This window comes from Pseudorca crassidens, chromosome 5 (genome assembly GCF_039906515.1).
Source record: "Pseudorca crassidens isolate mPseCra1 chromosome 5, mPseCra1.hap1, whole genome shotgun sequence".
Lineage (NCBI taxonomy): Eukaryota > Metazoa > Chordata > Mammalia > Artiodactyla > Delphinidae > Pseudorca > Pseudorca crassidens.
In genome coordinates this window covers 115,589,186-115,877,543 of record NC_090300.1, presented here as the reverse complement: position 1 = coordinate 115,877,543, position 288,358 = coordinate 115,589,186, and the positions used below count along the sequence as shown (strand labels likewise).

At 34.0% G+C, this 288,358-nt stretch overlaps 1 long non-coding RNA gene, 1 other non-coding gene and 1 pseudogene across 2 annotated transcripts; 1 reads left to right on the top strand and 2 right to left on the bottom strand.

The window, feature by feature from the left end:
- Positions 1-9,442: 9,442 nt before the first annotated feature.
- LOC137224546 (transcription elongation factor A protein 1 pseudogene) lies at positions 9,443-10,628 on the bottom strand (annotated as a pseudogene).
- Positions 10,629-57,778: 47,150 nt separating this feature from the next.
- TRNAG-ACC (transfer RNA glycine (anticodon ACC)) lies at positions 57,779-57,851 on the top strand. The gene has a single exon. It is a non-coding gene; the product is annotated as a tRNA-Gly (tRNA).
- An 84,552-nt stretch (positions 57,852-142,403) lies between these two features.
- On the bottom strand, positions 142,404-266,427 carry LOC137224545 (uncharacterized). Its single transcript, XR_010943377.1, has 3 exons — positions 266,285-266,427; positions 149,773-149,815; positions 142,404-142,504 (listed from the first exon to the last, which is right to left on the bottom strand). It is a non-coding gene; the product is annotated as an uncharacterized lncRNA (long non-coding RNA).
- Between the last annotated feature and the right edge of the window lie 21,931 nt (positions 266,428-288,358).

Below are 288,358 nucleotides of genomic sequence, written 5' to 3'. Positions count from 1 at the left end.
TGTAGTTATAAATGTAATTTTATATAGCAACATGCAAGTACAAATGTAAATATATGCTTTTGATGTAGTTTCATTTTCTCTCATAGGAAGTTACGCTAAAACAGGTCATGAGAAATCCAAATCATTTCTTATTGGGGTTTAAGCATGAAATAAAAATTGTATCACATACACAGAATTATTATATAGTAGATCCCACCAAGCTATCTGCAAACTTGCAACTAAAGTCACTGACATTGCCTAGGGATGAGTAGTCCCCATGAATGATCTTAAGTTATCTCCAACACAACGTGTTTAGCAGGTCTCAAAAGCTTGATACACTCATCACCTGATCTGTTTTGTTTAGTATAGAAATAACGAATTCTTCCTTTGAGTCAAAAAGGAATTCCCTCAATTTGATTTCAAGGGATTTTATGATTTTTATGAGCTTGAATGCACAATAGGATTCAGGAAAGGAACAACACAGAATTCTGTGCATATGTCCTTGTATGCATGAAAAGAAAATTTATACTAGATACAGTTATATCAAGCCAATTCTTTCCTAAGACAATGATTTCATTTGTAAAGGGACAGGAGAAAAGGGAGAGTAATTACAATATTCTGTGATACAATCTAATAACAAAAAGGATACTACATCAGCAGTGATGAAAATAGCCATCATTTCATTTACAGTCAAGTGATATATAGAAATGTATTAGTAAACTTTTCTTCCCAAATATTTGTTGGTAATTTTCTTTATTGTTTTCCTAGTTGATTTAAGTCCCCTGATGGTAATTCAGTTTGATATATATGAATCTTTTTTTATATATACTACCAAATAGGAAAGTACCATAGGGTGTAGTTTCCTTCATGTCCATGAAAATGTTAGAAGACTGATATATTAATTTCTATTATTTCCCAGAAAACCCCAAACAAACAGACAAAAAGCAACCTCTCATGTAGTTCTGGAATAAAACAAAACAAAATTAAAGTAAGGTTTTAATACTGAGTGGCCAGGTTGAATTCATGAAAGTCTAAAGTCACATTTTTAATTAAAAATATAAATACATACACCAGTCTTTCTTTTTCAGTTTGGGAAAAGTGCCAGGCCAACAATATACAATCACTACATTGAAAAGATTTAGATCTCTTCCCTCTGGGTCTGATTCTCTTTCAGTGTGAAAGGAATATTAGTTCCTCTATAACTTGTACTTGTGTGATAATGGCAGAAAGCTTTACTTTTAAAATATATTTACCTACTACAGAGGATATAATGTGAACACCATAAAAAGTGAAGCTGAAATCCAGGGTATTATAACATCATCTATAAATGAAAAGATTTAGCTTGTGACATTGTATAGTCTGAATGTACTTTGTTTACAAGTGGTCAAGGAAGCCTATACTTTTTAAAGAACTATTTAAGAGTTAAAACACATCCAGTTGTGAAATTTTTGAAAGTCAGACCAGGTAAGGGGAATAACAACTGCCACAATGTTAAAAATATTCTTATATTTTATATATAGAGTTCTATTTTGTCAAGTAGAGTAGGATGCCCCAGTTGGCAATCCCAGGGAAGGACTCTAAATATGTCTGCCCACTGCACCTGGGTATTGGAGTCACCAAGCAAAACAATACAGTCAAGCACTGCATGGAACAACGCTTTGCTTAAATCAGGGAGACAGAGCAAGATAAGCTTCAGTAATGTTTGTGGGTTCCCCTATGGCCGGCTAGTCTCTCCCAGCAAGTGCCGCAGGGCGATTTGCTTATGGGCAGCCCTATTATTGGGCAATGGAACCCAGTCCATTCCCTGTGGAGGACAGATATAACATTAGGGTTGGCCAGGTGCCATATGACACACATGCTCCAAGCAGAGACAAAAGAGCTTTCACTGACCTTGAATCAGGGAAAGATATTCCCACACAATGTGATAAACCCAGCACAGGCTGTGTGGGCTCTTTATCTCTTGCTAAGGAAGTGTTCCAGGCCCAAGGTCCATTCATAGCTGACTAAGTGTGGGCCGAGAGATTGTATGCAAGAGACTGTCTTTTCCAACGCATTTTGTGTTAAAATTTTCACAGATCTCTACACCATTTTGATTGTCATTATATTAATTAATTTCGTAGTTCCTATTTCTTTGGCAGAATGTGCATAAAATTATCTGGATTTGGTATTATCTGTACAAGCAGGAGTAGATATTAAAATTTGCTGACACAAGTATTTTAAAAATTAAGGATATATTTATGTTTCTTGGTTATGTTTTCCTACAAAATTCCATTTTATGTGATTTTTCAAATTATTGGCAAAAAGGTTCTCATTATTTTCCTTTTTATTAAAGTCTCTGTTATACCTCCAGTTATATTCACTTTTTATTTTCAGTATATTAGTATTTTCCCTTCTGTACTTTATTATTGATGAATCCATTCAGAATTTGCTTTCTTTTAGTATTCATCAAAGATTTAACTTTGAACATTGCTGACTTACTTGAAATACTCTTTCTGTTTCATTAATCTTTGTCCTTGTTTTTATTAATTTCTTTTCTCTAGATAGTTGAAACTTGTTATGCAGGTTTTTTTTTAGAAAAAGATTCTTGTATTAGAAATGTCTTTTCCTAATTGGTAGTTGAGGTTTTACATTTCTCTGTAAGTACCTATTGACCTGTAACTCACAAATGAACTATATAGCATTTTCATTATTGTTCAGTTCTAAATGTGTTCTGATTTGCTTCATGATTTCATTTTTACCTACAAGTATTTTAATTATGACTCTTCTGCCTTTAATTTTTTACAAAAAATGGATTTGTTAAAACATCTTGTGATTTATAAATTATTACATTAAAGGTGGAGCTTCTGGTCTGTATATATAATTCATTTATGCTTGCTAAGAATAACTTTATAGCTTTGTATATGGTCATTTTTGGTATTTCATGTATGCTTGAGGACGAGATGCATCTTATATTTGTTAGATACAAGTTTATATATACCCACGAAGTTTTTAGGTAAAATTTTCTACATTATTACTAATTTTTCTAATTTTGTAGATTGTCTTTTATATCCCTAACAGTTTTTTTTAAATTTAGTTGATCAGTCAACTAACAAAGATGTGTTAAAAATCTCTTACTGTAATCATGCATTTGAACATAACATATTTTAATTCCATCAGTGTTTTCATGTGTTTTGAATATATGTTATATGATTCATATGAGGTTATAATACTATATAATTTTCTGGTGAAATTACATAGTTTGAATTATGAAGCCCCAGAGCTTATTTTCCCCCAAAGTCTATTTTGTCTAACATTCTATCTCTTGTTGTGTATAAAATCACCCCCAAACTTAGTAGCTTAAAATAACATTGACTTTGAGCACAAATCTTCAAATTGAGCAGTTTTCAATGGGAACAGCTCATTCCTGCTCCACTTGGTGTCAACTGGGTGGCTTGAAGCTTGGGAGCTGGAATCACCTGAAGTTTTCTTTATTCACATTTCTGGTGGCTGATGCTGGCTGTCAGTGTTTGGTAGAATCACCAACTCACAGCCTCTCATGGCTTGGGCTTCCTTGCATGATGGTGGGTGCAAGTACAAACATCCTGATAGAGAGATGGTGTTATTTCCAATTTATTTCAATTTTCAGGTTCCCAGGCCAGAAGGTGGGCTTTTCCCCAAGTATTCCCACTGCAGCTGCATAAATTACCCAGCAGAGAAAAGAATGCACTTGAATTGCCGCTTATCTAGCCTCCTTCATACAAGCTCATGCTCCCTGCCAGGGTTGGACTGCTTCTCTTCACTTTTAAGATTTTTCAGGTAGTTGCTTTTTGTATCCAGGTTTTATATTTTATTTTTCAGGGAGTACCATCTGGTAAGTGGTTATTCCATCACACTGAGAAGCAGAAGCTACAAAACCTGTAATAAGTGTATGTGACAAACAAAGGTGGCCTATGGGAATTTTTTTTTAACTTCTGGATTCTCAATTCTATTGTCTATATGTCAATTCATATTGCAGTACCACACAATATTGATTGTTATAGTTTTATAGTAAGTTTTGAAGCTGGAAGTATAGTTAACATTTGAAATTAGGAAATGAGTCCTCCAATTTTGTTCTTCTTTATTATGATTGTTTTGGCTCTTCCAGGTTCCTTACATTTCCATGTGAATTTTAGAATGAGCTTGTCAATTTCCCTATAGTCAGGAGATTGGCCTGGGCTCAAGGCTTGAACTTGTGCTCCCTCAGGCAACATGTAGTTCAGTTATCTTGACTGGTGAATCTTGGTAAGATCTCCATGTTAAAGGGGCATCTGTGAGAATCCTTTGAGTACTTTGAGAAGTGAGTTGTAAAATATCTGTTAGATATTGTAGGGCACTCCTAATCAAGGAAAACTTTTGCTATATTCTCATTTTGTAACACACTAGAGTCTGAAAATAATGTAAATTTAAATCCCAAAACAGTACAGGGATAAGCCTCAATTATAAATTTTCAGGGGAGATTTTGTTTTCTGCTTACAGCCCATACAAAGACAGACAAGTTTCTTGGTCATGTTCTTTTGATGATTTCTATTTTTAATTCCATTCCTTCACTGAGGATTTGACCTTCAAAGACCTCCATATTAGATAGTGTATCATTTTCAACTTCCTCCATGGCAGTATCACCTGCTGTTTTTGGCTCTTAAAATCCAACCTCTTGTTTCCTGATATTAGCAAAAGTCTCCAGGACAGAAATACCTTTAGTGTTAGCTCACCACTCTTATTTTTTAGACCATTTTAATTTTTTGATCCCAAGAACTTTTCTTATTCTCTCATGATCTAAAGTGTTCTGTAATAGAATGTTATATTATATGTTTAAGTATTTTTAGATATATTCTCAGGATACATCATTTTACCTACTGCTTAAAACAGAATTAGAGCACTGGTTTAAATATTTTTTCCAAAACATTTTATTGTGCAAAACAAGGAGCTGCCTTACAATATCTCTGGGTGGTGGGTGAAACTAGACTCCAGCAGGAACCATGTTCCTGCCTATCTCTTTTCCTTGCCCAATCCTGTTTTCCCAATCATTTTCTCTTGAAAGCTCTCCATTAATAAATTACATGCACCAGAATTCCTGTCTTAGGCTTTTCTTTTAGAAACTCCTAAGTAAGACAGTACATGACTCCAAATCATGACTCTGATTTAAACCTTTTTAGTCCTTTCCTCTTCATGAAAGGAAGTAAACCTTAGGTATCAGAGAGAATTATTGATTAATGCTACTAAGTCCTTCTAAAAAACCATGAGTTTTCCACACAATGGGGTATGGAAGTATACTTCACCCATGGTGGGGTGGAGGAAATAGTGGAAGTTTGCTGAAAAATAAGTATCAAGCTTCATCTGGAAGTTAGTCTTATGTGGAGATGGTGCAAAACATTCCAAATTAAGATGGAAATGTTAATGGAAGGAAACTGGCAATATTAAAAAACACAGACTGTTGCACATCTAAACGTTCAAGGGCTTGGAAGAATTCATAATGACTGGAATTCCTTTTTTTTCTTTTCTTTTCTTTTTTCTTTTCTTTTTTTTTTTGGTGTCTCTAGTCAGCTTGCTAATGGTAGACTGACAAGAAGGGGCTTGTGATACTGTGATTTATAATAAGAAATATATATTTGGTCTTCATCCCCATTCCTGGCACAGATCTCCTAAAACCCTACAAATTTCCTTAGCAATGAGAGCACTAAAGATGAGAGTCTTTCATTATTCATAGCAAGCCCCTTCAAGCACACCTGAGTTTAAGTTAATTAGGTGACTTTTGAAAAGCTCCTAGACAACCGCAGAGTGTAGGCTGATTGCCAGGAGAACCAACCATGTGATTAGAGCATTGGAAATTTCAGCCCTACTCCCCACCTCTGGGGAGAAAAGAGGAGTTATAGGTTGAGTCAATCATCGATGGCCAGTGACTTAATCATGCCTACATAATGAAGCCTCCATAAAATCACTAAAGCATAGAACTTAGAGCTTCCAGGTTTCTGAACAAGTGGAGGTACTGGGAATGTGACACACCTGGAGAGGGCATGAATCTCCACCCCCACTTCCCACATACTTTGCCCTACACACCTTTTCCATTTGGCTGTTCCAGAGTTACAGCCTTTTACAATAAACCAGTAATCTAGTAAATAAAATGTTTTCCTGAATTCTATGAGACATTCTAGCAAATTATTGAGCCAGAGGAGTTCATACAAACCTCAGATTTATAGCCAGTTAGTCAGAAGCACAGGTGACAACCTGGCTTTTCAACTGGCATCTGAAAGTGGGAGGACGAAGTCTTGTGCACCTGAGTCCTTAACCTGTGACCTCTGTACTAACTCCAGGTATAGAGTGTCAGCACTGAATTGAATTGTAGTCCACCCATTTGGTGTCCAGAGAGTTGCTGAATTGGTTGGTGTAGAGAAAAACAACCCACATGTCAGGTGTCCAAATTGTTCTATGTGTAATAGTACAGAAAAACAGTGTTTTCCACTTCAGAGTTTTCGCTAGCCAACAGCTAATCAACTCACTGTGATACAGAAACCAAAACTTATACTTTCCCAATGGTCTACAGGTTATTTTTTCTCCTGTCCCTATTAAAATTGAGTTTTTATATTCAATCTGTGATAATAACTGTTTCCCTTTTATCCTTTCCTTACTTTTTATTCTCCTCAAATTGCAAATGGTTCAGTCATCTTTTAAACAAGTTTCTTACGTGACAAGAGCCCTAAATGGAGTGTCAGGACAAATTCATTTATATTATTGAAGTAAACAAATATCAACACAGCACAGTCTCACAACTTGTAATCATTTGCAGACTTTAAAAACCAAAAATCAGGGACTTCCCTGGTGGTCCAGTGGTTAAGACTTCACCTTCCAATGCAGGGGTGCGGGTTCAATCCCTGGCTGGGGAGCTAAGATCCCACATGCCTCATGGCCAAAAAACCAAAACATAAAACAGAAACGATATTGTAACAAATTCAATAAAGACTTTAAAAAAAAATGTCCACATCAAACAAAACAAAACAAAACAAAAAAACAAAAAATCATGTAAAAATAATCCTAGCAAAACATAATTATTATTAAACAGAGTATAGACATATCACAAGTGGCTATCAATTTTATAGAATTAAAGATGTTTTGAAAGGAAAAGTTCTCAAAAATCTGACTTTGAAAACTATAAAATCAAATGCAAGACAGAAGTTTTAAACAAGGGGAGAGAGAGAGAGAGAAAGAGAAGGAGAGAGAGGAACAAGACACACAAGGAGAGAGAAAGGAAAAGGATCATGGCTACTCCTTAGTTATACTCAAAGATTTGTTGGTTAACTAACTAATATGAAAAGAAAAAAATATAACACTTATAGAGAAAATTTTAATATGTTGAATAAGCATGTCTTTAAATCTTGATAACCAAGTTTATGAGGTAATAATTTTTTTAAACCACTAAGAGGAAAATTAATAAGATTTTATCCACTTTATTTTCCTTTATTCAGAAAGAAAAATATCATGAGACTAATCATAATCAAAAATGTCATAAAGTGGAAGAACTGTATCATATTTTAAGAACAAACTTTTGTGTGAAATTTGCTAAAGTTATTCTATTCTCAAATATATTGAAGTAGTCAGAAGATATGCATTTAATTGAAGTTACTGAGACAATGGCACTGTAACTTTAGCTTAGTGTTCCAATATCAAGAAAAACTTAACCTACTGAAAATATACATGCCCCATAACACACTCCTTTCCTAGAAAAATAAAACAACAATAGTAAAAGAAATGTTGATTTTGACTTCTAATTAGGAAAGTTACTGTATAATTTTGTATTTTACAAAAAGTAATTGAATTTTAAAATAAAATATATTCATATATTCTCTGAAATCACAAATCTTTAGCATTCACATAAGAGCTAACATTACAAAAGCAATTAATAAAAATGATTTTTAGAGGAGCAAATAAATAAATAAATATTAAACAAGCTTGCTTTCATATCAAATTTCTTTTATTTCCACACTCTATCAATGGTATCACATTGCCAGTGAAATAGGTTTTGTAGTTCATATAATTTCTGCACAGAGAAACATAATACTCTGCAGAAAAGTAGGTACTAATTTTTAATACATTTTCTAAGGTGAAATTACTTCAGGGAAATTTCATGTCAGTTGACAGAATATTCCAGGATGAAGCTCAGGGAATGCCTGAATCTACATATGCTAAATGAACCATAAAATGCAATCTTTGAATTATGTTTTGCTTAGGAAGTCACCAAGAGCATTTTATTTTATTTTATTTTATTTACATGATTCATAACAAGAAACTTTATTGAATTAACAAATTTAAAAATGGATCACTTAATTTAAAACTGGGACTATTTTAATTTTATTCTTATTAAATTCATTCTTTCAAAAATGCATGTTATTTTTCAAATGATAAAAAGTTACTCTGTGACCTGACAAAGTAGAGGTGGGATGGGCCAATTCCTCTATGTGGGGTCTGAACATGGACTTTTAGATGTTGTTTTTCTATTACATCAAACTGACCTGCAGTAAGCAGTGGAGAAGAGGGAGCGAAGGGGAGTGCAAAGCAGGTACTCAGATCTCTCTATAGAGGTTTGAGAGTGCAGACGGAGCACAATGAAATGTGGACTTTGTAACAGTGGCCTTAAGATGTGCTAGACCAAGTGTGAAAACCATTTTTTCTTATTCCTAACAAAACAGATGGCACACACTTAACTGTAAGGTCCTTCCTGCAAATGAGCTATGTTACAGCCCACGTATTAGTCTGTTCCACAACCTCCTTCTTGTGTGACAGAAAGAGAGTCTGGACAGAAATGTGCTCCATTAGTCTCCATACGGAAAGGCCACAGCGTTAATGATTTATAAACCTTAAAGTCCTTGGTCAGCACAGATTTCCAAATCAAAGTTAAGTCATGAACTGTTTATAAGAACAACACTATCCTAAAATGCTAACATTTTCTTCCCAGTATGTCTTCCTACAAAACAAAAAAACGGTCAAAAGTTTTCATTCTTTTCCTGAGCTAGGATTTAGGAAAAACCTACTAAACTACAACAGTGTTCTGCAAAAGTAAAATACACTACAAATTCAAACAGGTAAATAAACAACAAACCAAACTGATTTCAACAAAGTCAAGTCATGTTTCCAAAAGTAAAATCTATTACGAACAAGTAATAAATATGTACAAGAAATTACAAGAAATGAGGATCACAGTTAGTTACAAATGCAAAATAATAACTAATTATCCCAGACTTTGAACATAATAATTAAAATCAATTCCATATGCTAGTTAAAATATTATGCACAATTTAGATAAGCTGGTCAAGTGTTATCTGAATATACACCATGTTTGATAAACTTATAATTACATTACCTTTTCTTCTCTTTTAATATTTGCAGGTACATGCCAATATAGAAAAAAATGTAATTTCCATTTGTGTATTAACTGAGAAGAATAACATTTTTACTGTGTATGTTTCAGATTGTAAAAAAGTTAAGGTACATTTTCCTTTAAGAAGGAAAAAAAAAAGGTAAAAATAAACTGCCAAAAGTTTAATATCAACTTACTTATAAAAATGGAAAAAAAAAAAGTTTTGAAACGGATACCAAACAATTATCATGTGGTCTCCTTACTGCTCTGAAACTACAGAAGACATTTAAGGAAGGGATCCTATGTCAAAAACAGAGACTAACCCAAGGGATATATGTTACTTTAAAAATCTGATTTGCAGTAAATCTAGTTGGTTGGCCTAGTCTTAAAGCTAATTACAAAATCCATTTTCTTAATAGTCCAGGTGTTTTGCCAATTCTTCCAACTCATCAGAACTTCCACCAGTTTCCACACTCGTTGCAGACAACAAACGTTGTCATCGGTTCATCAGCACTCCACGTTTGGACCTGTGTGTAAGTGCAGTACTTCTTGCATTTGCCACATGTGAACAAGTCCATCTGGGTTCCACCTGTCTTGGCCACCTGATGCTCTCTGATGGATTCTTTGGTCAAGGTTTTCCGCACCTCTTTGAGCTCATCGCTGGCCATCTCCTCTGCTGTCATTCTAGCAAATAAGTCAGGAGGAATATTCCCACACAGCACATTTTTCCTTCAATTTGGATTCTTAGCATCCTTAAGATTTGATATCCTACTTCATACTCTATTTTTGTATTTCATGTCCGTATTCCTTATTTCTTGATAGATAGCTGCTTACGTTGCTACTGGAGCTACATTCTTCTCTTGCTTCAGGGCTATTCTGTGATGTAACTGCAGTATCTTTTTTCTTTTCTTCAGAGTCTTTATCTTTTGATGGTCCATCTAATAACTTTTTCCAGGATTTGATGAGGGACTTTGTTAAAGACGTAACTTCTTCATCTGTGCTCTGCTTGCAAATAGCATTCACTGACATTCTGATTCTTGTGGACTGTAATAATTCCAAGGTCATGGGAATATTCTTAAGCTCCCTCAGTAAATCCAGTGCTCCAGCCGCGTTCTTATTCTGCACCATCTTGTCCATCTTCTTGCCAATGCGGACCACCTCGTCCTCCATGGCTCCAGCAGCCCTGCCCCGCGCCGGGCCACGGGGGACGGGAAGCGAGCGGAGCTGGCGGGGCAGCGGGCGAGTCCAGGCGTCGGCGAGGGCCCTCAGTAGGCCTGACGGAGGCGCTTCCTCACTCCACCAAGAGCATTTTAGTTTCACTTTATCTTATTTTAAATTATAGATTCTGTTTATATGATACCTATTACCATTATTTCCTGCCTTCTGAGGCAAGAATAAGATTTTCCATTGTAATCATCTTCTATTTTACTTCCCGTAGTGGGTAGTAACAGTGAATATATGAAGTATAATTAAAAAAAAAAGAAGTGTTCATATGATAATAGAGTAAAAACAAAGGAAATAATGACTGTGCAGATCAAAACACTCACTATGCTAGCTGAAATTAGAATATAAAAGTGAGCACTGACTGGATTGACGTCGTTAAAATGGTGGAGTCTGCAACTCTAGGGCTCTGTCCCTCCACAGACACAACTAAAACGCTAGTCAAAATTCTCAGAATCAACTTTTGCGGACTGTAATCTAGTCAGAAAGTACAGGAACCAGGGGAAAGCTTAAGGAAAAAAGAAGCTGCTGCATTGTGAGGTAAGTGCTCTATGGCATTTCAAAAATATCTACAATATTTCTTTCTAAAATGTATATGGAAAATCAAAGGAACTAAAATAGCTAAAACAACTTTCAGAAAGAAGAATTAAGTGAGAGAAATAAGTTTTCCTGATTCCAAGACTTTTTACATAGGTACAGGAATCAAGAAAGACACGTTCACACAGAAACTTGTGCACTAATGTTTATAAAAGCTTTATTCATAATAGTCAAAAATTGGAAACAAACCAATATCCTTCAACTGATAAAAGTTTAAAAAACTATGGGGCATCCATACCATGGCATTCTACTCAACAGTATAAAAGGAAATGATTATTGACACAACCACCAACCTAAAGGAATCTCCAGAGTCTTATACAGAATAAAAAAGCTAATTCCCACAAGATATTAATACAAGTTACATCCCATAAGGGATCATTTATATAACACCCTTGAAATGACAAAATTAAGAAGGTGAATGAGGAGAGAAGTGGGTGAGGCTATAAGAGGACAATATGAAGGAGCTTTGTAGTTACAATTTGGGTAAAATGTAGACACAAAAATACTGTGTATTATTTATTACAGCTACATGTGAACCTATGTTTATCTCAAAATAAAAAAGTTTAGTTAGAGAAAAGCAGGGATACTTGGTGCATCTCACTGATACTCAGATGGCAGATTGCTCATATGTAGTTTGTCATATTTAGGCAAAAAAGTTCTAGGTTAGCCGAGCAGAAACCTCTTTATAGCCTATTGCTCAGTTTCCAGACATATGACAATTTATAGACAGTCCACAGTTACTTCGAGGAAGGATTCTACATCTCAGCCACAGTAGCATACCATGAATATTACTCCAGGATTATTCCAGAGGAACTTTAGTTACTGGAGTAACTTTGCACAGAAACAAGAAATAGCTGAAATTTCTGAGAGGTTTTTTGTTTTGTTTGTTTGTTTCTTTGTTTGTTTTTGAGATACTGTTTTTGACTGATTCTAATTCATGGTACCCTGAAAAATTACTATGGCCCATTTAAAGAGAACTTACTGAATTCAGCTTTCAAAGGGAGTGTTGACTTAAATTTGCCTCATCGTCTATTCCTGGACCACAGATTTATCTGATGGTTATTCTCCTTTCACAGAGTATATAATCAACATACTCGGTAACTGGTGGAATTCCTGCATCTATTCCCTGACCGCAAAAATGGCAGGAAGGGACAAATAAAAACCCAGAGAAATGCCTCCCTCAACCAAGATAATAAACAAAAGCATTCTACATTCGTGGAGCTGATTGAAGAGTTTAGTACTATGAGGAAATTTTTGAAAATTGCAGGAGTGATCAATACCTATTCAACATGATTTTGCTAGCATGAAAAACAGGTAAGTTGTGGAGAAAGGCTTTTAATGATAATCTATTTGATAATCTAGCATCAAGACATCTTCATTAGGTGATGCTAATTTCACCTTCAATTATGAAGGTTGTATATTTACCATAGCCAATAAGAGCAGAATTAATGAATCTGGAATTCAGTTGTCTATTTTTTTCCTTATCGCTATTAGCAAAGGAAGTCAGAAGTCGTTTGTTTCTATGTAGAAAGGACAACAGTATGCCTTGATATATTTGCCTCAATGGTATGTCAAGTCTACTTCCTGTGATAATACAGTCCAAAGGGATCTTGATTATCATGATATTCCACAGAAAATTATGCAAGTCTATTTCATTGATAAGATTATGCTAATTCCTAGAGAGTAGGAAATAGGAAACACTTTTAACTGCCCTACTAAAATACATATCTGACAGAGGATCAGAGATAATCCTCAGGAAACTATGGCAGCTTGACACATTAAGTTACCAAGGCTCCAGTGGTTTGAAGTATGTTGCAATATTACTTCTAGAGTGAGAGACAAGTTGATGAATCTTGCACTGCCATCGTGAAAAAGAGGCTCTTTTTGGATTTTGATGGCAATATATATCACATTTGGAATAACATGTAAGGCTGTCAGCTTTAAAGGTGTATTAAGAAAGAAAAGGTACTTTTTCATTTGTTTCAGCTTGAGTGCTAGTTATTCTACCACATGTGTTATGCAATATAAAGACCCAATATTTTCCAGACATGTTTGTTCCTGATAGGGATGTTCTGTTATCCTCTGTCAAGCTCCCAAAATGAGAATCCAGCTCAAACACCTAGAATTCTACATTTCTGCAATGCTCACTATTATAAAAAACTATTTTTTATTGGAAAACCAGTTCTCAGTTTGTTCCTAGGCTCTTGGAAGGACTAAACATGTGACTGAGGGACACCAAATGGGTACCCCAAGTGGGAATTATTGATCCATCAAACCATGAAATTAGACACAAACACCATCCTTCCACTCTAAATTTTAAGTGATATGTATGAGACCAAACCAAAGCTTGTTCCCAGAACAAGCTTTTGTAAATTGTACAAAAAGGTATAAAATACTCATGGTACCTGTTGCTACTACCTCAGTGCCTCTTCCCTGTCTCAACCTCATCACATCATGTGGCTAGAGCTCCTATTAGATAACCCTCCTTGTAGAGCTACCATCTCTGCTTTTAGATACAGTTTTTCTCATTGTCTCATCAGGCCTAAATGTAATTGTTCTTCATAGCCCCCAGCCCTGATGTATGGCACCATCATGTTTGGTTCCTTATATTCTACATTCTACACATTTTTGTAAAGTATTAAATACCCTTAAAAATATTAACTTTGAATGTTCAAACTGTTTCTTGCCATTATCAGTTGGATAAAAGGGGAAGTATTGAATATTTTCCCTTTACTTAAAAGAGTTATAAAAGAATTTCACTGCAAGTGCTAGCCACTACAACCATAGAAGAAAATAAACACACACACACACACACACACACACACACACACAAAAGAATGGCAAGAATGAAATAATGCCATTTGCAATAAGGCAGAAGGAGAAAGACAAATACTATATGATATCACTTATATGTGGAATCTAAAATATGACACAAATGAACATATATATGAAACAGAAACAGACTCACAGACATAGAGAACAGACTCGTGGTTGCCAAGGGTGGTGGTGGGAGGGAATAACTTAGAGTTTGGGCTTAGCAGATGCTAACTAGTATATATAGGATGGATAAACAACAAGGTACTACTGTATAGCACAAAGAACTATATTCAATATCCTATGATAAATCATAATGGAAAAGAATATATATATATATACAACTGAGTCACTTTGCTGTACAGCAGAAATTAACACACTGTAAATCAACTATACTTCAATAAAACTTAAAATAATAAAAATAAAATGAAAACAAAACAAAATAAAACCTATGGGGATATTAGTGGCATAAAAGCATGTTTAGACAATGAATTCAGGGATAATGCATTGTGCCTTAGAAACTACTTTTCAGTTACAAATAATACTTAATGAAGAGTTTAAAATAAAATAAAACAACCCAAAAGAGCATTCATCAACTGTAAAGTAAGTCTCCTTCCTACCCCAGACCACAGTTATCTGTCTCTGTTCCCAAAATAAACTGCTGTTGAGAGTTAAAAAAAAAAAAGATTGGCAAGGAATAAAAATAAAGTGTCATTATTACAGATATATGACTGTGTATTTATTTACACAGTGCAAAAGAACATACAACTCATTACTGGAATTATTCAAATCAATTAGCAAATACAAAGACAATATATGTAAATCAGTTGCTGTCAACTGATGTATATGCTTTCAACAAACAGAAAATTAAAAATTACTATAGCATTAAAATTATCAGGTAAATATGAATGAATCTAATAAGTCATCCAAGATCTTCAGGTATTACAATAATATATTATTGATCTTCATTGAAGAAAGCCTATATAAATGAAGGACAAACTATTATTAATTGCAAGGCCAACTATTGTAAAAATGTCAATTTCTCCCAAATGGATATTTATATTTAGTGCATTCCATTCAGAAATACCAAGGTTTCTTGTAGACCTGAAAAAACTTTCCTACACTCTATGTGAAAACACAAAGACCAAGAAATGCCAAGATGCATTTGATGAGGCACAAGTTATAGGATTTGGCTGTACTTGGTATTAAGATTTAATGTATGTTTTGTATAACTTTAAGTGGAGTATAAACTATAAAAATATTAAATCACTATGTTGTATATCTGAAACTAATATAACACTGTAAATCAACTATATTTCAATAATAAGTAAATAAAATATTTAATGTCATGCTAAATTAGCAAAACCAGTTTGCTATTGGTTTAAATATAGTAGAATATATTAATATATACTATATATCTATGTTTACATCTATATCCATATGATATATTTGCAGATAAATATACAAGTTATACATACACACATGCATATATACACTTGCTTTATGAAAAATGACACTGCTGATGAGTGTAACAGGACTATTTAATATACAGCATTGAAATATCCAATTAACTATATAGAAAATAAGCCCTACCTTACAAAAATCTATTTCAAGTGGATTGTAATTATAATTGTGAATAGCACAATGATAAAAGTTGTAGAATGTAATTTAGCAAAATATCTTCATTGCCAAATGGGAAATAAGTGATTTATTAAATATGACATAAAATGAGTAATCATAAAAGGCTATATTAAATTATGAAATCTGTTTATTTTAATTTCTATTCAGAGAATGAGAGAGAAGTCATGAACTAAGGGAAGAAATTTGAACCACACATAATTTTACCTAGAATAAAAATGTTAAAAATTCTGGATAAAGGGATAGGGTATACTCAAGGGAACAATAATTAGAGTGATTGAAAACTTCTCAACAACAATAAAAGCAATGGAAGTGAGACAACAATGGCAGAATATCTTTCATGAATAGAAAATTAATAAACAGCAACAAAACTTCCATAACCAGTGAAAATACTCATCAAGAATGAATGTGAAATAATGATATTTTCAAACAATAGCAAAAACAGAATTTGTCACCACTGGTTCTCTTTCAAAAAAATACTAACAGTTATTCTTCAGGTAGAATAAAGCTAACCCTAGGAGGAAGTTCAGTGATGCAGTAAGAAATGAAGGACAACAAAAATCCTAAACATATGCATAAATATAAATTACATTGTCATAGAAAATAATGTCTTCTTCAGTAGTTCATGGTTTATCAAAATACATGATGACAATGGTCACGAATCAAGAGAAGAATAAATGGGCTTGAAATGTTCTAAAAGTTTTGAATTATCATGAAAAAAGGAAATATAACTATCAAGTTAAAATATTCTAGACTAAGCACTGAAATTGTAAAATAATGCATAAAAATGCTGAGAAAAAAGAAATATTCCACTATAAAAATTACATAGTTAAATCTAAATAGATTTTTAAAAAGTAGGGAATAAAAAGTAACATAGAACAGGCAGGACAGGTATTGAAAGCAAATAGGGAGATAATAGATTTAAACCAAATATGTCTGCAATTGGAATAAATGCTCCAAATAAAAGACAAATATCCTGAGGCTGGAAATTTAATATTCCCATATATGTTCCTTACATGAGATATATCTACAATATAAAGATATTCTAAGAGTAAAATAAATAGAAGGAAATATTTACTATGCAAGCACTAATCCAAAAAGGAGGTGTAACCATATTAATGTCAGACGGGGTTGACTTTAAGGAGAAAGTGCTATCAGAGTTGCAAATCAACCTTTCAGAATGATAAAAGGTATAGCTCATCAAAAAACAATAACAATTAAAAGTTGGTATGCAACTAATAACAGCCTTCCATTAAAATAGTAAAAAGGCAAACACAATGTGAAAAGAGATGTTTGCAACAGATGCATTCAACTAAGGCTCATCCTAAATATATAAATAAATCCTACAAATCTATAATAAAAAGACAAGGATTAAAAAAGAATAAAAGTTGGCAAGACACTTGATGAGAAGATATTCACAAAATGAGATATGTGTATTAATTTCATATCCTGCTACTTTACCAAATTCATTGATTAGCTGTAGTAGTTTTCTAGTAGCATCTTTAGGGTTCTCTAGTTATAATATCATATCATCTTCAAAAAGTGACAGTTTTACTTCTTTTCTGGTTTGGATTCCTTCTATTTCTTTTTCATCTCTGATTGCTATGGCTAAAACTTCCAAAACTATGTTGAATAATAGTGGGAGGAGTGGGTAAACTTGTCTTGTTCCTGATCTTAGTGGAAATGTTTTCAGTTTTTCACCATTGAGAATGATGTTGGCTGTGGGTTTGTCATATATTGCCTTTATTATGTTGAAGTAAGTTCCCTCTATGCCCAATTTCTGAAGAATTTTTATCATAAATAGGTGTTGAATTTTGTCAAAAGCTTTTTCTGCATCTGAGATGACCATATAGTTTTTCTTCTTCAATTTGTTAATATGGTGTATCACATTGATTGATTTGTGTATATTGAAGAATCCTTGCATTCCTGGGATAAATCCCACTTGGTCATGGTGTATGATCCTTTTGATGTGCTGCTGGATTCTGTTTGCTAGTATTTTGTTGAGGATTTTTGCATCTATGTTCATCAGTGATATTGTCCTGTAGTTTTCTTTTTTTCTGACATCATTGTCTGGTTATGGTATCAGGGTGATGGTAGCCTTGTAAAATGAATTTGGGAGTGTTCTTTCCTCTGCTATATTTTGGAAGAGTTTGAGAAGGATAGGTGTTAGCTCTTCTCTAAATGTTTAATAGAATTTATCTGTGAATCCATCAGGTCCTGGGCTTTTGTTTGTTGGAAGATTTTTAATCACAGTTTCAATTTCAGCACTTGTGATTGGTCTGTTTATATTTTCTATTTATTCCTGGTTCAGTCTCAGAAGGTTGTGCTTTTCTAAGAATGTGTCAATTTCTTCTAGGTTGTCCATTTTATTGGCATATAGTTGCTTGTAGTAATCTTTCATGATCCTTTGTATTTCTGCAGTGTCAGTTGTTACTTCTCCTTTCTCTTACATTCCTATACACTAATGATGAAAAATCTGAAAGAGAAATTAAGGTAACACACGCATTTACCACTGCAACAAAAAGAATAAAATATCTAGGATAAACCTACCTAAGGAGACCAAAGGCCTGTATGCGGAAAACTATAAGACACTGATGAAAGAAATTAAAGACAATACAAACAGATGGAGAGATATACCATGTTCTTGGGTTGGAAGAATCAACATTGTGAAAATGACTATACGATCCAAAGCAATCTACAGATTCAGTGCAATCCCTATCAAACTATCGATGGCATTTTTCACAGAACTAGAACAAAAAAATCTCACAATTTGTATGGAAACGCAAAAGACCCCGAATAGCCAAAGCAATCTTGAGAAAGAAAAATGAAGCTGGAGGAATCAGACTCCCTGACTTCAGACTATACTACAAAGCTACAGTACTCACGACAGTATGGTACTGACACAAAAACAGAAATATAGATCAAGGGACAGAATAGAAAGCCAAGATATAAACCCACGCACATATGGTCACCTTATTTTTGATAAAGGAGGCAACAGTGTACAATAGAGAATAGACAGCCTCTTCAATAAGTGGTGCTGGGAAAACTGGACAGCTACATATAAAAGAATGAAATTAGAACACTCCCTATTACCATATACAAAAATAAACTCAAAATGGATTAAAGACCTAAATGTAAGAATGGACACTATAAAACTCTTAGAGGAAAACATAGGAAGAACACTCTTTGACATAAATCACAACAAGATCTTTTTGATCTACCTCCTAGAGTAATGGAAATAAAAACAAAAATAAACAAATGGGACCTAATGAAACATAAAATCTTTTTCACAGTAAAGGAAACTATAAACAAGATGAAACGACAACCCTCAGAATGGGAGAAAATATTTGCAAATGAAGCAACTGACAAAGGATTAATCTCCAAAATAATCAAGCAGCTCATGCAGCTCAATATCAAAAAAAGAAACAATCCAATCCAAAAATGGGCAGAAGACCTAAATAGACATTTCTCCGAAGAAGATATACAGACTGTCAACAAACACATGAAAGAGTGCTCAACATCACTAATCATTAGAGAAATGCAAATCAAAAGTACAACGAGGTATCACCTCACACCAGTCAGAATGGCCATTATCACAAAATCTATCAAGAATAAATGTTGGAGAGGGTGTGGAGAAAAGGGAACAATAAATGCTGGAGAGGGTGTGGAGAAAAGGGAACCCTCATATTCTGTAGATGGGAATGTAAATTGATACAGCCACTGTGGAGAACAGTACGGAGGTTCCTTAAAAAACTAAAACTAGGACTACCATATGACCCAGCAATCCCAGTACTGGGCATATACCCTGAGAAAACCATAATTCAAAAAGAGTCATGTGCCACAATGTTCATTGCAGTACTATTTACAATAGCCAGAACATGTAAGCAACCTACGTGTCCACTGACAGATGAGTGAATAAAGAAGATGTGGTACATATCTACAATGGAATATTACTCAGCCATAAAAAGAAATGAAATTGAGTTATTTGTAGTGAGGTGGATGGGCCTAGAGTCTGTCATACAGAGTGAAATAAGTCTGAAAGAGGAAAACAAATACCATATGCTAACACATATATATGGAATCCAGAGGGGAAAAAAAAAAAGGTTCTGAAAAACCTGGCAGCAGGACAGGAATAAAGACACAGACGTAGAGAATGGACTTTAGGACACTGGGAGGGGGAAGGGTAAGCTGGGACGAAATGAGAGAGTAGCACTGATATATATACACTACCAAATGTAAAACAGATAGCTAGTGGGAAGCAGCTGCACAGCACAGGGAGAACAGCTTGGTGCTTTGTGAGCACCTAGAGGGGTGGGATATGGAGGGTGGGAGGGAAACGCAAGTGGGAGGGGGTATGAGAATACATGTATACGTATAGCTGATTCACTTTGTATACAGCAGAAACTAACAACAATGTAAAGCAATTATACTCCAATAAAGATGTTAAAAAAAATTTAAAAAAAAAGAAATGAGATATGTATGAAAAGGTACTCAACCTCATTGCCAATCAGGAAAATTGAAGTTAAAACTACAGTAGAATACCTCTTTGCTTCTACTAGAATAGCAATGAAGAAATCGAAGTCTCAAAATACCCAGTGTTGGTGAGGATGTAGTGGAAGAGGAACATTGACACTCTGCAAATGTAAGTGTAAAACCCTAAAAACATATTTCTTAAGCCAGCAACAACTTTTAAAATATAATTAAGTAAATGTATCTGTTTTAATATCTTTTTAGTTATTACCCTAATATGGAAATTAGTATATATAAGGCAATTAGTATATATCCTCTTTTTCCCATTCATTTTAACCCTCAAGTTTTAAGCTACTAAAGGTGTGCATACACATTTAAGACCCAGAAACCCCCCTAATAGATACCCAAGAAAAATGTACAGATTTGTACCAAGAGACATGTACAAGAATGCCCAGAACAGCTCCATTCTTAATAGCCTTTCTGCCTGTGCTGCCAAAAACGAGTTCACAAGACTGCATGTGCTCTACTGCCTATCTGATTGTAAGCTTTCCCCCAGTAAATCCTATCGGATATCTGCACTGCTCATGACATGATCCATCTGCTTGACATAGCAACTTGGATACATCTCACATACATAATGTTGAACAAAAAGTCATTCACAGAAATACACAAACTGGGTGATTCTGTTTAGATAAGTTTCAAAATAAGCAAAGCTCAAATATAGCATCTGACCTTAGGATATTGGTGCCTTTAGGCAGAAAGGAGGGAATGGTGATTGACAGTGAACACCAAGGGAGTTCTGGAGAGCTAAGAATGTCTATGTCTTGATCTGTGGGGGTAACGTGTGTGGTTGATCGGTGATGATTTTCCGGCAGTGTATTTATGTTCTGTGCATTTAATTTTGCCATCAAATGATGCTGTTTAAAGTTGATACATTAAACAATACAATGTTTAGTACATTTAACATATTAACCATGCTGCAGAGACAGTTTGTGTTCACTAACATTGTCTGCTCTCCTCTACTTTTCTCTGCCTGTTTTGCAGTTAATTTTGAGACTTGTGAGCAGAGGTAGCATGTGTCACACTTCTGGGCTCTTAAGAGCTAGTGTCTTCTTCTGTCTTTCTCTTCGGCTGCTGTGGTGTCCTTGGAGGCCACAAATTCCAGATGGTTTCACTACCAGATGGAAGGAGCCTTTCCAAATCCCATCAATCTTTATGTATGTGAGAAATGAACCTGTGTTGCATCATGCGGCTGAAATTTTTTTTGAAGAAACTAAAATTACCCAAATACCAAATGTCAACATTATGAACAATAAACAAATCAATAAAATTTGGTGGTAAAAAGGGAGAAAGAAGATATTACTAGTTTTTCTTACTGCTCAGGGTAATGAATAAAACATATTAAAGATAGAAACTTTTGTACGGTTATGTTTCAAAAATTGCCATTGGATCAACTTTTATTAGCCTTTAAATTATTACAAGAAACATCCAAAAACGAAGCAAAGATAGCTTTTTGTGTGTGCATAGATTGTATATGGAAGATATACAAGAACATGTTAACATTGGTTGCCTCCAGAGACAAAAAATATGTGAATATATTATACATATAAGCCATAAATAATAATTAAATTTACAAAATGGTATAGCTGATCTCAATAAAAATAAAGCATTCTGTTCAGCTGTGTACTTTCCATTTAAGAAATCATTCACAGTCGCTATTAGAGTACCTCATTAAATGTGCCTATTTAATTCCTATCTATATATCCTCCTTGAACATATGAGTGGTGTATAGATATAGAGATAAACAGAATCTAATTTATTTTAAAAAGATATATAGCTGGTCTCAGCAAGCAATAAATTAGATTTATCAAACACTCAAGATTCAGTAGGTAAAAGTACTCTATAAAAACTAAACTTAGCTCTTTTCTTTCCTTCTTCGTAGTTCATTGTGCATCAACCAGTTAAATCCCTAAAGGTCTGTGGGGTTTTAAAATGCAAGAGATAATTCCTTCTTTTTTGGACGACTCTGATTTTCTCAGGTAAAATTTAGTGATAGTCTTAATTCTGGAAGTAGTTAGGGTAAATACAATTTGAACAGAGAATTTTATAAATAACTTAATGATTTTGACCCTGCATCGATGACAAGATAAAATGGACATTTAATATATATGGTTTTTTCTCAGTCTGAGCATAGGGTATCAATTCAAAACAGGACTCAAATTCTTTCCTTGCCCGGGATACAAAACTATATTTTGTATGCAGGTGTTTTGCCTACCATGAAAACAACCTTAACAGGTCAATTATATGCTCTTCAGTGTGCCAGATTCTTATATTATCCACTTAGGAATATTTATCAGCCATAATTTTATGTGATCTTATCAATATTTTCTATAGACAGCTCCTCATGGGATAATGACTGCACAGCTCATAGGTTGAAGGGGCACTTTTAGTAATGTACCTTCAAAATGCATCTTTTAGTGGTTGAAGCAAGCATCACAGTTCTAACATTGGGAAAGTTGGAGAACATATTGTCCTCTTTGTGAATTTATGTAGACTTTTGACTCTAGAAAAAGTTAAATCCAAGTCATATTATGATCAGATCATTACATCTGTCTAATGATATGATGTTATTGCATAATTTGATTGAGGGGTTTATTGATTCCTGCTACTGCTGTCTACTATATATGAATGGATCTGAAAGTGAGAAGGTTTAAATTTGATAATGAAAGAGAAGCCCCTTTCATGACATCCACAAGATTCCTTTCACAGTTATCAGATGAATTGTCAAAAGAGAGTCAAACCCAGGAAAACTCAACCCTTGAGCAAGGAAACGGCACAGACTCCATGGGTATAGCTCCAGAAATTATATAATCCTTATGGGGAACTTAGCCTTTTTGACAGAGATGGTGTTTTCATTTCTTTCATATAAAAGCAAATACTTGAGACAGAAAAAGCTCATAAGAAGTGAGCACTTGAACATGAACTTTTTCATGTACATATATTCTTTTTCACTAAAAGCTGAGCCCAGGAAAAAGGGTTTTGTACACATAGTTTACTTGGAAAGGGGTCCAAAGGAACAAGAGTGGCAAACGTGGGAAAGTAAAAACAGAAAAGAGGAAGGCAAGATAGGTAGATGTGTTATCCAGTTTGCGGCTGCTACATGGGACTGGTGACTAGACAATGTGAGAAGTTTTGTGAAACATGCAGTTATCTCTTGACTTCAATCCCCCCATTGAATAAAGATGGCCCCTCGAACTTAATCCCTGAGCCATTTGAGTTGTATATACAAGAATGCTGAGTTGGTTCCCTTGGTGACCCACACCACAGAGTCATAGGAAACTTGGAGCTGGAAGGAAGATTTAATCTGCTTTAGACAAGACCTGCCTCTTTGCTAAACTGGTCAAAGCTTGCTTGGCACTGCTTTTCTGCAACAGTGGCTCAAACAAGAGTTGGACCAAGAGAATTTTATAAACAATATTACATGCATCTGATACAGTTTTCTACTGTAAAATTAAATACAGATTTTAGTGTTTATCAACACTGGATCCTGATTATATGAAGAGTCCTCTTTATACTTGATAATTTGTGGTTGATCCAAAAAGAAATTTAAAAGATGTTTATGCTCACACCATTATAAGAATTAACCGAATTAATAATACTTTATATTCAGGAAAGTATTAGTGAGTAGATATTTTCTTGAATATCTGAGGTACCTAAATGGTAATCTTGGCCATGGACCCAGTTTTAAACATGTAAACCCTGGCGAGATATTTCTAAAAATGTCGATGATATAATATATGGCATTCTAGCAGCTGTTAATAGTAACTGATAACCATCAAACGGCATAGACTGGAAATTTTCATTATCATCCTAAGTAAATATTTGAAGACTCATTTAAAATTATGCTATTTGAAAGGGATAACATATTAAACTAAAACTCATTCTAATGATTCAGCTCAATAGAATGGAGCATATAAATTATAAAATTATATAACCTGCCTCAATAAAATGGGATAATGAAGTGTTAAACTGTGATTAGAGGTAGAATGTCAGTGCATTTCTTATTGTTAAACAATCTCCCACACCCACCCCCTGATTTGTTTCTCTCAAACTCTGGCCTGTATCCCCTGGGAACACCTGATGGATGTAATACTAATTTCAAGTGATGTGTTGAGTGAATTAAGTAAGTAATTAATGTATAGATATAAAAGTGAATATGTTAGGAGTGTTAACCTAATGGACTTCACAGACTACTAAATCAAAGGAAACATTGCTTAATCCTGTGCTTTCCAAACTTGAACTTTCATACCAATCACCTGTAAATCTTGTTAAAATGCATTTTGTATTAAACATTTTGAAGATTATTGCACACTATCTGCTTTTGTCCCTTAAATTAATTGATATTTGAAATTTTCAGCCCAATATTCCTATTAGCCACTTATGCTATAGTAAAGCATCCATTTTCTTAAAGTAGTTACTATACAGCAACATCAAAATATTTTTACATAGTCACTGGAATCTCAGGGTTTAAATGAGACCTAGCCCTATGTTTAAAGCTATAGTGTTTTGCCCTGACATTTAAAGTCCTCCATACTTTTGACATACCATTCCGTTACTACTTTTCCAAGATTGTGTGGTCCCTCTCAACGCCACCACAAACCTCACATTCTTCTGTGTTTGAAAAGCCACAGGAAGACATCATAATCCTAATTCTTCTGCAGTGATAATTAGCTCTTACTCCACTTTCCTTTATTGACACGTATTTACTGTTTAATATTCTTATTCACTACTTCTTATAAGAGTGAAACTCTTAAAGGTGCATCTTGAAAAGATATTACATCTAAAAGGAAGGACCAAAAATTATCTATATCCCTGCTCATGCTGATATGCACTATGCCTTTCTTTTACTTTCATTTATATACTCCAGCAGTTTAGTAAAGTCTTTACTAAAATGAGTGAATACAATAATGTAGTTATTTATGATTGCAAAATTACCCTATAATCAGTCTTAATTAAATTATGAATCAAATCAATACTCTGATAGCAATTAATTTATGGCAATTTTATGAGTTTTAGTAAATAAAATTACAAAAAATTCAGTGCCCTAAAATTGTAAAAATATAATGTTCCTTCGGATTTAAAAAATTACAATAATTAATTTTCTAATTAAAAATTGTCATAGTGGCAAGCTTTAGTTTGAATTTCACTTTTTACACTATCAAAACAAACAAACACAGTAACAGGTAAAAAAGCACAGGAAAGAGGGCAAACCCACAAAGGGAAAAGTACTAAATCTTCCATATATTATGAGAAATCTCAGTATTAAAAAACAGCATTTTCGAGCAAAATTTGCCATTTTCAGTGTAGACGGTTTTGGAGGAAAATTAGCTATCATATTAAAATAGTAATGAGCTCACAGTATTTTTTGTAATTAAATATCTAACTTAATAATAAGTGGGCCTTCCAAAAATGTTCTAGATACAGAGTAATGGTGAGATATAAATTTTCATGTTAGAACTGCTGTACCATTAAAAGGAAAATTGCCCCTTCCTTGCCTTTCAGTTACTTGAGATCAAATTGTTGGCTGTGTCTGAGCATCCCAGTGGCTCCACGCCAGATTAGCAATACTGCAAACCTGAGTCTATCAGCTTGAGGTAGTTCTGCTGGCAGGAGCCTCTACAGCACTTAATTTAATTAGATGAAGCTTCCATTGTTAAAACTGCTGAACACAGTATTTTTGACTGACTCAAGGAAGAATCTAATTTATTAGACCTTTGAAACTGTGCTGTAGATGTGTTATTGTGGTGTCTCACAGCAACTGCAATGTTTTGAATATAAATTCTGAATCCCAAGGAAGGCAGTATTTCAGGGATCTATCCTGTCTTTATTGCTGATGCGCCAGGTGCTTTTTCCTTTGGCGCGGGTCATCCTGTTACGATCTTGGTTATTGTTGGCTTGCAAGTTAGAATACAGTTTCCCATTTTTATTCCACAACGAAATTTAGTGCCATGATATGAATAGTGAGTGAGGATTAAGGGGACCTACATTTTATTTCATCTTTGTTTTACTGTGTGATATTGAACCTGCCATTTCATTCCAACAGGCTTATATAGAAGAAAAAGGACAGACTTTTCTTTAGAAACAAGAGCTGTTATAAAGCTTATAAAATAAATCCTAAAAGGAGCTTTGAGATATAGGGAAAATGAAATTAATTTTTTTGAGCAACTGCTGAATGCTTGTTATACAATGGCAAACAATCAAACAAAACAAAAAATAACGGTCAAAAAACCTCAGGCTTTGTTTCAAAAAGGATTATACAAAAAGAGAAGGACTAAAAATGATCAATATGCCTGCTAAGAATATACCTGTTTTGTAAGTGAAGTTTAAAATAATTTGTGGCTTATATTCAACTTTGGCAAAAGGAGGAACATTCATGTTTTAGGCTAAGTACAAAGAACAATAGAATTGCAATTCTATTTTATAATCTTTTTAGGAAGATACATATTTTAGGCTCTTCCTTTAAATGGAATGGAAAGTATTTGACTCTGGAAATCAATGTTCTTTATAAAAGACAGTGGATATTCATGTTAAAGTCATAGGGATTAGGGAAGAATATTCACTGACAACACACAGCCATTGCATGTACATTTACCAAGAAAATATTTATCAATTGCATTGTCTGTGATTTAAGCTGTGTTCTAGGTCCTAAGGATGCTGCAGAAAATGGCAGACATAGTCTCTATCCTACATTCCCAATGGGATTTACAATCTAGCGGGGACACTGATGTATACAAAAATAATATCAAGTCTTACATTACAAAGGATACTACGGTGCAATGAAGGACATAATGAAAAGATCTAACCTTGGCTGATGAGTCCAAAGTAGGTTTCCCTGAGGAAATTATGTTTAAGCTGCTAACTGATAGGAGGATAGAAGTTAGCCAAGGGAACTTTAAGGTGACTAAGTTATTATGCCTTTCTGTTCTTACTGAAACACATATGGCTTTCTATTTTTCCAGCTGGAATAGCTCTGTTCTTCATCAAAGAAATATGGAGTAAGTATAATGACAAATACATGTTAATCTAAGACTAAATGCCTATATAGATTCAAATATTTTAAATTACTTTGAAAGAAAAGGGGAACAAAAGTGAAATTTTTCATTAAATACTTACACTTTGCATAGATTTTTATTACAGAATAAAAATAGTTAAAACATTCAAGTGCTTTAAAAAAATAAAACTCAAAATACTTTGCCACTAAGAAAATTTATATGACTTTAAGAACAGAACTTTTATCTAACTACTATTTTATTATCTTCATCAATATTAAAACAAAAATCCTTTATAACTTTTATTCATCTGGGAAAAAATAAAGGCCTTTATTTTTAGCACATTGGAATTCTTTGTTATTAAGGGGCTACTGGATGGAAAGGTGATCGACAGTCAGACTAGAAAAAAGGTAAAGAGCAAAAATCATTGAGGGCCATTAACACCAGTGCTTTCAGATTTCAATGAGCATCTGAGTCACCTTGGGATCTTGTCATATGTCAATAATAATTCAGTATTACCAGGGTGTCACCTGATAATCTATATTTACAATAAACTCTTAGGTGAAGATGTATTTTCTTCCCTACAAAACATTCTTTGAGTAATGGAGTCTTAGACTTCATTAAGAATTTTAGACTTCATTTTAGAACAATAGGAAAGCATCAAGACATTCTAAGCAGGATAGTGACATGATGTGATTTTTATTTTTAAATGATCATGTTATGAAGAGATGCGGAGGAAACTTTAGTGTATATTGTTAAGTGAAAGAAGCCAATTTGAAAAGGCTCTGTATTGTGTGATCCCAGCTATATGACATTTTGAAAAGGTAAAACTATGAGGAGAGTAAAGAGACCAGTGGCTGCCAGGGGTCTAGGGGGAAGAACGGAGGGATGAATAGGTGGCATGGGGGATTTTTAGGGCAACAAAACTATTCTGCATGATATTGTAATGGTGGAATCATGCTATTACACATTTGTCAAAACCAATAGACTGTACAGCACAAAGAGTGAACTCTATTGTAAACAATAGACTTTAATAATAAAACATCAATATTGCTTCAGCAGTTGTAATAAATAGATAACATTAATACAAAATGTTAATAATAGGGGGAACTGTGCATGCCAACTGGAGAAGGGTCATATGTGGACTCTGTATTTTCCACTCAATTTTTCTGTGAACCTAAAACTGCTCTTAAAATTAAAATCTATTAATTAAGAAGAAAAAGATCACTCTTGCTACAGTGTGACAAAAAGCTTAGAATTTAAAAAAGTGATGCAGTGAAGCAACTAATTTTACCTTGCAATTATTTCCCAATATATAATCAGTATAATACTATCATAAGGCCATTACCATGTATGGATCATCAATGACATAAAATATGCATTCCCTCAATTCCTACATTAGTATGAAAATAAAGATACAAAGTAAACATGAGAATCAAATGGAAGTTAAAAAGAGCCCTACTATAACCCAAAGTATTGAACTGTGTTTTATTCATTTTGTACATTGTACCTTCACTGTGTGGTTCATGTTGTTGTGGTGGGAGTTGATGATGGCTCAGAACATTGGGATGGGAATGCAAATAGGGAAAAATATGCCAATTCATGGTAATTTACAAAACAGAATCATAGGACTTGATAATTCACAGGACATGAGTGGCCAAGGGAATGAAATGTTCAGGATCACTTACAATCATTTGGACAAATGATTGAGTAGGTGGTGGTGTCTTTTACTGATAAGGAGATTAGGAAAAAATAATAGGTTGTTGCAAAGATAATAATAAAAACAACAGGTCACAGATACCTGCTGTTCTAAAAGTGAAAACAAAACAGTGGTAACGGGTGGTGAGACATAAATAAATAATAAAGAAAGAAAGAAATCAAGCTGTAATTCTTGATGAAGTTAGAGTAAAGTTGTGTTGAGGGTAGCTGGGAGGAGAGGATTATCTTGTTTTAGAAACTATCATTTAAATTATTAATTTCAGAGGGGAATGAACCTTGGCTGTTAGTAAGTTCCAATGTATAAACACAGGGCTTTTTACCAGAAAAATGGCATAGAAAATAATCAAAGGAAGAGACTACCAGAGAACTGAAAGACCAGAAGGTTGGGTGAGTCAAGTATGAGGATGATGGAATCATATTGATGGATGGAAGGAGTAACCGTAAAAATTAAGAATGAGTCAGGTGCCAATATCTTAAATAAATGAGGAGGAGTGTTGATAGCTCAGTATACCAAAAGAATGGAACAATGCTACTTATACAATAAGAAGGAAGCAAGTCTTATATTCAAGTTTTGTGAGTCTTAAATAAGTAGAATTTTTTAAAAATATGGTAGAGCTTCAATGGCAAGGAACTGGTGATCAGGAACAAAGACTCTGATATGTATGGGGTGAGAGACTACAGAAGTTCACCTCCACAGAAGACTTTATGCATATAGAGGAGGTTGCCGACCATGGAATAAGAGTTCCAGAGTAGGAGTCCCAGGGGTTTGGAACAGAAAGAGGAGAAAGGATTTTAATTAAAGGACAGGAAGAACAAAGAGGTTAAAGGTATGCTAGGAAATGAAATTCACTTCTACTTTGGACAGATACAAAAAAGAAGCTTCTACTTTTGTCAGATACAGGGAAAAACAGGGTGGAAAGGCACGGAAAATGTTACCTCTCTAACTCCAGGAGAATATAGGTTGGGAATCACATAAAGGAGAAGATCTGGGGGTAGATAGGTGCAGGAAGACAGAATCCCAATAGCCTCTTGTCAATGATCTACAATAGGTCAGTCTATTTGGATGTTAGTGGACACAGAGTCTTGGCTCCAAATGTTCACGAGTTAATGGGATGGCACAGACCAGTGTTACATTTTTAATAGATTACCTCTATTCTAAACTCATAATAAGAATATAACAGAAATTGGGGGTAATTGGAGTTTTCAGTTATTCTCATTTTAATTAGCAATTAATAGAGTTTTAAACTGCATAAGTAATCAACTGTAAAGATTAAATTTTGTTACTTACATTATCATAACATTTATTTGGAAGTTGAGCTTTAGAAGGTTCATATGTAAAATATGTTTCTAATTATTTTAGGTGACTCTTGAGAATTACAATGAAAGTTTCTTCCATTATGTGGAGTAGTGGTTCAGAATATTTTTAGATCATTGAGAGCGCTTTTTTAGCAATTCTCCTCATGGTGAGCCCTGGGTCATTTAAAATTTATGCTATGCACTCAACAGGAAAGTTATCAGGATCCTGGGCTGTGTGAAAATTGAGAACATTCATTGATCAATGATGTATGAACTGAATCTACAACTTGTTTATTTGGCTTCACCTGGACTTCACTGACATTTTGATTCATATTCTTGGTCATATGTATGTAAAAAGTCACATACATGCTGGAAAATAATCAAACCATTTTGATACTCTAATGATATCTAACTTGTGCAGTAGCCTGACTCAATCTTATCTAGGGATCAAAATCATCTGAGTAGTTTTACATGGAACATGTTCATTAAAATGCTGTGAGGATTATCTTGGGGTTTACCCTTTTAGTAAAACAGCTATTGCAAATTCTGTGCATGTTTGAAATAGATATACAGATTGATACCTGCTTTCTCAATTTAGAGAAGTTTGCCATAAATGTAAAATTGTGTAAAATGTGTGAATTTAAAAAGAAAGCAGGCCCCAAATGTATAAGAAGGTGTTAAGATTATTTTATTAGAAAAAGCTGGAGAATTTACTAGGCTTCATTCATTATGGTCTGTATCGGTGATTATCTTTTTGTCATGTTCTGCTTGGATTCCATGCTTCTTACCATAGCAGTAAGCTTGAGTGCTTTCTGGACAAATTTTGTCTCTTTTATTATATACATTTATTATGTCTCTTTGTCAACAAATTAATAACTCATCTCTGACCAGAGTGGCTGTTTCTCTTATCTTAGTATATCAGGTTCTCATAAGATTCATACTTTTTTACCCTATGACCCTTACTTTTGTTGCTAGGAAGTTAAGCTTTGTTTTACTAGTACATCTTACACTCAAATTTTCTTTTGGTACCTGATTCCTCTGAAGACTGAATGTCCTACCCCTTCATGTTGAGCTGTTGAAACACTTGGACTTAAATAGGATATCTCTATTCTGCAAGGTATCCTATAATCTCCAGGGGAGCTTAACTATAAATTCTGCTGCTAATAGTTTGGGGCTTGGAAGTTTGCACTCTGTAAAAAGACTGACAGTATTTGAACCACTTACTACCTATCTGATTTTGGATTATTTGCTTAATTATCTTGTGTATCTATATTTCCTCTTCTGAAACATTATGATGTTAATAAAAGTGCCTGCCTCTTTGGGTTGTTATAATGATTAAATGAGTTAATAGTTGTGTTTGCAAAATGAAGTGCTTACCTACATATGTATTCATTATTTGTTTGTTTGTTTGAGCTTAGCTTTTTTTGCTAATGATGTTTATATTCAGCCTAACACTCTTACTCACTATCACCCCTCTGTGGACTTATTTCCTCATGTAGAACTCATCTTAGGTTCCATAACTATAAATCCTTTAAATTTTTTCCTGCATTAGCTTTGTCTGTCTCTCTTTTCAAATTGCTAGTGGCTTGCATGAGTTACTCACTAAAGATTTTTCATGCATAAAATATCTCCCAAATAGTTGTTTCAAGGACAAAACAGATAATATATGGTAAACACATACCAGAGTGCTGAACACTCAGTAATGCTCAATAATTTCTTAGCTTGACACCCCATCTGTTATGCCTATTTGAATGATAAGTCTCTGTTAGTCCTACTGCAAATCAAGACTTGTTTATGACATCTATGTAATAGTGATTTAGAGCCAATAAACTTTGGGGCAGTAAGATCTCTTTGCACCTGTAACACTTCTGACACCAAACATGTAGGTTTCCCTCACCAAGCAGTTCTCCAACTCTCTGCAGACACCAACTGGGTGTCCTACAAGTCAATTCAATCCTGATGCTAACTACCCAGAGTCAGAACAGATCCCACAGGTTAAGGGCTCAGTTGTACAAGACCATCCCCACTTCAGGTGCCAATCACAAGTCTCAAGCTTCTCATTCTTCCCATCTGTTGGCTATAAATCAGGCATTGCCAAAACTCCCTCCTCAGGGTTTGCTAGAAACGCTCCCTGAACTCAGGGAAAATTTACTTCCTAATACCAGTTTATTATAAACAATATTATAAAGTATACAAATGGACTGCCAGAGGAAGAGGTATGTAGGGAGAGCCTGGAAGGGTCTTGAGATAGGAGCTTCTGTCTCAGTAGAGTGTGCCACTCTTCTGGAAGCTGCTTGAACCCAATCTTTTAGGGTATTTATGGAGGTTCCATTGTGTAGGCATGATTGAATATGAGTCTCCTGCCCCATTCTCTTCATTGGAGGCCAGGGGGTGGGGCTGAAAGTTCTAATCACTTGATTCATTCCTCTGGCAACCATCCCCCATCCTGAAGCTATCTTGGGGTCTATCGAGTCACTTCATTAGCACATACTCAGGTAAGTTTGAAAGGGGCTTATTATGAATAACAAAAGATGCTCCCTTCATCTCTATCACTCAAAACTACAAGGGTTTTAGGAGCTCTTTGCCAGGAACTAGGGACATGATGAAGACCAAATATATATTTCTTATTATATAACAATATTGTAATGTCAACCAAAAAACACAGAAGGATGCGAATAAGAAAAGAGTTTATTTGGAATCTTCGGCATTGAAATTTGGGAGACACAGATTCAGATAAAACTGAAAGAGTGTTCCAAGGAATAGAAAGAGTCAAGGGTTTATAAAGGCAAAAGCCTCATGGTTGTTAAAGTTGTCTAGCAAGAATTATGACTGACTGATGCAATAAAGAACATGTTTGTCCTTAAGGGCTATGCTGTGAGTTATTTTAGGGTAAAGGTCTGATAAGCATGTTTAACTTCTAGAACATTGGGCAGGTGTTCTGGAAGGCTGAGTTAAAACAATAAGTGGTCAAAGTTCAGATTACATCCAGGCTGAGACCTGCATAAGTCACACTTCCTCAGTGTCCTGGCAGTTCCATTTTAGAGAGCTCTCTTACCAATACTGACTCCATTTTTATTTTCTTTTCATAATAGACTGTACCTTGAATAGCTATCTCATCTCTTAAACATTATAAACATATTATTTTTGGTTGTGACTATATTAGGGATCAGTTATCCACTAGTTTTCAGTAAATTTGACCATTAGCCATACAGACTGAAAAAGTAAAATGAATTGGGGGTGGAAAACACAAGATGATTAAAAAAAACTTGCATAATTGAAAACATTAACAGAACAAATTTTTAAAATAACTGCAGTGATAATAGGTAACAACATTTCACTTAACCAATGAAGGAAGCGTTGCTGTCTTATAGAAAAAAAGAAAACAAAAGAAAAGAAATCTTTACAATTTTGCTAGTAAAAAAAATGCATTTGGCAGAGACTGTATTGATCTAAACAGAAAACTCTATGGACAAAACACTCAATAAAGTGTATTCCTCACCTCCCATTGGAATATGCCTTTTGTTTTTTTCTTAAGTCTCTGAGTACTAAGTTAAATTTATGTGCAATATACATGCAAGACAATACATGAGTAATAAAATACATGTGTAATAAAACACGTGTAATAAAATATAAGATTTTAAATTCCTATCTAAATTCTAATCAGGCATTAAAACTTGGTTTTAGGGTATTTTAGAAAATGAGAAAGAAGTACGCTAGTGTTTTTTCCATATTCTGATTGTACATTGTGTATTACCAGCCACATACTCAGAATGGGGTCTAGGAGAGAATTCACTGATATGTTGTTAATTAATGGCTATAAGTCATAAAGTATCTTACTGGTAGTTGAGAAAATTGCAACATAATATATAAGGGACAAATTTTCAATTAGAAAAAAAAGTCCTAGGCTGATAATTTTGTCCAAAATTTAGTATAAAATTACTTAAATATTAACTGTGTGAATTAGTAAATGTAATAGATTTTGTAGTCATAGCTGAGATACTGATTAACATCTATATCAAATAAGTGGCAGTAAAAAATTATCATTTATGAAATATGTCATCATATGAATTTATTCACTTAAAATCTTGTGGACCCATACACAGAAGTAGATTATTATGTTTTCTTCCTTTATACATTATCTTCATGGATTATACATTTACTAATTTAAACTGAATGCATTCACTCATTCAATAAATACTTGTTGGGCAACTAATCATGTGCCTGGAATTGCTTCTGTTCCGTATATAATATGCTACTTGCCTTGCAAGGGTTAGATAATATTGTTTTATGTAAAGAAATAGTTATTATGCTTCCAAAATAACTAAAACAGGAGATGCAAAATTTCAAGGTGAGATTTATGCTGTGTATTATCTAATATAACCTAATCCTTAAGGCAATCAAAATTAAAACAGGATATAGTTTTTTTAATTGTATTAACTATGTAAGTTAATCTTAGAAAATTGTAGTAGACTATTGTTACAAGCATTAATAAGAAACACAATTTTCAGAAGTTTATTATGAATGAAAAATGTATCATATCTTATAAATGTTATCTACATCATAGATCCTGAAGTAATATGCTTTCATCTTTTATCTTAGTATATGAAAGTGTCAGCAAAGCTTATCTCTATCTAGTAGAGTTTATGAGATTAAAAATTTCCAATTACTAGTTGTCTCAATCAATGCAATATGTCTTATTAAATAATTTAAATTGATTTGTAATAATTGATCAAAATTATGGTGGGTTCATGCAGCAATAAATCTGAAATGATACTAAGTATAAAACCTTGTTGTTCCCTCACATAGCAGGTATTTACTAAGCACTTCCTATAATGCAGGAATTTTACTAGACAGCTAGATGCTGAATATAAAAAATGATCCAAGTTTCCAAGATTGAACAAAGGCATCTAACTGAGGAAATAATCTGTGGCCATCAAAAAGGATCAATTATCACCTTAACTCTAAACCAAATTTCCATTGTTATTTGTTATCACCCATAATTTTATTCTCTTATGGCTTAATGCATTTGTTATTGGTAAACAATCTCTTATACTCCCTTTTCTCTCTCATACTCTGCCCCATATCCCTTTAAAACAAATGTTAAATGTGATACTAATTTCAGATGACTTGTTGAGTGAATTAGCTAATTAATACATAAGATAAAAGCGAATATGTTAGGCATGTCACCCTAATGGACTTCACCATCTACGGAATCAAAGGTAATATTGCATAACTCTGTGCTTTCCAAACTTTAACATTTATACCAGTCACCTGTAGGACTTGTCAAAAATGAGTAATCTGTTTCAGTAAATCTGGGATGTGGTCTGAGCTTCTGCATTTCGAACTCAACATTCAGTTGTCAATGCCAATCATTATTCTCCATTACTGAGGTAAGATCCTTCTGTGTACTCTCCCAAAAGCCTTAAACTTGAGGTACTTTTGGACTCCTGGACCCAGTTCCAATATGTATGCTGGCAGGAGGGAGTTTAGGGGACTTCTCCACACCAAGGAGTAATTCTTGAGACTCTAGCTGGATGTCCTACAATTCATCTCATTTATGACACTATTTACCTGGAGACAGCATCAGACACCACAGGTTCAGGTTAAGGGTTCAGTCCTACAGCACTGTCCTCCACTCTCACCTCAGATACCAGTTAAAAGCCCTGTGCTACTGACCAACTGGCTATAAATCAGAGGTTCCCAGGACACCCCACTTTGGTTTGATTAATCTGCTGGAGAAGTTTACAGAACTCAGAGAAAGATTTTACTCACTAAGTTTCCAGTTTATTATAAAAAGATATAAATCAGGAACCGCCAGATGGAAGAGATGTATAGGGCAAGGTATGGAGAAAACGTGCTGAGCTTTCATGCTCTCTCTGGGCATGCCACCCTCCCAGCACCCCTACATGTTCACCAACCCAGAAACTGTCTGGACACCATCTTTTTAGGGTTTTATGGAAGCTTCATTAAATAGGCAGGGTTAATTAATTCATTGACCATTAGTGATTGAGTCAACCTATGAGCCTCTCTCCCCTCCTCAGAGGTTGCGGGTGGGACTGGAAGTTCCAACCCTCTAATCACATGGTTGGCTCCAGAGACAACCAGCCCAGTCCTTAGGTGCTCTTCAAAAGTCACCTCATTAATATAAAAAAAGACAACTCTATCACTCTCATCACTTAGGAAATTCCAAGGGTTTTTTAAGCACTCAGTGCCAGAAATGAGCATGAAGACCATATATAAATATTTATTGTAAATCACAATGTCACATGAGGTATCTAGTTTGGCTGGAGGCAACAGGTATTCTTCCCAGCTGTACATGAGTCCTCTACTCCTTCCTGGTGCTTATATCCCCAGCCTTGGTTAGGTACTCACATTTATCTGTGGATCAGTACTCAACACCAGAGTACTGTGTTGAAAAGGACCCTCTGCAAACTCTAGAGTTCTTTTTCTATCCAGCTCTCTCCTTGCCAGTATTCTGATTTGCAAACTCTAGCTCACTCTGTCTCCCCAGACTTGCAGTACTGTCTTCTCAGCTCAGGCACTCTGCCTTGGTTTAGTCTCACTACGTCACAGCCTAGAAACTCTCTCAAGACTTGAATCTGGGGAAAAAGGATGACTCACTTCATTTGTTTTTCATCACCCAGGAATCATTGTCTTTCAATGTCTATCGTCTAATATTTTATAAAGTGGTCTGTTTTGAGGATATTTCTAGCAGAAGGGTAAAATTGGTCCCTGTAAGCTCATCTTGGTCAGAAGCTGACATCCCAGTAATCCTTAAAATACTTTTTAAAAATTTAAAATATTTTATAAAAAGTTTTATTATAAGGTAATATTAAAAATATACACTTTGTCTCATCAATTGCCTTATGAACCTGTATATCTACAATAATTAAATTAAGAAAAAAAAAACCTTGAACTAATGCTAATATTCCTAGACTATATGCTACAACATATGAGAGTGCAAACAAAAATATTTACTTGAAAAAGTTTTTTCTTACCTTTGTATACGAATAACAAACACTAGCAGATACCAATGCTTGGTATCAATTGCCAAAAAACATATTAAGATATATAAGCTAAATTATATATATATGTCTATATGAATTTATATGTATCCTAAACATGTATATATTACCTAAATAAAATATATTAGGCACATATACTATATTTAGATCTGATTTATACCTGTCAGATAATGTCTAATAATCTTTAAATTGAGATATACTATATATATTAAATGCCATAGTTTAATAACCCTTACCTTTTAAAATGTATCCTAAAAATTAAACTTAATGGGATAAAAAATCATCTAATACTTTACTGTGCAAAATCGGGCAGAGTCTACAAATAAATACAACTTTTTTATCAACTGAATTTTTGATACTATCACAATCTTAGATTTATTTGTGCTTTTTAAAATCTTATCTTGCATTATGTCAGGACATTCTGTATGAGCATACACTCATCATTGGTTAAACTTATTATAGATAATCATATTTACTTCACTTTATCTTTGCAGAATAATCAAATTATGATCCTTTCAAGGACTTATCACATTGAGTACACTCTGTAACTATGTTTTGGATATTCATCATGAGATTGAATAGCAATGTTCTTCCCTAAAATTAAGGATGGACCATATAATATAATTTTTAAAAACAATAAAATTATATACATTGTACCATAAATGTGGTATATTCTTACATTTATTTATTATTTATTAATGGTTTTAGATTATTCAAGCATAGAATAAGGTAGTAAAACCTTAATTTCCTTGTTTTTAAATTAACATTACAAAATTTCAGAAAGATGTTTGAAGTTAGATGTACATGGTTTTAATTCATTCATTTAGAGCTGAGTCTCATTTACCTTACCTGTACTTATAACTCCTTTGTAAAATGCAAACTATAAAACCTACCTTCAAGTGGGGGATGTTTTGTAAATTAGTTATTCAATGCTAGCAAAACACTTAGTGCATTGCATGGTGATAATTTACATATGTGATAGTTTATTTCCTTCATCTTTAAGACTCCTGATTGTAATGAGAGGGGGCAAGTAGAGCACTAATGAACACTTCATTGAAAATTTTCCAGGATAGAAACCTCTTTATATTTATTTTGAGGCCAGCTTTTTCAATAAAATTTTTAAATTGACATCTTATTTTACACACTTGAAAGACTGTAATGTATAAATGTTGATTAATCTGACAAGCTGATTCAGGTTAACATGCTAATGAATGAAAATGTCTACTGTAGTTTGTATATATCTCAGGTTGCACATTTGCATTTTAACTAGGACTTTGCAAGTATTAACTCATAGGTATTACAGAAAAACCCGAACAGGTTTATAAAGAATAAAGTTGAGACAGTAATCTTTCAAACTTAGCCCCTATATAGATGCTTGCACTTCATAAATTACTATTATCTGTCACCTTCATTTTAATAACACCATCCCACAACAGATATTTAAACTGCTCTCTTCACTCAGAAAAGCACTAGATATTTTCAGTATTAACACAAAATATGAGTTCAAAAAGATAATAAGATTGAGCCTCCCTGGGGAAGGAGTGTGGTGTGAGCCTGATACCTCTCTGGTTTTCAACCATGAAGTGTAGAGCATTTCTCTTCATGGGTTGATTCATTACTGAAAGGCTTAACTATCCCTTCTACAACATTTCCATTTTACAGCTACTCACAATGCATTAATTATAATAAGGTAGACACTGAAATTTTACCTCTATTGCCAAATTCAATGAAATAAAACTCCCTCATTCTAGATATATTAACACCTTTGGGAACTCTTGCCTTCCAGCATTATATATCTTCAGATTTGCTGATGTGTATGTATTTATTTAGACCAAATGTATAATAACCACAGTTGAGATTTCAGAGGATAACTATTCCCTAGCTAACCAAACATGTTGTCAACTTTAAGAAATAAAGATTATCTACAAGAAACACTTATAAATTATGGTTAATAAAGAGTAGTTTTTATGGTCTATATCTTATTTTAAAATGTATTTATCTTTTAATATTGTTGAAATGTTAGAAAATTTAAGAAGCACAAGGATAACTCAATGCTTACATTTAGCTTATATTTGTTATAGAAGATATTAAATGGATGGATAGACAGATAGATGACAGCTAGATACATTTTGAAATAACTTTTAGTCTCCAACAACATATTGTTTAATTGTTTGAAGTTTCCCTTTATGACTATAAACAAAATGTATTTATCCAATCCCCTGTTGCTGAACTTGAATTTGTTTCAAATTTTTTCCTTTTATAAAAATGCTGTGAGTGCATCCTTCTGAATATTTGATCCATCATTAATAATTTCTTTGAGATGAATTTAAAAAGTGGAATTGCTGTAGTATGCACAGCATTTAAAACTACTGGTTGATATTATTTGATATACATATGTTAAATAATTGTTTGTTATTTTGGTCAGATATTATGCTAAGTGATAAAAATATAAAAGTAACTAAATTACATGCACACTAATAAACGATGCTTTAATTTATTAAACTTATAGTTTAGTGTGTGACGCAGACATATATTAAATAACTAATAATTACAGACTGGTATTTGTTCAGAGCACCATGACACCATATGTCAAAGCAACTTGAATTTCTTAGAAAGCCTATTCTGGAGAAATAGCATTTTCATTTTCAGATCTCAAGTTGAATAGGAGTTAGCTTGGTGATGAAATGAAAAGGTGAAGGGATGGATAGTGCCCTGTCATCAGAGGGAATAGCATGGGCAAATGCAGGAGCTTAGAAGAAAAATGACCTCTCAGATAAATAAGAAAAAACAAAAAAGCTGGTAATTGGAGCCCAGCAAATGAAAAGAGTTGAGAGGAGGCTGAACAAGTAGACCAACTCTGTGCCATATATTACATCATAACACATTTTAAGGGCTTTGGTTTTTTTTTTTGTTCGTTTGTTTTTCCCTAAGAGTATTGGGAAGGCATTAGAGATTTTTAATCAAGAAGATGGCATAATCATTTTAGCATTTTGTAAAGGTCAAGTTGACTACACATGAGCCCCCAAAACCCTATTTGAAAAGATTATCAATACCAATTGACTTCTACTATTATGACAAAGAAGAGAAAGGAAAAAATACCTGTGAGGCAGAATCCTATTGAAGTCCTCATTTAGGGACAGTGGATCAATTATATAGGTCCATTTAATTAATTAAGTTAATACAAAGGGAAAAATACTAACCTAAGAACTTTGCTTTTTTCCTGGGCACAAGGTAGATACACCTACTCATTTTCTATCCTTAATATTAGCCCCATGAGAAAGTTATATGGGGATATATAGTGACTTCCCATTCCTTTTTCTCCAATGCATTTGGCAGAAACATTTGAAAAAGAGGATATTCTTGACTTGGTTGATCACTTAGCATTTAACAAAATTAGCCTTCAAGTCTATTAAGAAGGTCTAAAAAAAACCCCATATATACTTTTATTTTAAGCTCTTTCAGAGTTCCAAATGCTACCAGTTAGAAAATTTATCCAGCTAACAACTTTACAGGCAATCAAAAGAGATGTCCACAGATCTTAAGTTTGCTTCTATCTGAACTTCCCTCACCCAAGTCACAACTGGTCTTGCTTCACAAGTTTAGAGAAATGGATCTCAAGAAAGAGGCTCACTTCCCCTAAGAAATTGTAAGAAATAATTCCACCATGCTTCCCATACTTCTTTAACTAAGTATCTGACACCTAAACCTTGTCATTCATCCATCATCACCCAGACTTTTATCTCTTTTGCTTCTTTTATATTTCTTATTATACTCAAAATTCCATCCATTTTTGACTCCCATAACATCTTGCACTGAGTCCTCTAAACTTCTTATGTCCTCAAGTAAAATCATATTCTAATCTAGTACTTGCCTGTGAGAATACTGCTTTCTCTGAAGTCTTCTAAAGTGTAGGCTACTTCAAACTGTATTCTCCAATGTCTCATTACAACTCATTCTTCTGATTACCATTGCAAGACTTTATTCCTATCATCTATCTAAGAAACCAGGTTCCTTTGAATTTTTTCCATCAATCCAACTACTCTCTAGCCTTCAGGTTAAAGAAAACTCTCAAACTCTCAATTTCAATTGATACACTAACAAATTTGCAATATAGCTCCTCTTCACCACTGCTATCATCATTATTGACAGAATCACCTGGCTTAAGAAATAAAAAATCTTTAAAAACCCGTGTTAGTTATTTTAGTAAATTAACAAAGTCAAGAAACATCCAGACTGTTAATGTATTTCCATTCTGATATCCACAGGCTGTTATCTTGTACCAAGTCCACTGATTGAGACTAGAAAAGGGTGTTACAGGTGATGAGAATTGAATTAGAAAATGAATCAAAATAAGAAGTGGAAAATTATGTTCAATGGAATTTTGATTGAAGATTAGGGGGAACCATATAAAAATGGAAACATGAACTCAGCAAATTGGTAGAAAATAAAGTTATTATGAATATTTTCTTCAAATAATGGAGATAAGTCTAACTAAATTCTGTGGTAAAGAGTTTAGTGGGGAAACAAAAAACATTTTCTAGTACTTCTAAAAGAAATACAGGAGGAAATAAGGATAGTAGTGTGAGGTTTTCAAGAATATGATCTACTTAATGACTAAATTTATACTCCAAATGAAGTCAGAGAAGTAACTGTAATGTTTTATACAACCACTTTTCCATTTCTAAATACTTAACATTGATTTGTTTTCTATTGCTGGAATTCCATCTTAATTTTTTTCCCATATGGCTTATAAAGACACTGAAGAATAGACTTGAAGTGTTAGAATGATATGGAGAGGATAAAGAGGGAGATGCACCATACACAAAAGTTTAGATACAGGTTTTTTTTTAAATACAGAAATGAGATATTTTATCTCTATTATTATCTATTTTTATTATTTAAGCAGATAATTATTTATTATTATTTTATTAAAACAAATGATTCTTATTAAAGGAATTACCAAAGAACTACAAAGATTGACTCAGGTCAGATTTTGAAATGCCTATAATGGTTTTGAATGTACAAACAAAGGAATATTAAAAATAAACAAGATATGAAATAATGTAGCTAAACTAAGGAAAGGAAAAGAGTTTGTAGAATATTTTGTCTATGGATGGAGTAACAAGGACCCAATGAAGGCTATTGTAAGTGCTAAGGGAGAAGAAGAAACATGATAGAAAAAACCTTAGCTCTATTGTTGATAAAACATGGAAAGCAAGACCGAAGTAGAATATAATTTGAATGAAATATTTTGACCTATGACAAAGAAAATGATGACACTTGAAATATAAATAAGACTAGAGATAATTTATAAAATTTGGAAGGTACAATATTCTGCAAAAGAGTGAATTTCATTTATCCATACAATAAAATGCTCTATTTTCTTCAAATTTAGTCAAGCAGGAATATCATGAGGTCTTGAAATATTTGGGAAAGCATAAATTAAGAATGGGTTGAATGACATAGATTTGCTTTTTCTTTGCATTATTGTTATTTGGTGCATCTCTGGTGTTACAGGAAAACTGTATAAAACATGGACAATAAACAACACTCTGTTATTCTTTAAGCTTTACTTGAGTAGTAGCAGAATCAATAAAATTGGAATGAGTGGAGAAACAGCATAACTATTTAACATTCTATGAATTGCTCATATGTGTTAAATTATTTAGTATTTAATGAAATGTGCATGTTAACAAGATAGGGTTGTGTGGCTCTTTATTGAACGTGCTGCACCTAGGATGTTATTTTTACAGAGTAAATTTTATAATTTTGCTGCAACCTATTGTTTTCAAGGGCACTGATTTATACTACCAAGAATCCAATAAGTCCAGATTTGTATTCATAGTTTTATCTTGTTAAACACATGTGTCAGAAGCATTGCTTATATAGAGATACATTTCCTTTATATATATATGTGAATTAAGTATTAAGAATTATTTACTTTTTGAAGATAATTCTTTTAAATCAGGAGTAACATACTCAGAAAATTAAAAGGTTGTAAAAATTCACATTGCAACTTTATGTTAGCTTTGTTTGGTAAACATACAAAAATCACACTGAAAATGAATTCTATAAAATTAGTATTTTTGAAATAGAGCAGTAAATAGCAATTCACATGATGGTAATGAGACTTGTGAGAATCCATTGTGTGATGACCTAAATTTGATTTAGTGAAATTGCTCTAAAGTGAAATTTTATAGAAGGAATTTTGATATCTTGTCTTCATTTTCATATGAAATCAGAATTGTAATCCTAAAAAAGGTATATTTTCTGTAGTTTGACAATAAAGTTAATTCAAAGTATCAATGGGGAGAGTATGCCACCAACATGATGTGCTCACTGGAAATTGCAATCATAGAATATTAAAGACCCAACTTTAAATGTTTTAATTCCCTCACTGTAGAGAGAAGGAAAGGGAAAGGGAATGACCAGCTTCATTAATGTTAAAAACTAAAAAAATAATATCTTCTAGTTGGGAGAATAAAAGTAAGCAAAAATACACAAGGCAATAGATAGTATATGAGGTGGTAAGAAGTCTATGGAAAAATAATAAACTGAGGAAAGGGTAATAGATCTTGCCTTGAGAGATAAGTTTTTGCTTTAAATGAGGGTGGGCCTTTCTGAAGAGGTGCTATAAAGTAATGATTTATAGGAGGTTAGGAAGCAAGCCATGGGTGTATCAGAAGGAAAATACTTTTAAGCAGAGGGAATTAAATGTATAATGATCATAATATGATGCAAATCCATGATTGTTATCTAAGCAGAGGAAATGATTCACCTTAACTTTCAAAAGGCTAATTTTGGCTGCTCTTTTGAGACGTAACTATAGGAAGACAATAGCAGAAGTAGAGTCAGAAAACTTTTATAAGTTATCATCAAAACTTGGATATCCAAGTCTAGAATTCAGAAGAGAAGTCTTCAAGGGAAATAACACAAAGACAATAACTATTGTAGAATATTTATAACCATGAAATTGCATGAGGTCCTCAGAAAAATAGAAAGTGTAGATAGTGTAGCAAAGAGGACTGAGAACTGAGCCTAGGGCACTGGGAGATACAGAACAATCAGTAAAGTTGACTATGAAGGAACATTCAAAGAGGAGAAGAGAGAAAGTATTGTACTGAAAATTAAGTGAAAAAGACATGAGTGACTACCTGTGTCAAATACTATTGGTAATTCAAATATTATGAGGCCTAAAACTTACTAGATTTAACAACCTAGAGATTTTTGTTGGCCTTTTCTAGAGCTGTTCCAGTAGAGTAGTAGGAAGACAGTGTGTATGTAGTGAGTTCAAGAAATGATTAGAGGAGTGGAATTAAAAATATAGACAACTCTTCAGAAGAGTTTTGAAATAAAGAAGATAGAAAAAATAACTGGCAGTAGCTAGAGAAATATTTAAAGTCAAAAGTGTTTCTCTCTCTGTATATAATGTGTGACAAATTGGACCATATTTGTTTGCTTTTGCATAATACACAGCAAAAGGGGAAAATATATAAGAGAAAAATGGGAGAAATGCTGGAGCAATGGCTTTGAGTGGGAGCTAGAAGAAAAGATCAAGGTTATTGATCCTCACAGCAATTTGTAAAAAGGGTAGTATTATTATCTCATTATAACAGTGAATCTGGGTGCTCAACATGATGCTTAGACCTTGACTTATTGTCTAGCCCTTCCCACAATACTTTTATCTTTATCTGTTGAAATCTATTGCCAAAATAGTAACATTAAATAGATGATGATGATGATGATGATGAAGACGATGACGATGATCTTTCACTTTAGTCAGAGACTGAATAGGATCGAGAAGGCACAAATAATGGAGGTGATGATAGAGTATTTATAGTCCACCTGGATTGTGCCCACAGTAATTTGAAGGAAGGGTCAGAAGATAAGAAGCTAGAGGAATGGAGGAATCTGAATGAGAGTTGGGTCCAATGAGGAAGTGAGGTACAGAGATTAGGAGATATTCCTTATGCTTATTTTTCCCCAGAATCCAAGCCTACCCTTGAACACAGAGAACCAATAACATTGAAGACAATTCGTAAGCCAAAAAAACCCTTACCATAATTGTAGAAGCCACTCTTTTTTTTTTTTTTTTTTGGTAAACGGGCCTCTCACTGTTGTGGCCTCTCCCGTTGCCGAGCACAGGCTCCAGACACACAGGCTCAGCGGCCATGGCTCACGGGCCCAGCCGCTCCGTGGCATGTGGGATCTTCCCGGACCGGGTCACAAACCCGTGTCCCCTGCATTGGCAGGCGGACTCTCAACCACTGCACCACCAGGGAAGCCCTAGAAGCCACTCTTAGAAGTGGCTATTTGTAGAAGATTTTTGGAGAGGCAATATTTTAAAAAATAAAAGCACAACGGAGGAAAAAAAAAAACCTGACAATTAGTCTTTGGTGGCACATTTGTAATTACAGTGTAAGTGCTTTTTGAATTGTGTCACATACAGCCCTGTAAAGTCCAAAATAAATAAATAAATAAAAGTAATATGAAGTTAATCAGTAGAAATCTCCTACCATTGTCCTAGTTTCCCAATCCTTGGTAAAGTATTTCTTCTAGTACAATGAACTATCATTTCGCCTAGGACATTTTATTTTGTTGTGTTGCCTATTTTATAATATTTGGCAGGCTTCAGTTTCCCCCTGTTATATCTAGCACCATTTCATCCAAGTTTGATAATACATGAAACCATGCTCATGATCTGAGAATATATTTATTATTTGTTTTATACATTTTTCTTCCAATCAATAAATATTTACTGATCATTCATGGTGACTCATATCCTTACTTAGGCATGAGGAATAAAATGATCTGAGTTTGAGTATAAAAGAAGCTACAATTGCTGAAGGCAGAGGGATCAGACGGATCAGACTGTGCAAAGACTGGGTTCAGAGGGAAGCATAACACATGGGGTGGTAGCTGGAAGGAACTGTACAGGTCTAGTTTCAAGTTACCTTTTAATAGGAAGTAATAGAACATGTTTAAAAAATCAAGGTGAAAATCCAGTTGAGAGGGAATAGTTAAATAAGCAAGGAAGAGAGGAGAGAAGTCAATTGTTAATTTTCCAGAGAAGGCTGAATGGGTCAGAATCCAAAGTGCACATGATGGCATGAGCTTTCGACAGTAGAGAAAAAGACCTTCTCCTAGCCAAATACAAACAATTTGGTACAATTTGGTACAAGAGGTTCCAATGTTTTTAGACTTGGATTGGAGAAAGCAGAAATTTGAGTTCTTTCTGATTTTCTACAGGAAATAGATGAGTGTATCTTTTGCACAGATGGAGAAAATGAAACATCCAAGATTTGAGAGGACATGAGACTCTGTTTGCATAGGTGGGAAAAGTGAATGAGTCAGACAAATATGATAATATCACTGTTAGGTATCAAGAACTAATTTGAAATTGATGGTGTTGAATTTGTAGTGGGGCCAATCTTTCCTGTTGTTTTACCTATTCCAGTAATGCTTGACAGTTCACACATTTGGTAGAAATGAAAATGGTTTCAACATTTTCTAGAAGGTAATTTGCAAAAAAAATGTTTAAATGTCTCAAAAAACCACATACTAAATAACTAGGCAATATCAATCCCCAAAATATGTGGTGATAATGTAATTATTAATAGAAACAAAGTCATATATATAATGGTTAAATATGGTTTAATATTTTATTTTGGAAATAACACAAATATCTAAATTAATACATATTAAAAATAATTTTTATTATTTCCATGTATGAAATATTCTGTAAGCAATAAGATGAAGTCTTCTATTTCCCAATATTGAAAGCTTTCCCTCATATTAGGTATAGAAAAATAAATCATAGGATGTATATTACATGATATAATTTATTAGAAATGTATATAAAAATGCAAACAAAAATATTTAAGGTTATATCTCAGGGTATATTATTTATTCTTGAATGATAGAATTCAAGTCAAATATTGGACCTTTTATTTATCTGAAGTATGTTTTATTTCATCAGAAATTCTGTATATTTGTTTCATCCTATTGTTTTGTTAATCCATGTAATTTCATTAAGAATTTTCTCAATCAATTCCTCATTTATTAAAAAGTACTAGTAATATAGTTCAAAACCATAGTCAGCATATATGTGAAACTTAGTTCAAGGCTGTAAATGAACATTAATTAATTTCTTAGTTTAGCATAATCTCCACTTCTGAAGTAGCCTCTCATTATTTGGAGAATGGATTTTTCTGTGATTTAGCCAAAAGGGAGTGACAGCCTCCTTATATGAGCCCTGTGTCCACATCCTCAGTCTTCTGGTCAAAGTGATTGATTCATTGATGATATACGCATTATCCTAATCAGTCCTGCTAAAGTGACTCCCTAGAGTTTTCCAAACCAAAGACAAGGTAAGAAAGAATGTTTTACACAATTTACATTGTCACAAAGCTGTAAAAATATCACCCTCAAACTGCTAAGGAGTCTTTTTCATTTCTGAGAAAATTCTCTGGGAAAAATAAGCCAACACACTTGAGGGAGTCTAGTCCTTACACTTCAGAGTTTATTTTTTTATACAATTCTAACATTCTTGGGCTAGCCCAGGATTTTTCTAGTGAATTTCCTTTTAGTTTGATGGAGGTTTGTAATATTAGAAATAGGATGATATTTTATTAATGAAGACCTAATACTATCTACCCAGAATTTAATATTTCATAGAAAAATTTTACTAAGCTATTTGTTATAGGTTCTATTTAAATCAAAATTATTTTTAGAAAGGTTATGGGATATGTGAGTTCTATGTCCACTATCCATTTTATTATGATGCATTTTTTTAAGTTGAAACAATAAAAAATTTGCCTATTTCCCATGTTTAATTGCAAAATCAAATTAATTATCAAATGCATTTTTAAAATGTATCGATACTTTTACACAATTCATTGTTAAGATAAAAATATATGAATGAATGAATAAATGCATGAATGAATTCTTGGTTCTACTTCCTAGAAATAATAATTATGAGGAAGAGAAGGATGAGGGGGAAGAGGAGGAGGAGGATAAATGTGAAAATTTTTCACAGCGTGATATATAAATGATAAAAATTTTTTTAATTGGGAAATATTTTATATAAAGTTGTATGCACTGTTTTTACTTAACATTATGTTGTGAGCCTCAAGAGGTCAAGAATAAGAATTGTTGTAAGTAAATTATATTTTCTCTATATGAAATTTAAATTCAAAAGAAACCCTAGAATCTTTAACCTTGATAACCTCTTTGAAACAGAATTATAACCTTTGATAACCTCTTTGAAAGTTGTACTTAGATTCTTGGTATAATTTCTCAATTGCTTTCTTCTCAATTTCTTTATTAGGTTAAATTAAACATAGGATTCACATTAATGACTATCACTTATCAGGCATAATACATGCACAGACACACACAGATACAATATAAAATTAGCTACCTAGCTTGAAAATTTAACAAAACTAGTATTTTAATTCCCATGGAGACAGGCATGTAATACTTTATTTTTGTACTTTGTATAAGTTGAAATATATACTGTTTTAGTGTACAACTTGCTTGATAATTTTTAACTTGAATTATTCTAAATTATCCAATTATTCTATGGAAACAGCAGGTTTTTAAATTTATTCACAATATGATAGTATTTTATGTGCATTCAAATAATATTGATTAAGTTGATACAATCTGATTAGATTAAATATAATGAAGGAATATCTAAAGGAAAATATAAAGCTCTATTTTAATTTAAGGACATATTTTATTCTTTCACTACACTTCTGATTTAAATTCACTTTTGGTTTACTTCTCTCTTTCTCTAACCCACTAAATTACTTCTCTATGAAAAGTAAAGAATCAAGTATGTTGTTTTCTCACCACTTCTGATTCAGTAGTAATATAGTAATCTGTATATTTTTCCCCCAACTAATCTTTTTATTAATAGTCTAGTTTCTTATTTGACTTAGAATCCAGATAATTGCAGCAGTGATCAACTTAACTGTCTTTGGAAAAGAAACACAATCAAGACTGCTTCCTTACTTTCTTCTCTTCCTCAGTTATGGTGCATCACTGATCTCTTTCTGTTGACAACATTGCCCTGCTGTAGCACTACTTATTTCCCAGGGGACTCAAACTATCATAAAGAAAATTCTTAGTCTAGAGCACAAAACCATACTGAGTTAAGACTTAAAGATAATACATGATATTTAATCACAGCTGAGGAATTATAAACAGTTGAAATGAATCTTTAAAAAGAAGAAAAGTCAAACATTTTTATTATTTTTAAAGGAAGAACTAAATAAATCTGTTTGGATGTCTGAATCGCAATTCTCTGCTAAACTACTTATGCTATAAGTTATGCTATAACTTATTGTAGGCTTGTATATCATTTTATTTAAATCATTTTAGTAGCCTCATATTATCTGTCTTGTCTTCAGTGTTTGTCCATCTTCCCATTTACAGCCAATTCATTCTGCAGTGTTAACAAATTAATCTAAAATTAACAAATAATATAAACAAAACTGTGTTCTCTCTCTTTACTGCTTAAACAAAAACACCACCATCACCAGCAACCAACAAATAAATAAAGAATAAACACAAAAATAGTCTCAGCTCCTTGGTTTGTTTTTCAAATACCTATAAATTCTCTCCCAAACCTACTTTTCAGCTAGCTTCAGAGCCACTCGCCAACACAAACACTACTGTCCAACCAATTTCATCATTGTACTCAAAGCAGTGACTTGCTTTCCTGTCTTTTAAGTCCTCATTGTGTGCATTGAAAATTTTATGTTCATTCGGGGCAAGCTCCAACATCAACAACTTTTTCGTACCTCCTTTTATTAATTAATGTGCTCTTGATTACTATATATTTTCTCCTTCCTCCTAAAGCACCTAGATATCACACCATCTCTTCTGACTGATCAGTTGATACTGAACATGCACGTCTTCTTTCTGAACTCAGAGATACTTGCATTCTGAGGTTACGTGATAAAATTTTGTACTGGAAGATGATGTTTGTCACGCACATGTATTGTTATAAAGCCTTATTGAATGCCAGTTACCACTTATTCTAGGAATCGGGCTAGGCTTTGGGTTAAAAATAAGAGAATTCTCCCTTGCAATAAGTGTTAGAGGCAAGTAAAAACAAGGCAACTTATAATAATTTGAAAAGAATGCACTCATATACTGATGATGAGTATAGATATTGGTATGACCAATCTGAAGAGAAATTTGTTAAATTGTATCAAAAGCCTTGAAAATATACATAAAACATGATTCAGCAATTATACTTTTTACATTTTAGAGATAAGCAAGTTGATTACAAATAAAGTATTCTTAGCATAGTTTATATTGGAGAATTTTTCTAGGTAGTAAGCTGGGACAATTGTAAGCCTTAACCCCGTTTGCTTCCTATCTTCCAAGGATTATCATTCTTTGTTACCTAAAGTTTAAAATCTTGAATATATTTGCTTCATACAGCTTATCTCTCTTTGATAGTTGTTTCAAATAGTAGGGTAACTCTGGTCACTGTTTCTATATCTTGGCCAGGAATAGACTCTTGTCTATTACTTTCATTTTTCTTCTGTACATAATGATTCTTTTTATTCTTGTTGACTAAAATAAAGTTCTCTTTATATTTGGCTTTCAATAGTCTTACTGTGATGTGTCTTGGTATGTGTTTCTTTATAATTGTCTTGCTTTGGATTCTCTGAGCTTCTTGGATCTGACTTTATTGTTTTTTGTTAATTTGGGAGAAATCTTAGCTATTATCTTTCTTATATTTTTCTACCTTACTCTCTATTTTCCTACTGAAACAAATATTACATATATATTAGAAATTTGATATTGTCCTCTTAGGTTCTATGATTTGTTTGTTTGTTTTCTCTTTGATGTTCTCATTTTAGTTCCATTTGTATAGTTTCAATTGTACAGTTTCAGAGCATTCTTTGCTCTGGTGTGTCCAGGTAATTGTAACTGCACTAAAGAAATTCTTCATTTCTGATACTGTGTTTTCAATTTTTAACATTTTAATTAGATTTTTTACAGTTTATTTTACTCTGATGAAATTTTATTTTTTTTCCATTTATATGTCCATTTTTATAAACTATTTTCTTTAATATATAAATATAGTTACTCCAAAGGGTTGATAGTTCCAACATCTGGGCTTATCTATTCCTACTTATACTGACTATTTTATCTTTTTATAATGGGTAGTTTATTACTGCTTATTTTATGTTTCATAGTTTTTTGATGACTTGTGTGCAAAAGAACTATAGACACTGAGTTAAATATCATGTATGTTTTCACATGGGTGTGCTTCTTTTTTCAGGTCTCTGGGGCGTTTGAATCAATCTAGACAGTAATTGATCTTGGTTTGAGGTTTACTGTTGCTATAACTATCTTAATTGAACTACAGACTTCAAATCCCTTCAGTGATTGACAGTCACTACCTCGTGTTTAATGTGCCACCTAAACTGCCAGATGGTTTTTCTCAGTGTTCTTGCTCCATGTGCATATTTCAGCAGGTCCTGCACTTCTGTTGCTTCACAGACCAAGTTGCTCAACAAGCACCTGTTCCTCTTCAGGACAAAGCAGGGTCAGGTCAGTGGAACTCACCCCCCAGAAGCAGTCAGATTTTGCTTCCTATTAAAGGTTCCCAGGGGCTGGAAGATTTCATCTCTATTCCCAGTTGATTTTTTTTTAAACATCTTTATTGGAATATAGTTGCTTTATAATGGTGTGTTAGTTTCTGCTTTATAACAAAGTGAATCAGTTATACATAGACATATGTCCCCATATCTCGTTCCTCTTGCATCTCCCTCCCTCCCACCTTCCCTATCCCACCCCTCTAGGTGGTCACAAGGCACCGAGCTGATCTCCCTGTGCTATGCAGCTGCTTCCCACTAGCTATCTAGTTTACATTTGGTAGTGTATATATGTCCATGCCACTCTCTCACTTTGTCCCAGTTTACCCTTCCCCCTCCCCAAATCCTCAAGTCCATTCTCTAGTAGGTCTGCGTCTTTATTCCCGTCTCACCCCTAGGTTCCCTGTTGATTACTACTCTGTATTTATGCAGGGCCTGGAGCACAAATGGGCCTTGCTTAGCACTTCTGTTCCAGTCTCAGAACTTAGCAGGCCCTGAATGTCTGTATCAACAAGGCGGCTGTCCCAGCCACCTCTCCTGCTCCCAGTCTTTCTCATGAGCACTTGGTGGATGCCCACTATGAAGGACTAATTATTAGTAATTGAGGATCCCTCTTGTATCTAGGGTTTCTACCAGTTCAAGACTCTCATGTTAGCGTACACACTTGGCCTCTAACAATTCACTTAATTTTCAGGTGTCTTCTTCTTATGTACTTTTATGACTGCTACCTCCTTCTTCTATGATCTGCCAAAGTTAAAATAGTTGATATGTTTCCACTGTCCTCAGAGTAGCTGATCATCACCCTTTGGAATTCAATTTACCTGCTGCCTTGCGATCTCAGTGTTTCTCATGAGTTCAAAAATGTGTAATTTTGTATATTGCCTGGATTTCTCTCATTGTTAGTTAAGGTGAGAGTGACCTTGTTGTGTAGTTTTCCACATTCTAAGCTAAAGCAAAAGTCATACATATCTAGGAACTATTGACTAGAGCCTGAACAATGTAACTTTTACATTATTGAGTGCTGGATATTGCCTCCCTTTAAAGAAAATAAGAGGTTTTTATAGTTAGGTAGTTACCAGACTTCTCAATTATCTGGATCCTTTTGAAACTCATCTTAAGCTCTGTTACTATGAGTTAAAAACAGGCTGCAAAGGCTTTCCTGGTGGCGCAGTGGTTGAGAGTCCGCCTGCGGATGCAGGGGACACGGGTTCGTGCCCCGGTCCGGGAGGATTCCACATGCCACAGAGCTGCTGGGCCCGTGAGCCGTGGCCACTGGGCCTGTGAGTCTGGAGCCTGTGCTCCGCAACGGGAGAGGCAACAACAGTGAGAGGCCCGCGTACCGCAAAAAAAAAAAACAAAACAAACAAACAAAAAAAAACAGGCTGGAAGCCAGGAATAATTCAAGTTTACTAAGGCAAAGTCTTTATTGTGTGTCCACTAAATGCACCAGGGGTTCAGGGAGGATTCTCCACCTTGACTAGTCATAACTAGAATGTCTCTCAGCCTAGTATGAGCTGTGAGAATTGTTCAGCTTGTATCTCTGAAGTCATTCTTTGCCTATGCTAATGGGGTTTCATCCTACTTACGTGCAGCTCAGTATTGGACGACAGATGCAAGGAGAAATTCAACTAGTTTTTAGAGATATTCTTTCTGTATACCTTCCTTCTCTCTGTCACTCTACCTGTGAAACTACAGGTGTATCTGCTTTCTCAGTCTCTGTCTCAATTCCGTGAGGCTGCTATCCTGTACTGTTATCTAGAGACTACCTCCTGGCAGAAAGCCAATGGAATTGTAGGGCTCACCAGGGATCATAAGTGGATCTATTTCTCTAAGGGATTATAGTCATGTGTTTCCTATTGTTTGAAGACTGGGATAAGTTGGGTTTTTTAAAGTGTATTTTTCCAGTTTTATAGTTGTTTATAGAGGGGCATATGAATGGTACCAATAACTCCATCATGTCAACAAGTAGGAGACTTTTAAAAGTTGTTATGCATAAAAATTTGCCCCCTTTGTTGAAATTTTCTTGAGAGAATACGTAAATGTTTTGAGAGCCTGTTTGACGTTGTGAGTCAGCCTAGACTTCAAAACCAGTCTCACATATTCTGATGAAGTGACTATTACACATGCTTTGGTTTAATGGGAATCTCCTCAAATTCAGATAAAGTATGAATTGGCAAATGAATGTCATGTTATGTAGATTTTTATTTCAGAAATATTAAATGTGTTTTGCTTAATTTTTAGATGTGCAAATGCTGCCACTTTATTTTCTAAAGGTTATACAACTCTTTATTATTTATAACTTTTAATTTTTTTTTCCATATAGCAACGCAAAATTCTTTTGGTATTTGTCTTTTGGGATTGGCCTACAAAGATGAATATATTTTCTCTACTTCATAATGCTATATAACTATTAGTTTTGCATGAAAATGTAATGGCATAAAGCCACTCATCATTTAAAAAGTAAAGTCTGGCTCATGCAGGAAATGCACTTACCATATTAAAATGTCCTTTAAGGCATTACTTAATCAAAATAATTGAACATATGGAGAAACAAATCTTAGCACTTTAATTTAATTGTTACAGAAAATACTATATTAACTGCTGATCCTTTGAGAAATTCAGAACAAGAGAAAATATTGCCTCTTCATAAAAGCACTGGCAACTTCCTATTGAGTTGGGAAAGGCAGTATACACACCTATCAAACAAGCATCAATTTATTGGATCATTACATAAAAGGCAATAGTTATTGGAAGAGAGTGGTACTTTATCCATTTCAATTTGAAGCAAGCCATAGTATAACAAATTAAAAAGAAAAAATTAGGTAATTGATATCTAGTAAAAGTTTTTAAAAGTTCCATATTTTAGAATATAGCTATTCAATAAACTAAAGTATGAAGTCAATATATCTCTTATAAATTAGATTAGTATAGCATGACCATATGGATACCATAAAGACTGAAATGTATTCTTTCACTCTGAAGACAAGTTTGTTTAAAAGTTTCATTAGTGCCAGTATGGATGTGGGTATGTTTTTTATTTAATGCAAATGGATACTTTTCACAAATTTTATTATTTTCTTCATATCATAAACTAAACACAAGTGACCACAAGTAATGTGTTGTAAATTCCCACAGGTCATTTAGCATTTCTTCATTCATTATCCTGAGTAAAATTTTGAATGGAATAGAACTCTACACTATGCAAGATGTGAATTTTTTCCAAATAGGTTTTGCTACATAACACAAAATTTATATTAAAACTCTATTCTTAACATAATAATACATGATTCTCTGTGTTCCAGAATAAATTATAATGTGGGAGATTCAATTTTTAAAAAATTCTGTTATTGATTTTGTGATTTAGAAAGGAACAAAGGAGAAAAGGATTGGAAAATGGTAGTGCAGTTTCTCAGTTAGGAATTTTGACAACTATCTACTGCCAGCTGCCAGTAATAGTCTTATTATTCTCAGGTTATCCAATTATAAATGTCTGCCTCACCTTTCACTGGCATTAGGTAAGTATGTAAGTATGTAAGTATTATGTAAGTATGCATGACTAATGCACAGGGACATAGGGTCACAATTTGTTTTTTACAAAACAATTTGTTTTTTACATAGCCCATTCTGTGAGACTGTCCCTAGCAACCTAGTATTTCCACCAAAAATATTTGGATTATAATTTTTCTATTTAAAAGTTCACCCAAGGATAGCAATCAAATTGGTCAAAGAAACCTCAATGGAAAGATTTTTTTAAAGGTCATAAATTTTATGATTTGAATCTAGTCTCAGAGCTTTGTACCCAAGAAACAATTTTGAGAAAAAGATCTTCAATAAATATTAGACACAGCCAGTATATTCAATCTGGACTAAAACAAATCATTAGATATGTTTTTCTTTTTACATATTTCTGTAAACATTATTTACTGATGAATTGATGGAGTTAATAACTGAGAGTATATTTCCTTAATGCCCATAAACAAAGTTTTGTTAAATTAACAACCCACAGATAACGAACAATTCTAATCTGATAAAATTTACATGCAATGCCCCATTTATTGGTCTCAACCAGCCTATTGGTTATGTATTATTATCGTCATCATTATTATTAATATTATTGTTAATTTTTTTTTTTCAGTACGCGGGCCTCTCACTGTTGTGGCCTCTCCCATTGCGGAGCACAGGCTCCGGACACGCAGGCTCAGTGGCCATGGCTCACGGGCCCAGCTGCTCCACGGCACGCGGGATCTTCCCAGAACAGGGTACGAACCCGTGTCTCCTGCATCGGCAGGCGGACTCTCAACCACTGCGCCACCAGGGAAGCCCTATTGTTAATATTTTAAAGATTAAGAGATAGAAGTTTAGAAAAGTTCAACTTGAGGAAAATTACAGTTAGTTAGTGACTAAATCCAAGTCTGTCCGATGGCCAAGACTTGCTCTTAATCCTTATACTATATTTCATTCGGTTTTTCCACAATGCCAATATTTTGCTGAATTAAACTAGTATGAATTGCTAAGTGACACAGAGTAGATGTTCAATTCTGAATATAATATTAGTTGCTTTGCACTCTGTTAGTTCACTTACTGGATTCATATACATTAAAAAAAGTTCATGTCTGCTCTTAGATAGGTATATTATGAATAACTTACATGGACAAAAAGTACCAACTAAGGGTGTATCATGACACTTGTTTAGCTCAAGAGTTACTGAAAATCAATATTTGTTTTAAAACAAAACACTGATTATCCACCAATATAATTTCGAAATAAAGTGTAAAAATAAGAAATAACTATTTTTGCTCATGTAGTAGTTCTCTTATGACATAGTATTTAAGGTACATTGTAGATTCCTTTTTAGATGCATATGTTAGATACCCTTGACATGTTATTTCTATTTTTGAGTAATGTTTTAATTAGAGAATGGTCATGCATCCTTTCTATGCATCATGTACTGATAATAATAAATTAGAAATAATAGTCTGCTTGAAACCCCATTTGATAAAACCTTTAGAATTTATTAATTATTAATTCTGAAAATTTTATTCTGATTGGTGAATCATATTATATTTTATTATGACATTGTTGTGAAATTCTAGTTTATGAATTGGAGTTCATTACTGTGGCAATTTCAGTGTCCTTTCTAAATGTCCTTTATCTCTTCACAAAATGTGTACACAATACTGGACTTTCATTTGATCTCACTGTTCATATTTTATTCTCTTTTAAACTGCCTTACTTACATAAATCATTCTCCTTAGATTGGATATTAGTAATTTTGTATAAGACAGGAACCATTTGATGAGCAATTCAATGTTGTTGTTGCAAGGTTAAAAAAGGCAGGTGTCTTAGAAGTCTGCCTGAACTAACTAAAATGATCTCATTTCAAGTGTGACCCAATCAAGGCTCTTCTATGCTACTAGGTATCAAAATTCCAATGCTTAATATTTGTTCAGAAAATATAAATATTACTGTTTTCTTTGGTTCTTGCAGTCAAATGTGCATCTATTATCCTTGGTATCTCTACCTATTGGTGTAAATTGGCATGCTTTAATGAAAAAGATAAAAATTCTAAACACAGAGTGGCTACAACATTATAAAAAGGTAAAAGTATAGAATATATTTACAACAAATATAGAAATAAGATGAAAACTTGGTAACAATAATTATACAGTTTGAAGTCAAAAAGTAATTGACTTGGGCTTCCCTGGTGGCGCAGTGGTTGAGAGTCGGCCTGCCGATGCAGGGGACTTGGGTTCATGCCCCGGTCCAGGAAAATCCCGCATGCCGCGGAGCGGCTGGGCCCATGAGCCATGGCCGCTGAGCCTGCGCGTCCGGAGCCTGTGCTCCGCAACAGGAGAGACCACAACAGTGAGAGGCCCGCATACCTCAAAAAAAAAAAAAGTAATTGACTTAAACTAAAATGCTTTTTAATAGTTTGATGATATTGTACAATTATTAATACTTTTTAAAGCAATTCTTGGGAATTCCCTGGCAGTCCAGTGGTTAGGACTCCACACTACCACTGCTGAAGGCCCAGGTTCAATCCCTGGTCAGGGAACTAAATTCCCACAAGCTGTGTAGAGTGGCCAAATAAATAAAACTATCTTAAAAAAAATAATAAAATAAAGCAATTCTTTCTTCATCTGTAAAATAGGTCTAATAGTAGCTACCATATAGGCTTTGTTTAGCAAGAAACACCTGCTTACCCCTCCAGGGAAGAAACTCTACTGCATAGAGGAATACAAAGGGCATGACAATGCCTGCTACCAGGAGCAGCAGCCCAAGGATATCAACACACTACAAGTGTCAGAGTTGTCAAGAAAGACATAAATGCAGACACTAGAAAGCATAACACTTTACTCACATAAAGAAGGGACAGAGCAAGATCAGCTTCAATAGTGAGTGTCAGTAGCCCATGGTCAGTGGGTTTCACCCAGCAACTGACAGAGAGATGGTATGCATGTACCTCTCATGTGCTGGAGGCAAAGGATGTTTTCCCTCCTCTCTGGGAACAGATATAGCAGTGGAGTTGGCCAGGTATCATGTGATGCACTTACCTTAAGCAGAACAAAAAAGTATACATCAAAGCCAGAACTGGAAAAGATATTCTCAAACAAGGGTATGTGATTTGTACAAGCTGTGAGGGCTCCTTACCTCCATGTAAAAAATGTTTCAGGCTTAAGACAGCTCTTACACAACCATACAAGGATGGGCAGGCTGTGCAAGTCTGCTTTTTCCAATAGGCTTCATTTGAATATTAATTAAAATAATGTATGGGATAGTTAAAATATGATAATAAATGGATAGACATATCATACTCCTGCATATGAAAAAAATATATGTTGTATACATGCTTGAATTAATTTATAGTTTATGGAATTTAAAATAAAATACTAGTAGGATTTCTTTTTTAACTTGGAAAAATGCTCTTAAAATTATATTACTAAAAAAAATACCAAAGATATTATAACATATTTCTAAAAGAAAAAAAAAAAGACTGGTCATGACAAAACATCAGTAATAGCTTAAGAATAATGAAAACAATTAAATGAATCAATTTCTGCCGGAATGAATTATGTATGAATAAAAAAGACAGCATCAAATACTACTAAGAGAATAGAAGTATCATTCAATGAATAAATATTTACTCAATTTAAAACCTGATTTCATACATTATATCAAAGTAAATTTGAGATTTATCAGTCTAGTGAAAGTTTTTAAAAGATTTAAAACTTTAAAAATTGAATTAGACATATCAAATTTAGTAGGTGGGCATAATATTATAATCTAAAAGCTTTTGAATATCAATAATATAAATAAAATGTTTTAAATAGGAAGAAGTAAATATTGTATACAACCAAAATTTATTCAAATTAGCTCTATCCTGACAAGTATATATGAGAAACAAAGAGAAATATCAAATGAATAGAAAATGAAATAAAAACAATCTGTAGCACAAAGACAGAAAAGAATAACTCACAATAAAGAGCAGAATACAGTTGACTTTTGAACAACATGGGTGTGAAGTGCAAGGGTCTACTCACCAGTGGATTTTTTTCAGTAAACATAGTACTATGTTTATGACCCACAATAGGTGGTATCCATGCATACTGAATGGGCTGATAAGAGAGCTGATTATGGGGTTTGAACAACTAGCGATTTTGGCAAACCAGGTGGGTCCTGAAACAAATCCCCAGCAGATACTGAGGGACAACTTTATTAAAATTTGAAAATTATTTAACTTGAAAATTAATAAGTGTAACTAATATTGAGTGCTTTATTAATGCTTAGTTTAATGCAAATGACTTAGCAGGATTGATCTTGTTTAATTATCAGAAAAACATAGTATGTTATTTTCTACTGCTTAAGAAAACAACATCTCAAAAAAGAATATAGTGAAGCTATGGTCATTGTAAATTAACCTTGCAAGAAATAATGCTAAACACAGAATCAACTACTGAAAGTGTTGTTTTTCATGGAGCTAAGTTTTCACAGTATATCTTTGTGGTAAAGAGCATGAGCTCTGATGTCTGATTGCCTGATATTGTATCTGAGTTTGCCGTACATTTGTTCTATGATCACAAGAGATAAAACCTCTCTGTGTCTCTGTCCTCATATCAATTAAGTGGGAACAGTAAGACTATCTACCTTGTAGGGTTCATGTGATAATAAATAAATCAAAACACATGAAGTTCTAACACCATGCCAGGCATGACATAAGTCCCAACTAGTTCTTTCCTGTGTATAAAACAGAGAAAGAACTAAAATACGAATGGCACACATATATGTAACAGAAACATTATTAATTTTATAATTAAAGCCCATACATATATAAATGTATACAATTAAAATTTATACATTTAACTATATACTAAATAATTTACTTTAGTTCAAGAAATTAAAACTATTTCACCAAGTTAATTTCTTATTTATATATTTGAAAGAAAAAAGAAAAACAATTAGGAACTTACATCACAGTCCTCAAAAAAAGAGTCATTGATAAAAATTTTGTTTTTAAAATACTCTGGTTACTTTTTGTTAATTCTGTTGTATAATTCAGAAGCTCTGATTATCCAACTGGGCATCCAATAATACAATTCAATTGAATTCTGACACCAATTCCTGAAGTTAGTGTCAGACTCCATGGTAAAGAGTTCATGGACTGTAAGAATTAACATTGTTAAAATATCCATACTACCCAAAATAATCTACAGATTCAACATAATCACTATCAAAATTCCAATGGCATTCTTCACAGAAGCAGAAAAAATGATCCTAAAATTTCTATGAAACCACAAAAGACCCTCAATAACCAAAGCAATCTTGAGAAAGAGCAAAGGAAGAGGTATTTCACCTTCTGAATTCAAACTATATTACAAAGCTCTAGTAATCAAAACAGTATGGTACTGGAAAAAAAACAGGCACACAGACCAATGACACAAGATCAAGAGCCCAGAAATAAAACCACATATATAGTCAACTGATATTTGACAAGGGAGTCAAGAATATACAATGCAGAAAGGATAATCTCTTCAGTAAATGATATTGGGAAAACTGAATAACCACATGCAAAAGAATGAAATGACACCTATCTTACACCACTCACAAAAATTAACTTGAAGTGGATTAAAACTTAAAGATAAGACCTGAACCCATAAAACTCATGGAAAAAGACACAGGGAAAAAGTTCCTTGACATTGGTCTTCACAGTGGCTTTTTGATTTGACACCAAAAGAACAAGCAACAAATGCAAAAATAAGTGGAACTACATCAAGCTAAAAGGCTTCTGTACAACAAGAGAAACAATCAATAAAATGAAAAGGAAACCTACAGAATGGGAGCTGACATTGGCAAGCTATATATCTGATGTGGGACTAATGTCCAAAATATACTAGAAACTCAATAGTAAATAAAATAAAATAAAATAAAAATAACCCAATTTTTTAAAATGGGCAAATAAACTGAATAAACACTTTTCCAAAAAAGATATACAAATGGTCAACAGGTATATAAAAAAAGTGCTGAATATCACTAATCATTAGGGAAATGAAAAGCAAAACCGCAATGAAATATCACCTCACACATGTTGGAATGACTGTTATCAAAAAGATAAGCAATAACAAGGGATGAAGAGTATTTGGAGAAAATGGAATGCTTGTACACACAATTGATGAGAATATAAATTTGTACAGTCACTAAGAAAAGCTATGAAGATTCCTCAAAAAAAAACCCCAAGAAACAATAGAACACCATGTGATCCAGCAATCCCACCTCTGAGTATACATCCTAAGGAAATGAGCTCCATGTCTCAAAAAGATATCTGCACTCCCATGTTCATAGCAACATTATTCACAATAGCCAAGATATGGAAACAACTTAGTTGCCCACTGATGGATGAATGGATAAGAAAATGTGGTGTGTATATAGAGGAATGGTATTGAGCCATTAAAAAAAAAAAAAAAGGAATCCTGTCATTTACAAAAACATGGATGAACGTGGAGGATATTGTGCTAAGGGAAATAAGCCAGACATAGATAAATAGTGCATTGATTAACTTATATGTGAAATCTGAAAAAGTTAAACTCCTAGAAAGAGATCAGACTGGTGGTTGTCAGGGACTGGGAGAAAAGGAGAAGATAGGGAGCTCTTGGTCATAGGGTACAATCTTTCAGTTATAAGATGAATAATTTCTGGGAATCTGATGTATAGCATGGACACTATAATTAATAATACTGTATTTTATACTTTTATTTGCTAAGAGAGTAGATCTTATGTGTTCTCAACACATGCAAACACACACACAGATATCCTGGAAATGAAAATTAGCTTGATTGTGGCAATCATTTTATAATCTATACATATATCAAACTATCACATTGTATACCTTTAATAAACTCAATTTTTATTTGAAAATTATACCTTGGTAAAACTGAAAAAAAATCAAGGAGGGAAAATAAGATATTTATCCTCACTCTGTATAGTCAACATTTGACTGGAGTTACTAGTCAGTAAAATCATACAAAAAGAAAGAAACTAAAGGGAAAAAAAAAAGAAACGGGAAGGGAAGAAGAGGGGATGGAATGAAAACAACATAAAACCAAACAAGTATATATATGGGAAGGAAAAAATGTAAAAATTAGTTTATTTGTAAAAGACACCTTCAACTACCTTAAAAGTCTTTTAAAAATGTTCAAAATTTCTTTAGAAATAAGTGAATTATCAAGATCCCAAGATGCAAGATCAATATACAAAATTCAAGTATAGTTTAATACAGCTCAAAAAAGAAATTAAAAATTTAAGTTTACATTTCCACTAAGACCAGGAACAAGACAAGGTTGCCCACTCTCACCACTATTATTCAACATAGTTTTGGAAGTTTTAGCCACAGCAATCAGAGAAGAAAAAGAAATAAAAGGAATCCAAATCGGAAAAGAAGAAGTAAAGCTGTCACTGTTTGCAGATGAAATGATACTATACATAGAGAATCCTAAAGATGCTACCAGAAAACTACTAGAGCTAATCAATGAATTTGGTAAAGTAGCAGGATACAAAATTAATGCACAGAAATCTCTGGTATTCCTATACAATAATGATGAAAAATCTGAAAGTGAAATTAAGAAAACACTCCCATATACCATTGCAACAAAAAGAATAAAATATCTAGGAATAAACCCACCTAAGGAGACAAAAGCCCTGTATGCAGAAAATTATAAGACTCTGATGAAAGAAATTAAAGATGATACAAATAGATGGAGAGATATACCATGTTCTTGGATTGGAAGAATCAACATTGTGAAAATGACTCTACTACCCAAAGCAATCTACAGATTCAATGCAATCCCTATCAACTACCACTGGCATTTTTTACAGAACTAGAGCAAAAAATTTCACAATTTGTATGGAAACACAAAAGACCCCGAATAGCCAAAGCAATCTTGAGAACGAAAAATGGAGCTGGAGGAATCAGGCTCCCTGACTTCAGACTATACTACAAAGCTACAGTAATCAAGACAGTATGGTACTGGCACCAAAACAGAAAGATAGATCAATGGAACAGGATAGAAAGCCCAGAGATAAACTCACGCACATATGGTCACCTTATCTTTGATAAAGGAGGCAAGAATATACAGTGGAGAAAAGAAAGCCTCTTCAATAAGTGGTGCTGGGAAAACTGGACAGGTACATGTAAAAGTATGAAATTAGAACACTCCCTAACACCATACACAAAAATAAACTCGAAATGGATTAAAGACCTAAATGTAAGGCCAGACACTATCAAACTCTTAGTGGAAAACATAGGCAGAACACTCCATGACATAAATCACAGCAAGATCCTTTTTGACCCACCTCATAGAGAAATGGAAATAAAAACAAAAATAAACAAATGGGACCAAATGAAACTTAAAAGGTTTTGCACAGCAAAGGAAATCTTAAACAAGACCAAAAGAGAGCCCTCAGAATGGGAGAACATATTTGCAAATGAAGCAACTGACAAAGGATTAATCTCCAAAATTTACAAGCAGCTCATGCAGCTCAATAACACAGAAACAAACAATCCAGTCCAAAAATGGGCAGAAGACCTAAATAGACATTTCTCCAAAGATATACAGACTGCCAACAAACACATGAAAGAGTGTTCAACATCATTAATCATTAGAGAAATTCAAATCAAAACTACAATGAGATATCATCTCACACCAGTCAGAATGGCCATCATCAAAAAATCTAGAAACAATAAATGCTGGAGAGGGTGTGGAGAAAAGGGAACCCTCTTGCACTGCTGGTGGGAATGTAAATTGATACAGCCACTGTGGAGAACAGTATGGAGGTTCCTTAAAAAACTAAAAATAGAACTACCATACAACCCAGCAATCCCATTACTGGGCATATACCCTGAGAAAACCATAATTCAAAAAGAGTCATGTACCAAAATGTTCATTGTAGCTCTATTTACAATAGCCAGGACATGGAAGCAACCTAAGTGTCAATCATCGGATGAATGGATAAAGAAGATGTGGCACATATATACAATGGAATATTACTCTGCTATAAAAAGAAACGAAATTGAGATATTTGTAGTGAGGTGGATGGACCTAGAGTCTGTCATAGAGAGTGAGGTAAGTCAGAAAGAGACAAACAAATACCATATGCTAACACATATATATGGAATCTAAGAAAAAAAAAAGGTCATGAAGAACCTAGGGGTAAGACGGGAATAAAGACACAGACCTAGTAGAGAATGGACTTGAGGATATGGGGAGGGGGAAGGGTAAGCTGTGACAAAGTGAGAGAGTGACATGGACATATATACACTACCAAACCTAAAATAGATAGCTAGTGGGAAGCAGCCGCATAGCACAGGGAGATCAACTCAGTGATTTGTGAACACCTAGAGGGGTGGGATATGGAGGGTGGTAGGGAGGGAGACGCAAGAGGGAAGAGATATGGGAACATATGTATATGTATAACTCATTCACTTTGCTATAAAGCAGAAACTAACACACCATTGTAAAGCAATTATAGTCCAATAAAGATGTTAAAAAAAAATTAAGTTCAAAAGTATAATTTAAAATTAGCATTAAAATATGTGGCCTTAAATTTAACAAACTATATACAAGTACTGCACATTGAAAGTTACAAAGCATTGTCTAGAGTAATGAAGAAAGGCCTTAGTAAATGTGTAAATGTCTTTTCATAGATCAGAAAACAAAAAGATAAAAATTTCACCTGTTAAATTCATCTATACATTCAGTGTAATCCCAATCAAAATACTTTGTCAAAATTAACAAACTTTTTCTGAAATTCATAATGTGTATTTATTCTGATGCCCATATATATTATATAGATAGATAGATAGATATAGATATAGATATATAGACATCAGAATATATAGTTACCTACCTCTGGGAATACTGTAGATTTGCTGGAAAGGGGCAAAAGGGACATTCTGGGGTGATATAAATATTTTATATGTTAAATGTGGTATGTTTACATGATAGCTGGATACTAACAATATTCATAGGATTAATTAAATTGTATTTTGTGGGAAAAATGAAGAATAACATTTAAAATCTAATTAAAATAAAAATGCATTTTTTCCATTTGATGTATAGCTCTAATATCAAAAAACATTATTTCAGCTAGGTATTAATAAGATAAAAATGTATAACAAATGATATTTTAAAAAAACGATTCAAAGCTAATGATTTTGTTTGCATTTGAGAGTGGTAGAATGATCAATGTTACATTACAATTTCTGCTCGTACATTTGTCTTCGTTGGTAAAATGAGGACTGTCAGAGATTGAGAATCAAGCTCATAGCAAATTTAATGTGACTTGCTTTATCTCTATTCTTAGCAGTGTTTTACGAGATGAAATATTAAATGTACAAAGCACATGTAGATTTTCCTTGTTAATAATAAAACGTTTGTAATTCCTTGTTTGCTTTTTTTAATGTTGACAAGATCATGAAGTAGACACAACCTGAGAAAAGGGAACTATAGTCTCAACAATAAAGTCATAAATGACTTCTTTTAATCACAGTAGCTTTGAATATCTTGAAACTTAAATTAGAGTTGTGAGTTATCAATTATCATTAAGACAGAGAGATAGCTATTATGAGTCCAAAAATATAATATTATGAAATATTACAAAATACATTCAAATTGTGCAAATTTTATTGTATTTCCTTTAATCACTGAGAAAGCATACAATTACACATAATGATAAATTCAGTGTAATTTATAAAAGTAAAAAAAAAATTTGCAATATTTTCTGCAATAATTATACTTATCCATATATTACCAATTCATTACATTGTTTGGTCTAATATATGCATGATCATGATTTATCTCTGAACCTCAGTATTGTTTAAATTTTTAAAAAATATTGCCCATTGCTACTGCCTTTGTTAGTATTTTTCATAAAATAAAGACATCTGTATATGTATATACTATGGAATAAAAAATAATTATTAATTATGAATGCCTTTATTTTGTGACTCACTAAAATATAATTGTCTGTTAAATGGACAGTAATCCAAAATAATGATTAAATTTAGTTATCGCTATTATTTTACCAACTTTCAGTTATATGAAAATGAGTATGTGATTGAGTATATTTGAAAAAGAGTAGATACATGTATATGTAATAACTTAATCAGTTTGCTGTATACCTGAAATTAACATATCATTGTTAATCAACTATACACCAAAATAAAAAAATTTAAAAATAAAAATGTCTTACAATGGAATAAGAGTCTGATAAATAAAGAACTAAAAATCAATCATCTTGTCAATAACTGTAAATAAAATTTGTTCAAAATTATAAAAACCAAAATAAAATAAAATAAAATACATGCTGAAAGCTTATCATATTTGGCAAATAAACCAAGCCAAATAAACTTAGATTCAAGAAATTCAGAAAATTCCAAACCGGATACCTCAAAGAAATATATACCCAGAGCATCATAATCAAAAAGACAAAAAGACAAAGAAAAATTATTGAAAGCAGTTATAAAACCACAATATACTACTTATGGGGGAATGATTATTTGAATAACTGCATTTTTTATCAGAACCCATGAATGCCAAAAGTAACATTCTTATATATTCAAATGAAAAAAAACTTATCCAGAATGTTATATTTAGTAAAAATACCTTTCAGGAATGAGGCTGAATAAAAGAATAAGACAAAAAGTAAGAAAATTCTATGGCAGCAGATGTGCGCTAAAGGAATTGCTGAAATAAATTCTTCAAAAAGGAAAACAAAACCAGAAGGAAACTTGGTACACTAAATATGAAGAAAAGGCAAATGAAATGGTATATATCTGGCTAAATCTGATAAGGTGTTCCTTTCTCTTGATGGCTTTGAAGTATGTTTGTTGATTAAAAATAAATTTTAAAATATTTGATGGGTTTGTCAATATACAAGGATGTAATACATAAAGCAACTGCAACATTAAGCAGTGTAAAGAGATCTATATGATGGTAATGTTTCCACACTCCATTTCAAGCATTAAAATGTTGATTCTAAGTAGACAGAGGTTAATTAAGTATGTAGGCTGTGATCTATTGATAAACTACAAAACCAAGCAACAATATATAAAAATATGAAAAGATAATAAAAACATAATATATTAATTAAAGTGAAATGCTAAAAATGTTCATATACTGAAAAGATGACAGGAAAGGGAAAAGAAAACTGAAAGAGAAGAAACTGGAAGTGAAAAATATAATGGTAAACATAAATCAAAAGATATTAATAATATAATAATCATAAATGGTTTAAACATATTAAAGTGAGAAAATGACAGACTGGATTTAAAAAAAGATCCAAATACATGCTATTTAAGGAAACTCACTTCAAATATAATGCTATAGGTAAGTAAAAAGTAAAAGGATGGGAAGTCCTATACCATGCAAACACCAATTAAAAAAAAAAAAGGCTGAAATAGCTACATAAATGTCAGACAAAAAGACTTGAGAGCAAAGTAAATCACAAATGAAAAAGAAGGTAATTGAATAATGATAATGATATATTGATATCTTTGATATAATTATGTTTTTTAAGATCAATATATTAACACACTGCTAGTAAGATGGACAAAGGAAAAATGAGAGAAGACAGTAACTAGCAATATCAGGAATGAAGGAGAAAATATTGCTACCAATATTTCAGACATTTAAAACCTAACTTTAGGGCTTCCCTGGTGGCGCAGTGGTTGAGAGTCCGCCTGCCGATGCAGGGGACACGGGTTCATGCCCTGGTCCGGGAAGATCCCACATGCCGCGGAGCGGCTGGGCCCGTAAGCCATGGCCACTGAGCCTGCGCATCCGGAGCCTGTGCTCCACAACGGGAGAGGCCACAACAGTGAGAGGCCCGCGTACCGCAAAACAAACCAACAAACAAAAAACCTAACTTTATATAAGTTTTAGTAGATTTGCTTTTTGAGAAGTTTCACTATTTCTACTAATTTTAAAAATTTCTTTCATGTTTTCATTTACTATTTAATGTCTGAAATGTTGATATTTTCAAATCATTACATTGTACACCTTAATTTTACACAAGATTATAATGTATCTCAATTAAGCTGAGAAAAAAAGCGATAACTGAAAGAGTTCTATAACCTTTAAATAAATTTATTTTGTAGTTAAAAATATTTTTTCAAATATTAAGTCTACAACTCCAAAAGCACAATCCATGAAAGAAATAATGGAAAGCAAGATTAAATTAAAATTAAAAACTTCTCCTCTGTGAAAGACAATATCAAGAGAATAAGAAAACCAGCCACAGGCTTAAAAAAATATTTGCAAAAGACATGTTTGATATAGAACAGTTATCTTAAATATCCAAATAAGTCTTAAAACTCAACCATAAGAAAATAAACAACTTGATTAAAAAATGGGCCAAAAACCTTAATAATATCTCACCAAAGAAGATATACAGATGGCAAATAAGCATATGAAAAGATGCTCCACATCATATGTCATCAGGGAAATGCAAATTAAAACAACAATGAGATACTATTACACACTTATTAGCATGGCCAGAATCTGGAATACTGACAACACCAAATGCTGACAAGATAGTGGACAACAGAAATTCTCATGCATTGCCAGTGGGAATGCAAAATTGTACAGCCATTTGGTAGGTTGTTTGGTAGATAGTTTGACAGTTTCCTAGAAAACAATACATACTTTTACCATACAATCCAGCAATTGCTTTCCTTGATATTGCATTCCTTGGAGTTGAGAACTTATATTCATAAGAAAACCTGCATATGGATGTTTAGAGCAGCTTTATTCAGAATTTTCAAAACTTGGAAGCAACCAAAAGGTCCTTGTAAACTGGTTCATCCAGACAATAGAATAATATTCAGAACTAAAGAGAAATAAGTTATCAAGCCACAAAAAGACATGGAGGAAACTTAAATACATATTACTAAGTAAAATAAACCAATCTGAAAAGGCTATACACTGTATGATTCCAATTATATGACATTCTGGAAAAGGTAAAAATATGGAGTTTGTAAAAAATCAGCAGTTGCCAGGGGTTGGGAGTAGGAGGTAAGTAGACAGATCCCAGAGGACTTTAAGGGCACTGAAAACACTGTATGATACCATAATGATGGACATATATCATTATACATTTGTCCAACTCCATAGCATGCACAAAACCAAGAGTTAATCCTAACATAAACTATGGACTCTGAGTGATTGTGACCTGTCAACATAGAATTATTAATTGTAACAAATGTACCCCTCTGGTGGGGGATGTTGATAATGGGAGAGTTGCTATGTATGTGTGGGAACAGGGGGTAAATGGGAAATCTTTGTATTTTCCCTTCAAATTGAACCTAAACTGCTCTAAAAAAAAAAAAATTTAAAAATTAAAAAAAATTAAGGCCTGGAAATATTCCGTGATGAATTATATGAAACAGTTAATGTCAACACTGATTTTACACCATTTCTTTTGGAAAACAAAAAGGAGCAAACACTTTCCAACTCACTTTCTGAAGCTGGCCTTACACTGACATCAAAACCAAAACAAAAAAAGAAAAGAAAAAGAAAACTGAAGACAAGTATGCCTCATAAATATAGATGTAAAAACCATCAGTAAAATTTTAGCAAATCAAAGGTTAAATACATCATGGCCAAGTAGGGTCTATACTGGGAATGGAAGGTTGGTTTCTTATATGAAAGTAAATCAATACAATCCTCCACTTCTTAAAGAAGAAAAATCACAGTATCATATTAACTGATGAAGAAATAAAAAATATATATATTTAGTAAAATTCACCTTATGTCAATAACAATAATTCTCTGCATACTGAGGGTAGAGGGGACATTCTCTACCTAATAAAGGATATCTACAAAACAAAGCAAAATAACAAAACAACTACAGTTAACATTATATTGAACAGTGGAAGACTGAATGCAACCACCACCCCCCACCATTAGGAACAAAGTACATACATCTTCTCTCAACATTCTGATTCAGCATCACATTGGAAGACCTACACAGTTCAATAAGACAAAAAATCTAAAATAAAATGAAGGATAAAAACTGCCACTATTTGCATATGATATGATTGTCTACATAGAAAATCCCAAAGAACCTACAAAAACTCACTACAATAATATATGAGTTTAGAAAAGTTGTAAGATACAAAGTCAATAAAACAAACAAATCAATTATATTTCTATAAACTAGGAAGAAACAATTGAATATCAAAATTGAAAAAATTCATTTATAATAGCTCCAAAGAAATAAAGTAATTAAGTCTAACAAAATCTGTGTAAGATCTGTATGATGAAAACTACAAAATGCAGAGGTAAAAAAAGCACTGGAGAAGATGGCAGTGTAGGAAGATACCAAACTCACCTTCTCCCATGGACACAACACAACAAATCTACAACTACATGTGGAATAATTCCCTTGGAAAGGGACCTGAAAACTGGATGAACAGAGCCTCCACAACAAAGGGTAAAAGGACGGCATTTTGAGATAGGAGAGAAAGAGATATAATCTCACCAGAAAAGAAAAAACAAAAATCAAAAAGCCCAGCAGCAGTGATCCACAATCAGGAGGGATCACAAAAATACAATTTTTTTCCTTGGGGAGGAAGGGATTTGTGATCCACATCAGGCATTCCAGCCCCTATTTCCTGCGCAGGAGAAATGAGCTCCCATAGACCTCCCTTAGAAAACCAATGGGAAATATGTCCAGGAAAACTATAGAACTGTAGGAAGTGAAAAACCTGCTTTTAAAAGGCTCATGTACAAACTCACTGGGCCTAAAAACTAGCACAAAAATGGCAGATTGAAAAGTGCCTAGACCATAGGCTAAGGGGACCCACTTACTAAACTTGAAGCATATGCCAGAGAGGAAGAAACAAGTTAGGATGCTCCCCATCTACTGAGACACTGGTGGGAGCCATTTTTGTGATGTTAAGCCACCTTGTGAATGCAGGCACTTCAGGAACCATTCTGAAATTCTCCCTCTAACCTGTTAGCACTGGTGGGTACACGCAGATGAAAATCCTGCCCATCTGAGACCTCACAGACCACCAAGTGATAGCCCTGCCCACCAGCATGCACAGTAGTCAAGTGCAGGCCTCAAAGACAGGCCAGGGTCCAGCTCTGCCCACCAGCATCTGGCAGCAGCTGTGGCTCAGCCTCACATGTCCAGGGGACAGGCTGCCCACCAGCTCTGCATAGCAGCTATGACTGGACTCCATAGCCAGTCTGCAGGCCAGCTCCACCCACCAGCACACCACAGCAGCAGCCAGAGACCCACCACAACAGAAGCCTATGTAAGGGACACCCCTTGAATACTTGGCACTGGTGGCCAGGCAGGATTGTGCCTCTGAGCCCCACAGCACTTCTCCTAAATAAGGCCACTCCTTTAAGACTGGGAGAGGTAGCCGATTTACCTAATACACAAAAACAAGCATAGGGAATTAGGCAAAATGGGGAGACAGAAAAATATGTTCCAATCAAATGAACAATACAAAAACCACAGAAAAGGAAAAAAATGAAATGGAGATAAGCAATCCACCCAACAAAGAATTTAAAGTAACGGTAATAAAAATGCTGACTGTACTCAGAAGATTGGATAAACACAATGAGCACTTCAACAAAAAGACAGAAAATATTGGGAAATACCAAGCAAAGTCATAAGTAAACTGAAAAATATGTCAGAGGGATTCAATAGCAGACTGGGTGAGGAAGAAGAACAAATCAGCAAGCTGGATGACAAAACAATGGAACTCACCCAGACTGACCAGGAAAATGAAAAAAAGAATTTTAAAAAGTGAAAATAACCTAAGGGACTTTTGGGACAACATCAAATGGAATAACATTCACATTACATGGGTTCCAGAAAGAGAAGAGAGAGTGAAAGTGCTAAAAAAAAATTATTTTAGGAAACAGTGGCTGAAAGATTCCCTAATCTGGGGAAGGAAAGAGATGTCCAGGTCCAGGAAGCCCAGAAATTTCCAAATAAGAGGAATCCAAAGAGATACGCATCAGGACACATTACAATTAAAATGGTAAAAGTTAAGCATAAAGAGAGAATCCTAAAAGCAGCAAGAGAAAAACAACTAGTTATCTACAAGGGAAACCCCATACAGTTATCAGCAGATTTTTTTCAGCAGAAACTTTACAGAGCAGAAGGGAGTGGTATGACATATTCAAAGCACTGAAAGAAACAAACAAACAAAAAAACCTTTCAATCAAGAATTCTCTAACCCTCGAGATTATCATTCAGAATTGAAGGAGAGAGCAACAGTTTCCCAGATAAGCAAAAGCTAAAAGAGTCCATTAACACTAAACAAGAAATGTTAAGGGACATCTTTAAGCTGAAAAGGAGTGTCACTAAAATTAGTAATGAAAAAATATATGAAAGTAAAAATCTCACTGGAAAAGGTCAATATACAATAAAGGTAGTGGATCAATCACTTATAAAGCAAACACAAAGGTTAATATACAAAAGGAATAAAATTACAATAGTCAGTCAAGGGGTACATAAAATAAAACAATGTAAAATGTGTCATTAAAAGTATAAAACATGGAGGGTAAAAAGATAGAGCTTTGGAATATGTTCAAATCTAAGTTGCTATCAATTAAAGCAAGCTACTATTTACATAGGATGCTATAAGTGAACCTCATGGTAACCACACGGAATCATTTGCTTTACATACACAAAAGAAAATGAGAAGTGAATCTAAACATAACTGTAAAGAGAACTATCAAAAAACAAGGAAAGACAGAAAGAAGATAGGAAAAAAGAACTACAAAAACAGCCAGAAAACAATTAACAAAATAAATATTAAAATATCAATTGACAAGATTAATAGTAAAAAAAGAAAAATAATTTTGAGGAGAATTTCTAGACTTATTTCTTCATGTGAATACAAAATCTTGAATCTCATTAAAACAAAAACTTTCCTTGCTGATTAACATTTTTCCAAATATAATAGTGTCATTTGGTCTGTGAAAGAAAAAAGGGTTTAAAGTTTCACACTACCTAAATAAGATGACAGTTCTAATATTTTATGTTTTTTTCCATCTGTGTACAAACATTGGTGATCAGGGTTCTGATTATATGCTGTGAAATAACAACTGTAAGACAAATCTAATTTTTTTTTCATTCCTTATATCTGATGTGTTAACTTGGATAGCAAAGAAGAGAGAAAAAACACAGTTTGCAAATATCAACTGGATATCTTTTCCACTCATCTTTATATTTACAGCTCTGCATTGTGGTTTAGATCAAGTTACTTAAACTTTCTGAATCTTCTATTGAAGTGGTGATAAGCCACCCTCTGCTGAGTCATGGGAATTAAATGAGAAAACATACACAAACATACCTGCTCAAAATACAACATTTAGTGGAACCAGATACATAGAACTCAACAACAAATAGAATAAGTAAATAAATATGAAGACATGATCTAGCATAGAGACAAAATTACAAAGGATTTCAAGGAATTTCCAAGTAGGTTATTTGGTTTGAAAATGGAAAAAATAAAAGAGAATGGAATAACAGTTTCAACATAAATTTTTTAAAATGTGGTATTGTATGTTTACAAGTAATGCAAAAACTTCACAAATAGTCTCCCTGCTTCTATTTCCACATTCTCCTGCCCACCATACACTGAAACAAACCTACAATGCAGTTTTTCACAAAGCAACCAGAGTGAACGTTTAAAAATAAAATCAAGCTTGCCCACACCCCTTCCCATATACTGTTATGGCTACCATTGTGTTCAGGAAAAAACAACAACAAATCAAAACTGTTCTTCATGGCCTATAATTATCTTGAAGATTTGACTATTTTTTGTTCCTTTTCACCATTTGTGTCCTTGCTGCTTCTTTTCCAGCCACTACGTCTTCCTTCCTGTTTCCCAGACATGCCAAACCCATTCTTTCTACTGGGCCTCTGAACATGTCCACGCCGGAAAGTTCCCTCCAAGGTTCTTAGTATAGCTGACCCACTATCATCTCTCAGATTTGGGTTTAGGTGGTACCTTCTGAAGGGCTTTCTGACACCCCTGCTTAAACTGACTTCTTCTAGTTACTGTGAATTCACACTTTGTATTTCATTCATATGGTTTAACACCATCTGTAATTGCCTGTTTTTATTTACATTTATGTTTATTATATATCATCCCCATATAAGAATATAAGCTCCATGATGTCTGTCATTAATTCCAGCACTTAGAGGAATGCACATGGAAGAGAGATTTGTAGCATTAATTTTGTGTTGAATCCCATTCACCTCTAATTTTGTAGCTGGTAGTTCAGCATTGAATGACACTGTATATACAAAAAAAAAAAAAAAATCCCTATTTTTAGTAGTGTTTATAATCCAGGAAAAAATAATTAAAATATGCTCAATCAAAAGTTGCTTTCTCTGTAAATATCAAGACTATATTTCTATCTAGTAAAATCTGACTTCAGTGTGAATCTTACCCTATTTAATATATGGTAGCTGACCTAAGGTTATTGATTTTCTTTTCTTATAACCTAAATATGCCCTAAACTCTAAACTTCAGTATTCAAACACACCTATATAACATATTTTGCTTTGCTAAAGAGAGAAGAAAATTCTACAAATTGGTGACACTGAGCTTCTCAGAAATATGATTTCTTTTCAAAATATTCTGCTGATTATACTACCAGTGGTTAAATCAGAAACCGATTCAGGGAATTTGATTCATAGAAAAAATATATCAAATTATTTGCTCAGAATTAACTACCTTTAATTTTTCTTTCTTAAGGGGTTAAAAATGTAATAAAATTTACCAAAGGGAACTAAATCTTTTGGCTTCCTGTGCTCATATTCCTTAGCATAAGTTTCCTAGAGAGACAAGGTCTTTATCCTTCCTTTATGCTCAACACCCTAGATGAATCTCATTTGTCATCTCTTTCAATTTAAACAGGCAACATTGAGGATTCTAAACAATACCTCTGACCCTTGAGAAACAGGATATATAACAGACCATTAATTAATTGTTTGAAGTGAAGGGATGTGGCACATGGAATACCACGCCTCTTTGCTCTATTGCACAGTATACCCACACCACGATGCCCATTTATATTTCTGATGAGTTCCAAAGAGCCAATACCCTTGAGAAACATCATAAGTTAGCAAGTTTGATTGATGTATATTAGGCAGTCAATGACTTGTTCTATCTGGAGTATTTCCCTTTTTGCATGAAGGAAAGATGGTCAAAATATGTATCAGACCTTGAATCAAATTAAAGCCCAGAAGATTTCATTGCAATGCTGCTTTTTGTTTCATACATAAATTTACATAAAATTGAATTACTTAAGATTTCATATCTGTTTCAATTTTCTTCCATTCTAGACATTCTCAAATGAAAAGCCATTTCATAGAATACTGCATTAATTGTTTCAGGACAGTAACACAATCAACTTAAATTATTTTCTAATTTAAGTTCAGGAGAGACACGATTGTTCTTTGTGAATTTTCCCTGGTTATAAATTAATAAATTATTCACACTCATAGTCACTAAAAGAAACATGAAGAGAAAGAGTATTATCAAGAAGCAGCAAAATGATGACTGGGAGGCCTGCCCTCTCCTTTAATATTTCTAGTGATTATTTGACCTTCAATGAAGGGAACTTCCCATCCATAGAATCATTCCATAAGAATTAATAACTGACACTGAGCAACTGAAAGAGGTATTTTTAAGTCACCTTTTTGGATTGTATTTTGTTATGACACAATTAAGCATTAAGACTATTCATAAGGTCAGTACTTTGCTATATTAAGAAAAATTCAATTTATTAGAAATATTTAAAAGTTTGGGGCTGTTAGTTCTTTTTCTTTGTAAATTTATTTATTTATTTGTTTTTATATTTGTCTGTGTTTGGTCTTCATTGCTGTGGCCGGTTTTCTCTAGTTGCGGCGAGCAGGGGCTACTCTTTGTTGTGGTGTGCAGGCTTCTCACTGTCGTGGCTTCTCTTGTTGCAGAGCATGGGCTCTAGACGTGTGGGCTTCAGTAGTTGTGGCACGCAGGTGCAGTAGTTGTGGCACCCGGGCTTAGTTGCTCCGGGGCATGTGGGATATTCCCGGACCAGGGCTTGAACCCATATCCCCTGCATTGGCAGGTGGATTCCCAACCACTACATCACCAGGGAAGCCCTAAGTTAGTTCTTAAACACATTATAGCCACATTAACCCAACTTAATGACCTACATCATGAAAGTCTAGAGATGTGACAGGTCTAGGAAAATTGGCTGCCACTCTTAAAGTATAATATTTTTTACTTCCGAATTAATGCTTAAATGCTTTATGCCAATCTACTACACTAATCATGTATGGATGTAGTTGAAATTTAAACATATCCCTGTTGGGCGTGTTGTATAAGGAATTCACTATTTTGTCTGTGGCCCATTTGCTGTTCTTTTCCATCTCAATAATTTGATCAATTTCTATTGAGTATTAGGAATTAACTGTTAAAAGTTCTCAGATATTTCATCAATTAATTGTTGCATTTCTTCCTTAGTATTCATTAATACTACTGCAGTACACAGATTTCTCATTTGTTTTGTGTTACATTCTCTCTTACATATACATTAGCCAGACTTTTTCTTTCCCCTATAATAATTATGCATTTCTGAATCTTTCATTTTGATGTTTAGAGACACCTTAAATTCCTTTTGACGAGATGGATACATGTCTTTTCTGTTAAAACATAACCTAAGGGAGCAAATGTACTTTATTATTATTATTATTCAAAAAGGTTAGTCTTAGGTGCTGCTAGCTCATTATCTGTTTCGTTCCGTTCTGTCCTTCAGTTGAACTGAATAAAAGATGTGTGGAAAGATGAATCTTAAAAAGCAGAATAAGTTATCTTTTCAAGCAAATAGAATTCAGCTCACACTTTACGACAACTCTACAAGATAGTCTAGCATCCAATCTGCTAAAAAATATTTCTCAAATATATTAAGAGCTGAAAGCAATGTTTAAGGTAATATAACTTCCTCACCAGCTATTGCTCACATAGGTAGTACAGGTATCCCAATTAATGGGGGTGAGGGAAGCAAGAATAAAACAAAACACAATAAATAAGCAAACAAACAACAAAAGCCTGGGTAACCTGTATTTGAGGTTTACAGGGCACAATGCTGAAAATTATAACTCTTGAACCCTCACACCTCCTTCCTCACCGACTAGACACATTACCTTAAGATGATTCAACAGAGCACTCTGTGTTCAATATTCTCAAACAGTGTGTCTTTCTTTCCTTCCAGATTTTGATGAACTCCAAAGCAGTTTTAATGTCGCATTTATCTTTGTAGCCCAGGGGCTTAACAGAGTGCCTTGCTCTTCACATGCTAATAGAAAAAATGGAAGCAAGAAGGAAAGAAGGATGCACGAAAGGAGGTGGGGAGGGAGAAAGGGCTGGAAGAAAGAGATGGGCACAATGGCCTACCTATTTCCCAAAGTGATTGTGAAGGTAAAATGATAAATTGAATGTGAAATGCCTGCAAAAAGAAAATGTTCTAGTAGAGGTCAATATTTATTAATATTTGCTCTAAGCCAGACACTGTTTAAAATATGTATAACCTATTTAATTCTCACAATACCCTATGAAGTTGCATTATAACCTCCATTTTACAAGTGAGGAAACTGAGTCCCAGGTAGGAAAATAAACTTCCTAAGGTTACAGAGCTATGAAGTGGCAGATCTAAGATTTTAAACCAGTCTGTTTAACAAGAGAACACATTATTTTAATAGCTCCTCTAAAGATTATGGCTGTTGTTTGATTTAATTCTGAGAAAATTATATATCCAAATTAGTTCAACTGAAACTAAGTCATTACAACGGGAATTCATCAAATTTATTTCTGTTTTCCCTTCAAACTTTCTATGATTCAACAAGAAAGAAAAAAAGGGTGACAAATAGAGAGGAGAAAGAGATAGAGAGATTTCCTGCCTTTGGAGTCCAATTTCATGAACTGTTTATGGCTTCAAATACTTTTTTTGATCATCACAATGTACTCGATACCAAGCCAGCATCATGAAATTAATAGCTACATCATTGTTTTCTAGAGTATTACTCAAATTAATTCATTTGGTAGTAGGTAGTTTTTTGGAAGAGATCATTTTCAATGAACAAAAGAATGGTTTCAGCATGCCCTAAAGAAACTGGAAATACATCACCAACACTAGATAGTTCTGTTCTCTTATTTAGCTATTATAGGTCATATTATTAAACATGATTGTGTAGACTTGTTAAGGTATAAGATGGAAATCTGTACTTAGGTCTCTAGTTCCCTCCTGCCCCCTGTGGATGAGTATGAATGTGGTCTCTATAGAGGAGAGAGAAAAAAGCTATAGCTAGATTTTCTCCATCACATTTTAATTCACGACTCAAAAATCTCACTTTATGGATTGTCTACATCTTATTTTACAAGCAAACATTTGCTCTGTCATGGATCATTACCAGTTCAATCAAAGTATGAATAAGAGCATATACTGTACAGACTCTGTACAGACACGAAGTTTGAAAACAAGTGATTCCAAATAGAATTAAAGCCAGTTTTGCGTCCCTGACCAACCTAATTCCCTACTCTCTATCCCCAAAATGGATAATTTAAGACTTATGTTTCCATTTTTAAAAATAAATTTGAATATACTCATAATATATAGGACATATTTTTTGCTTTTTAAAAACATTTATATGATTTTATTGAATTAAATGTAGCCTTTTCCAATTATTTTTTTTCCATTCATCATTGTGGATAAATTCCACATTTTTTAAAGTATGATCAAAATTCTCCCATTAAATAATTACTTAAATCTATAAATAAAACTTGGTCTACCATCTAAATTCAAAACTTAATAGTGTTCTCTAATGATAGGCTTCTAGGGAGATCTCTTTGAGTGGAAGACAGTTTGTATAGACTAGTATTTATTGCTGGCACCTTAAAACAAATGAAGCTCTTCGGTCTAAATCTCACATATTGGGTGAAATAAACCTGTTACCCAACCTCAAAATATTAGATCAAAAATCACTGTAAGAGTTTAACAAAGACTACAGGGACTGGATTTGGGGGCAGTCACTCCTCTGAGATGATTTGATGAAGAATGCTAAGAGTACAAGTGCGAGGTAACTAAGTGGCTGTGATAGCCAAGTTACCAACCCAGATTCTCTGTTTTGAAAACTAAAAACACTTGGTTAAAAGAGCAAAGTCACCAGTGCTCAGGTAAAGATATGGTTTTATTCAAAATGAGAAATAACTGTACTTTCATGAAAATGCAAAACTAGTTAGTGGTAGATTAACAACTGTGTGATTTTGGGAAAATTACACATCCTCTCACAGCCTCAATTTCCTAACTGGTAAAATGAAAATTAGAGTTGTACTTATTTGAGATATTGAGAGGGATTATTAAATTCAAGCATGTAAATGTTTAGCTCAATGCTTAAATCATAATATACAATGAATAAATGTTCACTCTTATCAATATCTCAGTTTGGGAAGAACTGTGACCCATCTTCCCTGGGTAGAGAATTAAAATATCTTGCTTTCCTACATTGTTGCTTATCCTTAAAATAATCCAAGCAAATTATGGTATAGCTATGTCTTTTCTATGCAGTCTTAAAAAAGATCTTAATAAAAGGTAAAATATTAAAAACAAACAGGATTTTCTCTTTTATGCAAATGAAAACACGCAGATAAACACATCTTTCAAAATAAACACACGCACACACACCTCAAAAGTGTGATCCTATTCTTCCTTATGTGAGAGATTCCTTTTACCCTTAAATTTATTTCACGAAAAACAAATTATGTCCTATTCCGTTTTGGTTGCTATAGCACTAAGTAAAAACAAATGAATATATAGACACCAAACATTGTAGATTCTACAATAGCTGGGGCTCAGGTTTTCTTTAAAAAACAAAACAAGGGCTTCCCTGGTGGCGCAGTGGTTGAGAGTCCGCCTGCCGATGCAGGGAACGTGGGTTCATGCCCCGGTCCGGGAAGATCCCACATGCCGCGGAGCGGCTGGGCCCGTGGGCCGTGGCCGCTGAGCCTGCGTGTCCGGAGCCTGTGCTCCACAATAGGAGAGGCCGCAGCGGTGAGAGGCCCGCGTACCACACAAATAAATAAATAAATAAATAACAAAACAAAATAAACAATAAAACCAATCAACCAAGCAAACATAAAAAAAAAAGAATCAATTTTTAATAGAGTACAAGTACCAAAGAATTTGCTGGAAATACCACAACACTTCCCAGATTTAGTTATATATATTGATAATGGTTATCTTTGCATGTGCGACTTAGAACAAATAATATTCCAAGGAATTCAATTTGTTGCAGAAGATTACTTTCTTAGGTCTTTCACGTTTTATTTATTAAATAAGCTCCCTATCACTAGGAACTGTCTCTAAAAGATCATCCCATTGATGAGCAATATCTTTCAATATTCAGATAGAAATTCACTGAGATCATTTTATGTCTTCAATTTCTGAGCTCAGTTGCCTTGAATAATGGACACTCATAGCAAAACAACCTGCAATTATGCCAATAAAACAAACACTTCATATAATTATATTAACAGGTATGTCTATTTTAAGAGTGGCTTTTTAAATATTCACAATTTGATAATATGTATGTGTGTGAATGTGTAAAGGTACATATATATCCTTCTGAATAAATATTATAAGTTTAGAAAAAATAAAAAGAATTTTATTAAATACCTTAAAAATATGCTTCTCTTTTAAAATAAGGACCATCTCAATAAGTCCACAACTAGTTAAGCAAAGAAGTCATCTCTCTTACATTTTTCACTGTATATATACTGTTATAGTAACTCTGTATTATGTGTTTTCTTTTCTCCTAAACATCAGTACATTGAAGCAAGGGATTGTGTTCTATTCAATATTTGTGCCTGGTAAAGCATAGCTGACAGCCTTGTGACTAAGTTATGTACCTATTTATTTTCACTTAAGTGCAATTAAAATCAATTGGGGGAGTTTAAAAGTAAAGCCATAAAAACAGATTTAGTTCAGAGGTTTTATTTTTAGGAAAGGGGGGAAATCATACCAGAAAATATGATAAAAAGCATTCAGAACTGTGCTCCTCTAAGACAGATAATGAGTTAATGTATAGAAAAGAAATATTTTCTAGAATTTGAAGATGCATTTGTTATGTTGATTATTCTCTAATAATTTAAGAAACATATTGGTAAATGTATTTCATGTTAACTTTTCAAAACTATTCTACTTGCTTATAGCTGCTTATAACTTTAATAAGTTATAAAAGTAAAATATTAATAAGTTATTTCCTGACAGTAATTAAAGGGATGGTGGAAGGTGATTAGTATTCTCCAGCTTTCTGCTGAGCATATTTGATACGGAGCAAGTGTTGTATAATTTTGACAAATTACTTGTTAACATATTCTTTTAGAATTAGGCTCTTCTCAATTATCCACTTTTTCATGCCGACATTATGGCACGGCTATTTTCAGCATGTCAGTGATCGTTTTGAAATGAACACATAGTAAATTATATCTCTGTTCTGGTAAAAAAAACCCTCCCACAAGTCTCCAGTTCACTCAGGGCCACTTCTGTGACCTCATGTCCTACTTCTCCTCCCATCACTTCCTGGGCCTCAATCACTGGATTCCTTTCACACCCTTGAATATGTCAATCATGCTTCCAACTCATAGCTTTTACATTATTTTTCCTGTGATTTCAATTTTTCTCCCTAATATATTTGAATCTTTAATTACCTCATCCAGGTCTCCAAATTCTTTCTTATCTAAAATAGTACGCGAGTCCACCCTCACTATTTTTCATGCCATTAAGCAGCTTTATTCTTCTCCATAGCACTTACTACTATTAATATACTATACATTGACTTCTTTTATGTTCTGTTTGTACCCAGTTAAATGCCAACTCCATGAGGGAATGGATTTATTTCTCAGCTGTATTTGCAGCACCTAGGAAAGTTCCTGGCACAAAATAGGTGCAAAATAAATATTTGCTAAATGAATTGAGTGAATAAATAAATGAGAATATAGTCATTATGAATTTTCCAGAGTTAATACTTGAAAGAGAGTACAAATCTCTGGATAACAGGCAGATAGAATATGAAAATACTGATGAGTTTTACCCATTTAATATTTTAATCAAGATAGACAATAAGAAAATTGTACTGGGTAACAAATACTTCTGGGAATTTGATAATAGAGGTATAACATCTTTCACCATGAAGATGATAATTATGCATTAATTCTTTATCAGGTACTACATTAAATTATTTAAATACATTGTATAATTTCATAGTCTTGGTTCATTTTCTTGCTAAATTAAAATAAACGTTTTTCTTAAGAAACTGGATTATAATTTATATTATGTGAATATCACTCTAATATCAAATTAAACTTTTTTCCTTCCTATGTAAATGAGTCTCTTGGTGTAAAAGAGGAATTTTCAAATCATCACTAAAGAATAGAGAAGTGATCCCATGCCAAATATGCCAAAGTTGGAGGAGTTTTATTAGAAAATATTTTGGTTGAAAAAACCAGAGAGACTATGCTGACCAAAAACCATAGTCTCATACTTGAAAAACAAAATGGGGAAAGGGGAAAAGTAAAGGGGACTATTTTTATAACTTTCTCCCTCTCTCTTTCTCTCTGTCTCTCTCTCCTGATCTTTGTCTATGTCTTTGTCTCTGTCTCTCTCTTTCATGCACACACACACTGATTCATCACTGTATCTTGGATTTGGGTGATGGCCCCTGAAATCAATAGATAGACTCTGTTGAAATGAATAGATAGACTCTGTTGGAACTGTAGAGAGCAGAAAACTGAAACACTATCTACTGGGGGGTAGATAGGGCTACAGGAATAAAGGATGACCTGATGAGAAGATGCTAACAGCAGTAAGAATGTTAGCGCATCTCCTAAAACTGGTTTCAGAAAAGGGTCTCTGTTTACTGGATTCACCTGGTAAGGCAGCCAAAATTAGGTTAAGTAAAAATAAATAAAGTAAAATCCCATGACCCATTATCTGCTTACAACCTTATCTCTGCTCTACATAAATAACCGTGTCTCTAGGATGCTGAAAATCACAATGAATGTAATCTCCTTCCTGTTGTTTTTTCTGTCATACTGAATAAAATGTGGAAGAATTCCACAATCATTGAAGGAGTCTTGCTTGACTTCTGTTATGGAATAAAGAGAGCCTCCTATAAATTTTAGCACACAGAGACAATACAAATACAGACAGATATAAAAACTCTGCAGGTTTAAATATTAGAAATAATTAATAATAATTTATTCTACAGTTAATATTGACCAGATATTACTTTAAGCATTTTACAGTTATTGATTAATGTATTCATTTCCAAAATACAGATTCATTAAATTAATATTTTGTGTCAAAGTTAATTCAAATTTGTCTCTGTGTTTTAGCCACACACATAGATATGGACACATATGAAAAGATGTAGACAGAGTTACAAGTATATGGATAGAATTTTTTTTTTTTACTGGCAAGCAACAGTTAAAAAAGAAAATTATGCTAAACCTGATAAATTATGCCTAAATCATATTTAAAATGCTAATTTAAAAAGAAAAGCATAACTGTGGCAAATACAGGTAATCTTTTCCTCCAAAAATTAATCCAGGTTACAGAGACAAACAGAAAAGACTTGAGGCAGATTTTCCACTTTACAGATGAGAAAATTAATGCAGAGGAAGTTTAATAAGTTGCCCACTGTCAAAAGGTAGAAAGAGAATTCATACTCAACCAGTTTGGCTCCACATTAAACACTCTAAATAAAAAGAAAAGAATCACAAAGCTATATTTAAAACAAATACCCCCCAAGCTCTCAAAACAAAATAGCTGCTAAAGGAAACTACAAAGTGATGCAAAGAGTATTAAAAATCCTATTTGCATTATCAGTGAAAATTTAAAGGATATTTAATTATTGGAAAATTAGCAATCTGGACACCAGAAAGAATCCTCAGAGATTAAAACTGTAATTTTTGAAGTATACTATAACAATTGCAACAACAGCAAAACTAGAGTCAAATTCTAAAAGTAAGATGTTGGATAAAACCTGAGAAAATATGAGAAAGTAGGAGGATAGAGGTAATATATTAAAAATGAGGAAAATAAAATGGGACCCAGAGAAGTTGAAATATTCAACTTTTATTCAATATTTATTTTTTAATAAAAAATAAAATTCCTACCAACTGAAGAATGCTTTAATACTTCAAGATAAAAGGGTTCACAGAGTCCCAATCAGCTCTAATAAAAACAAAGAGCTGATTTCTATGTTTAGAAAGGCTGTGATATATGAAACTACTTTGGAAGTTAAAGAAAAGTCAGACTATTCAAAAGTGTAAATCCAGGTTTTCATAATTCTATCTTGTAGCATAAAACCTAAAAGAAACTAAAGTGGCATGCCCATATTTGTGAAGGAAAAGGTTGTGATGACGTAATGTTATGCTTAGCCTTTTAAAGTAAAACTCTTATGTTAAGCCCAAAAAAAACCATTTTCTGAATCTACATTTCGAATGTGTTGCCTTTAAAACCCTCACTAAATAAACCTTATTAAAGGAACTGCACAGGAAAACAAAGAATCAAGATATATATCTCAAGAATAGATGTACAATATATGCAAATTTGAGACTAATAATACAACAAAAGGGTAGTGTAGAGGAAGAAGGAAATAAAGCCTAATAAGTTTCTTGCTGTACTTGTTGGGAGATAATATGGAGTCTCTTCTTTATTCTTTTATTTTTTACAGACATGTGTATGGCTATATATACATATATATATAGACAAATATAGGTGTATTTAGACATATATGCACAGATATTTAGTTTATAAGTAACCAAAAATAATGTAGAAAAATGTGCTTATATTCTAAATCATAGGTAAGATTTAAAACAAAGAAATATGTTAACAGTAAAGAAAAATTTATAATTGTGACAAACATGGAAAATTACAAAATAACGGTGACTTCAAGTAATAGAAAAAGTTATAGAAAATTAAAAAAAATCATGTTTGAGATTATTGCCTTGTTAGAAAATATCAACAATGGTATTCCAAAGAAAATTATAGACTAAACTCATTTATGAATATAAATAGAAAATCATTATATAAATAGAAAATAATTATAAAAATAATTATAAATTATCCTACATTATAAAATAAAAATATATGAGTTCCAAGTAAAGTTTATTCTAAGAATATATATTATGGTGTATATTAATATGCATAATTATATGATTTACTGGAGTAATAGTTTAAGGAAAGAAAATGGATGTAGATCATAACAATAGATGCTGAAATTGTATTTGATATAATCAAAAATGTGTTCCTGAGAAAAACAAAAGTAAGCTAGTGAATTAAGGGGTCTTAGAATTTACACCAAATCTGTCTGAAAACAGCAGCAGAGATAAACTACTAAACCTGACTTTTCAAACTCAGCTACCTACAAGTCAAGCAGGGAAATATAATATGTTAAACCAGTCATTTTACAGATAAGGTTTATAGAGAAATAGAGCATATATTACACATAAACAATATGTGTATAAACTAAAGAGTGTATTATTTTTATTTTATTTCACTTCATTTAAAAATCTGGTGGCCAAAAGATGCCTGTGTTGAGGTGGGGAGGGAATTACTATTCATTTATTTCAACCATCCATTTCTCTGTTCTCTAGAATGTCTATTTGTAGTGTTGGATTTCAAGGCTGAATTTCTCATAACTTCTGATTTTTTATTTCAAAGCGTGTGTCTCCCTTTATATTTTGGGAAATTTCCTCAGTTTTGTCTTCCAGTTCTTCTCTTCATTTTTTTTTTTTTAGTTTTTTATTTTTAGCAATCAAATTTTTAATTTCCAATAACCCATTTTTACACACAAATATCCTTCTGTCTCTTTCTTCAATAGCATTCTGTCATTATTTGACCCAAAGTTTTAAACACTCCTCTCTAAATTCAAATTCACATATGTGATAACCAAGTGAAAGCCCACAATCAAATGTAATCTAAGAGGCTTCTATCTCTTCCATCCATAAGCTGCTGTTCATTCTCCTGCACTAAATCCCAGACATCACGAGAGGAACTGATTCCTCTTTATTTCTTCTTTACAGTCCAGGCCTCTCATGGAACTCATAGCTCTTAAGTGATCTCTGCTTCCAACTGTATCCTATCCACTCCTCTCCATGGTCCTTCCATTCCTACCTGGGTACTCTAAACTATGGAGCCCCATTAGGCATCATCACTCTGTCATTTCATCTGTAAGATAGATAAACATTGGCATTTCTTTCCAGAGAATTTAGTTCAAGACTAAACAGTTTGCTTCCTTTTTGAGGTGGTTGTTTTTGTTTTGGTGGCATATTACTGAATACTCGTTTCTACCTGATTAATATAGGACTGGATTCTTGACACAAATTCCAGTGCTCTCTAAACAAAAGAAATTTCCAAATAATGGATGTCATTTACCCTTTCCAAAATAAGAACTGAAGCAAAAAAGAAAGAGGTAGGGAAAAGTATCAGAAAAAGGAGGGGATTCTTGCACAGTATAGAAGGGCATTTGGGAGCTTAAATGGATTTATGGCTTTGTCTAGTGGAGACCAGCACAGAGACAGGCAGCAGGCATTCAGAGCCAGAGGTGGCCAGGAGAAATATGGCACGCCCCGCCCCAGCCCCTGTGCATCAAGATTCCAGAGAGAACAGAAGGGAAAATAGTTTTCTTATAGTATATAAAATGGGGTTCCATCAATTTTATGTGACTCTCAACAGACAGGGTTACTCAAGATGATGACTGTGTTAATAAACATAGCCTCCATTCTCCCAACACTCAAACATAATGAAAAATATAACTTCCTTTTATCTGCAATTCTGTGCTTCTTCCCTCATAGTATATTACAGGATTTTTTTGTAATGTCAAATCTCACAAACAGGCAAAAATGAAAGAAAAGGAAAAAGAAAACCCTTCATTAATTTAAATGGTTGAGCTGCATAATACCCACACAGAAAAGCTATAAAAACAATGGGCCAATATTGCTTTGTTCTTTACATCCTCTATTGACATTGAGCTCAAGCAAAGCTCTGGAAAGATAGGTCTTACTGGCCAGCCAGATGCATCCCATCGATAATCAGAATTATATTACATCTCAATCTCTAAAATATCATTTCAGATCCAATCAGTTGAAAGGGAAGAGAAAATACCCCACTGGCAAGGCCCACATACTTCAGTGGTCTCCCTCTGCACCCAGTCTCTGCACTCTTTGTCAATAACTGCACCCATGACTTTTAGCTTTTTTCCTCTGATATTGCCACTAGATTGCAGTTTTGCAGTCACAAATCCTTGAGACCTGAGGACAAATTTCTTAAATACCTGGGACTCAGTTACTTACATATATGTTGTGGATTTTGTGTTACATACTCTTAGAATGTTCTTTAAAATGTAAACCCTAGTACCACCACACCAGTGATAAGAGACTACCTATGATTCTCCTCATTAATAACTAATAATAATAATATTCATTTATTAAGTTCTTGCTATATTGTTGACATTCTCTTAAGAACTTTATATAAATTATTACATTTAACATTCTTCCTACTATGTGTGTTAGGCATCATTTTACAGATAAGAATTTAAAGTTCAGAGGGTTGAAATCATTTAAGTCTCAAGCGAATGAGTTGGAAATCCTTCCTTTAAGCCTTCTTCTATTTGTCTCTAAAAAATTGGCTATTAACCATTAAGGAAAACTACTCACTTGTCTCTACTCAAGAAGGGCATGTGTGGTATTGTTCCCGATGGAAGGTGGAGAAGACAGTATTACCTGCTTCTTGGAGTATCCTTCTCTCTGGCACCATATAAATCTGATCATCAGTGGGCTCTAGTTAAAATATTAAATGGTTCTACGTTATCTTCAGGATAAAAAAAAATGTATTTCTTAACACTGCTGTCAGGATCCAGGAAGATCTTGTCCTGGGCATTACTCTGGGTTCATCACTGCACATTCCACCATTACCCTTTACTTCTCTTTCTCTGTGGTGTGTTACTTTCATGCCCTAAACATGATTATGATGTATACCCTTACTTTAACGCTATTGCTGTATTGTATAATTTTTCCTGAAATGAGCATTGTCCTTTTGGATCCTGTGATTCTTTAGCAATTGAACCCTGTGTAACTGCCACCAATAGTGCAAATGTATAAACAGTTCTCAGCATTTATAGAAGGGAAACTGCTGCATCACAGGACATGGAATCTTTACCTCTGGTAAATATTTCTTAACTGATCTCCATTTTACTGTAACTTCCACAAGCTGTGTATGAGAGCTCTCATTTCTCTAGATATTGTTACACATTAAAACATTTGCCAAGCTAATGTTTAAAATCACACCTAATTGTTGCTTAATTTTCACTCTCTTGATTGCTATTGTGTTTGGACAATATTTCATATATTTATAGTCTATTTGTTTTTTATACTCAGACTTTGTGGAAATGTTCTTCCAAGTTTCTGCATTTCTTACTCATTCTCATCTATCAGTTATTAGCACAAATGGCATTGCTTTAGAGAAGCCACCTCCTATATGTGACTTATTCTGGTGGCTTTCCTTCTTTTCTCCCTAAAACCAAATAGAACATGGATCACAACCCAAACTGTCCTGTGTAATTGTTATTCATTTACTGACTTCTGTTTTCCAAACCTCAAATTAATGTACTCCATGTTGACCTGCATTCTCTCTTTTCATGCTGTACCCCAGTGTCAAAAAGGACCTCGTATGTTACTACGTGTTAAATGAGTACTTGTTGAATGAATGAATGATTAATTAATTAACCAATCACTCATAAAACAATTACATTCAATTGTAGAAAATTCCACCAGAATGTAATTTCCAAAAGGAAAGACTTTGTTCTATTCACTGCTGGCCTAAAACTGTGCCTGGAATACAGTAGGTATTCAATACATACCTGTGGAATTGAATTGTATTTTGGTTACACAGAATTCGTTTTTGCTTAGCTGCTGATTTTTATCTATATAATATATAGTCAGAATGGCTAAAGAAAATATAAATAGAAACAGTATTACTATTTTCAAGTCAAGTAAGTCAGTTATAGCACACATTTCCACACAGACAAACACACATTTCATTTTAGCAAAATATAATTTGAGGGCTAATCTAAATCATGGTGAAAAATGTTATCTAAACAAGAAAAAAGGCAAAATAAATATTAATATACTAGGTCTGTTTTAGTGGACGATTGAGCATGATTATGAAGAATGTCTACAGCCTTCCTAGGTAATATAAAATAGCTCTGAAGTTCTGGCAAGCACATAAAACAGTTCATTAATGAGTTGACGCTTTGCAGGTAGCAATTATTGCCTTAGATAGAAAGTTTAAATGTTTGCTTTACCTTTATGCGTCATGAAGGGGGAAAGGTCTTCCAGTAAGTCAAAGAGATAATGATGCTTACACAATGATTATAAAAAGCCATATTTCTTTGAAAAACTGCCTGAAATCCTAGCTAAAGTTCAAAACAGTCTTCTACAAAGCACATCTGAATAATGTGCGATCTGACGATGGAGTTGTACTACCAAATCTTTGCCTGTAATTTAGCTTTTCCAAATATTACTCATTCTTCTTATTTATTTTTTGAGCAGTTAACTTTATCACAAAGAAAACTGATTATATCCCTTCCTTAGGCATGAAAGAGGAAGAGATCAAACTGTTCAACATTATTTGTTTATGTTGGCTTGAGTGTATAAATACCAGTTTCTTATTGTTTGGCTAGGTCCAGATCTGTCACAGTTGTGCACTTCTGCATAAACCAACAACTTGGCTACAGCTACCATAGGCACAAGCATTACTACAGAGGACCTTTTTAGGAATTGGAAAATAAATTTCATGGGAAAAATAAAGTTATTCTGCTTGGATGACCTAGACTGGGAAGCTGGCTAAACCCCACTCTTCCCTATGGATCTTGCATTCTCCTCCCAGGACAGCAGAATAGCCTACACACGTCCTCAAGGTGATACTAGAACACAAAATTGCAAATGGGAACCTAAACACACAGACAAATCTCCTTAGAACCTGTATTTCTGCTTCAGTCTCTCCAGCAAAGCACACATATTTCAAAACCCAAATCCAAGAGGCAAAGAAGGCACTCTGTTTATGGAGGAAGGGTACTGCCACTTACTAGTCAAAAAGTGTGGATACAGACCAAAGATGAAAGAAACTGGGTGCATCAGTGTTTTGATTATTCCTTTCTATAACTTTCTCCAGCCATGCTATTTTATAATGTTAACATGAGAGCATAGTTCAGAGAGTTTAGGTCTCTTAACTGTTGGATGCATGGGTCTCAATATGTACATTAGAGTTATACCTACCACTGTGGCCTGAGTCTTTGGGTTTCCCCAAAATTCTTATGTTGAAATCCTAATGTTAATATAATGGTATTAGGAAGTGGGTATTGGGATTGACATGTATACACTGATATGTATAAAATTGATGACTAGGTCTTCCCTGGTGGTGCAGTGGTTGAGAGTCCTCCTGCCGATGCAGGGGACAGGGGTTCATGCCCTGGTCCGGGAAGATCTCACATGCCGCAGAGCGGCTGGGCCCGTGAGCCATGGACGCTGAGCCTGCGCGTCCGGAGCCTGTGCTCCACAACGGGAGAGGCCGCGACAGTGAGAGGCCTGCGTACCACAAAAAAAAAAAAAAGAAAAAAAAAATTTGATGACTAATAAGAACCTGCAGTATAAAAAAACAAACAAACAAACAAAAACAACTAATACTAAACTTTCTTTGGGTTATTTGTATGGAAATATGTTAATATAAATGTTTCAGACATTACATGAAATTTCTAAAAATATTATATGTTCTGGTGTAATATGTCATAATTCTAGTTATTTCTTTAAAATGTGTATCTCAGAAATAAATAAATTTCCTTGTCAATTGCATTATTATGAACTTTCATCAAATCTTTAACCGTGGTCATTTTTAATTCTTTTGTCATTTACAGACCGTTCTGAGTATACTCTGATGCTTTTGCAAAAATGTTCCTGTAAAAGGGTTTCATCTTCAAGGAATTCATGGAAAAGACTCTGACAAGTACAGGTTTCCGGTAACTAACTATACTGCTGAACTGAATGCATAAGCATTTTCAGAACTCTAATGGAAAACTGATGACTTCATAAAAGTGCTAACAAAAGATCAAGATAAAAAAATTAATTACATGGGACTGAGTGAACTGATGAGGATGATTATAATTTTTGTGACTTTCTGTTTGAATAAAAATAAATAAATAAATAATGTCATATAAATTACTTCAGAGCTACATCTAGACCAATATTTGACCACATATCTGGGTACTATGGCCTACCCAAGTTTACACATAAAATTAAGTATCACAACACTATAAAAGTGAGGTTTTGTGAGATTTGAATTAAGTTTGCTTTCTTCGTTAGCCCTTTGACCAATTCTTTATATTCATTCAATTCAGAACACAAGCAATAAAGAGATCTAGTTGGGAAAATGAGATGCCTAGAATGAATCTCATTATTATTATTATTATTCTGAATAATTATTTGCTACGTTTTGTCAGTACAAGCACAGACTTTCAGGTGATATACACAACAGCTTCCCGTGTCTTAATATTCCAAATGTTTTTATCTAATAAGTATCATTAGTAAAGCAATTCTAATCAAATCTTGGTGAACTCTTATGAGCTCCAAGACGGTCTTCAAAAATCTGTGGAAAAGCAAACAAAAGTTAATCATTGTAATTATTAAAAGCTTGCTGTGAATATAAAATGAAGGGTGCTTATAAAACACTTGGACCAGTGCATGGCAGAAAATAAGCTCACAGTAAATGATACTGTAATTTTGATTACTACTTTATCTTTCTGTTTGTAGAGAGGGCGATCAATAGAATGAGGATAAGAAACTGATCAATCAATCTTTTTATCCAAACCTATGCCCTTACCCATTGTTTAAAATGCCTTTATACATTTCAAGGTCTTGAATGGAGGACGCACTTAAATATATCAATAATTTCAAACTATTAAAAACAAATGAACAACAACATCACCAAACAAGCTTAGTATTCCTTTTAGGGAAAGGAATTAACTTCTGAACGATGTGTACCAACTTTAATGTGTGCTTTGTAATTATATGTCTTGTCATAACAGAGACTAATTCATAATAATATAGCCATGTATAAGGCTAGCTTGTCAGTGTGATATGCCATCAAAGGGGAAAAATAACTACTTAGGGAGAAGTTGGGTAAAGAGCTCTTTAGGCTGACCTTTTGCTGATAAGTTGATGATGTTCTCATTAGCAGCAACCCTGCTGTTTGCCCTCAATAAAAGATAACATCCTGCTGTTAACGCAATTTCCATTTTTGTGATTTAATGACACAATTATATTAAAGTTACTTTTTCAAATGGATTAGGGCTTAAGTGAAGATAAAAATGTTTTTTATAAATTTTTATTCCTTTTCCCTGCAAATCGAATATCTTTCACATTGTGTGATTATATAGGATAAATATGACAAAAAAGGTTGCCTATATTCTAGTGACATTTTATAACATGTTTTGTTGCTAAACTCTCTATTATATAATACACACTTTACTATTTTTTTTTGTTTCAAGTAAAGCTAATGTTATTTCCCAGAGAAACACCAATTTAATTTCTTTCTACTATGAAAAATATTGCATCTCTTTTTTTTTTTTTTGAAACACAGGTAATTATTTTGTGATTAAGTTAAATTGCAGTTGTTGCAGGAGGTTGGCCATGAGATATCGTTTCTGAAGGGAAGCATCGTATCATTGTGGGAAGAGTAAAGACTTTGAAATCTAGCAGACCTATGTTTAAATTTTGGCTTCACCACTTATTAGATATGTGTGACCTTGAACAAGTTATATTCTCTCCAGGAACAATAATAGCTGTTTCATTCAATTAAGTAGCGAATGGAAAATTATATAATAAATATAAAGCACATGGTTCATGATAACTGTTGCCAAAGCATAGACTCTTTAACTTGGCACCTCTTTTAATGAAAGAGAACTCTAAGGAAGGAGTTTCTTTCCTTCTTGAGTCTCAGACTCCCACCTGTGGAATACTTAAAGAATGTATAAATTATGAAACATAATTTGTTTTCTGTGGCAAACACTTGTTTATTTTTCTTATGACTCAAATCTATGTCTATAAAATACTATCAAGATATTTCTTAATTGTATTGGTCAATTTTGTTTGTGAGAAAAGACTTTTTAAAGAAAATTCATAAAGAAAAATATGTAAATATTGATCACTTGTAAGAGCACTGGGCCCCTTCTAAATGATTCTAAAATAAAGAGGAAGCCATTATTGGCCTGCCTTCCCACCATACACACACACACACACACACACACACACACACACACACACACTCACTCACTTTCCCAAAGACGGGAACCTGGAGAAGTGACAGAAGTGTGCAGCTTAGTTGGGCAACTGCTGTGCTCAGACGAAGGACAGGAATCCCCTCCATGTCAGACACTCCACACTAGGAAGTTGTGTGCCCTGCAGATAGCGGGAGTTCTGGTAGAAACGGACACTTTTATGACCCAATGCGAAAAGGTCTCAGATTTTCCCAGAAATATCGGGAGACAGACTTGCAGAGATTCAAAAGTCCTTCACAACCAATTAGAGACAAGAAAGAGGGTAATCCTAGAAACATTTTTTTAAAGTGTGTAATTATCTAGATAAAAAGGCATATTATATAGGGGGCAATTTAATACTTTTTATAAAAATATTTATGTATGTCAAAAGATAAATCAACATCCCTCAAATTATGAATAAATCTGTAAAGCTATTTTTTATTGTTTTAAAGCTTTGCAATAGTATTTTACAAGAAAGTAACAACATAAATAATTCCGTTGTATGGGAGAGTAAAACAACAGATATGTAGAAAGTCATTTATTTCCTAGAGTTTCCTATCTGGTCAGAATCTTTATTATATCATCTATAATTATAAAATATTCAAATCCTGTAGGACTATAAATTATTTTATACTCCACCTACCCTATGAGTGAAATTCCCAGTTTTAGAGGAGAGGAGGGAAGTACCAAGACTATTACATGCATAGGTTCACCCACTTCTCCCCACTTTGTGTCTTATTTTTCTGTATTCTCTTGGAGAACTTTATATTTGTTTTGGCTACTCAGTTTCTAATTCATGAGCTCCATATCATCTATTTTTCAGGACCTGTCATTTGTGTATCATGAGTTCCTTTTAATACATGAACATGGTATAATTGTAACTTCTAGAGAATTAGACTCCATATTTATGCTATAAACAAACAATTGGTTCTTATCCTACATCTTTTCAACTTTATTAGTCTCCTATGAAATATGCACATGTGTGCGTGCACACACACACATACTCATATCCCAATTACATTGTCCCGACTCTCTGAGTTTTACTGTGTTCTATTTTTGTTTTGAGAGAACTGACTCCAGCACACTGGTGTGGACATGAAAGTTGGAAACACCATACTGACATGTGACAGAATATATAGGAAATCTAGGCAAGAGCAGATCAGCAATAGCACCTAAGAGCCAATCTTGATATCGAGTGGAAATAAAACTTGACTGTAAACTTTCTCTTGCAAATCCAATGTAAGTAAAGATAAGAGTCTCAACATGTGGATTATAATAGTATCTAACATTTTTAATGAAAATTAAAACACTTGGAAGTACAGTCTTGTCTTAACTGTAGGGAATCAAACTCATACTTAAGGCTACAGTTAGCTGTTATATTCTTTAAATGTTTTTCCAATACAATAACACCCAGCAGGGTAAAGGAAACCTATTATAATTTTAAAAAAAGGTGTATTTTGTTGAGAGATCAATAGGTAATTTTGTCCATTGACGCTTCCTCTTCTCTTTGCCCACAGGTGCATAAAGAGAAATGGTTATATGCTAAGGCAGTGGTTTCAAAATTTTATATATCATTGCAAATCCCTCAATTCAGGCCTATGTATAGGCATTTGTCATATTATAACTAATGTATCTAGATATATAATTTTCTAAATTCTCTAAGTCACAAGAAGAAAATAAAGGCATATTTAGAGCCTCTTTTACTTTGTCAATTTTGATTTAACAAAATCTCACTCTTAAGATTATGAAGACTGAGTTTATCAGCAAAGAAGGGAATACTGATATATTTTGATTTAAAAGATATTTGGAGATTCCGACAAATTTCAAACATTTAGGCCACAGGTAATTTTTATTCTTATAAGTTAGTGCATGTAGTATGTAATGTCTAAATCACCTGTATGGCATCTGCAACAACAATTTTCTTATTAGGCACAACTTTATTTAAATATCTACTTGATACCTTGAAGACATGGTGATCCAGTCTTGGGATAAAAACCAGAGACACATAATAGTAAGGCAACATATGATCAAGGAGAGCAGGATGGTGTTCTGAGGAAGGCACATTCCAGAATAGCGTAAGAGGAAGAGATGAACACAACAGATAATCTGAGCCCACTTCTCAGTTTGGCCAAAGATAGACTGAGGGAGGCAGCACAAAGTTGTTTTTGGTGGTGGTGTTTGTTCTTTTTAATTACTAAATCAAACATCATTGGGGGAAAATTCTTCAAGGGACTATAAAAATTAATTTAAAAATAAATAAATTTTTTGTGGGATTGTTATTTGATGCTGTTTGAGAAACTTAAATTCTACCAGGAAAAGCTGAAATTCATTCTTTTTTTTTTCTTTAGATTCAAAATAAATGGAAATGACATACTGGAGAAGAAACACACAATGAATGCCTTGGAAATCTTTTTATGAACTCAGGCTACTAGAGCCATGTAATAATCCTAATGTGTGGTAAATGAATTATGTCAAAACACAGTACTTCTCAAAAGGTAGTTTTTAATTGTTGAATGCTCATTATTTCAATAGAATTGACTTTTTTTTTTTTTTTTGACGCGCAGGCTCAGCGGCCATGGCTCATGGGCCCAACCGCTCCGCGGCATGTGGGATCTTCCCGGACTGGGGCACGAACCCGTGTCCCCTGCATCAGCAGGTGGACTCTCAATCACTGCGCCGCTAGGGAAGCCCTGATTTTTTATTATTAATATAAAAATATCAAGAACCTCTTTTAGTATAGAAATTATACCATGTTTGGATAAACAATAGAAATGGACAATTAAATTAACATGTAATTTAGAATTATTTTCTCAACAATTTAATAAATTAAATTAATTAAATATCCCAGAAAATTAGTTAAATATATTCCTCCAGGTCCTAGTCTAAGGCTATTATATCTCTCCATAATGGGAAGACTGCCAACATTTCTCATCTTACCTTCATTCTTTCAGTCTCCAAATTATAGCAGCTCTATTCCAGGCAAGAGCAGCTGAGAGGTTGGGATCCCCTTCTCCACCCAGCACCTACTCATAGGGTGGAATATCTATCCCAGCAAGACAAGAACCCTGGTCTCCAATCACCCCTGCCATAGCTTGCTCATAACGCATGAGCTGCATGACAGAAAGTGGAGAAGACCAGAGACTACTGCCCCCACCCAGTGACCCATGCATAAAAAAGGGCTGCCACTCTGAGATAAGTGGGTTACTGTCTCTGCTCTCAGCTTCAGAGTAGGAGGACAAAAGATTATCCCAGGAAGAAAGGCAAACTCATTGCTTTCTATAAAGGGAGTGACTTTTTGTATAAGAAACCATTAGAAAACTGAGCTTTAAGGTGCAGTTGAAAATAATGGAGATTTTTGTGGTAAGTGATTTTTTAGGAGTTGGTAGTTCCATGATAGCAACAAGCTAAATCATTCACCAGTTAGAAAATAAGAGAACTAGGGAAAGAAATGGCTAAGAAGAGCCCTGATTGGGTGAAAATAAGCCTTTAGACTGGACTCAAAGACTACTCCACAAGGGACCTGAATTCAACTGGACCAGACTATGGAGCTATTTATACCCAGGGAGTTGACAAAAGCACTAAAGTATTCAATGGGCAAATAGTGGAGGCTAACAGCTGGGTATGGTACCAACAGAGGTAGAGGAGTTAGAATGTAAGAGAAAGATCAGAGAAAGAGGCAGTCAAAGAGAGTCCTGCTAAACCACTTTTATCCCAGGATGACTGTGTGTCTGCCCATGTCTGCACTCTGTAAGGAAAGACATCAGAGGCTGCACATTGTGGGGAAAATAAATTTCACTTAAATAGTTCAGCCATATCACTATAAAAATCCATAAGACAACAACAAGCCCCAGATATAGGTTCAGAATCTAAAGTTGCTATATTATCTACCATGTGTACTTTTCAACAACATATTACGAGACATGCAAAGAAACAGAAAAGAGTATCCCACACACAGGAAAAAAGCGGGTAACAGAAACTTCCTTTGAGAAGGGTGAAGTGTCAACTCAGCAGACAAAGACTTAAAACAGCTATTGTAAATATGTTCAAAGAACCACAGAAACCATGTTTAAAGAAGTAAAGAAAGATATGATGACAATGTTTCCTCAAATCAAGAACACCAATAGATTAAAATTGTAACAAAACCACATGGAAATTCTTGAGTTGAAGAGTACAATAATGGAAAAGAAAAAAATCACTACAGCAGGTCAACAATAGTTATGAGCTGGCAGAAGGAAGAATCATCAAACTTGAAGACAGACTGATAGAGATTATACAATCTGAAGAACAGAGAGAACAAAGAGAATGAAGAAAAATTATCAAACCTCAGAGAAATGTAAGACAGCATTAAGTACATCAACACACCCATAAGGAGAGTAACAGAGAAGAGGAGAGAAAGAAAGGGATAGAAAGAAGTATGTGAATATATGATGGCTGAAACTTCACAAATGTGATTAAAAACATTGCTATATACAAACAAGAAGTTCAACAAACTCCCAGTAGCACAAATGCAAAGGGGTACTATGGATCAGTTATAGGATAGATAAAACATTGAAAGACAAAGAGAAAGTCTTCAAAGTAGGAAGAGAAAAGCAATTTGTCATACAATGGGACCAAAATAAGATTAAAAACTGGCTTCTCATCAGAAACACTGGAAGTCAAAAGGCAGTGAGATGACATTTCAAAGTGCTGATAGGAAAAAAAACCAAAACAAAACTGTTGCTAGCAGAGCTTACAAGAAATACTTACAAGAAATACTAAAGACAGTTTTCCAGACTGAAAGCACATAATACCAGACAGTAATTCAAATCCACAAAAATAATGAATACCAGTAAAGGTAATTATTTAGATAATTATAAAGGACATTGCAATTGCATATTTCTTCTCATTTCTCCTAGTAATTGATTTGAAAAGCAGTTGTATAAAACAATAGGTGTATAATTGTATTGCTGGGCCTATAATATATAGAAATGTAATATATTTGATATTAGCACAAAGGATATAGGTGGGAACAGAGCTGTTTTGGAATAAGGAAATAACACTAGAAGTTAACTTGAACCCATGGGAACAAATGAGAACCAGGAATTGTAAATAAGAAAATTTATATTAAATAAAATTATAAGTATATATTGGCTCTCCCTTCTTTCAGTGTTTTTAAAAGACATAAAATTACACAATTTATATAAATATATTATACCTACCTAATTTTAACCATGTATTTTGGGGTGTTAATATATATGGGTGCAATATGTATAACAATAAGTACAAAAAGGGGAAGAGGAAATAGGTCTTTATAGGAGTAATATTTCTATAGCTCACTGGAATTGTTAATATAAATATAGATTCTGATAACTAAGGTGCTCACTGTATTCTATAGAGTGACCATTAAGAAAATAAATTTCTTTTAAATACTGAAAAAATTATTAAAGGGATTGAAATGTTTCAATAGATAAACAGAGGGTACTCACAAAAGACTATATATTATATGAATCCATAAACATAAAATGTACAGATTAGGCAAATCTATATATACAGAAAGTAGATTTGTGGTTGCACAGGACTTGTGGGAATGGGCTTGAAGAATATAGGAGATACTCTTATGTGGTATGAAGTTCCTTTTGGGGGTGAATCAAATGTTCTAAAATTGTGGTAATTGTTGCACAACTCTGAAAATACACATAAAGCTATTGAATGATACACTTCAAATGGGTTAACTTCATGGTGTGAATTATATTTCACTAACACTACTAAAAAGAAATACAATTAGCATTTTTGTGTTCATAGGTCTTCTGTTTTGTAACTTCCTGAAGTCTTGTTAAAATTGACTTCATGAAATGCAGAAGCATAAAAAGGAAAATTTAAGCTATATTAAAGAAAAATGCACAATATAAAAACAAAATGTGACCTCCAATCACATACTAAGATATATTGGATTTCAGTACTTGTAATATTTTTTACTTTTTATAATAGTTGAGTATTAGCTTTACAAATAGTGTTTAACTTACTTATTCAAGATTAAGGAAATAAACATACATTAAATAATGGACAATACCAATCTTTGACTAAATGTAAAATTTGCTAGCAGCTGCAGGAAAAAATATAAGTGCATACTTATTAAAGTTCTTCTACTGGGCCCATTTTTATTTGGGTGAAAGAATAGAAAACAAAAATCAAAATTTCTAGACACCTCTCTTACATTATGCTGTGGTTGAAGTAATCTGGAGAAGGGGTTTACTAACTGTTAACAAATGAAGCTCTCACAAACTAGCTGCAAATCATCTATGTGTAGAGCTCTTTATGTTTCCTTTGGGGCCAACAAAGTTGAACACTATTGAGAGGTCAAGGAGAAATGAGTATTTCCAGACAAAGAGATTTGGGAACAGTGTCAAATGCTTTTGACCACAGTATAAGAAATAAAGAAGTGAGAAGTCATTAAATGCCTGGATGTAATCCCCTCATGAGACTACTTTTCTGGAGAAAAACAAATAAATGACTTTAAGGCTATTTGGCCCAAGTTATATAAAGCTCCTAAAATAATCCATCCTCCTATATATTAACTTAAAGAGCCCATTATTCTTCATGTGGGAATTCAACAGGATTCTGCATATTCCTTTGTCACTTGTCAATATACTTAGATAGATACAAATGAATAATAACAACAGGGATTTTAATAATAATGCCAATAAATTTAATGTTATATGCCTTTCAAAGAAGTTAATTTTCTCTAGCTAAGAATTTCATGTAGATTCTACTGAAAATGGATTAGAAATTATCATTGGGAGCCAATTGACTATTACAGTGTCTTTGTTTAAATATTTATGTTTAGGTTAATTAATGGTATATCAAATGCATGTTTTTCTCTTTCCAAAGTTTTGTTTTTCTATTTTGATGTCTGAATCAGTATTAATCAATTCAGTTAAAGCTATAAAATATATATTAGTAAAAATAAAAGACAGATCACTTACACTTCTATATTACAGACATAGATGGAGATAACCACATTTAATATTTTGGTATTTATCCATATAGCTAGTTAGTGATTTTAACCCAGTAGGATTCGTGTAATACTTCTAACCTACAGAACTGAAGAGAACAAATTTGTGTTGCATTTAAGCCACTACATTAATGGAAATTTGTTACAACAGCAATAGAAAACTGACATGCAGGTGCAAGATTTCTTTCTTCTACTAGGTTCAAGTGTCATCTCCCAACTGATGAGCAAGCAGTTCTGGAGAGGTGGTGCTCACTGCCCAATGTGCTCCCTGCTTGAGTTCCCAAGACAGAGGAGGAGTATGTTATCTGGAATGGATCTCACATGTGATCTAAAGATTAGAGGGTGGCTGTGACGACTCAATGTGAATTTCAACTTTTAACACATAGGCTTTACCAATTTTAGTTTTCTTAATGCCATTTAGATTTTAAATTTGCATTTGTGTCCAATTTAGTTTACCTGTGAGGAAAGATTTAAGTGACTGCAATAAGCAAATTCTTAACATTAAAACATCTTGATAGATCTAAATGCTTGGTAAAATCTCTTGAAATATATCAGAAAGGATCATGATATGTCAAAGATCACTGGACCTCTGACAAGGGAGGTAAGAAATAAGAATTTCTTCAGATCTCTTCAGATTCTCTGAATCTAGCATCTTAAACAAAGGTTTTAGGCCAGTCAAGAAAGAAAAATGTACTGGTAAGCATTTATGTTGCCTGTATTGGTCCTAGTTCTCCAGAGAGAGAATCAATAGGATGAATATATATATAAAGAGATCTGTTTTAAAGAACTGGCTCATGCAATTGTAGATTCCTGGCAAATCCAAAATTTGATGGGAGAGGCTTACAGGCTGGAAACCCAGGAGAGAGTTGTAGTTGAGTTTAAAAGCAGTCTGCTGGAGAACCCCCTCTTGCTCAGGAAAGTTCAGTCTTTTGTTCTATTCAGGCCTTCAACTAATTGGATGAGGTCCATGCACATTACAGAGGGAAATCTATATTACTCAAAGTCCAACAATTTAAATATAAATCTCATCTTTAAAACACCCTCACAGAAACACCCAGAATAATGTTGGACCAAATATCTGGGCACTGTGGCCCAGACAAGTTGACACTTAAAATTAACCATCACAGTGATCAAATTACTTTATTGATGGTTCAAGAACAAAGGAATTAACAGCTGTGGGTTATTAAGTAGCACTGACTGTCACCTGACTGACAGTGCAATATTATCTATTGATTTTTATTTAATTTAGAAGTTCTCTTAGAACACACTTATTTCAGATTTTGTAAAGATATTTTTTTAAAAAAGGAATAAAATTCTATACCCAGATTTGCATAACTTGAAGATCACTGCATTGTTCCAAATCACATGATCAGAATCATTGCTCTCAATAAAATTTGTACTTTTGCCCTTTGCTGTTCCGATTATTTTCCACAGTGTTAATTCTTTTTTGTAGTGCATTGTCTTTCTTAGGAGCAACTGAAAATGCACCAAATTAATTACTTTTCTTTTCATTCTAGTCCACAATGAGTTTTTTTTTAATTTCTTTTAATAACCCCATGCTAATTTTCCACTTCAGTGAATGTAACACAAAATGAATCAATCCCTTTCAAATAGGTAAAAAGTTAACCTAAAATTTCTTTTCCCATTAAAAGACAAAACCACCTTCTTAAGTATTTTAAATTCTTATATATTACAAATTTAAATTTAAATTTCAGCCAGTAACAAAGGTTAACATTCCTCTAATATTCCCATTTATTTTAGGCCATCCTCTGTCATTTTAATGATTGTATTATTTTAAATATTCCAAAGTTATTAAATGCTAAGTCACTGCAGCTTGACAATGACAAGATAAAGGTAGTGGTTTAAAAGGCCAGTTATTGCCACCAAGGGCTTAATAGAGGTCAATTTCCTGGTGTGGTCACCATGCACCAGAATATACCTCCCTCCCCCACTGACTATGCTACAGATATAAAAACTTGATATTATCCAGATCCAGAGTGTTATTTGTTCTTTCACTCATTCAAGACATCAAAAATAGTGTCAGTTTGAACATTAAAGGAAAACATATACTTTCTTATAACCAGATTGCTTATGTTTGATAATAAATTCTTCTACTTCCTGAGATCAATAGACTTTGGAGCCAGAATTTTTCTTCACAATGTTAATTTGTAAACATAGAATCAGAGTGTGCTGAAAGACATTCCATACAGTTGGTGGTTAAACATGCCGAACTACTCATGTATTACCACAGAATGTAACTCTGTGACTGTCAGAACATGTGTCTGCCAGATTCTAAATCTTTCTTCCCTGTGTAGACTTAGATGTCAGTTCCACATTTTTGTTCTTTGTTTTTCCCTTCTTTTTTTTTTGGTCGGGGGGGGAGATCCAAGCTGATCATCCCTCTTCTCTGAAGGTAGTCCTTCCTCAGACTGGGTTTGATACAGTTGGCTAAGTAAGGATCATGCAAAATGAATAAAGGACTAATCTATACAAGAGAATCCAAATATAATTACAATATCACATTTCTATAAAATTGAGAGTTGTAGTATTGACCAAAGACTTTATCAGCAATAAGTTTAGATGCTTTGGAGAGCAATTTAATTATATCATGATCTACAAATCATAAGAATCTGATGCATTGGTAATCATTAACAAGTACAGGAGAAAGTAATTTATACATGAATTCTTACTTAGCAAGTGATGGTTCACTGTATTTTTCTATTTATTAATATTAATATATTGTGATTATAAAATACAGGGCCAATGAAATGTGGAGGAGAGTTAGCAAACTGAGTAGAGTCGGGATGTGATAGAGGGATAAGAAATAAGTGTAGTGATGATAAATCATGCAGAAAATTTGGCTTTTACTCTGTAAGTGAAACCCCATGGCCGGATTTGTCCATAATAGTGACTGTAGGATACTATATGTACAAAAAAGAAAATAACAATTACAGATATTCTCAAATGCTCATTGATTTAGTATAATAAATATTGATAATTATGTATGTGCATAAAATATATTAATACAATTATATAAATATGTTTACAAATTATTTTCTAAAACTAATTCAAATTGTTATATAATCATAGTATTGAAAAGCGTTCATATTAGGCATAGATTTGTAGACAGTATAGTCACAGACAGAGACATCTTGGGTAATAATACAAGATTTATATATCCAGGAGTCACAAACAGAGTTCAGTGGAGTCAGGTTAATGAGCAGAATATCAAGAACATTACCCAAAGGAGTTATTACAAACTGCAGGAATTGTTATAGGTTAAATTGTCTCCCATCAAAAAAATTACGCTGGGGCTTCCCTGGTGGCGCAGTGGTTGAGAGTCTGCCTGCTGATGCAGGGGACACGGGTTCGTGCCCCAGTCCAGGAAGATCCCACATGCCGCGGAGCGGCTGGGCCTGTGAGCCATGGCTGCTGAGCCTGCATGTCCAGAGCCTGTGCTCTGCAACGGGAGAGGCCACAAAAGTGAGAGCCCCACGTACCGCAAAAAAAAAAAAAAAAAAAAAAAAAAAAATTATGCTGAAGTCCTAACCCCTGGTACTTAAGAATGTGACTTTATCCAGAAATAGGGTCATTGTCAATGTAATTACCTAAGATGAGGTCATAATGTAGTAGGGTGGTCTCCTAATTCAATGCAACTTGTGTCCTTATAAAAAAGATGGCCATGTGGCCACATGGAGACAGAGAAACACAGTGAGAACTCCATGTGACAACAAAGGCAGTTGCAAGTCAAGGAACAGCAATATCCTTGACTTGCAACTGTCTACCTGTAAGCATAAATCTCTGAGGCAGTTGGTATATTGCTAAACGGCAATCTATACAAGAGGCTGTCTGTCACTGATTGTGCTTATATACTTGCTTACACATTGTTAACTTCATGACCAGCCTAAGTATTCTGGGGTTGTGGGGTATAATATTTCACAAATCATGATTCAGATTGTGCCATTACATGTTTCAGTGCAGCATGGTTATTAACACTCTGCCAGACTAATATTAAAATCAGGAAACTTAAAAAATATATATATATTTCGCCAGCCAACCACCAGAAGCAAGGAGGAAACAAGGAAGGATTTTCCTAAAGGTGTCTGAGGGAGCACAGACCCATGGACACTTTGATTTCAGACTTCCATACCCTGGAACTGTGAAATAATACATTTGTGTTTTTTTAAGCAACCCAGTCTGTGGTACTTTGTTTATGGCAGGTCTAGGATATTAATACAGAATCTAAAATGCTTTCTCCAAGGAGTGATTATTTATTCATGATAATGTCTAGGTAAGTGAAGACTACATCAACTCTTCTGAAGAAGAATTGTTCCCCTCCAGGCCCAACTTTATCTCTTGAAGGCAGAAGTGGTGTAGCAAAAATATAATGTTACCTGGTGTGATATTCCTGCAGGGATGAGAGAAAGAACAAAGGCTAAGGAAATTCCATAAATATCTATCTATTAGATATATATATATATATAGAGAGAGAGAGAGAGAGAGAATATATATATATATATATAGAGAGAGAGAGAGAGAGAGAGAGAGAGAAAGAGAAATTTAGAACTTGGTAAAAGAGGCATCTCAATATTGTGGAAAAAAGAAATATTATATAATAACTAATATTTAGGCAACTGAGTAGTTATCTGGACAAATTAGATGCATATTTCATACCTTACACTAAAATAAATTCAAGCTGTATCATAAATTACAATGTTAAAAATCATATAAAACTATAATTTTTATTTAATGTCACAAAAAACAGTCATATATGAGAGAAAATTTAAAAGCCATAAAAAACGTATAAATCTGATGATATTGAAACAAAATCCATGGTAAACAGTCAAAGGAAATGATTAATAAAAAAGAGATAAGATAGTATGCAACTTAATTGACAAAAGTACAGAATATAATTCTCTTCTATATAAAAAGTTTATATAAGTCCATAAGAAAAAGACCAACATACTCACATAAAAATGAGCAAAGGATCATAACAATCAAATGATGGAAAATAAAATATAAATGTTTCAATCACATCAAAAGATGTCCAGTGTAACTTTGCATTTTAAATGCAAATTTAAAATTTAATGAGACACTATTTTCACGTGTCAGGTGGATAAAGATCAAATATTTGACAGTATACAATATATATTCAAAAGATCGGGTAAGAGGTACTGCAAAAGACTGAATATAAACACTAGTATTTTCTCTAAGAAGGGCGATTTGGCTGTACTTTCCAATTTAAAAATATACTTACTTATATTTTGACTCAACAATTGTATATACTACAGTATGCCCAGATTTGTACAGTGATGGTATATGTACAGGATTATTCACTGTAACATTATTTTTAATAGAAAGACATTTGAAACAAATTAAATATCTATCAATAGAAAACTGGTTAAAAAATTATCATATACTTCAATAGAAATTGGTATACTCTATAGCCATAAGGAAAGTAAGAAACAAACAAATGAATCAAAGGGATGAAACTCTTTTAAAACTAATATGGAACCTTCCCCAAGTTATATTATTATCACCAAAGAAAAGCAAAGTGTGCTACAGTGCATATCCTATAAGCTACCATTTGTATAATAAGTATATACATGTACACAAACAATGAAATACAGACATGTATCTATTCATATGTACAAATATATGCACATTTATGTATATGTATTCATATATGTATATATACATATATATAATTAATTGCTTATATGTATCTGTGTGTATATGCATATGTATATCTAACAGAATACAAAATAAATTGGTTACTTTAGTTTTGTTCTTTCTAGAAGAGGACTTTACTTTTTGGACTGAGCAAAAACACAGAACTTACCATTGTGTAATTTTTTGGGTACATTTTGAATTTTGTAATACCCATACTATTAGGTATGCTAAAATTAAAAATTTTTAAAGGAAGTGGATAATGGTATAACCTTTCCCCAAATCCAGACCCAGATATTTTATGGTCCTCAAATGGTTGAGCTCTCCTACATCCCTTTAAGTGCACCTACAGGGGCTAGGAGACTTGGAACAAAAAAATAGACTGTGAGAAATATAAAGATAAAGCATGACTTTGCATAGAATGGGGGTAATGTGGGGTTGGAGAAAAACATCTAAGTGGAATTGAATTATCCAATGGCTTATGAAATACAGAATGGTATAATAAGCTTTTCTTGTAGGACTCTCATAGATTAGTGGATAAAGAGAATTCACCAACTACAATGATGCCACGTATGGTCTAATTCCTATTTACATTACCTATCGTGGCTTGGAATAATTCATAAATGAGGTAGAGGACAAAGATATTTAAAAGCAAATGCTAATTAAAGGAGCAGAATTTAATCTTTGTCTGTCCATGAGAAATTCTTAGAAAAGAGGATGAAAATTTCATGTCTTAGATGAAAACTGGTACAAACCCTTTGCCACTCTTCCCATCAAGATGTGAGGTTTATTTCCCTTTCACTTGAATGTGGACTGGCTGTGTGGTTGCTTAATCAATGGAATGTGGTAGAAGTGTCAGTTTGTTAAGGGAACTGGCAGCCTCTGATTCCTCTGTCTTGGTATACATGTCTTGGGAAATCTAGCATTTATGTAAGACATTTGAATACCCGGAGACCAGCAAGCTGTGAGGAAACATAAATTAGCCCCATGGAGAGACCACAGGGAAGGAAGGAGGGAGGCAGACAAGGAAGGAAGGAGAGAAGGAGGGAATGGGAGTGAGAGAGAAAGAGAGAGAGAGAAAGAGAGAGAGGTCCTTAGAACCTATATGTCCCAAGTCTGCATACCCAAGTATGCAGGTTCTAAGCATGTAAGTAAAGAACACATCTTGCCAATCCAGCTCTGACCATCTTACAAATGACTCCAGACACAGCTGCCATCCCTCTGTAACGACATGAGAGACCAAAAGTGTGAAGCATCCAGTTGAGTGAATGAGCCATCAGAAACGCGAGAGATAATAAATTGTTGTTTTGAGCCACTAAGTTTTGGGGGTGGTTAGTTACATAGCAATAAATAATCAAAGAAGAATCTGATTTGTGAAAGTAGATTGCTGCTGTAAAACAAAATGTTTTTAAATGAAAACGTGTGGGATTGGCTTGGAAACAAGCAGCAGGCAGATATTAGAAGGGCCTTAGGGAAATTGTTAGTGAATACTGAAATGACAGGTAGGAATTTGCTATGAAGCTTGTTTTAAGACAAAAAAATGTGTTTCTTAGTGACAAAAATTTATGATATTCTCATGCATGGTAATATGGAAATGGAACATATTTTTTACTGAATTTATGGATTTGGTTAACGATATGTCCTTATAAAGGTCATCTAATTTGTTATTTAGCTCTATATGATAATGTACAGGTAGAGAGAAATACTAAAGAAGGAACTATTCAGTCTCAAAGTAGAATCTAGAAGAAATTTGCTGAGGCAGCATTTGTTGTGTTCAAAAATAAGATATTTTCTCACCTCCATCTCTCCCAAGAAATACTCTGAAAGTAAGAAATTTCTTCAAGCGCAATGAATGAATTCAGGACACTGGTCATGTTTTCAAGAGTGAGGCTCTGAGACCTCAGTTAAACCCTCATAAACATGTAATGCAGTGGTTCATAAATGCTCCCAGTTAGATAATGTCATCCAAGGCTCTGAGGTACATTGCCCTTTTGTGTTCTGACTCTCAGCCCAACGTATTGTAAGAGGTCTGTGGGGGTGACTTGTCTACTAATGTGGGTTATAAATATAAGTCCAAAGATTTTTAAAGTAATTTTACCTACTTAGACTAAAAGAGAGAGAGAGAGTTCAACATGTAAAGAGACATTCAGGTCCCCAACTTTTATGGGCAAGGAAACTACTTAGCTGAAAAGAAAGAAAGGAAGGAAGGAAGGAAGGAAGGAAGGAAGGAAGGAAGGAAGGAAGGAAGGAAGGAAGGAAGGAAGGAAGGAGGAAGGAAGGAAGGAAGGAAGGAAGGAGGAAGGAAGGAAGGAAGGAAAGAAAGAGAAAGAAAGAAAGAAAGAAAGAAAGAAAGAAAGAAAGAAAGAAAGAAAGAAAGAAAGAAAGAAAGAAAGAAAGAAAGAAAGAAAGAAAAAGAAAGAAAGAGAGAGGAAAAAAAGGGAAGAAGGAGGGAGAAAAACAGGACCTTTTATTATGTAAAAGGAAATATGACTCAAAAAGTACAGCCAAGAGCTTAGAGGGTAGAGTCAAGATCCACAAAAAAAAAAAATTCCCACAGAGAAGGATTGGGCTCTAACCAAGGAACTGGTGACATGTGATTGATGGTATTTCAGAATTGCTCTGTACCAGTGACTGTCCATACCTCCTGAGCTCTCCTTAGTCTGGAATAGGAGTGTCAAAAGCAGTTATCCTATGACTCTCCTCTTTTTATATCAGATGTAAGGAAGACAGATAAAGTGTTCTTTTAGCTCAAAGTCTTCAGATCAACAGGAATAATAATCCAGACCCAAAACCGAGTAATTGTGCCCAGAGTCTTATTTTCACCTGGAGCTGATTTTAAATGACAAGATCTTGGAACTAAAAACTGAATTTGGTATCATAATGTAATGAAATTGTAGGAATTTTAGGAGGGGTGAATGTATTCTGAATTTGTGAGAAATGTAAATAGCATATGTCCAGAGGCTGGATAAAGACAGACATTACTGGTTCCTTTCCCCACCAAGATCTGAATCTGGTCTTGACCTGTGACTACTTAACTATTAGAATGTGTCAGAGTGATTTATCAGTTGCAGTTCTAGTATTTAAAGTAAGAGAAACTTGTGTGTCCTGTTTTTAGAAGACATGTTCTGGGGGTAGAGAGCTGCCAGGTAAGAAGTCCTACTAACTCGAGAACAGTGTGCTGTGAGAGAGCCCAAGATCACCACATGGAATGGTCTTGTGGAGAAAGAGAAAGAAATGCAGCCAGACCTCAACTGTCCCACCCATCACATTGATATTAATTTCTTATCACTACTGTAACAAATTCCCACAAACTTAATGGTTTAAAACTATGTAATGCACTATCTTACAGTTTTAGAGATCAAAAGGAAAAATTAGTAACAGCAGGCTAATGTCAAGGTGTCGGTAGGTCTGGTTCCTTCTGGAGTCTCTGAGGGGAGAATCTGTTTTCTTGCTTTTTGTAGCTTCAAAAAGCCACCTGCAATCCCTGGCTCCTGGCCACTTCTTCATGATGACCTCACTTCAACCTCTGCTCCCTTGTCACATCTCCTTTTCTTTCTCTGACTATCTTGTCTCCCTCTTTTAAGGACCTCTATGATTACATCAAGCCCACCCAGGTAATCCAGGATATTCTCTTCCATCTCAAGATCCTCAAGTTAATCACATGTGCAAAGCCCCTTTTTTTTCACATATTCACATATTCCAGGGACAATTATAATGTAGACTCTTTTTTGGTGGAGAGGAGTGCTATTCCATGTATCATTCTACCTGAAGGGTGAGACATGTATGTCTGCCTTGTCTAGCCCACTAAAGTGAGCCTTCATATAACTTCAGCTTTAGCCACTATCTGATGGCAATGACACTACAGATCATAAGAAAGAGATGTGCTGACTCCAGTCAATCCAGAGAAACATGAAAGATAATATTAAATGAAAGCTTGAGGATGTTTCCTCTGTAGCAATAGACAACTGTAGTTCTACATTTGAGAACAGGATTTTCCCACTAGGTATCCAGGAAGAGAAATGAGACCATATACTGGGTCCTAGGTGGGTTGGTAGTGGAGAGTAGTGTTCCCTTGAAATTCTGTATACTGGGGCTTAATATAGTCATTCTCAGACAGTGTGATAAGTCTCTCATGATTATGTAAGTAGAATGGTGGATGTGGTGAAAAAGGAAGCAATCCATAAAAAAATTAATAACATATATTCTAAGGATTATTGTTGTTATCCCAATAATAAAATACTATTGATGTCAATATAATGAATGAATATAAAGCCTTGCTACTTCTACCTAAATAAATAGGTTATAGATGTCTCCTTTGCCTATATTTAATTGGTCCTACTGAGTGGGAACATATCAAAGAGGCAAACTGTGGAAAATACAAACGACTAAAGACTCCCTGGCATACTGCTAATTGTTCTTCAGTATCTGTTTTCCCACTTTTCTACAATAATATTTGAATGCTGGACATATACCTACTATGGACTACATTTTCTAGCATCTTTGATTGGGTGATAAATGCTGAATTGGCACATCATGCCACTTCTGAGTCTTGGCCATAACATGTGAGTGTTCTTCTTTCCTTTTGTCTTCCAATTGTAGGTGCACACAGATATGGATATGGACAACAGTGCCCACATGCTAGAAGTCTGTTGGATTATGTAACGAGAGGAACAGAGGACCCTAAAACTCTTTGCATTTGAGCTGACCTGCCAAAAAGAGGTGCTAACTTTCAGAGTACGAAGTGAGGGAAAAATTACTATCTTATTTAAAGTTACTAGGTTTGGGGGAATTCCCTGGTGGTCCAATGGTTAGGACTCTGGGCTTTCACTGCTGTGGGCCTGGATTCGATCCCTGGTTGGGGAACTAAGATACAGCAAGCTGCACAGTCCAGCCAAAATAATAATAATAATAAAATTAAAAAAAAATAAAGTTACTAGATTTTATAATCAATATTTTTTTTTAGTTTTGGTTAAAGCTAAATAGGGTAAAAGCATAGTAGTTAAGATAAAACCTAAGTTTACCCTAACTACTATAAACCTGGAAGAAGCTTCACTCTAATTATTGTGCTCCTGGAGAAAAATATATATTTAAAACTCTTATGGAAGAAATGGTGACTGTAGTATTATATCATGGCCTGAGTTAGCTAGTAACCAAGAATAATGGGAAGAATTTACATAAAGAGAACAATAGTCATTCCTTCAGATATGATGACTGTGACTGTATTGGTCATTTATTGATGAGTAAGAAAGTATCCCACAGTTTAGCAGCTTAAAACAACAAACATCTCTTATCTCTGTTTCTGTGGTCAACAATCCAAGCACGACTTAAACTGGTGTCTCTGACTCAAGATCTCCCGTGAGACTGTAGTTTAAATGTTGACCAGGGAGGCAGTTGTCTTTTTGGTGAAAACCATAAACTCATATATGCAACAGGCTGAGCAAATCTGAAGCAAAATAAACCCAGAGAAATACACACCAAGAAATATGATAAATTAAACTTCTGAAAATAAAGACAGAAAATGTCTTGAAAGCAGCCATAGTGAAACGACATATTACTTACAAGGGAACATCAATTCCAATGACTATAGATTTCTCACCTAAAACAAGAAGAAACAGAATTCAACAACAGAATTCCCCCAAATAGGCTAGTAATCCATAGGGTGGCAAAAAAAAAGAGACACCTTTATTCAAAATAGTCAATAACTGGAAACAAACCAGATGTCCTTCAAGTGGTGAATTATTTAAAGACGGAAGTGTGTCCATACCATTCTCAGCAATAAAAAGGAACAAACTATGACACATGCAACAACTTAGATGAATCTACAGGGAATTATCCTGAAAGGAAAAAATCAATCCCAAAAGGTTACTTACTGTATGATTTCATGTATATGACATTATCAAAATGACAAAATTTTAGACATGGAGAACACATTGATGGTTGCCAAGAGTTAGAGATGAGAGCAGAGCAGTGTATATGCCTATAAAATAGCAATGGGAGGGATCCTTGTGGTGATGAAACTATTCTATATTTAGAATAAATCAATGTCATATTTTTGTTGTGATATTGTACTATAATTTTGCAAGATGGTATCGCTGGGAAAACCTAGGTAAAGGATATAGGCAGTCTTTGTATTATTTCTTGCAACTGAATATTTTGCAATAATTAATGGAGTGATATATACAGTTTACCTCCACCTCCCATATTTTCATGAGCTCTTTAGTTATAACTTTCTGCTTTTACTTTAGATCTTCACAGTACCAACTGAACATTCTCAAATATCCTCTATGTGTGAAATAAAGATTGTTCTGAATTTGGGCATGGAACTGCAAAAGCTACTGATTTTCCACAAAGAGCTTAGAGATGATATCACAAATCCCTGTGGAAAAGATGCATGCAGGGTAGGACCTTCAAGATGCTGGAGGAGTAAGACGTGGAGATCACCTTCCTCCCCACAAATACATCAAAAATACATCTACATGAGGAAGAACTCCTACAGAACACCTACTGAACACTGGCAGAAGACCTCAGACTTCCCAAAAGGCAAGAAACTCCCCACGTACCTGGGTACGGCAAAAGAAAAAAGAAAAAAACAAAGACAGAAAAATAGGGATGGGACCTGCACCTCTGGGAGGGAGCTGTGAAGGAGGAAAAATTTCCACACACTAGGAAACCCCTTCACTGGCGGAGACGGGGGATGGGCAGGGTGTGAGTTTTGGAGCCACAGAGGAGAGCACAGCAATAGGGGTGCAGAGGGCAAAGCAGAGAGATTCCCACACAGAGGATCGGTGCCGACCAGCACTCATGGGCCCGAGACGCTTGTCTGATTACCCGCACAGGAGTCTGGGGGCTGGGAGCTGAGGCTTGGGCTTTGGTCAGATCCCAGGGAGAGGACTGGGGTTGGCTATGTGAACACAGCATGAAGGGGGCTAGTGAACCACAGCTAGCCAGGAGGGAGTTCGGGCAAAACTCTGGACCTGCCGAAGAGGCAAGAGACCATTGTTTCAGGATGCGCTAGGAGAGGGGATTCAGAGCACTGCCTAAATGAGCTCCAGAGATGGGCGTGAGCCGTGGCTATCAGCGTGGACAAGAGAGATGGGCAGGAAATGCTAAGGCTGCTCCTGCAGCCACCAAGAAGCCTGTATTCAAGCACAGGTTACTATCCACACCTCCCCTCCTGGGAGCTTGTGCAGTCCGCCACTGCCAGGGTCCCATGATTCAGGGACAACTTCCCTGACAGAACACATAGTGCACCTCAGGCTGTTGCAACATCACGTTGGCTTCTGCCACCGCAGGCTCGACCCGCATTCTGTACCCCACCCTCCCCCTGGCCTGAGTGAGCTATAGCCCCCTAATCAGCTGCTACTTTAACCCCATCCTGTCTGAGCGATGAACAGATGCCCTCAGGCGACCTACATGCAGAGGAAGGCTAAATCCAAAGCAGAAACCCAGGAGCTGTGTGAACAAAGAAGAGAAAAGGGAAATTTCTCCCAGCAGCCTCAGGAACAGCAGATTAAATCTCCACAATCAATTTGATGTACCCTGCATCTGTGGAATACCTGAATAGACAACGAATCATGCCAAAATTGAGGCAGTGGACTTTCAGAGCAACTGTAGATTTGGGGTTTGCTTTCTATATCTAATTTGTTGCTGGTTCTATGTTTATCTTAGATTAGTATTTAGAACTTATTATCATTGGTAGATTTCTTTATTGATTTGGTTGCTCTCTTCCTTCTATTTTAAATATATATGTATACATTTTTCATTTTTCTCTTTTTGTGAGTGTGTATATGTATGTTTCTTTGTGTGATTTTGTCTGCATAGCTTTGCTTTTACAATTTGTCCTAGGGTTCAGGCTATTTTTATTTTTGTTTGATATAGTTCTTAGCACTTGTTAAATTGGTGGATTTGTTTATCGGTTTGGTTGCTCTCTTCTTTCTTTCTTTCTATTTTTAAATTACTTTTTCATTTTTAATAAATGTTTTTATATTTTTATTTTAATAACTTTATTTTATTTTGCTCTTTTTTCTTTCTTCCTTTTCTTCTGAGCCGTGTGGCTGACAGGGTCTCGGTGCTCCAGCTGGGTGTCAGACCTGAGCCTCTTATTTGGGAGAGCTGACTTCAGGACACTGGTCCACCAGACACCTCCTGGCCCCAAGTAATAGCAAATGGTGAAAGCTCTCCAAGAGATCTCAACTCAATGCTAAGAACCAGATCCACTCAATAAACAGCAAGTTACAGGGCTGGACACCCCATACCAAACAACTAGCAAGACAGGAACACAACCCCACCCATTTGCAGAGAGGCTGCCTAAAATCATACTAACTTCACAGACACTCCAAAATAAACCACCAGACACTGTCCTGCCCACCAGAAAGGCAAGATACACCCTCATCCACTAGAACACAGGCAGCAGGCCCTCCACCAGGAAGCCTACACAATCCACTGAAACAACCTCACCCACTGGGGGCAGACAACAAAAACAAAAGGAACTATGAACCTGCAGCCTGCGAAAAGGAGACCCCAAATGCAGTAAGTTAAGCAAAATGAGAAGACAGAGAAATATACAACAAATGAAGGAGCAAGGTAAAAACCCACCAGACCAAACAAATGAAGAGGAAATAGGCAGTCTACCTGAAAAAGAATTCAGAGCAATGATAGTAAAGATGATCCAAAATCTTGGAAACAGAATGGAGAAAATACAAGAAACATTTAAAAAGGATATAGAACTAAAGAGCAAACAAACAATGATGAACAACACAATACATGAAATTAAAAATTTTCTAGAAGGAATCAATACCAGGATAACTGGGGCAGAAGAATGGATAAGTGGCCTGGAAGATAAAATAGTGGAAATGACAACCACACAGCAGAATAAAAAAAAAGGATGAAAAGAATTGAGGACAGTCTCAGAGAGTTCTGGGACAATATTAAACAAACCAGCATTCAAATTATAGGGGTTCCAGAAGAAGAAGAGAAAAAGAAAGGGCTTGAGAAAATATTTGAAGAGATTATAGTTGAAAACTTCCCTAATATGGGACAGAAAGTAGTCAATCAAGTCCAGGAAGCACAGACAGTCACATACAGGATAAATCCTAGGAGAAAAACGCCAAGACACATATTAATCAAACTGTCAAAAATTAAGTATAAAGAAAAAATATTAAAAGCAGCAATGGAAAAGCAACAAATAACATACAAGGGAATTACCATAAGGATAACAGCTGATCTTTCAGTAGGAATTCAGCAAGCCAGAAGGAACTGGCAGGACATAATCAAAGTGATGAAAGGGAAAAACCTACAACAAAGATTAATCTACCAGCAAGGATCTCATTCAGATTCAATGGAGAAAACAAAACATTTACAAACAAGCAAATTTTGAGAAAATTCAGCACCACTGAATGAGCTTTACAACAAATGCTAAGGGAACTTCTCTAGGCAGGAAACACAAGAAAATGAAAACACTTACAATAGCAAACCCAAAACAATTAAGAAAATGGTGATAGGGACATACATATTGATAATTACCTTAAATGTAAATAGACTAAATTCTCCAACCAAAAGACATAGACTGGCTGAATGGATATAAAACAAGACCCATATATATGCTATGTACAAGAGACCCACTCAGACCTAGGGACACATACAGATTGAAAGTGAGGGGATGGAAAAAGATATTCCATGCAAATGGAAATCAAACGAAAGCTGGAGTGACAATTCTCATATCAAACAAAATAGACTTTAAAATAAAAACTATTACAACAGACAAAGAAGGACACTACATAATAATCAAGGGATCAATCCAAGAAGAAAATATAACAATTCTAAATATTTATGCACCCAACATTGAACACCCCATAACATAAGGCAAATGCTAACAGCCATGAAAGAGGAAATGGCCAGTAACACAATAATAGTTGGGGACTTTAACCCCTCACTTTCACCAATGGACAGATCATCCAAAATGAAAATAAATAAGGAAACACAAGCTTTAAATGATACATTAAACAAGATGGACTTAACTGATATTTATAGGATATTCCATCCAAAAACAACAGAATACACTTTGTTCTCAAGTGCTCATGGAACATTCTCCAGGATAGATCATATCTTGGGTCACAAATCAAACCTTGGTAAATTTAAGAAAATTGAAATCGTATCAAGTATCTATTCCAACCACAATGCTATGAGACAAGATATCAATTACAGGAAAAAATCTGTAAAAAATACAAACACATGGAAGCTAGAAAAATACACTATTAAATAACCAAGAGATCACTGAAGAAATCAAAAAATACCTAGAAACAAATGACAACGAAAATATGATGACCCAAAACCTATTGGATGCAACAAAAGCAGTTCTGAGAGGGAAAGTTATAGCAATAGAATACTACCTCAAGAAACAAGAAACATCTCAAATAAACAATCTAACCTTACACTTAAAGCAATTAGAGAAAGAGGAACAAAAAAACTCCAAAGTTAGCAGAAGGAAAGAAATCATAAAGATTAGATCTGAAAAACATGAAAAAGAAATGAAGGAAATGATAGCAAAGATCAATAAAACTAAAAGCTGGTTCTTTGAGAAGGTAAAAAAATTGATAACCCATTAGCCAGACTCATTAAGGAAAAAAGGGAGAAGACTCAAATCAACAGAATTAGAAATTTAAAAGGAGAAGTAGCAACTGACACTGTGGAAATACAAAGGATCTTGTAGAGATTACTACAAGCAACTATATGCCAATAAAATGGACAATCTATGAAAAATGAACAATTCTTAGAGAAGCAGAACCTTCCAAGACTGAACGAGGAAAAAATAGAAAATATAAACAGACCAATCACAAGCACTGAAATTGAAACTGTGATTAGAAATCTTCCAACAAACAAAAGCCCAGGACCAGATGGATTCACAGGTGACTTCTATCAAACAGAGAAGAGCCAACACCTATCCTTCTCAAACTCCGCCAAAATAATGCAGGGGGAGAAACACCCCCAAACTCATTCTATGAGGCCACCATCACCCTGATACCAAAAACAGACAAAGAGGTCACAGAAAAAGAAAACTACAGGCCAATATCACTGATGAACATAGATGCAAAAATCCTCAACAAAATACTAGCAGACAGAATCCAACAGCACATTAAAAGGATCATACACCATGATCAAGTGGGGTTTATCCCAGGAATGCAAGGATTCATCAATATATGCAAATCAAGCAATGTGATACACCATATTAACAAATTGAAGGAGAAAAACCATATGATCATCTCAATAGATGCAGAAAAAGCTTTCAACAAAATTCAACACTGATTTATGATAAAAACCCTCCAGAAAGTAGGCATAGAGAGAACTTACGTCAACATATAAGAAACCCACAGCTAATATCGTGCTGAATGGTGAAAAATTGAAACTATTTCCACTAAGATCAGGAACAAGACAAGGTTGCCCACTCTCACCACTATTATTCAACATAGTTTTGGAAGTTTTAGCCACAGCATTCAGAGAAGAAAAAGAAATAAAAGGAATCCAAATCGGAAAAGAAGAAGTAAAGCTGTCACTGTTTGCAGATGACATGATACTGTACATAGAGAATCCTAAAGATGCTACCAGAAAACTACTAGAACTAATCAATGAATTTGATAAAGTAGCAGGATACAAAATTAATGCACAGAAATCTCTTGCATTCCTCTACACTAATGATGAAAAATATGAAAAAGATATTAAGGAAACGCTCCCATTTACCATTGCAACAAAAGGAATAAAATACCTAGGAATAAACCTACATAAGGAGTCAAAAGACCTGCATGCAGAAAACTATAAGACACTGATGAAAGAAATTAAAGATGATACAAACAAATGGAGAGATATACCATGTTCTTGGATTGGAAGAATCAATGTTGTGAAAATGACTACATTATTCAAAGCAATCTACAGATTCAGTGCAATCCTTATCAAAGTACCAATGGCATTTTTCACAGAACTAGAACAAAAAATTTCACAATTTGTATGGAAACACAAAAGACCCTGAATAGCCAAAGCAATCTTGAGGAAGAAAAACGCAGCTGGAGGAATCAGGCTCCCTGACTTCAGAATATACTACAAAGCTCAAGACAGTATGGTACTGGCACTAAAACAGAAATACATATCAAAAGAACAGGATAGAAATCCCAGAGATAAATCCATGCATATATGGTCACCTTATCTTTGATAAAGGAGGCAAGAGTACACAATGGAGAAAAGACATCCTCTTCAATAAGTGGTGCTGGGAAAACTGGACAGCTACATGTAAAAGAATGAAATTAGAATACTTCCTAACACCATACACAAAAATAAACTCAAAATGGATTAAAGACCTAAATGTAAGGCCAGAAACTATCAAACTCTTAGAGGAAAATATAGGCAGAACACTCTATTACATAAATCACTGCAAGATCCTTTTTGACTCATCTCTTAGAGAAATGGAAATAAAAACAAAATTAAACAAATGGGACCTAATGAAACTTAAAGACTTTTGCACAGCAAAGGAAACCATAAACACGATGAAAAGCCATCCCTCAGAATGGGAGAAAATATTTGCAAATGAAGCAACTGACAAAGGATTAATCTCCAAAATATACAAGCAGCTCATGCAGCTCAATATCAAAAAAACAAACAACCCAATCCAAAATTGGACAGAAGACCTAATTAGACATTTCTCCAAAGAAGATATACAGATTGCCAACAAACACATGAAAGGATGCTCAACGTCACTAATCATTAGAGAAATGCAAATCAAAACTACAATGAGGTACCACCTCACACCAGTCAGAATGGCCATCATCACAATATCTACAAAGAATAAATGCTGGAGAAGGTGTGGAGAAAAGGGAGCCCTCTTGCCCTGTTGGTGGGAATGTAAATCGATACAGCCACTATGGAGAACAGTATGGAGGTCCCTTAAAAAACTAAAAACAGAACTACCATATCACCCAGCAATCCCACTACTGGGCATATACCCAAGGAAACCATAATTCAAAAATTGTCACGTACCACAATGTTCATTGCAACTCTATTTACAATATCTAGGACATGGAAGCAACCTAAGTGTCCATTGACAGATGAATGGATAAAGAAGATGTGGCACATATATACAATGGAATATTACTCAGCCATAAAGAGAAACGAAATTGAGGTATTTGTAGTGAGGTGGATGGACCTAGAGTCTGTCATACAGAGTGAAGTAAGTCAGAAAGTGAAAAACAAATACCGTATGCTAACACATATATATGGAACTTTAAAAAAATAAAAATAAATAGTTCTTAAGAACCTAGGGGCAGGACAGGAATAAAGATGCAGATGAAGAGAATGGACTTGAGGACACAGGGAGGGGGAAGGGTAAGCTGGAACGAAGTGAGAGAGTAGCATTGATATATGTACACTACCAAATGTAAAATAGATAGCTAGTGGGAAGCAGCCACATAGCACAGGGAGATCAGCTCCATGCTTTGTATCCACCTAGAGGCATGGGATAGGGAGGGTGGGAGGGAGACCCAAGAGGGAGGAGATACGGGGATATGTATATGTATAGCTGATTCCCTTTGTTATACAGCAGAAACTAACACACCATTGTAAAGCAATTATACTCCAATAAAGATGTTAAAAAAAAAACAGGGAAATAATTTTTACTCTACTTTTAAAAAATTATAATGCAATATATATTATTCCAAATTGATAATTCTTCCCCCATGACTACCTACCTAAATTGATTTGAAATGAATGGTAGAAGAAATGTAAAGGCCTTTTTTTTTTTCAGAAACTTAGAGAGATGCAGCTCTTCTAGCTAGAGTAAATGATTACAAATTAATAGTGTCAATCAAGGATGGGATTTCCATCTCCTGATTAAATCTATACAAAAGATCTTCAAACACACAGTTCAGCTGCCACCAAGTGACAAATCAATCAAGAAAGACAAGTGAGGGATTAGGCTGTAGGCAAAAGACAATGGTTTCTTGGTGGCATTTTCCCTCTCATTTAAAGGCTTGTTTTTAATCAGAAAATTGGGGTGACTGTTTATTGCATTTACTTGTATTTAAACATTAAAAGATTTCAATATGAGCATTCTGTACCCTACTAACTTTGAAAGAACAAAGGAAAATGCTTCAGTGGCTTTTAAATATGTTTGCCTAAGAAAAAATATATTTTAGGTCTACTGGGAAGCATTCAATAAGTGTGGGTGGGTCAAATTTGCTTTAAAGCAAAAAAACCAAAACAGAAACTACACATCACTTAATTAAACAACAAAATGTTTTTATGTTTTCAAGATTTTTTCACATTTTCTAGACTGATTTACAGTCTTATCAAGCTGTTTGTCATGTCCAATGGGGTTTGATTTCCATCACTAAAGTCAGAAGACTTCAGGCAGCAAGACAAATGAAATCAGAAAAATGCTAGCAGCAATGAATTCATCACTCAAAGAGAAACTGATTTTAGGAAATTAAGCATGCATTGTTTTGATTCTTAGTAATAAATAGTTTTGAGAAGTCATTACCCATCAAACATATTTACGTTTAACAGCATTTATGCTTGAAAATTTTTTGAATATGTATTATGTCAAAAATTCAACCAGTTTTAGTGTAGTGAATTTTATATCTATTACCTATACATCCATTATGTAATCTCAATATTTAATAACTATTTTAAAATAGAATAAATATTTTGAAATCTCATTTTGAGAGTGACTTAAAACTGTCTTCAGAAAAAGATTGCTAATATATCAGTATGCAAAATATTTTAAAAAGTAATTATCAAACTGATAATTTCTATTCAAATTCATGACTGCAAACTAAAATTGCTTTTTAAAAAAGTAGACACTGTGATTTTATGCATAAAATATATTGAGGTCTTAGTCAATATTTATAAAAGTACATTTTAGAACATGTATGAACTAAAAATCTACTAAATAAAAATTAATAAAATTTATCAATTGTATTAATAAATAAAATAATTGATTTTATTGATTATTAATTATTATTAAAATCATTGATTAATTTTATTAATTTAATAAAAACCACTACTACTAGGAATAGCTAAGAATTGTATTACATATTTACTTATGCTAACTCATATTAACACTTCAACATAAATCATTTTTCACGTTTCATATATGAGATGCCTGAGGTGCAATTATTTACATAGTCACACAGCTAATTAGTAACTAGTGATAGTTTTTCAAATTATCCATACGTCTATTTTTAACTTTTAAAGAGTTCATAGTGGTTTCTCTAGAAATATGAGAAGTAAGCGATACCTGAGAACACTTGAGGAAATTTAATTGTATTTTTCCTGAGAGTTAGAAAATGACAACAGTAACCTCATGCTATTTTGCAGTCTCTTTCCCACCTACATTTTTTTAATTGGTCTGATCAGAGATCAGCCAATCCATCCACCACTGACCTATATAACTATTTTCACACTCTTTTTTCCTGTTTTGTATATAATAAGAAATGCATTTTTAAAATCCCAAATATTCATCATTTTTCAGTGTCACTATTTTGGTACTCTTAATATTTTTCTCCTAGAGTAATCACTAGGAAGTAGCACTAATGTGAACGTCCAGGTTTTATACACCTAGAATACATATAAATCTTGAATACGTGTGTGTGTGTGCATGCACTTGTGTTTTGGCACACAGGTTTTGAAAAAGTGGGTGTGGATTTTCCACAGAATAACTGCCCTGCTAATCAACATTTTAATTTATTTCAATTTTATTCACATATTTTATTTAAAACTCTAAACAATTTATTTTTATATAGAATGTCCTCACTACTAACTCTACCAGGGACTTATACTTCACGTGAAGATGGATCTTAACCTACAGATTTTGTGATTCCACCATACCCAACCTATCAGTAATGGACACAGAGCAGGGACAGATATTAGCTTATTATTAAATTACCAATTAACCTTTAAAAAAACCTTGTAATCAAAATAGTTTTACCCTCTGTACCAATTCCTTTACACCAATAATTTTCCATGTCTTGAATTAAATAGCTTTGTAAATCTAATGGGCTTTTATATGCACCATATATTATACAGAAAAAATATTTTCACTCAACTATTTTGTTTTAAAAAATAAGCATTAAAAGGGATCACTCAGGATCTAAATTAGGCTATTGTGGTATGTTTTATGGTTGTGAAATATTCCCTTCCTTTTCTTTTAATTACATGCATCATCTCATTGATGTCAAACCTGGTCACAAAATGCGGTCTGTGTCCATATGCCAAGTCTGAACAGAAACTTTCAGATCTGTTGCTTAGTTCCTATAAGTTCTATTTTCTCTGAGCTATGACACATATAATGCCTCAGACAGGGGCTATTCTTTAGTTTCAGCATTCAAATGGCGAAATGCTGTAGGAAGAGCTTTTTTGTTGGAAGCCCCTGAGGTTTGTGGTTGTTTGTGACCACATGACCCTAGCATAAACTGACTGATACAGTAAAAAGAGACAACATTTTATCTGAGTCCTTATTTTCCCTAGTTCCATGAATTTTACATTGTCTTAATAAAATAGCGTTTGGTTACATACACCATTACAACAATACATATTTGAGTGCCTAAAACAATTAGATTAAAAATTTAAGTTATACAAAATCTATAAGCAGCCATAGTTGCATACAGGGCTTAACATTGTGGTTTATGTGACAAAGAAGGAACATGAATTATAAGAAATGTCACAAGGCAATGAATGATGCCTTGCAAACTGAGTTCAGAAAAGGGAGAGTCCTAATGGGCTGGAGGGTTGTTTAGCAAATATTCCTGAACAATGTGGAAAGTCAGCAGGACCTTAACTGATGGTAAATTTTAGATGGGAAGTGGCTAACAAAGTGAAGAAAGGCACAGATATAAGAAAGAGGTATGATCAGGATTAAACTTGAGGGTTCTTTGGGACAGTAGTTGAATATAAGATTGAAAACTTAATCTTTTGGATCTTTGTTTCCTGAAATATTCTACCACAGAATACTATTCAACAGAATAAATGAACCCCATAATTTGGATTCTACGATCAAATTAGGGTGGGAAATCTTGAAGTAAGGAAACAATGAACAGTTTTATTCATGCTGAGTTTCTCAAAGAATTTAATATACTGATACACATTGTGAATCTTCACTATGAGATAAAATTTTTAGTTTTTCCTAAAATTATATGGCCACAAAACAAATCTTTTACATCACATCTCTATTAATAATTGAAACTACACTATTTGAAACTCAACTTAGGAAACGATTGTAGCACAGCTGTAAATACCATACTAAGTAAGGGTAATTAAGTGCCTAATTCTCTACAGTGCTGGACTGCAAACTTTTCAAGTATGAGTATTTTTTAATAACAACATTTCATGAACCCCTATAAAATAGTAACTGTACTAGATATGTGAGTTAAAGTATTCATTGTTGAGTTGAAATTCCTGGCTTCAAATTCCAATTTACTATTTACTTACAAGACATGTGACTGTACAAATTATTTAACCTCTCTTAATTTCACCTTCTCAGTTACAAACTGAAGATAGCAATTATATGTCTCATTCTTGTGTGTGTTTGTGTGTCAGGGAGCATGTGTTTGAGTGGGTGTATGTGTGGGTATGTATGTGTGTGTGAGACAGGAATAAATTGGGTTAATCTATGGAAAGCTGACTGGCACAAAATATTTTGACTGGCTCAAAAATATTAGTGTGGGTTACTGAGAAATATGTGAAGTCCCCAACAGTTAAAAATTGAGTAGTATTTGAAATTTATATTTAATTAACAGTATCATGTACATTTGGAAAATAGTAGTACCTATTTGTGTAGATCTGTATTTAGTGTAACTTCCATACGTGGTGCCTACATGGATTTACAATTCCTTGTAACACTCTGGAGAGTGACTGCTCCTGGCACTGCAGAATGACTGAAGGCTTTTGAAAGAGGAATGACAGAAAGAAATGTGTGTTTAAGAAGATAAATTTTGTGGAAAGAATGTAGAAAGGATCCAGGCTATGAGAGAATGGTGGCAACAAGATCAGTGAAAAGACTACACTATTCCCCAGGCGTTGTTGTGCATGTAAGCATTATTTCACTGCAAAGTCAATAAATGAATTTCAGGCAAGGATTTTATCATATGCTTTAAAAATGCTCAAATGTTTTCAGCATAAATGGAATAAATCAAATTAGAGAAAGTTCTATAAAAGAACACAAATGGAGAGAGAGAAGTTATGAGGTGTATGATTCTTGACATCTGAAGCTAATGCTGAAACTATTCTTCATTGCTACCATTGCAGTCCTGTTATTGCTGGAGTCCTGTGGTCATGCTTGGTCCATATCAGGCTAATGACATAAACTTTGACATGGAATGAAAGATGAGGAAAGGTGTATAAGTCCCAGATTGATAAGAACTAGCACAGTTTCCCCACTGATCACTTGTATAAACTGCAATCCAAGTCATAGAAATAGTATTTATATTCAAACAGCGATTGAGACACAGGGTATGTATACCATACCTGCATTTATTTAGTATTTTCTCAAAGCATCTTCTAAAGCAGATGACTTGGTGCAATACCAACTTTCATTTGGAGATAAAGAAAAGTCTATGGTTGATCTTGTATGCATTTTTTGCTGAATTAAGCATTGGAATCAGAGAATACGTAGAAATTCAAGGGAATTCATAGTAAATGAGATTTAGATAAATAATGTAAAAATTGTAACAACTTCTCAGAGAAGAGGCAACATAATGGTTACTGTAGTATTGCTAAACCTCAGCTTTGTTGATTATCAGATAAAGCAGTCTATTTTAATTGCATCTTTAAGGTAATTTAAACTCCAGGGTATTCTCAGTTGTTGAAAAAGAAAGGAAAGTAAGAGTGAAGAATAGCATTAGGGAAGAGAGGTCTCTTTGTATTTGCAGACACTTGTTAAACTAATAATCATAAATTTTAAATTAAAGAATTAAATCTAAATTATAAAATATTTGGAAGAATTATAATTGTATCCTAAATTCTTATTCTGAAACATAAATACATCTGCTACCCATATGTTATTTTAATGCATTAAAATTTATTTTATAACATTTTAAATTATTTCTATTATATCAAAATAACAGTCTTTGCTAACAGTGCATCACACTGAAGTAAAATATAGGATTTGTTTTAGGGACTCTTGTGTGTGTAAGCCATAAATTTTCTTGAGTTACCTCAGGTTGAAGGACTAGAACTAGGATTTATTGAAAATGAAGGTGTTCTGGAATACAATACAAAGCAAAAGTAGAGGCCCATTTTCAATAGATCTCTTCACCATTCATGTACTAATGGTGTTATCTTACAAATGATTTCTCATAAATTTATTCTTCCTCATCAGCCCTTTTCACATATTTGTCCACATTATATTATCAAGTATATTTTCAAGTATTCAGACAGACACATACATATACATACATATGTATATATATATATATACATTTTGTTTAGAACTAAGTGAGTTTGTAGTATAACATGTGCACATGCACAAAAAGCACAGACTTTTTGCCCAAGTCTGCACAACTAGCTCAAGAGTAGTTGTGGTAGAGCAAAATTCCCTAAATGGAGTTGTAATTATTGCATATTCCATAACTGCCATGTATATGATTTTAGCAAGGTGATAAAAAGACAATCTGTTCCTTATTATAAAATACTTCCAATACACCCTGACATTTTAAAACACTTCATTAGAGGATCTTTCTTTCCATTAGAAATGTAGCTGCTAAAAACTAGCATCACATTTTCTTTAGTATTCCCTTTTTATTACGAGAGAAACCCAAGAGACAAATTATTTCATTAAGAAATTTCAGCGTAGAGGAGATTGGTTCAAGATGGCGGAATAGAAGGACGTGCGCTCACTGCCTCTTGCGAGAGCACCGGAGTCACAACTAACTGCTGAACAATCATGGACAGGAAGACACTGGAACTCACCAAAAATGATACCCCACATCCAAAGACAAAGGAGAAGCTGCAATGAGATGGTAGGAGGGATGCAATCACAATAAAATCAAATCCCATAACTGCTAGGTGGGTGACTCACGAACTGGAGAACAATGTTACCACAGAAGTCCACCCACTGGAGTGAAGGATCTGAGCCCCACCTCAGGCTTCCCAACATGTAGGTCCAGCAACAGGAGGTGGAATTGCCAGAGAATCAGACTTTGAAGGCTAGCGGGACTTGATTGCAGGACTTTGAGAAGACTGGGGGAAAGAGAGACTCCACTCCTGGAAGGCACACACAAAGTAGTGTGTGCAATGGGACCCAGGGGAAGGAGCAGTGACCCTATAGGAGACTGAACCAGACCTACCTGCTGGTGTTGGGGGGTCTCCTGCAGAGGTGGAGGGGCAGATGTGGCTCACCATGGGGACAAGGACAGTGGCAGCAGAAGTTCTGGGAAGCACTCCTTGGCATGAGCCCTTCCAGAGTCCACCATTAGGCCCACCAGAGAGCCTGTAGCCTCCAGTGCTGGGTTGTCTCAGGCCAACAACCAACAGGGAGGGAACTCAGCCCCACCCATCAGCAGATTAACGTTTTACTGAGCTCTGCCCACCAGAGAAATACCCAGCTCTACCCACCACCAGTCCCTCCCATCAGGGAGCTGCACAAGCCTCTTAGATAGCCTCATCCACCAGACAGCAGACAGCAGAAGCAAGGAGAACTACAATCCTGCAGCCTGTGGAATGAGAACCACATTCACAGAAAGACAAGATGAAAAGGCAGAGAACTATGTACCAGATGAAGGAACAAGATAAAATCCCAGAAAAACAACTAAATGAAGTGGAGATAGGCAACCTTCCAGAAAAAGAATTTAGAATAATGATAGTGAAGATGATCCAGGACCTCGGAAAAAGAATGGAGGCAAAGTTCAAGAAGACGCAAGAAACGTTTAACAAAGAAAGAACAGATGTTGGTTCTTTTATTTTTAGCTCTAGAAACAGGAAGAGCTCTCAGAATATCAAATATGGTTTCTTTAATTCTGGGCATAAAGAAATAGAAAAAGAGTCTGTAAGCCTTTTTCATAAGGTGTTCTACTACTTTTAAACTAGTAACAACCTGCAAATGTTAAAAAAAAAAAAAACTCATTTGACTTCTTCCTAACCTATTAAATTCACACACAAAAAACTAAATGACCATAATCATCAGCTAAAGAATGGCAATGGTAGCAAGAGCAGAGTTCATTAAATGCTATTTTGATATTTTGCTTTAATCAGCTTCATTCAAAAATAGTTATGCATCATCTATTTTGTTCCAGACACTGAGCCTAGCATTTGGTGTATGTTATCATTTTCAAGTCTCACAACAACCTTTGAGGTAGTTAGTTTTCTCATTCATAGATGAGGAAACTAAGACTCAGGCATGTCTCACTTGCCAATATCATGAACTGGTTGGTGTGTGGAGCCACGATTCAATGTAGAGCCTATCGGCAAAGCTGATTAGCTCTCCCCATCATAACTTATTATTCCTAAGTAAAGCTTGTAGAGATAGTGAGGAATTTATAAACTTAAGGGCTTTGTCCTAATTTGTAGGCATTTACTATGTACTTAAGAAGTAAGAAGAGTGCTCAAAATAACAAACCAGTATATCTCACATGAAAAACCACAGTAGGAAATATGTGCTCTGAATCTAAAGACCAGAGATAGATGTTTAAGGTGGTTTAAGGGAAGTTTAATGAATAAAATTATTGTTTCTTTTTATTTTCTTTTTGCCCAAGTCTACACATCAAATAAAAATGTTCGTGGCTTTCAGGAAGTACTGTTTATAGATCTTATTGTTAAGAGTTAGTTGACTTTAATTGCCTAATAAAAAGAACCAGGTAATCCTAGCAGCTGTAAGATCATTCCATGGACATTTACTTTTTACTGAGAAATCTTCTCGCTGCTCCATCCTGTACTCCACACACATATGAAATATACGTTGCATAACATATAATAAGTATGCAACAACCCTCACAGTAGTGCAGACTCTGGGAAATTCTGAGAATTGAGGGGAGGCTGAAAGAGGAGGAAATTCCACTGTCAATCATTCTTTAAAAACAGGGAATGGAAGGTCAGATAATGGTACTTAACAAATACTGTGTCTTTCAGAGCCTTTTTAAAAGTGCACAGTAATATTTTTCCAATATCATATAAATGCTATTCCTCATGAGGAATCAGAGAAAGATGGGCCAGTGGGCTTCAGAAAGTGTGGTAGGGAATATTAGTGCAGCATGTTATACTGTTATTGCACAATATTCTATGTGTGAAATGCTTGTTTTGATTTCTTTGTCTTCTGTAAATACTTGACTCAACCGAGCTCTGTGGAATTAAGATTGGTTCTTGTGGATACAGGGTCTAGAACTTTATAGAGGAAGTAATACTCTCATCACCAGTCCCCACACAAGACAACAAGGTGTTGCAGTGGCAATTGCAAGAGGTTCCCAGGAGAGGGTGGCTTGAAATTAAAGTTAGTTTTGAAATTTCAACAACCAATTCCAATAGGGAGTTTTCCTTTCACTGGCAAATTTAGGAACACTTTTGTCAAGGAAGGTAGCAATGTCTTTACTCTTAAAAATGACCAGTGTTTTCTAGAAGATCAGAATTTCACAAAATTAATTTTTTTTGGATATGCTTTTTATCAAAGTCAATTCCAAATTTTCATTAATAAAGGAGATATATTATGCAATATTTTCAGTGTTGTATTATAATAAAAGTAAATTATTTTTTTGAAAAAAATTATTATCATTGCAGTGCTTTTTCTTTAAAAGATAATACTTTAAAGTATTTTTGAAAAGCCTAGAGATGATAACCTTGCACACAGACCTTCTTTTTTAAGTCAGATTTTAAATGGAGTTATCTAAAATGAATATGTGGCTCATTCAATGTCACTCCAGGGTCGAGAAATATCAAAGAAAAGTTATTTGCTCAATAGGGGTCTCCCTAAAGTTTTTGGTATCAAAGTAAGATACTTAGTGAGCTCCTGGTCTATGGAATTCACTTCCAAGTTTTGTTATGCAGATTTAGATTTGCTCTGAAGCAGCAGCTGGAGGTTTTGCTTTTGCAGATAAGGAAACTAGACAGACCTGACTTTGGAAGTAGCTATTGACTTTCTGTATCCTAGGCAGTTTCATATTGATCTTGAGGCAACTCAATTACCCACACCTGGAAGAGGCAATGAATTTGAATAGTGTTCTGGCTTTCTTTATACGTCTTTTTTCCCCTTTTGTGAAGGGCAATTACTTACGTGTTGCAAAATGAACCAGCAAGGGGATACTCTTGTTCTCTTCAGAAAAGAATCTTTAAGATAAAGCATTCACTAGTCCAGTGTGGAGATTATTTATGAATACTTATTCTATTTAACTTTCATAGCCTAGGTGATTAAAGCATTTTCATTTTTTTAAAGAATTCTAGACTATTTAAATGTTAAACCTCAAATAATTGAGGTTTTTAAGGAGAAATCAAGGTCTCTTTTTCCAAAATTAATAAGAAAAACATTATATCCAGAGGAGAGGGGAGACATTGCGACTCCACTAGATACTATCAATGTGATGGCTGGTAAATTAGTTGACACTATGATTCAAGTAACTCCAGGGCTTCTGGAATAAATGTGGATAACTACCACAAAATCTCATAGGGGTTGTTATGAAGAGTAAATTATATAATATATACAATTGCCTTATCCCAGTGCCTGGGATAAATTAAATGATCAAACATGTAATTTACAAGTTCAACTCCATTATTTAACAGGTAAGGTGAGGCACAGAAATGTTATATTACTTAATTAAGGTAACAAAGCTAATAAAACAGCAAAACTGGGATTAAGAGTACTACTTCTAGCATTTTGAAATTTATCTTTTTAAATAGAAGTATGTTTAGTTCTCATATTCATGTCTCTAGATACTTTTCAAGTTAAGTGCCATGCATATTTACTGAGCCCCTTTTCTGTTCAAAGCATTGACTTAAATATATTCATAAATCAGCATTCTCATGGAGCTTATCATTTAATAGAAAAATATAAGACGAGGATTATAAAATAGGCACAACAGGAAAGATCACTTCCAGTTAAAGGCAGTTGGAAAAGATTCCCTACGTGAATTGTTACTGAGATGTATTTTAAACATGGGTTTATCATCTCCTTGACAAAAGCTTATTATAACTTATTGGGCTACTTGAACTTCCCCCTAAGAATAGGTTACTCTTAAACTGCTATGCTTCCACTCATGCTATCCCTTATGCCTTTCTCTTGCTGCCATAAATATTTTATTTCATGCTGAAGATATAATCACTCAAGAGTTTCAGTGTTTAAAAGCTACAATCACACCATGCTTTAAAAATATTAAAAACTGGGGCTTCCCTGGTGGCGCAGTGGTTGAGAGTCCGGCTGCCGATGCAGGGGATACGGGTTCGTGCCCCTGTCCGGGAAGATCCCACATGCCGCGGAGCGGCTAGGCCCGTGAGCCATGGCCGCTGAGCCTGCGCGTCTGGAGCCTGTGCTCCGCAACGGGAGAGGCCACAACAGTGGGAGGCCCACGTACCACAAAAAAAAAAAAAAAAAAAAAAAAAAATTAAAAACTAATAATAAAATTGCATGGTTTCAGAAGTTTTTCTAGTCTTTTGTTTGATTATATTTATTTTTGCACCACTATCATAAAATCCATAACCTTTCCTTTATCTCTAATTATTGCTCTTTATATATGAATAATTCCATATTTCATTTAAAAATAATTTTAAAAAATAGAAGCCTTGTCATAGTGTTTAACTTTTTTGTTTTGTTTTTGTTTTTTTTTTTTTTAAATTTAAGTATAGTTCATTTACAATGTGCTAGTTTCAAGTGTACAGCAAAGTGATTCAGTTACACATATGTGTATATTCTTTTTCAGGTTCTTTTCCATTATAGGTTATCACAATATACTGAGTATAGTTTCCTGTGCTATACAGTAAGTCCTTGTTGTTTACCTATTTTATATATAGTAGTGTGTATATGTTAATCCCAAACTCCTAATTTATCTTTTTAATTGTTGTTTACATCTTAGCTCAGCTTTAACCATCTGTCCATATCACCCTACTCTTTATAGTTGGTAGGGACACATCTGAGGAGTTCTCTCAGCCCTTTGGGTCACGGTTCTTGTCACAATGAATGGCCATGATATGTATTCCCATGTTCTTTCTATGAGAAAGTGAGCTCTTGAAAGGCTGAATCTGAGTCCTTTACCGCTGACATGTAATAAATATTTTCTGAATGGATCAATCAAATAGACCTCTTTTACAAGAAGGAGAATTTACCCTCTATAGTTGGAGTCCAAAGGAGATTTTTAAAAAATCAGGAGTAAACAAGAAAACAATTTATATATTATTTTGAGAAAGACCATAGAAAAATACATAGAGTAGGGATTGTCCTGAGGTAGGGGAAAAAAGAAGGCCAAAAAATATGAAGGAATTTAAGGTGCTAGTAAGAAGCACATTAAAACGGCTTGCTTTAATTTTCTCATTAATCATAATATTCCTGTTTGTTCAATATACTCAGGTGAATAATATTGTTTGAGTGTGTTTTATAAATATTAAAGCAAAAGCTGAGTAATAATTATGAAGAGAAAAATTTTAAAAAATAAAACTCACTTTAAAAGGAAATTGCTAAAGAAGCTTTGGATAAAAGCTATGATGCCCTCTGGTGTGCATACATTTTAAAGCTAGTCTAATACATAATTTTCATACATATCTTCTAAGCACTCATTTCTATAAACATTCCATTAGTAAGTGCAAAAATTCACAACATATTTAATTTCAGAAGACCTTTAAGTAACATAGAGATACTTAATGAATTTTTTAAATATAAATGCAAATCAGCCCAGTCTTTTTGTTTGTGAATGAGGGTAGAAATTTCTGACTAAAATGCGGAAGGCTTAAATTCTCTATAAGCTTGTCTGCAACTCATCATAGGATTATGAATAAACATGACTGGTGAAGTATGCAGATTTCCTAATAGAAAAGCCATGAATGTTTTAACACCCAGGGGTCCAAATTATAATAAAGGGATAGCACCTGTCACTGGAGGCAAACTACAAGATCACCTTTGCAATCCCTGGAGCAATTAAATCACCAAAAATTTAGTCTTCTTCTGGCAAGTAGAATCTCCAAAGACACCCATGTACTTATATATCTCAGAGGGCCATGGCAGGACAGCTGCCTTGTATTACACTTATTCACTTTTTAAGCACTATTTTCCAAATATCTTATCAAAGTTTTTTTCAAAGAAGCTTAGGGTGATTTCCTATATTTTATTAAATTGTGAGAGGAGAGATTGCATGGGCCTTTCTAATCATTACTGTTCATCACTAATATGGTATGACCTTTCTATTTCAATAAAATATCACTCTATGTAGTATGTATGCAGATGTAATTTTTGCATTACTGTTTTTTGTAAAAATATCTCAATTCATTTATCTAATGCTAAGCTGTAACAGGAAAAATACAGAGAAATGTTATACTGAATGCTTTAGAGGAACTATGCAGTGTTTACTGGTTATGTTTATGCATTTGAGAAAGTGCATAAAGCACGGTCATGCTTCCAGCCCCATTCTGAGAGATTGCTCATGCAGAGCCTCCTGTGTTTCCAACATCAATATGCCCCCCACTCTGACCACAACCTCTGACTCTAGGGATGCATGGTGCAGGAGGAGCTCCCTGTGATGCAGGCTGGTACCTGGGTAAATAATGGAAGAAACAGAAGTTAAAGATATAAGAATCCAGAAGTCAGCAGGGACCTGAGGGAGAAAAGAGGAGATGCAGTAAGGCAAAGACACATGTAGCTTAAACATCTCAATGGGGGCCACTGTAGTAAAGAGGGGAAGTCCCTTCTTCGGAGGACAATCTCTACAGTTGCAGTAGGCAGCCGAGCTTCTACTGTTCCATTCAGAGCAACTTCTACTCTCTGAGTCCTAGCTGGGTGGCAATGCAGATAGTTTTCTGTCCTTAACTGAAGTTACCTTAGCAAGTATCCATTCTTTATAGCCTAAAATGTCTCATTTGAATACTGCACTGTACTCTAGTGACTTTGCTATTTGCACATCATATGTCTAATAGTGTCATTTCCAAAGATGTTCCATTACAATGAAGGCGAAATAAGAAGAGTTAAGAGACAAGGAAATTATTTCACGGAGTTTGATATTGAGAAGATAAAATTTTAAAACCTGCGGTGCTGCTAACCTTACTGGATAAATGATGGAAGTAAAGACTAGCAATCAGGAATTAGTTCATATATTCCATAAAAAAAAAAAACCTTTAAGCTCCTCTTATAACCAAGCTCTTTGTATTAGCTACTGGAAATTGAAACATTATATGATGATATTCTACATTAAAAAAATACACATATTAGTAGAACAAGACATAGAAGAATATAACTGTAAAAATATTAGTGAATATAACAAAGGCATAACAGAAAAAGATCTTGAGGTCAAATTTGAAAAAGTAAAGCTGTGGGTGCAGAAGTATAAGAGGAATATAAGAATATGCCTTTCAAGTAACCTGAGAAAGCAGTCTGCCAAGCTCCCATATACAAAAAGGGAAAGAAATAATTATATAATTGTATATATAATATGTTAATAATTATATATATTTTTTAATTTTGGCCAAATCTGTATAGGCATTTATCTTCCTAAAAATATAGACAAACAGGCACAAATTCCTCTGGCTATTACCTTGTTAACTATTACCATACAAGATAGCCGCACTGCATTAACATTAAAGAATTCCAATCTTCAAGAAAATTAGCTAAAATGTAAAGAAAGAGACCTATTGACAAGAAAAAAAAGAGTTGAGTAGTATTTTAAATTAACATTAACTCTTCTCTCATTTAATTGTAATTTGGTGTGCAAGGCACTTCATTAATCGTCAACTGTTAATGTAGTGAATATTCTCATATTCTGCATTTTATATAGTAATTCCCATTTTTTAAAAAATGGAAGCTTTTTTATACTAAGTTGTGAGAGGCTAGTGATTTTAAATAATTGCTCCATTTAAAAATTATCATTTAAAAGGAGAATAAAGCCTTTATTTAGAAAAAGAAAAGCATTATGCGGTGTGTATGAATGTGTGTGTGTTTGTGTTTATGCAGCAATAAAAGTTTCACATTCAGTCACAGATTAGTAAGAAATGAAAGAGTTTGTTACCTAGAAATAGTAGTTATGTTGAAAATATTTAGCCATTATGTTTGTAAAATTTAAAGACACACCTTGTCATGTATGTTACCAATTGTCCAGTCAGAATGAGGAGTGTTGTTATATATATCAACTATACTGTTGTTTAAGAAAAGGCTATTTAGAGTCTAATTTCCTAGGTTTCTGGGTCATTATAAATTCCTAAGATTTCTACAAAAATTTCTTATTTCTGGTCTCTACTTCAGATGTATTGAACAAAACTTTTCTGAGAAGTGATTGTGATTTTGTATTTGTAATAATTTTCCCAGGTAAGTCTTAAGCTCAGATAAATTTAGGAAACATTTTTCTAAGGAACAGCAATACATAATGATTACTTTTATTGTTGTTTCTTTGGTTGCTAATAATTAGAAAGGTTTTGGATGAGAAGGGCAATGTGCGTTAACTCATTGCTTCTGAAATCAGCCTGCTCATCTGGTAACCTTTTAAAACACAGATTTTAGGACCCTGCTGCTGATGTATTTGCTTAAGAAACTTTAGGAATCTTCACTTTTTAAAAGCTTCCTAGATAAAAATTTTGTTAGCATTATCTGGTGACCTTCATTCACTCTGAGATTCTTTTGGAGAGCTGAAGGGGAAAAAAGATACTCTGGTAAACAAATAACTAAATTTGCATCGCTTAGCTCTCTAAGAGTTTTTAATTTATTCTCATCTCTTTTTTTTTTTGCAGGCCTCTCACTGCTGTGGCCTCTCCCATGGCGGAGCACAGGCTCCGGATGTGCAGGCCCAGCGGCCACGGCTCACTGGCCCAGCCGCTCTGCGGCACGTGGGATCCGCCAGGACCGGGGCATGAACCCGCGCCCTCCACATCGGCAGGCGGACTCCCAACCACTGTGCCACCAGGGAAGCCCAAAAATGTTGTTACTATTTTGATAATTATTATGCAATAATCATAAAAGCCAAATCAAACTATTTTAAATTTATTTATAAGCATTTTTCTTAATATAAAATTTCTTCTTATATAAAATCTGGTTTGCAATATAAATGATGTGGGAATTTTTATTTTTACTTCAATTGCCAGATTAGAAAGCTCCTTTTTTTCCTTTCACTTTCTAGTGTTTTACATAATATCGATAAAGAATTCTTCATTTTAAAACATTATAAAAGTATTTGCTATAACAGACTCAGTTGAGAAAAATATAAATATTTTAAACTATCTTATAAGAGAGAAAGTACTTGATTCAGATATTAATTCTGAAATATCACTGATAAAATTGATATTCCAATAATGAAAAACTGATATTTTTAATGAAAAGTTTTACATAATTTTGTGTTTTAATTGTTTTAATTTTATTAGCTACCATTAGTTCTAAGCATGCAAAAACTCGTAAAGTATAAACTATTATTTTGATATTTTATTTGATGCTGTGGATACCAAAGAATTGAGTAGGTCATGGTCCTTTCCCTTAAGTCAAAAAGATTGTAACATCGTAGCAGAAAACATTTAAATTATGTAATATTTTTCATTCATTGTTCATTTATACTAGGTGCTAGAAATACAAAAATGAGAAAACAATATCTGCCCATGGAAAAGGTAGATTCTCAGGAAGGAACAATTACTAGTACTTAGAAGGTGTAGAGTTTTATCAAGATTTTTTAGGACAGTTACATAATTATTCATATATAATAAGAATATGCATTTATGTTAAGTATGATAAGAAATATTAGAAATGATAGATATTGATATGTGAGTTGAAATATGGGATATATATAAAATAAAGAATATTATATATATATATATGAATATATACATGGTATATATAAACATGAAAGAGATATTTCTGGGAGATTTTTGGCATGTTTCATGAATGAGATGGCATTTGATTTGGGACTTAGAGGACAGAGAGTATTCTTATAAACCTAAGTAAAAGAAAGAGATCTTCCAAAAAGAAGAAATAGAGTAATCAAAGCAATGAAGGTGAGGAGAAAAAAATGGGTCAAATTTGGGGCAAGGTGATCAGTTCAACTTTGTTTGTGTCAAGTCTCAAGTTATATAGTATGGAGTCAGGATAGAGCTGATTAAAGGTACTTCCTGAAACAAATTTGCACTTCATTCAATATGGGATGGCAATTCTTAAAGCTTCTGGGACAGCATTTAATAGGACGGGTTACAGGCTGAGAGAAACCAGAGATAGAGAAATAATTATGAAACAAGATACACAATGGATTAAATTAGTGATGAAAAAAGAACAGAGAAGCACTGATGGATGGAAGAGAACTGTGCTGATAGAATCCCCCAAGTACAGTACTGCATAATGGCTAAAACCACCTCAGAGGAAGATAGGCTGGCATTCAAGTCCTTGCTTTTCATTTATTCTCCATGTGAACTTTAAATTTCATTTTTCTCATCTGAGACCAAGAACTAGTAAAGAAACCTACCTCATAGACTTGGGAGAATGAAATGAGATGTGTGAAAAGTGCCTGGTACAGTGTCATTTAGAGGGTGACAGTGAAAATATTAGTAGAGTACCTGATGCCAGATTAATTGAATGGGACAGGCAAAAGAAAGAATAAATTGAATGTGATTGAGGTTTCTATTCTGTGAATGAGTTATTAACAGAAACAGAAAAACCTGGAAGAGAAAGAGGGTGATAAAGCATAGAGTTAACCAGAGAACTAAAAATCTACACCTATTCTTCAGATATCATGCATTATTAGTTCTTACTATTTATCAACTATCTTTATTGCACTTTGCTAATTTTTCCTAATTAAATTATTTTATTCTATGACACAACTGTTTTTATTAAAACCTTCTGATATTTTATCCCACTTTTGCTACCATAAAGAGCAGTTGCCTTGCTTCTGTCCCCACAGGTTTCCTTATCATTCGTTGCCTTCTGCTCTATTGATTAAATGACTTTTTGTGAATTTGTATTCAATCCAACACCTCCTTTTCTAAAAGGTAAGGCCCAGACAAAAGATGCAGTTTCTGGGGCCAAATAGATTGTGGCACAGCTGATGCTTTGTTCAAAATCTATACTGATTGCAATAACTGGATCCATCATGTAGCCATCTGCATTGATTGGTAAGACTGCTGACAAGTTGAATTGACTGTCATTTTGCCTTGAAACCATTGCCAAAACCTCTATGATAAAAATCAACTTTCTTTTAAATAGAGGGCAAAGGAAAATAAAAACAAATCAGGGAAGAAAAAGGATCATAACTATGAACAAGAAAAATAATGCCACTGTTTTACCAACATTACTATGTCCACTACACACACTTTCATTTCTGAGTCTATGGCACCGTTCAAGGAACTTGAATAAAATATATTTAAATGAGAGTTTTGAAAATATAGGGATATATAAAAATTAATAATAATGAAAGGTATTTAGAAAGATAGAGTTCTACAGAAAATGTAGAGTGAAATATATACAGGTAAGACTTGTTAATTATGAAACCTAAAATGTTTAATAAAATTGTTGAAGAAAATATTGCAGCTGTGCTTGTGTCTTTTTGCTTACAAATATTAAACTCATGTTCTACCTAAAAACATGTATAAATATGTCTCAATTTTAATATCCAAAAAATAACTTTTCTCTATGATAATACTGTGAAGTTGAAAACTAAATTTTCAGAAAACTTGGGTTCAACAATACAAATTATTTTCTTTGATTTTATTAACCCATCTCTATTCATTAAAGTAAATAATTAAAATACTAAATCTTTCACTTATTTACTTCTAAAAAAATTTTCACTGTTTTGATTGACTTGTCAGCAACATTTTAGCAAATAGATGGAATAAATTAACTATATATTTAAATCTTCTGCATGTTTCAGATATCAGTGTCAAAAAACTCTATGTTTGAAAACTATCCAAAGTCATTTAATCATCAATATTTTAACTGAAAGGAAATGAAAACCATAAATGCTATTACTATAACCATAACTGAGAAATAGAAAACGTTATTCCTAGCTTATACATTTTATTAAATTTGAAAAATTGAAACACTCAACATACAAAAACTTAGTGGAAATGAGTAAAATAAAATGTTGGTATACAATACTAATATTTAATTATTGATTTCTATTTAAATTTGTGTATATTTTCCTTTTCTATTTTTCTTATGGAACTAGATTTAGTGAATAAGTTAAAAATTAAATCTTAAAGAAATTTTCAATTAAAACCAATTTGGGTTGTTTTGTAGAGATCTTTGTATTCATTTAGATCTTTGTATTAATTTAATCCCTTAAATGTCATCTTTTTCTAGATTAAATCTATTACTTATAACATTTACTTTTAGTTAATATTTAAATCTTAAACTTTAAAGGAAGACACACTCAAACATTTATATTTCCAGTTATAGATTACATACGACTGTCTCTAAAGGTGAATTTACTTTATTTAAAAATCATCATGAAACATAGAAATGAGTATTATAAGACGGCTTCCTCATTGTTGCTAAAACTGACAGAGAAGGTCCAACTTCTACATTCATTCATTCTTTCATGTGATCTGTTATGAACAAAGAACGTGAAATGCTCTAATTTATATTCTTCTGATGAACATGTATTACTCTGAAGTCTAATGAATAGATAAAACATCTTTTTTTAATTAATATTTATTAAAATAATATTCTCTACATTCACTAATTAGGGCACAATTTTATCACAGAAAGAAAACAGGACAAATTTCAAAACCCTAAGAAACTGAAATAATTCACATGATATAAGCCTTATAGTTGTCAGATCAATAACATTCATATCTGTTCTTTATTAGATAAATAAATTTTTTTAAAAATATAACATAAACTGAAAATAGTTATTTAAAGCTAAAATAAATACACAAATCTTTATCAAATTCCATGTTAAATTCATAATTTGATTTTAGTGATTTGCTGAAAAGTCATTATTTACATTAAAGGCTCTATTCCTTTCCTTTAAATATATTTTTAGAAAAATATGATGATATCAAACCATCAAAAATGGTTTACATCCTCCAAATTCTCTCCCCATTCCTCTCTCTCTCTCTCACACACACACACACATATCACACACCACAAACACACACATGCATACACACATACATAACTTTAGCTGGGCAAAATAGATAAGTGTAATTATTAAAGTTAAAGCAAGTCATTGTCATTGTCATGCTATTCAGTTATGTATGCTATTACATAGCATACATTCAGTTATGCTATGTAATTACAAAGATTGTTATCAATAATCATACACAGGAGATCAATATTGTGATAAATAAAAGTAGCTACAGATATACAAATATACATATAGATAGATGATCATTGATAGATAAATTATTGATGATAGAAAGATGATAGCAAGATAGCTATACAGATAATAGAAAGGATTTTAACATAGATTTTTAAACTATTTGCTTGTTTTTAACTTATGAGAGTTTAATTTTCTTTAAAAATTAATTCCATCTCAAATATTTCTCATTTCAGTTTCTGCTTTGGGAGAGAAAATCACATTCTTTTTCTTTTCTAAATAAACTGACAAAGCAATACACGATTATGGAAAAATGTACACAGGGAATTAGTTCAGGTTTCTTCATAGCAGGAAATTGGTGCCCTCTGCTGTCTATTTGTAGATTATTTTAGACTGTATTTTCCTACTATCTCTGAAAATAATAGAACTGTAAAATTCCAGCCTTGTGTCATGGAATGGCATGATATTATATATATGATATATAAGTAATACATAATATTTAATTTATAGAATTGATAACTTTTTCAATAACAAGACTTGGTACTTAATGTGAGAAGAACAAGCTGAGGAGTTGGATGGAGAGGTTGTTAATTGTCTGTTGTTATTTACACAACAGTAAACAAAAAAAGGTGCAAGCACAAAACTTTTAAATGAATGAAAAAGCAAAACTTGAGTTTTAAATGAGTATTAAATTAATTTTTAAAATAATTCTTAATTTTTTACTCTGATCAGCACTTAAATATCACATAGCACAAAGAGTATTCTTTTTTACTGAGTAGTTTATCAAAATAAGAAAAGAAATATTATCAGAGCTAACATAATTTTTAAAATATTTTTCCTGATTCTTTCCCCACCTGCATAAAAATACTTTTAATAAAGCATTGTGAATGTTATGCAATAGGTTGTAAACGTAATGAAAACATTTTTCTCATCATCTAATTTTCAGATTTTACAATTTACTCCCAGGTTTTCTATTTCCTTCAAATTATATTATAAAGTAGGAAATATAATGTCATTATATAAAAAAACTTATATTTACAGAAAAATTATAGAAAGTATTTGAGTACATTTAAAACAATTTTCTCCTAATTATAATTTTTTGTGTATTAATATATTCATTCAATAATTCTTTAATATCTATCTATAAGCCAATCACTCAGCTAAACCTAAACAAAACCATGAGTTAAGTAAGTATATTGGTTTCAATGAGCAGTTATTACTATCATATAGTTTATTTATACTACTTAAATGTCACCAGCCATTATATGTAAAAGATCAGAATATATTTTTTAATAAGGGTCATTCCAAAATTTTTATTTTTTTCTCCCCTAAATTACCTCCAATCCATGTCAAAACTCACTAAAGATATATAGATAAATAGATATCTGTGTGTATGTTTACATGTATAGATAGATAGATATCAACTTAAATGAACACTTGCACAAATCCCAGTCAAGTATTCCCCAAATTCATCATAGATGACTACCTCAATGTCTCATGAGTCTGTCAAACCCAAAATAGTCCAAACCACATTTATTTTGATATCCCAACACACAGGCGCATATATATATACATATATATATATATATATATATATATATAGAGAGAGAGAGAGAGAGAGAGAGAGAGAGAGAGAGAGATGAAGAAGTTATTTTTTAATATAACTTTCTGGCAGAATTATACCCATTATCTTGTAATAACCTATAATGAAGTATAATCTGCAAAAACACTCACTATGCTGTACACCTGAAACTAACACAATATTTAAATAAAGTATACTTCAATTTAAAAAAAAATCAGAAATTAAAAATAAGAGATAATATATTAGCATAGTATTAGTCCACAGAATTAAATGATATGAATCTTCTTCCACTGTTACATTTATGTACAAATTATAAAGAAATATTCTCTTCCCACTATTGATAAAAAATAATTTGATGTACTTTCTAATAATTAAAAATAACAGATGATATCTTTGATAATTTATTTATTTTTGAGGTTTTTCTAAGACATTTTTCTCCAAATTAAGAAAAACTATGTTTCAAACATGACCATACCCAACTCTCTTCCTTTTTATATGTACAAAGAAAGATGTCCTCAGTACCACTGCCCATTTATTTTGATGTATCTTTAGGTACATTAGACCCACTAACCTGCTTTGATGCAGTGAATAATTCATATAAGAATTATGGACTCTGAAATAAGTGGCTTTTTAAATTTGTTATACACCTTTTTATTGGTTCTTATTAATACTCTGTTCCTTGAACATTAATCATGAAAAAAACAGAAAAAAAGGAGAATTATATTTTACCTTTCTAATGAATTATTTCATTAAAACAAAGTAAGTATCCTTTAAGGAAATATTGTCTTAATGTAACAGCTCATGCATATAATTATTACTTTCTATGGAAGTAGGAGCTAGAAGTAGAACACTATTCCAATTGCTGTTCTTTCATATATTTTCACTTTTTTCAAAAGTCGATATATAATGGCTTAAAGTGCATTAGTTTTCATATAGGAAAGGAATAATAAATTTTGCTTAATATGTCTATTCAAGAATCTCATACATGCACTATTATTTCTAAATATGATTGACATTTAAGTAACTACATTAGTTTTCCCTCTCAGGTCTTACCTTTGACCAGTCTTCTGACCTTCAACAGTCTTGTATTAGTGTCTGGTGGTCAAGATGACTACCTATGCATCCTTATCACTCAAAATGCAAAATGGTGTAATCTAGATAAGAGAGAGAGGCAGTGTCATTGGGAAGCAGAGGATCTCTGCTTAGCTGTTATATACCGTAAATGCAGAAACAAAACAAAGGACTTTTGAATAACTGTCAATACAAACTGTCTCAGCATGGCATCCTAGTGCTCTGGCCTTATCTCCTCACTCACTCCCTCCACCCTCAACTACATTCTCATTGTCCTGAAATTAAATAGCTGTCCTTAGAAAGCCAACTATAGATCACACATTTGGAGAGCTATGGTAAATTTTATATACAACTTTGACATCCATAGCAATATAGTGATGTTGTTATAGCTTGGGTCAAGAGTCAGGCTGCCTGCTTTAGAATCTTAGCTCTAATTTTATTTATAGGTAATTCCAATATCCTCCAGGTTCTAACAGTTACAACTTTTCTTATCTGATACTATATAACTACAATGTTCTAAGACTGGGATATTGAGAAGTGAAAATCACTTCCTCTCTATTATGTCACAATTTGTCCCCAAGTCTCTGGGGTATTACTGTTTGAACCCAGAAACTCAATCTTCCATGAATACATAACCTTTTTCAGGTCCTAACAAAAATGTTCAGACACATTAGGTCTTCAAACACTTATTCATTACATAATGAAAACATTACAATGTTTCTGGGTCTCTGCCATGCTCTGGTTAAACAATACGAAACAAAACACAATAACAACCCTCCCTGTTGATATAGAACTAGCCCTTGAGAGGTGAAAACCAATGTTAAATAATAATGCTGAAATTAATGTATTTATTCCCTCAGTTTGCTCAATAAATATTTATTCATCTCTTCCAATACATATTTATTTGGATCTTGTTCCACATACCGCCTATAGAGATGCAAATAAAACAGAAATTCCCTACTTAAGTGGAGTTCAAATTCTGTTATAAAAGAAGACAGCAATAAACTAACAAATAACAAAGTATTTTAAATGAAAAATAAAGAGTATTTTGAAAGAAAAGAGAATGACAAAGAAAATTTACTCAATGGGGGGAGAAACCAGTCTATTTTTTCCATTAACATTCAGATCATGAATCCCTGCTAACCATTGTTTTTCATTTTATCTCTGTGACTATATTTTTAAAAAGATACATAGAACTTCATAGAATTCTATTTGATACCATGGGGAACTGTGTGGGCTACACACAATAAGTGGACATTTGAGTGCAGCACTACTAGCTAGGTAATATGTTGCAAACTCCCACTTTTCCAGTGAAGATTTCTTGTTCTCGTCCTTGTTCTAATGTGTTTTAGGATGAATTGAGACACCTCCACGCGTCCCTCATGTCTAGCTACAGCTCAGCACTCAGACTCAGATTCAGGTGCTCTCTAGGCTATCCCACTTCTCATTCCAAGCTATTTATCTGAACTAAATTTCTAATTACTTCTTTGGATTTACACTTTTGTTTCCCTAATGCAACTGTGGCTCTATCCTTAACAAAAGTTGGTTCTTACTAATAATAAATGAGATTGTCCATGTGATAATAAATCTGAAAAGACTTGTATTCTGTGGTCACGAAATGTCAAATTTTATCTGCATTTGCTGAAGAAGCCAACCCACCTTTCATCTCCTTTAATTATTCTCATTTATTCAACATTATCTTCTCCTCCTATCTGGCTTGAAGGTAGAGTCTGTATTCACCAGTTAAATTCCAGACATTCAGTGCGTGACTATCTAGGAGAAGATCTGTGTTCCAACTGCATTTAACACAAAATTCTATTTGATTCTTCATTGCAGTACATTATAATTATTAGGTTCCAAGTTTAAAGGCAGGGATAATTACATCTGCAGTAATAGGTGAGAGATAAGTGCTTTTTAAGTTAATAAATGGATAAATCAATGCACAGAAGAAAATAACTCCCTTCAAAATTACCTGCTCTGTAGTTCAAAATATTATCTGAAATAACTTATTCCACACTGTTAAAATATCCCCACTCCAAAAGTCCTCTCTTGTTATGGCTTACTATTTAGTGTATTTCTGTGCCTTTATCAATAAAGTTTAGCAATAAGTTAAGAGAGTATGAGGATATGCCCCGGCCTGGGGGGTGCAAGCTTAGCTGTCAGAGTTCTGGAGATCCAGAGTGGGACATGAAAGTTGAAAGAGGGTCACAACTGCATTTTGACTTTTAATCAATTGCTCTTACATGACGCCCGCCCTCCCCTGTTCTCTCACCACATAGGAAGGCTGCCTGCTTAAGCTAAATCAGAGAAGATATTTTTCCTATCTGGCCAGTGTGGTTAAGGGAGCAGGCTGCACGGGGTAAATGTGAAAATGTGGAATTCTAACTGGTATTCAAACCACATTCAACCAATCTGTCTATTTTCATATCCTTTCCCTTCAGAAATCAATCTCTCTCTCTCTCTCTCTCTCTCTCTCTCTATCTATCTATCTATATCTCCTATTGGTTCGGTTTCTGTAGAGAACCCTGATTAATATACTCCTTCTTGCAGGGCCTAGAGAGAGAAACTTGATAGAGATACTCTTGTAGAGCTACCAGTTAGGTAAATGTTTCAAACTAATATAAACACCAAATCCATTGCTTCTGTCTCTTCTTCCTCCCTCCTGGAAATTTCAGGCCATTTTGAACCAAGAGAAATAGACAGTGTTCTTCATTATCTTTTAAAGTATCCAAAATGTAATTTTTTTTATTGTTTAGGTAGATGTAAAATTAATGTTAAAGATGTAAGTATTCAGGTCATGTTGGTATACTATGTCTGTTTCATTATGCATATGACTACTATATTAAAAAACATATTCCAGCTCAGAGCATAGTTCTGACTTATTAACTCTCATACAAAAAGGAAGAAGATTTACAGAATGACATCCCTGTTGATGCTTCCACAAAAAATATAATTTATTTATTTATTTATATTAGTTAAAATGTATCTTATTTCTGGAGAGACTTAACAACAAAGCACATAATAAGGGTCGCTGCTTGTACCATTCCTATATGTCACAGCATGCTAACTGGTCCACTTTTTAAATTTTTTTTTTATTTTGGCCATGCCGTGCAGGACTTTTGCAGCATGTGGGACCGTAGTTATTAGTTCTCAGACCAAGGATCGAACCCAGGCAGCCTGCATTGGGAGCATGGAATCTTAACCACTAGACTGCCAGGGAAGTGTCCATAGCATGCTAAGTGAATATTTACATTTTTATAAATTTGTATATTTTATAGTTTTAAGTTACTTCAATTTTAATTCTCCATAGAATTTATTTTTTGCCTAGTTTACCTCAGCTGAATAATTTTACAGCCTACTTAAGAAATTATTTTTGTAATTAGCATTTATAATACTACCTGCAGACCTATGAATTTCAAAAACGGCAAATCAATTTTTTTGAGAATAACATGTACATGTAGGTTTTCTTACATGCACAGTTAAATTTCAGATTAAATATTTGAGGTATGAGATATTGTGTTATACTAAGAGAATTTGAAAATTACTGGTGTTCAAAAATTTTAGTTTGTTATTATGTTCAGAGTAACAGCATAATGGTTTCATTCCTGTGTTACAAAACATATTTTCTGAATATGTCAAACATAAAATGAGCCAGTAACAAAGGAAGAAATCAGCAGTAGTTTGGGCTATCGGTCATGGTTCTAGAAACTGCTGGTTCATGAAAAACTAAAATTATCCAATAATATAATTTTATCCATATCTCTAGTTTTGTTCATAAAATGAATATTGTTTCAGCATTGGTTATGATCATTTGAAACTCAATTCAGATACCAAACAGTGTAAAATTTTACACTGGTAGAATTTGTATTCTTTAAAATAGTAATGATTCTTCTATAGAGGTGACCATACACCTTATTCTGTCCATTATTGTTGTAGAATATATCAATAATTTCAATAATTAAGGTTCTTTTAAAATCCATCCTCCACTTTCAAATGTATAACAGGATGAGAAATTGAACTATCTCCTTCATAAGATATATTTTCAGATGCCCTTTTCCCTTTTTTTCCCAATACTTTGTCACATTTTCTTCTATTTTCTAATAGTATCTCTTGAATTTTAGTTTATCCACCATGTGGTTTTAAAATAAAATCTGCCTTAGAATGCCTGTGTTGCTCCTGAAAAATGAGAGCATGGGAGGCTTGTGAGGAGCTCCTATAGGGTCATTTCCCACTTGCCTCTCTATCTCCTCTGGGAGGGCACTTTTCTCTCCCTGCAGGTTCTCATGAGGTATGAGGCTTTCTGCCTCATTCCCTTAAGGTAGTGCTAGCTACAGGCTATAAAACTGCTTAGCTGCAGCATGTCCATGGGTTTTTCAGTAACAGAGTGTCCTATCATTTGTTGCGGTCATCAGGCCCCTTTGTTTTGGTGTTACCCTGTGCATGTAATGATTTTAGGGAGCTGTAATCTTTGGTGGATCCTTTTTTTTTTTTTTTTTCTGTCTAAGTAAGTAAAAAACAATCTGAATCTAAAAAAATAAAATAAAATCTGCCTTAAGCGATGAAGATATTTTTATTTCAAATTTTCTTTCTATAAATAAATATGTATCTAACAATAAACACATATAGATCCAAACTGATGTGCTAGTGTTTTATGTAGTAAAATTAAAAGTTATAATTGAGAGGAGAAGCTGTGAGGGTTATATTGAAAATCTGGCATGATCAAAACTCTGAAAAAGATTGAAATTGAGAGAAAGCTATAGTGTGATATGGGAAGAGAGGATGTGAAAATTTTGTTCTATTTTATGGATTTGGTAAATACTCACCACATTCATTAGTGTATCTGGCTTTGACTTGGGGGTCACCACATATTTCTGGGCTTTGTGTATTAACCCCTCAATCTTTTAAAGTTTGTATGGGCATTTAAAATAATGTATGTAGAGCACTGAGTTCAGTTAGACACCTAATACATACCAACTGTTCTAATTATTTTTGATTAATGAATGCAATCATAATTTAAATTGCTTTTATGCAAATCAAACCCAACTATTTCTATGCTAGTACACATATGTGCAAAATTGAAAGAATATAAAGAGCACAGGAATAACCTAGGGCAGCAAGTTTCAAACTTTAACATACAAGGAAAATTAATCTAGGAAGCTACTGAAATGTACATACCTGGACGCTTATATATAGATTTTGTTCATTATTTCTGAGAAATTTTCTAGGAATTTGCCTTTTGAAGAAGAGGTAAAGTGTTTTTGATGTTGGTAGTATATGGAACAAATTTTGACCAAAAAATACACACTGTGCGTAGTATATTGAAATGTATTCATTATTAATTTAACGTGAATACATAAATTTAATTCAGTTTTTCAAGTTTGAAACTACATGGAGTTTATTTATATACATATATATTTATAAATAAAACATCTTAACTAGAGAAAAGCATAACATTATCAATTATAATGTATCTTGCTGCACTACTTATATTCTTTTCATGAGTGCAATTTCTCCCCACTTATAGACTCAAATAGAATTAATGTGTAACTTATTCATTCCAAGTAACATACATAAGGTTTAATTGTCAAAATCTATAATTTAACACTTATGTAAAGAAATGTTAGCATCTCTCATATTATGAAGTGCAATAATTTATATCATTATAATTCTACATCTGTATCTGTAGGTACCTAACAAATCTATTTCAGGTTTTATTTTAATATATCATTATGGAAATTTAAAATTGTTAATTTATAAGATATTAGGGTTACTCTACTTATACTAATCAGGCCTTTCATAGTGGTATAAATGAGGCAGATGTTTGGTAAGTCTTTGAATAATAAAACACTACCTAGCTGACTAGCATCAGAGAAAACTTACTACCTTTAATAGAAATTAACTCTTTAGAATGTCATTCATCATTGATATGTGTTAGTGTTTACAGAAAATTTTACAATAAGATCAGCAATTTTCAGTCACTGTTCCTGTTTTTCTTTGTATAAGTAAAACCATTTTGACTTCAAATTATAAGTAAAATGGCTCAATATAAAATATTTTAAGTATAATCTTAAATGATGATAATAAATTAAATTTTACTTATGAATAACATAGAGATGCAAAGTAAGATTCCCCCAAGAATCTGCAAATGAATTTAAACCAACAGAATCAACTAGAAATCTAAACAAAAGTATAGAAAATAATTAATCTATAAATAAATAAAACCAAATACTATTACACAGAGAAAAAAGAAAAAGGAGGCAATGTTTTGAATGTATTTTTTGATGCAATCAACAACTTGCATACAGCAAATATTTGTCACCTATGCCTTATTTGAGACACTCTGGTAAGATCGTTGGATATAAGCTTTAATGTCATAGTTTTTAGTTAGGAAGAGTTTGAAAAACAAACCTCTAAAGGAACCTATTCTATGGCGAACAATGCTATTGACAATATATGTCATTCATGTATAAATCTGGGTTTCCTTAGTGACATTCGATAACAGGTTTATGATATATCCATGCTCACTAGTTCCTGTTTGTTCCTAACCTATTTTTCCAATGCCAGCAACATTCAGTTGCAGATTCTATAGGTAATCCTCTTGAATAGGGATTCAAACTTTCTTATACACTGTCACAGATTTGTCAAATAAAGTATGAGAACTAAGAAATGTTTGCTGCTGGTGTTTCTTTTCTCTACAATTCAAATGAGATGATTAAGAATGTTGACTAGCATATTCATTATGACAAAATGAAGACAGAATGAAGCCTGATACTAGAGTTTGGTAATAAATTTCCTTAGTGTGGTTGACTTTGAGGGAGAGATGGTACGCTGAGAATATTTCCAAGTAAAACAATACCTAGAAAATCAAGGCTGTAGCTTGCATATATCCTTGCAGAGTATAGACTATCTTTGCATAGGATAGTATGTGACTTCTTTTTATATAAGATTATACTCAACATTGCTTGAAATTCAATTTTTTATTTTAAGCCACAAATCCTAAAATAAACTTGCAAAAATATGCTAAAATCCTCCAAACATAGAAAATAAAGACTTTTATGGAAGCTATTTTCATTGAACAAAGTTATAAGAGAGAGAGAATATTTGTGATGTACAATGACAGATTTGAATAAGGAGGAATATAATTATTTTAATATAGAGAAGCAACCAAGAATAGCTTAAAATAAGTTCCTCAAATCTGTGTCAAAGTGTCACATTAAACTATTACCTTCTGAAGAGTAATCTACAGATGATGCAGTGTAAGAAAAGTATGTTGCTTAAAAATCAGAACACAGTTATTATTAACTTTACAAAGTATCACATTGCTTTAGCAACAAAATTTATGACAAAGTACCTTTTGACATGAGGATCCATGGAGTAAGGCTGAATTAGTTGTACTAAAAGAGAAAAAAAAAGGGGGGGGGAATGCATCAGATTCTGATTGTGACTGATTAAAAACACTTGATAATAACAGAAAAAACTGTGAAGAGGGAATGGATACACGTTAAGCAGAAGTTACAGAGGGATATAGAAGTTTATTTTGGATGAAAGATGGCATTTATTAATAGGTTGTTACATCTCTGAAAGCTACTGATATTAAATATTTGCCTGATTATATTTAGTGATTAAAACTGCAAGGAGAAATGGTATAAATTTTGCAAAGAATTTACAAATAATTTCACTTGCAAGCAATTTCACTTCTAAAACAGCTTAATTTATTTGTTTCTTTCAGTCAGTGCTCTTTGCTAAATGCCTCTTTCATGGCTTGAAAAAATGTTTTCTTGGCTTACTGCAGAAATGAAATTTCATGCTATAGCTGATATAGAAGAGTACGATATGCTAGTCTTTGCAGTAAAAATTAATTTGAACTTCGAAATGAAATGTAAATCAAAATTTTAAATAACTCCTTTAATAGTTATGATTCTAATTATTATGAGATTATATTCAATATATTTAATTGACTGCAGGTTCAATATTACTGCTTATAATCTCTCTTTTACAATATCGTCCATTCCTATTTTTCTCTCTATTTAACTTGACTAATATTGGTCATAAATTTATTCTAATAAAGTTATAGTTTTATCATAATTTTTAGGTTTCTGGAAAGTACCTTTAAGAACCTAGCCAGGACAAATCTCTATTCTTGTTGTGCAGGAGTCAAATATTTCAAAATCTGACCTCCCCTTCCCATAATAACAGAAGCAGGAGAAACTGGCAGACTGCTTTTCTTTCCTTTAAATTCAACAAAATAAGGTTAATTGTTAAAGTAATAAAACTAGGAGATGGGGTGAAGAGGAGCAATAATAGAAAACCTCCTAGAGATTATCTATTTAAAAGATGATTTGTAAATTACAAAATCTTTCATTATCAAATGCATTCACCCTACATTCTGTGGCATGCTGTTTGAAAGCAGTTGCCTTTGAGTGTTTGCCCTGTTGGCGTCATTCATTCCCTGCAATAAAACAAAAACAAAAACAAAACCAAAAAAAACCTTCCATGATTAAGAACACTAAATATTATTTTCTTCCAGGAGTTCTTTTTGAAAAACAAATACATATAGTGAAAGAATTGCATGTGAATATACAAGAGGGAACAATGATGCTGAAGGGTTAGACAGAGAGGAAGAATTTGAGAATGAGAATGCTAATTAAGGACTTTTTAATTTGCATATTCCGCAAATAACTCTACCCACAAGATCAACCCAAAGTGTTATTACTTGCAGAACTCTGATTGCCTGGTTCTGGCATCACCACTCTCATTTGTACACAGAGGGCCTGGGAAAATGTTATAACCAACTGCTCATATGACTCTAGCCACTACTGGTCTCCATTAGTCAGAGGAGTGGTGTAATTAAGATAATGCCCCTCCAGGCTTCCCTCGTGGCGCAGTGGTTGAAAGTCTGCCTGCTGATACAGGGGACATGGGTTTGTGCCCTGGTCCGGGAAGAACCCACATGCCGTTGAGTGGCTGGGCCCGTGAGCCATGGCCGCTGAGCCTGCAGGTCTGGAGCCTGGGCTCCACAACGGGAGAGGCCACAACAGCGAGAGGCCCGTGTACCGCCAAAAAAAAAAAAAAAAAAAAAAAAAGATAATGCCCCTCCTGCATGATCAGCTGCTGCCTGGCAAAATTTATCTAATGTTTCTATTTTCACAAATTAAGTGATGTAGAAAGAAAACTAAAATATTGTTTAAAAGATAGCTTAAGGAGAGAGGGATGTATGCTAGGATTGAAGAGTCCTAGTACTCCCTTCTGGGCCCAAGTCTTCCTGAATATCTATATCCTTATGTCTATATCTATCTATCTATACACATACACACACATCTATTGTACCTTTCTGAGCATCAGTTTCTACAAAGTAAAAAGCATACTGTAATTACTTTCCAGCCCACAGCCTGTGTGAGAAGGTCATATTAGCTAAAATGTGTAACAATACCATTCAAAAGTAATGTGTTATCTCTGGAGGCATTTTCTTCAAGTTCTACAAATAAGAAATTATCAACCATTGTGGATTTGTTGCAGGTGTATTTTCTAGTTAAGAACAGGGAAAAATTATTTCTCAAAACCCCTTTATAGCATATTTATTAATTCATGCATTCATTCATTCCTTTACTAAATAATAATGAGTGATTTCTGTGCTTTGGCCAGTGTGATTGGTCCTGGGATACAGAAAAGGTCTGTGTCCTCATGGAACTTACACTCTAGTGGCAGAGAGAGACAATAAACACAGTTACAAGTATATACTAAAGTGTTTGATAGTGATAACTATTAAGAAGAAAAATAAAGCAAGGTGAAAGAGTAGTAATAAACTAGAATAAGATTGAGGGTGTTTATCTGAATGGTTGTTCAGGAAATACATCTCTGAGGAGAAAACATTGAGCTCAGTAAGTTTGGGTCACTTCCCCAAGGTCAAATTCCAAGAAAGGTTAAACCTGAGTAGAAGTCAGATCCCTACCACTGAGAGAATGACCTACCGTTATGTGATATTGTTCCCCAAAACAATATTTATAAAATACAGTGTTTAAATATTTAAATATAAAATACTTAAATATAAAAAATAAATGGTCGTGTTAATATTTTTTTATAATATTGGAATATTCTAGAATAAGAAAAATAAGGGTATTTCTTTATCATTGCATTTCCCCTGCTATCCACTGATGGCTTATTTTATCAGATATTAGGAAATATCATACTTAGAATGTGATCTATTTATTAACATATTTTCTTGAATACTATTTTAATACTAAGCACTAACAAAAATGCATGAACGTAAATACAATGATGCAGAACCAGTACAATCTTATTTATGAGCACATAAATAGGATTTATATATTGCAATAGAATTTGAAGAATATTAATTTCAGTAGTAATTTATGAGAAAGTCCTCCAAATAACAATTACTAATGCTCATTGACAACTTTAAGTGTGATTAGCAATATGTTAAATAACAAAGGCAAGACCTACTGGTAATTTCAATATTTTCAAATGAGGACATATAAAAGAGTAATATAAAGTTTAAATGGATGGAAGGAAGTGCAAATTCTTTTTTTTTCTTTAAAATGCTGAATGAAAGTAACTAGAAGCATCTATATAATACTTTTATTAAACAACATAAACTATCAAATAAAATGTGAAACATATAATAACAGTAAGTATAAGTGAATTTAAAAGTCAAGTGATTAAAATAATGACATCTTAAGAGCTATGAACTTGTTATTAAATGATTTATTTTTCCTCTAATAAAATAAGAATAGAAACTAGGGATTTTAAAATATTGGAAAAACAGGAATTTTCTGAAGAAAATATTGGTATTTCAATGTTATCAAAAATAAACTAGATCTGATTTAAGGATAAATAAATAATAAAGATTTCCTTTATCTAGTGCAACTTGGCAAAAACAGCAATCAAATTTCACAAAAGAAATTAAATCAATCACTATTTCTTTTTCATATAAATAAATGTTATAGTTGGGACAAAATTTTAGGCGTTAGGAAATAAAAAATCAATTCAATATGAATGTTTATCTGAAGCCCTGAAATATAGTATGTGAGTATGTGCGTACACACACTCACATACACAAAGTGAAGAGCTGCAAATAATCTGTATTCATTCAAATCACTATGCTGACTTTCATCAATAAACTGCGTGGCTGAGTCTCCAATAACTTTGTGAGAAATAGGCAGTTCTAGCTGCAGCTCTTTCATAATTGACTTTTGCTATGCTCAGCTTCACCTGATGGAGAAGTCTATTAGAACATTTTAAACCCTTCACAGTATTGTTTGGCCTTTATTATGATTATGATTATTATAGTGGCTTCTTAGATTGTAACCGCTTATGGACCAGAGAATACATTGCGTCGATATATAAAGTCAAAGCTTTAATTGCTTTCTCAGAAACTTTTCCTGTAACATCTCGATAGATTAAGTGGGTCACATGAATTCTTAAGAGAATTTTCACTATTAAATGACAAAAAGTATATAGGTCTATGCCCAAGGACACAGCTGCAGAATTTAGACAAACTTCGTTATCATTTTTCAACATTTTTGGGTGAAAGAGAAGATCAGGAAAAACTCATCTATTTTGATCTGGTCTTACTGTTGAATTCTATGGTTGGTTTAAATTGATTTTTTGTTGCTGTTATTCGAAAAGTATCAAGTAAAGAAACAATAACGGAACTGCTGAAATGTACCACTGCTTTTGCTGATACTCTGAAGCATTTTATTTAATAATCATTGTTAACTGTAAATTTTAAATGCATACATTGGCTTTTGTACAAAAATTTTAATTACATTAATACCATATTGAAATTAGTTTTAGCAGTTCTACCTAAGGATTTGCATGAGATGCCAGTTTGAAGCACAGTAGATATACTCTCCTCTATACCTTCTAAAGGAGATGTTTGAAGTTTCAGGTGAGTATACGTTCCAAAACTTGAGTGGATCTTAAAAGACTTACGTAGAAGAGCCTTCGCTCTGCTTTGAAATACTTATGTTCCACTTTTGTGCAGAGAATACAATTAAAAATTAATGTTTTCATTATTAATATCTCATAATATACAAAAGATAATGCAAACATTGATTAAAAATAATTATAACATTGCTATTATCTATTGCATTTGTTGGAAATAGCACATTCCCAAGACCCCAGTGGACTCAATATTCTTGCCAATGACAATCCCTTCTCCCCACCCTAAAGTAGCCACTTTCCTGGCTTTATGAATATAATTGTTTGTTGTTTTCTTAATTGGCAACCGTATTTCTATTTCTGAATAGTAGGATTTAGTATTGTTTGTTTTGGGAACTCCATATAAGTGGACACATATGATTTGTACTGGGGCAGAGGGAGTTATTCTATCTGTTCAACACTAATCTTTTAAGATTTCACACTTTGTTTCATGTAATTAGAGTATATTCATTTTCATTCTGAATAGTATTTGAAACTTTAATTGTATAGAAAAATAATAATTTGGTCAACCTTGTGACTAATGTGTAAAGTATACACTTTTACTTTTCAATCATCTGTTTGGAATGCTATATTACCTACTAACACCTCTAAGCTCAGCTAAAAACTTTACATTAAAATTGTATAAGTGACATGCTTTCCCTTTATTTCTCTAAGTTTCATATATTATTACTATATCAACTCACGGCATCAGAAATTTACATGCCTGGAATATAATATGCCAGTTTCCCTGCATTCCCAAAATACAATTTGATATTCTTAAAATTTATTGAGAGTTAAAACTTAAAATGGTAATAATAGTGTTTTATCATTTCTATAAAATTACTCTAATTTTTCATTTTCTTACTGTATGTTTGACAATAGAATTTAATAAAGAAAAATAAAAATTTAATTGTATTATCTGCACAAAAGTAGGATAACTACTTTTAAGTATATATTTTATAGGTCCTTTAATTGATTTGCACATTTTACGTTAAATAATTAGAATTTTTTTTATACTTTGGCAGTCAGGAATATCTGAAATAAGTTTTATGTTTATTTGCAGAAACAATTTACGTGGATTTTCTGGTGCTTCTTTTTACTACCCTGTTATTCATTTTTTGTCTCTATTTGTTTTGATGTTATCTTAAAGTTTATTTTATGTGTGTATGTATATGCAAACTATATATATTTATATAAAATTTTTATATGTGTATATATATCTTACATACAAATGCACTATGTATATTTATATATATGCATATACATATAAATAATTTGTGTTTATATGTGCTCACTATGTCTCATCAAATCCTATATTTTGAATTGTAGAGAGTATAAGTTTAGAAATTTAGACGTATAATTGGATATTTGAGCTCAACATTTTCTCTTTGAATTTCCACATCAACGGCTTATATGTATGTTAACATAGATTGCCTAGAAAAAAAATTAGCCATAATAGAAAACAACTTTTTTAGCTAATATATCTACATTGGCAATTTATATCCATAATCTATGTGTTCCTACTTATCTTCACATTTTGTTACAAAAACTAAAGAAAAACTTCTCATTGGTCAATTGTTTTCCAAAAATTTACATATCTCTCTAGATATTTTATTTCTGTGCACCACAATAATTTTAAATTTTCTGGTTTAAACATACCAAAATTCCCACGAGGTGTTTTTCATATATTAGGAACTATCTCAACTTGAGATGTTATAGGATTAATAAACTTTCAAAACATGTTCCCATTGGTCTTACTTCACTTTTCATTTTAATGGACTCTTTCCCATCAGTTTAACACTGTTCACCATCTCTCATATCTCACAATTCTCTCCTCAATTAGTTTTCATGTTTTTCTTCTTTATCAACTCTAATACCTCTCAGCCATCCTTCCTTGGAAATGTTTATGGGTGAAAAATAACACAGTGGCTATCTCACCACATGTCCTATTTCAGTTATTTTGCTTCATCTTCCACCACTGCTTGTCCACTGTCTCAATTTTATTCAGTTCTCAGTAACAGTTACTATTGTTACTATAATATTGCCACCTTTAATGCATTTATATATTTTTATTTTTGTCCTTCTGACTGTATTTTAAACTTCTTGGTGGCAAAAAGTGTTCTTTATTTTTTCATCTTTATTACCTATCACAGTAAAAAAATGCAAGTCAGGTACTAAATTTTTTTTAAACAATTAAGGCAGGGCTTACTGCCTCAAAATTAGCAAGTGATTACTATTGAACCTCACAATTCACACTCAGTAATTTTTTCTTGTTATAAAACAGAAAAACCTTGATTAGAATAGTTGATTTATTTCTAATCCAACTTATAGTTTGCATGAAGTGTAAGTAAGTATAATCAGGAAAATTCCAGGCTCCCCTAGAATAACTGATTGACTTAAGCCTTTTAAAATTTAACAGGACTATTGCCTTTCCTTATCTTAAAATGGGGAAAAGAACACTTTTTAAATTGATAAGATAGACTTTATTCTATTTTTGTAAGTAATCCCTAATAATGAAATCTTAAAAATCACAAATTAGGATTCAGTTAACTGAAAAGTTTTAGTTTTCTAGATGAAATATTAATATAAAAGCTATTGCCATTCCTGAAATAATTAAATAACACTTGTCAAGGAAGAGAGGAGAAATTAAGAGAGCAGATAACCAACTTAAACAGAAAAAGTTAAAGCTCTCCAAAAATGTTTCCTCTTCATGACTAATTCATTTTTATGGGAGGTTTTATAAAAGAGTCTCAGGACTAATTTATGGCTAACCATATAACTTTGCTACTCCTTGCAATGCAGGGTTACAAAAGTTTGGTTCTCACTGTGGTGGTGAATATAGATATTAATGAAATTTACAGTTAAAGGTCTTTTATTTCAGACCTTGGTCAGGATTCAGTGGGGGGGAAGAAACCACAACTGATATTTCAATTAAGAGAATATAATCATAGGAATTTGTTAAGCAGGGGATGGAAAGCTGAAAAAGACCAGAAAGGAAGACTGAATTTACAGTTAGTAACTGCAAAAAGCATCTATTTCGCATAGGTCTGGGAGAACAAATGAGTTGAGGTTGTGTTATTTGAACTGGGAAGATTGAAGAAGGGACCCTCTATGGTTAGAAATCAGTCTTCCAAGAAGGGGTGCTGCATGACTGTCTCTGGAAGTGGCTCACAGATCTGGGACTGAGGCCTCTAAGTGGCAGTACTGTAGATCTGCTGCTGGTGCCTCTGGGGAGTGCCAGGAGCTAGCTCTGTGAGAGAGGAAAGAAGCTGGACATTGGGACAAACTATTGCTGGCAGAGAGAAGTTTTTTTTTTTTTTTTTTTTTTTTTAGGTAATGAGAGCAGGAACAGAAGACACAAGGGAGAAGCAACTTTCCTGTCACTCTTTCAGCCTTCCAGTCTCACTCCCTGCCCTCTACTGGCAGACCCTAATAGGAAACCCACTGACAAGAAATGTTATTTGTAGCCTCCAGTGTCAGCATGACAAAGCAGAGTAGAGAAAGATATATCTGGAGTTGGGAAATCATGGCTTAATAACTAACATAAAATGTTTAATTGTACAATGATGCCTGGGTGCTCAACTGATGTGAGGCTGAGAATCACCAGGGTTGATAGAGACTGTGATCACAGGTAAGAATAAATTTGAACACATTGAGTAGCTGAGGAAATGGCACCAAAGACATATATCATAAAGGAAAAAGCTGATGTGCTTTATTATATGAAAATTGAAAGTTTTGTTCATAAAATTTTAAATACCATGAAGTAAAATTAAAGATGAAAATTACAAACTGAATAACAATAATTGTGAGAGATATGATGCATGACAAGATAAAGCATTCATATATAAATAACTTTTTCAATTAATTAAGAGACAAAAGAAACAAAGGCAAGGGTGTGTGATAGATATAGATAATAGTCAAATCTTCAGGACTTGTAAAGACAGCTATGATATACTAAGTAAAAAAAAAAAAGAGATTATTGAGCAGTACGTACAACATCACACACATATATAGACTCACAATAATCTCTGGAAAGATTAAATGTCAAGGCTGGGTGAGCAAACTTAAGGCTGTTCTATTTTATGATGATGATGATGCTTATTATCTCTTCCTCTTTCCACCTCCTCTGTGTCTTAGCAAGTCTTTCTTTACTAGTGAAAAAAAGTAATAATAAAATGGAAACTTTAGGGAAGAAAAATAACTGAATAATGTAGGACTTCTAGAATGCAGACATTTATTGGAATTGAATAAATACTTATAACTCAAAGAATGGAATAGACATAAAGAAGGAGAGCTACATATTACAGAAACATTGTACTCTAATTTCAAAGAACAATTGATATAGCGTTAAATAAAACTGGATTCAAAACATATTTTTGCTTTGCTTAATTGTATAGACATTAATACATCACCTAAAGGCCCTGTTATTAAGTGTCACTATAGTCTCTAAGCTTTAGTATTTGTATGTGGTAGGAAGGGAAGAGTTGGGGGTAGGGATGGTATAGTCAACATTTGGTGTTTTCTTCTGTTCTTTACATTTATTGTGTTTACTTAAAGTTGTTTTGATTTGTTTTTTTTATTTTTTTTAATTATATTTTTTCTGGTCTCTGCCATCTATAAGATTTTCAATACATGGCAGTAAAATCTACCCACTATTTCCTTGATGATTTAATTGGCTTTTACCTTTTTTGTTATTGTTATTTGTTGTTTTTAAAAAGTCTTTCCAGGTTAAAAAATAGAAAAATAGTTGCAAAATATTGTCAGGTTTTCACTTTTTCATTTCCCTCCGGTACAAATGAAACATTTTCTTTCATGGTAAAGAACCGGACTGTCCCTTGTTTAAACAGAGAAATTATTTCCCAGCAGCAACTTTAAACTAATCTTAGTAATTTCAAAATGTCATCTAGCAAAGAAGAAAATAATGTATATCTTTTAGGGCATAAGGATTAAATAAGATAATGTATGTAGAGTACACATCCAAGTGCCTGGTTCATAATGTTGTTCAGTTAATTATTGTCATATATGAATGACTTTAATAATTTTATAATAATCAGTTCATTGTCTTTGAGGATTAACAAAATGTTCTATATTTAGTATCTACATCTTTGGGAAAAGAGTAGATTAAGTTTTAGTCTGTTATTCTTTTGTGGCACGTGGGCCTCCCACCGCTGCGGCCTCTCCTGTTGCAGAGCACACGCTCCGGATGCGCAGGCCCAGTGGCCATGGCTCACGGGCCCAGCAGCTCCGCGGCATGTGGGATCTTCCCGGACAGGGGCACGAACCCGTGTCCCCTGCATCGGCAGGCGGACTCTCAACCACTGCGCCACCAGGGAAGCCCCCTAGTCTGTTATTCTTTAGCTGTAAGATAATGCCTAAATTCCTCTAAGTTTCCTTTGAGCTTCAGAATCTACAATTTTATAATTGTTTTGAATCACTAAGACTTTGACATATTCTGAGATATTTTTAATGATTTTACATTTATATATACTTATAATGATCCAAAATGCACCAGCTATATATTGCTAGTTTGTGTAACTATTCATAACCATTTATATGTGGCCAGGTACCTGAATGCACTCTCTAACAAACACCGGTGAGGTAAATCTTTTCAATGACATTCTTGTTTATGTTGAAATAAAAGAGGCAAAAAGCTAATAAATGAGTTTAACTTTTCTGGATAATACAGTGGTCTCAAATCATAAAACCTAATAAATTCTCTTAACTATATTTAGATTTTATAGCATGCACATTTCACCTTAGTTTATTCAATGGAATTTCTGCTAAAGCTTATAGCTTGAAATGAGTCTCTTGATATATCCTACTGAGATAAAGAGAGTCACAAATTCTTTGCCATTTTTTTTCCACAGAAAAAAGTGACCTTCGTCCCCTCTTTGAATTTGGATAACATATAACTGTTACGTTCAATAGTGTGATAAAAGAGACACAGGGTCAGTTTGGGGCTAGACTTTGAAAGGACTGGAAGCTTCTTCAGTGGTATCTTGGAACCCTAATCTGTCATGTATAAGACAAAATGGAGAGACTTGGAGATGGCATTGAAATGGAAAAGTGCTCTGTTGAGTCCAACCTTCGAATCATGTCCACCAAAGCACTAAATATAAGTGAGGGAAAATACCATCATGGAAATGGATCTTTCACTCCCAGGCACTCCAGTTTATGACACATAGCTTAGACACAAACTTTCCAACCAAGGCTTATCTGACTTCCTGACTCAAAAAATTGTGAGTGGGCTTCCCTGGTGGCACAGTGGTTAAGAGTCTGCCTGCCGATGCAGGGGACACGGGTTTGTGCCCCGGTCCGGGAAGATCCCACATGCCGCGGAGCGGCTGGGCCCGTGAGCCATGGCCGCTGAGCCTGCGCATCCGGAGCCTGTGCTCTGCAACGGGAGAGGCCACAACAGTGAGAGGCCTGCGGACCGCAAAAAACAAAACAAAACAAAAAAAAAACAAAAAAAATTGTGAGTACATTTGTCCAAACCCATAGACTGTACAACACCAAGAGTGAACCCTGATGTAAACCATGGACTTTGGGTGATTATGACATGTCAACATAGGTTCATCAATTCAACAAATATACCTCTCTGGTGGGAGATGTTGATAAAGGGAGGAGGCTATGTATGTGAGGAGGCAGGGGGTATATGAATATATATATACAGGGAGGATATGTACCTTCCTTTCAATTTTGCTGTGAACCCAAAACTGTGTTTAAAAAATAACACCTTAATTTAAAAATTGTGAGAAAAATAAAATGATTCTGAAACCAAATATCTAAAGTGTGCATGATTTTAAGATAGTTTATTCTTGTTAAAACATGCTAAGGAATTAAATTTTGAGAATAAAAACTAAGTGAGAACCTGGTTTTGATATAAAGGGAACTTTTGAGTGTTTGAAGCCTTTTTTAATTCAAAACCTGAAATTCATAGATTACTTTGAACACCTAGAATATTTTATTCTTATAATATAATACAAAAAATAGACATAATGTTAGATATAATGAGTTTAGTTTAATTGTGTATATGTACTATCACACAACTAGTAAGTAAAGTCAGACGTACAAATCATTATCAAATAAACCTATAGGGCTTCCCTGGTGGCGCAGTGGTTGAGAGTCCGCCTGACGATGAAGGGGACACGGGTTCGTGCCCCCGCCCAGGAAGATCCCACATGCCGCGGAGTGGCTGGGCCCATGAGCTATGGCCGCTGAGCCTGCGCGTCCGGAGCCTGTGCTCTGCAACGGGAGAGGCCACAACAGTGAGAGGCCTGTGTACCGCAAAAAAAAAAAAAAAACACACACAAAAAACCTATAAAATATACACCACTGCAAGTAATATCAATATCGTAGTTCCCAAACTGTGTGTGGACTCTAGCTTGAGAAACTCTGTTTCAACTAATTTAGTTGGTTTACAAAGTTAAATTATTGTTACTATGTAATATTTTTCTAGTATGAAGAATCTAAGCTTTTATAATGCAACATGAAAACTGAAATGCTTCCAGGCAGTGAACTATACACACTGGACAAAATGTCTCATTAAAGTATTTCATTTTTCCTCCTGTTACTGATAATGTAACTGTAATTGCTGAAGGCAAATGTTTATTACATGTACAATGCATGTAAACTGACTGTCAAAAAGCAGAGCTTGAGAATGTGGTCCATAGAGAAGTGACTCCATGAGTGTAAAAGTCAGTAGAGATCCATAGGTGTCTGACCACTCTGACAAGAATGGGGTGGGTTTGGTAGCAGGGAAACAATGAAAGAAATGCAAAGTGTTACTCTGAAAGGCTGTCACTATCCTGGCAAGTGAATTAATATTTCTGTGTAGTTGAATTTTACATGAATATTTACCTCAAAAAATTGTATTTTCAAAGCACTGGGAAATCCAAAATCTCAAAATTTTGTATAAAAAATTTATCTTCGTATTGTTTTATTAGGATGCATTTTCCTGAGTAATGAAGTAGAATTGTTTTCATCAAGTCTTTTCCATCTTAAATAATACAAAGATCACAATATAATTTTAACTGTATTATCAATATGACTAAGGATCATAATCATACAATCTCTCAATTTGCATAAGTACCTTATTAACTTCTTTCTAATGTGACATGATACATTTGACAAAAGTAATTGGACTAAAGATTTTATTATTTATTTTTTGCTGAAGAAACCATTTAATTTGCTTTCACCACATATGGTGCTGATATTAAATTAGTAATGTAAATGATCAATGTGGGTCTCCTCAATTTGAGTTATTTTTTTTAAGAAGTCATATTCTAAGTACTTTGGCAAATGTATTTCCCCCTTCAGTTTTCTTGGGAACAGCTAACAAAACACAGTTAACCACAAATTATTCCTGCAAGCATTATGTATCTATTCGTATGGTAAAGCAACCTGCAGAAAAGAGATACATATTATAATAAGGTGTTTAGATTATATTCCCATTGCATACATGCAAGTGTTTGCCAAAGTAAATTAAGCTGGGAAGCTATCATTTTCTTGTTACTGATAGAGTTCATCTATATTCACTTGCATTTCCTTTTTAATATACATTTTACTATCAAATTTTTTCAACCTCTTTCCTTCATTGGGACTAATCTTCTCTTACTCTCTCTCATTATGATGGCCTTAGAGAGTAAAGCATATCTTATGAACACTTACAAGGGTGTGGAGCAAGACAATTCTTTGATTTTTTTTGTTCCTAAACGTTAATACCCATTTTAATAAACATAAACCAAATATTGTATTTTATTGCCTTTAAATTATCTAGTATGCCCTAGTCTTCCAGGGTGTCCAATTAATGTCTGACATCAAGAGCACCTAATTTTGTATAAAGCTTTATAGGCATAAAAAAAGTAAGTGAACTGGGCAAAGTACTGTGTACATAATATAGTTATAATAATTATCACATTGTTTTCAAATTATTCACTTGTGTGTCACACATATCTACTACCTGTGACCTCTCCAGTGAAAAGAACATATGTTATTCATAATTGGTATCACGAGGGCAAATCTCAGTGTCTGCTACAAAGGGAGTTCTACAAAAATTATGGCTGAATGAGTGGGTGGGTGGGTGGGTGGATGAGTAGATTGTTGAACGACTATAATAATGCATTAACTCCCCCCAAAAAGGAAATTATGATGGAAAACTAGATTCCAGATGTAAAAATGCTTTATAGCCATATATATTTTTAGAGAAATAAAGTGTCATAATACTTAGCATAAATTTGGCCCACTTTTGTTCAGCATAAGCAGAACTAATTATATATAAAAAGGTATTTGAAATAATTCTGAAAGACAATCTAGAATAAAATCTTTAAATCCACTGATGTCATCTCTCAAAAAGCAGCACTTAGACATGCACGCAATTATGCAAGTCAATCATTTACACAGAGAAGCATAAAAGCTTACTGCAGAGGCAGAAAATTAATGAGAATCAATAATTAACCTTATTTCATCTACTCAAACATCTTAGAATTTGAAATATAAGTTATTACACTACACAATATCCTTTGGAATTTAGAGTGATGGCACCAAGGAAAAAGAACCATTATTCTCTCCTTTCAAAGCTACTGAAAGCAAGAGCAAAAATCAGAGTTAAATAGAGTTTTAAAACGCATTGCCACACAACACATTTCAGCTGACTGCTCAGCATTCTTTCCACGCGCCATGTTGTGTGGCTCTCTTGTTCACTTTCACCTGTATTTTGTTCTTCCTCACAACATGATCCTCAGGTAGAGCTGCATTCTACCCTTATAAATGCTCATTAGTGATGAATCTGGCATTCACTGCATGTGTGATTTCTCCAGATTTTACCATTAAAGTGCCCACCTTGCCAAGTTGTTCAATTTATATCCAAGGAGAACACCTAGTCCTACTTTTACACCAAATTGTACCTTAAATTAACATTGTTTAGCTTCCATATCTCACAGTAGACTCTCTCCCCCCACACATAATTTATTCATTTTCTTCACACAGATTCTTCTCTCTAGGGGTTGTACAAAGTTCTACAAAGCTTGGCTGGATTATTAACGAGAAAGAAGTTACTGAGAAAGACTGAGGGATCCTTTGTCAGTTACCCACAGACAAAACAACCTAATCATCCTCTCTCAGCTGTAAAGTTCTTATGCGACTTGATTCATGGGAGGCCTCATTACCAACTAAATTGACATTTACATTTATTGAACAAATATTTAATGTACTAGGCACTGTGTAAGGCACACGGAACACAACAGTAAACAGGAAAGACAATGTTGTTGTTTCCTGGAGCTTACATTATTGTGAGTGAGTGAAGGTCAGATTGAGAGCTAAATTAATATACAAAGAAAATATCAAATAGTGAGCAATATGTGGAAGAAGGGAAACAAGAGACTAGAATATCTTTGAGAGAGACAATACTGTGGACTAGAAAATATAAGATATTTGCACTCTATTCCTAAAGGAAAGGCCATTCTCACACATGTTCAACCTTTAGGAATGTATTTCACATGGAGAAACAGTGTCCAATACAGAGAAAATGAGAAAGAAATGCTTGTTTGTAGGGAAAAAAACCCAGTATTGTTGCCATAATTTGAGTATCCTCAGCCACAAGAATGGAGAAAACATTTGTCTAAAGAAATAGAGGGGGAGTTACCAGCAAAGAACATGGGCCTCGGGAGGCCAGCAAACTTCTGTGGAATTACAAATATTCATATGAATGAAAGAAGGATATTTATGCTGAGAAATGAAAGACTGAAAAAAGAAGTTACATCTTCAGAAAAAGAAATAAAAAAAGACCTTTCAGTAGAGAAAGAGTAATACAAGGACCCTAAGTGGGAATAAATCTAGTGGATTCCAGGAACATAAAGACCAGTGTGTCTACAGTGTGATGCTTAAGAATGGAGTGGTATTACAAGAGGAAAGAGAGTTAGAATAGGTCCAGATATATCAGGATAAGGGGGTGTGTTTGATTTTAGAATGATTGAAATCTACTGGATAATTTTAAGTAAGGTTGTGACATAACCTGTCATAACATTAAATAATAATAAAGGTCATTTAGGATTCTACACAAGAAATGGACCAGTACGGACACAAGAATGAAACAAGATGAATTAGGAGGCTACTGTGGAAGTTCAGGTAGGAAATAATTATGGCTTATGCCAGGGAAATTAAAAAGAATGGACACATTTTGGAGGTAAATTTATAGAACTTGATAATTTAGTTAGATATTGGATGGTAGGAAAGGGTAGAGTCATGGATAACTCTCAAATATTCAGCTTTCACAACTGACAAAATGGTTGTCTCATTTTCTGAGACAAGGAGGCCTGGGGGGAAGAGAGTATTTTGGTCATGTTAAATTTAACTTGTGTATTAGGCATTAAAGGTGAGGTGTAAACTGGATAGTTGGATACTGTATATGAGGTTAAAATCAGTAAAAGATAAGAGCTGCAGAAAGTTCAACTTCATGTAAATGGAATGAATAGTTATGATAACTGAGGCAATCACTAAGGGAGATGTGTAGCCAGAAAAAGAAGAGGACCCTGGGATGACTCATAGGGTGATATAATGTTAGGCTAATTGCATAAGTTTCCTATTGTAGCTATAAGATATCACTACAAACTTTAAGGCTTAGTACAACACAAATATATTTTCTTAAAACTTTGGAGATGAGAAGTTTAAAATGTGTTAGTAGGGCTTCTGGAGACTTAGGAGAGAACTCATTTCTTTTTTCCAGCTTCCAGAAGCTGCTCACATCCCTTGGCTTTTGACTGTGCACAACTCCTTCCTCTGCATACAACATCATGTCTCCTTTTCTGACTCTCCCACCTCTCTTTTTCTCTTATAATGTTCCTTTTGATTACATTGGGCTCACCTGGATAAACAGCATAATCTCCCCATCTTGAGATCCTTAACTTGATCACATCTCCAAAGTTCATTTTGCCATATAACTTATTCACAGGTTCTGGAAATTAAGACATGAACATCTTTGGAGTTCATTATTCTAACGAACCACAGACATGTAGTAGAGTCTGGGTTCAGCTACATGGATTGTGACTTCAGAGTCCACATACTAGAATCTTTCTGGGTATCAGTTACCCTTGGAATTACTGTGGAGAGAGGTGCAATTTGGGGAAGAAACTGTACTAGGCTCAAACCGTATATTTATAGGATTTTTAAGATGAAGGGAAAATTAAAGATCACCTAATTCCCCCAATTCTTATACAGATAAGAAAAATAACACTAGGGATAATTAAATGGGGTTAGGTCTCACTGATGAGTGGTAAAACTAGAACTTAAATCCAGGTCATTTTACATGCAGTTTCTAACATGTCCCTCACCACAGTGTATCCTGGTTTTTAATAAACTCATGTTGGATTGTAGACTACCATTTGCCCGACTGCTTGGGTTTGAATTCTGGCTCCACCAATTAAAAGATATCTGATCTTGGTTATCTCTGACCCTAGTTTCTACATTTGCAAAACCAAGACAATAATAACATCTGCCTATTAGTGTGTTTACCTGTTAGCCCAGGTTTCATCAAAAGAACAGAATCAATAGGAGTGGTATCTAATATGGGATTTCTTATATGGATTCAGACTATAAAACTGTGGGAGATGCTGGGGAAATGAAGGATCAGAAAGGGGAGTATGAATATCCAAGCAGGTGTTACCAGTCATTCTGGGAAGATATTCATTTCCAGCAGCGGAAGTGGGGCTGGGGATTAGATTTTGTGGGGAGGTCTTTGGGAAACTATTGTGTGTAGGTAGTTTTGGCCTCAGTGGGTCCACAACAAAGCCTCTGACAGTGGGCCTAGAAATGCTGCTCGGCAGTAGATCCAATAGTTGGGATGACAGCCTCCCAGCAGAGTGGAGGACAGAAAAGACATTCTAAAGCCCACCAGGCAATTATGTGTCTTGTCTTGGCATCCAAAGACCTCCTGAAAGTAATTCACTTCACTTTTGCATTTAAACTCTCACAAGTTTCTATTGTGGCCAAGTTTAACTCAAAATTATATTAAGAAAGGAGATTCTTAGAAATATATTCTCTAGCTTAATCAAGTTGACACAGTTAATAAGCACTTACCATTTTCATTGACACACATACACATTATTTTACAAGTGAGAGTCTAATAAATTTGATGCAAAAATCTAATATTTAAAAATTGATCTAAATTGTCAATAGATGAGATTCTTTAAAATTCAAAAGACCACTTAGAAATAAATCATATAAAAAGAACAAATACATATGCATCTGATGATATGAAAAAGTTTCCCTGAAGAAAATTAAAGGAGAAAACTTATTTATATATAAACTGCATTGTTTAAGACATGTTTCATACTTTTGGGGGATGTGTACTTATGTGTAACTATACCATTTTTGTTTAATGTCTGTCTTAAAGCACACTTTTTGTCACCAGCTAAAATATTTTTGAAATTTCAGTTACCAGCGACACAGAAATGCTCATTTATGCTCAGTATGGTGATCCAGCATTCTCTATAATTTCTTTAAAGATTAGTCATTGATTTGCAATTCACCTCTCTAAATACAGAATGAAATTGGATTGCTGCAATTTTTCTCCAAGGACCTAGTTTTGATCTGAGGTACTTTGATTTTTTCTGCAGAATAAGAATAATATATGAATGTTCTATTACTGAGGTGCAGTTTTAATGGCCTTATTGTTTTCTTGTGAACTTTTCTAACCATAGATCTAGAATTCTTTCCAAAAGTTTATCAAAACTTTAATGAAAATAGTTATCTATTCTTGTACCAAAGTTAGATTATTGCAAATGAAAATTATTACTTTGGAATTTCAAAATTAGATAGCTGTTTAGACTCTGAAACTTTGGGAAGTTTTTTTTATATACAACATTGATTTTTAGTATAATTGTTCTTACTACAACTTTCCGATTTCACAAGTCTGGAATATGTTCCCAGTCAGTACCATTTTTGCTCAGAAGAAAACATCATTTCTAAAATTCTCTTTACATAGAATAATTGTATATACAATTTATTTATTTATATTTATATAAAATATAAATAAATTTTAAATATATATTTAAATAAATATATTTTATATTTAAATAAATTATTTTATATATTTAAATATACAAATATATATTTATTTATATTTTTATGGTGAATTATATTTTCATAATTGAAATAAAACTTTTTGTTTTTTTTTACAAATATTGAAACCGAATATAAGAATGTTCAAGTCTCAGTTTGAAGAGTAAATCCTGGAATAAAAATATAAAACATAAGGTTACTTACAAGTATAGTATCTTTTATATTGTGCCAAGTGTATTTCTGTAAAATTGGATCATATTTTTCAATGAATGCTTTACCTCCATCATAGTTACATTGTTCTTTCAACTTACAGAAAAATAACATTTCTTACAGACATTTTTACATATAGAGCTTCAGGTTCCATTTCTCAGTATTTGTGTACTTTTATGAGAAATATTCACAGCTAACTGAGCAGCCAAGTGTTCTCCTATATTTCCTGGCCTCACTTGCAGTATTAAGAAGTGTTTTAAGAAGATGTTTAATATAATGAAATACTAATTAGTATACTATTAACTGTGAAATTGGTTGCATTTAGCTGATAATATTGTGGTTCCACAAACATGAATCTTAAAATTTATCATTTGGGTACTTTTGGAAAGAGATGGAAAAAGAGAGAGGGAATAAAATCATAGTTAAGTAAAAATAAAGAACATATTAAATGTTCTTTATTGCAAGAATAATGTATAAGGCCCAAATTCATAGCTGCTTTTTCAGTACTTTTTCCCTTAGAAAATTTTGTTATAGAATATAAAGAAAGGAAACTAAGTATCCTCAATTACAGTGTGGGGAATTCTATTTTGCATTTCTCTCTGCCATAATATTTCATTTTACTTCTTCTCATACTATAGAGCTAGAATTACCCTGGAAGAATTTTCTATGTGGAAATATAGAAACCAAAATTGAAGAGTACTTTTAAAATCATGTGGGAGAGCATCCTTGCTATTCGAAGCCAACATGCTCAGTATAGCATTGCTACCAAGTGGCTATCCAGCATATATTTGAGTATTTCAGAGACAGGAAACTCACTGGCTACAGAAAAAGACTTTTCTCCCTTTGGTCAGACAAATCATTAGAAATTCTCCATTATTCAGAGTCTGAGTTACTTTTCCCTGTGTCCATAGGTCTTGTTTGTACCGTTGCAGATATACAGAACAAGTTAATTCTTCTTCCTCATGATTACTTGTAGCAGAAATGAAATAATATGTGTATATGTTTCTCATAATATAAACTAGTCCCAATATGTAATCACGGCTTCCTGTAATCTCATCTAGTCTTAATAGAAAGTTCCAAACAAAATTTCAATTAGTCTTATTTACCATCTGGTTAGACAGGCAGATTTGTAATGGTAATCTTCCACTAATAGAACTGCAATAGCAACTGTCTGTTAGGAAATATGAAAGGATAGAGCACTCTGCCTTTTCAAATGCTATATCCACCAAACTACACCAATAAAAAATGAATAAATAAGACTTTAAAAAGATAGAACTGAGTTAGAGAACTGTAAATAGGATGAATTCGTGAATTCACTTACGCCTTTGGCTAAAATACATTACTCTTTGAGTCAGTTTGAAGCTGTTTACACAGTAGGGTGTTTCATCTACTAATGATATCGCAGCTGTCACGTGCATGCCATCAATGTTTATTGGCATCCTCAATGTCAGTTATTTTTAAGAAACTCTCTTCCAAGCCTCTGAATAAATTATCTATCAAGTGCAGCAGTGCATGACAACACCCACATTACAATTTGCAGTCTTGCACAGGCTCTCATTATTTGGTGTAAATGAAATCCCAAGTCATTAAACTTCTTAAAAAATGAAGGTACCTTGTATTAAAAATATGAGCAATTGAAAGACCTCCTAAGTCATTCTTTCAGTCCATCATATGCATAACAATGATCCTAGAAATAGGTTCAATCCCTCAGCAATTGTTTACTTTCCTTTGAAAGACAAAAGTTTCTGTCAAACACATCATAGAAAAAGTTCAAGCAGGCTAGTTTCATCTATTCCACTGGGAATACGCTTAGAAAATTGATCTAGAGAAAAGACAACACAAGCAATGATGATAAGAAATAACATACTCTGAAATTTACAAAGTTATAAGTCAACAAATAGTGTAGGGTGTCTGCAGAATAACTATCAGTGGTTCATACTTCTATGTGTTGGCAAGATTTCCCCCCCACATATGCTGTAAGATTTATTAAAAAAAAAAAAAAAAAGAGGGAGCTGGAAAGAGCTTTTCCTTAACCTGGTTATATGGGTCTTATCAATTTCAGGCAAGATGGCAATACTTTCTTGACAATGATTTTAAACATATCTGCAGTCTCTCCTGCTATGTTTACTATGAATTTTGATGATGCTTTATATGAGCCTCAAAGCTATTTGACGTTGATATGCTTTTAATCCATGAAGTGAGGTCATAGCCCATTAAATAAAACATTTAATCGCAAACCAGTATGGAGTAAATGTATCTACCACAGCTTGCTTTGTTGTTGGTTTACCTATGCAGTAAACACATACGATACAGTGTAACATCTTAATAATGTGTACGTTGAGGAAAAACATTAAACACTTATAAACTAACCAAGTTTAGGAGTGATTTCACTCTGCATTACCAATATGTTTTAGACATAATTTAACCCCTATGGTATATCTGAATCTGTAGAACTTAAAAAACAAAAAGAAAAAGAAGGAAAAGGCTCTAACAGCTTTATCCAGAAAAGTCTAAATGCAATTAAACATTTGATTAATATGGTTCTTTCCTACTATTGTTAAGTTCCACGAATGCAAACACTTTCATTTTTTTCTTCTCCAGTGTATTTTCCTTACTTGACATGTTCCTAACATGGTAGACTCAGCCAGTATTTGTTAAATGAATGAATAAATAATGAAAGTAACTGTCTTGTTCAAATTCTTGAGTATTATTGCTTTCAAATGACACTGTTATGGCAGGGGTTGCTTTGGAAATGTGTTTCACAAATAAATACAAAATTTTTTGGTGTTCCAAGTGATGATAAATTTATTAGAAAAATTCTAGCACTGAAAGAAATTGAGCTGAATCTTAAAAACCAAGTTCAAATGGCATGTTTTTTGCAGATGAGGACATAAGTGGTAGAGATAAAGTAAAGGATTTTCTTATGGACACAGATCCAGTTCCCAGCTGAGCTGGAACAAAGAAAAGTGTTCTTTTCATTATCCTGTGCGGTTTATAGTTCTCTGTGGATTCTCTGCCATTCTATAACTCCCACAGCTCTGGCAACATCTTCAGTCGTCATTATTATCTTCATTAGCAAACAAAAGCTTACTCAGCTAAGAAAGCAACTAGAAACCCTGATTAATATGCTTATACATACAGTTAGATTTTTATCAGATGGTCTCAACAAGAAGAAGTGGAAAGAACAACGTGAGAGGACTCATTCAATGAATTAGTAGACAATCTCATTTATATAAAAATACATGGCTGGGTCTAGTAGCTCTGGACCTTCCACTCCTTGAGCCTGCTTTAATTATCCTCTTTGATGTCCACAACACTATAATCTAGAATTTCTTCTAGTTTTCTGACTGTCCCCTCAGAATTATTTACTGGCTCATCTTTTCCCTTCTTTACATCCAATCAATAAAAAAAAAACTCCCAAAGAATGAATTCTCAGCTTTCTTTTCTTCTTTGTGCCTGGGAAATACAATCTAATACCCTAACTTCACTCTCCTAGTTCTGCAAATTACTTCCATTTCTGTACGTCTAGCCTTACAATTTCTCATGCTACTGCAGCATTTCCCATTGGAATATTTATTAGCAATATTCTGAAAAACTATTCTATGTCTCTCACTCATTATGTCTATTCTCTCTTTCCTCTCTCTCTCTCTCTCTCTCTCTCTCTCTCTCTCTCTCTCTCTCTCTCTCTCGCCCCCCGCCACCACCCCCCCCACCACCCCCCCGCCAACTGCTAACCATTAACACAAATCTCCAGGTCGCCTTGACTGTGTCATTTGACCATCACATCTACCCACTGCTAATTCCTAACAATCTACACAGTATCTCTCCTCTCCATCCTTATGATTACTACCTTAGTTTAAAAATTCAGTAACTTGTCCTTAAGCTTACTGAAATATATTGAAAATACATGTCCTCCTTTAGTACCTCTTGCCTCTAGAATATTTTATATATACTAGTCTTTTTGAAGAACATACTACTTTCTTCCAGCTTTAAGCAAATACTAATCTACTATCTGTATCTACAGATCTGCATATTCTAGACATTTCATATTAATGAAATTTTACACCATGTGGTCATTGTGACTGGCTTTTTGGAATTGGTATAATGGTTTCAAGGTTCATACATGTTGTAGCATGTATAAGTATTTCAATATCTTTTTATTATCGAATAATTTTTCTTTGTATGGGTATAGCACATTTTATTTATCTATTAATCACCTGAGGGACACCAAACTCCATTTTGATTAGGGGTCCAGATAGAAAGTGATAGTGAGGAAAATTATTTGTAAATTTTTGAAGGTTGGTATTTTCAATGTGTTTGTTTACTCAAATTTTATGTAAATGCCTTAACAGTCTTTGACACCAGGGCAAGAAGAACAAAACAGATGCACCAGTTACAGATTCAGTTGCTGGTAGTTATTGAAATAATTTTACATGGTTGAAGAGAGATGGAAGCTGAGTAGTTTCCGAAAAATGGAGAAACTGCAGAGATTCAGTATAAGAAAACATTGATTATTCATTTCTCCCCTTTTACAAATAAGAAAGTTGTTAACACCTCAACCCTTTTTTAAAAAGTTCCTTTCTACCTTGACAAAAATAATGAGCAATACCAAGAGAGCAATCTCGGGCTGCCCTGGTGGCGCAGTGGTTGAGAGTCCACCTGCCAATGCAGGGGACACAGGTTCGTGCCCCAGTCCGGGAAGATCCCACATGCCGTGGAGCGGCTGGGCCCGTGAGCCATGGCTGCTGAGCCTGCGTGTCCAGAGCCTGTGCTCCGCAACGTCCGGAGACTGCTCCGCAACGGGAGAGGCCACAGCAGTGAGAGGCCCGCGTACCGGAAAAAAAAAAAAAAAAAAAAAGAGAGAGAACAATCTCTCTCATAAAGGATGGCGTTAGTTCTTAGTAGTAGGCTGAGTCATATTAAATTGCTATTTTTGTAGGTGGAGAAATATTGCCTAATACATGATTAAGTCTACTAGAAATGACTGAAACCCACTGGTAGGAAGAAATATTTTCCTTGTGGTGAATGGATAATAAAATGAAAGAAATAGATAAGTACTATTGTTATAATAAACATATACCACAACACATCATATTAGAAATATTTAGTGTCTTTTTTTCCATATTTCTTTCTGAGAGTGTTTCATACTTCTCCTTACTTTCCGAATGTACACCCACAACTCCTTTCATGTGGGAATTCAACCTTCAGCACTAAATTCAAAAGTCCTGACTGCATCAACCAAAGATAGTTCATTTATAGGCTGGCTGGTAATTTATGACTTCGCTCAAAAAGATAACTTTGGGTAAACAGATTCACTAACAAGAATATGAAGTAAGAGTAAAAAAAACATTGGGGGAAAAATAGGCAAGAAAAAAGTAGCTCATACCTAGATCTACTGCTGTTTCTCTACCTCATAAGTTTATTTTCACCTTCTTCTAGATTCTCATAAAAAGTATATGTATCCAAAAAATAAATCTACATTTTCTTTTTCTATATATTGTATATATTATATTGTATATATATATGTTAATACATAATACATAGATTGACATATATATAGCACATATATCCACTATAAGATAAACACCATGAGGGCAGGATGCTATTTGGGATATATCAGAAATTAAGTAGATATACATATATTATAGGTATTACCAGTTTTTTTGTCTGATAAGAATGCAGAGCCAAAAGAGCTTCCAGATATTAATATAGAGACTTTGTTGCATGTCCTTCATTTACAAAAACAAAGAGTTTTTATTTTTACGTTCTATTTGCAATGATAATAGAAACTATCTTGGATTATAGACAAAAAAAATTCATTGTCTTTGTATTTAAATGCAAAAAATGTAATGATTATTTTTTGTTTAGAGAATCATTGTGCTCTTTTTAATAGCTCTAAAGTACCAGGAGGGGTTCAATGTAATGCTAGTTAGTGTGGGATAAAACAAAAAACAGGACGAAGTGTTATTGATTTAGAAAGAGCCCTATTGTTCTTAATGTACCATTGTAGCATGTAAACCTTCTGTATAACTCACAGCCAAAAGTATAATTATCACATTATAAAGTTATTGGTGCTTTTCAACTTAGTATGCCTTAGTGCTCACTTTATAAACATGACACATGAAAATAAAATATCCATTCTTTAACATTTTTTTCATGTTTGGAATCATTCTTCTTTTCAGCAGTTGTAAAATGGATTATGGATTACTATAGAAAAGTACTAAAAGGCGAACCTACAGCTGGATAGCATGAGCAAAGGGGATGAATATTAAATACTTTTTAAAAACAATATTTTTCAAAAAATATTAATTTCAGAAAAACTTTAAAATATAAACAAAGTTAAAGAAAACATTTAGATGGATCATCTAAAATCTATCAGTCAGACAGAAATAAATATTGTTAGTATTTTGATATGTACCCTTTTAGTATTTTACATGTATATGTAGTATTATTTGCAGATATACACATACTTACAAACATACATATTTATATAAACATTAAAAAGCATGGGATTATGGTGTACATTTTGCTTTGTAAATTTCTTTTCTCAACAGTTTCGCAGATTTACTAAAATTCTAATATATGGGGCTTCCCTGGTGGCGCAGTGGTTGAGAATCTGCTTGCTAATGCAGGGGACACGGGTTCAAGCCCTGCTCCAGGAGGATCCCACATGCCGCAGAGCAGCTAGGCCCGTGAGCCACAACTACTGAGCCTGCGCGTCTGGAACCTGTGCTCCGCAAAAAGAGAGGCCGCGATAGTGAGAGGCCTGCGCAACGCGATGAAGAGTGGCCCCCTCTTGCCATAACTAGAGAAAGACCCCGCACAGAAATGAAGATCCAGCACAGCAAAAATAAATAAATAAATTAATAAACTCCTACCCCCAACATCTTCTTTAAAAAAACAAAAAAATTCTAATATATGATTGTAAGCATGAATCTGATTAATATATATTTATATATTAATTCCTTATAATATTTAAGATGTTTCATATTAATCACTGTCATAATAATATGTAAACAATAATATTTGGAATAATCCCTTACAATGTTTTTTATTATTTCCTTAGAGAAAGCCTAAAAGGGACTTTGTGAGTCAAAAGATACAGAATACATTTTTATTAACATATTAGCATGCATAATGTATATAGCAACTTAGATTCTAAACAAGAACATAGGGAATGCCCATTTCTTTATACCCTAACTAGAATAAAATAGTACATATTCCCCCCAATGTTAAAACCATGAAGCATTGTTTTCATTTTAATTTAATAACTAGTGAAAATATTCATTTTTGCCTATTAGCTCTTGTGCAATTTGTCCAGTTTAGTGTATTCATTTATGTACTTTACTTATAAAAGCTCTTTTCAGGTTAAATATATTAGTAATTTGCCTATCATATATATTTTGAAAAAGGTGCTCAGATTGTATTTCTTTCTTTTTTTTCATGCACTACAAAAGTTTTATAATTCATGTAATCAAATATACCAATTTATTTTTTATGATGTTTACCTAGGGAATCATGCTTACAAAAGCCTTTTCTTTTCCAGAATTTATATAAAAAATTATTCATATATTTTAAGTAAGTTTACAATTTCATGCAATATAATAAAGTGTGAATACTTCTGAAATTTATGTTGATTTCTTTTATAAAAATTGCTAATTTTATTTTTATTCTCAAATCTCAAATTCAATAATTTTTCAACCCCAAAATGTTATTATTCTTTCCTAATTCATTTGAAATTTCAACTCTGTTTGCAGTTTCAACTACATAAGTATATATGGTCAGTTTCTAGCATTTATAGACTATTCCACTTATTTTACCATTTATTCCTGTGCCTATATTTTGATATATATAACTTTAACCTAGGATTTTTTTTTTTTTTTTTTTTTTTTGCAGTATGCGGGCCTCTCACTGTTGTGGCCTCTGCTGTTGCGGAGCACAGGCTCTGGACGCACAGGCTCAGTGGCCATGGCTCACGGGCCCAGCCGCTCGGCGGCACGTGGGATCTTCCCGGACCGGGGCACGAACCCGTGTCCCCTGCATCAGCAGGCGGACTCCTAACAACTGCGCCACCAGAGAAGCCCAAAATTTAGGATATTTTTGAATAACGGCATAACTGGAAATACAATCAACAAAAGATTTGATTTTCATTGAATTTTCTCATCTTCCCCTCTTCCTTCACCTTTATGAAAATGAGATACTAAAGTTGAAAAGGCAAAAATGAATTAGAAAATGATCTCCCTCTCTTTCTGTGTGTGTGTATATATTTCTTTTATTGAATCAACTATGATAAATGTTCTAAATACCTCAGCATTTTTATCTAACATTGTACTATATTCCAAATACTCTTACTCATTTATAGACGAATTTATTTGAAGTTATGGTAAAGAATTCATCCATTGTGAAGACCACACAAATTTTCATAATGCCATATTCAAAAGAGTTTTCAGAGGCCATTACTTTTCTCTGCAACTACATTAAAACAAAGACACTAGAGCCTTACAAGAGAAAAAAATTTCCTTTCCGTTCACATGATCCACTTAAAATTGGCTGTGTCTTCCTTGGCTAGAAATAACTAGTTCAGATGCTATTGAATTTTTAACATGACTAAAAGAAAAAAGCTTTTAGACTCATAAAGGTTTATTCTTAGCAAAGAGTAGTAAAAGGGAAAGAAAAATTATATTGATACCTCTTTTTCTATTTCAGGATTAGCTTTCTCAAAGACACAGGGAAAAAAGAAGGATTATAAATAAAAAATAAAATTTGAACAAATTACTTTGGCCAAAATATATCTACAGTTATATGCATAGAGTTTGGAGTTAATTAGTAGCCATTACTAAGTTAAAAAAAAATAACTATTTGGAAAGTAAAAATTACTGAGTGACCACTGTACAAAGTGTAGAGAGCAAACTATGGAAATTTTGTCTCTATAAATGACTAAATGCATAATTACCTGTCAAATCATCCAGAACAACTAGAGTTAAAATTTTAGGTTATTACATTAGTAAATATGGTCAGAGAGTTGGTGGTTTATAAACTCCTAAGTGAATAAAAAGAAAATTATTCATATAATTTGTATTTGGCTCTTAGTTGTGTTTTTTGTTGTTATTGTTGTTGCTTTGGTATATTTTAAATGAATGCCACTAGTGCTCTAAAGAGTCTCTTCAATTATATCAGTAATATAGAAGAACCAAAGGAAAAGATGACTCGGTAGGCATTAGAAATGTACCTACTCCACCCTAACTCCTGTTTATCATCTCTATTTACCTCATTGCATAATGGAATAGATTGTTCATCTCCTATACAATGGCAAAGTCTTTAATAAAGCTAAATTGCATTCTCTCTAAACTCATTAAAAGCTTAAGAGCTTCCAATTGACATAAAGGCAAAAAGAAATTTTTAAAACACATATTGATAGATACATAGATGATAAAATACAAATAAAACAAGTAATTTTGCAGTCTGTATTAGTTCATTATTTTAAAATGAAGTCACATTTTATCTGCAATGTTTATGATTAGAAAATTGAGTCAACTTTGTTTTAAACAGTAATTTTTAGATTAAAGAGACACATTTAAAACAATCAATGAAATACTGTTGGCAGGTAAAATTAAAACTTAAATTTTTTGAAGCATGCAACCCTAGGGGAAAATAAAACAAAACAAAAGTAAGGCTGACTCATGATCAATGTGGATCCTAGTAAAGTGTAGAGACACGACTTTTTAGAGTTCAGTTAGATACCGTAAAATACTTTCAAAGCATCGCTGTGAAAGATTAGTTCGTGTTTGATTGTGCTGCAGCCTGCGAATACTGACTAGAATGTCCCCAGCTATTTATACAGTTTATTGTTTGTGCACTAATCTATGAAATTTCATAATGAGTTTGCATTTTTCAATCATATTAACTTGTGTCTTTTTTTTTCCCCTTGAAAGCACATCTAGCCAGAAATCCATATCAGATGAAAAGAAAGTTGGTGTTATCATAATGCATTCAAACACATTCTAAGGGGTGAAAATGTATATCGTGGAAATTATTCCCATTTCCTCTGCAGAAAATTCTTTCAGAGACATTTAAAAATCGTGCTGGTTTCTTTTCCTGAAATGATCTGAACGATTGAAAATATCAATAGAGGGCACTAACAGGCTGTTCTGGAAAGCCTTTCATTTCATTGCTTGTGACAATGAAACCAAGCTGAAAAGGCAGTGCCTTTTAGCTACATAAAGTTGCAGTTGCAGTAGTGGAAAGAACAAAAAATATACATTGTCCTTGAGCTGAAACATAATTTCACAAACCTAATCCATTAGTGATTCACTTCTCTATATCAGATATTATTTACTAGCTCTATGGATTCCTTTTCTAACATACCTTATTTTGCCTGTGGTTCTTTCAAATGAAATGTATTTCTATTTTTAGAACTCATTACTGATAACTAAACTCAACCTGCGAAAATATTTACTCATGCAGTCAGCTCTTCATGATATATATTGATGGAGCTATATAGGAATATTCCCAAATAAGAACTATTTACAAATAATTATTGGTCTTGGCATCTTACTTCTTTATTTTGCTTTTGAAGTCATTTTGGATATTAAGCTAATAATGATTATAGAAATAAATCTATGGTGATATCTAAACTTTAACTCAAGTAAGTAGTAACGGTGATCCAGAAGGAGTTGTTTAAACTTTTTGGAACCATAAAACATGAGCAAGTTTATGAACACCTATGCTCTCCAGAATGTGATTTCTGGAACTTCAGGAAAATCTTTCCAATTTCAAGGGAGTTGAGAATGGCAACTCAATCAACCATGTGTCTAGAAGCAGGAAAAATGGAACATTCATGAATGGTGTTTGTGTGGACTACAGAGATTATCAACACAGAGACTACAGGTGAAGTCAGGGGATTACCTATGATGGGCTAGAGAGCATCTGAAGTTTATCCTCCCCTATATTTGATAAAATCAGTCTATTTTGATTTTTTCAATGTTAAGCAATTTGCACCTCTGTATCTAACTTAAAGGCTGTCCCTTCTGGTAAAGATTCCTTGATATTTTTTTTCTTAGTTTTGAGTAACTAAGATTTCTTCAGAAAACCATCTAAATACAATGCCAGCTGCAGACTACACCACACAGAGAATCACATTAGGAATCAGAGATAGAGCTTTGCATTCACACAACACCTTATAACTTTCAAGCAGTCATGTGACTTTTAGGAGTGTAGGTGATGATCCCAGTTTTCCTTAACTCTAAAATGAACACAATTTTGGCTGATTAATTTGAACTGAAGATCAAATAAAAATATAAGTGGAGCACCTGGTGTATTTCAGGTGCTAAATAAATGCTTCTTCAAGTCCTTACCTCTTTTTCTTTTAGACATAGTCCCTTCAGCTATACCAATTATTTTTATAGAGGTATTGTTGATTTACAATGTTGTGTTAATTTCTGCTGTACAGCAAATTGATTCTTATACACACACACACACACACACACACATATATATATACAATCTTCTACTTTAAATATTCTTTTCCATTGTTTTATCATAGAATATTCAATATAGTTCTCTGTGCTATATAGTAGGACCTTGTTGTTTAACCATTCTATATATAAAAGCTTACATCTGCTAACCCCAGCCTCTCACTCCATCCCTCCCCCAACCCCCTCTCCTTTGGCAACCATCAGTCTGTTCTCTACGACTGTGATCCCATTTCTGTTTCATAGATAGGTTCATTTGTGTCATATTTTATTTATTTTTAAGTCTTTATGGAATTTGTTACAATATTCTTCTCTTTCTTTTTTTAATGTTTTATTTTTTTGGCACAAAGCCTATGGGATCTTAGCTCCCTGACCAGGGATTGAACCCACACTCACTGCATTGGAAGGCGAAGTCTTAACCACTGGACCATCAGGGAACTCCCTGTGTCATATTTTAGTTGCCACATATAAATGATACCATATGATATTTGTCTTTCTATTTCTGACCTACTTCACTTAGTATAATAATCTCTAGTTGCATCCATGTCTCTGCAAATGGCATTATTTCATTCTTTCATACCAAATTTAAATTGAATATAACATGAGTTGGCAGAGACAGTATTGTTTCTATAATCACCTTACCCACAGAGTATGCCATTTGGTTTAAGCTTTTCTTGTTTTCTATCTCCTTTTTTCTCTTTGCTAAGTATTTATTTCCACCAACTAGCCATCCTAGTGGATATGAGCTAGTATTTTATTGTGGTATTCATTTGCATTTTCCTGATAGATAATGATGTTGAGCATCTTTTTATGTGCTCATCAGTCATTTGTTTACTTTCATTGGAGAAATATCCACTCAGATTCATTGTCCATTTTTTTTAGTTCAACATTTAATTTATGTTTTAATTTATTAACATCTTTATTGGAGTATAATTGCTTTACAGTGGTGTGTTAGTTTCTGCTTTATAACAAAGTGAATCATGCATTGTCCATTTTTAGTTAGATTATTTGTTTTTAATTCATTAATTTGCAGATGTACTTTATACACTCTAGGTATAAGGGTTTTTTTTTTTTATCAGAAATGTGACTTGCAAATGTGCTCTTCCATTCTGTGGTTTATATTTTCATTTTCTTATTAATGTTCTTTAAAGCACAAAGGTTTTAAAGTAGTCTTTCCTTTCATTGGTAGTTATGCTGTTTATTGTCTATAAGTAACTTGATGCATATAAAATGCTGTATTAGGTTCCCAGGGCTGCCATAATAAGGTACCACAAATTAGGTGGTTTAAGCAACAGAAATTTATTGTTTCACAGTTTTGGAGACTAGAAGTTCAAAATCAAGATGTCTGCAGGGTTGGTTCCTTCTGTGATGAAAAATCTATCCCATGACTCTCACCTAGATTCTGGTGGTTTGCTGGTAATTTTGAACGTTCTTTGGCTTGTAGGAGCATCACTTAGATTTCTGCCTTCATCTTCCCATGGCATGCTGTGCATATGTGTGTGTGTGTACACTCTCCCTTCACCTAAACTCAACAAATTACGTCAGCAACAACCGTAATTTCAAGTAAGGACATAATCTGATGTACTTTGGGTTAGGATTTTAACATAATGTGTTTTGAGGGACACAATTCATTCAACCCATAGAAGATATATTATCAAATAAATACTAATTCAGTACTTACTTAGATTTTACTTAGTAAAATATTAAAATTTACATAACTATTTGCAAGGTTTTTCTCACACACTGTCTCCTTTATTTTTCTCATAACCATTTGGTATAACGATCAGTACTTATATCTTATCTCCATTTTATAAATAAGCAACTGATGTCTATAAGGAGATTTCTGATTTGCTCCAGTTTATTAAGTTTCTATGTAACAAAAACACAGCGGTACGATCTACCACTCTATATCCTCTCCAGGATCTTTCACATTCCTAGGGTAATGCTTGTGATTATATCTATCTATTTAAAAGAAAGGTAATACAAATAAAAATAAATGTTACAGAAAAATGGCATAAACTTTTATCCAACAAGCCTAATGCCTATCTGCTTTGAGTTCTTTTCAGCTAGATAACCTGGGAGATACAGAATTAATAGAAAGCATTATCTATGCTTTCAATACATGTATTGTCTATCAGGGAAGTTACAAATAATATAGAAAATAATGAATAAGAAAACAAGGTCAGAGAAACTATGATAAATTGTTCAACTGTGTGATTCAGACAGTGGTCAAAGGAGAATTAAATTTGTGTGGATTGAACTGTTCTGGGATGGCTTTATTATGAAAACTGAACTTGAATTAGGGACTGATATAAGGGGATGGAGTCTGATGTCATAGAAAGGAAGAGGCATTCCAGATGAGGGCAAAAACATGAACCAAGTTAACAGATTGGAATTGTGAATCCTTTCTCTGGGGAAGAGGGACAATTTGAATTACAGTGGCTGAAGAAAAAATAAATTGTAGACTTAATAATGGTAATTAAAAAACAAACCTTGCCATTCTTCTCATTTCATTACTTATATTTGTTGATTAATAGTGACTGTATTAATAGCTATAAAATTTTATATTAATTCCAAAGCATTCATCCAGCAAAAAGAGAACCACTCTCAAAAATAAGATCAAGTTTTTACTTCACGGTATTAAGATAAATTAGAGCATATTCAAAGTAATGAATTGAAATCACTAATACCTTAAGTGCTTCTTTAGCCTATCTACTGGGCAGGTATGGAGTGTGGGCCAGGAAAGAGCAATATTCCTCTCCAAGGAAAGTCAACTCTAATCTGGTGGGTCAGTACTTTAACCTCACAGTCTACTCAATCCCTCTCTATTTTTCTGTAACTACCAACAAGGCTGCCAAATGTGATTCATGCACTTGTCTACTAGAAACTGAATGGGAACCATCAACTCATTTCACACAGGTCAGCAAACAGCAATCAAAGGCTAATGGCTTTCTGTCACCACCGGCCCAGGCTAGGTGCAAAGGCCGACCTGGAGGTTAGAGGCTCTGCATCCCATTACCTATCTCAGGAGATATCTGGTCCCCCTCTAAAAGGCAATTTACTCGGTGCAAAATTGAAAGTACTACCTGATTTGCTGTTTTCTTAGTGCTGCTTTCAAAAATACTGAAAAGTTTCTAAAGTGACAAAGAGGCTGGCCTCTTTGTTAAGTGTTTAGCAGGTTTGAGGGGACAATGGTGAAAGAACTAATAGAAAAAAATCAAGTTACCTTATGGCAAAAGGTGAATCAACATTCACTACATAACAAAGACAGGCTAAAATTTTCATATAATTGTTGTTAAACGCAAAATATAGTCACACAAAAGTGTTTTCAAGGAAAGCTTTTTTTTTTTTCACAAAGTAACTATTAACTGATATTAGTGATTAGAGATGGATTGGTTAAAAATAATTACTTTTCTGGCTACATCATCAGAAAACTGAAATTATATGAAGAGTAGCTGACAACACAATATTTGATATTAGTACACTATGAATCTAGAGATTTTTTTTTTTTTCAGAAACTGTTTGGCCCAAACAGTTAAATAAACAAGTTCTATAGTTCTTGTCTTAGATTTTAGGATAGCTTTGCCCTAAAATTAATAAGAAACCATCAACAAATGCAAAATTAAAACTTGTGGGTGAATATACTCTGAAATTAATGAAGACTAAGCTTCAGGCACCCGCCTAAAGCATTGGTCATATCCAAAGCTCTGGTAATTTTTTGTTGATTCATTTCGTTATTTTTCTCTTGAAGAAAGTCTTTCAAATTAGGTAATATTTAGGCTGCAAATAGCTTGGATGCACCCCTATCAACTGACTAATCCTATTATGAATCTATAAAAACCTATAAACACTATGTCTAACTGTGCTTTCTCAGTCTACATAAAAATCACTAGAAACAATGTTTGAACAGACTCCTCTCTGTGAGCCTCTGGAGGGAGACACAGCCCAAAAAGTGGTTGCAGCATTTTCTCATGTTATTTCACAGCATAACTACTCAGAGATGCACACACAAAAACAAGTACAAATGCAAATTCAAAGATAAAGGCAGAGTGGAAACAGATACTACATCTGAAAAAATTCTCAATGATTCTACTTAGGAAGAAATCGAAAATATCTTTCACTGTGAATGAGATAATTAGTAAGACATAAAATTATAGTTAACACAGAAATTACATGACTTTCAATAAAAAATATCCCAGCTTGTCAGTAATGCTTTGTAGTGTGAAATAATTCTCAGAACTCATGCTTTACAAGATTCTATATTATTTATTTTATAATAACCATAATGATTCACCATAGCCATTGACTTGCATAAATTGTGTATATGTGTGTGTATACTAGATTATTCAAAGTTGTATATATGTATAAGTATTGTTAGGAATATGTCAGTCATGTTTTTCAACACATCACAGAAAGCTCTTCCTAGAATTATCTTTAAAATACTGACATATGAAAAATATCTTAGAGTCAAATCAAAGTTTAGGAATATCCTGAGTTGGCTCCAGCCGCTCCACGGCACGTGGGATCCTCCCGGACCGGGGCACGAACCTGTGTCCCCTGCATCGGCAGGCGGACTCTCAACCACTGCGCCACCAGGGAAGCCCCTTTGCTAATGCTTTTAAAAATTATTTAGACTTAGAGAAAAGTTGAAAAAAGTATAGGAAGTTCTCATATACCCTTTACCCAGTTTTCATAAATGTTAATATCTTATACAATCATAGTGCATTTATCAAAACCAGGAAATTAATAGGGGTCAATACTACTAACTAAACTACAGAGCTTATTTGAATTTCACTCATTTTCCCATAGTGTCCTTTCAGGGTCCAATCCAGGATCCCACATTGTACTTCATTTTTCTTTCCCTAGTTTCCTCCAATCTGTGACAACAAGACTTTCCTAGTCTTTCATTCTGAAGCTTCTCTTTTAATAGGAATTTCATTTATTTTCTGAAGCATCAGTTTCCACTGACTATTGCCACAATAATGTTATTACTATGCCAACCCACTCAGTTAAATGAGAAATCATCATTCATTTTGTGAAAATATGTAAAACAACACAAATATTTAGGGTCATGCAAGGAAGAATAATTTGAACATGTATATTGTTCACATACAATCATATATTTTTCCATTTTCTCATTAGCACAATATCTGAGAAATAGTGTTGTTTAATCTCATTTTATATGTGATGAAACTGAAGCTCAGAAAAGGTACTTTCCCCAAATTGCTTAGCTGATTAGTAGCAAACCAGAATTTTAAAACAATATTTTTTGTATTACAATTCATATGTTCTAGACAATCTCCAATGCATGACAACTACATATGATTAGATTTTCATAGACTGTAAGACCTAACTCCTAAAGCATCTACATCCTTTTTAGCTGTCCTGCGCAGCTTCAGCTGCTCACTCACAATAAAATATGACACAGCCCTATAGAACTGTTTGTTGCCAAGTCCTGGTATGATCAATAGATTGTCAAGTTTGTACTTAATTTTTCTATTTTTCCATTAGGCAGTGTCAAATATTACATATACACAAATAATAAGTCTTTCTAACATCTTTCACATGAATTTCAATGAGCCAGAGTCCCTTAGTCCTCTAGTACTGAACACCAGTACTAAATTTCTCCCTTCACATTACCTCCCAGTTTTGAAAGGAATCACATTCAGAGACGTCTACCCACATAACTTTCCTCAGATTTCCTTGTCACCAAGGTACCATGCAATCCGAGCTGTCCATCATGGACTAGGTGTTTTCTGTCTCAATAAGTCATAAAGTTGTGCACACACAGCAGCACTCCATCATCAAATGGAAGTGGTATATATGTGACTGACTGGTGTATTCAGGCACAAGCAGGCCCTGAAGGCACAAATAAGTTACATGAAGAGCGGTCCAAATGCCTAAAGTCCCTACTGCTGTCACACTACCTCCTTTCTCTCAGCCTGTACCTAAGGCTTCATGTGGAGCCCCCTACAATCACCTGATAGAAGAAGAAAAGACTCAGGCATGATTTAGAGATGGTTCCGCATAATATGTAGGCACCTCCCCAAAGTGGACAACTACAGCGCTGCAGCCCATTTCTGGACCTCCCTGAAGAGCAGTGGTGACAGGAAATCCTTCCTGTGGGCAGAACTCTGAACAATGCACTTGGCTGATCTCTTCGTTAGAAAGGAGAAATGGCTAGATGTGCAATTATATACCAGTTTATGGGCCATGGCCAGTGGTTTGGCTGGATGGTCAGGGACTTAGAAGAATACAGTTGGAAAATGGGTGGCATGGCAATGTGGGGAAGAAACATATGGACAGACCTCTCTGCATAAGCCAAGAATGTAAAGATATCTATGTTCTATGTGAATGCCTACCAAAGGGTAATCAGCACAGGAGGATTTTAATAATCACATGGCTATGACCTGTTCTGTGTATACCAGTGAGCTCTTTCCCCAGCCACCCAAGTCATCACCTAAAGAGCTCATGAACAAAGTGGCCAGAGTGGCAGGGATGGAGATTACATACAGGCTCAGCAATATGGACTTGCCACTCACAAAAGCAGGTTTCCTACAGTCACTGCTGGGTGCCCAATCTCTTAGCAGCAGAGACCAAGACTGAGTCCCAGAATATGGCACTATTCCCGGAGGTGATCAGCCAGCCACTTGGTGGCAGGTTGATTACACTGGACAGTTTGCATCATGGAAGAAGCAGTGTTTTGTGGTCCTTACTGGAAGAGATACTTACTCTGGGTGCAGTTTTGTCTTTCCTGCACGCAATGCTTCTGTCAAAACTACCATCTGTGAACTTAGGGTATGCCTTATCCTCCATCATAGTATTCCATGCAGCATTGTTTCTGATCAAATAACTCACTTCCCAGCATTTTCTCATCATCCTGTAGCAGCTGGCTTGATAGAACAGTAGAATGGCCTTTTGATGACCCACTTGCAGCACCAGCTGTGTGGCAATACCTTTCAGGGCTGGAGCAGGGTTCTCCAGAAGGCTGTATATGCTTTGAATCAGCATCCAATATACAGTGCTCTTTCTCCCATAGTCAGAAGTCATGGGTCAAGCAGTGGAAATGGGAATGGCACCACACACTAACCTCCTGGTAATCCACTGGCAAAACATATGTTTTTTGTTCCCATAACCTCATGTTCTATTGGCCTAGAAGTCTTTGTTCCAAAGGAAGGAATGCTTTTACCAGAAGACACAACAACGATTCTACTGAACTGGAAGTTAAGACTGCCATCTGGCTACTTAACTCTTCGCGTTGCTCCCTTCGGACTTCTCTTAGGATTACCATGCCTTTTGATTGAGGTCAATGGAAAATTACAACAACCGAATCCAGGCAGGACTACTAATGGCCTAAACCCTTCAAGAATGAAGTTTTGTGTTACCCCACGTGGTAAAGAACCATAACCTAGCTGAAGACAAAGGGAATATAGAATGAATAATGGAAGAAGGTAGTTATAAATAATAGCTAAAAGCATGTAACTAGTTACAAAAACAAGTAGTATAATTCTTAGGTGTGTTGCTCCTTATTTTGTTGTGAATATATTTCTACGTATGTGTATAGCAAATATCTTTGTTTTCTTCTCTTTTATTCCAGTACCACATAATATAAGATGTATTGACTTATTATTGTAATATTTAAGTGTTGTTAATTTTACATCATAGTATTTAAGTTATGGGATATCAAGGAGAAGAGTAAACATAACTCAAGGACTTTACCTCCTCTTCTGGAGAAGGGGTTACTAGAGTTATTGGTTACATGCAGGATAGTTGTAACATAATAGGTGGAATTCTCACCGTGTTATTGTCTTTATTTGGAGATTAAGTATGGTTAAGAAGATGTGTATGGGTGTTATGTTGACAAGAAGTGGACTTGTAATGGTTAATTTTATGTGTCCACTTGAGTGGGCTAAGGGATGCCCAGATATTTGGTTAAGCATTATTCCTGGTATGCCTGTGAGGGTGTTTCTGGATGAAATTAACATTTGAATTGGTAAACTGAATAAAAGTACTAATTTCATACATGAAGGCTCCACCCTCATAATCCAAGCACCTCCCAAAGGCTTCACCTGATAACATCACATTGAAAAATATTATTTCAACATCTGAATTTAACAGGCCCCAATCCTTCATATTATAACATATAAAAATAAATCATATATACACATCATATATTTATATATACACACACACATATACATACACATACATCTGACTCTTAACATGGGTTTGAACTGGGCAGGTCCACTTATATGAGGATTTTTTCAATAAATATTACAGTACTACACTATCTGTAGTTGGTTGGACCTGCAGAGGTGGAACCATGGATTTGGAGACCCGACTGTTATGTTACTTGAGCATTGGTGGAGTTTGGTATCCACAGTGGGTCCTGGAACCAATCCCCCTTGGATACTGAGGGATGACTCCATATCAATTATATATCAATATATATTTATATATCATATAACTATATACGTGTGTGTGTGTGTGTGTGTGTGTGTGTGTGTGTGTGTACTATTGGATTTGTTTCTCTGGAACAGTCTAATACAAATGACCATGTGAAGACACAGGGAGAAGGTGGTCTCCTGCAAGCCAAGGAGAGAGGCCTCAGAAGAAATCAAATCTGCTGACCCCTTGATGTTGACTTCTAGCCTCCAGAACTGTGAGAAAATAAATGTATGCTAAGTCACACAGTCTACGCTATTTTCTTATGGAAGCCCTAGTAAACTAATACAGGCTTTCACTCTCATAAAAGTAATAAAGAATCCAGATCTGAATAGAAACACAAAATATTTGAAAGAATGCAGAGTGAGTAATAAATAACTTTCTCAGCCCATGGTAGGTCCCTTCTCTTTCAAACTTCTAATTGTCCAAGCATTGTAAGAGAGCTATCTGAGTTAAGTGGACCTAGCATACATTCACACTTGATACACTATTTCCCCAAATGGACTGAGTATAGGAGTCGCACACCACAATGAAGGAATGTCTAAATAAGGCTATTCCTGATTGTTCCATACATCACACTTACATATCATATTAGCTTTCTATTGCCACATAACAAATTGCTACAAGCTTAATGACTTCAAACAATGTCCATCTGTGATCTCAATGTTTCTGTAGGTCATAAGTCCGGGCACTGGTTAACTGTCTTCAAATAAAGGTCTACCAATGCCAAATTCAAGGGGTTTCCCAGGTTTGCATTTTCATCTGGAGCTTGGAATCCTCTTCCAAGCCCATTTAGATTATTGGTAAAATTCAGTTTCTTGTACTTGTAGAACTGAGGTACTGTTTTGTTGCTAGACAATGGCCAAAGATTGTTCTAAGCAATTAGAATCTTTTCTCAAGTCTTCGACACGTGGGTTCCTCCATCTTCACAGTGAGCAATGGAGAATGTTTCTACTACAGAATTTGTCTGACTTTAGGAAGACCTCAGTCTCTTTGAAGGGCTCACCTGGCGATGTTAATAACACCCAGAAATCTCTCTGTTGACTGACTCGAAGTCAACTAATTAGGAGTCTAATCATGAGAGTAATATTTCATCATATTTACAAGAGGAGAAGATTTTACAAGGCATATACAACAGAGGGTGAAAATCTTTGGGACCATCTTAAGCTTCTGTCTACCACATACATAATGCAGTTAAAATGTATCCTAGTAGTTGAAAACACAAATTTTAGAGCCAGACTTCCTGAGCTCAAACCCAATTATGTTACATATTAACTATGTAATCTTGTGCAAGCTATTTAAATTTGGTGTGCTGTTGTTTCCTTATATGTAATATACACAAATTGTATATATACAAATTGTAAGTGTATCTATCTTGCGAGTTGTGAAGATTCAAATTTATATAGAAAGAGAGAAAATGAGAAGAGAGCTTGGAAGAGTGTATGGCAGACAGAAAGAACTGTACGCATTTTAGCAATTTTATAATTAGTCAGAATAGAAATGTGTTGAAGCAAATTGAGAAATCACATTTTATTAAGCTGTCCTGCCCTGTTCTTGACCCCAGACCTCTTTCATGACTCCCTATTCACCAATTTCTTCTCCAGTGCAGTGACTGCCCTACCTAATTATCAATTAGTGTTTTCTAACATGTTTGCTAGTTAAATAATTGTTTCTCAAGTTATATCAGGACCTATTTACATTATGGTAGGGTAGAAGATGGCATTTAAAAACCAACAAAACTACACTGATCAAAAAGAATAAATCTCTCATGTCCTAATCTGATAATTGATCTGGACAATATTTTGAAGAGTTCTTCATTCAAATATTAATTATATTGATTGAGTCCATATTATTCACAGCAAAATTGGAATGCAACTATTACCTTTAATAGGCTATGGTTACTTAATATAATTTGATATGCATTATCAAAATATGACATTAGGAGTGGCAAACATACTGTTGAAAATGGAGAAACTGGAAGTCAAACATCTAGTTTCTAAAGTCTGTTCCCCATGTAACTTTCACTGTGACATTGCAAAAATATCTAAACCATATGGGATTCTTCACAGCAATAAACAACAACAAAATAATAAAATGGTCAACAAAGATCAAAGACTCTTTCAGTTATAAATTCTCTATTTTATGAGTCAAATATAACATCAATATTAGCTTCATTGGTTAAATATAAAATGAATACTAATTATGTTTTTTTTTATTTTTGATCCATAAACCCCCCAAATCCAGAGTGAACTCTTTTTATAATAGCTTACCTCCTCGTTTGAGTCTATTGTTTTTTTCTCTTTTTAAAATTTTATTTCTATATAATTTTAAAGGTACTTTCCATTTATAGTTATTACAAAATATTGGCTATATTCCCCATGTTGTACAATAAATACATCCCTCTAGCCTATCTCACACCCAATAGTTTGTACTTCCCACTCCCTGACCCCTATATTGCCCCCATCCCCACTGGTAACCACTAGTTTGTTCTCTTCATCTGTGAGTCTGCTTTTTTTTGTTATATTCACTAGTTTGTTGTATTTTTTAGATTCCATGTCTAAGTTGTATCATAGACTGTCTGTCTTTCTCTGTCTGACTTATTTCGCTTAGCATAATGCCCTCCAAGTCCATCCATGTTGCTGCAAATAGCAAAATTTTGTTCATTTTTAGGGCTGGGTTGTATTCCATTGTGTGTGTGTGTGTGTGTGTGTGTGTGTGTGTGTGTGTGTAGATATACACCACATCTTCTTTATCCATTCATCCATTGATGGACTCGTTTAAAACAGTTTTCATATCCATTATCTCATTTCATCTTATGCACACACACACCATAAACACACACAGAATGTGGTGAATAGAGCAGGTATTATCTCTAGTTAAGTATTATCCTTACTTTGTAGATGGAATAAGGGTGATTCAGAGAAGTTAGGTAACTTGCAAAAGACACACAGTTAATACTGCTAGCGACGTGACATAGATTTCTGTGTTTGCTTATTTCAGGGCAACATACTACCTTTTTCACATAATTTGCACTCTAAGATAACATAGTCTAACACTTCTATGTTTTTAGTCTTTAGGGAAAATAAGACAAGAATCATAACACAACTGTTATCAGGCATGAATGACACAGTATTGCACATTGTGCTCTCCATTTAAGTGGTCTTTAGAATCATAGATTTGGCAGTCAGTAAGTAGATATTTATTGAATCTATTGTTTCCTAGACACTAAGTTAAACAATATAGAATGCTGAGACATATAAGGCAGGATTTCTGTGTTCCACTAAGCATTTGTACTTAGAAGAGGATATCAATGAAAAAAGTTATTAATTGTCATTTCTCTTCAATTCTTTTTTTGCCCGAATAATATTGGATGTCTTGTGCTGTCACCTAATATGGAAGATATCTTGTGAAAATAGGTACCTAAAACCACAAGACATTGTACAATGAGATAAAAATTCTTAGAAATTAAGTGAATAAAGAATGACAGGGCGCAGTGGTTGAGAGTCCGCCTGCCGATACAGGGGACACGGGTTCGTGCCCCGGTCTGGAAAGATCCCATATGCCGTGGAGCGGCTGCACCTGTGAGCCATGGCCGTGGAGCCTGCGTGTCCGGAGCCTGTTGCTCTGCAACGGGAGAGGCCACAACAGTAAGAGGCCCGCGTACCGCAAAAAAAAAAAAAAAAAAAAAAAAAAAAAGAATAACAGAGTGATAGGGTCCAACATTTGAATACAGTTGGGAAAAATATTTTAAAGTAGGTAATTGAGTTTTTTACTCCATTCAACTATTTTCTTACGTCCTCCTTGATGGGAGTTAATTCAGAAAAACTGCCTAAATATATTTTAGTCTTATGCTTATAAAAATTTACCAGACATAGAGATAATTCAAGAGAATATCTTTAAGAAAGGGAATATATGGTTTTCAGAGGAGAAGTATATTTATCTGTGCTACACATAAAAGGTAAGTTTTATCAATCTTGTCAGCCAGTTTTGGTTAATGCCGAACCAAATATATATTGGATTTTCTTTTTCTCCAAATGTCAGGCTTACTATAAAGATGAAGATGAAAAATAATGAAAATTTGGAACATTAAGCGTTGCTACCTAAAATTTTCACAGCCTGAGTAAGTAGTTATTTGCTAAACACAAAAAGTAAATTTTAGGGATTGGTTTACAGAGATACTGATTACAATTTAATAGTTTCTTGAAAATTTTGCTTTTACAATAACTTGCATTAACTCTCATGATCTCAGCCTCTGTATTTTAAACTATATTTAATTTTTCCTTTGAGAAATATGAAATAGCTAAGTTTAAGAGGTGTCTCTATATTGACCTTGAGACTAATATAAAAGTAATAGCTTTATAAGTACAATCAGTTGATCAGTATAGTATTTGAGTAGCGTATTTCCTCTTGTATCACTCCTAATTATCTCATTATTCATATATGAGTCATAATTTGCCACATCATTACAAACTAAGGTTTAAGATGGTGATTGAACCTATGATATTTTCATATCTTATTTCTTATAACCTATGCTTGTGTCTTACTTTATATGGGACATCTTGTTAGATAAACTTATAATTCCATTGATAAGAGTTCAAAAAGAGAGACAAATAGAATATTTACAGTGTGTTAAGTTGCCAAACTATAACTTCAGAATTAACTACATGAATTATAAGTAACATTTCTAAACACAAGAGGAAAAAAACTGAAAATTTGTCAAGCTTTTCCACTGATTACTTAGGTGATTTGGGACAAATAACTTAACTTCTATGTTCTTTCTTCTCCATCTTTTAATTTATATTCCTTTGTGTCTTAGAATATTTGCAAAGTAAAGTAATGTTAAAAAGGGGAAAAAAGAAAGTGTCATCTGGAAAATGAGGATACCGATATAGTAACTGTCAAACAGTTTGAATTATTTGGAAGAAAAATATGAAGTAATTTGAAGCATAATTATTTAATGAAAGCAGCTATTCTTTTACTCACATTCACATGAACATAACTATAAATTATAAATGAATCTTTGTGCTTTGGGTAAAAAATGAGTGGTAGAAAATTGTCATACAGCAACAACTTGATATGTGAAAAGTAAAGAACCTAGCATTATCTACTGGTTTAATAGGCAAATCAACCTAAGGGTAAAATATCTTTCTTCCAATGATAAGAAAAAAGTTTATTATACTAATCATTTTGGCCTACCTTTTCATTGTTAATGTAAATGTTAATGTAAAATACTTCATCTAAATTTTGGTTATTTCCTGTCTTGAAATAATATCTTTTTTTTTCTTTTTTAATACACTCAAACTTAAAGAGGGATTTTTTATCATAAATGTGATAGCATTACTTCTCAAATTTCTTATTGGATGTTTCCACTGATTATATCCATTTTCCAATAAATATTTATTGGTGACCTGTTAAATGCAATGTACTAGGATTTCTGAGGTTTTGTACTAAAGCTTGCTAACTAGGATACATGGTAGATGGTTGTGCCTGATCTTTAATGACACAGCAGCAGGTGTAACCTAGCTCAACTGGGCGAGGGGAGAAGAGTGGTCTATAAGGACATTTGTTGTCTCAGGCCAGTCTCCATCTACATGCCAAGAACATGGTCCAAGGAATCCCAGTCTTTCTCATCTCTCAACTGTACTTTTTCCCTTGAAGTCTGCAGTTGAGACTGGATACCCAAGAAGCATTACTCTTTTTCAAATTCTTTTCTTCTGTCAGCCTGATAAAAATAAATAAATAAATATCTGGCCTGCCAATTTAGGAAGGTGTGTTTTTCCTCCTTCTACTTACTTATACAGACTTTTTATTGGTTAATAAAAAGAAAAGTCAATTTTTAATTTTTAGTTAATAAATTCTGACAATAATATGTTGGCATATTTTGTGAGGAAATTATTTAATATTTATTCACTGTCTGTTGAATAGGATGATGTGAATTGACTCTTTTGAAAGAGTATGATTAATAACTTGGGAAACATTTTATTTTAACAACTCTTTTTATAATGCCCCTGTATATGCAAAGTGCTGTGAATATTACTGTGACTTACAAAAAATGTCATTGGTTCATACCCTCAAATAGTTAATAGCCAAGTGAGAGAATCTGACATGCATAGTGTGTTAAAATAACATAAGAAAATATATTTTAAATGCTTATTAACTGTGCAAAGTATAATGCCAGCACTGAGAACAAAACATACATTTTTAAAAAGATAAATTTTACCTGAGGATCAGGAAAAACTTAAAGGAGAAAAAGACTTTGAACATGGGTAAGATTTCTTTTGGTGGATAAGTGTCAGAGTATATTCTTACAATGGGAATTCTTTAAGAAGAATAATTCCAGGGGAGGAAATTGTGGCTTATTCAAACGACAATTTGATATGGGTCATGCATACAATCTAAGAGGTTTAAAAGAGCAAAAATGGCTAAAATGTGGCCAAATCAATAGCAGCTTTAAATTTAGTCTAAAAAATTCAGAGCTAACACATATCAGACCAACTGATATTGATTCTTTATCATATCGTTTGCGTATGTTCATAAACTCTTAAGTGCATGAAGGTTATAATAAGGCAATGAATGTATCAATACAAGTAACAGTGAATACTATATATTTCCTAGAAAAACTGGGGACACGTTATGCTAAATAAGGGCTCATTCCTTTCTTCTAAATGGCTATATAAGCCTCAGGTAGTACAGATAATCATATACAATCTAGTTTATTAAAATATTAAGTCCCATATGACTTAGTTGGTATTTAGAAGATTTTTATGTCATCTTGAGAGAAAGAGAAACTGAAAAAGGTTAATAGATTGTAAGAATTAAATTAATATATTCATTTTATTCATTCTTTTTAATACAGCATTGTTATGTGTTGGGGAAAAATGTATGTTTTTCTGAAATCAAGTTGGCCCCAATGAGCCATTTACAATGGGCATATGGCATTCATTATCCCCTTGAAAATAGGTGAAACAAAATATTCTAGAATATCTCGTGTCTTTTTTAATCCATCTCACTTTTCCTAGAGAAGATGGTAGTTATATCATGTATATCTTTCTCTTAAGGAGAACAACATATTCTTAGCTGTCCACATATTCAGAGCAAAATATAAGGCTTTAGTTTTAAAAGTGTTTAGAGCCTGCTCCCCAATAGTGTAAAAAAATGATAACCATATGCAAAAATTTAAATAATCTTTATTAATATTTGCATATTTACCTTCTGTTTTAGATAGAAATTGTAAATATAATTCCATTTCATACAAAAAATTGGATAAGGTAATTGTTTTTTATATTTTAAACTATACAAAAGTTCTTACTATTTCAATATGTTTCTAAGTGACATTTTGTTCTGAAAGAATTAAAATGACACCATCTGTGCATTTGTAAATCAATCACCATCAAATCAAATGTATCACCATCAAATGGTAATATATGTCTATCATGGGGGCTTTGAATGAGCTTGACTCAAACTTGTATTACAAGAGTACAAGATGTTACAACTTGTCTCATTATATAGTGTGAAAAAATACAAATGCAAATAATAAAGTCTAAAGTTTTAATGATGACTGTCAAAGAGGTACTGTATCAGAATCCTGCTTTACATTCAATTTAGAATGGTAGACTTTAATCAGCATGGAAAGAATTATATTGAAACCAACGTATATTGGGGATCAATCAAGATGGTGGAGTAAGAGGACATAGAGCTCACCTCCCACCACAAACACATCAAAATTACATTTACATGTGAAACAATTCTCACTGAAAACTAACTGGAAACTCCAGTACGACCAAAACTGTAAGAAAGATACACAAGTAACTGGGTAAGAAGGGAAGTAAAGCAATTAGGCTGGGACCTGTACCCAAGGGACGGGACTGGAGGAAAAGGAAGAATAAACAGGTAGACACTGCCATAGGAAGTGAGTGGTGAGAGTCACATATTGGACTCCATAGTCCTGGGGTTCTGCTTAAGGGAGATGAGCCCTCTTGGTTAGTCCTGAGGCAGGGCAGACAGAGGTCTACTCTAGCAGCTGCTGGGTTTGCCATGACTGCCTTAGTGAGTGGCCGAACCCAAGCTTAGTTATAGTTCTGGCCCTGCTCACTCCACATCACAGTGTGACCCTGGACCTGGGGTGGCCACAACCTTAGAGAAGACTTGACTTTGGGATGCAGAGGTGACCCAGTCTCAGGGCAAAGTCTGATCGGGGTGGCAGTGTGTATTGTTGGTACTTACTCAGGCAGCACCCTAGAAGCCACCCAGATCTCTGATGGTGGCCACTCCACCACAGCTTACCTTCCAATATGTGCTGAGAGTCCACAGGTTCCCCACAAGTTCTATGGTGTGGTTCTATAACAGAACAGGGGCAGTGGAGGCTGCGGGCAATGATCAGCTGTGAGGGACAAAGGGGACTTGCCCTGAGGCTGTGTCTGAGCAGAGCAAGGGAAACAAATATGGGCACTCACACAGGCAGTGCATCAGAGACAGCTCAGAACTCTTGTCTGCAATCAACAGGAACAGAGAGTCCACACAGACTCCACTTGCTTCAGGACTCCTCCTTTCTGTGGCAAGGGTCCCAGTGTGGGAAGAGGGGAAAACATAACTTAAAGGAAACAGAGAAACCCCAGGCTGAAGCTCAGAGCTTCTGCTACAGAACTTGGAATCAGAACCTACCCCTAATAGGGTGATGATGGCCACTGAGCAGACAGGAAGTCCCACCTCATAAGCAGCTCCAGCACTAGCCCCTCATCTCCAGCCTCACTTCCTACCAAGGTGATATTTGCTAGCACACCCTGAGGAAAGATGTGACTTGCATCCATGTCAAATCCAGCTCTCCCACCAAAGGCATTGGGTACACCCAGTCTGTATAGGGAAGCTCCCACATAAGATCACCACATCAAGACTGCAGACTGAAGGTAACTGTTTCACCTAAACTTAGAAAAGTGGAGAAAGTTAAGCAAAATGAAAGGGCATAAATAATGAAACAGAAATAAACAATTAACCAGATAAATAATTCAAAGAATTTGTGATAAAAATGTTAACTAAATGAGGGAAAAGAATAGATCCATACAGTGATAATTTTAATGAGGATCTAGAAAATATTTTTAAAAGACCCAATCAGAAATGAAGAATTAAATGGCTGAAATAAAAGATACACTAGAAGGAACGAACAGCAGACTAAGTGATACAGAAGAATGCATAAGTGATCTGCAAAACAGAATAATGGAAATCCCCCAATCAAAACAGCAAGAAGAAAAGATAATTAAAAAATATGAAAATAGACTAAGAGAGCACTGGGGTAACATTAAATGTACCAACAGTTGCATTATAGGAGTCCCAGATGGAGAAGAGAGAGAAAGGGTTTAAAAATTTATTTGAGGAAATTATGGCTGAAAACTACCCAAACTTGAAGAGGGAAACAGATATGCAAGTATAGGAAGCATACAGGGTCACAAACATGATGAACCCAAACAAACACACAACATGACATACCATAATTAAAATGGCAAAAGCTAAAGATAAAGAGAGATTGTTAAAGGCAGCAAGAAAAAAACAAACAGTCATCTAAAAGGGAATCCCCATAAGGCAATCAACTGATTTCTCTGCAAAAAATTTACAGGCCAGATTGAAGTGGCATGATATATTCAAAGTACTAAAAGAGAAAAACCTGCAACCTAGGATAATCTTCCCAGAAAGTTTAGCAATTAGAATACCAGGAGAGTTAAAGAACCTCTCAGACAAGCAACAACTAAAAGAGGCATCAGTACTAAAGGAAATGTTATAGGGTTTTCTGTAAGGAGAAAAGAAGAAGTTATAGGAAAGGGCAAATCCCACTAGGAAAGGAAGATATATAGTAAGAACTGAGGATCAACCACTTAAATAAGCCAGTATGAAGATTAAAAGACAAAAATTTGTAAAAGCAACTATAGTTACAATAAAAAATTAAGGAGTGAACATGAACATGTAAAATATGACATCAAAAACAAAAAATGTGGGTGAGGGGAGTAAAAAATGTAGATCTTTTAGAATGTGTTTGAACTTAAAAGACTATCACTTTAAAACAAGTAGATATAGTTATAGGTCAACATATGAACCCCATGGTAACCACAAATCAAAACCAATAATAGATGCACAAAAACTAAAAAGAAAGGAACACAAACATACTACTAAAGAAATTCATTGCACCACAAGGGAAGAAATGAAAAGAGAAGAACTACAAAAACAACTGGAAAATAAGTAATAAAATGGCAATAAGTACATAACTATCAATTATTGCTTTAAATGTCAATGGACTAAATGCTCCAATCAATAGACATAGTGTGGCTTATTTGATAAAAAAAAAAGATCCTTCTTTATCCTGCCTATAAGAGACTCATTTCAGAGCAAAAGACACACACAAACTGAAAGTGAAGGGAAGGAAAAAGAAAAACCAGAAAAGTGTGGGTAGCAATACTCATATCAGACAAAACAGATTTTTAAAACAAAGTCTATAACAAATGACAAAGGAGGGCATTATACAATGCCAAAGGGATCAATACAAGAAGAGGATATTATGCTCATTAACATATATGTTTATTCCTGCACCTAGTACAGGAATACCTGTATAAAGCAAATACTAACAGATGTAAAGGGGAAAATTGACAATAACACAATAACAGTAGGGGACTTTAACACCCCACTTATATCAATAGACAGACAATCCAGACAGAAAATCAATAAGGCAACAGTGGACTTAAATGTCACAATTGACTAGTTGGACTTAACAGATATCCACAGGACATTCCATTCCAAAACAGAGGAATACAGATTCTTTTTAAGTACACATGGGATGTTCTCCAGGATAGATCACATGCTTGACCACAAAATAAGTCTCAACAAATTTTGGAGGATAGAAATTATATGAAGCATTCTTCCCAACCACAATGGTATGAAACTAGAAATAAATTACAGAAAGAAAAATGGGAAAAGAATGAACACATGGAGATTCGACAACATACTACTAAAAAACCAATGGGTCTAGGAAAAAATCAAAGAAGACATCAGAAAATACATTGAGACTAATGAAAATGGAAACACAACACTCCAAAATCTATGAGATGCTGCAAAAACAGTTGTTAGAGGAAAGTTTATAGTGATACAGGCCTTCCTTAAGAAACAAGAAAATTCTCAAATAAACAACCTAAGACCTAAAGGAATTAGAAAAAGAAGAACAAAAAAAGCCCAAAGTCAGCAGAAGGAAGAAAATCATAAAGATCAGAGAGGAAATAAAATAGAAATCAAATAAACAATAGAAAAGATCAATGAAACAAAAAGACTTTTTTCAATAAAATAAACAAAATTGACAAGCCTCCAGCCAGACTCACAAAAAAGAGAGATGACCTAAATAAACAAAATAAGATATCAAAGAAGAGAAATAACAACATCACAGAGATACAAAAAGTCATAAGCAAATACTGCAGTTACATGCCAACAAATTGGACAACCTAGAAGAAACGGACAAATTTCCATAAACATAAAACCTACCACAAATGAAACAAAAAGAAACAGACAAATTGAACTACTAGTGAAGTTGAATTTGTAATAAAAGTACTCCCAGCAAACAAAAGTTCAGAACAGATGGCTTCACAGGGAAATTCTACTAAACACATTAAGAGATAATACCTGTACTTCTCAAACTATTCCAAAAAATTGAAGAAGAGGAACAATCCATAATTCATTCAACAAGGCCAACAATACCCTGATACCAAAACAAGACAAAAATACTACAAAAAAGAAAATTACAGGAAAACATATTTGATAAATATAGATGCAAAACTCCTCAACAAAATATTAGCAAACTGAATCTAATAATATATAAAAAGGATCTCACACAATGGTCAAATTGTATTTACTCCAGGAGCCCAAATGTGGCTTAACATTTGCAAATCAATCCATGTGATACACCAGATTAACCAAAGGAAAGATAAAAATCACACAGTCATCTCAATAGACACACATAAACCAAATGACAAAATTCAACATTCAGTCACAATAAAAACTCTCATCAACCTGGGTATGGAGGGGAAATATCTCAACACAACAAAGGCCATTTATGACAAACCTATAGCTAACCTCATACCCAACCCTGAAAAGTTGAAAACCTTTCCTCTAAATCCAGGAACAACACAAGGATGCACATTCTCACCACTTTTATTTAACACAGTATTGTAAGTTCTAGCCACAGAAATAAGACAATAAAAGGAAATTAAAAAGCATCCAAATTCAAAGGGAAGAAGTAAAACTGTCACTATTTGTAGAGGACATGATACTTTATCTAGAAAATCATAAAGTCTCCACCAAAAACCTATTAGAACTAATAGGGCTTCCCTGGTGGCGCAGTGGTTGTGAGTCCGCCTGCCGATGCAGGGGACACAGGTTCGTGCCCCGGTCTGGGAAGATCCCACATGCTGCGCAGTGGCTGGGCTCGTGATCCATGGCCACTAAGCCCGTGCGTCCAGAGCCTGTGCTCCGCAATGAGAGAGGCCACAACAGTGAGAGACCCGTGTACCACAAAAAACAAAAACCTATTAGAACTAATAAATGAATTCAGTAAAGTGGCAAGACACAAGATTAATATTCAGAAATCTCTTGCTTTCCTATACACTAATAATGAACTATCAGAAAGAAAATGTAAAAAAAAATCTAATTTAAAATGACATCAAAAAGAATAAACTATCTAGGAATAAACATAACCAAGGTGAAAGACCTATACTATGAAAACTATAAAACATTGATAAAGGAAATTGAAGATGATACAAAGAAATGGAAATGTATCCCATGTTCTTGGGTTGGAAGAATTAACATTGTTAAAATGGCCATACTACCCAAAGCAATCTACATATTTAATGCAACACCTATAAAAATACCCATGACATTTTTCACAGAACTAGAACAAATAGTACTAAAATTCATATGCAACCACAAAAGACCCCAAATTGCCAAAGCAACTTTGAGAGAAAAGAACAAAGAGGGAGGCACCACCCTCCCAGAATTCAGAAGATGCTACAAAGTTACAGTAATCAAAACAGCATGTTACTGGCACAAAAATAGACACAAAGGTCAACGGACAGAATAGGATGCCCCAAAATAAACTCATGTACCTATAAATCAATTAATCTACAAAAAAGGAGGCAAGAATATACTTTGGAGAAAAGATAGTCTCTTCAACAAGTGGTGCTTGGAAAACAGGACAGCTACATGTAAAACATTGAGATTAGAATTTTTCCTCATGCCATATATAAAGAATAGACTCAAAATGGATTAAACACCTAAATGTAAGACTGGAAACCATAAAATTCCTAGAAGAAAACATAGGCAGAACACTCTCTGACATAAACCATAGCAATATTTTTTGGATCTGTCTCCTAAGCGAAAGAAATAAAAGCAAAAATTAAGAAAAAAAAAGAGACCTAATTCAACTTAAAAGCTTTTGCACAGCAAAGGAAACAATCAACAAAATGAAAAGACAGCTTGTGTACTAGGAGAAAATATTTCCAAATGTTATTTCCCACTGTCTTATTCACTTTCTCATTTTCTTAGTCCTGATAGAATGTATCAAGTTAGACCTTTATTTTACCAAAACCTCTTTCTATAGTGTCTAACTATGATCAGGGCCACTGATGTAGTTTTATTTCAGCAATTACGACTTTATCTCTATATTATTTTTCCCTGATAGAAGATTGTTGCTTCTTAGCTCTAGGTTCATTGGTAAAATGCTATCCTAAATTGCACCTTAACATAAATGAGAAATTAGTGTAAATCATACACAAGGAAATTGTTTCTCTTTTTATTCAAGATGGGCTCTTCCTTTTGAAATGTAGTGCTTTCATAAAGCTGGTGATATTCACTGATTGTTTATTTTCTTATGGCACTCTATACTTGCCTTTTAATGGCTTAAAATGAAAAAAGATCTGGGATGGTTTCTGATGGGCATTGTAGGTAATGTGATAAACCTATCATGTCCAGATAAAAAAGGATACAGTTCAGACTGGCCAAAAATTCACATACAGTGCATTGATCCTAAATCTTTTATTGACAAGGAAAGAGCTGGGGCTAGGATTGGGGGAAGTGTTTGAAAGACCGAACCCTAGGCAATCTCTACAAAATACTTTATCTTCAGGCATATTTTTTCCTTTCTGAGTTGGTAGGATCACATACACTAAAAAAAAAGTCTTGGCAGTTCCTGTTCTATTCCCTTTTGTTGTAAACTCATCCAGAAACAAGACCCACAGTGATGTCATAGTTATTGGAGGAAGTCCAGCATTCATGTTTATGTGAAAGGTTATAAGGTATGCTTCTGCCTAGGAGGAGTTCTACTTCCAGCCAGGATGTAGAAAACTGGAGAGAGCGTTGCTCCCACTCTAATAACGAAATAAAAGTACCATGAAATCTAAAGAAAGATAGGGACTTGTGAAGGGAAACAGGATACGAGCACTGGCGCACATACGACAGAATAAGGGAGAAGAGATTCTGGGTGACATACCAGCAGGTAAGAAGAATTCAACTAAATTTAACAAATTGCTAAAGTCTAAGTGTAGTTTAATTTAAGAGTACAGAAAACAATAGAAGCCACAGACACAAGGGAAGGTCATAATCATCCTTATGTTTCAAACTCCCTGGTTGTTCATGAGAAAGATCAGACACAGGGTAGGGGATGAGAGAAAGCCTCCAGCGGTAGTGAAGGCCTGGTGAAGGTGGTGGTGGGGCTCCCTATGGGAAAAGCAAAAAGTCCTTCCCAGATAATTCTACCTTAAGCAGGTGGTGAAAAGGTAACTTGTCTCCTCAAGGACACAGATAGAGGTGCACTGTGGCTTAGAAAAGAGCATGTATCTGCTGTGGGCCCAGATCATAAAAGGGTTTTTGCTGGTGGAAGAGGAAAAGAAAACTCTTTCTCTGATAAAATTCACCAAAGAGGGCTTCCCTGGTGGCGCAGTGGTTGAGAGTCCGCCTGCCGATTCTGGGGACACGGGTTCGTGCCCCGGTCCGGGAGGATCCCACATGCCGCGGAGCGGCTGGGCCCGTGAGCCATGGCCGCTGAGCCTGAGCATCCGGAGCCTGTGCTCCGCAATGGGAGAGGCCGCAACAGTGAGAGGCCCGCGTAAAAAAAAAAAAAAAAATTCACCAAAGATCACAGTCTGACCATGAGCAGAATCACTGAGAAAGTGATCTTCAGATGCAGAGATAGCCTAAAACTGATGTTGAACGAGGATAAGAGAGAAAACGCTTCCACCCCCAGCACATATGCATACACACATACCCGCCCTAAGTAACAAGCAACAGAGTCAACTACTGAGGGAGGGTCAAGAGTATTGGGAGACATCTCATCTGAATCACAGGCACACAGGGAAAGTAGAAAGTTGAGGGTGAAGCAGAAGTATTAAGAAAGACAGTTTGGGAAATCAACCTTTACCTTTAACATAACTGATTTTTTAAATCAAAGTTGAAAATAAAATTTATTAGAGAATGGTCCTAGAACAATTAGATATCTATATGCAAAATAAATGAGTGAATGGATAAATGAAAGATACATGTTTGAAAATGAACAGACAAGCTTCAGACTGGGAGGAAACATTTGCAAACATATATCTGATAAAGGACTTGTATCCACAGTATGTGAAGAGCCCTAAAAATCAATAAGAAAACAAATTACACAATTAATATGGGCATGACATTTCAAGACACTTGCCCAGAGATATGATGGCAAATAAGACATAGATAAAAAGGCTATGTACAAATCAGTCATTGGGCAAATACAAATTGAAACTGCAACGAAAATCCACTGCACCTATAATGATAACAAAATAAGAAAACAAAAGCCAACTGAACAAAAAATACCAAGTGCAGAAAATTATGCACAGTAACAAGAACTCTCATAAAATACTGGTAGAAATGCAAAATGTACAGGCAGTTTGGACTAGCATTAGGCAGTTTATTACCAGAGTTAAATATTCATCTACCATAGAACCAAATAATACACACTTCAGTGTTACTGAAGAGAAATGAAAACTTATTTTCACACAAAACCATGCATGCAAGTGTTTATAGAAGCTATATTCATAACTGTCAAAAGTGGAAATAACACAAATGTCCTTCAGATGATGAATGGATACACCAACAATGGTATGTCTATATAATGGAATACTATTCAGCAATAAGAAAAAAGAAATTATTGATACAAGGAATAACATGGATGATTTTCCAATGTATTATGCTGAGTGAAAGAAGCTGATCTGAAAAGGCTACATTCAGAATTACTCCCTTTATATTCCTTTCTGGAAAAAGCAAACAAATTAGTGGCTGTCAAGTGTTGAGGTAATGGGAATGGTTGACTACAAAGGGGCAAGAGAAAACTTTTTTTCCAATAATGGAAATTCTATGTAATTATGGTTTCATGAATCAAAAATGTTAAAACTCATATAACTATATGCCTAAAAGGGTAAATTTTCTGATTTTTAATGAAACTTTAATAATCTGACTCAAAACAAAAAATGTTAAAGATAAGCACAATTGTATCTTTGCAAAAGTTAACTAAAGGACAATGTTTCAAGCATTCCTATTAATACTAGATGCAAAATATATTTACAAAATATGATAAATTTCACAGTAATAGAATTATAAGTCTACCAAGTTGGGATAGAAAATACATATGTTTTTCTAAGGCAGAAATCTGAGTACTCTACAGTAGTATCAAACAGATTTCATGCTTGTACAATGCAAGTAATAACAAAGAATAATTGTATATTTAATGGAAATGAGACATTTACATCCTATTAATATTCAGTGAAAGAAAAACACATATACCAATTCTTCCATAATAAACTTCTAACAACTATTCTTTTCATAAAATGACATCGAAGATATAAAACATAAATCATAGGTTTAGATCATACCAGGTTCACTCTAAATTAAAATACTACAATATATATCACATCATAACCAATGATCAATGACTAAATACTGTTCATAGATCCCTTCCCACACGAGGATATATGATTGCCAAAAATTAACTTTAGTGGAAAATTAATGTTAAATGTAAATGCAAATATGTTAACAAATAGACCTAGCCCAAATACCTAACATTAGCAATTCTTGCTGTTTTCATTTAAATAACTATTGAATTTCTTTTTAAATGTGGAATAATTTTATCATGAACTTCACTAAGTTTCTAATAGTCCTGCCAACACTAAGCATCTGTTAAGAAGTCTGACACCAATTCTGAGTATATTTTATATCTTTGGGCAAGGATGCCTTTGCGTAGTAATAATAGTGTCTTTAAAAATATATTATAAAATCCTATAGAATAATCATGCCATGAATCTCACTTTATTTTTCCAACACATTCGGTAAAATATAGTGAAACAAAACAAGAATGCAAACCCAGTCATCTAAGCAACTGTTTCTTTGAATGTTTTATTGCTTTATTTTTTCCTGAGGGAAAGGATAGTTTATGTGTACCTAGAATATTTTCTGATTACCTTAATATTTCCTCACAGTACTGTGAAATAAAGTATATAGAATAAAATTACTTCTCCAGTAGGTAGTGATTTGTTGTGCTATTGTTTTGGGGATCACTATTTTCAGCATTATAGAGGAAGTCATATTTTAGCTGGACATATGAGATATTAGTGGATATTAATGGACACCAACAGCACTTATTTATGGTTGTGTTAAACAATCAGTTTTGTATATGAAGAGAACTCCTAACCAAACCATTTAGAAATATGAGATGTGAGTTTTGTTTGAGTCAACGTACTGTCTCTGCAGCACTAGTCATAACATACATTGTCCAATGCTTTATATCTTCATTGATAAATTAAGAAGTTAAAAAATATCAGCAATCACAAATAACTTTTGATGAATTATTTTTTGCAGTTTGTGAAGGAATATTTTTATTTTTTCTATGAAATTAAATGTAAAATATAATCTTTCTACATCTAAAGTCATAGTTTAAAAAAAATTACACACTATAAACCAGATCCCAGAAAATTGTTTACTCACAATGTTCTATAAAACAACAGCTAATACTATAGAACCTCCTAAATCATGCTTTCCTAGATATTTAGAGTTCCCACTTAGTTCTTTTGAACCTGTGTTTTCCAAGTGGTTTCCCATTAACTACTTTATTTTCAAATAAGTTATTCTCTTTAGGTCATTTTCCTTTGATATTGTGTATTTATTATTCCAAGATTAAAAACAGCATAGCCTGGGAAATATATTACAGTTTTCCAGAGATGAAGTTTCAGTGTACACTCAAGTTTTAATTATTGACTTGACAATTATTAGGTTTTAAGGTTTGCTTTTTTTTCTTATTCCTCTCCAGATTATCCTCTAAAATTCAATAACTGTGTTTTATATCCTAATGACAGAGGTCTTTTTGTTTTAACCGCTTTAATTATTTCAATTTGGAGCAAGGAATCAAGAAAGTATAATGTGGTAAGAAAAAATTTATATATTCTTGATAGAAGACAGAGAAACAAGAAATTTCTCCAAAGTGATTCTGTGTATCTTAGATGCATATTCCATTACAGTTATGAGTTAAACTGATTTTTGGAGAGTATATTTGAGTAAAGAGGAAACTAGATTGGAGAAGGCACCAGAAAAATCATCAAAGGGTAAAATTGAGGCTCTAACCTTTATTTCTTTTCTGCCTGCCTTCATCTGAAAACTTGATCACTAATTCATTTCTCTTGATAATTTAAATGCAAAGTGGTTTGATCAGCAAAACATCTACTAAAATTGACCACTTCTTGGGATAGATTTATCAGGGCTTAGATTTTATAAGATAGGTAAAGCTTTCACCCTTTACAGTGTAGTGTGAAATTAAGTGTAAATTTGCCTTTCCTGGGACTGTTTGCACTTTATGTCTTATAACTTTTTGAGGAATAAAAATATGGGTGCTCAATTAAAATGTTGGGCTTGAGCGCACAGGATGGGAAGGGAAGAGAACATCTCAGAGACTCTAAATTTGTGTTATGCAAGCTGTGTGTGCTCTACCCATGCCAATCATATTTTCATTGACACATTTGTTGAATCCAGATTAAAACATTTTCTATAACTGCTTCAAACAGCATCAATCAGAATTCTGTATAAATCATTTATCACCCTTCCCCCACCACTGCCCAACAAGAACCTCCCTGAGTTTTACATAACATTTTTCAGTTGAAAGGACATTTACAGAAAAATATATACATGCCATAAATTTCAGCAAACACCAAGAAACAATCTGCCTTCATAATTTAGTGTGCAGGCTAAGTAAAAAACAGAACCTCTGGTGAATTATTGTTCCCTGTAGTCATAATGCACCTTGTTTCATTGCCCATAAAACAATATGAAAAGTGGCACTGTGATGGATTCAGTAGTTATACCATATGCGAAGATATTTTCTTGAAAATACCTTCCCTTAAATATCTAACAAAACAGGTAACTCATCATGTACTGATTCATATGCAAGTCTAAAACATTTCCTGCATACTTGAAAAGGCCCTGAAGGATAATAAAAGGATAACAGGTTGTTAGCATTATTCCTATAATTAAATGTTCAGGAAGTTAGATGGTGGCACTTGTAGGTTCCTAGTGCTTGATTCATAGTCACATAATCATATCCTGCAAAGGATATATGCCCACAATTTTATTACGTCTGGATATTAACATGCCATCTGTGACGAAGATTCCAGTGTCTCAGTTGCTTAACATTTAGGAGGTGATGCTTTTCTGGAACAATAGTAATATTTTCAAACTAATACAATGTTTGAGAAAGATATCTCCTTTCATTCTCACAATGTTAGGGTAATAATGGCAAATAAGTGAAAAATAATCAAAGCAAGAATCTCTACATTAGAATGGACAATTAAACATTTACTATTATTCAATAACAGTTTAGTAAGATACATTCATTTGAAATGTATGACACAACTATTTTCAAGCTTTACTTTAGAACATACAGATGAATGTAGTTAAGTATGGGACTATACACCCTAAATAATCAGCAGGCATTCTCAACTTACAAAAAATGCTCAACTAAATTTTCATCATATCAATTTTATCCACTACTCCATCTCCACAGAAAGACCAGGGCTAGATCTATTAAAAAAGACAATAAATGCTTCAAATAAATGAATGATTAAAGTATTTTTTTAGCATTAAAGCTACTTAAAAAATTATGCTCCAATTATTTCAAGTCTTTCATTAAATTAATGCAATCTGACATTTCTCCCTTTTTCTCATTTCATTCTCTTCTCTCTCATCTTCTTCTTTTATTCTCCACACTTTCTCCAAGAAACTATTGAAAGACAAGGAAGTGCCAAAGGCTAGCTTTTAAAATTTATTAAAAGAAAATAATCTCATAATTCGAAGAAAAAACAATAGAGTAATTAGAAGGAAGTTAAGTTTCACAAAGGAGAAAAAAGAGGCTGTGTGACCATGAAATTATTCTAGATAATTGAGAGCAATCAGTCCCAGCCTTGATCTATGTAGAAAAAAAGAAACAAAAAGAAAGAAAGAAAGAAAGAAAGAAAGAAAGAAAGGAAGGAAGAAAGAAAGAAAGAAAGGAAGGAAGGAAGGAAGGAAGGAAGGAAGAAGAAAAAGCTGGTAATAACTTTATAGTGAATATACTACTCAATTTCTCTTTGAAAAAGTACATGAATTTAGGAAAACAATCTCAATTTTCTTAATTTAAATGTTTTGTTTTCTTTTTACTTTTAACATGATGTATGCTACACAGTAAGTACTTGATAGGTATTTCTTCATTGTTGATAAACATAATACTCCATATTCTTAAAAAAATAGACTATGCTAGCTCACAATTGTACTGTGACACACCATTAAATTGTGCTAAAATGGTACATAATTAAATATTCACTGTGCATAGGATATTGGGCATGAAGTTTGATTTAAAGTTATTTCCCTGTTGGTTGCTTGATCTTGGGGAATTCATTTAATCTCTGAGGTTTTCTCATCTCTAAATGAGGACATTATCAATATATTCTTCCAGATCTACTATGTTGATTAAGAAGACAATGAAAAAGTACAGTGCACACTGTATACAGTAAAATAAACATTTACTAAGACCAGATTTATTTTCCTTTACTGGAGAAACTTGCACAGTGACGTCAGGCATGTGAGACTCGGCTATTTTCCGTGAGATGATTGTGGAAATTTAAATTTGTCTAAGAAGTAAACATAAATTGAAACTTGGAAAACATAGTCCCAAAAAGCTTGGACTAGTCAATCCCAACGTAATTAATATGACACATCAGTAAGCATAATGTACTTGTAAAGTATTTCTATCCTGTTTTGTGTCAGGATAGATTGTGAATGCTTGCTACTTCGTAAAAAATATTATTGGACATTAAGGAAGCTGTTTTTGTCTGCAACCCACCCTCAGAAATCAAAATGAGAAACGAAAAGATGTACTAGGATGTCCTAACTGTCAATGGTTTGGGGTTTACAAAAGACTGCCAAGTCACCTCACTCATAGGAAAATACTGACTATATCTTGTATGTGAAGTTTGTCAATAGACAAACCACAATATTTGCCTCTCCTAAGACAGTAGGAAAGGAATCTCTATAGTTCAGAGTTTGCAAACGTTGAAGAAATCTCCCTCTGATAGTAGGACTATAAATTAATATGTTCTTGGCTTTGTTGAAAAATGACATGACTCATGTTTGTCTCTTACAGTGCTGATGACTCACTGCTCCATGAATATAAACTATTCATTTGAGGCTTATCAAGAAGTGAATCTCTTCTGATCTCTGGCCAAAAATCTCTTAAATAGTGTCTTAGTTATTTACAGGTGATTAAACTCTCTCTTCATATTGCAGTATTATAATCTGGTATGTACTCATTGTTCTGGCAACAGTACATTATTTGGACCAAACTGATCCCGATTTTTAAAGTTTAATTTTGCAAGTTTTCAAATAAGCCCACAACTTGGGAGATTCTACCTTCATTTAATCCTTATATAATCATAATTTCCTGTTCATAGATTGTGAAACTTCTTCATCTTAAAATTATCCTTTTTATTGAGATTTATTATGGATTTACTAGGAAAGCATTAAATATTTTCATTTTTCTAATATGAATTAGAACTCCCAGTGAGTACCATATCTTAACCTAACTGAACCTGAGTATAACATAATAAGCAGGTATAGTAATGCAGGTTGTCCCCTGCAACTGTGTATTTGCAAATTAGGATATCAAGTTTAGCTTGATTTGCCCTTTGATTCCATTTTAATTCCAGGCACATGAGTCTATATGTCTTAGTTATAAAAATGGTTATTATACTAACATGACTTCTAGATCTTATGAAAGCCACCTACTTCTCTTCAGAATATTCAGCTAAGTTTTTTGGTCTAATGAGATTGATCATATGAGAACATTTAGGGTTATTAACAGCTGCAAATAATATATCTGTTTCTCCTAATCAATTACTTTACTGTAAGCTAGTGGTCAATTATTATAATAACTGAAACAATTTATGAGGTAAATTCTTTACTGATGCCCAAAATGCTAAACCACTTATATGAGCAAGATGAATACAATATGTATATAATATACATATTTTATTAGGGAATAAATATATCATCACAATTTATGTGCCAATTGCTAATTAAAAGCAATGTTTGTGATGATTCTTTCTGATGTCCTTTTCCATTTGAGTACATCAAAGAGGTGATTTGGGAGATATAAAACAAATTCCTTTACCTTCCTTTTTTTCTTCATTTCTCCTCTTCTTGACATTAATAATATTAATCTAGAAAATAAAATATCTAATTTTTTACATTATATTTTTGTACAATATATTGCTTCTTACATAAAAAATTCTAGTGTCATTTAACTTCTTAATATTCTGAGGGTTGATGGGTTTTATTTTGTTTTTAGAATACAAACACTTTCAAGAATTTTGTCCTTAAATGCATTTAATTTAGAGAAAATTATATTTAAAACCACATTATTAGAAATTCATATTACTGACTTTTGTTTGATTCTTGGAAGCCCTAGTAATAGTTAAAGAATTGTGAATTTATAGAATAGGTCCTGGATTAGTGTCTTATCTCATTCATAGCAATGTTTGAGGCCTTGAGCAAGACACCTATCATCTCTAAGACATTTCTATATATAGGTAGGCTGGAACAAATGTAAAAATTCTACATTTTTTTAAGGAAAAAAAATTTTATTCTCAATGTTTTTCTATGATGCTGGTAGGAACAGAGTGAGTGAAAGACACTGCTAAATTTAAAAATGTATAGAAGAGAAAAGATTTACCCTCCCGCCAGAAATAAGTAAAAGTTAAAATATAAGAAGCAACAGTGTGCAGACTTAGGACATTAGGTAGTAAAGGATAGTGACCTTACAGAGAGGAAACAATCAAGGTGAGCACTGTGATTGTCCCTGCTCACTGACTGATAAGAGTCTTCAACTGGAATAGGAGGATGGGTGAACTCTAGGAGGAACTTGGCAATGTCCTTGAGTTGAGGATATGAAGTTGGCAGTCTGGGAAGGCCAAGATGACTGGAGTTTGCATGGGATACCAAAGAGGAGAGAGCTGCACAGAGATCTACAGTCCTAGTTGAATAGTCATCTGTTTATGCACGGAAGGAAATTGCATGAGGTTGGTAAAAGAACCACATGAATAGAGAAAAGGGCACAATTTCAACTTTCACAAGGGCTGGAAATAGTTTGTAATCCCACAAGGAAGAGGGAAAATCCTCATAATTTATAGGGCATCAGGTAAGTATTCAGAAAGTTATTGCCTCAACAGTTGGGAAAAATTAGCTTTTGACTAAAGGCTGCTCTGGTCCTGCTTAACAAAGTTTACATGTAAGCTTACAAGGATCAAATCATTTCCAAGTAAGTTACCATGCTCCAAAGTAAAGCTTACTATTTATAAAAACACAGAATTATTCGCCACCCAATAAGGTAAAATTTACAATATCTGCCATTCAATAAAAAAGTACAAAGCATGCAAAAAAGGAAGAAAATATGACCCATAATGGGGAGAAAAACCAATCCCCAATGGAAACATAGAAAAGAATTAGATGGTGGAATTAGTAGGCTAAAATATTAAAAGAGCTATTAATAGATAACTAATGAAAACCTACTGTATAGCACAGGGAACTCTGCTCAGTTCTCTGTGATGACCTAAATGGGAAGAAAATCCAAAACAGAGGGGATATATGTATACGTATTGCTGATTCACTTTGCTGTACAGTAGAAACTAACATGATATTGTAAAGCAACTATACTCTAATAAAAATTTTCTAAAAAAGTCAATCTGAAAATAAAATATACACCAATATTTCTCATGAATATATGTAGAAATCATCAATAAAATATTAGCAGGCCAAACAGCAGCATGTAAATAGGAATATGCACAATGTTCAATCAACTATAATTAACAAATGAGCTAATCAAGGTCAGAAGATACAATGTCAATATTTATATTATATTTCTATATAATAGTAGTAAACAATAAGAAAATAATTTCATCAATAATAACACATCAAAAATAATAAAATAATAAAGAATAAATGTAATAAAAAAGTGAAACCATGCACAATAGAAACTACAAAACATTAATAAGATGAATTTTTTTGAAAATAAAAATAATTGGAGCCACATTGGATTTTCACGGGTTGGAAGATTAATTTTACTAAAGAAGTTATATGATATACCAAAGGGGAGAAGGAAGGGTATGGGACAAATTAGGGGTATGGGGTTAATAGATACAAACTACTATGTATAAAATAGATAAGCAATAAGGATATACTGTATAGCACTGGGAATTATACTCATTTTCTTACAGTAACCTATAATGGAGTATAATCTGCAAAAATACTGAATCACTGTGCTGTATACCTGAAACTAACATAATTTGTAACTCAACTATACTTCAATTAAAAAAAAAAGCAAAAGATGCTCAACACTAGTCATTAGGGAAGTGTAACTCAAAACTATAATGAAATGCCACATCACACCCAGTAGAATGACTGCTATAAAAAGAAAGGCAATAAGTGTCAATGAGAATGTGGACAAATTAGAACTTCAACATTGCTATTAGGTAAGTTAAATGTTGCAGCCACTTCAGAAAATGTTTTGGCAGTCTTAAAATGTTTAAAAATATATTTTCCATATGACTAAGCAATTCCACATCTAAATATTTACCCTAGAAAAATGAAGACAAATATCCACATAAATAGTTGTATGGGAACATTTATAACATAATTATTCATAATAGACAAAAAAGGGGAAATAATCCAAATGGTTTATAGATTGATGAATGGATAAACATAATAAACAGAATTGTATATTCGTACAATGGAATATTATTCATCAATAAAAGAGAAGAAAGTACTAATACATGTAGGAACTACAAAAACATTATGTTAAGTGAAAAAGCCAATCATATAAAATTATCGAATATTATATGATTTCTTTTTTATGAAATGTCCAGAAAAGACAAACCTATAGATAAATAGACTCTTGGTGCCTGGGGCTAAAGGTAAGAATGGGAAGTGACTGCAGATGAGCATAAGAGATCTTCTGGGTGCAAAGGAAATGTTCTAAATGTGGATTGTTTCACAATCTGTAATGTGATGGTTTTACAATTCTGTAAATTCACTAAAAATTTTGTATTGTACACTTAAGAAACACTAATTTTATGGTATGAAAATTAAATCTCAAGATTTTTTTAAAAAAATAAAGGAGCAAAACACCAATCAGTTCTAGATCAACTTCAGTTTGCCAAATACAGTGTAATGGGATTCCCTAATGAGAGAAGAAGATGAGGATGAAAAAAAGTTATAGAAATAATAGCTGAAAATGTTCCAAATTTGATAAAAATTATTAACCCATACTTCCAAGAAGCCAAAAGGAACCCAAGCATAAGAAACAAGAAAATAGCTACACAAGACACATCATAATCAAATGGCTTAAAAGAGTAATAAAGAGAAGATTTTAAGAACAGCCAAAGTAAAAATAAACATTGCATAGAGAATGACGACAGGATTCTTGACAGAAGCAAAATGACTAGAAGACCACAGAGCATAATATTTAAAGTATTTAATGTCAACCCAGAAATCTCCACCTAGCAAAAATATCTTTCAAAAATAAAGGAAAAAAAGACTTTTTACAAACATTTAAAAGTTAAAATAATTTATCACCAGCAGTTCTGTATTACAAAAAAATTTAAAGAAGTCATTCAGGAAAAGAAAAATAATAACAGATGGAAATCTGGTACTACTCAAAGAAATAAAGGACACTGATACTGGTAATTGTATAGGCAAATATAAAAATAATTTTATTTTTATTTTATTATCTCTTTAAAATTGAGGTTTATAGCCCAATACTGACAATGTAATTGAGATTTATAACCTATATAGAAATAAAATACATGACAAGGGTGACACAAAGGCCAGGTAGGGAAAATAGAAATATACTGTTATAAGATTATTATAAAATATATAAAATGGGATAATATTACTTGAAGGTAGGCTGTGATAAGAAAAAAATGTATATTATAAACTCTAAGTAAGTCTAAAAATGACAAGGAAAAAAGAAAAAGGGAAACAAAGAACAAGCGGGACAAATAGACTACAAATATCAAGATAGACAATTTAAACACAAATATCAATAATCATATTAAATACAAATAGTCTAAACAATCCAATTATAAGGCAGAGATCGTTATACTGGATTAAAAGAAATTAAGCCCCAACTTCATGGTCTCTGTAAGAAACCCACTGTAAATATAAATATACCAATATGTTAGAGGGAAAGTATGGGAAATGTTGTCTTGCTATCTCTAATAAAAAGAAAGCTTCATTGGTTATATTAAGATCAGACAAAGTAATTTTTAGAGCTACAGACATTTCCTGAGATAAAGATGCCATTTAATGATCATAACAGTTTCAACAGGAGGACAAAGCAATTCTAAATATTATTGCACCTGATAAAAGTGTTTCAAAATAAATTTTAAAAAATGGATAAAACTATAAAAAGGAATTAAACAAATTCTTAATCGAAATTGAATATTTCAACACTCCACTCTCAATGACTGATAGAACAAGTAGCTAGAAACTCTGTTTATGGAACACTTAAATAACTGAATTAGTTAACTCCACATATATAACATTTATAAAACATTTAACCAGTACATAGTAAAATATTCATTTTCGTCCAGAGCATTCTTGTACCTATACTAATGTAGTCCATATTTGGGGCACAAACAAGTGTCAATATATTTTAAAGGACTTATACAAAGTATCTCTTTTGACAACAATATAATTAAAGTAGAAATTAAAAAATAGAAAAATATCTGAAAAAATATCCTAATATATTGAAACTAAATTACATACTTCTAAATAACTGAAGGGTTAGAGAAGAAATCAAGAGGGAAATTATAAAGCATTTTGCACAGAAAAAAATTTAAAATACAATATCAAAATTTGTGTTTTAAGGCATTAATGCAATTATTATAAGAATATTTATAGCACTAAATTTCAGTATTTTAAAAGAAAAAGGTCTTAAATCAATGTCTCAGCTTGCCCCTTAATCATCTTGAAAAAGAAGAGAAAATTACACATAAAGGAAGCAGAAGAAAAGGAATAGAGAAATTCAATAACAGCAAAGCTGTCTAAAAATACCCCCATGAAATCGATATAACTCTAGCCACAATGATCAGGCAAAAAACAGGGAAGACACAAATTACCAATATCAACAATGAAAGAGGAATTATCATTATTGTTTCTGCAGATATTAAAAGAATAATAGGGGACTTCCCTGGTAGCACAGTGGTTAAGAATCCGCCTGCCAATGCAGGGGACAAGTGTTCGAGCCCTGGTCTGGGAAGATCTCACAAGCCTCGGAGCAACTAAGCCCATGCGCCACAACTACTGAGCCTGTGTGCCACAACTACTGAAGCCCATGTGCCTAGAGCTCACGCTCTGCAACAAGAGAAGCCACTGCAATGAGAAGCCTGCATACTGCAAGGAAGAGCAGCCACCGCCCACCATAAGTAGAGAAAGGCCGCACGCAGAAACAGACCCAACGCAGCCAAAAATAAATAATAAATAAAGAATAATAAGTAAATATTTTGCACAACTTTATCCTAATATAATTGACAACTTTTAAAGAAACATGGAATTCTTTTTGAAGGATACATATTTCGAAAGCTTACTTGAGAAGAAACCAACAACCTGAATACCCTCATATCTATTAATAATTAAATTTGAGGTTGAAATCCTATCCACAAAGAAAATTCCAGACCCAGATAGCTTCACTGATAATTTCTACCAAATATTAAGAAATAAATAACAATTCTTCACAGAGTTTTCAATAAAATTGAATTATATGATGTTGACATCACCCTGAAATACAAACTAGAAATACAGAACACAAGAAAAGAATATTATAAACCAATATCCCATATGAACATCGATATAAATATAATGAATGTTGGGTGGTATAAAGGGGATAGTCTCAGTGAGAGACCTAAGCATGACTTTAGAAAGTACAGCCAGCCAACTACTGTGCCAGAAATTTTATGCAATTTTCAGAAATCTGCAGATAAAAATAGCATCAAGAATTTGGTTAAGAAAGTGGAAAACAGTTTAGGAATCAAAGCAGGAAAATTTGCAGATATTCTATTTCTTGATCTTGCATCAGTGTTGTTGAAGGAAGGAGGGAAATCTAACACATACTTGGCTGCTAATAGTAGTAATTGCTGTAGTAGTGCAGATCCTCTGAGTAGCAGATGCCATGACTCAATTAATGATTAAACATGCATGGCTTTTATTATGGGACATACCTGTGAGAGAAATGAGGAAGGAGTAGGATGAGACCTGGAGACCTGGCATATCCTGTGTAAGTCTGACCCTGAATGCTATGGACTAAATATTTGTATTCCCCCAAAATTTATATGTTGAAATCCTAACCACCAATATGATGATATTAGGAGGTAGAGCATTTAGGAGGTGATTAGGTAGTGAGGTTGGAGCCTTCATAGACAGGATTAGTGCACTTATAAGAGGGATCCCAGAGAGCTCTCTTGCCCTTTCTACTATGTAAGGCCACAGCGAGAAGGTGACCATCTATGAACCAGGAAGCAAATGGCTCTCACCAGACACCCAATCTGTCAGTGTCTTAATCTTGACCAGCCTCCATAACTGTGAGAAATAAATGTTTGTTGTTTAAGTCACCAATCTATGATATTTCTATTATATCAGCCCAAATGAATTAAGAGAGAGAAGAATGGAGGCAAGGAGTTTAGGTAGACGCAAACTAGACAGTCATTTCATCTAAGGGAAGTTTAACAAAGTCATCATGGAGTTCTCAACCCAAAGTCACGCAACAGAAGAAATCTGGTCTCTCAGGAACTGGACCTGCCTTAGTGCATAAGCTTCTCCCTCACCTCCACCCCAAATTAGAGGAGCTGAAGGAAAAGGAAGCATGGTCTCAGTGAAAACATGGACATGGTTTTCAGACTATAGGAACTGGGGGCCTTAGCAAATTATTCTTACAGTTGGAGATCTGTGAGGTGTTACCTCATGGCTACCTAGTCCACCCTTTGTGCTAGGTAGATATATAATTTTCTTTAGAGGTTTGGGGAGCAACTTCTCTATAGTTGCTGTGGGTCTTTCCTCCCACTTAGGAGAGAAGGTTAGTGAGATGAACTGCAACCTCTGTTGCTACATTTTATTTTGGGGCTGCCACTCATACTAACACTCTTCTTCCTTTGTTCTAAATTTCCCTGTTTAAGTTTCCCTCATGCTCATTTGCTTAGGTCCTGGTGGCTGCTTGTTTTATGATCCATACCTTCATTCCTGAGTTATCTGAACCCATGATAATCATATCCTTCTCAATCTGGAGTTGTTACTCGTGTTTTTCTCACAATTATAACCCTTCAAGGAATTTTGTCAAACACATTATCTGTTTTTTTTAAAAAATTAAAACCATCTTAGTGTGAAGCGGTATTTCATTGTGGTTTTGATTTGCATTTCCTTGATAGTTAATGATGATGAAAATCTTTTCCTGTGATTATGGGCCATTTGATAACATTGGAGAAATGTCTATTCAGATTGGTCACTTTTTAAAACTGAAATTTTGTATTTTTATTATTGAGTTGTGAGGATTCTTTATAGATTCTAGATAAAAGTCCTTCATCAGGTATGTGATATGCAAAAATCTTCCATTATTTTGTCTATGTTTTCACTTTCTATGCTGTCCTTTGAAGCACAAGTTAATTTTTTTTTATTGGAGTTGATGTATAATATTATATTAGTTTCAGGTGTACAAGAAATAACTTGATATTTTTATGGATTATATTTCATACAAAGTTATTATAAAATATTGACTATATTCCTTGTGCTATACATATATCCCTGTATTATTTTTTCTATCATGAGGTTTTTTTTTAAACATCTTTATTGGAGTATAATTGATTTATAATGTTGTGTTAGTTTCTGCAGTATAACAAAGGGAATCAGCTATATGTATACATATATCCCCATATCTCCTCCCTCTTGCATCTCCCTCCCACCCTCCCTAACCCACCCCGCTAGGTAGTCACAAAGCACCAAGCTGACCTCCTTGTACTATGCAGCTGCTTCCCACTAGCTATCTATTTTACATTTGGTAGTGTATATATGCTAATGCTACTTTTTCACTTTGTCCCAGTTGACCCCTCCACCTCCCCGTGTCCTCAAGTGCATTCTCTATGCCTGCGCATTTATTCCTGTCCTGCCCTAGGTTCATCTGAACGATTAGTTCTTCTTTTTTAGATTCCATATGTATGTGTTAGCATACTGTATTTGTTTTTCTCTTGCTGACTTACTTCACTCTGTATGACAGACTCTAGATCCATCAACCTCACTACAAATAACTCAATTTCATTCCTTTTTATGGGTAATATTCCACTGTATATATGTTCCACATCTCCTTTATCCATTCATTTATTGATGGACACTTAGGTTGCTTCCATGTCCTGGCTATTGTAAATAATGCTGCAATGAACACTGTGGTACATGTCTCTTCTTGAATTATGCTTTCTCAGGGTCTATGCCCAGTAGTGGGATTGCTGGGTCATATGGTAGTTCTATTTTTAGTTTTTTAAGGAACCTCCATACAGTTCTCCATAGTGGCTGTACCAATTTACATTCCCACCAACAGTGCAAGAGGGTTCCCTTTCTCCACACCCTCTCCAGCAGTTATTGTTTGTAGATTTTGTGATGATGGCCATTCTGACTAGTGTGAGGGGATACCTCATTGTAGTTTTGATTTGCTTTTCTCTAATGATCAGTGACTTTGAGCACCTTTTCATCTGTTTGTTGGCAATATGTATATCTTCTTTGGAGAAATGTCTATTTAGGTCTTCTGCCCATTCTTGGATTGGGTTGTTTGTTTCTTCGATACTGAGCTGCATGAGCTGCTTGTCTAGTTTGAAGATTAATCCTTTGTCAGTTGCTTTGTTTACGAATATTTTCTCCCATTCTGAGGGTTGTCTTTTCCTCTGGTTTATGGTTTCCTTTGCTGCCCAAAAGCATTTAAATTTCATTAGGTCCCATTTGTTTATTTTTGTTTTTATTTCCATTTCTCTAGGAGGTGGGTCAAAAAGGAGCTTGCTGTGATATATGTAATAGAGTTCCCTGTCTTTTTTGCTATTACTCTATGTAAATTGGGACTTAGATAACTTCCCCCCAAATGTTGATACTTTTGCTACCACTGTTGCTGTAAAATATTGAGACCAGTATGTGGCATTTAGAAAGAGCTTAAAGTAGTATTACCATCTGTTTACTAATGAAAAAACTGAAGTTAGTAAGTTACTTGAGAAAATTCTTTCAGGCCAATCTTAAGTCTGACCAGCTCTAAAACTGTGGGATAATTAAAAGAATAAAATATTTCATGTCATGTATAAATTACCCAGTATGTTAAGGTTGGTCAATAAATATTGATGCTGTCTTTTTTTTCTTCTACCGTTATTGAGATGTAATTGACATGCTGCCATTCTTATATATGTACACATTAAAAATTTGAATAAGAATGTGAGACTTTAGGGCAAAGTCAGGAGGATCTTTTCAAAGTATCCAAGATTAAATGTCATAACAATTTTTATCCTTATTATTTTGAATAAGTATGATCAGAAAAAAAGACTAATAAAAAATTTCATTAAAATCCAATTGAACTATGATTTTATGGACAATGTATAACAGAGCTGTACTTCTGAGATTAAACAATATTTAGTATAATTAAATATCTCCTCATCATTACTTTACTATTGCAAGTGTGACTAGGTGTATGAATGACTGGATGGAAAACTGACTTTAATTTTAGTTCTGTCATCATTCAAAGATAAACTGCATTCTTCATATATTAATATACTAGTATTCCTTAAGAATAATGCACTGGATTTTAAAAAAAGGTAAAAATAAAAGTAGATAGACATATTAACTAGTAAGACATTCAGAGCATTCTCTCATGTAAGGTTTTTCCCCAAACATTATTGATTTTGGCCCAGAGATAAACCCAGTCACTGTGAGTGATAAACTATTATCAAGTCCCATTGACTTTTTCCCTCTTTTTGCTGTAGTTTTTGTCAGGTCAATGAATTATCCTTGGCTTATACTTTGTTCTCTAAGGCATAAATCAAAATTTTTTTAAATGTGGGATCCTCATAAATTTGGAGGGATGAAGAGAAATATAGCCTGAAAAGAATATCTCTGCTTTTGTTTATTTGAAATATCTTGCTCTGATTCATAGAATGTCAATATACTTGCTATTTATTAATGATTAGATGTGGTTTGTTTTCATAAATTTTGAATTTGTTAATGAACAGAAAGAAAAGGGTTTTTTCCCCTTATTTTTACTTCAATAGTCATAACATACTGATACAAATAACTTCTGTAATTGCAATTAGTAAAGAAAACTATATAGCCACAATATTATTATTAATAATCACAAACTTTTATTAAATATTTAGCTTCTTCCAGATGCCATATTAAGTACTCCGTGTGTGTATCTATCTACCATCATCATAATTATCCATTCATCTGTCCATCTGATGGATTCCTCTAAATCTAGAAAGTAGATATTATTATAACTCTATTTCGTAAAGGTAAAAACTGAGGCATAATGAGGCTATGTAACTTGCCCATGTTAACGTATTTAGTATGTGGTGAGAAAAAATCTGAATCCAGGTCATCTTGTTTTGTGCCTGTATGCTTAAAACTACTATATTATATATATGGCCTCTTTAATGTGACAGCAAACCTACATATGATGGTTATCAAATATTCTATTTAAAAGTTTAAAAGTACTGATATTTAGGTTAAGCTCTCTCAGATTACATTCTATTAAAAGACACCCAGAAATAACACAATACACTAAAAATAAAACAAGAAGTGATTTAACCCAAAACAAAGAATGTATTATTTTGAAGCATTTAAGTTGATAGTTCTAACAAGTACTACAATGGCTTAAGAGTAGTTAGAGAGCTAGTATAGCACTGAACTTTCCTGTAATGCTACCGTTTGGACCTTCTCTCTCACCCAAAAATTGCCTCCCACACCACATTAGTTCATTCAAATTTTTTTTTTCATTTTCATAGTAATGTTGCATTTTCTGGCTGTAAACAGTATATTTGGCATTGTATAATTTTTAGCAAATTGTATAAATTTTAGCAAATAAATGTAACTTATTGAGAGAGAATAATACACAGCTAACATTTTTAAACTACAAATTATACTGAATGTAATATTTTGCTTGTTTTGCAAGCGTATGTCTTTCCTCTTTATCATTTATATTAATGGGATCAAAATTTTCCCAAGAACTACCGACAAGATACAAAATGTTTACTAAATACCACTTTTCTAATTATCTCTCAATAACATTTTCTCACAACCAGTGTAACACAGACATTTAAGTTGTAATCAAAGCCAAATAATTTAATACAATTATAACATAAAACCTATTGTAAGTCTATGTGATATTTTAGTGTTATTCAGGATTTCACAAATGGATGTTGAACTTCTATTTATATTTTCTCAAACCTTATATTTGAGGGACAATAGTCAAAGAAAAGCTAATATAAGTATTATATAATAGGAGTGCACAGAAAAAAAGAGGACCATAGAACAGGAAAAAAATATTTTTAAAAAGTCTAACAAAACTTGAAACAACAAATTAAAATGCCATGAAGTAACTCCTGGGTTCATGAGCAACCTGATAAATGATCTTTCCAAACATGTCATATCATGCCCCTTCCTTGCCTACAATTTTTCTATTTCTTTTCACTGCACCACAAATTAAACTCTAATTCCTTATTTTAGGGGGCAAGTTTACATATGAGCTAGTTTCCATTTCCTTTGAACTCAGCTCTTACTTCTCCATATTGTTTTCTACACTGTAGCCACAATGGCCTATTTTCTTATCAAGAACACTTCAAGCTTATTCCTGCCTCTGGGTCCTTACTGACACTATTATTTTCTGAAGCAAAAAGCTCATGGAAAAATAAGTCTTGCATGACTTATTTTTGTATCTTTTCAGATTTCCTATTAAATGTAAACTTCTTAGAAAAGCTTTCTCTGAACATCCTATCTAAATAACCCCATATGTCACTACTGTATTACTCTGGCTATTGTGCTGATTGAACTTGTCACTTCCTGAAGTTATCTTCCATTTATTTGTTTCCTTTTTTTACTGGCTGTATTCTCAACTCTAAAGTGTAAGTTTTGTGATAGTAAGGATTTGCATATCGTATTCATTACTATACCCTTAGCATTATGAATACTGATGCTTACCTAAATGATCAATAAATATTTGCAAATTTAAGAAAATGGTCATTTAGAAATAGAACACATTTTACTTTATCATTATTGAAACAAAATACACTTTTACTCACTCCTCCACTTTCCTATGACTTAATTCTTATGAGCATGATGACTTAAGTAGACTGTCATTTGGAATAACAAACCTTAAACAAGATTACCATGGTAAGTGAAAACAGTGAGTTGATGTGATAAGCAACATGAATTAAAATTATTGGATTTTCTCACACTGATTAGTTCTTTAAATGCTGAGTGATTCACAGGAATGTTTCCTTTTAAGTTAAATATCATGTTTGATCTTTTCTTTAAAAAAGGGGGTATTGTGTTTTTTATGGCTGTGTAACAAATTACTGCAAACCTAGTGGCTTCAACGATGCCCACATATTTGCTCAAAATTCTGTAGGCCAGAAATCTGGACATGGCATGACTGTATTCGCTCCTCAGGGCCTCAAAAGGGCAAAATCAAGGTGTTGGCCAGGAAGTTTTCTCATCTAGAGCTCGGTATCCTCTTCTAAGCTCATATAGTTGTGGAAGAATTAAATTTCTTATGGTTATGGGACTGAGATCCTTATTTCCTTGCTGGCTATCAATTAAGAGCCATTCTTAGGCCTCATATGCCATTCTCATTCCTTCCCACATGGTTCCCTTTATCTTCAAAGAAAGCCAGCTGTAAAGTATTTCCTTCATTATCACTCATGTCCAATCCCTCTCACACTTCTAATCTCTTTAAGAGTTCCCCTGATTATGCCAGGCTCACCAATCTCATCAATTTGTCAACGTATCTCTTTCTCTCTCACTCTCACTCTCAGAATCAACTGCACCATCTAACCTAACCTATTCACAAGTGTTACCCTCCATTATATCCATAGTTTAGGTCCACACTCAAGGAGGGCAGGGAGATTATATAGTGTCATCACCAGCAGGCACAAATATTAGAGACCAACGTAGAATTCTGCCTACCATAAAGTGATATTTTCTTGGTATTTAATCAATGTATAAATTTTATAAACAATGATTTATAGATTTAACTATTTTAAAAATTAATAAAATTGTTATTACTACAGGCAATGGAATATTAAAACAGTAAATAGGAAATCTGTTTTTTCCAGATATATAATTTATATAGAGATTGTTAAAACCTTAGATAGAGGACAAGTTGATCTCACTTACTTCTCACTTCTTCACTTACATTCTCACTTACTTCTAAAACATTCTCAAATAAGTGTAATTTGTAGTTAAGAGCATTTGTTTGTGCATGAATAGGTACTTACAGATATTTATTAGCACCCAAGAGATAACCAGTTTGCTTAATAACTAACTGAAATATAGATGAGATTTAATTTTAAAATTAGATTATGTGTACATTAAATCTGGAATGGTGAAATGTTACCTGTTTATTAGCATGGAAGTAGGACAAAGGTTTTCAGCCAGTTAGTCATGTGAAGAGCAGGTAATATATTTCTGTTTCACAGGGACTTCGTTGTCTGTTAAATTGAAAGGGAATCTGTTAAATCATCCCCTTCCCATGATCCTAAAATCCTTCATCTCCACTTTCTGCTATGAAGATATTATGATTAAACTCTTTATCCCTGCTTATCTTGTCCACAGCAAGAAGCCTAGGTCAAGATCACTCCTCATTTCCCACACTTTAATTTCCATATTGCTGTGGGTAATGCCCATTCTAATGTGATCTCTCAGCTTCTTCCCAACTTCTGAAACCTTACACTTGGATCTGAAACCCAGGGATTGCTATAAGCAAAATAGACTCTTCTCAAACTTCTGCTAAATGCTTCCTTTCTCTTTTTGCTCTGACTTACGATTACCTTTCCTTGAAGATACTTCTTTGGTAACAGTAGGTCTTCGGGTGTTATAAGTGTTCTCCTTTCTCCTTGTAGCTTCCAGACTTTTCTCCAGTTTCTTCCCTACAGTTCCCTAGATTTGAATTGCATTTTAAATTCTACTTTAATCTTCCTAGTTGCAGTTTACTACTGACCTCTAAATCAATCTTTTCCCTGTGCAATATTTCCTGCAATATTGCCTCTCTTTCCAGCACAATTTGTATTCTAATTCTGATACTTATATTTTACTGGTACATAACATTCAATAGAACTTCTATGAAATTTTGAAAAATCATGGAGATGAAGGCTATCTCTCTCTAGAAACTGTATGTTGCTGGGTTTTGGTAAACATAATTTTTTTTATACCAATAGTCTCTGCTTTTTATGAGAAAATTCACTTTATTTATAGCTAGTATAATAAACAATATATTTTGTGTCTCAGCTCAAATCCTTTCTTTCTCATTACTCTTTATGATACTAAAGCTGGCGTCCTGAAAACTTTATTTCCATCTTCTCAACTATTACTCTGTCAGGCTCAGCCAAAGGAGACAGAAGAAGGAGTCCGAGGTTGGAGAAAGAAGGGACTTCTCTTCCTCTTTGCTTCCTGCAAACATCCTATTTGCTAATGGTTCCTGTAAATGTCACTATGCAACACTATCTCATGCAGCTGTAGCAGTTCCTTCTGCAGAAGTAGCTGAATCCAATGTGCTATTTTGCCAATACTTCCAAAACCAACCTCATTGCCCCCCATCATGGACTGCAGCACTGGCTGATCGGGGTCCTCCTGTCTCCCACTAGAGGTTTGGTTCCCTGTCCTTTGGGATCCTCTCTAAGTTTCTAAATTTTAATAATTCCAAACACTTTTTTTTTTTTTTTTTTGTGGTACGCGTACCTCTCACTGCTGTGGCCTCTCCCTTTGCGGAGCACAGGCTCCGGAAGCGCAGGCTCAGTGGCCATGGCTCACGGGCCTAGCCGCTCCGCGGCATGTGGGATCCTCCCGGACCGGGGCACGAACCCGTGTCCCCTGCATCGGCAGGCGGACTGTCAACCACTGCACCACCAGGGAAGCCCCAAACCCTTTTTCTTTAACCTCTGCCCTATGAATGGTGATGCTTCCTTAATGAACTTAGAATTCTCTTTTAATCTTTTAAATTTCCTAGTTAAAAATTTTATACATAGTTAACCATTTGCCATACTAATGTGTCTTTGTTTTCAATAAGCTCCAGCTAAGGCATCAATTCTGCTTGGAACCTGGTGAGCCCTTTAAGTCAGTTCACTGAGATTCTTCTTCAGGTTAAGAAACAAGTTTTCAGTTATTTGTTCAATTCTGTCTCTTCTCTCTTTTTTTTCTAAGAAGAAAGGTACACCTATGATTCAAGTGTTAACTGTCTTGGATGTATCCTTCAAATCTTTGTTTTCCCTTTTTTTTTTTTTTTTTGCATGATTTTTGTTTGTGTATTCCTCTGTGTTTTGAAATAGATCTTACATATATTTCAATACATTAATTTACATCTCCAAAGAGATATAAAACATTGGACAATCAAGTTTTCATTTAAATCTCTTTTTTGTGGTGGTACTAAACTCCTTAAATGATTTTCATTAGTGGTGGTATTGTTCAAACCATCATTAAATCCTCAGTGCTGTGCAAAACATTTCTAAGAATTTACGCTAAGAATTAAATGTGAAAAGATGTGAGCAGAAGACTATCATTGCAGGCTTATTTATGAATAGCTGACCACAAGACACAGGAAAAATATCCAACTCTGATGGATCAGTTAAATAAATTATGGAGCAACACATGATAGAATGGTGTTATAAAGTGTTTCAGGTCATGATTTTGGGCAGGTTATTTCTTTATGACTCATTTTCTTAATTGCAAAATGGGCAAAATGATAATAATATGTCCTTCCTAGGATAGTTGTGAATATCTGCTGAGTTATGCAAGCAAAGCATTTTAAACAGCACCTGTTACATGGTAAATCTTAATTAGGTTAATGTTAACTGATATTATTATTCAGCCATTAAACTGTATTTTATTATATTATATAAATGTAATGTATTCATGATATTTTGTTAATAAAATTAACAAATATCAAGCTAGTTAGAAACAGTAAGTACAGTTTAATTTAGTTTTCTTGGATGCACAAATTAATAGGGAATACAAAATCTAGATAACGAAGAGATTACATATAAAATATATATGGCAGCCTATGACCTAAATTACTTACACAATTCTTTCTAGGTAGAATAACTGTAATTTTTTTCTTTCTTTCTTTATTCTAAATTTTTCTAACTTCATGTAATAATTATATTCTACCTGTTTAGAAAAAGTTTTTTAAAAAGTTGAATTTTAAATCTTATTTAAAGTCTTATTTAAGTCTTAATATTACAATAATTGTCCTTATCCTTGTTTATTTTATGACAAAGTATAATAATTGAAATCATCCTTTATATCTTTTTTGGTCTTAACATTAATTATACATTTATGGAAGATGTGTTAGTCTTTGCAAAAATAAAAATTATTTAATTGGATGCCAATATTACTTTTTGTAGATAGATAGAAATATGTAAATATGAATATTTTAGATAATTGAAGGGACTCAATAAATTGTATCTGAGTTCTGATCAAATTGAGACAAAAGGATGGCAGATAGAGTAAAAGAATATTATTTCACTATATTACACATATGAATAATATATAAACAATATATAATGTTTCAAAATATTCTCAAGATGAAAATGAACCAGTTCCTGAGTAGACGCAAAATTACTTCCTAGAGTACCCAAGAAAACTTCCTCTCTTCAAAACTTACAAAAGAAATCATTACTAAGTTTAAAAAAAGGCAAAAGTGTATAAATAACATTCTTGTTAACCTTTCTCCTTACTGATAAAGAAATAAAAAAAAAGTATCAAAATTCTTTCCAAGACTAATATGTATAATAAAATTGATGGCATAACCACACAGAAAGAAATTATGTAAGTAAATTTAAAACACAGAAAGTTAACAAATTCTTAACTGGTGATACATGCTAAAAAGACAAAAATAAATTAATGAAAATTCTAGAATTACTTTTAATAATCATAGTCTTGGTAATGACATAGGAATATTAATTTGAAACTTTAATATAAAGTGTAGCATAAAACAAAGAATAATCATACTAATATCATTATGATGTTCACAACTGAAAGAAAAATATGTGTTATAGATGTATATATAATCAAATAATATAAGTAATTCTATAATTCTTAAAGCTGAATTCAAAATGTAATTATAAACTTACAATAAATTAAATCTTATTTCTGTTTAAAAATAGTGTTTTTCCACTATTTTAAAAGCTTAGGAACAAAGGGCAACTTGATAGTGAAGAGCACCCTTAGCACACAAATTAGGATTTTGGTTTATAAATACCACTTCCCATTTCTAGTAACCAAAGGATTTTAGAAAAAAAAAATTTTTTTAAGGATGGGAAAGAAAATGAAGATCATGTTACATGATAAGCCTGTAACATCTTGTCTTATCAGACAGATACAAAGCTAATGAAAAATGTTGAGGGAGAAGCTTTAAGATGGTGGAAGAGTAAGACATGGAGATCACCTTCCTCCCCCCAAATACATCAGAAATACATTTACATGTGGAACAGCTCCTACAGAACACCTACTGAACGCTGGCAGAAGACCTCAGACCTCCCAAAAGGCAAGAAACTCCCCACGTACCTGGGTAGGACAAAAGAAAAATTAAAAAACAGAGACAAAAGAATAGGGATGGGACCTGCACCAGTGGGAGGGAGCTGTGAAGGAGGAAAGGTTTCCACACACTAGGAAGCCCCTTCACTGGCAGAGACGGCAGGTGGGGGAGGGGGAAAGCTTCGGAGCCACGGAAGAGAGCACAGCAACAGGGTGCGGAGGGTAAAGCGGAGAGATTCCCACACAGAGGATCAGTGCCGAGCAGCACTCACCAGCCCGAGAGGCTTGTCTGCTCCCCTGCCGGTACGGGCGGGGGCTGGGAGCTGAGGCTCGGGCTTCAGAGGTCAGAACTCATGGAGAGGACTGGGGTTGGCTGCGTGCACACAGCCTGAAGGGGCTAGTGTGCCACAGCTAGCCAGGAGTGTGTCTGGGGGAAATGTCTGGAGCTGCCGAAGAGGGAAGAGACTTCTCCTTGACTTTTTGTTTTGCAGTGCGTGAGGAGAGGGGATTAAGAGCACCGCCTAAACGAGCTCCAGCGACGGGCGCAAGACACGGCTATCAGCGCGGACCACAGAGACGGGCATGAGATGCTAAGGCTGCTGCTGCAGCCACCAAGAAGCCTGTGTGCAAGCACAGGTCACTATCCACACCTCCCTTCCGGGGAGCCTGTGCAGCCCGCCACTGCCAGGGTCCCAGGATCCAGGGACAACTTCCCAGGGGAGCACAAGGTGCACCCAGGCTGTTGCAACATCACGCCGGGCTCTGCTGCCACAGGCTCGCCCCAAATTCCATAACCCTCCCTCCCCCCGGCCTGAGTGAGCCAGAGCCCCCTAATCAGCTGTACTTCAACCCCATCATCTCTGAGCGGGGAACAGATGCCCTCAGGCGACCTACATGCAGAGTTGGGGCCAAGTCCAAAGCTGAACCACAGGAGCTGTGCGAACAAAGAAGAGAAAGGGAAATTTCTCCCAGAAGCCTCAGAAGAAGCAGATTAAATCCCCATAATCAACTTGATGTACCCTGCATCTGTGGAATACCTGAACAGACAACGAATCATCCCAAATTGAGGCAGTGGATTTTGGGAGCAAAAAAATGTATAATTATTCCTTTTTCTCTTTTTGTGAGTGGGTATGTGTATGCTTCTGTGTTTGATTTTGTCTGTATAGTTTTGCTTTTACCATTGGTCCTAGGGTTCTCTCTGTCCGTGTTTTTTTTTTTTTTTAGAATAGTTTTTAGCTCTTGTTATCATTGGTGGATTTGTTTTTTCATTTGGTTGCTCTCTTCTTTCTTTCTTTTTTTTGTTACTTAAAAATTTTTTCTTTATTTTTAATAATTATTATTTTTTATTTTAATAACTATTTAATTTATTATTTTTCTCCCTTTCGTTCTTTTCTTCTTCTTTTTATTCTGAGCTGTGTGGATGACAGGGTTGTGGTGCTCCGGCTGGGCGTCAGGCCTGTGACTATGAGATGGGAGAGCCAAGTTCAGGACATTGGTCCACCAGAGACTTCCCAGCTCCACGTAATATAAAATGGCAAAAATCTCCCAGGTCTCCATCTCAACACCAAGACCCAGTTCCATTCAACAACCAGCAAGCTACAGTAATACACACCCTATGACAAACAACTAGCAAGACAGGAACACAACCACACCCATTAGCAGAGAAGCTGCCTAAAATCATACTAAGGTCACTGACACACTGCACCACAAGATGCAGACCTGCCCACCAGAAAGACAAGATCTAGACCCAGCCACCAAAACAGAGGCAATAGTACCCTCCACCAGGAAGCCTACACAACCCACAGCCAACCATAGCCATTGGGGGCAGACACCAAAAACAATGGGAAATTCGAACCTACAGCCTGTGAAAAGTAGATCCCAAACACAGTAAATTACGAAAAATGAGAAGACAGAGGAATATACAGCAGATGAAGGAGCAAGGTAAAAACCCACCAGACAAAAAACAAAGAGGAAATGGGCAGTCTACCTGAAAAAGAATTCAGAATAATGATAGTAAAGATGATCCAAAATCTTGGAAATAGAACGGAGAAAATACAAGAAACGTTTAACAAGGACCTAGAAGAACTAAAGAGCAAACAAACAATGATGAACAACACAATAAATTAAATTAAAAATTCTCTAGAAGGAAGCAAAAGCAGAATAACTGAGGCAGAAGAAGTGGAAATAACTACCGCAGAGCTGAATAAAGAAAAAACAATAAAAAGAATTCAGGACAGTCTCAGAGACCTCTGGGAAACATTAAACGCACCAATATTCAAATTATATGGGTCCCAGAAGAAGAAGAGAAAAACAAAAGGACTGAGAAAACATTAGCAGAGATTATAGTTGAAAACTGCCCTAATATGGGAAAGGAAATAGTTAATCAAGTCCAAGAAGCACAGAGAGTCCCATACAGGATAAATACAAGGAGAAATATGCCAAGACACATATTAATCAAACTGTCAAAAATTAAATACAAAGAAAGCATATTAAAAGCAGCAAGGGAAAAACAACAAATAACTCACAAGGGAATCCCCATAAGGTTAACAGCTGATCTCTCAGCAGAAACCCTACAAGCCAGAAGGGAGTGGCAGGACATATTTAAAGTGAGGAAAGGGAAAAACCTACAACCAAGACTACTGTACCCAGCAAGGATCTCATTCAGATTTGATGGAGAAATTAAAACCTGTACAGAGAAACAAAAGCTAAGAGAATAGAGCACCACCAAACCAGCTTTACAACAAGTGCTAAGGAACTTCTCTAGGCAGGAAACGAAAGACAAGGAAAGGACCTATAATAAAAAACCCAAAACAATTAAGAAAAAGGAAATAGGAACTACATATCAATAATTACCATAAATGTAAATGGATTAAATACTCCACCCAAAAGACATAGACTGGCTGAATGGATACAAAAATAAGAACTGTATATATGCTGTCTACAAGAGATCCACTTCACACCTAGGGACACATATAAACTGAAAGTGAGGGGGTGGAAAAAGATATTCTGTGCAAATGGAAATCAAAAGAAAGCTGGAGTAGCAATTCTCATATCAGACAAAATAGACTTCAAAACAAAGACTATTACAAGAGACAACGAAGGACACTATACAATGATCAAGGGATCAATACAAGAATAAGATATACCAATTTAAAATATTTATGCTCCCAACATAGGAGCACCTGAATACATAAGGTGAATACTAACAGCCATAAAAGGAGAAATCGACAGTAACACAATCATAGTAGGGAACTTTAACACCCCACTTTCATCAATGGACAGATCATCCAAAATGAAAATAAATAAGGAAACACAAGCTTTAAATGATGCATTATACAAGATGGACTTAATTGATACTTACAGGACATTCCATCCAAAAACAACAGAATATATCTTCCTCTCAAGTGATCATGGAACATTCTTCAGGATAGATTGTATCTTGGGTCACAAATCAAGCCTTGGTAAATGTAAGAAAATTGAAATCATATGAAGTATCTTTTCCAACCACAACAATATGAGACTAGATATCAATTACAGGAAAAAATGTTTAAAAAACACAAACACACGGAGGTTAAACAATACACTGCTTAATAACCAAGAGATCACTGCAGAAATCAAAGAGGAAATCAATAAATACCTAGAAACAAATGACAATGAAAACACAACGACCCAAAACCTATGGGATGCAGCAAAAGCAGTTCAAAGAGGGAAGTTAATAACAATACAATCCTACTTCAAGAAACAAGAAACATTTAAAATAAATAACCTAACCTTACACCTAAAGCAATTAGAGAAAGAAGAACCAAAAAAAAAAAAAAAAACCCAAAGTTGGCAGAGGAAAGAAATCATAAAGATCATATCAGAAATAAATGAAAAAGAAATGAAGGAAACAATAGCAAAGATCAATAAAACTAAAAGCTTGTTCTTTGAGAAGATAAATAAAATTGATAAACCATTAGGCAGACTCATCAAGAGAAAAAGGGAGAATACTCAAATCAATAGAATTAGAAATGCAAAAGGAGAAGTAACAACTGACACTGCAGAAATACAAAGGATCATGAGAGATTACTACAAGCAACTATATACCAATAAAATGGACAACCTGGAAGAAATGGAAAAATTTTTAGAAAAGCACAACCTTGTGAGACTGAACCAGGAAGAAATTGAAAATATAAACAGACCAAACACAAACAATGAAATTGAAACTGTGATTAGAAATCTTCCAACAAACAGAAGCACAGGATCAGATAGCTTCAGAGGCAAATTCTCTCAAACATTTAGAGAAGAGCTAACACCTATCCTTCTCAAACTCTTCCAAAATATAGCAGAGGGAGGAACACTCCCAAACTCATTCTATGAGGCCACCATCACCCTGATACCAAAACCAGACAAAGATGTCATCAAGACAGAATACTATAGGCCCATATCACTGATGAACATAGATGCAAAAATCCTCAACAAAATACTAGCAAACAGAATCCAGCAGCACATTAAAAGGATCATACACCATGATCAAGTAGGGTTTATCTCTGGAATGCAAGGATTCTTCAATATACATAAGTCAATCAATGTGATACACCATATTAACAAATTGAAGAATAAAACCATATGATCACCTCAATAGATGCAGAAAAAGCTTTTGACAAAATTCAACACCCATTTATGATAAAAACGCTCCAGAAAGTAGGCATAGAGGGAACTTACCTCAACATAACAAAGGCCATATATGACAAACCCACAGCCAACATCATCCTCAATGGTGAAAAACTGAAAATATTTCCACTAAGATCAGGAACAAGACAAGGTTGTCCACTCTCACCACTTTATTCAACATTGTTTTGGAAGTTTTAGCCACAACAATCAGAGAAGTAAAAGAAATAAAAGGAATCCAAACTGGAAAAGAAGTAAGGTTGTCACTGTTTGCAGAGGACATAACATTATACATAGAGAATCCTAAAGATGTTACCAGAAATCTACTAGAGCTAATCAATGAATTTGGTAAAGTAGCAGGATACAAAAGTAATTCACAGAAATCTCTTGCATTTCTAAACAGTAATGATGAAAAATCTGAAAGAGAAATGAAGAAAACACTCCCATTTAGCATTGCAACTGAAAGAATAAAATACCTAGGAATAAACCTACCTAAGGAGACAAAAGACCTGTATGCAGAAAATTATAAGACACTGATGAAAGAAACTAAAGATGATACAAATAGATTGAGAGATATACCATGTTCTTGGATTGGAAGAATCAACATTGTGAAAATGACTCTACTACCCAAAGCAATCTACAGATTCAATGCAATCCCTATCAAACTACCACTGGCATTTTTCACAGAGCTAGACCAAAAATTTTCACAATTTGTATGGAAACACAAAAGACGCCGAACAGCCAAAGCAATCTTGAGAAAGAAAAATGGAGCAGGAGGAATCAGGCTCCCTGACTTCAGACTATACTACAAAGCTACAGTCATCAAAACAATATGGTACTGGCACAAAAACAGAAATATATGTCAATTGAACAGGATAGAAAGCTCAGAGATAAACCCATGCACATATGGTCACCTTGTCTTTGATAAAGGAGGCAAGAATATACAATGGAGAAAAGACAGCCCTTTCAATAAGTGGTGCTGGGAAAACTGGACAGCTACATGCAAAAGAATGAAATTAGAACACTCCCTAACACCATAAACAAAAACAAACTCAAAATGGATTAAAGACCTAAGTGTAAGGCCAGACACTATAAAACTCTTAGAGGAAAACAGGGAGATCACTCTGTGACATAAATCACAACAAGATCCTTTTTGACCCACCTCTTAGAGAAATGGAAATAAAAACAAAAATAAACAAATGGGACCTATTGAAACTTAAAAGCTTTTGCACAGCAAAGGAAACCATAAATAAGCCAAAAAGACAACTTTCAGAATGGGAGAAAATATTTGCAAATGAAGCAACTGACTAAGGATTCATCTTCAAAATTTACAAGCAGCTTATGCAGCTCAATATGAAAAAAAAAAAAAACCAATCCAAAAATGGGCAGAAGATCTAAATAGACATTTCTGCAAAGAAGATATATAGATTGCCAACAAATATCAAAAATGATATTGAGCATGAAAGAATGCTCAATATCATTAATCATTAGAGAAATACAAATCAAAACTACAATGAGATATCATTTCACACCAGTCAGAATGGCCATCATCAAAAAATCTACAAATAAACGCTGGAAAGGGTGTAGAGGAAAGGGAACCCTCTTGCACTGCTGGTGGGAATGTAAATTGATACAGCCACTATGGAGAACAGTATGGAGATTCCTTAAAAATTAAAAATAGAACTACCATAAGACCCAGTAATCCCACTACTGGGCATATATCCTGAGAAAACCATAATTCAAGAAGATTCATGTACAACAATGTTCCTTGCAGCCCTATTTACAATAGCCAGGACATGGAAGCAACCTAAGTGTCCATAAACAGATGAAAGGATAAGGAAGATATGGCACATATATACAGTGGAATATTACTCAGCCATAAAAAGAAATGAAATTGAGTTATTTGTCGTGAGGTGGATGGACCTAGAGTCTGTCATATAGAGTGAAGTAAGTCAGGAAGAGAAAAACAAATACCATATGCTAACACATATATATGGAACCAAAAACAAGGTTCTGAAGAAACTAGGGGCAGGACGGGAATACAGATGCAGACCTACTAGAGAATGGACTTGAGGACATTGGGAGGGGAAGGGTAAGCTGGGACAAAGTGAGAGAGTGGCATGGACATATATACACTACCAAATATAAAACCAATAGCTAGTGGGAAGCAGCTGCATAGCACAGGGAAATCAGCTCGGTGCTTTGTGACCACCTAGAGGGGTGGGATAGGGAGGGTGGGAGGGAGGGAGGGGCAAGAGGGAAGAGATATGGAAGGGAAGATATATGTATATGTATACATACAGCTGATTCACTTTGTTATAAAGCAGAAACTAACACACCACTGTAAAGCACATATACTCCAATAAAGACGTTTAAAAAAAAAAAAAGCTAAGGTTTTATCAAGAGGACTCAGGAGCCAACAAGAGGAGGCTGTCCAACTAGTGGAAGATTTAAAAATTTGAGCATCAGTTAAGGACAATAACCACAATGAATTAATCAGATCGAATACATTGAACTCTGAGATTATAAATGTAAAAAAATTAATTATGATATTCAAAGAATGAAAGGAATCAACATTTTATTTTTGTAACTAGAATAAAAAAAGAATCAGGTATTTATTCTGATTTCTAGCATATATTTTTCTTTCAAGGTAACCACATAATTGATGAGGGAGAATTTCTCTTTGAGAATGTATAGAGGCATGCAGAAAGAATGAAAGAGTTAGAATATTGCCATTTTAACTTTAATCAGTCAGAAATAGGAAAAAAAAAAAAAACTTCAAACAGATAGAGGGTTTAAACCTAAGCTTTACTGCTAGCATCATAGTTACTGATGAAATTTTCTTGTTGTCTAAATCAGAAGCAAGAGAGGATGTTTCATTTTAACACTTCTATTTAACAATATAATTTAGGTTCTAGCAAATGCAGTAAGGCAAAAAACAAACAAACAAACAAGAAAAGAGATATAGATGCTTTTCTCTGCTGATGACATGATTATCAATGTAAAATCCCAAAAGAATCTACAGAGAAGCTACCTGGTATAACAAGTGAATTTAGCAAGATCTCTGAATAAGTGACTACAAGATCAATATTAAATTTAAAAAAATTATATGCTAGTAACAAACAACTGAAAAATTAAATTTAAAACTACCATTTATAGTACTGTTATCAAACAGTTAATACCAAACAATAAATTTGATAATTCCTAAATTCAACTAAATTCACAAATTCAGCTAAAATTGTGTAAGATGTTTTTACTGAGCACTGTAACATATTGCTAAAAGAGATTAGTGAAGACCTAAATAAGGGATATAACATATTAATTAATTGGAAGATTCAGTTTTGTTAGGATGTCAATTCTATCCATATTGTGTCACCGCAATGCCTTTTTTGTTGTTGTTGAAATGGACAAATAGATGTGAAAATTTGTATGGAAATTTAAAAGACCTAGAATATACAAGGGTATCAAAAGAGAGAGAGAGAGAGAGAGAGAGAAGGAATGAGTTAGAGAGACAGAAAGAGAGGGACTTGCATTACATGGTTTCAAAACTCCATATACAAGTACATTAATTAAGGTAATATGGAATTGGTGTAAGGAATAGAACATAGTTGAGGGTAAAAAAAATAGACCCACATATATAGTCAATCAAGCATTTTTTGACATAGATGTCAGTGCAATACAACTTGAAATGAAATATTTTCCCTAAGTTGTGCTGAACAACTGGATATCTTTATGGTCAAAAACAAACCCAATCTCATATATACAAAATTTTATCTGAAATAGACAATAGATCTAATTGTAAGTGCTAAGACTATGAAGTTTCTAGAAGAACACATGAGAGAATATTTTCATTCCCTTTATTTGGGCAAAGATTTTTTACATAGGATACCATTTACAAAATTAAAATGATAAAAAATTTATTAAAATAAAAATTACTGTTCATAAAAAGACCTTGATTAGAAAATAGATTAAACCAAGATTAGGAAAGAATGTTTGCAGTTTATACATCTGACAAAGATTTATATCTATAATATATTAGGGACTCTTACAATTTAATAAGAAAATTCAATTCTTAAAAAATGGGGAAAGTCAACAGACACATACACAAATGGTCAATAAGCACATTATCATCAGTCGTCAGATAAATTCAAAGTAAAATCACAATATATTACCACATACCCACAAAATGGCTAAATTTTTAAAAGATAAAATAAAAGAAGATTAACAAGGTCCAGTGTTGCCAAGGATATGGAGCAACCTGGACTCTCATGTATTCCTTCTAGGAATGCATAGTGTGGTTCCACCTTGGAAAACTCCATGGCAGTTTCTTAGAAAGTTAAATATACAATTTACCGTAGGATCCCAACATTCCACTCCTGAGTATGTAGCCAAGAAACATGAAATTATATATTCACAATTATCCTATACAAATGTTCATAGATTTTCTACAGCAGACAATATTTGAAAACAACCTATGTATTCACCAACTGAAGGAGCAATGAATATATCTGTAATGTTAAATTAATGAAACAAGGAGGCCATTAGACTGAGGTGACTCTAATGCTATGGAAGCCTCTGAAAGCAAACCTAATCTAAGCCTGTAAATGTCTCAAGGTTACAAAATCAAAATGCTAAGAACAACCAATCAGAGTCAAGTAGGCTTTAAACTATAGCCAATTATATACTTTCCTTTCTTTGCTTCTGTACTTTTTCTATATATCTTTCCACTAGCTCCTTACTAGGGAGTACTCCTAAATACTTCTGGTTTGGCATAGCTGATTCCAATTGATTTTTACTCAAATAAACTCTTAAAATTTGAATATGCTTCAGTTTATCTTCTAACAGTAATATATCCATACTATAGAATATATCTGGGCAATAAAAAAACAGATTTATGATACATATAACAACATAGATGAAACTTCAAAACATTATGCTGAACAAATGAAATGAGGCTTAAAAGAGAACATGTTTGATTTTGTTTATTTGAAATTCTAGAACATTTATGAAGCTTATTTTCAGTCATAAAATTTTTAACATTGCCTTTTTCTAGGTGATGAGATGGGAATGAAAAGCTTATATATTGATTATGGTTTCAGTTCTATGGGTATAAACAGTTGTCAAAACACATTACACTGTTAAGATCTTTGCACTTCACTATATGTAAATTAAACCTCAGTAAGAAGACTGAAATCAATAACAACAGCTTTTTCTTTGCTTAGAAAACTGGAAAAAATAAAAAACGCAAACCCCTGAAAAATAATGGATCTAGCATTGATCCTCAGTGACAACTAATATTACAAAAAAAGACTCAATTGCCTATTAAGAAACTCTTTTTGCGAAAAAACAAACAAAACCCAAAACAGCATCAATGAAGTTCTTTTGCCAAAACATAAACCTTTATATAATCTAATTTCTATATCTAGCTAGCAGATTACAGGAAATACACTGTTTAGAAAGTCATGTTAAACCACAAGAATGCAAAAAAGCAATATCCAAAATATGGCGGTATTCTGGAGGACAAGCAATCTGTTTTCCACAAGTAAATTTTGAAGATATAAATGAGGGTTTGTGGAATCTACAGATTAAAAGATATTTAGGAGACCTTTAAAGTGAATGCCATATATAAACATTTTTGGGTCCTGGAAATTTTGGGGGTCTTACATAGTAAATATGTATTACATAGATAAATAGACCATATAGATAGATAGAATTATAAATCTTTATTTATATATAAGCATTAATATTGAGATTATTTATTAATTTATAATCTATATCAAAATATAATTTAGTGAGACAGCAATAGAAATTTGACCATTAGATATTTCATTATAGTAAGAAATATTTGTCATTTTTATACTATAATGGAATCATGGCTACATTAGAAAATACGTGCTTAATTTTAGAGACAATACTATATATTTATACTATTTGTATCAATATTTATACATGATTTATATATATTTATAATAATGCCTGAGACCCTTTTAAAACTAATTCAACAGGAGAAATAGGGAAAAGGGAGTTATAAATGAAATGAGATTTTCCATGAGTTAGATTGAGTGAAACTAGATGATAGATATTTGAGAATTCCTAATACAGTTCTCTCTACTTTTGAATACGTGAAATTTCCATAAGTAGCTTAAAAAGGCATCATAATGTAACAAACAATGACACTTGCAGTAATTATACCCAAGTAGTTCACAGAGTTTCTTTGAAACTTTTTAAAGATGGCAACAGTCCAAAGTACAATACAAGTAAGTTAAAGCAAGTTTATGGTGGCAAAATATTCTATTCTAGATACAAATGTCTCTGATGATCAGTATGAATAAAAACCTGTTTTTGCATGTATAGAATAATAGATATTCTTTGAAAAATTTTATTTACATATGTGGATGACTTTCTATAACCTAGGTATCGACAAACATCATCAATAATCAAAGGCCTAATGTTAATGATAAGGATGTCACACAGACCTAACTTTTTCCTTCATTAGCTAATAATTGCCTTAATACAGAATAGTAGTGTGATTCCTTAGATATTTTCATACAAGCTTCTATTTATTTTTCTTCCAATTTAATGACACACTATTTCTGCTGATTGCCATTATCTTCCTTGCCTGAATCTTTTATAATTTCCAGTATGCAAAACTAGTCTGCAAAAGCAAAATTTCAACCTTAGCCTGAGTAGCAGAGAAGGCCAGACAATTAGAAACCAGTGGTGATGTTCTTTCCCAATAAGATTGTTTCCACCAACACATATACCACCAGCCCCTTCCATACACATACACACACACACACACACACACACTAACAACCTCTATTATGCTATACAATTCTAATCATACTAATATGGGAAGTTATGAAGTTGCATAAAAAAAACTTAAAATGGAAAGAATCAACATTTGGCATGCTAGGAGTAGTGTTGTCTCAGACACCATATATCTTAGTTATTTTATAACTTATTTTTCAAATAAGTTTAATAATAAGTTTAAGGCATCTTAATGTTTGTCTCCTGAGGCGATTTTGGAAAGCAATGGTTGCTAAATCTCCTAAACCTCTGATGGAAAAATATTTTCTCTTCTTTTATATTTATCCAAGATCCACATGGAGCAGGAGTCCTGGCATAATGAACACCAGGCAGTAGCTTTCCCTAGCTGAACACTTAGTAAGTAATGGCTGGAATTTAAATTCAAACTTATATGTCCTTACCAGTATGTAGAATACATCTACTGCATATTGCTAGAGTGATGTGCTTTAATAGTCTAACATATGGATTGGAATGATAAACGTCCCTTAAGAATATTCAGAAACCATGGGGATGTATGTATATGCATAGCTGATTCACTTTGTTATACAGCAGAAACTAACACAACAATGTAAAGCAATTATACTCCAATAAAAATGTTTAAAAAAAGAATATGCAGAAACCTAATATATAATATCCATAAATATTCTGATGTGTGTGTATATATATGTATGTATATATATATATATATATATATATATGTACCCATTTTGTGTCTAGAGAGATATAACTCAAGGACTTATTCATCGGTAAGAATACTATTTTCCTCAAAAGCAATTTGCTTAACACTTCAATAGATAGAACAAAAATGAAGAATCAAATTCCCAGAGATTTATTTATGGAAAAATAAGACTAGCAGTGCTACATTTAGGTAAGAACTCTTTTGAAGTACATGCTAAAGAAAGTCTATCTTAGTGAGTAAAATCCTCAGCAATGTATCCACAAATGTTCTGCCTGTGAGCACTGCTGACTTCCAACTAAGAGAATGTCATTACTAAGTGTATGCCTAGTAAGGCAAATTAGAGGGCTGCCAGGGTTTCTTACTCTAAGCTCTATTTAATATTACAGGATAATCTTTCAGAAATGATAATTTTGCTTTTCAAATATTGAATGCTCAGCCAAGTTAAAAGTTTAAAATAATCAGGAATTAAATATTATTTCTGGTGAAATATACCTTGCTAAAAACTATTATCTGATCCTCCCTAGTTTTCCTAACTCTCTCAGGAATATTTTAAATGCAAGTATATATGTAAATTTGTGCATTAAAACTAATCCAAAAATGAATTCCTATTTTCAGATTTAAGATCATGGAGCACATAATAAAAGTCACAACTAATATAAACTTTATATTAACTTAGTATAAAGTTTATCATTTGTTTTCAACTCTACCAGGACAGGTTTCTTATGATCTACTCCAGTGAATACAGCCAAATTGCTTAGACCTAATGATTTGTCATTAGACTGATAAGTAGGGATTCTGTTTTAATAGTCAATATCCTTTGAATTTGTTTTACTTGATTTGTACCTCATTTTGACAATATCTCTGACATTCAACTAGCATGCAAGACCCTGGCATATACTGAACACTGAATATATATTGATAGAATCTTAGAGTTGAAATGTAACATGGATGGTAAGTCATTCAAACTCTCCTATACATAAGAATTTATTTTACAGATTCTTCCTCCAAGTAAATTTTGCATCTACCCCTTTATTTTCATTACTGATACCATCACTTTAGTTTAAAGCTGCATATGCTTACAAACTGTTTAAGAAGCAGTGATATCCCTACATCCTTGTCACCATTTTTGTGCCTTTGTTGCATTAGGTCTAATATCCAAGTTAACTTCTTTCTGCCTTTCTGCCTAGAAAAATCTCCCAAGATCTAGTTTAAGTACAGACTTATCTGTGAAATCTTGATTATCCTTATCCATGACATTTTCCCTCCTAGGAATTCATTATCAGCATGAACCCTGCTATCAAATAGTTTAAAATCCCTTGATAATTCAAAGAAAGAAAACTTCAAAAAATGACTAATGACATGATCCAGGGCTAAGTGAGTGATATAAACCATAAGTGCCTGTCTGAGGCAAGAGAAATCACCAAGGACTGGCACAAGATTTGTGTTTATTGAAAAATGGCAACATGTCTGCAAAGAGGAAGGCTCCAGATTTTAGGGATAATATCAGGAAATAATAATCTGGAAATAGATATAAATGTGAGAAAAAAATCTATTACTCATCTGTAGACAATTTCTGAGAAATGTACATGAGCACATAGTATATTAAATAAATTTCATGAAACTAAATTATTTTCCCCAAATCACCAGGATCCCTAAGATTTATCCCAATACAATTTCAAAGAGATACCACTCCATGATTTAAATAAAATTAGATGCAATTTAAATCACTGTAACTTGCAACAGGAGACGTCCTTTTAATGGCAGAAATTTTGGTTGCATTAAATGAATAATGCAAACAGAGCTAGATAGTGAAAATATATCTGGGTATTCCTAGCATCCTTCAAAAGAGAAATAATCTGACTCTGCATGATCTGTCCCAGGTATTCAGACAGGAAATTCTCTAGAGGGGAGAAGGGAAATTCATTTCAGTACTACAGCATGATAGAAATATTTCTTAAAGAACATTAAATTCCCTTTGTTCCAATTCAGTACACTCCAGATAACAATCTGATCTATCATTTGTTTTTCTGAGTAGATATATTAAACCCCATTACGACAGTTTCTCATGATTGTATATTAACACCTAGGATACATATACCCTCATAGCATTCTGAAAAATTGACTTAACTATAACAATTTTTACCATAAATGAACTATTTAAAGTAATCCAAACCCAAAATATATATATTATTGAATAATCAGAATGAGTCTAAAAGGAAAACTTTTCATCAATGGTTTTAGTATTAACTTTTGATAATTAATGTAAAACTAAAAATTAATTATTAAAAAATAGAGAATAGATAATTTTAAGTATGTTACAGGTTTTAATTTTTTAAAATTATTTATAATAGTGTGTTAACCTTGGTCCTCTTTAGTCAGCTATATGATCATATGTATTAGTGTTAAAGATGAACACGGTTGAAAATAAAATAGGAGTTTTGAAAGCTAGTTTTTGAATAATTATACTTAAAAGGAACTAATTAACTGTAATTCATAAATTGCCTCTATGAAATGAAAAAAGTGAAAAACAATTTTTAATAGACCTTAGGGTCTATACTTCACCAATAATCTTCTAACAAAGGAACAAGCTTAACTATAGTTATTGTTAAATTTTCAAAATAAACATCATCTAAATTAAATACCTCAAATCTTACTTTCTGTAAAAGATGTAGTCTGATAAAATTATCCATTTGTCATATTATCTGAGTAATTTCAAATATATTCATAAACACTGAAATTCATATTTGGGTAAGGAAAGTGACTTGGCAGTCAGTTAGGATAATGACTGTTAGTTTTCTCATTCCTTCAGATTTTATTTTCATATTCAGATCAATTCTCAAGAATGAAGAAAAGTTATATAGATGGCAAATTAACATTGCTCATAATTTTGCTCTCCTCTATTTTTCATCACTTGGTTTATTTGCATGAAAACAGGGCCTCTGATTCTTAAGAATTCATTTACTGTCTCAGCACACAAAGTCACAAGCTCCTCATTAAGAAGTATGATCATACAACAATAGAAGGCAAAGGTGAATAGGACCCCAGAGATAATACAAGCTACTCTTTACATAGATGAAGACAGTAAACTTCTAGAAAATATAAGATAATACAATATAACTTTGTATTTTTAACAAAGGCAGAATTCTGCTCAACTCTTCCTGAATTCCAAAAAATTATTTGTATTACATTACCAAACTGTGTCACCAAGGTATTTAAATGACTTACTTTTAGATCTCAGGATAAAAAATATCTTCTTTTGGTCATGAGGCTTATTGATGATGATTTTATGTTTTGAATGTTATTCATTTTCTTTTGGTATTATTTTGACAAACCATACAACGGATAATAGTTTTACTTAAGGGATGGTTAGTCTGTGCTAGTCTCTTCCTATTTTGATAATCCCCTTTAATGCAAAATGGAAAAAAACTGTAAAGAAATTTATGAGCAGCTTTGTTTCTAGGTATGGAGTTTTGGAAAATTTCATAAGGAATATGAATAACACAATAATTGCTTATCCAATTTTAAATATTATAAGTGGATTTTATTTTGTATTAATAGACTTTGTTTTTTAGATAAGGCTTAGGTTTTCAAAAAAATGAGAAGAAAGTACAAAGAGTTCCCATATATCCCCTTTCCCTGTTCCCACCCTTTCACCTCAAATTGTGTGGTGACACAATTTCCCCTATTATTTACATCTTCCATTCCTGTGGTGCATTTGTTACAAATGATAAACCAATACTGATACATTATTACTAACTAAAGACCATAACTTATATTAGGGTCCATTCTTTGCACAGCTTCATAGGTTTTGACTAATGCCTAATGCCATGTATCTTCCATAAGAGTATCGTACTATTAAAGGAATAGTTCCATGGCTCTAAATATCCCCTGTGCGCCACCTATTCATCCTCTCCCCACCTACCTTTCCTACACCATGAAGCCCTAGAAACCACTGATTTTATTTTTTTTACTGTCTATATCATTTTGCCTTCTCCATAATGTCATATAGTTGGAATCATAAGGAATGTAGCCTTTTCACTTAGTAATATACATTTATAGGTAAAGTGTTATAATGTAGCAAAATAATTAGAAATATTTTATAAGAAAAGAAAGCATATAAAACTAAAGTATTAATAATATTAGATAGTCATGTTAGTTCATTGGACTCTGCCTTGTGCAACAATTAGGAGAAAGTAAAAATAATGCCAAAGAACTGTATGAGATGCAAAAGGAATGGTGAGGTAAAACAAATGAGTTAATGTGTAGAAAGTCTATTTAAACATAATCCACATAAAATAACATTAATAATTTATGAAGTATTGAGTTTAAAAAATTCAATAAAACACTGGAAAAGATAGCAAGTCAACAGAAGATAATAAAATAAAATATTTTAGAGTCTGTTGTTGAGGAAGGGAATTATGGTATTAATTTAATTTAGACTTAATTTAGACTTTAAGAATGCAGCATAAAAATTTAAGCTCACCCACTAAAAATTATTTTTTTATAAAAGTATCTTCCAAACTAGTACATAGGAAAAGGAATAAGAAAAATAGATATTAAAAAAGCAAAAAAAAAATCCAAAAGAGAGAGAAGGAAAGATTGAAAATATAAAACACAGAGAGAATTCAAGAGATACATCTAAAATAAATATAGAATACAGAGAGATTTAATAAACATATTAAAGTACCCAAAAGAAAGGTAGAGTATCTATGCTCACATCAGAAAAAAATAGACTTTTCAAAAGTGGATTGTTTCACTCCAAATGAAAAATTTCCAATTCTTTAAGAAGATACAACAATCATGGATTTCATTAATTTAATGAAGTAGTCTCTAAATAAAGCAAACTGTTGATAGAACGACAGAGACATAACAGATCTATATAGGTTGTACATATAGAATCAGCATGTAATACAGAATTAACAAAAATAAAAAGGGTCATATTGCCATATTAGCATAAAAAAGCTATGTTAAAAGTTTTAAAATTTAGAAATGGGCAAATTCTTGGCAATAAAGTTTTCTGATATTGACTAAAGAAATAGAATGATTAAATAGTCCTCTTATCCATTAAATAAATTTAATTATCATTTAAATTTTTTTAAGAGAAGACACGACCAGGCTAATATAATTTTACAGAAAACTTGTCCATACTTTTTAAGAGCATATTATTCCTATTTTGTAAAATATCTGCCAAATAATAGAAAAAGAAGAAATACTCCTCAACTAATTCTACATGTTCAGCATTACCTATATACCAGTGCATTACAAACACATAGTAAATGTTTACTAAATATGTTTACTGCCTCCTTACAAATCAGACAACGGCATATAACTGCTACAGGAATGGATCTTCCTACTTCCCAGTCACACCTCCACCATTTTAGGCAACAAGACCACAAATGTGTGTGCATTTCAAAACATAGACAACTAGGGCCCTTACTGTATTGCTGGACGGTTCAGTTAACTTCCTGTCTACATTTGATCCAGGGAGGAGAGCCATTTAAATAGAACAAACCTTACCAACAACCTAACTGTTTCAGACCTTCCTTCCTATTTATTTCTGCTATTATTTCTGGTCAGAAAAAAACAAACACCTTTTTAGCCCCTCTCCCTCTCTCTGCCCTCATATAAATTTTAATTTCTTTTTTTTTTAACCTATCTTACATTTTAAGACAAATTTCCTTCATGAAGCCTAATCTAAGTACCCTAACCACAAAGGTTGGACCACGTTCCCATTCTATCCTCCTGAAAGTCTATCACAGCACTTACCATACTGTATTACAAAAATGCTCTTTTCTCTTTCTCTTTCTCATTCTCTCTTTCTCCTTCTCTCCTCCTCCTTCTCTCTTTCTCTTTCTTTCTCTACCTAGGTAGGGAGCTCCTAAAAGGACAGACTGTAATTCTTCTTTTTTTCCACAGCACTTAGCCCAACGCCTCTGTTAAACTGAATAAAATGAACTAGCAAACAACAGCTTTAGAGGTTTTATAATATGCTTTTAAATCATGTTTTACATTTTTTCTAGTCTAAATAATCTGACCAAAAAACATAACCTATTAGGTAGATTTTCAACCTCATCTTGTCCTATTGGTTGCAATAGCTATAGAAAACATACAGTTAAGCAGGCGGTAGAGAAGTCAAGAGAAGTGTTAGTTTTTAACTTTGCAAATGCACACTATGTAACTCTGCCATTGCACACTATGTAACTCTGCCCAAGCAATGATATTTTGATTCACTTTATTCCTTCAATACACTGCCACTTTCCAAACTGTAGCCAAGAGTACAATATAAATATTCTCAAATGAAGTATATTCAGCTTTTTTTCAACTCCCTTAAAAATTTATTTAATAAAAGTTTCTATTTTTTCAAAATGAAGATATATATGTATGTATGTATATAGAAAGATATATACATATATATCCATGCATGAACAAGCTTAAAGTAAACTTAAAAGTAAAATTAGAAGAAATAATCTTCTATCACACGTGATATATTCTACATTCAGTTTTGGAAGTCAGATTGCATTCTGAATGATTTTGATAGCATCTAGACGTGGTTATCCTTAATAAAATCTTATAGTGATGATATAGAAAGATAAAAGCAATAAATATTAAATCAGACATTAGACTGAATTTGTTGAATTTTTCTCTGAAAACTGAGTGTTGACAATAAATGATAAACTTTGTTTTTGTTTTAAACATACCATCCAAATCTTTAAAAAATGAGGCTGTAAAATATTTTTAAATTATACAAATAACATGGTAAAATAGAAGCTATAAACTAAATTATCAATACTATTGTCTTTATATAATTTAGAAAATTTTTAATAATATGTAATATACACTCACTAGCTGTATGAATTTGGGAAAATCACTTGACCTGCCTGGGTTGACTTCCCTGTTTAATAGTAACATTAATTAAGAAATAGCATTGTTATAAAGATCTAATTGAATTAGAACAGTTGCAAGGATATACTAAGGGCCTGTAATTATTTTTGACATTAACAATAGTCTTGTAATGTTTATGTAACACATACATAAATACACACACACAAGGAATTTGCTTATTTGCAATTAAGCAAAACAAAACTCAACCAGTCACAGAAAATTACCATTGAACTTATAGTTTACTTTCTTCTCTACATTTTCACCATAAAAATATTTCTATTGAGTTCTATAAAAAAAAATCTGATCATACTACATATTCTCTTCTGTAATGTAATTTAATTTTGTATTGCCACTTCAATGAGTAAGTTTCTGCATCAGTATTTTAATGATCACATAGTATTCTATTTTCATATGTATTGTAATATAACTACTGTATATGTATAATTCCAACAGGGATTTTTATTAATTTTTGTTTTTCCTTGTTAAAATATTCCTTGAATAAAATTCTTAGACATAATATTTTGCATATTTCCATTCTAAAATATAACCAACATGATAGATAAGAAAGGATTCCCTCTTGTCTTAAATCCATAGGTCTTTTATTAATGAGTTTTTAAAAATTTCAACTTTTGTTTATCAAGTAAATCTGTTATCTTATTTAAAATCTACAGCAACTTTAAAATCTATATCTCATGCCATTGTTCTATAGCTCTTCACATATGAATCCAATACTAATTTTAGATGCTACTCACTCAGATAAAGTCATCTAGATCACTAGTTAAATATATGTATTTCAAGACCTATCCCTTGGAATTTCTAATTCAGTTGGTCTCCACAGAATCTGAAAAATTTGCATTTTTAATATGCTCTCCAGGTAATTTATTTTTCCTTCACATAAATGTGTCAAATATTGCATAATCTCTGTTCTAACACTGGTATTCTTACTCAATATATTTCTGCAAAATATATAAAAGTTTTAATGAAGGTAATTTTGCAAATATTTTATATAAATACTTAAGGTCATGTACTATAAAATTGCCTCATAAGGGCTTTCAGTTGCTTCCAGTTACCATGTTCATTCATTATTTATATTTTTTACTTCTTAAACATTTTTTTCACTTTAAAAAAATTTTATTCACATTACTGTGGTTAGTATTATATGGCAGTCCTTCACTTTATATATGAATATAAATGGCAAAATGGAAAAAGGTTTTAGCCAAAAGATTTTCTTTCCCCAGATTTGGGACACACTGAAAATTATGAGAAATAGTAGATGTTATAATAAAATTGATTGTGTGTTTGTAGCTATGGTTTATTCAAAAGTTAATCATGGAGGAAAAGAGATGATAAAGTTTTTCAATGAGAGTAATATTTTCATCAACATATTATGAAATTTTAGGCTTTCAGGACTACAGAAAAAAGTATCAGTGATGGTATAATTCAATACTTCCTAAGGCACAACTAACCAGTGCAGAGTATCTATGTGTAGCAAGTTTGCATACACTTCCGGTTTAAAAAATACACAAACACACACATACATATATATATGTATATATATACACACACACACACATATATATTCACTCTTTATAGCTACCTTCACCTTGGAAAAAGGTATATATTACCTCTGAAATTGTCTTAAAATACCTTCATTTTTTCAAAAATATCACTGTAAATTTTCCATACCCCATCATTATGCTGTTACGAATGACATCACAAATGAAGACTTTGTAAGTGAATTAAATGCTTTGCTCATAAAGCTTCCTGTAAAATTAATCATTGAAACAGTGTTGGAGACTTTTTTCTTATTACTACAATTTCCCTCAATGTAATTAAAATATACTCCAGAGACCCCAGCTGGCAGGATAGAGCATAACAAAGCAGGGAATCTAGCCAAAAGTATATCTTCTAGAAATTCTCAGAATGTGTTACATTAAAAACAGGATGTGTTTTAACAATGTTCAATGACTTCCACAAGGAAACTTCCCAAGTTAACGACAGAGTTGGGTAAAGAATGCTATTCTCTACTCCTTCCTTTTTAAAAAAATGCCTCAATTTATTATTTTTTAATTTCTACAACTATTTCAAGGTGATGGAGTACAATAAATAAAAAATACTTTCAATGCATTTTCTGAAAACCAGTGAGGTCAGCAAAATATTATTTCAGGGAAATTAAATATATGAGTATTTTGTATACCTATTTTTGTTATCATTATGAGTCCTAGGTTAAAAGGACTGAGATCAATAGCCTATCATTGTCTAAATATTTCCTAAAAGAACTATTTTTCAGTTTCTGAAAATATAACCAGATACACCCCCAGATTTACATATGTAAAATAATATTTCCTTAGGGAAATTCTCTGGTATATTTCCCCTCTCATCCTTTTTGCTTCTATTAAGAAAAACATTTCCCCGCTGCATTCTATAGAACTTTTTTTTCTTAGTTTTTTTACTCCAAAGTAGATTTCAATCTATTAGAATTTTTCCCCTTGGAATCCATTTTTTTTAATATCTTTATTGGAGTACAACTGTTTGCATTGTTGTGTTAATTTCTGCTGTATAACAAAGTGAATCAGCTATATGTATACATATATCTCCATATACCCTCCCTCTTGCATCTCCCTCTAACTCTCCCTATCCCACCCCTCTAGGTGGTCAAAATGCACCAAGCTGATCTCCCTATGCTATGCACCTGCTTCCCACTAGGTACCTATTTTACAGTTGGTAGTGTATATATGTCAATGCCACTCTCTCACTTCATCCTAGGTTACCTTTCCCCCTCCCTGTGTCCTCAAGTTCATTCTCTACATGCGTGTCTTTATTCCTGTCCTGCCCCTGGGTTCTTCAGAACCATTTCTTGTTTTTAGATACTATATATATTAGTATACAGTATTTGTTTTTCTCTTTCTGACATACTTCACTCTGTATGACAGACTCTAGGTCCATCCAACTCACTACAAATAACTCAATTTCTTTTCTTTTTATGGATAAATAATATTCCTTTGTACATATCTGCCACATCTTCTTTATCCATTCATCTGTAGATGGGCACGTAGGTTGCTTCCATGTCCTGGCTATTGTAAATGGTGCTGCAAAGAACATTGTGGTACATGACTCTTTTTGAATTATGGTTTTTTTCAGGGTATATGCCCAGTAGCAGGATTGCTGGGACATATGGTAGTTCTATTTTTAGTTTTTACAGGAACCTTCATACTCTTCTCCATAGTGGCTGTATCAATTTACACTCCCACTAACAGTGCAAGAGGGTTCCCTTTTCTCCACAACCTCTCCAGCATTTATTCTTTGTAGATTTTTTGATGATGGCCATTCTGACTGCTGTGAGGTGATACTTCATTGTAGTTTTGATTTGCATTTCTCTAATGATTCGTGATGTTGAGCATCCTTTCATGTGTTTGTTGGCAATCTGTATATCTTCTTTGGAGAAATGTATATTTAGGTCTTCTGCGCATTTTTGGATTGGGTTGTTTGTTTTTTTGATATTAGGCTGCATGAGCTGCTTGTATACTTTGGAGATTAATCCTTTGTCAGTTGCTTCCTTTGCAAAAATTTTCTCCCATTCTGAGGGGTTTTTTCTTCCTATTTATGGTTTCCTTTGCTTTACAAAAGATGTGAATTTTCATTAGGTCCCATTTGTTTATTTTTGTTTTTATTTCCACTTCTCTAGGAGGTGGGACAAATAGGATCTTGCTGTGATTTATGTCATAGAGTGTTCTGCCTATGTTTTCCCATAAGAATTTTATAGTGTCTGGCCTTACCTTTAGGTCTTTAATCCATTTTGAGTTTATTTTTGTGTGTGGTTTTAGGGAGTGTTCTATTTTCATTACTTTACATGTACCTGTCCAGTTTTCCCTGCACCACTTATTGAAGAGGCTATCTTTTCTCCATTGTATATTCTTGCCTCCTTTATCAAAGACAAGGTGACCATATGTGCATGGGTTTATCTCTGAGCTTTCTATCCTGTTCCATTGATCTATACTTCTGTTTTTGTGCCAGTACCATATTGTCTTGATTACTGTAGCTTTGTAGTATAATCTGAAGTCAGGGAGCCTGATTTCTCCAGCTCCGTTTTTCTTTCTCAAGATTGCTTTGGCTATTTGGGGTCTTTTGTATTTCCACAAAAATTGTGAAATTTTCTGTTCTAGATCTGTGAAAAATGCCATTGGTACTTTGATAGGGATTGCATTGAATCTGTAGATTGCTTTGGCAAGCAAAGTCATTTTCACAATGTTGATCCTTCCAATCCAAAAACATGGTATATGTCTCCATCTGTTTGTGTCATCTTTAATTTCTTTCATCAGTGTCTCAGAGTTTTCTGCACACCAGTCTTTTATCTCCTTAGGTAGGTTTATTCCTAGGTACTTTATTCTTTTTGTTGCAGTGGTAAATGGGAGTGTTTCCTTAATTTCTCTTTCAGATTTTTCAGCAGTAATGTATAGGAATGCAAGAGATTTCTGTGCATTAACTTTCTATCCTGCTACTTTACCAAATGCATTGATTAGCTCTAGTAGTGTTCTGGTAGCATCTTTAGGATTCTCTATGTATGGTATCATGTCATCTACAAACAATGACAGTTTTACTTCTTCTTTTCCATTTTGGATTCCTTTTATTTCTTTTCTTCTCGGATTACTGGGGCTCAGACTTCCAAAACTATGTTGTATAATAGTGGTGAGAGTGGGCACCCTGTCTTGTTCCTGATCTTAGAGGAAATGGTTTCAGTTTTTCATCAAGAATGATGTCGGCTGTGGGTTTGTCTTATATGGCCTTTATTATGGTGCAGTAAGTTCCCTCTATGCCTACGTTGTGGAGAGTTTTTTATCATAAATGGGTATTGAATTTTGTTGAAAGATTTTTCTGCACCTACTGAGACTATCGTATGGTTTTTATCCTTCAGTTGGTTAATATGGTGAATCACACAGATTGATTTGCATATATTGAAGAATCCTTGCATTCCTGGTATAAACCCCACTTGATCATGGTGTATGATCCTTTTAATGTGCTGCTAGATTCTGTTTGCTACTATTTTGTTGAGGATTTTTGCACCTATATTCAACAGTGATACTGGCTTGTACTTTTCTTTTTTTTGTGACATCTTTGTCTGGTTTTGATATCAGGGTGATGGTGGCTGCACAGAATGAGTTTGGGAGTGTTCCTCCCTCTGCTATATTTTGGAAGAATTTGAGAAGGATAGGTATTAGCTCTTCTCTAAATGTTTGATAGAATTCACCTGTGAATCCGTCTGGTACTGGGCCTTTTTTTTGGGAAGATTTCTAAACACAGTTGCAATTTCAGTGTTTGTGATTTGTCTGTTTATATTTTCTATTTCATCCTGGTTCAATCTCAGAAGGGTGTGCTTTCCTAGAAACTTGTCCATTTCTTCCAGGTTGTCTATTTTAGTGGCATATAGTTGCCTTGTCGTAATCTCTCATGATCATTTGTATGTCTGCAATGGCAGTTGTTACCGCTCCTTTTTCATTTCTAATTCTATTGATTTGAGTGTTCTCCCTTTTTTTCTTGATGAGTCTGGCTAATGGTTTATCAATTTTGTTTATCTTCTTAAAACCAGCTTTTAGTTTTATTGATCTTTGCTATCGTTTGCTTCATTTTTTTTCTTTGATTTCTGATCTGATCATTATGATTACTTTCCTTCTGCTAACTTTGAGGGTTTTTTTGTTCTTCTCTCTTTAATTGCTTTAAGTGTAAGGTTAGGTTGTTTATTTGAGATGTTTCTTGATTCTTGACGTAGGATGGTATTGCTATAAACTTCCCTCTTTGAACTGCTTTTGCTGCATCCCATAGGTTTTGGAGCGTCATGTTTTCATTGTTACTTGTTTCCAGGTATTTTTTTGATTTCCTCTTTGATTTCTTCAGTGATCTCTTGGTTATTAAGTAGTGTATTGTTTAGCCTCCATGTGTTTGTATTTTTTACAGATTGTTTCCTGTAATTTCATCTAGTCTCATACCATTTTGTTTGGAAGAGATACTTGATATGATTTCAGTTTCATAAAATTACCAAGGCTTGACTTGTGACACAAGATATGATCTATCCTGGAGAATGTTCCATGAGCACTTGAGAAGAAAGTGTATTCTGTTGTTTTCAGATGGAATACCCTATAAATATCAATTAAGTCCATCTTGTTTAATGTGTCATTTAAAGCTTGTGTTTATTTTCATTTTTGTTGATTTATCTATCGGTGGGTTATCAGTGTTTGTGTTACTGTTGATTTCCCCTTTTACGGCTGTTACCATCTGCCTTATGTATTGCACTGCTCCTATGTTGGGTGCATAAATATTTACAATTGTTCTATCTTCTCCTTGGATTGATCCCTTGATCACTATGTAGTGTCCTTCTTGGTCTCTTGTAATAATCTTTATTTTAAAGTGTATTTTGTCTGATATGAGAATTGCAACTCCAGCTTTCTTTTGATTTCCATTTGCATGGAATATCTTTTTCCATGCCTCACCATCAGTCTGTATGTGTCCCTACGTCTGAAGTGGGTCTCTTATAGACAGCATATATATGGGTCTTCTTTTTGTATCCATTCAGCCAGTCTATGTCTTTTGGTTAGAGCATTTAATCCATTTATATTCAAGGTAATTATCAATATGTATGTTCCTATTACCATTTTCTTAATTGTTTTCGGTTTGTTTTTGTAGGTCTTTTCCTTCTCTTGTTTTTCCTGCCTAGAGAAGTTCCTTTAGCATTTGTTGTAAAGCTGGTTTGCTGGTGCTGAATTCTCTTAGGTTCTGCTTGTCTGTAAAGTTTTTTAAAATCTCTCCATCAAATCTGAATGAGATCCTTGCTGGGTAGAGTAATCTTGGTTGTAGGTTTTTCCCTTTCATCAGTTTAAATATGTCCTGCCACTCCTTTCTGGCTTGCAGACTTTCTGCTGAAAGGTCAGCTGTTAATCTTATGGGGATTCCCTTGTATGTTATTTTTTGCTCTTCCCTTCCTGCTTTTAATATTTTTTCTTTATATTTAATTTTTGATAGTTTGATTAATATGTGTCTTGGCCTGTTTCTCCTTGGATTTACCCTGTATGGGACTCTCTGTGCTTCCTAGATTTGGGTGACTATTTCCTTTCCCATATTAGGGAAGTTTTCAACTATAATCTCTTCAAATCTTTTCTCAGTCCCTTTCTTTTTCTCTTCTTCTGGGACCCCTATAATTCAAATGTTCGTGCATTTAGTGTTGTCTCAGAGGTCTCTGAGACTGTCCTCCATTCTTTTCATTTTTTTTTCTTAATTCTGCTCTGCAGTAGTTATTTCCACTATTTTATCTTCCAGGTCACTTACCTGTTCTTCTGTTTCAGTTATTCTGCTATTGATTCCTTCCAGAGAATTTTTAATTTCATTTATTGTTTTGTTCATCACTGTTTGTTTGCTCTTTAGTTCTTCTAGGTCCATGTTAAACGTTTCTTGTATTTTCTCCCTTCTATTTTCTAGATTTTGGATCATCTTTACTATCATTATTCTGAATTCTTTTCCAGGTAGACTGCCTATTTCCTCTTCATTTTTTTGGTGTGGTTGGTTTTTACCTTGCTAATTCTTCTGCTGATTATTTCTCTGTCTTCTCATTTCACTTAACTTACTGTGTTTGCAGTCTCCTTTTTGCTGGGTTAGGTTCATAGTTCCCGTTGTTTTTTGTGTCTGCCCCCAGTGGGTAAGGTTGGTTCAGTGGTTTGTGTAGGCTTCCTGGTAGAGGGGACTGGTGCCTGCCTTCTGGTGTATGAAGATGGATCTTGTCTTTCTGGTGGGCAGGATCGTATCCAGTGGTGTATATTTTGGTGTGTCTGTAAACTTAGTATGGTTTTACGCAGCCCCTCTGCTAATGGGTGGGGTTGTGCTCCTGTCTTGCTATTTGTTTGGCATGGGATGTCCAGCACTGGAGCTTCCTGGTGGTTGAGTGGAGCTGGGTCTTAGCGTAGAGCCATAGATCTCTGCGAGAGTTCTCACCAATTGATATTACTTGGGACAGGGAGGTCTCTTGTGGTCTAACGTCCTAAACTCAGCTCTCCCACCTCAGAGGCTCAGGCCTGACACCCGGCCAGAGCACCAAGACCCTGTCAGCCACACAGCTCAGAAGAAAAGGAAGGCAAAAAAGAAATAAATTTAAAAAAACAAAATAAAATAAGGTTATTAAAATAAAAAAATACATTATTAAAATAAAAATATATATAATTAAAAAACAAGAGACCAAACCAATAAAGAAATCCACCAATGATAACAAGTGCTAAAAACTAAACTAAGATAAACCTATAAATCAGAACCTAGTCAGTCACATACAGCAAACCCCAAATCTACACTTGCTCCTCAATTTTGGGATAATTCATTGTCTATTCAGGTATTCCACAGATGCAGGTCATGGTTTGTGTATGCTTCCCGGTAGAGTGAATACATACATCAACAATACATCAAGTTGATTGTGGAGATTCAATCTGCTGCTCCTGAGGCTGCTGGAAGAAGTTTCTCTTTCTCTTCTTTGTTCACACAGCTCTTGGGGTTCAGCTTTGGATTTGGCCCTGCGTCTCCATGCAGTTTGCCCTCTGGTATCTGTTCTTCACCCAGACGGAGTGGTTAATGGAGCCATTGATTAGGGGGCTCTGGCTCACTCATGCCAGGGTGAGGGATGTGTAGTGAATGCCGGGCAAGCCTGTGGTGGCAGAGGGCAGCATGACGTTGCAACAGCCTGAGGCATGCTGTGTGTTCTCCTGGGAAAGTTGACCCTGGCTGTGGTGGGCTGCACAGGCTCCCAGGACAGGAGATGTGGATAGTGACCTGCGCTTGCCCACAGGCTTCTTGGTGGCTGCAGCATCAACGTTAGCATTTCATGCTGGTCTCTGGTTTTCACCCTGATAGCCGCAGCTCACGCCCATCTCTGAAGCTCGTTTAGTCGGTACTCTGAATCTCCTCTCTTCACACACCCTGAAACAATGGTCTCTTGCCTCTTAGGCAGTTCCAGACTTTTTTCCCAGCCTCCCTCCTGGCTAGCTGTGGCACACTAGCCCCCTTCAGGCTGTGTTCACGCAGCCAACCCCAGTCCTCTCCCTGGGATCTGATCTTCGAAGCCCGAGCCTCAGCTCCCAGCCCTCACACACCCCAGTGGGTGAGCGGACAAGCCTCTCAGGCTGGTGAGTGCTGGTTGACACCAATCCTCTGTGAGGGAATCTCTTTACTTTGCCCTCTGCACCCCTGTTGCTGCACTCTCCTCCGTGGCTCCAAAGCTTCCCACCACCCACCCAAACCCCGTCTCCACCAGTGAAGTGGCTTCCTAGTGTGTGGAAACCTTTCCTCCTTCACAGCTCCCTCCCAGAGGTGCAGGTCTGTCCCTATTCTTTTGTCTCTGTCTTTTCTTTTTTCTTCTGCCCTACCCAGGTACGTGGGGAGTTTCTTGCCTTTTGGGAAGTCTGAGGTCTTCTGCCAGCATTCAGCAGGTGTTCTGTAGGAGTTGTTCCATATGTAGATGCATTTTTGATATATTTGTGGGGAGGAAGTTGATCTCCATGTCTTACTCCTCCACCATCTTGAAGGTCCAAGCCGAAATCCATTCTTATATCATTTAGTTTCTTATGTATACCTGCTTTGGTTTTGTTTAGTTTTTGTTTGTTTTCCATGGTGTCTTACTTATTCCTATGATTTCTCTTTCAAGTTTTGGGGAGGCAGCATATTGATGTCAATTTTTTTTTAAACTGTATTCAGATTTTTATTAAAATCATTTTAAAATTTATGCTTTTCCTCTGAATTATGAAATTTTATTTCTTTTTGTCCTCTTTCAGAGTGCATTTTCTCAGGACCCATGCGCCTCTCATTTTATTTAGCATCAAATGAGAAGTGATATCCAAGCCTGATATTTCCTAGTGAACACATTGTATAATATGGCCTTACTTCATTTAATTTTTCCTTCAGGGTTCAACTACCTAGAGCTGAATGCACTCAGCTTTCATCCAGTTTCCAGTTTTCCATAAGAATTAATCTAATTCACCTATTCTGGACTGAGGTGAGAATGTGTCCTACACCTATTACCTGAATGAAGAACATGAAAATTCCATAGTCCTAATATTTACCAGTAGTTTTTCCTCTAAGTTTTGTTATCACCTTTAAACTATAGATTCTTTATAAATGGAATATACAACCACCTTTACATGTCCCTCCTTACCACCAGTTTGATTCTTTACCAGGATTTTCTGTTCTTCAGTGGATATTGAGAGAAGGATCCTGTTAGGAGAAAGAAGTGAGGTTGCTAACAATCCAGTTGCCTCAAAGAGGCTACATTCATATAATAGAAAGCCTTGGTTAGGTCTGGGTTTCTGATATAATATACTTAGGCAGTATACAAAGGCAAAATAAGTCTCCCTGAAAATTTGCTCTGCTCAGGATAGAGCTATGAATGTGTGAACTGTCAATGGTGTTTCTTTACTGAACCCAGTACAATTCACATGCTGTTAGTGGAAATTCTTCCTAAACTTGGGAAATATATTTCTGATGTTTTTGTATGCCTTTGTTCTCCTGGTGGTCCTAGTTATGTTAAAATTAGTAACAATTTTTTTTTTTTTTTTTTTTTTGCGGTACGCAGGCCTCTCACTGTTGTGGCCTCTCCCGTTGCGGAGCACAGGCTCCGGACGCTCAGGCTCAGCATCCATGGCTCATGGGCCCAGCCACTCCGTGGCATGTGGGATCTTCCCAGACTGGGGCACGAACCCATGTCCCCTGCATCAGCAGGCGGACTCTCAACCACTGCACCACCAGGGAAGCCCAGTAAGAATTTTTATAGGGATGCAAGACTACATTCAAGGAAGACTATCTCTTTATTTTTAAAAAAGAGAAAGTACAAAAATCATTTCTAATATATCTTTAAGTGTGCACTTCCTTCCTTCTTCCTCCCAAATCCAGTAAGCTCAATTTGTTTTTTCTTGGAACATCAGCAGTGATAGAATAAAAGCAAATACCTTCATTAGGACATTTAATATTTGGATGATCTAGCTCCAAAATAAATGGCCAGCTCCTTTCCTATTCCAGCCAACAAACTAACTATACATTTATCTATGAACCATTTTGGGAAAATGCTTACCTATTTCTGTATATCTCTGCTCATTCTACACCTCCCATATATTTTATTGAAACCATGCTCTTACTCAAGCCTTCTCAAGAGTGATACACATAATGGTAAGGTTTTTTTTTGATTTGCTGGTTAGCATGCATCTATCTCCCCTTCAAGCCACAGCTTGGTTCTTGTAATGCTGTTTTGCATGACTCAGAAATAAATACTGAATCCTCTGCATACCTTCCTTAATGAGTTCTTCTCCCCCATCTCCACAGTACCTCTATTAAAATCTCACATTTGTCAAACACCCTGTCTCACTAGTCTACATTCAACTTTACAGAGAAAATGCCATGAGATAAGAACTGCATTAATCCTCAAAACTTATTGGTCCTTATGTAAATGTATCTTTCCCTCTCATCATTATGGAAGAGGCCTTTCTTTTTATTGTCAAGACAAATGCCTTTATTCCTGCTTTGGGCTCTATCTGCCCTCACTCTCCAAATAAAAACCAGTTTATTTGCTAGTTAAGAATAATCTTTACTTTTATTAGCTCTTCATCAGTATTTCAATATGTTCAAAATCTCCCATCTTAAACATCATTCCCATCATCTCACATACTACTTTATGAAAAGAAAAACATATTTAATACTATAGTTTTCTAAGTGCTATGAATATAATGAAAATAGATACTCTTTAACTCCCATTTATTATTTTACCATTTTTAGGGTCAGTAAAGTGATACCTTCTAAGTCTTTTTTTCTGCCTTTATGTCTCTCCTGAGCTACAAAACTACAAACCCAAAGCCTTAGTGAGCATCTCCATTTATTTCCCCACTCAATTCTTATAATGTGCTTCTCTTGCAAAATTCCCTACCTTAGTAAATACAATCCACCCCACAGTGAAAATTAGAAACTTGCCTGTATTATTTGACTTCTCATTTTCCCAGCACTAACCCTCAATCATCACCAGTCCCTGTTGCTTCCTAATATCATCTTTTCAGTCTTCTCACTTCTCCTCTTACCCATGTTCATGCCCACGGTCCAAAAACATCATGATTTATCATCTGGTTTTTGACAACATTCTCCTAAGAGTTGTCTTTGCTCAAATGAGATCTATAATTTACAGAGCAGCCACAGTGATGTTTCTAAACCACACAACTGATGGGGCTGACTAAAAATCTTAACACACTTCCAAGATTCATTGCATTCAGGAAAAATACAAATTTCTTAGTGTAGCACAGAAGCCTTTTCCTAGTCAGAAACTTAATTTCTTTTTCCATGACTCAAGCATTTCAGCCTGGCCTCTGAAACCTCATTTGAGATTCCTCTTATTCTTTGTCGTTTGTTATTGCCAAACAGAAGTAGAGGGCCTGATGGAGTCTCCAGGACTCTAAAGAATGACTGAAACACATAATGGAAAGAACCTATCTCTGCAAAACAGGGAACCCCTCAGCTTATTTGCAGTGGACAATAATGTGAGAAGGAAATAAACTATTTTTGTGTTTAGCCAATGAAATAAACTATTTTTGTGTTTAGCCAATGAGATATGGTATTCATTTGTTAAAACAGTTAATCTACCATAACTAATATATTTAGGAGAAGAAATACTGATACAAGAATAATATCCTCAATAGATGGTTGACTAGCATAATGGGCTAAATGAATAGGAGAGTTTTTGGCACAAAGATTAATTCCATGAATACTCTTAAAATATAGTACAAAAGTAGAAATATAGATGAAAACTATAAAATAAATACTAGTAGTGACAGAAAACTCCAGATGTAGTAACATGCATGTCAATTTGTTTCCAGAGTAATATGAGAGACTGGAGAAGAAAAAAATCATTGAAGAAATTTTAAGAAAAAAATTTCCCAGCTTAAGTAAGACACAGAATTTCAAACTTAAATTGCTTAATGAATGGCAAGTAGGATAAATTAAAGAGACTATAAATAGACTTTCCTTTGGGAAATATCAAAGTTACAAAGACAAATGGATCCTAAATGCTAATAAAAGTGAGAGGAAAAATGACAAAAAGTGTTTACTTATAAAGACTAGTAGTTGTACTTTCACCAGATTTCTTATTAGTAATACTGAATACAACAACAGAAGTCTTCAAATGGATGAGGGAAAAATAATGTTCACTTGATAAATGTCCTATCAGCCAAACTGCAAACTGTTAGGGCAGAGGAAAGTGTTTTCAGACATGTAAGATCACAGAAAGGTTATTTTTTTAAATTTTTATTGGAGTATAGTTGATTTACAATGTTGTGTTAGTTTCAAGTGTACAGCAAAGTGGATCAGCTATACATATACATATATCCACTCTTTTTTAGATTCTTTTCCCATATAGGTCACCACAGAGTACTGAGTAGAGTTCCCTGTGCTATACAGTAGGTTCTTATTAGTTATCTATTTTATATGTGGTAGTGTGTATATGTCAATCCCAATCTCCCAATTTATCCTTCCTCCTCTTATCCCCTGGTAACCATAAGTCTGTTTTCTATATCCATAACTCTACTTCTGATTTGTAAATAAGTTTATTTGTACCCTTTTTTTTAGATTCCACATATAAGTGATATCACATGATATTTGTCTTTCTGTGTCTGACTTACTTCACTCAGTATGACAGTCTCTAAGTCCATCCATGTTGCTGCAAGTGGCATTATTTTGTTCTTTTTTATGGCTGAGTAATATCCCATTGTATATATGTACCACACCTTCTTTATCCATTCCTCTGTTGATGGACATTTAGGTTGCTTCCATATCCTGGCTATTGTAAATAGTGCTGCAATGAACATTGGGGTGCATGTATCTTTTTGAATTATGGTTTTCTCTGGGTATATGCCCAGGAATGGGATTGCTGGGTCATATGGTAGTTCTATTTGTAGTTTTTTAAGGAACCGCCATACAGTTCTCCATAGTGGCTGTACCAATTTACATTCCCACCAACAGTGTAGTAGGGCTCCCTTTTCTCCACACCCTCTCCAGAATTTATTATTTGTAGATTCTTTGATATGGCCATTGTGACTGGTGTGAGGTGATACTTCATTATACAGAAAGGTTATTTTTGTTCACAATTTTTTTGAAAGATATTACGGAATATATTTCAGGAAAATAAAAGTGAAAAGCAAGGAGGAGACCTACTCAAGATGAAGAAGCTGGAACAAACCTGAGGTAGAGGAGAGAAGTCACCCCAGGAGAGGTGTGAAGCATGCCAAGAGAGCTACGCATCGAGACTGATGTGAGAAAGGAGGGACTCAGTGTGATAAGCAGATGATTAATAAACAAAGTTAAGAAAAAGGTAAAGATAAATTGCCTTAGAGATTAGAAAAAGACAAAACTATAAATTCAATGACAATAAATTTCTGAGTTGCTGGTTTCACACAGTTTTCATACTTTTGGTAGAGCTATTATTTGTCTTGAATAAGGAAAGACCAGACTCTGAGAAACAAGAAACTTAAGTTTCACCTTTGAACCAACTTTGTCTCATAAGCACTGGTTTTGATCCAAATGAAGAAGATAAATCTCTTTATAGTACAACTTGAGAAGTGTCTCTGTAGAGTGACAGAATTCATTTGTCAGGAGTACATTAAATTTTATAAGTTTACTACAGAAACAATGAGATCATAAGTTTTGCAATTTTACAAACTTGAAAATGCTCTTTAAATATATCCCTGCTTTGACCTGAGACAGAATTTGTTTACAAAAGGAATAGAAAATATGTAGTTTTTTGTTATTGACATTTTTAATGTTTTAATATAAGGCCCCATATATTCCAGATTAAAACTTACAAGATGAAATGTAGCATATATAAGAGAAAATGAAAGAATATATTGAATGTTATTAAAATGTCACAGTTATCACTAAAATAGCACTCTTATTACTTAATATAAAACTAGTAGTTACTTTAGCTCATTAGATTTAACTGGCATCACTTTATTTTGGCTCTGAAACAGAAACTTTTTACTTGTTTACCAGCTTTATCTGAGCTTCAATACATATAGAAATAAGGTCTCTATCTTGTGTCCACAAAATACCAAGGACATGAGTAAATTAACTTTTTTTCACATCCAAATATGATCAGCTTTTTTTTTTCTTTCTCTCTTTAAATTCTTGAGTGATATGAATTCAAGCAATGGAAATGAGTTCTTTGTGAGAACATAAATGTTGTGGTCTTTATCATTGTGCTTTCTCTTCTATGATACAAAAAATAATGATAGGAACTAGTAAAATGCTTTTTGATGATGAGGAGGAGAAAGGTGTTGCTGTTTGGCTAATCCTGTACCCTCACACGTTCTCTTAGTGGCAAGTTCTGAAAGAATATAAGTTGCTACCGTGTGCAGCCTAACATGGTATTGATCAGCTATAGGAAAATGAAAATAAGGCAATGAAATAGGGCAATGAAAATAAGAAGCTAATGGAGTAGCAAAGGAAGAGAAATTCTATTCTGACAAATGGATAAAGCCTGATGTTGTAACAGAGAAGTCAAAAATAAACAATACTGTGAGCTCTAAAATACAAAAGAGAATTGAGAAATTAATCATGACAGTTCCTCTTTTTATATTTATATTCATATTTATATAATATTTATATTCCTAAACATTTAAAGGAAAAAAAGTCATTCCTAGAAGGGACATCTGGGGAGCTACTTTTGTACTTCATACAAGTATTGGAGCTGAGAATGTATTGGTGGCTGGGAGAGAAATGCTGTTATAGTTCTATCAAACTGCCCTCTTAGTGAGAGATATCAAAATGGTGGGTGTCTTGTGGACATGTTTTTTGTTTGTTTTCTAGGAAATCTGCCACAAGGACTCAATATTACCCTATTGTGTAATGTAGATCATGTTCATTTTAGCTGACTTTTTGAGTCTATCCTCAGCCCTCAGCCTCTAACTAGTGGCATCCTCTTGTCCCTTCAGAGTTTTATGAGCAAAATGTAAAACAGTGTAACATGTATCAGAGAAAATAGAGTTAAGAAGAAAGAAGTCACTTGGATTGATAAATTAGCCTTGGAAAATCAACAGCATTGTAATGCATATTTGGAAGGTGGAAGTGGGGGTGAAGCCAGACTGGGCCAGGCTGTGTAGAAAGGAGGAAGAAGGAAATGAAAATAACAAGTAGAAATAAAAATAACAAATATCAAAATTTTAAGTAATTTTACGATGAATGTTTTCTACTCATTTTTTGAAGTTGGAATTAAGAACATATGCTATGACTATTACTAATGAACAATTCACAGTTACTGAATACCTAATACATTCTGTGTTCATTTAAGCTCATGACAATCTTACAAGAAAGATACAATTATTAACTTCATTTTACAGATGAGGAAATTGAAATGGAAAACTAAAGTAACTAGCAGATGACCACATACTTAGTAAGTGGTAGTTTTGTTCCAGTGCCTGTATTCTTAGTTAGTGAAATTGATTACATCTGAAAATTAGAGAGCAGTGTTAGAGTATAGGGCTTAAGTATTTTGGCCTAGTTTGTAGTGGCAGAATTACACTTAAAATGATGACAAGGGAAATTTTTAAGGGATAATACAAATTTTCTGTTTAGTTTTGAAGGTCCACCTAATGTTGGGACTAGGGATTTTGAGTACCATTGATCACATTATTGTGTGAATTTCCTTTCTTTTTTTCAATAAAACACTGCATTTTAATCAGGTAATACAAGAAAGACAAGCTTAGGAAAAATACTTGGCAAGTGTGTGTACAAATAACAGAACTTAGAGAAAATATAAAGAACTCAAATCACAAGGGATGGAAAGTAAAATCCTTTCTTGTCTCCAATTGTATTCGTTTTCTAGGGCCATTATAACAAAGTATCACAAATTAGATGAGTTTGAACAACAGAAACTTATTTTCTCATAGTTCTTGAGGATAGAAGTCAGAAATCAAAGTGTCAGCAGAGGCATGCTCCCTTTGAAACCTATAGGAAGAGTCCCTCCTTACCTCTTCCAGCTTCTGGTAGCCCTAAACATTACTTGATTTGTAGCAGCATAACTCCACTCTTCACCTGGCACTCTCTCTCTGTTTCTCCTCAAGGTTTTCTCTCTGTGCACGTTTGTTTCTGTGTCAAATGTCACTTTTTTATAAGGACTCCAGGTGTATTAGATAAAAACCCACCTTCATTTTAACCTAATGACCTCTGTAAGACCTGTTTCCAAATAAGATTACAGTACTGGTGGCTGGGACTTCAACATATCTTTTGGGGGGACACAGTTCAACTCATAACACCAACGTTTCCATACAGGAGAACATTCTCAAATTAATAATAGCCTAGAGAAATACTAAAAGCATTAATATATACCAAGTGGGCATCGACCAAACCAAGGGCAGGCCATCCTGCCTTTGTTAAAACCTCTTAATGAACTATGGTTACTCCTATTAGAATTTCTTGTCTGGTAAAAACTACTTATAGAAAGATTAAAAGCGTGGTTCTAGCAAAGCCTAATGGACCAAAATATTCATGATTAAGCATATATGGAGATGCATGTCTATAAAAGTTATCATGTGGCTTTTGCACTACTAAAATAAAATGCCTTGAAAATTTCTAAGTTTTTAAAATAACTTTACTGGCAAAATCACTGCCAGCCTAGAATAAAAGAGAATGAGATTAAGATAAGGACTCTGGCACCCAAATTTCTAAATAACAAAAAGCACGTTGAGAAAGCAGCTTCATTGCCAAAAAGGAAATATTATTCAAAAATATTTCCAGATAAAACCAAGCAGGATAATTAAAGAAACTTCCAGAAAACAGAGTAATGGACTGTGAAGAAAAATGAACTAGGGAACCCCTACTTAGAAGTCTAAAGGAAGTATATTTCTTAAAGCCAAGGTAGAGAGACCTGTTAACATTTTCTCCATGAGGTTTTGGACTTGCCATGAAAGAGTGACTGCTATGTTTCCTTCTCCAGAAAGAACACTTCATTACTATTATCTTTCTCCTGTTTTAGCATTATATGGTAGATGTTTGGGAGACAGATATAACTTGTTTCTTTATATCATAGGTCTTCATTTCAAAAGTAAATACCTGAAGACACGTAAATAGATCATGAAATACTGGATTTCAAGCTGATGTAATTGGATGAGACTTTTGGCAATCATGGAATAGGGTCAGTGAGCTTTTTCAGGTGACGGGGACGTGAATACGGAAAAGAGGACTGAATAAAGGAGAGGAGATCATTCTGAAAAAATTCACTCCCTTCCCCTTAAGAACCCCTGGTGGCAAAATTCACTCCCCCCTCACCCCCACCCCAATCACCGCTCAACGTTGGGCTTGCCCATGTGATTTACCTTGCCAAACACGACACAGGAGAGGCTTCAATATTTTCTTGGAGTTGGATTTGCTCTCTTGTACGTCTCCCATTGCCACAAAAACTCCTTCCCTGAGTAGCTGCTGCTTCTTTATCCTTAATTCCCCAATTGAACACACTTGAAGGAGACCTGAACCCAGCCTACGGTAGCCGGGAGGAGCCAAAACAGATCTCCTTCCCGTAGCAGAACTGCCCTTCCAAGATCAATCTCCCGCAGCTGAGCCCCAGCCAGCTCTTAGACATGCAAACGAGCCCAGGTGAGATCAGAAGAGCTGAACTTGCTGACTGGATTCTAAGTTTGTTACCCAGCTTTATGTAGCAATATCTAACCAATACTTTCTCAGCTGAAAATAAATATGATCATGAAGTATACAACCTATTCTCCTATACTAGGTCCTGAAGAACCATTCTCCTTTTTTTTTCTTGTATTCATGTAACTGCTTTGCTATTATATATGTTTTAAATTCACATGAATGAGTTAACATTTGTGGGGTTTTGTTTTGCTTGATCTGTTTTAAATCAACTAATGATTTCTCACCTAAAAAGAACCCAAAATGTTAATTATTGCTATATTACCTTCTGCTATATTTATTTTAAAATATTATGATGTCACTCTGGAAAACAAGGGGATTGAGGGTACAATCATCCTTTGTTCTTACGCACCTGTACTTGAATTTTAATCAGTTAACTAATTTCTTCAAACATTCCTTTTCATGTCCTCCTATGTAAGGCCGTAAGTTAAGAATAATAAAACTGCTAATGTGTCTTTTACAAGGAAATCATCTTTAACATTTCCCATACAGATGCTAGGCAACACAAGAGCTTCACTCCTTTACCCTATAAAAGGAAGGATGCTAGAAATATTTAGGTATATTTAGAATTCTCTATATTTTTAATTAGCTCAATCATGTTTTAAGAGCTATCCTATTTTTCAAACATACAATAATATAGGAAGGCAGTTAAGTCAGAAAGGATTATCCTACTCTAGCTTAATTTTATAAGGTCAAAATTTATTATCATAATAGATTTTAACTACTTGTTTACATGTTTTTGGATGAGTAGAGCCATACTCATATTTGTATGCAAATTTTGACACAATGACCACTAATACATTGACTTATTTAAATATTTCATTCCTAGACTTAAACACCCTTTTCTATTTTTGAGGCTTACAGCTCACCATTTTTTCAGGTCAACTTGAAAGGCCCTAGAGTTTATCAATGTCTTCAGAGTCTATACTTTCTCAAACTCAAGACAGTTATTACTTGAGTCCTTAAGAAATACAGATAAACCCACATACTTCTGTATTACATATAATAAAGAATTCAACTTTTCTCTATTCTAATATTGTCAGTTTTGTAATAAGTTTACTCAGGCATTAATGGTCAGTTTCCACCCATGTATACCAGAGTGGAGAAGTCTGGTCTTTTGGGAGAAAACCCCAAAATAAATAAAGAGTCTCAAATAAAGAGTATATAGAATTCCTAGATAATTTCAGTATAGAAATAACTTTCTGTTAGTAAACAGTAATCTAAGAACTTCAGAACATAAAATTGATAGGAAATTTTTAATTTTGATTGTTTATCTTGAGAAGTTTTGAGTGCTATTATTGGCATTTTGTATTCCAACAGTCTCATATATTATCTTCATCACTGGATGATATACAAGAATCTAAGAAGTTCTATTCTGTCTGGCCTGGTTGTAGTATACAGATCTGACTCCAGTTGGAGGTATAAAATATCTACAAGTTAGTCTGTAAGCAATTTTAGCCTATGAAATAGAATGTACTGAGTCAGAATCTCAATATAATTTAGTATAAAATAGTGTAAGCAATACTGTGGGACTAGGTATATAATGGGCTGGAGTGATGCTTCATTTTATGTGTTAACTTGGCTTAGGCCATGGTGCCCAGTTGTTTGGTCAAACAGCAGTCTGGATGTTGTTGTCAAGATATTGTTTCTGTGTGATTAACATTTAAATCAATAGACATTGAGTAAAGTAGATTACCCTCTATAATGTGGGTGGACCTCATCCAATCAGTTGAAGGCCTTAACAGCAAAGACTGAGGTTTCCCCTAGGAGGAAGGAATTTGAACTTAATACTGTAACATAGAAACATTCCCTAAGTTTCCCACCTGCCTGCTGTGCCCTGAAGAATTAGGAGTCAAAACTGCAACTTCAGCTCTTACTTGAATTTCCAGCCTGTTGGCTTGCCCTCAGTTTTGACTTGCCAGACACCACAATCTGTGAACTAATTCCTTAAAATAAATCTTTTTCTTCTCTCTCATGTTCACTCTCTCATATATATAATATCTCAGTGTATATATATATATATATATATATATATATATATATATATATCCTATTGCTTCTGTTTCTCTGGAGCACCTTGACCAATAAAGCCAGGACAGACTGCTTTTTAATAATGTAACAGGAGTTTGGCTCTAAAAAATACTCACATATATAAGTAACTACAGAATTTCTAGGTAAGTCAGAGCAGTGCAGCAAGCTGTTCAGGTTCACCATATCCTTTCTCTCTGGGCTATATGATTATGTGCTCTGACCATTATATACTGATTTAGTTAGAACTCTTCATCAGTTTAGCATTATTATCCTCTGCATTTAACCTTTTGAATTAATTTACTAGGTTATCAAGTGATTTCAGTTGCTTTTACTAAAGCCTCTAATGGTAATTTTACATGAAACCAGTGGCAATACAGTCAAAAAAAAAGAAATAGCCAACAATTCCACAGGATTTTGACAGTGGAAAACACTGATACTACTACCACACAATATTTTGCAGCTATGGTTCTATAAAGCAGATGTGTGCACAGGGACCTAGAGGAAACAGAGTCTTCTATCATTATGCTCACAAGATATTTCAGTCTTCCAGCAGCCATCTCTTATTGCTCCCTTCTATATCCAAATCTCAGGAGGGTCTCTGGGCATCCAAGCTTCAACATAATCTGGAAAATGTACTTCTTGCTTTTTACTTATTTCCTTTTTATTTTTAAAATATCTATTGTAGAAGAAGGCAAACTAGAACAGTGTAGGATGGGTGTCGAGTTAGAGTAACCACCAGAGTGGGTTCTCTTTGGTTTCTCAACTTGAATTTGTACACTCCTTCTCACATTTACACTTAAAAACTAATAGTAATGGTAATATAGTCCTATCTAATATGAAGTATGAATATTTTCTAGACTCCTCATCAATTTTGGCTTGTCTGGTATTTTCTATGGATATTTTCTCTTGATTATATTGAGGTTATGCATTTTTATAAAAATACCACAGAGATAGTGTGCTCTTCTCAGTGAATCATGCTGAATGGTACATTCTGTTCAGATGTCTCATTATTAGTGATTTTAACTTTAATCATGTGGTTAAGGTGCCCTCTGCCAGGTTTCTCCACTATGAAGTAATTTTCTCTTTGTAATTAATCCACGTTTAGGGGGAAGATATTTTTTTTTAAATACATATATGTCCTGTTTCTTCTTAAATTTTTACTCACTGATTTTTAGCGCACATCAGTAGGTCTTGCCTGTAACAAGTATTACTGTTTTGTCTTCCACCATTTTTTACCATTGGAGTTATAGTACTAAATGACACAAAGGACTGAGGGTTAAGGACATAGTTTTCCTTGCACCTATTTTGTGGCATCATTCTTATCTTCCTTTGTAACTAAAATTAGTCACCTCATCCAAAAAATAAATAAAAATTATTTTCTTTTCTGCTGATGATTCAAATAGTCCAAAAAGCCATATGGTAGTCTAGGTGTCCAGTACAATAAAACCATTGCTATGCTTCTTGGTAGAAAGATGCTTTTTTTCTTCTGAGACCTTAATTCATCAAATCATTTAGTTCTGAGATGAAAGCAAACATTTGCCAGTGACTCATCAAGTGGAATAGCTACCAGACTATGTATTCTGTCAATGAGAGAAAGAGTAGCATGTATTGGTCACTGATTCAAAGCATGTTCTGCATCCTGTAGGTGGGCCCCACAACCTTGAGGGCATGGCTTTACAGATGGTGCCATAACTGAGGTCTCAACAGACCATTCCACCCTTAGATAAGGTCAGCTGCTTCTGATAATGTGGCACATGCAATAATGATGGAACACGTAAATGCCAGCCCATTGCTTTCCTTATTTTGGCTGTACAATAAATTTCTTTATCACAGCCCATGTTAAGTTGGATACAAAGCTGATGATTGTAGCATTGAGTAATCTGCAGATGGAGTTATTATCTGATGAATGGCAATCTTTTTGATGATTTGAAAGTCCATTGTCATCAACTCACTATAGGTGACTCTCTGATATACCACAGGGATTTTGCCACACTGATAACCTGACATAGATCTCTGATGCTGGTTCATTGGCTTTCAGTGGTGGCAACAGCTACGTGAGCTTGAATCGGGGGAAGTCTATATTGTTAAGCACATCCAGAACCGGTATTTCTGGTACCATGTCTACATGTGCATGAGCTCATTGAGCAAACACTAGGGAGTCTGGGGAAAGAGACAGATCATCTTGTCAACTGATTCAAATGCAATGTGGAGGGAGCATTCTCATGTTACACAAATATTCTCAAAGTTTGTTCCCACTATGAGAGGCCCATCCGTGTATTTCCCAGTACATTTTGTCACTTTGTCATTGATCTATCTTCTCTTTCAGTTCCCTGTTAATGTAGCAAAACTTTTAACCACTGCTTATTAGTCAATGTAGATTATAATCCCTGCCTATGTCTCCTATATAGTCAATACAGGTTCTGTGTACAGTTCCCAGGTCTATTCAGAGAGAAGTTTTACTTACTGTCCATCTGGGCCACCATAAAACAGTACTCTTTCAGCTCATGTCAGCATATTATTGTTAAAAAATCTGTAAACCAATACTGAATTTTTTTTCTCATTCATCCACTGTGCATGAATAACTTCCATGATGAGGATTCAGTTGCCAGTGCAGCAAGCAAATTCACATCAAGAATTTACCTGTTAATACAACTTAACTGTGACTTCTCAACCTTCTTGAGCCGGGATGTATATGCTACTGGCCAAGCCTACTTTATGGTTTAGTAAGAAAACACCCACTTTAAGAAGAACAACTCTAAATAGATGGTTACTTTGTATTGCATGTTTAAATGTCTCTACCAGCACCCAATACCAAACCTTGACCTCCATCTCAGAAGTAGAGTAATCATTTACCAAAGAAGGCATAGCTTGGTGATAAAATAAATATGTCATGGGAATGTAATGTACAGTACAGATTTGTGACTATAGTTAATAATACTGCATTGCATGTTTGAAAGTTGCTAAGACAGTAAGTCTTAAAAGTTCTCATCACAACAAAAAATAAGTCTGTAACTATGTATGGTGACAAATATTAACCTGACTTAATTGTGGTGATCATTTCTCAATATACACAAATATCAAATCATTACGTTGTACACCTGAAACTAATATTATGTTATATGCTGATTATACCTCATATAAAAATAAAAAAAGAAGAAAGCATGACTTCATTCCCAAACTCAAATTGCCCACATTGTAATTATTAATGTAGGTTTCCACATGAGCTATACAGCACAATAAACTACTCATATATGGAAAAAAACGTTCCTTAAAAGCCTATATTCCTTAAAAGCCATGTTAATAAAAACTTATTCGAAATAATTGAAGGTTTTCTCTCATGCTTCCTTGTATTGTCATATTTTATGTCATCTGCCATTAGATATATATTTCCAGCTTTTCCTCCACTGAACAGAAAGTTCCTTAGTTACATAGGAAACTTGCTCAAGACAGAAATTATGAGGAAGTTCACTATATCAGAATTGCACAGGTAACTTATAATACTGACACTTCTCCCTCAATATCTTTCTACATCCCTCTTATGATCATTCTTTTGTGGTAAATACTAGTAACAATCTCTGTCATGTCCAGTCCCAACCCATGTGATTGAATAGTGTTCTTTAGCTGTACTTTTACCAGAGTTGACATTTTTATTTCAGAATGTTTTAACCATAGATGATCAGTAAATGCTCTAAGATCCCTGGGATAGAGATAAAAAATAGCATATCACATAGAATTCAGAACTGAGTAGGTAGGTAAGATAATACTTATGCTGTATAGTGCCTCATTCTAGATATTTTTATAGGGATGTAGAGTACAAATGTCTTGGGTTAGCAACCTGGGTTAGTTTCTACTCTTCATATTGTCTCTCTATTTCCATTACGATGACCTCATCCTTTATTGTCCAAACAACCTAAAATGAAATTTACCCAAGTCTCATAACACAGTCATAGTACCCAGAATTCATTTTCATTCTTTACCGTCTTTTTTGCCCATTGCATCAATAAATATATGGTATACTTTCTTTACCCTCCAGCTCTAAATATTGTGGTGAACATTTTATTTTGTTTGTGTGTGAACCTTTCATTTTGATAGAACACTCTGTTATATAAATGGGCCACAGTCAGCCCCTGTGTATTGACCTAAAATGGTCCCCATGCTGTTTACTTCTTCACAGCAGGATACACTGTTAACCCAAAGTCTGCCAGTGCCAAATGCAAATTCTTACAATTCAAATACTTTAAATATAGTCCAAGTAAACATATGCTTTGTCATTTAGAGCCTACTTATGTACTATTCCCCAAAAAACTGCACTCAACATTTATTAACCATAGGTAAGACAAATGCTACAAAAGGTCTCAAACTGCTTCTGCCCTTCGGAGGTCTCAACCCAGGGATTCCCCACCTTACTGCAAACCTACATCACCCAGACAGATAAACCCCCTCTACAACTTCCTCTTCTTCCTCTGGAGGTCCCTTACCCTATTTCCCTTCTGGGTGGTGACCTCTAGCTGCTGTCTCTGGAAGGTTTCTTGTTGGAAGGGGCTTCCTCTTTCATTAAATCCCTGTCCAATTACCACCCAGTAAAGCTTGTTGTGTGTTGTTGCCTCTTACGGTCCTGTATTTTTTTCCGGGTCAACTCTGAAATCCTCTAATTTACCATACACTCTCAAAATTTAGCAAACTTCCAACCATGAGGCAATCAATATACTTAGCTTAGAAGCTTTTGAGGACATTTTCTTCATTCTCAGCCTCTTCAAAAACTCACAGAACAGGCAATAGTCCCTAAGTACTGAGAGATAGTAGGAGGGGAATGAGAAATCTAAGTTGTGAATAGTGAAGGGCTACAGGCAAACTATATGTCCCCTAGCAGCATGAAGAGAAATCACTTAGTGTTTGAAACATCAGAAATATTGGTGGTAACAAGAACTTGGTGTGAGCAGAAGAGAGAAACCACATACGGAATTCAGAGAGTGGTAATCCTGGATGGGGTGAGGTGGGGGGACCTTAGTGCAGGACAGTGGTAGCAGAGAGATAACAACCAATGAAGCTGGGAAAATAACTGTGTCCTAAAGTGCTCCCTGTGTTGTGAATTATAATATTTCTACAAAACCAAATGTAATTTCTATTTGTGTCAGTCTCTTTTTTCCCTAGAACTGTTGGCTCTATGAGTATGTCCTGAGATTCTCTGCTGAAAAAAAATTAACACAAACACTTTTGCTTCTTTTCTCTAAAGAACTGAAATGAAAGGGGAAAAAAAGGAAGATGAAATGTTGATTATATGGTAGTCCAAGATGAGAGCAGAAAAAGGATGATTTTTATGAGCTCATGTTCTTGCAACCCAATTGATCAATTTGAAATTCAAACACTTGTCAAATAGGACAAGTTCTGCATGGTATAACTTGGAGGCACTATAACTATTGATTTTTAAATTTAGATTCTTTGTCTTTTTTTATTCCTAGGAATACACTGAGTTTTGTGAAATTTACTGTAATTTCAGTGGGAAGAAAATGACACCGTAAATACAAGAAAATAACTCAAGAAAAATGCTCAAAAAGTATTTTTCAGAGAATTGTGTATATACACAAGACAGCACATGTGTCAGGTTTTTCAGTAGAGAGCTGATTATAATACTCTGACTTTTTTTTGAGATGATGCACTGGACTATATGTCCTAATTTTTGCCTCAGAAAATCAAATTGCTACATGTGCACTTTTCATGCACACTTTATTTATGTATTTTATATGCAATGAGTGAGTTTGTTACAACACTTATTTATCAGGTTATATAATCTCAAAAATATATTTGTAATAGGTTTTGATGAGGCTAAAAATAAGCAATGACTAAATTTATTGCAGTCTTAAAGACCCAACTTCAACATTAGTTAAAAACATAAATCAAAGGTGATACTATACTTGCTAAGCTATTAAAACTTACTGTTATAAAATAACATAATTCAAATTATAGTTTAGAAATTAGTTACATAAAATATCTTAGGTTTGAGTAATATTAATTACACAAGCAGGTAAATTAAGATACAAAAATGTTAAAGTCAGCTCTATCTTTTCAGGCTTAAGAGTCTTCCACATTTATGTTATAGCCTAGCTTTGTTCACCAAGGAAGTTTGGGGAGGTTTGAAGACTAATCATTAGATTATATATATACATGTATATACACATTTTGTTCTGTTTAGTCTTTTGTGAATAGGCACTACTATAAAATTTCCAAATACTATCTTAACTCTATCCTAATGTATTTGCAAGTTATTCCATTTTTTTGCTAGTTATTTTATAGTCAACATAAGAAAATTGACCTAGCAACTTCTAATGACCAGTATACAAAAAATAGTGATAGGATGTCACTCCAAGATTATCTTATAAAAATGTTCTGCCTTCCATTCTGCTCACTGCTCTTGATCTCTTATTTGCTCTCTCAAATAAAAACCAGCTGCCATGATATTAGCTGCCTTATATAGAGAAAAATGTGGCAAAAAATGAAAGAAAGATCAACTGGAGAGTCCTCTGTTCAACAATCAGTGAAAAACTGAAGCCTGGAATTCAATGACAATTCAGCAAGCCATGAGAGTGATCTTGGAAGTGCATCCTTCCTCAATCAAGCCTTGCATTGGCCGCAGCCCTGATCAACACCTTGATTGCATCCTTATGTGACATCCTGAGTCAGAAGATCCAGCTAAGCCATATGCAGATTCCTGAATTACAGAAACTGTGAGAAAAAATAAATGTTTGTTGTTTTAAGGCATTAAGTTATGGGGTAATTGATTATATAGCAATAGAGAATTAATCCATTATGGTTTCCAAGATGACCATACATGGGTTACAAAAGGGAAAAATAGCAAAAATGACAAATACGTTTAACCTCAGTAACTGCAAAATGTGGATGCTAGTGACAGACATGATGAATTTTGGAGCAAAATCACGTTGCCTAAGAGTCAAACTTTGCTTTTGGTAAGATTGAGGAAAGGGTGGAGCATTCAAATATTAAGAAATGCAGGGTTAGAAATGAGGTAAAATCGATATTTAAGCTGAAAATAGATATTTAAGAATCAGAGGTTTAGATACTTATAAATGATAAAGCAGCTTAAACATTTTCTCATTCAATATATCAATTGAAATATGACAAAAAAGATGACCATAAAGTTATTTTCTATGAAAAATATCATCCCTTTATTTGAAGACTTAGGACTGGGGCTCCTGACCTGATTCAACTGATAAAGCATTATTTATTTAGTTGTTTATTTATTTTACTCTCAGCAAATGTATCAAAAAGTTACTCTTAGATTCTTTGGTTAAGCACTGTTTTCATGTCTTTCTACACCTTAATAGTTTAAGGGGACATTTTCATTATTTTTACAAATATATCCTATGTTTGACTAAAACCAGATAAGTAAAAACACTAGAGATCAGTGTGTGTGGCTGAAAATGGGAGTTTAAAATGAGTGACATGGAAATCAAATCTATATTTTTAGGTTTGAGAATAAGATTTTTCTTAGACTGAGTCTAGCATAGAGGTTTAACAAATTAATCTCCAAAATGTTGGCATTGTTATATATGATTTGTCATAATCACCTTTATTTTTTTCATAATTAGTGCAACACTAGTCAGTTCTGATAAACTCAACTTCAAGGTCCTGATTCCCCCAGTCCAACCTGAATAGGCTGTTGAGTTTGGGAAATTTACTAACAATCTTAAGCCTCAGTTTTCTCATCTGTAAAATAAATATAATAACACTACTTTTATCTTAGATACTACCTATCAGGTTCAATGAAGAAATGCAAATAAAGTGCTTAGCACATAATTTATATATAATAAATACTTAATATTAAATATTATAATTTTTCTTCTCTCTCCACATTGTGTCTCTCAAAGAGCCTATCTTTTCGTGAGATGTCAGTTAGTAACTGAATGAGAAAAAAATAAACAACCAGATTTTTTAAAAATGGGCAGAAGACTTAAATAGACTTTTTTCCAAAGAAGATCTGCATATGGCCAACAGGCACATGAAAAGATGCTCAACAATGCTAATTACCAGAGAAATGCAAATAAAAACCACAATGAGACATTACCTCACATCTGTCAGAATGGCTATCATCAAAAAGAACACAAACAGGGCTTCCCTGGTGGCGCAGTGCTTGAGAGTCCGCCTGCCGATGCAGGGGACACGGGTTCGTGCCCCGATCCGGGAAGATCCCACATGCCGCGGAGCGGCTGGGCCCGTGAGCCATGGCCGCTGAGCCTGCGCGTCTGGAGCCTGTGCTCCACAACGGGAGAGCCCACAGCAGTGAGAGGCCCACGTACAGCAAAAAAAAAAAAAAAAAAAGAACACAAACAACAAATGTTGGCTAGGATGTGGAGAAAAGGGGACTCTAGTATACTGTTGGTGGGAATATAATTTGGTGCATCCACTATGGAAAACAGTATGGAAGTGCCTCAAAAAACTAAAAATAGAACTATCATATGATCCAGCATTTCCACTAGTGGGTATATATTTGAAGAAAAGGAAGACACTAATCAAAAATATACATGCACCACAATGTTCATAGGAACATTATTTACAATAGACAAGATATGGAAACAACCTAAGTGTCCATCAACAGATGAATGCATAAAGAATATATGGTATATATTAATGATGGCAAAGCTCAAAATTCAATAATTTGGTAGATTACATATTCCAATATGAGTCTACCTTCACTATATAAAAAATGGCAGTTTGATTTTATTATTTCTTAAGTATGAGAAACCTCTCTATGTTAATTATTTTAAATATGTAAAAGTATTAAAACTCATTGCTGCTAGTGCCATAAATATAGGAATTTAAAAAAAATTATCTCAGACATGTCTTGATAACTTTTCGAACAACTGAAAATGTCATAATAAAACTAGATAAAAAGGTTCTTTCTGGAAAAGAATCTCAGCCCAAAAAGATTGACAGTAGTTATATTGGAAGGAAAATGGAGCTGCCAAGAATAACTCTGTTAACACTGACATTCTAAGCAAAAGAATTTAAAGTGTTTCAAATTTTTGTTCATATATGATAGGGTGGCTAAAAATAAAGAGATGCCCAAATAAGGCTCAGAATTGTGATTTACATATAAAAATGTAATGGTTTCAAATTTTATACCATCCATAAAATTAATTCAGAAACTAAATATAGCTGTATGAATTAAATGAAGCTTTTGTAAGCAGTAAAACTTGCTTATAACTTTAATTGCTGAGTAGAAACGACATTTGAAAATTCCTTAGAGAAATCTTAGGGTTTATTTTCAGAATGATATTAAATGGACATGTTTGATTTATTTTCTTCAAATTGACACTTTGAACAAAGTTTTCGTGAAGTCTAAGAAAATTTAATTAAAATAGTTGCATTAAATCCGAAGACAGACAACAGCCATGTGGGCTGCCTGGTAAGGAACTTGGGGTTTTGGCAACATAAAATGACAATGTAACAGAACCAAGTACAGAAGAGTACATAAATGCCTGGATAAAAACAGCTCGATTAATACAATCTCCAGGCAATGCTATAATGATCTGTATTCATAGAGGTATTCTATAATCCCCTAAAATTCGAATCATAGAAAGGATCTAGGAGTTCATCTTCATTTTATAAATGAACTAAGAACAACTTAGGGGGTCAGGTAAATTCCCTAAGATCGTTAATAATTAATGCAAAGTTCAAACCTTATCTCAAGTCTTCAAATTTCTAGTCTTATGTTCTTTTCTCCTTTGTCATGTCTCATTTTTTTAAAGACATAATATCTGAAACATGGCTCTTTACAAATTGCTAAACCCTTTAAAACATGTTTCCTTGTGGTAGTCTAGAGTTCATACCCGTGATTTCATCAAGCTATTAGTTATTTCCTTAATAAAAGTACAAAAATAAGTATTAATTTTATAATTTATGAAGGGATATGAATTAATATTTAATTTATAAAGAATAAATTAAAATGAGTTAAAATTATATCCTTTATACCTTATATTTAGAATAAATATGGCATTTCAAATATGCCTGAAATTTCTTTGCAATAAAATGGGAAAAATTTGAATCTTTGAGTTGGTGAAATAATGCTTCTATTTTTCACTACACCTGTCCTAAAACATCAGGGACCAAAGAATATCTTTTAAACTGTATGCACATAGCTGTTCCTTGATTAAGTAAATGGAGGTAGACAGATAAAGCCATCAAGATACCATCTTGTCTTTCTTATTTCCCCAGGAAATTAGATGCACCCACAAGACTACCCCATTTGTTAAAATCCCATCACCGTCCTCTACTCCAGTGGCTTTCAAACTTAGTTTTATCAGAACCACCTGGTTAAAGGAAAATTACTGACCCCATACCCAGCATTTCAGATTCATCAATATGAGGTGGGGCCTGAGGATTAATATTTTAAACAAAATCCTTGATGATGCTGGTGCTGCTGGCCTGATGAACAAACTTCAAGAACCACTGCTTCACTCTACCTAGTTTATTTGTATTTTAATTTAAGCAATTATACATTGTTATGTAAAATTAATCATTAATTCAATTAATATGTTGACAATTATGTAATTGTCAACATATGTTTTTTTCTTAGGCTATATTTTTTCTAAACTGGGGAGAAAACTTGGCCTGGGTTAATATTCATATCCACACTCTCCCATTGTTTAAAACACAGTGTGCTTCAAAGTATTTCAAACAATCATTATGAGATCCCACTTCCATACGATTTTAATCTATATTTCTCACTTTAATATGAGGCCATTTCTTTCTTTTTAAATACTTTTTAAATGGGAAATAATTGTGCTTTTGCTTTATAACAATAATTTTATATTTAATGATTGATATTGAACAGATAATTATATCCTCAAAATTCCTCTCATGAACACTGATTGCTGGTCTTGCTGGAAGAGTATAAAATTGGTGAGTTGTAAAATACAGCCTGCCAGGGTGCTGTGGGATCTAGTAAATCTCCTGGGTTTTTCTTCTACAGCCTGAATTACCAGCTCATTTATTTGTTCTTCCTTCAACTTCTCAGAGATTTCACCTGTTAAATTGCTCTCCCTTTGATACTACCTTGCTTTTCACAATCTAATTGAAATGTGGAACCAAAAAATGGATTCACAGAGAGTGGAATATTTTTTGACTTTGTACATTCACTAATACAGTTGAAAGCGTGTGTGTGTGTGTGTGTGTGTGTGTGTGTGTGTGTGTGTGTGTGTGTAGCCTCTTCTCAACTCTTATGAGGGCGATGAATTTCTCTCTGATATAACTCATCCTCAAAAGTAGTCCTAGGACTTCCCTGGTGGCACAGTCATTAAGAATCTGCCTGCCAATGCAGGAGACACAGGTTCGATCCCTGGTCTGGGAAGATGTCACATGCCGTGGAGCAACTAAGTCCATGTGCCACAACTACTGAGCCTGCGCTCTAGAGCCTGCAAACCACAACTACTGAGCCCATGTGCCACAACTACTGAAGCCCACACGCCTAGATCCTATGCTCTGCAACAAGAGAAGCCACCAGAATGAGAAGCCCTTGCACCACAAAGAGTAGTCCCCGCTAGTTGTAACTAGAGAAAGGCCGCGCGAAGCAATGAAGATGCAATGCAGCCGGAAATAAATAAATTAAATAAATACATTTATTAAAAAAGTAGTCCTGATTTATCGTTAAAATCACTAAGCATTTAATATTATTTAATTATCTTTCAAAGATGGAATTGTTAGAGAACAGAATTAAATCTTTGTAGACATGACAAAATTCTTACAAGGCTTTCATTGTGTCTGAAACACTGGCAGTAAATTTCATGATAAATATAGTGCCATACACATTTCTGAGTTCCTGTGTCTCCAAAAAACAAAGAAAAACTACTATTCGCTGGAGAGTTATAAAACTCACAAGAGAATCCTTAAAGCCAATTGTGATTATTATAAAATGAAGCATGTTTGGATTTTACTTGAAATACATCATTCTTAATGAACTGCTTTTAAACACAGGTAACCTTATGTTCTGTAAAATGCTGAAATACAAGGCTTCTAGGCACAACAGATTACAGTGGAACTGGAATTCTCCAAGAACTGGCTGTGGGGTTGTTTGCATGAAGGCTCTTATTCTTAAGTTCAAAAAGGTGAAATATAAACAGAATGCATTCCTTCTGCAAGTCCCCTAGAAACTAGAGTTCAGATGCAGTCAGGAACAACATTAGAATCTACTCTGCAATATCTGAAAAAGTACACTCCAGGCCATGAAAATCTCAAGAAGCATCAATGTGTACTCACATGCTGTACCCTTTTGCAAATGGGCTTGTTTGCTACCAGAATTCTAAGAACTTTGTTACTGGAATTTTTTTTTTAATTTGTATTTTGCATTATAAATCCCAAATAAAAGTGCATCACTGTAGCCCCTTTATAAAGTTAACAAATATTATTTATTCTAGGGTTATTTTACCAATTAACTTAATAATTTATAAATAAAATAGGAGTGAATATTTGCCATACACTACATAGCAAAAATGAAATATTCTACTGAGGCTTATAGAGAAGTATTAGCCAATGCAAATAATCCATGAGTACCACAGTCTCTTACACATTACCAATCACCTACTTAGCTATTCTTTTTTGAATATATTTTGTATTATCTAGCTTAAAAGATTTGAAAGAGGGAGGGAAAAAACCTCTTTTCTGCCTTTGCTATAATAAAGCAGTTCAAATAATTACCAAATGTGCTGTTTTTTAACTCTATCTAAAATATCACAAGTCTGATTTCCCTCTTTGCTTTTAGAGTTTGCATGTTCACTCTGGATGAAGGAGTGCTACTCTGCACCCAGGACAAAACTCATAGTGTGAATTTAAGATCAGAGTCACAGGTACATACAGTTTTTATTTATTATAAATTTAATTTATTTTTGGCTGCATTGGGTCTTCACTGCTGCGTGTGGGCCCTCTCCATATGCGGCGAGCGGGGGTCAATCTTCGTTGCGGCGTGTGGGCTTCTCATTGCAGTGGCTTCTCTTGTTGAGGAGCACAAGCTCTAGGTGAGCAGTCTTCAGTAGTTGTAGCTCGTGGGCTCCAGAGCGCAGGCTCAGCAGTCGTGGCTCACGGGCCTAGTTGCCCCAAGGCATGTGGGATCCTCCTGGACCGGGGCTCGACCTCTGGTCCGCACTGGTAGGCGGACTCCTAACCACTGTGCCGCCAGGGAAGCCCCCATACAATATTTATTTATAGCTGATGTTACTTTTAATAATTAACAAAATTTTACAATAAAATAATTAATAAAATTTTACCATAAAATGGCATTATGTTGAAAATAAGTAATATTAACTGGACCAACATTTATTTTAATGCTCCCAGTCCTGGCAGTTTCAGAGATTTGAACAAAATGATTTAAAGAAATATTTTTTTTATAAGGTAAGTAGATTTCCTTCATACCAAGAAAGTATTATATTTCAATAACATGAAGTCTTACATAATTGTTCTCTTTGTACTAATTATAGATTTTTAAGGGTTTGCATTGTTTTACATTTTTGGTTTAGATTATATTATCTGTTTTAGGAGAGGTAGTGGACAAATACAGTAAATATTTCAAAAGATTAAAAAAGGGGGATATAAATTAAGTCTCACTGCAAGTGTCCCAGATTTTCTTCTCAGCAATAACTATATTTTCAATTTATTGTGTATCCATTTAGAGATATTTTATGCAAATACAAAAAGTATTAAAAAGATTTAAAGTGGATATCCTGTCATGCCAAGGAAAGGAAATATATTTTAATAGCATATAGATTTCCATAATTACTTGTTCTCCTCCAAACATGGGTTCTGTTTGCTTTATTTGAAATGTATGCCATGATATATTTTTAATCTGTTTTCTTAGATATTATTGAAATTTTAAAGATATTTATTGTAATTAATAAATATATTATAAAATCTTTGTCTTATATTTTTCTTTTTTATGACTCTCCATTATTTTATTAAGCAATTCCAGCACAGATTTTTATAATTTACCTTAAGAGTGAATGCACAATAACTTTACACCTGTTTTTTTTGCATACATTTTAATTTTTATTTAGTAATCATTGATTCTCAGACTCATAAGTTTTTATACTCCATTTGTAGAGTATAATTAATTTAACATGCACTGTACCCATATAGTAACCTGTTTTCCTATTTTTTAAGCATTTAATGAATTAGGATTTGGAAGAGGGGCTGAGAATAAAAATATCAATTGTCATTTTGTTACAAAATCTTTGAAACAGTGTTAATTGAATTCTATTTCATAAAATCATTCATGATTCTGTCATTTAAAATTTATGAGTTAAATATACCATCCATAGAATTTTCAAAGTTAGGGTACTATCTTTACCTGTGTAACATCTTTTGTTTCTTTAAACATACAATAAAAAGAATAGAATCTGAATTTCTTTCTTTAGACAAACACCAAGCTGTCCCAATACTGTAAAACATAATTTCATGGGTTATTTTGGTAGTGTCTTTGGTTTTGTTATCAGGATAATGGTGGCATTATAATATGGATTTGGGAGTGTTACATTCTCTTCAATTTTTTGGAATAGTTTGAGAAGGATGGGCATTAGCTCTTTGTCATATATTTGGTAAAATTCACCTGTGAAGCCATCAAGTCCTGGACTTTTGTTTTCTGGGAGGGGTTTTTTTTTTTAATTACAAAGTCAATTTCACCACTAGTAATTGATTTGTTCAGACTGTCTATTTCTTCCTGATTCAGTCTTGGCAGGTTTTATACTTGTAAAAATTTGTCCACTTCTTCTAGGTTGTCCAATTTGTTGGCATATAACTGTTCATAGTATTCTCTTATGATTTTTTGTATTTCTGTTGTATTGGTTGTTATTTCTCCTCTCTCATTTCTTATTTTGTTTACATGGGTCCTCTCTCTTTTCTTATTGATGAGCCTGACTAAAGGTTTATCTTTTTTTTTTAATCTTTTCAAAAATCAGCTCTTGATTACATTAATCTTTTCTATTGTTTTTTGGCTTCTATTTTATTTATTTCCTCTCTGATCTTTATTTTTTATTTTTTTTGCGGTATGCGGGCCTCTCACTGCTGTGGCCTCTCCTGTTGCAGAGCACAGGCTCCGGACGCGCAGGCTCAGTGGCCACGGCTCATGGGCGCAGCCGCTCCACGGCACGTTGGATCCTCCTGGACCGGGCACAAACCCGTGTCCCCAGCATCAGCAGGTGGACTCTCAACCACAAGGGAAGCCCTCTGATCTTTATTATTTCCTCCCTTCTGCTGACTTTGCTTTTTATTCTAACTTCTTTAGATGGTAGATTAGGTTATTTGCGATTTTTCTTGTTTCTTAAGGTGAGTCTGTATCACTATAAACTTATCTCTTAGAACTGCTTTTGCTGCATCCTGTAGATTTTGGAAAGTTGTGTTTCCATTTTTTGTTTGTCTCAAGGTATTTTCTGATGTCCTCTTTGATTTCTTCATTGACCTATTGGTTTTTAGTAGCATGTTGTTTAGTCTCCATGTGTTTGAGCTTTTCCAATTTTTCTTCCCATAATTTATTTCTAGTTTCATACCATTCTGGTCAGAAAAAATGCTTGATATAATTTCTATCCTTTTAAATTTATTGAGACTTATTTTGTGGCCTAACATGTAATCTATTTTGAAGTGCACTTGAAATGACTGTCTGTTCTGCTGCTTGGGGATGCAATGTCCTATAGATACCTTTTAAGTCCAACTGGTCTATTGTGTCACTTAAGAGCATTGTTGCCTTATTGACTTTCTGTCTGGATGTTCTGTCCATTGATGTAGGTGAGGTATTAAAATCCCCTACAATTATTGTATTATTGTATGGTATTATACAATTATTGTATAATTTCTCCCTTTATGTCTGTTAACATTTACTTTATATATTAGGTGCTCCTGTATTGTGTGCATGTATGTTAAAGACTATAATATTCTCTTCTTTTTTTATTCCCTTTATTATTATATAATGCCCTTCTTTGTCTTTTGTTATAGACTTTTAGAGTTTATTTTTTCTGATATGAGTATTGAAACCTCCACTTTCTTATCATTTCCATTTTCATGAGATATCTTTTTCCATCCCCTCACTTTCAGTCTGTGGGTCTTTAGCTCTGAAGTGAGTCTCTTGTAAGCAGCATATAAATGGGCTTTGCATTTTTATCCAATCAGCCACCCTATGTTTTTTGATTGGAGCATTTAGTCCACTGAAATTTAATGTAATGATTAACAGGAAGGTACTTATTGCCATTTTATTAATTGTTTTCCAGTTGTTTTTGTAGTTCTCTGCTCTTCTTTTTCATTCTTCTCCTAGGGTTTGATAATGTTTTTAGTGCTATGTTTGTATTCCTTTATCTCTAGTTTTTGTGTATTCATTATACATTTTTGATTTGTGGTTACATGGGGGTCATATATGTTGGCTCATAACTATATCTACTTATTTTAAACCAGTAGTCCTTTAAGTTCAAATATAGTCTGAAAGAACTACATAAAGAAAAGGAAAGATATCCTGTGTTCTTGGATTGGAAGAATTAATAATGTTAAAATATACATACTAACTAAAGCAACATATTTGATGCAATCCCTATCAAAATATCCATGACATTTTTCTCAGAAGTAGGTCAAATAATCCTAAAATTTGTATGGAACTACAAAAGACCACGAATTGTCAACAAAATCTTGAGAAAATAGAACAGAGTTGGAGGTATCATGCTCCCTGAATTCAGACTATAGTACAAAGCTACAGTAATCAAACAGCATGGTAGTGGCACTAAAACAAACACATAGATCATTGGAACAGAGTAGAGTTGCCACAAATAAACCCATACACTTATGTTAAATTAAGCTATGACAAAGGAGGCAAGAATATACAATGGAGAGAAGAAGTCTTTTCAATATGTCATGCTGGGAAAAGTGGACAGCTACATTAAAATAATGAAATTAGAACATACCCTAACACCATACCCAAAAATAAACTCAAAATGGATTAAATACCTAAATGTAAGACCTGAAACCATAAAACTCCTACAAAAGAACATAGCAGAACACTCTTTTACATAATTAATAGCCATATTTCTGGATCTGTCTCCTAAGGTAAAATAAATAAATGCAAAAATTAACAAATGGGACCTAACTGAACTTAAAAGCTTTTGCAGAGCAAAGGAAACCATTTAGAAAATGAAAATACAACTACTGAATGGAGAATATATTTGCAAATGTTATGACTGATAAGGGGTTAATATCCAGAATATATAAACAATTCATACAACTATGTATCATAAAAACAAAGAATCCAATTAAAACATGGGCAGAAGACCTAAACAGATATTTTTCCAAAGAACACATACAGATGGTCAACATACACATGAAAAGATGCTCAACATCACTAATCATCAGAGAAATGCAAATCAAAACCACAATGAGATATCACCTCACACATGTCAGAATTGCTGTCATCAAAAAGATCACAAAAAACAAACGTTGGCTACGATGTGGAGAAAAGGGAACCTTCATACACAGTTGGTGGGAATGTAAATTTGTGCAGTCCTAATGGAAAACAGTATGGAAGTTCCTCAGAAAACTGAAAATAGAACTATCATATGATCCATCAATTCCAATCCTGGGTATATATCCAAAGCAAACAAAAACACTAAGTCAAACAGATACATGCACCCCAATATTCGTAGCAGCATTATTTACAATAGCCAAGATATTGAAGCAAATTATGTGCCCATCAACGAATCAATGTATAAAGAAGATGTAATATATATAATTGAATAGTATTCAGTCATAAAACAGTATGAAATTCTTATATTTGCAAAACATGGATGGACCTGGAGTGTATTATACTTAGTGAAATAAATCAGAAAAAGAGAGGAGGAGCTTCAAGATGGCAGAAGAGTAAGATGTGGAGATCAACTTCCTCCTCACAAATACATCAGAAATACATCTACATGTGGAACAACTCCTACAGAAAACCTACTGAACACTGGCAGAAGACCTCAGACCTCCCAAAAGGCAAGAAAGTCCCCACGTACTTTAGTAGGGCAAAAGAAAAAAGAGACAAAAGAATAGGGATGGGACTTGCACCAGTGGGAGGGAGCTGTGAAGGAGGAAAGGTTTCCACACACTAGGAAGGCCCTTCGCGGGTGGAGACTGCAGGTGGTAGAGCGGGGAAGCTTCAGAGCCATGGAGGAGAGCGCAGCAACAGGGGTGCAGAGGGCAAAGTGGAGAGATTCCCGCACAGAGGATCAGTGCCAACCAGCACTCACCAGCCCGAGAGGCTGGTCTGCTCACCCGCCGGGACAGGAGGGGGTCTGGGAACTGAGTCTCTGGCTTTGTAGGTCGGATCCCAGGGAGAGGACTGGGGTTGGTTGCGTGAACACAGCCTGAAGGGGGCTAGTGCACCACAGGTAGCCAGGAGGGAGTCCGGGAAAAAGTCTGGAGCTGCGGAATAGGCAAGAGACTTTTTCTTGCCTCATTGTTTCCTGGTGCATGAGGAGAGGGGATTAAGAGCGCAGCTCAAAGGAGCTTCAGAGATGGGCGTGAGCTGTGGCTATCAGCGCGGACCCCAGAAAAGGGCATGGGATGCTAAGGCTGCTGCTGCCACCACCAAGAAGCCTGTGAGCAAGCACAGGCCACTACCCACACCTCACCTCCTGGGAGCCTGTGCAACCCGCCACTGACAGAGTCCTGTGATGCAGGGACAACTTCCCCAGGAGAACACATGGCACGCCTAAGGCTGGTGCAATGTCATGCTGGCCTCTGTCACCACTGACTTGCCCCACACTCCGTACCCCTCCCTCCCCACAACCTGAGTGAATCAGAGCCCCCCAATCAGCTACTCCTTTAACTCCGTCCTGTCTGAGCAAAGAACAGATGTCCTCAGGCAACCTACATGCAGAGGTGGGTCCAAATCCAAAGCTGAGCCCCAGGAGCTGTGCAAACAAAGAAGAGAAAAGGAAATTTCTCCCAGCAGCCTCAGGAGCAGTGGATTAAAACTCGACAATCAACTTGATGTACGCTGCATCTGTGGAATACCTGAATAGAAAACGAATCATCCCAAATTGAGGAGGTAGACTTTGGGAGCAAAGATATATATTTTTTATTTCCTTGTTCTGTTTTTGCAAGTGTGTATGTGTATGCTTCTGTGTGTGATTTTCTCTGAATAGCTTTGCTTTTACTATTTGTCCTACAGTTCTTTCTGTCCATATATTTTTTTTTTTTTTCTGTATAGTTTCTAGCACTGCTATCATTGGCAGATACGTTTTTTGGTTTGGTTGCTCTCTTCTTTCTTTCTTTCTTTCTTTTCTTTTTTTTTTAAATTACTTAAAAAAACTTTTTATAATTATTTTTTATTTTAATAACTATATTTTATTTTATTTTATCTTCTTCTTTCTTTCTTTTTTTTCTCCCTTTTATTCTGAGCTGCGTGGATGACAGGCTCTTGATGCTCCAGCCAAGCGTCAAGGCTGTGCCTCTGAGGCCGGAGACACAAGTTCAGGACACTGGTCCACAAGAGACCTCCCAGATCCACATAATATCAAGTGAGGAAAATCTCCCACAGTTTTCCATCTCAATGCCAAGACCCAGCTCCACTCAACAACCACCAAGCTACAGTACTGGACACCATATGCCAAACAACTAGCAAGACAGGAACACAACCTTATCCATTATCAGAGAGGCTGCCTAAAATCAAAATAAGGCCACAGACACCCCAAAAC